Source organism: Acinonyx jubatus, chromosome B3, assembly GCF_027475565.1.
Source record: "Acinonyx jubatus isolate Ajub_Pintada_27869175 chromosome B3, VMU_Ajub_asm_v1.0, whole genome shotgun sequence".
Taxonomy (NCBI): domain Eukaryota; kingdom Metazoa; phylum Chordata; class Mammalia; order Carnivora; family Felidae; genus Acinonyx; species Acinonyx jubatus.
The window spans coordinates 45602447-45888061 of record NC_069386.1 but is presented as its reverse complement, the minus strand read 5'-3'; the positions used below and the strand labels follow the sequence as shown (position 1 = coordinate 45888061).

The 285615-nt window shown below is 41.2% G+C and overlaps 2 protein-coding genes, 1 long non-coding RNA gene and 1 pseudogene across 10 annotated transcripts; 2 read left to right on the top strand and 2 right to left on the bottom strand.

Moving 5' to 3' along the window:
* Window positions 1-3498: 3498 nt before the first annotated feature.
* Window positions 3499-51720, bottom strand: LOC113602030 (uncharacterized). The gene is made up of 5 exons (XR_008299151.1): window positions 50857-51720; window positions 23625-23810; window positions 20395-20485; window positions 9678-9971; window positions 3499-3580 (listed from the first exon to the last, which is right to left on the bottom strand). It is a non-coding gene; the product is annotated as an uncharacterized LOC113602030 (long non-coding RNA).
* Window positions 51721-81778: 30058 nt separating this feature from the next.
* On the bottom strand, window positions 81779-211852 carry ALDH1A2 (aldehyde dehydrogenase 1 family member A2). Of its 8 annotated transcripts, none has more exons than XR_003423103.2 (15): window positions 179710-180557; window positions 143757-143861; window positions 143434-143574; window positions 140287-140416; window positions 128041-128102; window positions 125898-126026; window positions 125658-125771; window positions 95237-95339; window positions 93339-93523; window positions 91829-91993; window positions 90988-91145; window positions 90570-90644; window positions 85931-85992; window positions 83715-83882; window positions 81779-83621 (listed from the first exon to the last, which is right to left on the bottom strand). XR_003423103.2 is itself a non-coding variant. In XM_053223963.1 (15 exons), exons 4-15 carry the CDS (start codon window positions 143506-143508, stop codon window positions 83549-83551), a joined length of 1437 nt encoding a protein of 478 aa, XP_053079938.1. In that variant the 5' UTR covers window positions 143509-143574; window positions 143757-143861; window positions 176221-176348; window positions 179710-180556; the 3' UTR covers window positions 81779-83548. The 8 variants fall into 8 exon arrangements, 7 of the variants coding, with proteins under 7 accessions (XP_053079938.1, XP_053079939.1, XP_053079940.1 ...); XM_053223963.1 differs by lacking the exon at window positions 85931-85992 and adding an exon at window positions 176221-176348 and having other exon boundaries at window positions 179710-180556; XM_053223964.1 differs by lacking the exons at window positions 85931-85992; window positions 179710-180557 and adding exons at window positions 176221-176348; window positions 178195-179429.
* Window positions 211853-237552: 25700 nt separating this feature from the next.
* On the top strand, window positions 237553-285345 carry AQP9 (aquaporin 9). Its single transcript, XM_015070891.3, has 7 exons — window positions 237553-237718; window positions 238464-239262; window positions 267623-267749; window positions 271236-271373; window positions 272949-273067; window positions 278325-278542; window positions 283441-285345. Exons 2-7 carry the CDS (start codon window positions 239152-239154, stop codon window positions 283613-283615), a joined length of 888 nt encoding a protein of 295 aa, XP_014926377.1. The 5' UTR covers window positions 237553-237718; window positions 238464-239151; the 3' UTR covers window positions 283616-285345.
* On the top strand, window positions 253450-253537 carry LOC113602070 (uncharacterized; annotated as a pseudogene).
* Window positions 285346-285615: the final 270 nt, after the last annotated feature.

Sequence of the window (285615 nt, the reverse complement as noted above, 5' to 3'; positions counted from 1 at the left end):
CATTATAATAAAAACATCCACTTTCAAGTATTCACTAGCTGTCAGAAACTGAGCAGAGGGCTCATATGAGGTCTTTCTCCTTTGATTTTGCTCCATTTTACAGAGGAGGAAGTTAAGATTCTGAGGCATTAGGTTGTCCAGATGCACCCACTAAGTTACAGAGCCAAGCCCCAGCCAGTCTGATTCCAAAGCCTATGGTCTGCAGCCCCTGGGCTGTGTAGCACTTTGACATCTGTCCCCTTCTCTTTGTTGAGGTGCGAATTTCCAGGGAAAGCACTCTGTGTCACCTGCGTCTGCCTTCATTGTTCCAGGTAGAGCAAGCTCTCAACACTGCAGCACTTTCTTTCAAGTGGGGTTTCATCCAGATGTTGGAGGCTGGTGAGCAGACAGGGCCAAGATGCTTGCTGATGGGGCAGGCTGAGCCTCCTGACGGTAGCTGCAGTCCTGGGACAGAATACTGCCAGCCCTGCAGAGATGTGGGGGGGGCGTGCAGCAGAGTGAAGGAGGGCCCACTGCATTCGGTAGAGGCCAGGGAGGGAGAGAGACTGAGTCTGAGGACACACACAGTGGGGAGTGTGAGGTGTGTAAAGGCCACTCCAACCTTTGAACATCTACCATGAACCAGGTTCTTGAGTTTTGCTTTACACCCTTTCCCATTCAATCTCCTGTTCCCATTTTCAGATTGAAAACAGAAACTCAGAGGGGAGGGGGGGGGGGCTAAGAAACTTGTCCCAAGTCACCTGGCCAGTAAATACCCAAGATTCCTATCCAGGCATGAGCCAAAAGGTCACTGGGAGAAAGTATGCCTATTTTCATCTCAGGTCTCACACCATTGTGCTGTCACTTCCCGGGACCATGGTTCTAGGCGTAATGTGCCTTGTGGAAAAGGAACATATCAGCTTTGTACAGAAACATTTACTGCACTGATTAGTAATGGGCAAGGAGGGAATGCATTTCTGTGGCATGGGGAGACGCCGCTGAATTTTGACCTGGCACACTTAGTCAGCATGTGAGCAAAATGGACTACAAAGTGTAGCCAGCTGCCTCTCCCAGACCCTGGGAGTCTGGTGGGATGCTGCAGCAATCCTTGCAAATGGTGACCACAGTGGGGAGTAAAGGAGAACCAGCATCCTTTGAGGTACATCCAATCCACAGAGGCCCTTTGACGGGGCATGGGGAAAAGCCTGGGGGCCAGAAGAAAGGTGATGTCACTCCTCAGCCTCATCTCCCCTGCTCTGAAGGTCTCACCCACGCTTCACCTCTGCAGGGCTCACATACCGTGTGTCTAAACATTTAAAAGTTATAAATCAAACCAACAACCTGTTAAATAAAATGCGTTCTATCCTTCTACTTCGACAAATGTAATGATAGGGAAGGGCCAGGCTGAAATTTACAGTTCCCAGGCTCTTGGAGCTTTCGGCTGAAACAAGGAGGTACCAGGGCATGGGGCCCCTGGACAAAGGCCCATTCACTTTCACTTTCTATCCTGTACCACAGAAGGCCTCAAATGTACACGTGGGCATATTCCAGCCCACACATTCTAATTCTGTCCATACCATGAGGACAGATCTGCCCTGTGGCCATTCGGAGCCTAGGATTTCATCATCTGAGCAGGGAATTCTGGGATGCCAGGTACCTGGAATGAGGCCTAGGTGGGAGTTATGGGCTCCTCACCCTATGTGCAGGGGTGAGGCTGGAGGGGAGCCAGAGCCAGCCCACCTAAAGCAACGGGCTCAGGCAGGGTCTCTCTTACCAGTGTCTACTCTAAAGCAATGAATACTGAGACAAAGAAGTTGCATTTGTGAATAAAAGCTGAGGGCAGAGACCTGGCCCACCTTGATTATGACTGTAGCCCTTGCACCCAGCACAGCACCTAGCAGAGAGTAGGTGCTCCGTAAAGGTGATTGAACTGCAAACACAGAAGCTCAGATTTATTTTAAGTCACTTGTTGTTAGGATCCCAAAGTCACTATACCCTTTGAACACTTCTGGAGTAAAGTGGGATTTGAGTAGCTGCTGATGCTCACTTCCTGGGTCAGGGGGTCGATACTTTCTCTCCACCCTTGGGCAACTCAAAATACCAAAGATAAGTAATTTTATATTAAAATGTCTGCATTTTATCCAAAACCTGTGTTGGAAACATTGAAAACAAGTAGCCTTCTTTAGGAAAGTTAGTTTTAATCACCTTTAAGCAGAAAACTTTAGATTCAAACACTAAAGTTTCCTCTGTTTAATCCTCCCCAGCTGGAAGGGAGATAAAGAGTCATACCTCGATTCACCAGGCCAAATGGCTCTCATCACTTCCTTGTTTCCTTTTAATGCCAGGTCCTCCATTTCACTTGGGGTGGTTATCCTGTGCCCTGATTTCTGGGACTGTAACTGCCTGGTTGTGCACGGGCACAAGCCAAGTGGAGCCCACGCTGGTTCTACTCCAGTTACCACAGCATCCTTCCTCAAGGCATGCATGGAGGCTAAGCTGGTTTTACTGAAGTCCCATGACCCATCCTTCATGCCTACAATTGCATTCCCTTAGATCATTAATTACAAGTTCAACTGGGTTTCAACAAGGTACATGGCCGAAACTACGCATCAGCTTCAATTGGGGGGGGGATGCCATACCAATGAATTTAGTTGTCCACATTTTCTATTCTGTTTTCAGGTGAAACATCTTGGTCTCTTCCATTTCCTGGCCTTTCTTTGCCAAGGCTCATATAAAGAAATTGAAGTTTTGGTGAATGACAGCATGGTAATGCCATCCACAAACTTTGAGAGATAGGGAAGGATGGGTCAAATATTGGTTAAGTGTTAAGTAATGGACACCAGGGAATCCCTTATCTTCTTTTCTTTTTTTTCTTTTCTTTTGAAAGAGAGAGAGAGAGGGCACAAGTGAGCGAGGGGCAGAGAGAGAGAAAGAGAGAGAGAAGCAGGGCTCACCTGAAGTGGGACTCAAGTTCATCTGATGTGGGTCTCGAACTCACCAACCATGAGATCATGATCTGAGCCCAAGTCAGATGCTTAATGACTGAGCCACCCAGGCACCCGGGGAATCCCTTATCTTGATATCAGTCCTATATGTTCAAGAAACTTGAGCCTTGGAGCACTCAATTCTTTTACCACTCCTTCTCTGAAGGATATTGCTGTCAGGGAAGAAGACTTTGAAATGTTAAATAAGGTATTTGTGGTTTTAACAGGTTTTTCTCCTCTGCTGCTTGGTCTTTCCATAGCTGTCTTCACTGCCCCTCCTTCCTCCTACCTAACAGGTTCTGCCAAACCTGTGTCCCCCAAGTGACTGCTGCCCTCTGACCAAACAGAAGTAGCAATGCCACCAAGAGATTATGGATCTCCTAACCCCCAGTTGGTCCCCAGGCTTTTACAGTCCTGTGTCCAAGAACCTCAGAACAACTTCCACAGGTCAGACAATTGTTGATGTCAGTGGCAATTATTAACTCTTTGTTCTGAGGTAATTAATTAAGAACCAAGATAAGGAACATTCTTCATGTTTCTCCTACCTGGCTGAGCTCAAGTTCTTGCCTTCAGGGCTACCCTCCGAGGTTGACGTAGCCATAGTATTTCTTCTTTGTCTAGACAGAGATATTTTATTGATATATATCAATCAATCCCAGGTTTTTGTTTTTTTTTTCAAAACATCATAATCATTTTGACCTAGACATCTGCTATAGCTTCTCACTTTGCTGCAGGCATGGCATTCAAATACTATGTAGGCATTTGGAGGATTTTACCTTGAAACATGCTCTAGATGTCCATAATATTCTTCAAGGAACAAATATTGTCTATTATGCAAGCTTTCTTGTGATTTATTAACAGAGGAACTGAATGCTTGGTTATAGCTGACTCTGACAGCTCAGCGAGGTGCCTGTCACACAGGTCTTCAGTAAGTGTTTGCAGAAGGAGTCAACTATGAAGTTCAACATGTCAAGGGAATAGCTGGCAGAGGTGAGAATCTATTTTCTCACTACGCTCTGGAATCGTAATAAGCAAGGAGATGTAAAGGCAAAATTCTTTGAATGGCATAGGTGCTTTGAATGGGATAGAAAGAAAAGAAAAAACAGAGGTACAAGTAGTTGAGGTGAACTTATATAGACACTGGACTCAGACTTCAAATTCAAGGTGATAGGCTGACTTCAGAGCCCCTTCTCTTCCAAAATCCTTTGGAAGTCACAGGAAAAAAGTAGAGTATAAATAGTGCTGGAAGACAGAAATGAGTGCTACCAGAAACTGAATTTCTGTGCAGTAGTGAAGATGGAATAATGCCAATGGCAGCAGGGGGAAGTCCCAGGGTCCCAAAACAGTTCTAGGAGAATGTCCTATAGAGGTAAGAATTTCTCAAGCCTGGCAGAACACTGAACACAGAGTGAACAGTTACCCAGACCATCACAGAGCTGGTATGATCAGGGACAGAGGGGGCTGCCGGCGACAAGCTCTTCATGCTGTGCCTTCACTCTGATGCCCCCTACACCCCTCTTTACATGGCGCTAGGCTGGGCTAACTGGAGAAAACAGTTTCTCTAAACAAGAACATTTGTGTGTGTGCTCAGTGTGGAGAAAAGCTGTCGTTCCTGGTGTGGACACGGAAGCCAAGAATAAAGCTGAACAGAAAAGCTGAGCCCAGAGTGCCTCAAGAAGTGTGTATCTGTGTAGAGTGTGTGCGTGTGTGTGTGTGTGTGTGTGTGTGTGTGTATGGGGTGCACAGAATGGGCATCCCCTAGAGGAAAAGAAACTTCGGGGATGTTTGTAAGGGATTTTTGGAAAATGCTGTTGTTCAATCTGAAATGTAACTCCCCTCTCTGTTTCCCCACAAAACTTCAGGAAACACTCCGTGTTTTTGAACTGGTATTTAGGTGTTTTCAGAGGAGGAGGGTGATGATATTAGCGTCAAGTAGCAATAAGACAAGAGCAGGACAGATCAAGGAGAACAGAACTTAAAAAGAAGAGAATTGTGACAATCGTATTCAGGATATATGAGAATGTATGGTAGCCAGAAAACAGAGAGGAACCATAAAATTACTCAGAAATTCAAAAGCGTTACCTAAAATAAATTAAGTAAAAAGCCTAACGTGGACATAGTTGAACAAAAATTAATACTTTAAAAGATAAAGTCAAGAATGTCTTCTGGAACACAGAACAAGAACCCCGATGACGACATGACATCAGAACCCCAAGTATTAGAGAGAAAACCCTGAACACTTCAGAGAGAATATAAAATATTTAAAAATTTTTGTAATGTTTTATTTAATTTTGAGACACAGGGAGAGAGTGAGTGAGTGAGGGAGGGGAAGAGAGAGAGAGGGAGACACAGAATCTGAAGCAGGCTGCAGGCTCTGAGCAGTAAGCACAGAGCCCAATGAGGGGCTTGAACTAGTGAACTGTTAGATCATGACCTGTGCCGAAGTCGGACGCTTAACCAACTGAGCCACCCAGGTGCCCCAAGAATATAAAATATTTACAGAAAAATACAGAAGAAAGGGATAAAGAAAAAAAAAAGGAAAAGAAAAAAGAAAAAAGGAAGGAAAGAAAGAAAAAAAAGCAAAACTAAGAAAAAAAATTGTAACGGCTCAAAATCAGGAGTGCAAACAACACACAATATGTGGCCATATTGACTACAATGCAGTAAAATTAGAAATTAACAAAAGAATAAAGGGAAAAAAAGAAATTTATTTGAATGCTAAAACTATAGATAACTATTAGGTTCAGTAAGATATGAAATGGATATGAAAGCTGGGTGTTTGAATATGCCAGAAAATACATGCTCTGGAAAGTGTTGAAAAGCAGCAAGGGCAACAAAGACACATTGATAAAGCATGTCTTTATCATGCATTTAGTGTGGATCTGTAGGGTTGTTTTAAAAGATGTGATAATTGCATATAATTTTTATTCAAATATTTGAAGTCTGGATAAAATAAATGATTTTCTATGAGAAAAAAATTACCAAAACTAGTTTGATAAGACACTGAAACAGAGTTAAATCCATTCTACCCAGTGTTCACAGGATTATCCTTAAAAACAATTTCTGCAAAGCCTTTAAAGAATATTTCATTGCCAGGTCATGTACCTATTCCATGGCATCAGAAACAAACACACATACACTGCTTGCAACTCATGTTGTACCACCATCATAAAATCAAAATAAATACCAAACAAAATAGATTATATAAACCAAATCACATATGAACCATTCTAAAAAATTCTAAGTGAATTTTTCACAAATTCAACCAAATAAAGTATTAGGAGAATAATACATATTAACCAACAAGGTTTTACCCCAGAAATATAACAATGATCCAACACTGTTTAAACTATTACATTAATAGTTTAAAGTAGCAACAACTGATGCTTTCAGTAGGTGCTGACAAGGCATTTGGTAAAATTCAACAATCATTGCCAATTAGAAAAAGAAATTGGGCGGGGCATCTGGGTGGCTCAGTCAGTTGGGCATCTGACTTCAGCTCAGGTCATGATCTCACGGTTTGTGAGTTCGAGCCCAGCTGTGGGGCTTTGTGCTGACAGTTCACAGCCTGGAGCCTGCTTCCGATTCTGTGTCTTCCTCTCTCTCTGCCCCTTCCCCACTTGCACTCTGACTCCCTCTCTCTCAAAAATAAATTAACATTAAAAAATTAAAAAAAAAAAGAAGTCAGGCAAGGAAACTTGGACATAGTCCAACATTTTTGTTGCATAAGAGGAGAGAGCTATAATCTTTTCTATAACTAGCTATTTGGAAATCATAAAAAGGTTAGATTTCCCCCCTATTTTAGAGTTTGTAAGAAGTAATTGCTTATGAAATGTGATTTCTAAGGAAAAAATAAACACAAGTTTTCAGGAGACCGATCTCATGTAATATTCTGGCCCAGTTAAGAAGATGTTCACAGCCATCTTGGCTTCGAAAGTGTTAGGTCATCAATTTTTTAAAAAATATTTATTCATTTTGAAAGAAAGAGAGCATGAGTGGGGAAGGGGCAGAGAGAGAGACAGAGAGAGACAGAGAGACAGAGAGAAAGAGAGAGAGAGAGAGGGGAGGGGGGAGAGAGAATCCCATGCATGCTCTGTGCTGTCAATGCAGAGAATGAGGCAGGGCTTGATCTCACAAACTGAGACCACAACCTGAGCTGAAATCAAGAGTCAGACACTTAACTGACTGAGCCACCTCCGTACCCCGAAAAGTCATAGATTTTTAAAGGTTTTCATCAAATGGGAATTTCTAGTTATACTTCAAAAGTACTCATTTCTGGTGCCCCAGTCAAAATAATATTAGATGAAGCATTCAGTGGTTCAAGATTTGCAAATGATTTAAGAGTACATTTCAAGGCCATCTCACTTATACGAATTATTTCAGAGCCCAGAGAGTCATTTCATTTTTAATTCAAAGACAGGTGTTTCTGTGTAATTGGTAATTCTGCTTCTGCTTTTTACTTCTGGGAGTACTTAGGGGCCACATGACATCCCTCAATGAATATGACAAGATTTGGAGAGACAGCTTAACACTGATGCAATATCTCTTTGGTGTAAGACAATCATTATATTCTATTTGATAAACCCAGGGATGATATCTCAACTGCTTAACAATCATTGTGGCAAAGGCAGAGACCAGCCAGAACAGATACCTGCCCCATCAGAATGGGTACCCAGTAATCTGTATCACTGCAAACGAGCTAAAGGGCAAACCTGCTGAACATAAAGCCTAGATTGGTCCCCATGAGCCATGGTTCCATGTTGTCTGCGGAGCAATTGAACACTCGGTTTGAGCTACAGTCTCTTAGAGGATTTATTTGTTCTCACAACTTCTGTAAAAAACTTTATACTTAAAACTCCATTGTTAATTGTCCTCTCTGGTTTATTGTATTTAGCAGTTGTGCTGTTTCCATCGTATTTAACACAATCCTCACTTTTTCTTCTGACTTCACTGTTCATATCAACATGGAGAATCATTATTCTTAGTCATTTGAGCTTGAAATTTATAAGTAAATCTATTGGTGACAGATTGGAGATGGCCAATATCAGGGCAAGTGACTTGAGTGGTGGTCCCCGGACCACTGTATCTGGAGAGCCAGATAGATGGATGATCTGTAGCAATTCAGCCTAACAATGGGCAGCAGGGACAGGCAGAACATGGTGTCAAGCAGCAAGGAACCAAGGGTCAATGAGCAAGACCCAGGGAGGAAGAAGCGACAGAACATCTGGTCCCAGAAGTGCTGGGTAGGGTCTCGAGGCAGGGAATCAGGCCCCTGAGGGCAATGTAGAGCTTAGGTGCAGAGGTCCAAGGGAACAGCGTGCCTATTTGCATTTGGAAAAAAAAAAATTACTTTCAAGGAGAAACATCAATGTTATGGTCTAGTGTACCTTTGGAGCCTAGGCCAAAGAGTGGGTCTTTATACAAGGCACCAGATGGCTAGATTTTGTTCCTCTCATTTTCTGATTGGCTAAGACCAAGCTCCAAGGCTCAGGGAAGCCATCTTGAATCTTTGCATATACATCATCAACGGGAGGCGGTGGGTTGGAGGGTGATCCAGGCACTTGGCGAGAAAGACGGTCGTTGGAAACAGGACTAAGGGAGTTAGACTTTGTTCGGTATAGGCTCCAGTCTGTGGCTCTGGCAAGCAGGAGTCCTTGCTGTGAAGTGCTGCGTGGCTGCCATCAAGCTGTATCATAAGGAATAAACTGTGTGCCTGCTCATTCCTTAGAAGCCCCAATATCAGAAAGCCAAGTCAGTGAGAAAGGGTGTGTGGATGGCTGGGGGCTAAGTACTAAGAAGTTAAGGACCAGACTTAAACTGCAATATGCCAGCTGCTTTAATAAAAGTGGCGGAAAAGACACAGGATTTGGGGTTCCCTGAGGGCAGGTCCCTTGGCATGCCTCCATCTCTGCTGCATTCCCATCACGGAACACACTAAGTGTCACATAGCGGTGCTCAATCAATATAAATACACGAATACAGATCTGCATTTAGTCTTGGCTCTGCCACTTACCAGATTACCATTAAAGCTGGAATATTACATACACAACGTGCATAACAGGTGCTTAGTAAGTGGTTGTTGCAATGGTTGATGATCATGCCCTGACTGCTTTCCAACTAGAAGCTTCTTGAGAGGGACTTACTCTATGTGTCTTTGCAGACTATGGATTCAGCACACCAGTTTTTACTTCATAAATGCTCAGCAAATATTTTTTGCTGAATAGCTAAGTATATAGTGCTTACACAAAGGGCAGCCCAATGTTGTATTAACAGCAGGGACTCCAGAGCCAGATGCTTATGGCTCAATCCAGGCTCCACCACTTGTGAGGTATGTGACCTTGGGCAATTGACTTAACCTTTTTGCTTTAATTTCCTCATCTGAAAAACAGAGGTAATAGAATACCTTTCTCACATAGTTATAGCCAGGGTTAAATGAGATAATATATGTAAAGCACCTAAAACAGTGCCAGGCATACGGTAAGTACTACTATTTAAATATTTCCTAATGCTTAATTTTAATCCAGTTTTGAAACTTTTTATTTTGAAACAAGAGTTCACTTATACCCTTTGCTCTGTTTCCACTAGTATCGACAATGAAATGATCAAAACAAGGACATTATGGCTAGTTTCTAGTTAAATACCAGTTAATGTTTAATACAAAACTATTAAATAATTTACAGATCTTATTTGAATTTCACCAGTTTTCCCACTCACCTCCTATTTTCTGGGCAAATCCAGGATCTGGCATTGCAGTTAGTTGACACATCCTCTCAATCTCCTCCAATGTATAGTTCCTCAGGCTTCACATCACCCTGACGAATATTGGCCAATTGTTTTTCACAGCGTCCTTCAATTTGGATTAGTCTGACGACTCCTCAAGATTTAGGCTGAGGTTGTGTATACTTGGCAAAAATACCACAGAAGTAATGCTGGGTCTTTCTCAGCGCATCGTATCAGGAGGTACCGAATGTTGATATGTCTCACAACTGGTGATTTTATTTTTGATCACTAGGAAAAGGTGGTATCCAGATTTATCCACTATAAGGCTATACTTTACCGTTCATAATTAGTTAGTGTCTTATGAGGCTATACTTGGCGATTGTGCAGATATCCTGTTTCTCATAAACTTTTACCCGCTGATTTTAGCAATCACAGATGATTCTTGACAGTAATAACTATTACTGTGGTGTTTGCCTAATGGTAATTTTTAAAATTTTATTCAATTACTTATTTATATCAGTTGTATTCGTGGTTATTTTATTTTATTATCATTATTGTTTGGTATTATTATATTACATTATTATATTTGATTGATATTATTTGATATTTGATTTGGTCCTAGTTTTGGCCATTAGGAGTTCTTTCAAGTTGACTCTGTGTTCTTTAGATATGCAGTCACACTTTTTTGAAGTGCTTCCATCCTTTATGGTACCATAAGATGTTCTAAGCTCATCTTGCATTTTTCCTGCCCTAGCCTTGGAATCAATCATTTCTCCAAGGAGTCTTGCCTTTTTCTTATTGGAGAATGGTATTTAGAAACCAAGATCTGGATGCTAGGTGTGCTTGTTGTTATTGGGGTGTCATTGCTTCTAGATCTTCTCAGTGGACAGAATTAGGAAATATACACATATATAGTCACATAAAGATATACAAATTTCTTTTAATTTAGTTTTAATTAGTTAAGAAAAACATACATTTTGTTCTCTTCTGAGATATTTTCCAAAGAGACACAGACCATGATCTTGTAATTCTCCATATTTATTTACTGCTTCAGTAGGTACCATAATATGAGAGTGCTGTCTAATGACTCAACAGAATGAATGCGCTTGACTTGAGAAAAAGAAAATGAAAAGGCTTTGCTCCCTCTAGTGGTCAAACTGAGTAACTGGTTTTTATGGCCTTGGGACATAAAGAGACAAGAGTTCAATATATAAATGAGATAATGGAGGGATGAGCAATTTGTTAAAGATATTGACCAAAAGGGGAACACATGTGGTCAGATATAGTTAGTATGTGACTCTCCTGTGGCATGAATGAACATAAAGGGAATAATTTACAGCTAATGGTTGGCTGGATTGTTTGAAATCATAACATAACCAACATTTCACAAAAGCCATTCACCGTAGATCATCTCACTGGATCCTCACAACAATTATGTGAGGCAGGTAAAGCAGATTTTCATTACCCTCACTTTTCAAATAAGGAACCAGTGTCAAAGAGGTTAAATGGCATGCTTAAAATGATATAACTTGCTTGGAACAGAGCTGGAACTTGGTTTAAACTTGCATAGTAAGGAAGAGTTGGTCTGTTTTTTTCATGGCTAGCCCTCTTCTATTTCTGCTAAGGATTGTAAAATATGTTAAACACTTTGCTGCAAGTGAAAAAAAATACAAAACATGAACCCAAAAATCCAGTTCCATAATTTAGAAAGGGAAGAAAGGAAGGAAGGAAGGTAGGAAGGAAGGAAAGAAAAAACATCTTCCACATTTCGACTCTTGCAAACATTTTTAGCAGTTCGTAAAAGTGAGAAAAAGACAATCCTGACTATCAGTGAAGTTCTTTATCAAGTTAACACCTAGTTAAAACAGGTAATGGAAGCTTTATAAATACAAAATCCAGACTCTCAATAAACTTCCTACCACCAGATGTGGACTGAGATACGCACCAGTCTGGGAAGCTGGCCACCATAAACCCTCTGAGAGCCATTGAGGAGTCATATAACCATCTCACTCCACGTGATCACTGGTCTTTGTAGTGTTACCCTTGCTTTGGCTGAAGAGAGATATCATCATAAATCCACCCCTAACTAAAAGGATGCCTTTCCTCGTTTTCATCTATACAGATTTGAAAATAGGGAAGAGATTGATCAATACACTCATCTTTCTGTAATCATCTGAGAGGCCAAAATGGCCTTGAGGATGATATATTGCACACACAAGGTGAATCCCTAAAAGCTTCTGGTCTCTGAAGGTTATTACGGAAACAAAGATGAGAAGTAATACAGCCATGCCATCTATTTAAAGTGAGGGACTTCATCTTGTCTCTCCTGGTACTTCCTCTCCCTTCTCTATTCCTAAAATGCTGACTGGACAATATGAAAGGAAGGGAAAGGTACTGACTTCAAACCTTCAGGAAGTCCATTTGGACAGTTGATTCTAGAAAGGTAAAATCTACCAAATAATCCACAAATAGAAGTTGGTGTTAGGTTAGTTTCCAAAATGATGCCAGACTCAAGACTTGGGATGTGTCGTTTTTATCCAAGTAAAAATGCAGGAATGACACAAAAACACTCCCCTCCCTGTCCACCGGGACTAACAGAATTCCAAGCAAAGCTGCATTATTATTGGACCTAAGAGAGCTGGCTGTTTGCATGAAGTTCAATACAACTGTTTATATCACTGATGTACTGTGAAATGTAATTGCTAAATCTGGTTTGGAAAATCAAAATGGGCAAAATGTGCCGTGAAATAGAATTTCCAAGTCTAGTTGGGAAAATAAACAAGAAAAAAAAAAAACCTGTGAAAACATAGGCATCAGATACTCTTTGAGGTCAAGCCTATAAAGGGAACTCACAGGTTCTATAGAATTCTCACTGTCTTTTTCCCCTTGTCCTTAGCTAGCCAGTGAAGAGACAAAGAGCAGGCTCATGTCAACATCTGGCTAGTGTCTAGGCGTGAGCCATAACACTCTCCTCCCACACACAGGTGCTGCCATATGACGTCTGGCCGCCACATGGCACAGCCTGAGGAAGGGCATGCTGGGAAGAAAGTGGGTATGCCCTGTTTTCTGGTCCATCACGCCCATGGGCACCACCCCGGAGTAACACATGAAATGGAGGAATCCTCATCTCCACCTAGTTCTACGGAGCAGGGAACAAAAAACACAGAGACCGTGACAGTCATCCCTGCCTGCCTGTCCCAAGGAGGGTGTCTTCAGTACATGGTCATCTGGAGCTTGCCGACCAGTCACGGAGAAGTTGTCTTCTGGGACCAGACCATCTAAAATCCAACATAAATGGGATAAGGCAAGCCCCCTACAGGGGTGTAAACATGTTGAAGTGCCACACGGCAGTTGAGACCTTTACTGTGTGGACCGTGCTCACTCCTGCAGCCTTCTTGCCGGCATATGCAGTTATTACTGTGCTGAGATTCTGCTCAGGTGTTTCCTTCCAGGAAGTATCTGAATTCACCCATTATCGGGAGGGCGTCCTCCTTCTTCTCTGTTCCCAGAACTCAGGCAACTGCTGAGCTGTGGCGGCATAGCAAGCTCATCATAGTGACTCCATCCCCCTCATGGGCCAAATCCCTGAAGTCCAGGCCATTCATCCTTGCAGCACCACCCCCCAAGGGGCTTACCAAACCCCAAACAGGGACTTGGTAAGAACAAAATCTGTGCTGATTGAGTGAAAGGATTAATGAGGAAGCAAGAGAATCGTCATGTTTATCAGGACACACCTGGGGCTGAAGTGCAACTGAAGGAATTTCGAGTCCAGCTCCATGGCCCCTCAAGTGCGGCCAGCGGAACATGAGCCCCTTTGGTGCGTGCTGCTCCCCTTCCCCTGGCAAGAGTAGATATTTAAAGGGGCATTCTCTGACTAAATCCAAATAAGCTCAGGAAACGCTGCACACTGCATGTCCTTCCTAAAGAAATATATGTATAGGAGTGTTACATGTTACAAAGGCCCTAGGAAGACCTATGGTTAAGAATCTTTTCAAAAGTTGGTTTCATCTGGTGTTGAGCAAACTAATTCTTTTAGATGCCAGGTCTGGCAATTATGCACTGTTTTATGAGCCAACCCTGATGCGCCAATGAAAATTTCAAAGAGCGGAACTTCCATTACAGCAGTGCCTCTCAAAGTGTGGTCCCCAGACCCACAGCAGCAGCAGCTGGGAATGTGCCAGGAATGCAAAGTTCAGGCCTCACCCTAGACCTAATGATTCAGACACTGGGGGCAAGGGTGTAGCACATTGTGTTGTAACAAACCCTCCAGGTGGTTCTTGGGGATCCCCCTTATTCATTCAGAAAGGAGGGGCTTGTCCGAGGGGTGAGTCAGGGGAAGGAATGGCTCAGCCTTGTCTGATTCTGGCATCAGATCTGCTATTTGCAACATGGGTGCATTACGGTCTTCTACCTTGGTAGGCTGTAAGCTCAGTGGGCCAGAATCTCCTGTGGGGAAGGCCTGTGGTTTTTTCAATGCTGCTGGTGACTAGGTGGGCAAATGATCCAGAGATGGAGTTTGAGCAGGGCTTTTGCCCGCAAATCAAAAGCCTCACCTTCCAAAAAAAGGTAACTCTTAACAGAAGATAGCATTTTGATCATTGTTTGCCTGTCTTTTATGTCTTAATTGGCTCTGAGCTTGGGTGGGGAAGAAGGGAAGATTTTGCAGGCCTATCATGTAGCACAGCCCAGAAGTCAGTGTGGATCGTGCTCCTAGGGTAACAGTCCCAGTTATTCTTTAGTCCCATAACACCCCAATTTTGTTGGCTGTGTAGAGTGCTATGTTGAGAAGGATTCTGTGACCAGGACTGGACTCAGTGGGAGGAGTGCTAAGGTTAGTTAATGAAGTCCACATTCATTAGAACATTAATGAATTGGGAACACTGTGCCTGGGCACTCTTTCCCCTCTTCACCAAGCAACCTTCTAACACAGAACTTGTTCTTCAAAGTGGACTAGCCTATCAGGAAGGAGTGCCCTGAGCCAAGAGCCAGTTACAGGTAACTCCCTAGATGGTTCTCCCATAGAAAAGCAATACATTGGCCTTTGGCTTTATTTCTAAGTCTCTTGTGTGTTTAGTGATGGGTCCAACCAGAGCCCAAGCACTGCCAGCTGAGACTCCAGGTGCTGGCAAGCTGAACTGGGCTCTGGCCACTGAACCTTGCTTAGGTGTCTTTCATCACAACGGGTGACTGGGCAGGATGGACCTTTTCTCAATTCACGCCTTCCATTTCAAAAGGCAAAGTATTTGGGCAAAGGGGAATGGCGAGGTGGAATTATCTAGGAATTTGATCCTTGTGGTCACTTCACAGATTAAAATGTTCCATCCATCCCTTTTCTTAAGAGCAGGAATTTGGTACCCGTATTATCTAGATCATTACATTACTCCTCTTGGCATTTGAAAAAAATTTGTTTTGTGTGTCTTTGAGAAAGAGATTTAAAGTGTTTACCTTGCTTTGATGCCTGCTTCCTCTCTCAGTTTCTATTTCTACAACCAAGGAAGCCCTTGCATGTAGTTTTGTAATGTGAAGCCCACACAAAAAGCTTCTTTTTTTTTTTTTTGTGAAACTACTTTTCTAAAATTACTTAAGAGCTGCCAATTCTGAAAAGCAGGCTTTATTGAATTAATTTTGAACAACAACCCCAACTAGTTAAGGGAGAAGAAAATTGAGAGGCATGAGCACTGTCAAAGTTTTCACATCTAATCTCCTACATATCCCTGCAGCCAGAGTTAATCAAGCGACTATTCCTGCCTAGAAGAGTAAATGTTTAGGACGAAATGAACAAAACTCTTGTGACATTGACAAAGCTTTTAGAAAAAGGTCAGAACATGCCAAAGTCTTCTCAGAACTAGCAGTAAAAATGTAGACCTTTCCTGTCATTTTCCACATCTTGCTATGAGGCCTGGGCAGTCATGTATTTAAAAAAGGTGCTCAAAATGACACCTTCCAGATTTCTAGTGACTTCCAGTGTACCATCACATTTACAGAGCAGGGATTGTGGAGCCAAACTGCCTCCATCTGTGTGTGGGTGCCACTGTTTACTAGCCGTGTGATGCCGGGCAAATCATTTCTCCTTTTGGAGCCTCGGTGAGCTCTTATGTAAAATGGGGAGCACAGAGTATCAGTTCACAGCCTTGCAGAGAGAGGAATGAGCTTACTCACGTCAAGGACGTTACATTATAAGCATTTTCCTACATCATTAAAATTCTTCAAGTGAGCATTCCTTGTTGGTCATATAATATTCCATTGAATGGAAGACCTCTATTTTATTTAACCAGACTCTTTGATCTTTCAAGCCTGCTTCTCTGTGTCCAGAAAGAAATTGTTGCAGATTTATGCCAGCTGCCCCAAACACGATGTCAGGCTTTTACACATGCCTGCCCTGGGGGCCTCCGTTCTCAGAAAGACAGAACTGCTGTGTGACTAGAGACAGCAAGACTGCCTGCCCTGCATGCGTGTGGACTGCCTGCTGGAACCCCGCAGCCTCACCTGCCAGGGGAAGGAGGGAGTCTGGCACTTGAGTTGAAGGAACGCACCTTTCTCAGGGCAACACAGCTGCTGGGAGAAGGTAGAGACCCCGGGAAAGAGAGGGTGCAGCAAAGGTGAGGAAGGCAAATGGCGGAGGGAGACAGGGAAACGCTGTGCCAGGGCAGCATCCCAGCAGGACTTCTTGGCTTTTGCCCCCAGTGCTCCCAGCACATCCCTGCCTACTTTCTGCTCCTATACATTTCCTTGGGCATGGCTGGCACAGAGCCATCCACATGAAACAGCAGAACAAAAACAAACTCTTCAGCAGATGCTGCAGAAGCTCTTATATTCAAGACCCCAGACCTTGGCCTCAACTCAGCAAATGCGGGAGCCTGTGTACAGACGTGCAGGAGGACCAGAGCCCAATGCAAACAAAATGCTCCAGAAAGCATTTGCTTCAGATGGACTTTCTGGGCTCTCATAGGATGTGGCAGGCCAGCACAGAATGCAGCTGTCTGGCTCTCTTCAGGATAAAGATGACCAATGCTATATGATAGAGGAACTGGAATGTTAATTTAAAAAAATTTTGTTTACCTACTTCTGGCACTGATAGACCTGTGAGTGTACTCACATTTTTTGGTCCTTTTTTTTTTTTTTTTAAATGTTTTATCTTTCTGGAAAAGAAATCTTTTTAGAATCTCACGTGCCCACATTTTGACATAAATCAGAAAGCAGCAACTGTTGGGTTTTGCTGACAGGTCTTCATCTTGATTTGATTTATCTCTGATTGGGGTGGGCAGAACGTTAGACGGAGTCATCATTTCTAATCTTGAATTTGTCACTTATTTGACGTGTGATTCTGAATGAATTATGTGTGCGATTATGAATAAATGGTTTAATTCTTCTGGATCTCAGTTTCCTCAAATGTAACATGAAGCAGTTGAATGATCCAACTGAGAAACCCAAGGCTGATATTTAAAATACTTACCAGCCAGAAGTGCTTGGGTCCCTCCAGTCAGTACATACGTTGACCACAGTCCTGTGGTAGAGATCTGGGAGCTCCCTGCCGTGCCTAACATGAACCCTTTCGTTCTGTGCTCAGAGGGAGCTGGGGGTGAATCTTAGGGAATAGGCCCCATGGCTCGGGCATCCTGCTGAGAGCTCAAGACAGCAACTGTTTACTAATAATTATGTCCACAGTAGTATGAGTCACAACAGCCAAAAATGGAAACAAACCAAGTGTCCATCAAATGAAGAATGGCGAAAGAAAACATGGCATATCCATATGAGGCGACATTATGCAACCATATAAGGGAATGACATTGTGATAAATTCTATAATATGGAAGAGCCTTAAAACTTTATGGTAAGTTTAAAAAGCTAGACACAAAAAAGACACATACTGTATGACTTTGTTTATATGAAACGTCTAGAACAGGAAAATCCATAGAGATTTGGATTACATAATACACAGAATGTACTTTCTAGTACATTCACCATTACCAGGGGCTGGGGAGGGGGCAGGGTGGGTGGGAGACAGTGGTGAAGAACTGCTAATGAGCATGAGATTTCTTTCTGGGATGACAAAAATGTTTTGAATTAGCCAGTGGCAGTGGTAGCACCAGTCTGTGAATGATCACTGAATCATACACATAACAAAGGGTCAACATCATGTTATGTGAATTGCATCTCAATAAAACTGTTCTTTAAAAAGGTATTATGAGATGCTATGCATGCACATATTTTAAACTTTAGTGACACACACAAGTACCCAAGATAACACAAAATAGCAAAATCAGCACCAGAAAAAAAATAAAGAATTTGACTTGACTAGTAAGTATTAAGAGATTAAAATAAGAGTTAAATCTCCCTTCTACCCCAGAAATCCAGGCCCAGATGGTTTTACAGGTAAGTTCTACCAAACTCTCAAGAAACAGTTAATTTTAATCTTAAATAAACTGTATCAGAAAACAGAAACAACAAAAAATTTGTCCTGTTTTTTCTATGAGATCAGTGTATTTTAATTAAAACTCAGATAAAAACAATATGAGCAGGAAATTATAGGCCCATTTCACTTATGAACATAAATGTGAAAATCAAAATAAAAGTTTTAGCTTGCCAAATCAGATACTGAATTATTTTTTTAAATGCATCATGATTAAGTAGTTTATGAAAATGGTTTGACACCAAAAATTTTATCCATGTAATTTTCCCCGTTAATAGACTGAACAACAGAAAACACATGATATCTTAAGCTACCAGAAAAAGCAGTGATTCAAGTGTTATTTTTAAAACAATTGCTTAGATCCTAGAGTAGAAAAAGAGCCTTCTTGATTTAATAAAGGTTATCTATGCAAACATACAGCATGTGTTACACTGAATGGAGAAACTTCAGATGCTTTTCTCAGTTTGGGGGCAGAGAGGGGGGCTATTCCTGAAGAAACCCACTGTCCCCTGAGAACCACGGAGACCAGAGATCCCTGTGTCAAAGAAGTCACAGTTTTCCTGCCGCCTTTCCCCACTCTCTCATGCTTTGATCTTACAGGGGCGAAAAACCATGAATTCCCAAGACTGGGAGGGCCAAGACCGGGATCAGAGCTCAGGAACTCAAACTCCTAATCTTGGCCTTCACCTTGTTCCAAGCCCAGGCTGTGAACATGCAGAAGCCCAAACTGTGGATGATGTGTAAAGTCTAATTTTTCACTGGACGGAAAATATGAATTATTGAGCTGAGACTACTTTTATTACCTGAAAGAGACCACAAAAACTCCAGAGACTTGTCCTACATTTCATCCAGGAGCAGAGAAGAACTAGTCCCACACAATAAACTTAAAAAAATTAAAGGGCACAAATAGAAAGGCTTTGTCATTACAATCCACATGCACTGACTATCAGAGATAATCATTACATTATTTGTCACCAGTCCTGGGGAGTTGATATTGTTATGAGAATAACATCAAACCCACAGAGGAGAAGACTCTTGCTTGTAGAGGTCAAGGGATTTGAACAGATTCACAGAGCTGCAATGTGGCAGAGCCTGGATTATGTCCTGCATTTCTGACTCTACACAGCATTTGTGAACACAGCATTTGAAGTATAGACTTGAGATAGTGTAAGATCTCCTGATCTACATCAGGATCTTCTCCACACAGAAGTTTCTATGTGAAATACCTGTTTCCTGGTGATCCTCCTGGGTTGGATCTCTTTTTAAATGACCCTAAACAAAACATTCCCATCCCAGTTTGCACCTCTTTCCCCCATCATTCTGTGCCTTATGATGATGGCACAAGACCTGCCACCAGCAGGAAGACAGGTCTCTCCCCATCAGCCTTCTGCTCCCACTTCACCCTGTAGCCACAGACACTAAGCCTCTTGTCTGGAGATCCATCAGCCCTGTGCAGACCCAGTGTAAAGATGCCCCAAACTCCAGAGGATACAAAGTGTAATTTCCAAGAACCACATTGAGGTCCTCTCTGGGCAAGGGATACAAAGGAGCTAGAGCCCTCCCACCCTTCCAAGTCCCTGTAGCAAGATGGGAGCAGCTCTAAGACACCTCCCTTTTATAAGTCCATGCTCCATCTCTGCTCTCTCCACTTGTTTATACTCTTGTTTTAATCCTGTATCCAGTCAACTTGCTGAACTATCTTATTGATTCTAATAGTTTTATTCTGTTGATTATATTGATTTTTCCAGAAATTTTTAAAAAAATGTTTATTCATTTATTTTTGGGAGAGAGAGAGAGAGAGCACATGGATGCTCTCACAGTGCACATGAGCAAATGGGGGAGGGGCAGAGAGAGAGAGGGTAAGAGGGAAGCCCAAGCAGGCTTCACGCTGTCAGCACAAAGCCTGACATGGGGACTCAATCTCACAAACTGTGAGATCATGGCCTGAGCCAAAATCAAGAGTCGGAAACTTAACCGACTGAGCCACCCAGGCACCTCAGTTTTTCCAGGAATTTCTATTGTTGTGTAAGCTACCAATAATTTTGACTGGTTCTCAACCTTAAAGGAACATCCAGGCAGTCTTTCTGCACCCAGGGCCCGCCTCACAGGCTGTACATAACCTCCGCAGTCACATAGGGCTCCAGACTTGGTTTAATGGTTTGTCATCGCCATCGTGAAATCAAAATAATTTTGGAACAAGGGGGTCCCCTGTCTAGAGGACAGTGGGTGATGGTTATATAACAAAATCTACAACAGTCAAGAGTTAGCAAAGTATAATTTCTACTCAACGGCCTTGTCTTACCTGGCTATCAAAGTGTTCTTTTGTTGACATGCCAGCGCTGTGTTGTCGCTCTTCTTTCTATTAAAAGTTCTGTATAAAGAAGCTGTTTTATCTGTTAAAAAAAAAAAAGTAATCAACTTAAGGATGTTTTAAGTGACTTGTGACTGAGCCTAATGCAGAGTGGAGCCATGAGAAATCGGTTGTCCTAATAGGTCAGCAATCAAGTCATTCCAATTTGGATTATTAGAAGAAAACAACCAAATAAAATAGCGAATATAAAAATCATTTTAGGAAACTATTGGCCAGATTCCCTTCTCGAGCCTGAACACCTTGCTAACATTCGCTAAGGAATTCATTATTTTTCCTTTTTCTGGGAAGCAAATGGGCTCAACCAAGTATGGCTGCTGTCTCAGTCCTCAGAGCCACCACACTAAGGTCTGAGTGCTTTTTCCCTGACCAAGTTTATAAGATTCAATGAAAAGTCACTTCCAGGGCAAGAATTATGCTTGCTTCCTGCCTGGAGAGGCACCGATCCCTTAATTCAATGAGGTAATACAGTATGAAACCCAGGGGAAGGACTGAAAGTGTCAGAACACCCACCACTACCACCACCCATGGTGAACTGATTTCCAGGCCCAGCCTTGAGGCTTGGCTGTGGTGATGGGCCAGTCCCTCTTGGCCCCCACCTTGTCCTAAGGAACTGAGACAGCTGGGGGGTCCATAACTTGCTGCTTGATCAAGAAGTTGACCCCTCCAGTTTCTGGTGGAGGGCTAGAAGCTGGAGCATTGTCTCCAGTGAGTGCTGAGGGAAAACAGAAAACAAACAAAAACTCTGACCAGCTGACAAGACCAATTTAAGGTCTCTTCCAAAGAGGAGAGTGGTCTTTACACCTGGCATTTCTAGAATAAAAACCTTATCCCATTGAGTGGGCTTGAGAAAGGGCACATGCTTAGCCCAGAAACAAATACTCAGGGGACATGAAGGTATCGGGAGATCACACATGTCTGTGGCTTGCCAAGGGCAGGACCAGGGCAAGGGGTTGCCATGGCAACAAATCAGCTTCTGTTGATTATAGGGAAAACTGTCTATCTGGAACCCACCTTAAGTCCAGCCATTCACATGGTACAACTTCAGAGGGCCTTGGGAGGCCTTTAAACCTTTTTTATTGAAACACAACAAATATTCAGAAAAATATTCCCATAATTGAACAGCTCTATGAAATTTTACACACTCCCCACACCTATGTAGTGACCACAGAGATTGCTACCAGCTCCCCAGAGAGCTCTTCCAGTCAATACCCCCTTTCCAAGGGTGACCATTATGCCAACTTCGAAGGGCATCCACTGTTTCACCTGTTTTGTACTTTATGTAAATGGAATCAGAAATCTGGGTCCTTTTTTGGGCCCAGCTTCTTTGGCTCATCATTGCATTTGTGCGATCCAGCCATGGTTGTGAATGATTCATTCTCATATGTGAATAAAGTATTATTTATATAACAAGTCTACTTGTTTGATGGGCATTTGGGTAGTTTCCGATTTGGGACTATTATAAAGAACGCTGAACATTCTGGTACATGCATTTTGCTGAGCATGTACATACTTACTCCTCTTCAGCAGGAATGGAATTACTGGCCCGGAGAGCATAGATTGTAGTAAATACTGCCACCAGCTTCCAAAATATTTGTATCAATTCACATTCCCTTCAATAGTGCAAGAGAGTAGCAAGGCTTTGTCACCCCTGAAATGTGTTCCCTGTTGGTCCCCTCAGAGACATCTGAGGTGTCGTCATTGGAGGTGACTTCCTGCAGGGAGAGCCCATGCCCTTACTGGTTATCTACACTGTGTGGGAGTTAGTGCTCATTCAGGAAGCTGAGAGACTTTGACAAGAGTCAAGATCAGGGCAGGAGAACCTTGTGCACTTTGTGGCTGGGGAAGTAGATTTGGGGACAGTAGAAACGCTGTGATCCTAAGGTTGTGTCCCTGGCTGTCGGGTCTGTGCCTGGCCTCAGCTGTGCCCCATGAGAACAACAGGTTTGGCACTTGTCTGGCAGAGACCTGGTCCCTCACATTCCCCTGGGAGGAAGAGAAAGCAGTGCTGGTGCCCCTGTGTCCCCCAGCGAAGAGTGGAGCCCCCTAGCTGTGCAGCCCCTCGGTTCTTTCTGCTTCTCTGGCCTGGTCCACAGCCTCATCACCCGTGCCCATCCCCATCACCCCCAGCCTCCTTTTCTACTTTTCTCCAAAACAGGAATTATTTTGCACATTTTCTTTCCAAGTCCAAAAATAGGAAAGAGAAGGGAACAGCTAATCTGGTCCAGCTGCTGGTTTTGCTACTTAACAAAGATTTTTTTTTTTTTTACAGTAATTCTCTCTCTGGTTTTCCCTCACATCTGCACAACCTCCTGCTTCCCCTTCTCCCCTGACACCCCTTTTTGCAAAACTGCTCTCTCTAGAGTCCAGAAAATGTTTCTTCTTTAGCTTCCCATCATGTATCCACACAACCAAAGGGGGTCCTCCTCAGTAGTGCCGAGCCCCCCATGCTGGGATTTTTACCTCTTGCCATGTACACACTCTGGGTGGATCATTGGCTGGTTTCAGTGAGTTTCAGCACATCTCACCCCAAGTCCTGGCCTTCTGGTATCACAATCTCACTTCTTGACAAGTTTGAAGGGTAGGCAGAGGTGATAAGAAGAACCTCCAAATAGGCAGCCTCAGTAGGCAGACCAGATGTAAAGTGAATTGCATTGCTTTGTGAATTACCACGTGCTAAACCAAATTCACGCATCCATTCATTTACCCAACCTGCATTTCCTGAGTGCCTAACTTATGGCAGGCTTGGTGCCAGATGCTGGGGTGGGTGCAGATATGTACTTGCCACATTGCTCACGCTGAGGAAATTCATGCTGAAGACTGGTAGTAAGGGGACTGTAGGACTCTTCTAATAGCAAAAGACACCACTGACAGCTATTGCAGGATAAGAGGCTCAAACTGGAACTATCCTGGACAAATTCAGACAAATGACACCCTATTAACAGGGTAGGCATTTTGCCCATAGCTTAGGGCACTGGCTTTAACCAAGGTGGTTTCCAACTAGGTCACAGTGGAAATGGGGGCACTAACTCCCCTAGGGTTCCCAGGGACCCCTTTTCCAGTGTGGTTGCCAACTTGCAGCCAAATTGATAAGCAGAATGGAGTGGATTTCTGGTCCTAACAATGTCCCATCCCAGTTCCTTTAGCAGCCAGCACAGTCTTACCTTCTGTCCCCTCCTCAGGCTTCCCTCCATTGCAGATCTGTAGATGTGGGGCCACCCCTCAGGTTGCAGTCTCCACTGCCTGCTTGCTAAGTGATTTCATTGCCATCTACTGTGCCATCTCAAGTCAAATACAGAAATTTGGAGAAGGTCATAGATATAATCCTTGTCCCCAGATTCTGCATGGGTCTAAAATTTTAAGATATCATATTAGGGTGCTTGGGTGGTTCAGTCAGTTAAGGGTCCAAATCTTGGCTCAGGTCATGATCTCACACACAGATCATGAGATGGAGCCCGTGTCAGGATCTGAGGTCTCAGCATGGAGCCTGTTTGGAATTTTCTCTCTCCCTCTCTCTCTGCCCTTCCCCCGCTCACTCATGCTTGATATCTCTTTCTCTCTCTCTCTCTCTCAAAATAAATAAACAAACATTTTTTAAATGCCGTAATTTGTCTGAGTATGTGGACCTTTTTCCAATATAATTTCTGAAATTTCATTTAACAGGGAGTTGTAAGTCATGCTTGGCTAACCAGTCTTGAGAAGGAGTCACTGTTTCCAGATCCAGGTTACATTTCCTTAGAAAACTTATGGGAAGGGATTTTATTTAACAGCATAGAGACAGACAATCTCATTTTTGGCTGAAGAAAATCTAGGGGACAGGATTTTTCACATTCTTACCAGAGAGACCCCCTATGAAGCTTTCAGTTTTTCCCCCTAGGTTTCTGCTCCACGACTGAGAGGAGAGAGAAACTCAGAAATAAAAGGAAGTTGAATCCAAGGGGAATTACTAAGGCAGCAAGTATTGAAAGAAGGCAATATGCCTTATCTATTTGGGTATCTCTAACTGACAACATCATGAGCACTCAGTATAAATATTTGTCTAATGAATTCATGAATGGATGAGTGAATGAATGAAAAAATTAGACAACTGTGCTTGGAATTGGAGAAGTAACAAGAACAAATCTCTAAAAAGTCTGTTATGAATGACATCACTAAAGCAAATGGGGGACAAAAGTGAGTGCCATGGTTCCTGAGGCTGGTCATTGGCTTGGGGGCCTCCACATGTCTCTACAAACTAGTGGGGCTGGTCAGGGAGGCATGTTGGTGCTGGAATGTGGGTTCAGGACTCTTTGTAGCATATAAGCCAGAGATTCTGAGAAGCTTTCATAGAGGCAGCTATTTTCTTTGCCTGCCCATCATCCACTCCCCTTTCTATTGCTAGATTATCAATTGTCCTTTGGTGGATCCACCTCTTATTTAATCTCAATCCATGTGGTTCAGGTGGGATTTACCACACTTCCCAGATCCAGTGATGACCACATGACTTTAATATGTCTAAAGTTATGATTGATTTAGAGATAGGGCCATGACACAGTCTGGCTCAATAAGGGTCAGTCCCAGTACTTTTGCTGGAACTATTGGGAAACAGGCATGGTTGTTCTGCTATGGTTGCTAATCTGGGAGATGTCAGATGGTAAATATGCTGGCCGCCATATTAGCCACTAAGTGGGAATAGCCTGACATAAGCTAAAAAGTTATTTTTCTGTGTTAAGTTTAGGTTGATTTTTCTGTCTCTTGTAGCTGAGACAGGGCTTTGTTTCTGTGCTCTGAGGCCCTAAAACCACCTGTGGGGTCCTCTGGCCCTTGGTCAAGCATTTTTGCCAACTTTCTGTTGTCCATGCTGGGTGATAAGCTAGGAGGCACCTAGTTTGTGAGTTTGGGACCACAGCATTTTCATCAAGCCTGTCCCCTTGTGTTTAGGCTTCCTGAAAGATTCCAGCTGAGCCTCTTTTGGACTAGAAGATTATCCCTGTGGACAATGCATCAGCATTCTGAGAATGCAGCACACTTTCCATGGTGGGGCTGAATTTCCAGCTTGGCCTCAGCTATTCCAAGGGTCAGTGGCTGGGCTGTATTGCCATGGGGACCCTTGAGGTTCTATCTTCATGCCTGAACAGCTGGCTTAGACCAGGGCTGCTTAAAGCGCCCATCCACAGACTAGTTGTTACTGGTCTATGATGAGATAAGTCACTTGTATCAGAATGTATATCAATGTACTGCTTACTTCATAAGGAAAGTCTTACTACAAAAAACCCCCAAAACCAAAAAAACCCAAAAGCTAAAAACCAAAAAAATAAACCCTTAAAAATATGATTGTTTCACAATATGATTGTACAACCTTCTTGAGGACCAGTAATAAAAGAATTAGTGAATCGACAGTGGTCTGCAGACCATGCTTTGAGTATCACCTGCCTAGATAGCCCTCAGTTCCCGCATTCACACAGGAGAATTGGTCTTGACCACAGTCACTTTCATAGATGTGATCCCCATGAGAGGGAAGCCTTGCCATCTTGTGAGAATGATGGATCTGCTATGATTCTCAACCTTGGTTGCACACTGGGATCTTCTGGGAAGCTCAAAAGATGGATTCCATGTCCCAGACATTTTGATTTGATTGGGCCAGGGAGTGGTCTGAGCATTTGGGATTTTTAGAACTTCTTCAGGTAACTCTCATGTGCAACCAAGGTTGAGAACCACTGCTACAGTTCTAGGTTAGTGGTTGTTCAATGTTAAATGTGTATAAAAATCATTTGGAGAGCTTCTGTGAAATATAATCCTGAACACCAATGCCAAAGACTGATACAGTAGGATCCTGGGAATTGTTCTTTTTTAACAATTCCTTAGTAGCTCAGGAAATTTGATGTAGGTGGTCCATGGACCATGACACCTTGAATAGCACTATTTTGGATTATTGTCTGGATAGGTAAGATCAAGGTAGGCTGGAATAAGCAAAGATTCGAAATGAGTTTTCAATTGTTGAAATGTTGAAGCCTTGCCAGGTGAATTTGTTTCCTTTACTTTTCTGAGGATCTCAGCTATGTGGGACTGTCATAGCAGAGGAATGGAGAGCTATTAATAGCGTCTAATGAAATCCAGGAATCAGTGGGCAACCTTAATTGTCTTGGAGCTTATCAATCACTATATTATTAATGTCATTAATATACTGTCTTATTTCACGTGAATGTCCCTGCCTTGAAGCTCGCAAACCACCTTTCTCTGCTGTAGCCTAAAAGGAAATGCTATAACAAGACGTCCAAGACAGCCTAGGCCAGGCTTAGGAGTGGCCAGGTCCAATGAGTAAATCACAATGGCACTGTGATAGCTCAGGCTTCTTCCATCAGCTTCTGTACTTGGTGGAAGTATTTTACCTGTTGAAAGCCTTTATAATGGCAACAAGGGGAAAGAGATCTTTTATCAGGATGAGGTTATACATCCATTCAAAAGTTCACATCATGAGCCAGGTTTTGCTCAGTTGGTTCAAGAGGTTAAAAATCAGAAGGAAAGAGCAATCAATCTCAATGGTAAAACACACTGAAGTCAAGGTGATCTTCAAACAGGAAGCACCCACATCCCCCCCACCTCCTTCTTATTGATGGACAGCCCCTAGGTCCAGGTAATGCACCTCCAAATTGAGGCCTAGAATGAAGATATTGTTAATGTTTAGAAGGACATAGGCTCTGAGGACCAGTTCTATGGGGGGAAGTCCTATTAATGAACAGTGAACCACTCCTCCTGGTCTAAAACATCTAAAGTCTGAATACTTGTTCAGGATTCTCTGAGCAGGAAAAATTGGAAGGTATCAACAAAAGATCTTTTCAGTGATTTCTGAAATGAGTTTTCAATGATCTGGAGATCCTAAATCAACTAAAACTTACTTTAGTGGAGTTAAATTAAATGTACAATTTTCCTCTGTGTGGAGACTTCTTCCTCCTGAAAGCTGGATATGTATAATTTGGAAGATCTAATTATTCTGATTTCCCTTGCATATATTCTGATTACCCAGGACAAACTCATTTTACATCTATTGTCCTTGTATAATAATTAAGATTGTTGGGGCGCCTGGGTGGCTCAGTCGGTTAAGTGTCCGACTTCAGCTCAGGTCACGATCTCGCGGTCCTTGAGTTTGAGCCCCGCGTCGGGCTCTGGGCTGATGGCTCAGAGCCTGGAGCCTGTTTCAGATTCTGTGTCTCCCTTTCTCTGACCCTCCCCCGTTCATGCTCTGTCTCTCTCTGTCTCAAAAATAAATAAACGTTAAAAAAAAATACATTATTATAAAAAAAAAAAGATTGTTTCCTTTCAATCACAAGAGTCCCAGTTTGGGTGACAAATTGTATAGAGATTTTTTGTTTTAATTTGTAGGTCAATGAATATAAGTTTTGTCTTTTTTTTTTTAAGTTTGTATTTTTTGAAGTGAGAAGTCAGGTTAGGAAATTGAAGTGGGAAAGATATTTGTTTAAAAACAACTATTGCAACATTTGCAAAGTGATCTAAGATGGATTCAGTAGGAATCCAACAATAATTTTTAAAAATCTCTCAGGCAGTTAAGACTTTTTGATGGAAATTGTTGACTCTTCTCTGCCTCAATGCCCTTTCACTTGAGGAATCCACACTTGTTAAAGGCCATCAGATAAAATTGTAGCTGGATTTAAAAAGGAAAAAAACAATTATTTTTTGAGTCTTACCATGAGCATCTACTCCACTACCTAAGACAAAATAGCAGAGAATCAAATCCTTTCTTCCAAGGACGATCCTCAGGAAATGAGATATAAACAAAATGTTCTGCCATGAAACTATTGTCCCTTGAGCAGTACTTAATCCAAAAAAAAAAAAAAAGAAGAAAAAGAAGAAGAAGAAGAAGAAGAAGAAGAAGAAGAAGAAAGAAAGAAAGAAAGAAAGAAAGAAAGAAAGAAAGAAAGAAAGAAAGAAAATGTGTATGTCTTTAGCACTGAGTGGATAGACCAACAGAATTGCCAGTACCTGCCACCCAGCCTCATGTCTCTTTCTGGGTCATCCCTAGGCTCAGTTTCAAGCTCATTTCTAGGTCAACCACATTCAATGTAGGGAATAAAGACTATGTCAGCAGCTTTTATATCAGTAGAGCCTTAAACTTCTCTCCTCTGGTGTTCCAGGTGTTCCTGAGAGGTGTGGAAATGTGGCTAGTCCATCACATCATCATTATCAACATGGCTACCACTTATATGAGTGTACATTACATAAGAAGAACTGTTTCAAATGCTCTACATGAAGCAACTCACTCATTCTTAACATCCTTATAAGGAGGTACTATTGTAATCTGCCTGTGGCAGATGAAACTGAGGCACAGGTAAGTGAGGTGACTTGCCTAAGTTCCCACAAATAGTAAGATGTGGAGTCAAGATTCAAAATGAGGAAATGTGATTCCTGAGCCTTTGCTCCCAACCTCTTTCTTCATCTCCACTCTAATACAAATGACAATATGTATGGAAAATCTATTTCTCCTGACATCATTTCCCTCTCGAGCTACTTCCCTCCTTCCCTTTACAGCAAAATTCCTCAAATTCCTCAAATAGCACAACTATACTTGCATCCCTTCCAATCTTGCCTCCCTTTCAATCAGGACTTCACCCCACCACTCCGCTAAAATTGCTCCATCAGAATAACCAATGGCCTCCATGTTGATAGATCCGATGGAAATTCTCAGTTCCATCTTCCTTGATGAGTCAATAATTAACAAGTTGCTCACTCATAACTCCTTGAAAAAAAATCTCTTTATCGGCTACCAGGGCAACACATTTCCTTACCTCACTGACCATTCTTCTTCAGTCTCTAGAGTTACCACCTCTTGATCTCCTCCAACACCACAATATTGATGTGTCTCTGGGCTCAGTTCCTGGAATTCCTCTTTTGTCTGTCTATACTCTTGATGATCTCACTCTACTTCATAATTTTCAATATCTGTATTATAACATTTTATGTCCAACCTATGTCTCTCTTTTGAAACACATCCACCGTACCCCTCATCCAAGCCTTCATCATCTCTTGCCAGGACTGTTGTAATAGCTTCTTCATTTGTCTTCCTGCTTCTACTCTCATCCCCTTTTCAGTCTTTTCTCAATATAGCAACCAGAAAGATACTGGGGTTTTTTTTTAAATTTTTTAACATTTATGCATTTTTGAAAGAGAAAGAGCATGAGTGGGGGAGGGGCAGAGAGAGGGAGACACAGAATGAGAAGCAGGCTCCAGGCTCTGAGCTGTCAGCACAGAGCATGATACGGGGCTTGAACCCACAAACTGCAAGATCATGACCGGAGCCGAAGTCGAATGTTTAACTGACTGAGCCACTCAGGTGCCCCCAGAAAGATCCTGTATAAATTTGATTCATATCATGTTACTCTGCTCAAAATAATACAATGGTTTTTCATTGTACAGAGTGTGGCAGATTATATTTTTCAAAGATGGCTATACCAGTATTTTCTATCCCACAGGCTCTTCTTATAACATGACTTTAGAGAAATGGGATTTGTATTCTCTCTCTTGAATCTGGATAGGCTTATGACTATGGCAAAAGTAATAAAAGTAACTTTCAAGGCTAGACCAGCCTTTGCATCTTTCCAGATTCTAAGTGCCCCAAACACTCTGGGAAATCATGGAACACAAACAATCCATCCTTATAATGCCCTGTCTGAATTCCTAACCCACACATGCATCATAAAATGATTATTTTATGAAACTACATTTTGAGGTGGTTTGTTACACAACAAAGGTAACTGGAGCATCGGATAAAAACCAAAGTCCTTACGGTAGCTACAAGGTCTCCCATAATCTGGCTCTTTGTTATGGCCCTGACTGACCTCACCTCCTACCACCCTCCCCCTTCCACTCTAGGCATCCTGGCTTACTTGCTATTCTTTGACTGTAGCAAGCCGGTCCCTGCAACAGAGTCTCTACATTTGTTACTCTCACTGCCTGGAGGTTCTGCCTCCCAGTTATTTTCATACTCAATCTCTCATCTCCTTCCAATTTCTCTTTTCCATCTTCCTTGCTAGGATATCCAGGCTTCAAGATGCCTGGTGCCAATGATAGCTGCCTCCTGGCATCATGCTATGGCATGGTCTCCTCCCACATGGATCATCTACCAATAGAATGTAGCAGAAATGAAAGAATATGACCAGGCTAGGTTGCAAAAGACACATTGGTTTCCATGTTGCCCTCTTGGGTCATTTATTCTGGGGGAAGCCAGTTACCATGTTGAGAGGAGACACAAGCAGCAAGGTGGAGGCCTGTAAGGTGAGGAGCTAAGGTCTGTTTCTTCCAGAGCCAGCAAGTGTCTGAGGCCTCCTGCCAAACCCATGAGAGTAAGGTATATTGCAAGGGGATTTTCCAGTTCCATTCAAGCCTTCAGATGACTGCAGGCCAGCTGACATCTTAATCGCAGCCTTGTTATAGACTCCAACCCAGAACCACCCAGCTAAGCTGCACGTGATTTTATGACCCACAAAAGTTGTGAAATAACAGATGTTGTTTTAAGCCACTCAATTTGGGGATAATTTGCTCCTCAGATAACTGAAACACCTGGCTACCCTATTTAACAATGTAACCCCTCTCTTCCCAACATTCTGTCCCTCTTTCTTGGTATTTTTCTCCACTGCCCTTATTACCACCTAATATACTACATATTTTACTTACTTATCTTAATTACTGACTCCTCTCCTGCTCCCCACTGTAATGTAATCTCTAGAAGGATAGACATTTTTGCCTGTTTTAGTCTCTGCAAATCTGCAGTCCAGGCATATGGCCAGCATTCAGTAAATATGTGTTAAAAGGATAAATCTCCCATGCCACTCTGTGATCAATTGGTTATGGCTACCTGAAACCCCGCGTTAATAGCAAGGATCGCCTGAGGTTAGCAGGAAGAATGCTGCCGTCATAGTGATGACTGCTATGGCTATAAGAGCGGCAGTGCCATCACACTTGCCATGCAAATGTCCTCCCCACTCCACCCCTGCATCTTTTCATCAGGCACAATTCCTACCCAAGTTAGCCTATACCAATGATTACAGAGTTTATGTTTTGTCGAGGCCACCAGATTAAGCAACTCATTCCACAGTTCAGCATTTGTAACATTAGTAAAAATATTTCTCTCCTAATTCTCAATATAAATGTCAACATTCAGTTTGTCTGTTGGCTCTTGATTATCTTCTGGAGAGGCAAAGAATAACTGGTCACCATTATTTTTGAACTAACTACTTAAAACACAGAAAATAAACATTAAGAAATGAAAATTATATGGCTTACAGGGGGGGAATTTGAACCTTGAATACTGTCCAACCATAGAAATCAGAGTTTATGTAGGAGTTTGAAAGTAATTTTCAAAATGGATTCAATATTTATGCAGCCCATGAGAATATCACCAGCCCTGATCACAGGATGGAGTGCAGCACGCATGAAAATTAGGTCTGCACCATTGCTCATGGGCCTAGAGATCCTCTTTGAACACATTACTCTTCTCTGTTCATTCAAAAAACATTTTCTGATTGCCTACTGTGTTCTTGACATGGCTTTAAGTACAGGAAATTCAGTAGGGGAGTAAGCAAAGTTCCTGCCTCAAACATCTTACATTATTTTCCTGAAATGGCATGATTTTCTATCTGGCTCTGCTCACCCCAGTTAGACAGTCAAACTCATAGGTCTAAGAGATTTCTATGTTCAGCACTGTTCTTTGTCCCTTATCACATGGAATTGTAAGATAGCAGAGTAGGACAACCCACATAGTTTTGATCGGCCTGTCAGTTTTTAATTGGTTTTCCTCAAATCCAGAACCCTTATCTTTTATGAAACAAGAGGCAAAAATTTTAATTCCACCTTCCAAGTCCAAGCATTACTTTTAGAGGATCTGGGTATCTTCAAGGTAATGATTGCCCAGGTTCCTTCTGGGGAGACTGGAGAAGTCTGTTGTGAGAAAGGCATCCAGCAGCTGAGTGGGCACCAGGTCTATTCAAGACCCATCCGTCAAACTGAAACCTGGATCCATCACAGGCATGTGAAGCAGGTTTGGGTAGGTGTGTGGGTGATGATGTAATGGGTTCAGTTTTCAATTTGTTGGCCATAAGAGAACTTTGGAAAATCCAAGAAGACAGTCCTATTAGTGGGAAATACAATCAATGATCCATTCAGCATTCCATCACTGTATTGGTGACAGCTGACATGCAGGAACTACAGATCAAGGAAGAGAGGGTTGAGGGTATATTTCTAGGGCACATCAACATTTCACATACATTAACTCATTTGACCCTCACCATAATCACTATGGCAGGTTGAATGGAGATTATTTTAGTCTTTGTTTTATAGACGAGAGATGAGAAATTCTGAGAAATCAGTTTGCTCAAGGTCTCATGGAGCAAAGTCAAGAATAGGCCTGGTATGACCCCTTCTGCAACATTTACTATCCTGCAACATGGCCTTCTAGGGAGAAAGACTGTATCAGTATTGTCCAAATTCTGTTGCTTCTGCATTTTTGATAATCACTCTGGAAACTCCTTATACATGGGAAAGGGAGAAAAGGCTCTATCAGCTGGATTTCTTTTATGTGCTGTGGATGGAACATAAAACTAGAGTCTTAGCATCCAAGATCTAAGCATCTTAGATGGCTCCTGTCACCCTGCCTGTAGCTGACTGCCCTCTGGCTCCAAACATACCTCTTTTTTCCTACTAAAATCTGACCCAAAGAAATATAGTTGAAATCCTGACAATTTTGTATTTTTGTAACACAGTGGTCCAGACAGAGATGAAAAGATTCAAGCAAAAATCTTTTTTTTTTTTTTTTTTAAGGAAAACAAGCTAAAAGTAATTTCTTCTTTGCAAATTCCGAGCTTCACCTTTGTGTGCCTTGAAATTCCTTGGCAATGCACTTAATTTTGGGGAATCTGAGTTTATTAGAGGAATGTTGGGAGGAAGAAGGCTACCTGCCCTCCCAGCTCAGTGTTAGATTTAACTGTGAGTGTGTCTGCTTTGGTTTGTTATAACTATAAGACACAGTGATGGTCTGAGTCTCTCCCTCACTACCTGGAATGAAGATAGGGTATTTTCTGGCTCTGTTCCAGACCAATAACCAGGGGATAGACAAGGAGACGCTGAATTACAGTACTTTTTGAGGAGTATGAGCTTATCCCATCCTCTCTACATCTGCCAAGTTTCCAGAAACTTCCAAGGGAACAAAATTAGCCTACAGCACCCTTTGGGAAAGTCTGGTGGAGGGCACTGGCACTGGTTTTTCCTTGATAAGGCATTACTAATGGGAATGTGATTTACAAAAAAGTATACCCCACGGACAGACTAATAAGAACTACTCCTACAGGGGTGCCTGGGTGGCGCCGTAGGTTAAGCGTCCGACTTCAGCCAGGTCACGATCTCGCGGTCTGGGAGTTCGAGCCCCGCGTCAGGCTCTGGGCTGATGGCTCAGAGCCTGGAGCCTGTTTCCGATTCTGTATCTCCCTCTCTCTCTGCCCCTCCCCTGTATCTCCCTCTCTCTCTGCCCCTCCCCCGTTCATGCTCTGTCTCTCTCTGTCCCAAAAAATAAATAAATAAACGTTGAAAAAAAAATTTTTTTTTTAAGAAAAGAACTACCCCTACCATGTTATCATGCATTTTATCTGGACACTTTAGGAATGTTACTTCCTCATCTCACTTAATATTTGCAAAACGCCAGTGAGAAGCATAATTTTCTCCATTTTACAAATGAAAAAACCGAGAGTCAGAGGTATCACATAATTGGCCGAGATTCACAAAGCTGGTAGGAAGCAGAGCAATGAGTGTCTGACTTCAGTGTCCATTTTGCCCAGGTGGGGATTCTGTCCCTGGGTCTGTAGCCCTTTGTTAGGGAGTTCATTTCAAATTCAGCAGGCTGCTTTCCAAGTCAGCCTTCTGTCCTGGATGGGGGGCTCCCATAGCCCCTGATCACACTGCAGTGCAGCGGAGTTGGAGGGCTAGTTAAAAAACAGAAGTGGGGCGCCTGGGTGGCTCAGTCGATTGAGTGTCTGACTTTGGCTCAGGTCATGATCTCACAGTTCCTGAGTTCGAGCCCCGCATCGGGCTCTGTGCTGACAGCTCAGAGGCTGGAACTTGCTTCAGATTCTGTGTCTCCTTCTCTCTCTGCCCCTCCCCTGCTTGTGCTCTGTCTCTGTATCTCAAAAATAAATAAATGTAAAAAAAAATTTTTTTTAATTAAAAAAAAACAGAAGCAAGGTTGCCACACGTAGCAAATGAAAATATAAGACACTCACTTAGCTTTAAGTTTGATAAAAAATGAGTAATTTCTTCTAAAAAATGTTTTTAAAGCAGGGTCCATGCCCAACGTGGGGCTTGAATACATGACCCTGAGATCAAGAGTCACATGCTCTACTGACCAAGCCAGCCAGGCGCCCCAATAGCAAATAATTTCTTAGTACATGCCAGATATCGCATGGAACATACTTATACTAAGATTTTGGGGGTCTGTCTGAAATTCAGTCAAAACTAGGCATCCCATATGGAGCCTGGCAGCATGAGATGGGAAGGAAGCACAGTCCCAGCCTTCAACCAGCACAGTGCTGGGCTCAGCTCTTCTTCCTGGCTTGGTATTTCAGGCAACCCTTCCCTCTCCCAAATTTCTCAAATCTCCAGAGACTCGGCCTGCTTTCCTCTCCTTTCATGGAGCCACTTCCTAATCCCAATGGAAAATTTTCCTGGAGTCCTCATACTTCCCAGCTTCTTTTCTCTGGCCCTCCAAATAAGTACACATGCTCTCTTGCTTCCTTTTTAGGGTTTTCCCACTAACCATCACAAGAACACCAACAGGGGTGGTAAAAGGAATAATAAGCATGAAGAAACCCAGAAGCTTCCAAAATGATCATATTGGTCTCTTGGTAATTATTTCCCACTTTCTCAGCAACACCCCCACTCCCACCTCCTACTGCTCCACCCCCAGGTCTCTCTTTCTGAGCTGGTTCTAGACTTCTCCTCAGACTGGTGCCAGAGTCCATCAGCCCTACAGGCTTCTCATTCATCAGTCATCTCTCTCCACTGACCCTTGACCCAAGCAAGGCCAAATGCTGCCTTTGTTACACACTGCTGTGTTGAATGAAGCTATAGCCAGAAGAGGGGTGCCCCCTCCTGCACTGGCAGACCTTCATGCCCGTGTATAAACTATCTCAGGAAACAGACTCCCTTCTTCCTTTACCATTTCAGTCCTTGTCTTTAAATCCTAAGTCCAGGGCAACTGCAACTATGCTCCTGCCTTTAGACCCCCATTCTTTTGGCACCATCAAGTAAGCCTGGTCCTTCCTACACAGCCAGTACTACAACTGTTTCATTTCTCTTGATCTCCACCAGTCTGGCTCCTCACATTGCTGGGCATCCAAGGAAGAGCTGTCATCACCTAGCAGCCCACTGGCTGATTCTGGCCCACAGATTTTGGGCGGAGAAATTGTACAATGCGTTAAAAATTAGCTAACATCAAAAAGGTTTCATTGTAACTTCTGCTTCTGGCTTATCTTTATAAATCAGAAGATCTCAGGCCACCAGGCCCACATTTCTGCCCATTCCGGGGTGCCTGCACACCCTGGTTCCCCATTTCCTTCCTCCAGTTTCTGCCAGTCCCGTCAGGACTGACACTCAGCCATTCACTGGAGAATTACAGGACTTTCACACATGACTGGCAGACTAGACATAGACTCCTGATTAACACATTACATAACAGGCTGAGAACCAGGTTAAATTATAGTAATTTTTTTTAATGGGTAGTTAAAACAGTTCTAAAAGAAATCATTAGGGGCGCCTGGGTGGCTCAGTTGTCTGAGTGTCCGACTTGGGCTCAGGTCATGATCTCATGGTTCGTGAGTTCAAGCCCCATGTCGGGCTCTGTGCTGATGGCTCAGAGCCTGGAGCCTGCTTCAGATTCTTTCTCCCTCTCTCTCTGCCCCTCCCTGGCTTGCATTCTGCATCTCTCCCTCTCTCTCGCTCAAAAATAAACATTAAAAAAATTAAGAAAAAAAAGAAATCATTTATTTTCTCTTATGACTGTATATGCTAATTTGAGGATTATTGAAAAGCATGCATATAGTTATTCTGGCTGTCCTTTACAGGTTTAGAATTAACTGAATCTAGTGCTACAAAATATATAGACATTGTAAAATTACATCTCATTAAATTTATAGGAAAAGTTCGCTGGTAAATAATTGTGGATTTGCTCATTGAATTTATTTCAAAACACTTTTCGTGTTACAATCTGCCAAATCATATGGAATAGGAGTCTCTTCATTTTTGCCAACATGGGAATAATAGGCGAAAGCCATGGGCAAGCGGATGGAACGTGGAATTTCACTCTCCCTCTGCAAAGACTCAGAAGAAAAGAATATGTTTGTCAGCATCTTTATGATAACAGCACAAGCAAAGACAATACTGAGTTTCTTCAGTACTCCCCAAAGTAGAGAAACATCTCGTGATTACTGTTGACAACAGTGTTGTCTGTCCTCAGAGCTCAGGCGCTAGCATCATCTGCTACACTTGATCATCTTACCTACAAAGTTATCCTCCTGAATAATGTAAGAAATACTTCCTGGCAAGTATTTGAGAGCCATTTTGCAAAATAAAGCACCTTGATGGATCAATAACATACATAGATGCTAATTAACATATCCATCATACAATCATTATATTCATCACATTATAAAGTACATCTTAATGGAGAAATGTTTTCTTTCTTATTTTTGTTGGAAAAGTCAGAGAATTTATCCCCGCTTATCCAAATCTGGCCCATATTGTTAGAAGAGATCACAAAACTAGACAGTCACAGATTTTAAAGATGTCTTGGTATTGGGTGACGCATTTTATCCCTTTTCCATCATCAGAGTTAACTGGAAGAATGCAGGACAGGTTTGGCTCACAGAGAGAGAGCCAAAAGACGACCCCACCTGAGCAGAGTATATGTCCAAATTCTGCTCAAATTTTGCAAATGAAGAAGCTGAGACTAAAGAAGAGGAATTAGCAGGACAAAGCCTCACGGTTGGTACAAGACACAGGAGTCTGGGTTGGTGTGCTACTCTTTCTGGCATTGCCTCCTTAGAAAATGCAAAACGACGTTGAGGATCCTCTGTGGAAGAAGTCAGGAGCATGCATTGTACCCTTTAAAAGATTTTCATTAAAATGGTGAAATACACAATGTTTTTACATAAAGGGACAAAAAGATGTCCATATATGTGACTAGAAGAATATATACCCAATGCTAACACTAGAATATAGGCTCTGATTACTGCTGTCTTCACGGCACTGACAATTTTGGGGCACAGTAGGTGTTTGATAAATAGGGTGACCATATGTGCTGGTTTGCCTAGGACATCCCCATTTATGCCTCTCATCCTGAGGGTGGGCCCCTTAGTGCTCCTTTCCATTCTCCAAAATCTCCAATATTAACTAAATATTAATAAATGCACTTGAATGAATAATTTATGAAGGATGGGATTCATTTTTATTTTTCTGTTTTGATTTATCTGTATTTTCTAAATTCTGTATTAATAAACATGTGTATTTGCATATTAGGAAAAAACATTTTTTAATTAAAAATAAAAAATTTGGGGCGTCTGGGTGGCTCAGTTGGTTAAGTGGCCAACTTCAGCTCAGGTCATGATCTCGCAGTCTGTGGGTTCAAGCCCCGTGTCGGGCTCTGTGCTGACAGCTGGGAGCCTGGAGCCTGTTTCAGATTCTGTGTCTTCCTCTCTCTCTGCTCCTCCCCCGCTTGCACTCTGTCTCTCAAAAATGAATAAACATTAAAAAAATAAAATAAAATAAAATAAAAAATTTGCCTCTTGATCAAATCAGCTTCAGTTCAAATAGTCAATCCTATGAATCATGGAATTTCCTGATGATAATCTAAATATTGCAATAAACCTCCAGAATTGAATTTTTTTTAAGTTTTAATTATTATTTTGAGAAAGAGAGAGAGTGGGAGCAGGGGAGGGGCAGAGAGAGAGGGAGAGATAGGATCCCAAGCAGGCTCCACACTCTCAGCATGGAGCTTGATGTGAGACTTGAACTCATGAACCATGAGATCATGACCTGAGCAGAGACCAAGAGTCGGACATTTAACCAAATGAGCCAGACAGGTACTCCCAACATGGAATTTCTTTTTTAAACCTACAATTTACAAATAGAATGTTAAATTGCTCTAGAACACTAGAGCAAAACTGAAAATCACAAATATTTTTTTAAATCAGATTACAACATAGTGTGGTTTTCAAATTAAGCCATTTCTATGTTAAATTATTTGGCAACTGGATCTCTATGATAAGTAAAGAGACTCTCTGAATGTGTTCTTTTTGGTTTAAAAAAATAATTAATTTTTTGTTAATTTCTCTCTAGGAGTGTTTTGTGTTAAGAATTCCTACTCGTGGGGCACCTGGGTGGCTTAGTCGGTTGAGTGTCCAACTTCAGCTCAGGTCGTTATCTCAGTCTGTGAGTTCGAGCCCTGCGTCGCTCTGTGCTGATGGCTCAGAGCCTGGAGCCTGCTTCAGATTCTGTGTCTCCCTCTCTCTGCCCCTCCCCCGCTCATACTCTGTCTCTCTCTCTCTCTCTCTCTGTCAAAAATAAATAAACATTAAAAAAAAAAAAAGAATTCCTACTCATCCCCATTTTTGTGAAAGGTGGATATTCCTAAAAATTTAATGAAGACCTGCCTGCCCATAAACCATGTCAAATCACAACTTTTTCTTATTATATTCAGCTGAGGAAACAGAAATGTTTTTAAACAATGAACTTGATAACACAGAAATACACTTCAAAATTTGGGTGGAGGTATGTAGAGAGACAGGATGGTGAATACACGGGAAAATAAAAGAGGGAAAGAAGGAAAGCCTTGCCCACTGCCTTCCAACAGGGAAATGAATGTAATGGGACAGTGAGAGCTTCAGGGCTTCCAATAGCAAGAGAGACACCCTTCCCTCCCTGACACTCCCACCTCCCAGCTTCCAAGATGCTGTGCCCTTTGACTTCCCAGCTCTTCACACTTGGCTTCTGCCCTTTTCACCATCCCTGGGGCTCAGTTCTTAGCATTCGGCTGTGGTTCCTTTGCAAGGCTCTTCCTTCACTGTGGTGCTGGTCTCCCACTAATCCATTCTGATATCCAGAAATGTCCATCTCACCCCAAATCACCCTAAGACCAGCACATGTACACAGGCTTTCAGACCACTTTCCTTGAGATGCCCTGCCATCACTGGAACATAAATGAATAAATGTGATCGAGCACCTACTATGTGCAAGCCACCGCAGGGGATGCATTTTAATCTTTTTTCCATCATCAGAGTTAATTGGAGGAAAGGCAGAACAATATTGGCTCACAGAGAGGGAGCTGGAAGTGGACCCCACCTGGGCAGAGCACATGTGCATGGGACCCATTTACTGCTTTCATCACTTGCCTTCGTGGGACTGAGCCACATCTGGATCCCATTACAATTATGAAAGGTGCAGGCTTCATGCTTGCTCCAAAGCCCAGCTCTGATTTCACAACCAGCCTGGAGAAGCAGGAGGCAAGTAAATACTTCCTGTTCCATTTGTAATCAACATGCACTTGACATCAATAAACCAGGATAATTACATTATCATTATCATTACCATCATTATTATTGGCCACAATCGAAGAGACATTAATAGGGGTTTCTGCAGGATCCTCTTGGGACGGATGGGACTAACACTGGAGTAGGAGGGTGGAGGAGGATGCCATTTGTCGCTTTCCTTAGCCAAGCAGATGAGGCAACTCTTAAAATGCTCTCAAAAGACATAAAGATTTGATCTCACAGACCAGCAGTTGATTGCCTCCATTGTTTCTTCCACACAAAATGACAAGGTCTCCAGGCCTTGAATATTTTCTGGAACCCCAGAACATTGGAAGAGGAGGGATTTTTAAAGATAGTCAAGACTAGCCTCTTCTTCTCTCTTTCTTTTTTCTTTTATTGTTTTATTTTTGCTGTTGAGGAAATGTAGACCAAGGGACTTGATAGCACATTAGTCTGTAGAACTCAAACTAGAACTTCAGCTTTGGCCTGTCCACTTCCTCCACTGGTTGGGAAGAGCTTAACCGAGCTACCTTCATTCTTATACGTCGGCTTCTTCACCAGAAATTAGACTTTCTAATGGCTCAAGATTCTTCACCGTGGCCCTTAGGCATTCTCTTGTCCATTATCTAATGCAATATAAATATTTGGAAAACAGCCACTTGGCTTCTCCCCTGAAAACAGAACTGCTACAAGTGAACTTTACATCAGACTAGCTCTGCTGAAAACCCTCAGGGCAATGTGGCTTGTTAGACGCTGGCAAGAATTGTGGAGAGATTTTTCCTTTTGAAAAATGTCTATGTAGGAGGTGTGTGTGTGTGTGTGTGTGTGTGTGCATCTTACTTGGATATACTCTTTGTTGGATGGTATCCTATCATCAGATGAAGCCTGAAGGAGTATGGATGATGGTGGAAAGACAAATGGATTATTTTGTGTTATCCATTATTTTGTGTGATATCACATCTATGATCCTGCTGTGTTTTTAGAATTGTTCTTTTGGACAGCGGGTAAGTCACCTTGTCAATGAAACTATCTGGTGGTGACAGATGATAACTAGACTTAACTGTGGTGATCACTTTGCAATGTACACAAATGTCAAGTCACTATGTTGAATACATAAAACTAATTAAATAATGTATGTCAACTATATAGTTCAATAAGAAATTTTTTATTAAATTTTTTTAAATGTTTATTTATTTTTGAGAAAGAGAAAGACAGCGTGAGCAGGGAAGGGGCAGAGAGAGACACACACACAGAATCCAAAGCAGGCTCCAGGCTCTGAGTTCTCAACACAAAGCCAGATGCGGAGCTCAAACCCATGAACTGTGAGATCATGACCTGAGCTGAAGTCAGACACTTAACCGACTGAGCCACCCAAGTGCCCCAATAAGAAAATTTTTAAATGAAACTACCTGGGACTTTGCAATGTACACAAATGTTGAGTCACTATGTTGTATACGTAAAACTAATTGAATACTGTATGTCAATTACATAGTTCAATATAAAAATTTTTTAATGAAACTACCTGGGACATCCATACTCATAAACATGCATGAGCACATGCACACACACACACACACATGCACCACCTTTTTTATCTTCATCACTTTCACTATATCATTGGTACAGAAATGTACAAAGAGAAACAAAACCACCCACGCTCCTTATACTCATAAGAGTCTCTGGTGTCCTAGTGAATGGGTGGTAATGACTGGATGGAATCGTCCCTGAATGTATCCAAACCCTTGGAGTCTTTGATTAATAAACAAATATTGTTGATTCTAAAGTTATTTTAATTGTGATTAAAAAGAGCAAAATATGATTAATAAACAAGTTTTTACTTACAGCCACCAACTAAGTCACTTCTTTGATGAGCATTTTTAAAAGAAATAAATTATGAGACACCTCTTAGCTTCCATGATCAATCATGTCAAAGTGACCCTTTTCAAGGGCAGCTTTTCTGTTTAGGAAAAGGACAAAGGAGTAGTCCAGGGCGGCTGCTCAAAAGAACTGGCTGGACAAATGCAGAGAGGTGTCCTTTTCCAAATGTGGGCCTCTGGCTCATTTCCTTCAATTTGCTCACCTTTCTTGTATGAAATGACCTGATTTTCCTCAACATCTTGATGATTTATTGTAAATAAGGGTTATTTATAAGAGATCTTCCTGGAGGAATAGCAGAATTATGTAATGGCTTCCCAAGAGGCCAGCTTAGCATTGTAACTCCCCTTCCTCCAATTCAGGGCAGAAACAAGAAAATAAAACCTCATTTAACTGTTTATTCAACCCAAATAAATCTGGCTCCAGGGCCTGCCAAGATTTTACAGTGCCAGAGGCAAGGGGGTGAGAAACCAGAAAGGGAAAGGAGGAAAGAGAATTGTAAGACGTGGGCAAGCAAGGGAAGCAAACAGCTCACACGGCGTGAGCTTCCTGCCTCCACAGACCCTGTTTATGAAATCTGAGCTCCTGCACCCCCGACACATGGAGTCAGGATCCAAAACGGATGGAAAATGAGAAAACTTCAAGCCATTTCCTGACTTCTCCAGTGTGTTCTCACCTTTTACCAGTTGGGCCCCAGACTGGACAGGTGCGAACAACATTTCCTTCACACTGTTCCCCAGTCCTTGTTCCTTGGGGTTCAGAGGGGCTGCATGTTAGAAGGGACCTCAAAAGGTCATCCAGCTGATTCTGCTGCCTCCAGGCAACAATGCCTCACCGCAGTTGAAGATTCCATACTTTGTTTTGGAATATTCCACAACCCCCGTTGGTTGTCTGTTTCAAGATTGAACCATCCCATTTTCTTTTCTTTTTGTAGTGTTTATTTTTTGAGAGAGAGAGAGAGAGAGAAAGGCAGAAAGAAAGGGAGACACAGAATCTGAAGCAGGCTCCAGGCTCCCGTGCTATCAACACAGAGCCCAACACAGGGCTCAAACTCATGGACCATGAGATCATGACCTGAGCCAAAGTTGGATGCTTAACCGACTAAGCCACCCAGGCGCCCCATGAACCATCCCATTTTCAAAGTGTTTGCTAGTTAGAAGCAAGAGAGAAAGGAGAGCTTTATAAAAAACAAACTTTGGCTTATATTCCTTCCACATGCTTTCCCGTTTATTACCTTCTGTCCTAGGTGACAGGCATGGCAAGTAAGTTATCTTTATTATACTGAGATTGGGGGACAAAACAGTTTGTCTAAAGCACCAAACCTCTTTGCTTCGGTGTCACAGATCACTGATGACTTAGTGGGCCTCATTCCCTTATACCCACTTACAACCAGGTCTGTGGCTCTCAGAAAGATAATCTCTCAGCATCATGAAAGTATTGAGAAAAACATGGAAGGTTGAAATGCAGAAACAGTGAGTGTAGGCAACAAGTTCCAGAATAGCAGCTGTGAAGGAATGCAGATCCTCACAGTAGTTAACAATGTCCAAGAACCAAGACAGGCTCTTTGTTTATTTAATTTTAAGATAGAGGACACCTGACTGTGTTCATGGGGTAAGAGGATGGAGACAGTGAAGAAAGTGAGGTTGAATAAATAAGGGGGAAATGTTTACAAGAAGGAATAATAGAGCAAAAGCCTGATGGGAATAGGATAGTTTGTGGTACATAACTCGGTTGGAGCAATTAACCATGGACATCAGAAGGACATCACCTCTTCTGAGATGGATGGGAAAGGGATGAAGGTGTAGGTGCACGAAGACAGAGTGTAGGTAGAAGTGGAGGGGGCTACCTGACAGCAGGGGTCAAAGTCATCTGCTGAGCGAGAGCAGAGGATGTTACTGGGGGGTTGAGAAATAGTGGGGATTCTTGGTGGCCCTATAGGAAGTGGGAGCATTACCTAGGGGATGAGAAGCTTTGCAGAGCAGCGCGGAAGCCAGTGAAGGAGTGCTGATTTCCACCCAAGGTTGTGTGGGACTTTTGCTAATGTCACTCGGCAGCCTAGGTTTGGGGACGGCGATCTGGGCTGGTTGAGATAACTCAGAGTTGGAGGTTCTCAAGAAGGTGGGCAGAGGAACGAGGTACAGAAGTTAAACATGCTGGTTAGAAGGATTTGGACTGGAGGAGGCAGAAATAGAGTCAGAGAAGGCTGGGTGACAGCAAAAAAAGCAGGAGGCAGAAAACCAGGTGCCATGAAGGAGTTGAAGAGTCAAAGGCCTGGAAGGGAGGATGCTGGGGTCAGACGCTGAGACACTTGGGATTTTAAACCTTAGAAGTGGAGCAGTTCTGGGAGATAACACAGTCTCCACGGTGGCCTCAAAAGTGGGTAGCTAAAGAAGAGTGTAATATGAGACTAACAATATATCCACAGCTTGCTCTTTGGGTAGGGAAACCGGGGCCCTTGCCAGGATCCCACTTGGTGATGGAGGGGTGCACAGTGGCCCACCCCTTATTCTTCTTTTCTGACCATAATTCAAACTCAACATTTCTATCATTAAAGCTATCCCAAAGGTCCTGTGAAAGAAGCTGACAGTTGATACAGCTGCCACAGGTGCTGTGTTCTCAGATCAGCTCTGTCTAGGGAGGTTGACCCAGGCCTCATCCAGCCCTCTTTTCTGACAAAGTCACTGACAAAGATTCTATGCTTGTCCAAACTTTAGTCAGTCTCCTGAACCTTCTCCTAGGCCTATCTGTGCACTTTCTTGTAAAATCCAGTTTTAGCAAGAACTGCTAAAGTCACTTAACCAGGACCCCCTGCCCTGGATATGTGATGGGGTTCCACATCCTCCCCTCTCCCCCCAGGGGATCTGCTCACCCTGGCCTGTCTTCAGCAAGAATCCTGTTAGGTCAGTTGAGTCAGAATCTCTCTATCCCTGATATTTCTTCTCAGCAATTTTCTATCCACTGACTTCCACCCCACTCCTTGGCTATAAATTCCCACTCGCCCATGTCAAATTCAGAATTAAGCCCAGTTCTGTTCCAGGGTCTCTTATCAACCACTGTCATAGTCCTGAATATATATATTCATTTTATAACTACTTACTGACCAGCTCTGTTTTTAATTTGATAGCACTGAGAGACTTTAAGGAATCTTCTTGATTTCAATCTTGAGAGCTTAGGGGTGTGTATTGAAGAATCATAGCACCTCCTAATAATTCCTTAACTTTTACCTGCAAGTTTATCAAAACTCTCTTTAATCCATTTGTGTTTTCAGCATGTACAACACCCCAGGGGTAATGTGTTACATAAATTTATCACTTTCTCTATAAGGTAATTTTTTCTTTTACTTGTCCTGAACTTGCCCCTTTCAATCTTTCAAAGATACTGTGTAATTTAAAATTTTGGATTTACACACTTTATAATTTTAGAGATGGTTTTCCCCAGCCTTCACCTCCATAGAGTTGAGCTTTAGTCAGTTTGTCTGTTCACATCCAGTCCCACTACCTTCACATGCCCCTCCTGACAGTGCTGTTAATCAGGTAGTGATGCCTCTTGATTTACATCAGAGCTTTCAAAGCACTCATAACTCATCTTATTTGAGCCCCACTGAAATCCTAAGAGTTAGGAAGAACCTTCTACTCATTGCATAGATCAAAAAGAGGTTGACTTGCCCAAGGACACACTTGACTTTATTCCAAATTCTAGGCTTTCTCCATACCTCAAGCACAACAGCACTACAGTTAGGAGAGTGACTTTTCAGGTTCTAGCTCAAAGCTCCACCCTGTCCCTTTCTATGAACTTAGGCAATTTATTCAGTTGCTACAAGTCCAAATAACTTAATCAATAAAACCAGAGTGGATGTTTTTATCCTGAAAGTCTGTTATGTGAATTGAATGAGATTATATCTATGAGTGCTTAGAACAAAATTCCTTGTCCTTTTGCTGAATTATAAGAGACCTTGACGTTCATAACTTACAAATATAGTTTGGAAAATTCTTCCATGACTGCGCTACTTAATAGTTTGCCAGGCTTAAGCTCATTTGTACGTTTTCTGTCTGCTCGCATGTCATTGAAACAGCCCAACAACAGCAGAATACACGTTATTTTTAAGTGCACATAGAACATTTACCAAGATAGACTGTATTCTAAGTCATTAATCAAATTTCAATAAATTTAAAAGGATTAGCATCCTACAAAGCTTGTGCTCTGCCTGACCACAGTGAAATTAATGAGAAATAACATATATCTGGAAAACCCCATATTTGGAAACTAACACATTTCTGAATAAGCCATGGGGTCCACAGATCAAAGAAGAAATTAAGGGGGAAATTAGAAATTAGAAAGTGTTTTGAGCTAAATTAAAATGAAAGCACAGCATATAAAACTTAGCAATATAAATATTGCTAACTCAATATTTAGAAGGAAATATATATGGCAATATTATAAGCTAATAAATATGCTATATCAGAAGGAAGATCTTGAACAAATGACCTAAACTTCCATATGAAGAAACTAGGAGAAAGGGAGCAATGATAATAAAGATAAGAGCAGAAATAAGTGAAACAAAAAAAGAGAAAAACCATAGAGAAAATCAATAAAGACAGAACTTGATTCTTTAATAAAATCAATAAAGTTAATAAATATCTGCCTTGATTGATTAAAAAAATTATAACAAAAATTAAGAATATCAGGAATGAAGGAGGTATCATTGCTGCAGGTCTTAAAGGCATTGAAATGAACAAAAGGAAGATAATCTGAACATATTTATGCCAATATATTTGACAACTTGGATGAAATGGACAAATTCCTTGAAGAACACCAACAACCAAAACTCACTCAAGAAGAAATAGAGAACCTGAAAATCCTTATATATATGCTAAAGAGACAAAGTCTAGAGTTATGAACCTTCCCATTGCAGAAACAAAGACCTCAAGGCCCAGATGGATTTACTGCTGATTCTATGAAACATTTAAGGCAGAAATAATATAAATTCTATATACATTTTTCAAGACAATTGAAGAGAAGGGAAAGGGAACATTTTCCCATTCAGTCTATGAGGCCAGCACTATTCTAATATGAAAACTAGAAAGAAACATTACAAAATTATAAACCAATCTCATGAACATAGATGTAACACCCATAATAAAATTCTAACAGATCAAATCCAAGAATACATAAAAAAAGATAATATATCATTAAAAATGGGGCTTATTCCAGAAATGCAACTTGGTCTAAAATTCAAAAATCAATGCAATTAACCGTATTAACAGAGAAAAAAAGAAAAACTATATAATCACCTCAATGCAAAAAAGAAAAGAAAAGAAGATGCTACTCCATTTCTGATTAACAACAACAACTCCCAGGACAGTAGGAATAGAAAGTAACTTCCTCCACTTGATAAAGGCCATTTATGGCAAAACTAACAGCTAATATCTTAATGGTGAGTGACAGAATGCTTTCCCCTACGATTAGGAACAAGGTGTGTACGTCTGCTTTCAGCACTCCTATTCAAATTGTACTGGAGGTACAATAAAGGAAAAAAAATAAATAAAAGGCATCCAGATAGGAAACTATCTTTATTTTAAGAAGACATGATCATTTATTTACAAGATGCTAAGGAAAATTTTTTTAAGTCACGAGAACTAATAAATGAGTTTACAATATCACTGAAATACATGAAATTTTTATGTATAAATGTTACAAAATATGTGTAATATCTGTACGACAAACATACAAAAAACTACAAAACACTGATGGGAAAATCAAAGGATCTAAATAAATGATGAGATGATAATACCATGTTCATGGATTAGAAAATTCAATATCATTAAGATGTTAATTCACTCCAAATAGATCTATAGGTTCATTGCAATTCCAATCAAAAGCTATCTCAGCGAAATCTTCTTGTGGAAATCTACAAGTTCATTAAAATTTTTTAATGGAAAGCTGAAGGAACTAGAATAGTCAAAGCAATTAAAAAAAAAGTTGGATGGGGAACTCAACTTTTCCCTGGATGGGTGGCTCAGTCAGTTAAACATCCAACTCTTGGTTTTAGCTCAGGTCATTATCTCACAGTTCATGAATTCAAGCCCTGTGCCAGGCTTTGTGCTATCTGTGCTTGGGATTCTTTGTTTCCCTCTCTATCTTCCCCTTTCTCTCCCCTCAAAAATAAATAAAAATCAAAAAAAAAGAAAAAAATTGGATACACCACCCAATTTCAAGACTTTCCATAAGCTTCAGTAATCAGTACAGTATGGTATTGATGGAAGAATAGACATGTAATAAACCAATGTAATGGAATAGAGAAACCATATATAGACCCATACATTTACCTCAATTGATTTTTGTCAAAGGTGCAGAGCCAATTCAATGTTTTCAATAAATGGTATTGGACCAAACAGATGACCATATGGAAAAAAATAAAGTTAAATACATAACTGTAACATATACAAAACTTAATTCAAAATTGGTGAGATATAAATACAACACCTAAAACTATAAAACTTTCAGAAGAAAACTTAGAAGAAAATCTTTGCTAACTTTCATTTCCTTGAAACACCACTAAAAAGCATGATTTGCCTAAGAAAACATTGGTAAACTGGACTTCATTGAAATCAAGAACCTTTGCTTTTGACAGTCAGGAAAATGAAAATACAAGTCAAAATTGGGAGAAAATATTTGTAAATCACATATTTGATAAAGGACTTGAATCCACATGTATAAAGAACCCTAAAAAGTTAGTAAGAAACAAAATTTTAAAGTTGGGGGAAATATTTAAACAGATGTTTCACCAACAAAGAAACGTAAGTGACAAAAAGCATGAAAAGATGCTCCACATTGTAAATCATTAGGGAAATGTTCATTAAAACCACAATGTGTTAACATTACCCACCTTTTAAAGAGGATAATAAAACAACAGCACCAACAAAACCCCCTAAGTATTAAGAATGAAATCTTATACATTTCTTGTAGGAATGCAAAATGGTACAGCCACTTTGAAAACCGTTGGACAATTTCTTAATGTTAAACATATACTTATGCTACATAGCAATCCTTCTCCTAGACATATACCTAGATATCTACCCAAGTGAAATAAGAGCTAATATTCACACAGTACTTGTACATGAATGTTTACAGTAGCCTTACACATAACTGGCAAAAATTGGAACCAAATGTCTTCCAAACTTGGGTAAACAAACTGCGGTATATGTATACAAAGGAACACTATGCAGCATTGAAAAAGGAATATGCTACTAATGCACAGAACAACATGAATGAATCTTGGGTGTATTAAACTAAGCCAGAGTCAAATGCTACCTTGTATGAATCCACTTAAATGGCATTCTTAAAAAAGCTAACTGTAAGGACAGGAAACAGATTAGTGGTTGCCAGGAGTTTTGGAGGGAGGGACGATGGAACTATTCTAGATCTAAATTGTGGTGGTAGTTATCCTGCTGTATCTATCAGAACTTACAGAACTATACATTAAAGATGGTTAATTGACTGTATGTGTATGTGTACTATATCTTACTTTTTTTAATGAAAACACACACACACACACACACACACACACACACACACACATAAGATTCAGAGATTAAGTTCACTGAGATCCAGAATTAGTGAGTGGTAAAATTGGGATGTGAATTCAGCTCTGACTCCAAAGCCTGTGTCCTTATCCACTATGGCAGAGGTGCCACAAGATCCCAACACAAAACAGTGGAAACTCTGTCAGCCTGGGAATGACTATGTGAAATATAAACTTCTGCATGTTAAGCCACAGGTTTTGGGGCTGTTTGTTACTATAGCGTAATGTAACCTGTTCTGACTGATACATGCAACCACTATGCTGCACTCCCCAGTAGCTTCCTTTTGCAAGACCTGAGGATCTGTGTAAGAGTTTCAGATTATAACCTAGAACAGCAAAGAAGAGAAAGCTGCTGAGGGTCTTGAATCCCAGGCTTAGAAGTACAGATGCCACTGGCTAGGTGACTGGGACTTCCACAGAGCTGGACATCCTGGATTCAATCTATGAAAGAACTATGAGAGGTAGTGGCCCAGTTGCAAAACTCTACACTCTGTGACTGAGCTCCCTCTGGCTCTGCCCAGGAGCCATTTTCCTTGGTTTTGAGAAGCTAAGTCTCTAACTGGCAATCTCTCCAAAGGCCAGGCCCTTTGGGCACCAAAAGTATCCAAAGCCTTCCTATTTGGAATCTAGTGCCCTGGCTGGCTCCTGCAGTCTCAGGCTATGTTTTCCTGTGCAGGTTACAATGTTCTATGGAAAATGTGAAGCAGAAATTGTTGTGATAAGCCCGGAGCTGAGGGGCCTCTGGGGAGCAGCCCTGGTGAGCTGGGTCACCTCATTTCGTGAGGGCCAGCCCTCGGGGAGGCTCCACAAGCTTAATTAAAGCCAGCAGGGGCCTGTTTGAAGCAAGAGGAGCAAAAGAGTGAGGGCAGCAAAGAGCAGGCTAAACCAAACCCACCTCCTCTTGCTAGAGCCCAACCTGGGGAGTCCCAGAGGCTGGAGCCCAGTCAAAACCAAAGCACAGGATGAATGAGGGACAACACAGGGAGCACTGAGGGCACCAGGGGAGCAGTAGACGGGGCCTGGGCAGGAAGACAAGGTGGCTGACTTGGGGGGAAATCACAGCTCTTCTTTGGGGAACTAGTTCCTAGGGCAGAGATGCTGGTGATCACCAGGATAACCAGCTGGGGGTGTAGGAGTTGAGGAACGCAGGAATCCCAGACAAATGTGTTCATGAAACGTACACAGAAACATGTTATAGCCAGACATTGCTACTCTACCTTCTTTTGGTCCCAGCCCAGAGAACCCTCTTTCTCCTGCAGATAGTCTCCTTTTCTGCACTGTTCATTCACCCTTGCATGGGTACGTGTGGGGGCAGCAGGGGCTCCACCTTCTGCCCCCATGTATCCCTAACTGTAGCAGCCCTGGGCCCCATCTACATACCTGGAAGATGCTGACTCTGGTTTCCGGGGCTACCAGCCCCATACCATGCTTTGGGTTGGAGAGAAACAGACATCTTTTCCTTCCATGGCCATGAGCTTTGGGAATGCCTTTGGGAGGACTTGACTTCTGGACCAGAAGAGGTGATGAAGGGGTTGACACCAGGCCTGAGTATGAATTTGTACATTTGTACCTCAATTTAGAGTTTGCAAAATCTTTCCACATATCTTGTCTCATTTTCCCCAATTAACTATGAGATCAGAAGAGCAGTTCTTATTCCCATGTTACAGATAGAGGCCCAAGCAAAATGAAATGACTCCCCAAAGTCACAGGGATAGACTCAAGAGCCTTTCCTGCTGCTTCAATCAGGGCAAGTTTTTTTTTTGTTTTTGTCCCAACACTGGTAAGAGATTTCTCCTGCTAAAAAATAAAATTGTTTAAAATAGCCACAAAATGTCTGAAGATCAATACCGTCATTTTTCTGTTGAGTAAAGAAATGAAATGATTTGTCCAAGTTCATGCTGAATAAGCATCCAAGGTGGGGCCAGACCCATTTTTTCCTGCTTCCAGGCCAGTTTTCTTCTTTACGCAAAATATGGTCCTGGGCCAGAACCGAGCAGTGTCTTTACTCCTGGGTAACTCCGGGCATCGCTGTTCTTTCTTGCCAGGGTCCAGGCAGAATCTCAAAATTGAGGGCAGGAAGGAAAATGAGTCCTAGTCCAAGGAACAGGGTTTTACACTTCACCAAAGAGGGCACCAACGCCAGGAAGAAGTGACTTTTCCCATATCACACAGTAAGAGGCAGAAACTGGATAAACCTGGGCGTTCCCAGGTCTTCAGGGCAGCGCTCTTCCATCGCACTGGAGCCTGCCCTTGAACTGTCCGGCCAGGTCCCCTTCCCCCAACCTACGCCCTGACTACCCACCTCCGGAAATTCCTGACTCTTGCCCCCCTGACAGCCAATCGCCTCCTCCCTTGGCCTCAGACAGCCCGCCCCTCAGAACGAGTCCGCACGCTTTCCTCGAGCAGCTCTTACAATAGCGGTTCTCACCCTCTAGCCCCGCCCTAGCGCTGGGTTCCAGGCAACACAGTTAAGATTCCTTGTGCCCAGGAGGTAAAGGGTCACAATCTAGTACAGGGTGGAAATGCTGGAGGTGATGGGGTGAAATGTCCTTCTGTGCAGTTCCCTGATCCTGGAAAACTTTTCATGGCTTCTTCCTTGAGAGCCCTTAATGTCACCACACTGTGACGCCTGGCTGAGAAGCAGCCTCCATGGGGGAGTTCCAGCTCAACCGTTAAGGGAGGGTTTTGGTGGGTCCATGCTCTTCTCCCGCCTTAGACTTGAATGACTCCCAGCCCCACCCACCCTGTTTCTGAGGGGCTCATTCAGCTTTGCGTTCCCAACACATATACACATCACCAGCACCGGGTGCTTTGCACATTGCACCAGATATTTGCTTAATATTTATGATACGTTATTCTATTATATTATCATACTATTTTTACTATAATATTTATGTTCTATTTATTTATATGATTATTTACATATTCTATATGCTTAATGACATTATTATACATATATACTATATAAAATAATGTATATATAATATATACTATCATTATCCCATATAATAATACATGATGATACATGACATATAATGCATTATAATATGTAACTTAAAATATTATAATTAATGTTAATTTATTAGTTCATAATTACTATATCCCCATATACTTGTGCAGGACCAAACCCCAAGGGAGATAGAGAAGGCTCCTGAGCCATGTAGTTCACGAGTTATAAGGAGGAGAACCAAATCCCAAATATATTGCCCCAAATGCTTTTCTTAGGCGTTTCCAATATCTTTAAAGACTCCTTAGAACCCTGTTCTCATTAGTTTCCATCTCCTGAATTCCTAGTTTTCTGAGATTGAAGTGTACTAGCTTCACTGACGCTCCTGACACACTGTAAAATTACTTAATGGTTATCAACAGGACGCTGCGTCCTGGCCAAAGCAAACAGCCGCCTGGTCTGATGGTCCAGGGTGAGCTGGAAGCATGCAATCTGTCAGTTCTGTGAGAGTTCTGGGTTTGGAAAATGCCCACAAGCGTCTGAGGGTCAGGAGGATGGATCAGTGGTTGGTTTCTACCTCGCATGTCACCCCTCCCATGAGCCTCAGTTTACTCACCTGCAGCAGGGTTGAGTGAGGGAGAGGGAATAATGATCTCTCATGGTAGGGCTGTGAGAAATAATTAGAGAAACATGGCAAAGTGTTTGAATGAACAAATTCATCTGAAAAACCATTTGAATGGGTCTCTGGGGAACAACAAACAGACTTTTACAAGTTCACAGTTACTTAGCTAAGATCAGGTGATGATATTTTATTTCAGGAAAAAGAAAACACCATGTGCTAGCAGAAGTTGCTCATGCTTGGGCCGAGGGAAGGACATCTGGGAGGAGGGGGGTGAGGGCTGCCCTGGTTCGGCCCCAGTCCTGGGAGAAGGCTTCACCCTTTCCGGTCACAGGCTGGCAGCATCTCCATCAACACCCTGGGTCCTGCCACCTCCCTGCCCAGATGTTTGGCTTCTCCCGACACCCGTACCATGGCACACTTTCAGCTTCATGTTTTCTTCCTGGGTTTTCATTTTCTCGCTTTTGTCTTCTTGTAGAATATTAGCAAATGAAAATGTCCCATTACAGTTCAATATTTAGTTCTGACATATGGTGGGAGCTGGCCAAAAGCATTTATCTTCTTTACCTCTCCATTTTCCAGACTATTCATCAGGAATAAGAGGGTCGTAAGTCCTATATGACAAATATATTTTTATGTTTTTGCTTTTCTTTCTTTTTCTTTCTTTCTTACTTTCTTTCTTTCTTCCTTCCTTCTTTCCTTCCTTTCTCTCTCTCTCTCTCTCTCTCTCTCTCTCTCTCTCTCAATGATTTCCAGGATTGCTAGCTCCGGGGAGAAGGGAGCTCAGCGTATAGCTACAGAGATGGCATAAGCAGTCCCAGCAGCTCAGAGGGAAATACTGATGATGCTTTATCCCCAAAGTCATAGAAACTGCTCTGCTCTAGACCTGGAAAGGCATACTTTCATGCCTCTGGGAAACCAGAGGGGCCTTCTGGGCCTCAGGTCCCATGTCAAGTACCTGCAGCTGTAAGATTCTGGGAGGATGAAGATAGGCGAATCTGTGTCCAGCAGCCTCGCCCTTGCTGTGGCCCTGCCCCTCCTCCTCGGAGGTTCATTTAAGAGGGAAATTAGCTGAAGGTGGGAGACCCGGCGTGGGACGGGCTGTGCAGTTACAGCTATATTATCTTGGCTCACCACATAACTCCTCTGGGCCCCAGTTTATCCATAAATAAGGAAGAGAGGCTTGGGCTAAATCCATGGTTTTCAAAATTTTACTTCTTAAATTTTTTCAGCAGTGGCATCCTTTTCTCAAAATCCTTCACAGGACCTCATGACAGGAAACACATAAAGGTGGAGCCACCCTGCTTGAAGGTGGGTGGGAGGGCTTGCTCGCTGGCTCCAGGGTCCGGGCTGGGCACGGTGGCGACGGGGATGCCTGCTCTGGTCCCGTCCAGCTCCCATAGTCTATGATTCAGGAGCCATAGCCCCTGACTCCACATTGAGGATGCAGAAAAGGAAGGAACCAGAGCACCATCTTCTTGCCCTATGGTCCCAGCATCCCTGCCTGCCTTCTCTACTCCAAAGCAACTGGTGGAAAGTAGGACCCTCCGTTTCAAGTATGGCGTTATGTAAGAGCGGCCAGCCGGCCCCCCCGTCATGGCCTGCTGTCGCTGTCTTCCTCAGCCTCCCAGTTTCTGAGGCCCTGCAGATGTGAAGGCTGACCTGGGACCTGGGAGAAGTCCTGGGGGAGTGTTGGGGGGGGGGAGCTGGTGACCTCACAGGGGAGGAGATCAAAGGAGGCTGAGCTCATCTGACCCAGGCCACAGACACAGGGCCGGGGACAGCTGTGAGAACAGAGGGAGGGCACCCAGCGCTCCAGGAGGGAGGAAGGAGGCTCCCACTCCCCCTCAGACTTCCAGGTGGTACCTGCTTTCCCGCAGCACAGGCATTTTTGTGGTGGACAGTCGGAGAGCGAGGGAGGGCTGATAGATTTCCTGGGTTGTTTTGTTTCTTTTCACTAATTCCTCATCCTGGGCTTCTCTCCCACCTCCTCAGACTTTATAGGAATTTTTGGTTATTCAACACACCCTCTTTCCTGTCAGACCATATTTCATTTCTCACATTCCACCCTGGGGCCTAGGTTAGCAGAGCCCGGCTGCCCTGGTTAACCTAGGTGAGATATTAAACTCCACCCGCCCCGGGAGGCACCCATGGCCATCCCCCGAGCCGCGGGTTCTCTCCCTGGTGAAACGGAGGTGATAACAGTTCTCATGGCATTGTTCAATTAAAAATTCCTGAAATGTTTCCAACATCAGCCAGCCAGCAAGGAGGGTGATAGGGAACAAATGGTGACAAGGAGAGAAAGAAAGAGAGAGGGAGAGAAGGGGATGGGGTGAGGGAGGGGAACAACCATGTGAGGGGCCAGGAATCCGCAAGGGAGAGCCCCGGAGACCAGGAGCCAGGAAATGCAGGGCCAGAAAGAGAAGCTGCCAGAAGAAAGATGGAGGAAGGGGGGCAGATCAAGCTGCTGAAGTAGACTGGGAGGCCCGAGAGGGCAGAACCCGCACATGGAAAAATCGAAACAGCCAAAAGATAGAGAGCTTTGGCTAGAAGTCAAAAAAGTGTTAACATAAGTGAGCTGGCACCTACTTGGCATTCGTTAGCCAGCTTTCCTGTATTGTCCTCAATCATTCTCCCTTCGTTATTCTTTATCACAGTCTTCATTCTGGTCACTGGAGGGCCCATCCCCAAAATGTACCTGAAGCCACAGAGAAGGGAGTAACAGAGATCTCAACCTTGTAGGAAAGGAGGACACTTTTATCCCAAAGGTCTTTGTGGGCTTTCAAGAAATCACAGAGAATGAAGCCCAGCCGTGGCCTCCTAGGCAGGTGCTTGGCAAATCCATTTTGTTGGAACCGATGTGGTCACCCATCCCGTCAGGGAGGGAGGTCCACGGGCAAAGATAAACAGGAGAGAGACGGGGAAGGGCCGTTATGTAATGTTCCCAAACACACCACTTCAGAGAGCATGCGGAGGAGGAAATGAGAACCAGTCATTTCAAAGGCAAAAAAGCAAATGGAAACCCCCACAGGCACCCACTTCTACACAAAGCTGTGCGGGGGAGGGAAGTCCCTGGAACAACAGGCCCCGCCACCACCAGGAAGCTGCTTGTGGAGCTGTCTTGAGGAAATAGCCACATAAACGGTTTCCTCCAAAGAGTGTGGGATCCTCCTCCGGTGCCCCCCAGCCTAGGCCACCATGTCACCCACAACCCAGGTTGTTCCTGTCAGAAACCCTGGAACAGTCTACTCGGCCTCTTCCTCCAGGTTCATCAGCATGTTCTGGGAGCACTTCCTCCCTCCGCGTCCTCTGTGACGGCCTGGCTCAGGCCACCACCCACTCTCACCTGGGGTATGTTCTGGTAGTAGTTTCCCGATGGCCTCCCTGCAGCCACTCCTGTTCCCCCTAATCCATTGCCCACTCCATAGCCAGAGGATCTAAAAACGTAACTCTCAGGTGCCTGGGTGGCTCAGTCAGTTAAGCTTCCAACACTTGATCTCGGCTCAGGTCACGATCTCTCAGTTTTGTGAATTCCATCCCTGTGTCGGCCTCTGCACTGACAGCGCAGAGCCTGCTTGAGATTCTCCCTCTTTCTCTGCCCCTCCTCCGATCTCATTCTCTCTCTCTCAAAATAAATAAATGAACTTAAAAAAAAAAAAATGTAACTCCTATGGCATTTGTCCTATGGTGAGAGCCTGCCCATGGCTTCTCACTGTCCTCAAATCAAGTCCAACGGAGTGAGCATGGCCCACAAAGCTGCTGGGATCGGCCCCTGCTCCAGCCCCAACTTGCAGCTCTACTACCCAGGGCTACTGGATGCCAGGCCTGCTTCCTATCCTATCAACACCCCAAATTCCTTCCTGCCGTGTGGCTTTAGCATCTGAAACTGGCATACCAGGGTGTCTCCTTTCTGTGGAACCAGATTCACACTCAGAACCTACTGAGGAAAGGGAAACATCAGAGGAGGGGGGGCCGTATGATCTCCATGGCTTGCAGGGTCCTCTGCTGGTCTGTAGTCTTTGCGGTACATCCTGACACAAGGTCCTACCAGGAAATGGTGTGTTCTTGGAAACCCTCCGGTAGCTTCCATGTCTTCTTACCTCCAACATCACCACATCTGTTCCCACTGACAGACCACATGCTGACTCCAGACTAGTTACAAGCCGTTGTTTTCCTGAAGGTTTAAGAGAGCATCCTCAAACCATACCCAGTGGGAGTCCAGAAGTTCTGATTTAAGCTAACTTGTCTTTTGGGCTGGCCTCACACCAGTCTTTGAGTAGTAGATCCTGCCCCTACTCCTCCATTCTTGCTATCTCCTAAAACACCTTTGTTCCTGTTTGGGGGCTCCTTGAAAGTCGCATATCCAAAGCTGTTATGAATATTTGTCACCCCCCAAATTCCTATGTTGAAATCCTAACCTCTAATGTGATGGCAGTAGGAGGTGGGGTTTGGGGGTGATTAGACCTAGATGCAGTCGTGAGGGTGGGGTCCTCATAAGGAGATTGGTGCCCTTATCGGAAGAGGAAGAGACACTGGAGCTCCCTCCCCATGTTCACGCACTGTGGACAGGCCATGTGAGAAGGCGGCTGTCTGTAACCCAGGAAGAGGGCCCTCACCAGACACTGAATCTGCCAGCACCTTGATTTTGGACTTCTAGCCCCCAGAACTGTGAACAATAAATGTCTGCTATATAAGCCACTCAGTCTATGGCATTTTATCACAGGGGCCCAAGCTGAGACAAAAAGCCAGTCGGCATCCTCAGGATTCTCACACTCCCCATGGGAAGTCAGAGCCCCATCCTGTCCACCATGCCCCTGGCTCGGTGCTGGCAGATGCTAATGGGCCATTCCTCTTCCCAGGCTTCTCCCTGCTCAGAGGTACAGAGTGACAGTGACCGCTTCATTTGCAGTTTGGTCTTTATCCGTGGGGGACGTTCATCCCTGGCTTTTCCTGGAATCACCTGGGTCTGTGCCACTGTGCAAATGAGTATTTTTTCCTAGGATGCCGCATTGTGGTCTATGATAAAGCCTATCTTTTTCTATTTACGTGAATTTGATTTTATGAAAAAGCTCTGGTCTTTTTATGTTGTATGCACATTTGTTTTCTTCCTGAACTGTGTTCGTTACAAAGAGTTCTCACTTCAGTTCCCACCCCCACATTAGCCGAAATTGTACTTCTCTGCCTCCATTCAGGGTGGTGGGCACCGTCTTCCTATCATTTCTCTGTGATGCCCCCTGTTTCTCTCTGGCAAGTAAGGGAGGGTCTATTTCAGTTCTTCTCTATGGGCATGGTTTTCCCTCAGACTAGAATATTCCTTCTTCCCCAGTTCCTTTCTCCAGCTGGTTTCTGTTTGTCTTCTACATCTCAGCTCAAAGTTCCCCCAGGGAGTTCATTCATTCATTCATTCATTCCTTACACTATACCATTTCCTGGGCCAGATATTGGAAATATAATAATGAGCCAAGACAAGCATGTCCCTTGTGGGCCTCACTGTCTTATAGGAGCAGCTAGTCAAGTTGGTGGACATAGGAGTGCAGCTGTGATGAGCTCCAGGAATGCATTACTTGGGAACTGGACCTAGTTAAAGAGGTCGGGGAAGCTGTATGAGACAGCAGGAGAGACATGGACATTCCAGGCGGAGGAACAACCCATGGAAAGGTCGTTTGTCAAGAGGCACAGCACATACCAGAGCCTGAACGAGGGCTGGGGTGGCTGGGCCAGAGAGTGCAACTGTGTGCATGATGAGTCTGGGGAGGGAGGGCAGGGCAGAAGATGCAGGGCTTTGTGGAATATGCTTTGGAGCTTGTTTTGATTCTAAGAGCAAAGACACATTGGGGTTGTACTTGTGGGATGGGGGTGGGATTAGAAGGGTAAAGGATGAGAGGTAAGGGATGGGGTGGCATAATTAGGTTTTCCTTTCAGACTATCTACCCTGTGTAGGGTAGATAGCAGGGGCCCCGTGGTGGGAAGGTAGATCTGGTGGGCGGGACTACAATGGTGCCTGCAAAAGGTGATGATTCTGCTGGAGACCAGGGCAGTGGAGGTGGAGATACATAGGGAACAAAATCAAGAGGGTCTGGCAAGGGATTGGTCATGGGGAGTGTGGGATTTGAGGATGACTCCTGGGTTATTGGCTCCCACACGGTGGGTGGGGGTGCTCTCTGAGATGGGTAGGACCCCAACAGGACCTGGTGTGGGAGGCCAGATCATAAGTTCTTCCTGTAAAACCCACCCGGCACTTAGCACTGTTGTAATTAATCATTATCTGGGTAGTGATGTGTTCATTGTATGAATTTTCTGGAAATTATTATCTCCATGAGGGTGGGACTTGAATTGGTCTTATTCACCAGGAAATCCACAAGGCCTGACTTGCTGGCATTAAGCAAATGTTTGCTGAATAAATTAGTGACCATCTGCCTCACTCTATCTGCCCATGGGAAATCACCGTTTGAAACATTCACCATTTCTGTAGCCTCCATGCATCCCAAACAGAGTTTGTTACTAACTTCACATGTTGGAGTTGAAAAGCACTGGGCTGAGAGTCAAAAGATCTGGGTTGGAGTCCCACTAGTTATGTGCTGTGCTAGCAAAAGGTCTATAGACAACTCAGAAATATTCAGAAATATGTTTCCTCTGGGGTAGAGGAACCTGGAAGCCAGGCCAGTCAGAGTATCAACACGGTGAACCAAGAAGCAAAGATTATTGTTCTGAAGGTGTTAGCTCTAACACGTCCTTCAAGGGCTCATTTTATTTCATTTCATCCTTTATTACTTTTCAATTGTGGGATCCTAGAGGAAGCTGGGAATGGATCAGGGATCTCCCAGAAGGGGGTAAGTTTTCCCTCAGTAGTGGGGCTGCCCCAGAAGGAATTTCTCTAGGAGACATTTCCCCAAGAGACATTTACGTCTCATCATTCTTTCTTTGGGAAGAAGTCGGATGTCAGAGGGTTCAGGGTGTGAGCGTTGAGTCATGGGGGGAGGGGAGGAGCATTGACCCAGCCTCAGGAGTTCTGGCTGCAGACCCGACCTGCCCTATGACTAAGGACATGCAACCCCTGTCCCAGCAGGGCCTGAGTTTCTGCACATAGAGAATGAAGAATTCGCAGTACTTTAATGCTCATTCCCAGGGTGAAGCTGTATTTGAGGGCGCTGTCGCAGAAGCAAGAAGAGATGGTAGTTTACAAGATCAAAGTCAAGGTGGGATGAGGCTGTTGACCTGAGACATTAGGAGGCATCCGTTCAAATTTCCAGTTGCGTGTTAGCTCATCAAGAAGATGCCCCCTGAACCAGTGTAAAGTAGGCCCCCCTTATTTCTTGTCATAGTGCCCTACTTTAGGAATAAACCATAAAAATTACACAATTTTAAATGAAGTATTATTTGTTTGATTATGTTTTAAACATGTCTCTTATGTTTTAAACAGGGTATAAGTTTTATGAAATGCCTGTTCTATATGAACAGACTTTAGCACAGGGCCTGCCAGGCATGGATTAAGTGGAGGTCTGTTGGGTGGGTGGATGGATGGATGGATAGATGGATAAGTGAGCATGGAAACAGTTCCCAAGCCTCAGCATGCCCTATTGTGCTGGGACATCTGCCTTCTCCTTCTTGATGAGTTGACTCCCTCTTCCCCCAAAACTGCTCTCCCTCCCTGAGGGAGAAAGACTCAGAGCTCCTCAGCTTGCTTCCCAGACTTGGCAACCAGACTCTTTTTACTGAATATGTGGCTGCCATCCTGACAGTCTTTGCTTTTATTATTAGAGGGTTAGAAATTAGGCCAATCCTGAAGATTATTTCAGGGGGACCGGCTGGCCCCCGATTTCTTGTTCGCCAGAAGTTTGTCAAGACCTCCGAGACTGTGGTTCTGACAGTGACAGCGGGCCCATTATTTGCGTCCTTAGGTGTCAGGCCCGTGCTGAGCATTGCCATCCATTCTCCCAAGCCACCCTGTGATGTAGATGCCATTCTTGCCTTCGTTTCCCGTATGTGAGAGCACTGAGGAGAACTTGCCCAGGTCACGCAGAGAGCAATGGGCTGAGCTAAATTTGGATCCAGGCAGTCTCGGTATAGACACCACTCCCTTACCCATTAAAATAGATTTCTTCTTGTCCTAAAAGTGTGTTCCTTTCAGTTGAGTTGGGATCCAGCTGTGAGATTTCTATTCTAGGGTTCATATTGGGTCTCTAAGTAATGCCCGATTGCACAGTGAGCGGGTGTGGAGAGGGCTGCTGTGTCCCAGGGAGAGGAAATATTTTGATTTCTGAGTGTCAATGGTGCATACAAGTTCTGCAGATTGTCCTCCAGGGGTGACAGGCTGTGCTTTCAGGAAAGGCTCAAGTGTCCGCTCTGGATGCAATCAGCCCAGGAAAGAGGGGCAGGTGCCCAGCCCCCGAATGCCCGGTTTGGGCCTGGGCAGCTGTGGCTCCCACACCGTGGCTTCTCTGACAGAAGGCCTGATGCTGAAGGTGTGCTGCAGCCGAGGTCACCTCTTTCTCAGTGCATGTATTTCAATTTTTAAAAACAAGGATAAAAAAGGAGCAAATTCAGGAGTTAAGTTCAAAAGTGTGCCAAACAGCAAACTATAGCATGCAGAGGATTGATGAGTTTTTCATACAGCACCATCTTAAAGTAACAGAAACGCTCCCAAATTAGTGCTTTTAACCCTTTTTAAAAAATTGCTTGGATTAAGATCAAATCTTAAACAAGCCTGGAACCAATATGCTGTTGTTTCTTCTGTTTGTATCAATCTTACAGCTGTTGCTTTGCTAGGATTAATTTGTCTCTGAGGGGTTTCAACACTATCCTCCCTGGTGTATTTTCAGAGCCCATAATGTCATGTAATCGGGACCGTGTTATTTTTGTCTGAATCTCTAGGAGTGATGTAAGAGGAAAGAGGAAACTAGCTAACTCCCAACCATTTGACCAAAGGTTAAATTAGTCTTGGCCTTTCCCCAGCTGGACAGAATGCTGCTCAGTCAAACATTTATTCCACCCAGCAGAATGGAAGTTCTCTTCCTTTCTCCCTGAATTGTTTTCCTTAGATATCCCTCCCCCATAGTGCCCCCAAGTAATACGGCAACATTCTCATGCCCCTCCCCTTCCCCACCATCTTCTTTTTGCGCATTATGGGTCATTAGCACTGGGGTAAACTGTGTTAGAAAAGTCAGACCAGGTGGAAACAGATCCTGACGTCAGAACTGGAAATAAGCTTTTCCTTAAGAAAGGCTTCAAGCCATTAAGTGGATGTGAGGAGGATCCCCTGCTTGCCCCTTGGCCTCATCACTTGTGCAGACACCCAGTTTTGCCGGGATCTCAGAAACACCCTGATGACTCTGATCGTAGCTCCTTCTGAAGCTGCCATGCAGGGCAAGTCAAACACCCCACCCAAGCCTGGTAGTTGATCTTCTTGTAAGACACATAGACATGTTGACTTTCATTCTATCAAACTTACTCTTCCTGCAGTTACAGGAAGCTCTCTTGGGGCCTGAGGGTGGGTCTTGAAAAATTAACATCTCTCCATTGACACGATCTGTTTTGTGCTTGGAGACACTTCCCGGCAGGAGTTGTGGCTATCGAGTGATATGCCAGGCCCAGGGAAATAGTCCTGTTTCTTTTTGGTATTTTTCTTTAGCTGGCAAGCAGAAATCCGTCCAGTGGCAGACTTCAGCTTTCTGAAAAAGTGTCTTCTCTTCCAGGAGTAGGGACACTGTGGTAGAGGCAAGCTGAGGCAGAGAGCCTCTGGTGCTAGAAGAAGTGTAAAAGCAATAGCTAACACTTATTAGGACTTCACTAGGTCTGGGCCAAGTGCTTTCTGTGCATTGCTTCCTGGAGCCTGTGCAGTGATCCCAGGAGGCACGTCCTTTTGTGGTCCCCATCTTCAGAGAAGGAAACTGAGACTTAGAGCTTGTGTCATGGGTCTAACATCACAGAGGCAGTAGGAGACAAGTCTGGGATCGCTGGGACAGGCTTCTAGGCTGCTCCACACAACTTCCCCAAGAGTGGTCTGTGCACTGAGCCTCAGTTTCTTTCTCCCTGAAATGGGAACAGTAACATTTGTCTGTCCTACAAGGGTGCTTATAAGACTGGAGTGAGGCACAGCAGAGAAAAGAACAGCACTGCGAAGCAGCATGCAAATGTGTGTGCTTTTATTTTTATGGCTGAGAAATGATGAGCACCAGGGACCCACTGCCTCACAAGCTTCTGTTTGTGGTCTGAGCTTTTATAATTTGCAGGATAGTTTTTGGTGATGGGGGCCCATGTGATGGTGGTGGTGATATTTTAATTCTTAATGGATGAGTGTAAAAAAGTAGGAACAAGAAAACAGAAAAGGGATCTAAGAAAACAAGGGCCGCGTGGTGGCCAGGAGAGAGGAGGCAAGATGTTTAAGAATCAACCCTTGATCAGTTATTTTCCCTCTCACCTCCTAGCTTGAAGTCCATTTGGTCATCCACATCCAATCAAATTCTGTCAAGTGCATTCTCCAAAGAGCTCTTAGATCTGATTTTTCTCCTTCCTTTCTGTCACGGTTTTGGTTCTGGTGCCCATCACTACTCACCTTGACTTTTCTTACCTTTTTACCTGCTCTCCATGCATCCAATCTTATTTTCTTCCTCCATTCTGCCATCAGAAATCTTACCCTTCAAGGGCCACACCATCTATCTCCTTAAAAAATAAAATCTAAATTCTGGACATGAGTCCCTACCCTTAATGCCCTTAGGACACAGACCATGCTAGGACCTGCAGACTCAGGCAAATGACACCTTAGTCCTGTATTCCAGCCACACTGAACCACTGGCCACTGCCCGTACATGCCATTTACTCTATGCTTTTAAGATTCAGAAAGTGGGAAGGATGTCCTTCCCTTCCTTATCCAGCAAACTCCTATGCATCTTGCAAATTCCAACTCATGAATTGTCCTTCTGTGTATTCTGATGGCACTGTGTTTGAATTATCCAATAGTATCGTAATTATTTAACACTTGTCATTCTTCCTGAGGGTTTCTTAGCTGTGGGAGCTATTTATTAGTCTCTATCAATCCCCTGTCTTAGAGATAGAAGGTAGTTGGTAGAAGCTGTCTGAAAGGTGAATGAACCTCTAATATTGGGGTTGGGTTTGTGCAAGATGGTTGGTTCTTCCTCTTGTCTTTACTCAGTTCACTGGCCGTGTTCTCCTACAAACTTTATGATTTTTCCAATGACTGTAGAGAATGTATTCATGCCTCATGATGTGGTATGGCTATTTCTGATTCTTCCTGAGTTGGGGAGGTGGGTGGTATGTAAAATATCTTAAAGCATGCAAGCAAAAAATGCTTTTTCAAAATGTGATGTTTATGCCCAAACAAACACTTTTATTGAACTCTGAAGAGTCTTGGAAAAGAGTTTGGTTCAGAGCAAGGTTTGAACAAAATCTCTGCCAGCAAATTAATCCAGGGAAATGAACCCCCACACCTCCCTTATTCTGCCCTTCTCATTGGTTTAACAAAAAGGAATGGAATGTCGTTGACAACACTGTGTTATCCCAAGGAGCGAGATTCAGAGCTATTCTTTCCATCAAAAAGAAACAATATAAACTCTGCAGGCTGAGGCATATTTCTGTTATTTTTTCATGAAAACCTATTCCAGTTCAGTGGGTTAACCACAGCTATTTTGGAGATACGCTGCATTAAGTGCACAGCCCCAAAGCCAAAATGTCATAGACGTTTTAATATTTTAATTGTTCTAGTTGATATTCATTGATATATATATCTCTCTCTATATATATATACATATATATAGATATATACACACACATATACATATGTATATATGTATCTGAATTTTCTCCACCAACCAGCATATATAATCATCTGAAAATAGAAATAGATTTAACTTCTAATTTTTACTAGTCTGACTACAAATGGGAATTAAGTCGTGTGTGGTTAAAAGCAACAGTGACAACTTGAGCCAAGTTAAAATGAATAACTTCCACAGAAAGCTTCTCCTTAGAAATATTTCTTGGGCTTATCCAGAATTCTAGGTAAAACCAATTTATTTTCTGGGAAGTTACTATACTAAGAATATTATCTGGTTCAGTGATTCCCAAACCCTAAATCCAGGATTAGCACAGGGTAGTGGACGTTTGAATCTCAAAAGGAGATTTTCACAAATTCCCAGACCCCACCCAGATCCATACTGATTTGATGTGTCTGGGGAGAGTCTGGAAAGCTGTATTTTGCAAAGCCCCAACTGATTTTGATGCAAAGCTGGGTCTGGGGTCCACCCTCACCCCTCCCTTACCTTGCACAGATATAACTTAAGGTCGCACCTTCATAATTCTTTAAGTGGCAGCTGTGTCATTGACCCAGAATGTGTGTGGCAATACCCTGCATGTTGGGGTTCCATAGCAAGAGCCACAGACTCAATGAAAATGTGTTTGTCATTCAGAGAGCTGGAGTTTGGTGTTCATGGTTCAGTCAACAGCCTCTTCATATGTAAGTGATTTGTCACAGATTACTCTGGAGTTATTCTGTTGTGCAAGAGAAATGGAATGGCCAAAGTAAAACCACTCCTCAGCAGCCTCTGCTCTCACGAATCCTGAAGTTTTTCTCAGATCAGAGTGGGAAGGATCGAGGCTTTCAAGCTAGACTCTTCTCTTCATCTAGTACAGATCTGGCCCATGCATCTAAATGCAAGGGCCTATTCTACAAGGACAGCAGAAACCAGAGACCTCAGCCCATTCTCCATGCTGCAGGACAGAGCCTGCCTGATGGATAAACTCACTTGGGAAGCTCCTCAGGGGTGAATGGGGGTACAGTAACTGTAGAACACCCAGTAAGGGCTGGACCCTTTTATACTGAAAGCTGGATGAAGCAGAAACATAGCAAGTTACTGGAGGATGGCTCAAGTCCAGGGCAGCAGGTGACCACTGGACATCAAATCATGTCCTTCACTATGAATCATGGAGCATTTTAGAAGTCTTTCTTTGTCATCAGATATGCATAACAGATTTTAAAGAATACTTTAAATATTTAAATTATCCATACAAAAAAATGGAGAAAAAAATGGTTTTAAAAAAATCATTCTGACTGAATGTACTATTCCCGTCTAGGCAGAGAAAGTAATCTAATTTTGGAAAAAGATAGCTTAATCTTTATCTTCATCTTTCTTTCAGAGATAAGTTGGAATGGGTAGACAGAGATTTGTGTTTTTGCTTTGAAATTTTTTTAAATGTTTCTTTCTATTTGAGAGAGAAAGGAGCATGAGTGGGGGAGGGGCAGAGAGCGTGGGAGACACAGAATCTGAAGCAGGCTCCAGGCTCCAAGCTTCCAGCGCAGAGCCCGATGCGGGGCTCGAACTCACATATTTGGAGATCATGACCTGAGCTGAAGTCAGAGGCTTGAGTGACTGAGCCCCCCAGGGGCCCCTATTACTACTTTTCAATAGCCCCTTGATTTCTTATTATGAAATGCATTTCTCCAGAGGAAAGACAATTATAGAACTTGAAGTAGCACGAATCCAAGTGTTCAGCAGACTTACTCTAGTAGCAGAGACCATTTCAAAACCTCAACAAATTTTACAAGCTTCACCCTTGACCCAGGTATTTATTATATCTAGAGTTGTTTAGACACAAATCTGAGAAGCATTGGTCTTCAAGGTGAAATGAACCTCAGCAAGGCCCTTATCCAGTCTGAACCTCAGACGAGGTACCAGAGCCCCGAGTGGCTGTGTCCCGTCTCACGCCACAGAGGTGCTGGTGGCCGTCTGGCTCTGAAGTCTGGGATCATGATAACGCGCTCATTGCATGGCCCTTCCTTTTCAACCGTGAACAGTTAGCCCTGCAGTGATAGCTTAAGACCCTTCTACCAAAGGAAACAATTGTGCTGCTTACATGTGTTTCCTTAATGCTGACAATGAACTCTGTCGGTATAGTCTAGTTTCAGGATCTCCTGTTTCTGCCCAGTCTCGAGAAATCGGCAATTTTTAAAAGAAGCCCTTTTCCTGTACCATGTTTAAGGCAAAGGAAGTATCTGAACGGCCAGCACATGCTCCATCTTTCTGTTCGGTAGATGTCAAGAACAGTGCCTGCGGGGATTCACCCCCTTTATCTGGTCACCACCTTGTTCTCCGCTTGTCCTTCAGATCGGAGAGCAGCTCAGAGTACTATCTTTTCACTCTGAGGAGACCCCATGGGCTCCCGCCCCGAGCAGCTGTCATGGAGTGTAGGCACTGTCTTTCTTGTTTCCCTCTCCCTTCCTTCCTACTCTTTCCCTCTTTCTTCCTGAGAGTTTGCCCCCCCCCCCCCCCCCGGCCAGATATCTGCAGCCTAAGGTGTATTGAGTGAATCCCACACCATGTGTGGGCGGCTGGAGGCTCCCCTCACACTTCTCCCCACTTCACCTCATATTGGGGACATTTGCAGTACAGCCTGCCACCAACGGGTAGCTCTTGCCATCTGAGTTTCCTTTCGCTGCTAATTTGGTATGCATTCTGCTAACAGCGCATTTCCTGTTTTTTAAAGAACTTAGTCTCTTTCGGTGGCTGCATTAGTACAATTTTCCTCAAGGCTGTGGTACTATCTTCTTTCCTTTTCCTCCTTAGCAGTTTTTCTGTGACGGTTGCTCTGATGGGCCGATGCCCTGGCTCTGGGGTCCAAGCCTAGACAACCACCCCATCCCCAAAGGGAACTCACTTCACGAACAAGCTTTCGAAACAGGAGTTCTTGTCGGTGGCACTCACTGGTTATTGTTACAAATGTGTCTGAGTTCTTTTTTAGGGTGGAGAATTTCAAAAACCTTTTTGCATACAAAGAGCTATTCCCTGACATCCACTGGCCTCACCAACAAGCCCCGAGTTAGGGGAGAGATGCTGAAAGTAAATCCCGTGTACCGATGCGATGCGTGTGCTCAACCACTGCTGAAGGCGCTCAGACGCTGCCAAGAGGAATATATGTCCAACCACACTCTCCCATCCGCGTTTGAAATATGGTAGATCTGACCCAGAAACACAAAAATGCTCAGATGCTATTGTGAGAATCTGGTCGCCCAAAGTCCTCCAGGAGGCAGTAGGCTTCTGAGAGCTGGCTGCGTGGAGAGGTCAGGGCTCCATCTATCACCTTCACGGCAGCATCCTGAGCCGGGGTGCTTCCCGGGTAGGGGGTGGGCTCCGCTGGGCAAACAGGCATCGCATTTGCATTTCTTTGTTGCGCCGTTTGCATTTTGCACTTTACCACCTGTCTACCTAAAGGTAGAAGTTCATTAAAATGTCCTCCAGCCTGCGCAGTCCTCCTTCCCAGGACATAGGGTTTCCCTTTTCCCACAGGAATCTCCTCCCGGGCTCAGTCCTTACTTCAGGGAAGCCCAGGCAGCTCTTTTTCTTCCAGAAAGCAGAACTTTCCACTCAGAAGCTTCTCCTTTGTTTTCTGAGCCCCTTCTCCTTCTTCTCATTTATATCAGTAGTTTATGTCTCCCTGGACATGCCTATCCCCACTCTGAGAAGCCTCCCGTGATAAACTTTGTGGATTAGATTTAAGCTCTTGGCTCTATTCATATAAACTCTTGGATGGACAGTGGGTCTGACTGGATGCACAGCCAACAAACACATCTCTACATTTGAAAGCTGAGCATCTTTGTTTCCAGAGACTTCTACCTGGAGGCAATGCACACTAACTCCCATAGAGAGGAGTACTTTCTTCTGTGTCCTCTCCAGATGCTTCTGGACCTATCTACAGATGACACCCTGTGAAGGGGAGCCCCTCACATAGTTCACCCTGTGTCTGGATGAGCTTTTGAAACTTTTCTTAAAAGTTTACTTACTTGGTGGTCTGTATCAAGTTATATCTATCTGCCACCCCAAACTAGTATAAAGGTGTAACAGTTAGAAACAATGATCACTGTTTCATAATGATACTTTGGACCTTTAATATATCTTGAGTGGAAACATTTTTCTATAGGAATGGTAACTGGGGTGCCTGGGTGGCTCAATGGGTTGAGTGTCCAACTTTGTCTCAGGTCATGGTCTTATGGTTCGTGGGTTCAAGCCCTGCATCGGGCTCTGTGCCGACAGCTCAGAGCCTAGAACCTGCTTCTGATTCTGTGTCTCCCTCTCTCTCTGCCCCTCCCCCACTTGTGCTCTGTCTCTTTGTCTCTCCTTCATTCTCTCGATCTCAAAAATAAAAAAAATTAGAAAAAAGGAATGGTAACTATTTTTTGAAAAATAACAATAACAAAAACAGCATTCCAAACTTTTTCATTGTTTTTGGGATGCTTGGATGGCCCACTTGGTTAAGTGTCTGGCTATTTGTTTTGGCTCAGGTCATGATCTCATGGTTTTGTGAGTTTGAGCCCCACACTGGGCTCTGCTCTAATAGCACAGAGCCTGCTTGGGATTCTCTGTCTCCCTCTTTCTCTGCCCCTCTCCTGCTCACCCTATCTCTGTCTCTCTCAAAATAAATAAATAAACTCAAAAAATTTTTTTCTTTTTTTTTTTGAAGTTAATTTTAAAGTTGCCATTTAATTTAGTAGAAAGTTAAGTCCTCTCTAAAACTCTCAGGCATACTACTTAAACTCTGAGTCTCAGCTTCTCCCTCTGTAATTTGGGGATAATGACACCTGCCTCACAGAGTCTTGGGGACTAAATAAGATAATAAGTGAAAGTGCTCTGAAATGCAAATGTTGGTTGTGAGTGATTTATTTCCTTTGACCGGGAGCAAGAAGATCCCCATAATCACCATTTGCCTCTGCCCACAAGCAAAGTATTCATGCCATGAGTCAAGCTTTTACTGGAGTTGTACTTTTCCTAAGGAAGTCTGGTGATACGTATGTAAAGAAAGAGACATTCACATTTTACAGTCACAGAAACGAGGCTGAGTCTGAGTGTTTTTATGCCTTGGAGAATTTGATTTTGTATTCTTAGAGCACTAAGTCTTGGGAACCAATGGAAAGCTCACTAACTGTGTTGCTTGGACAAGCCATTGAATCTCTCTGGTCTTAGTTTCCTTACCTGTAGAAAGACTTTGGGCTAAATGTGGACCTTCCCAACTCCACTATAGGTTGACTTTTGCTGACCCGTTATAGGAAGGAGGGTAATAACAGTAAAAGCTATATTACTGACCCTTTCCGCATGCCATTCTGTCGGCTCATCTATCCACACAACATTCTCACAATAACTACTATTAGGTTTGTATCAAGGATAAGGAAACTCAGGCAAGACAGGTTATATGACTTGGCTCAATCCACACCGAGAAAGCCATGGAGCCGGGGTATGTACCCAGGCTGTGTGCGTTTTCACCAGGAGTTTCAACCACACTCTATGCCGAGATAAATTTTATCTATGTTAAATTTGTATTCATTTAACTTACCCATTTAAACAAATCTATGGACACGTTCTTAAAAGAAATGAAAACTTTCCTGATAAAGCTTGAGTGCCATTTGACAACCCCACGCCTATGCCAACCTCTTCTCCATAGGTAACCAGTGATAGACATTTGGCGTGAGTCTACGTCTTTTTCTATACATTTAACACAATGCGTGTGCACTATGCACATATATGGCATGTTGGTGCGTGTGCCTTAATCTACGTGGCATCGTGCTTCATGTATTGTTTTTGAATAGCTTTCTTCACTTAACATTATGTTTAAGAACATATTGTTTCCCCTCTTCCTGGTACACGGAAAGGAGCCAGTAGGTGTGGTTTATTCTCCGCAGAGCTACACAAAAGTCTATTTAACTAGTATTGATGGCATCATGTCATTGTGAGTCTGCACTGTCATGATTACTAGTGAGCATGGGGATCTTTTCGTAAACAGACTGAACTGGCCTTTTGTATTTATTCTTCTGTGAATTACTATTCATATTATTTGTCCAGTTTTCTATTGGCTTGCTTTTTTCTTACTGAGTTCTAGGAGCTCTCTATATATTCTGGATGCTGATGCCTTGTCACATATATTGCAAATATTGTCTCCTAGTCTTCCGGATGAATATATTTTTTAAATCCCATCTATTAAAACGCTTACCATGTTCTAGGCTTTGATGTGCATTGACCATAATCCTTGTAATGCTGCAGATTATTTGTTACTCTCCCACAGGTTCAGAGAACAACATGAGCTGCGAAAGATAAGCATCTTGCCACAAGTTACACATAAATGGCAACACCAGTATTTGAGGCCTGCCTGTCTGAGTCCAGACCCAGTCTTACTACCACTCTTGATTTTATCTATTCAAACAGTTTCATGTGGCCAAACACAAGGATCATTTTTAAAATTTTTTTTTTAATGTTTATTTTTTTGAGATAGAGACAGAGCATGAATGGGGGAGGGTCAGAGAGAGGGAGACACAGAATCCGAAACAGGCTCCAGGCTCTGAGCTGTCAGCACAGAGCCCGACGCGGGGCTCGAACTCACGGACCACGAGATCATGACCTGAGCCGAAGTCGGACGCTTAACCGACTGAGCCACCCAGGTGCCCCAAGGATCATTTTTTAAATATCAGGTCATTCTTAGAACACAACGAATTTAAACTTCTAAATTCAACTTGTAAGTTCCCCTATTGTCCGTTAAGGTCATTTGGTGTGGCAATATGCAAGCAGGCCCCGGAAGTATAAATGCAATCACGAAAGCTTTGCAGGTTGAAGCCAAGTCTTACTCATACGGTGCTATTGCTGCAGTGCCTGGCTTGCGGGGGCTCTCGATGAAATGAAAGGTTCTGACCACAGCAGGCAGAATTCTGCCTGCCTGGTGTTGCCTCCGTGGAGGGACTTGCGTTCTTCTGTGTCCCTGGGAACGTGTTTCCACCCTGGATCCTGGGCTGAGATCTGTGGGTGGAGATCCACCTGCAGGGAGCTTCCTCTTCTGTTCCACTCGCTGCTCCTCCTGCATTCCAGAAGAGCAACTTGTGGCTTTCAGTCCATTCGCCAGCCTGGCACCCTTGAGAAGCCTTGATCAAAACCAGTGTATCAGGGTCACAGAGCAATGGACAAGTAGACTGCTGTACTGAGTTTCTCTTCAAGAGCCTCTCTCCCAAAACATGCCCCACCTTCCTCCTCACAAGGTCCATTAGCATTTCAGAGGAGAGTAGGGTAGCCATCATTTTTATTGGCTGTCGTCGATGCCTGGCCACCTTTCCCTGCTTTTCCAAATCAGTCTTCGAGGCTCTACAGGCACGTTCTGCTTTGCTTATATACACTTTGGATCTACCCTTGCCTGATGGACAGATGTTTTCCTCTTGAGGCTGATCCCGGGTACTCTGGGTTTTCTCTTCTTGCTTATATCTGCACTTTTTTTTTTTTTCCCTAGAAGCTACTGTTCTAGAAGGAGTGTGTATGAGGCTAAGTAAAATTCTGGGCTCTGGACATACCTCTGAATGCTCTGCGAGCCATGTAGCAAGTAAAAAAAAAAAAAAAATGCCTGATATGTAGATGGCTACATAATAAAATCAGAATGTTCTCACTCTCTGGTCCCTGCCCTTTATTCACCCTTCTAAAATCCTCTGTGGAAGCAGGGAGGTATTTAAAAAACTCCAATGTCACCTACTCTATAAAATTCTCCCCCCCGCCCTGCCCCCAAACTCAGTCTAGCTCCTGCTCACCTATCAAAATTGACCACCTCCCTCCTCTGCCTTCTCACTGCAGTTTTTCTTCTTCCTGGTACAGCACTTATCCTATGACATTAGTGTGAGTGATTTATTTCTCTGTCTTCCACCTTAGAAGGTGGGCTTCAGAGGACCAGCTCCTCCCACACTCTAGGTGTTCCCAGAACCTAGTACAGTGCCTAGCTCACAGGCAAGGAGCAGTCATCCTGCTGAAAGTATCAAGGAAGGACAGAAGGAAAAGGGAAGTCGGGGAAGCGGGGCTGAGTTCAGGCAGAGGGAGCAGGTGCCAGAGGAGCTAGGAACAATAGCCGTCGGGTCAGCCAGGGCTAGTGGAGGAGACAGTGGAGGGAGGACAGCGGTAATGGAGATGGGTGGCTGGGCAGAGGCCGGCAGGTGAGGGTCCCGACAGACACTCTACCTGCTCGCCTGGAAGGAGACTGGTCCCCAGACCCTGTGCTGCCACTTGTGATTTCTTCTCCAATCTCAACGCCATCAACGAAACAGGGTTGGCCAAGACCCTCATAGCGGGTAGTGCTGGGACTGAAGTGGAGCGTTGCCGATGAGGAGGCCGGCCGGCTGAGGGCAGGGCGCCAGCACACGGCCGAGACCCGAGCCCGGGTGCCTGGCCTACGAGTCAGGGCCCTCCAGCCTCAGGGGGCTGCCCCTCGGGCTCCAGAGCAGGAACCATGACCTCAGGACCTCAGAAGATTCCACGCATATGCTCGCACACAAAGCCAGACTCACGGCCAGCTACGAGGCAGGCCAACTGAATTGGATGCTGAGAAACAGGAAACAACCAAGCCATGAAGTAAGCTGATCCGAGTGTTGAAAAGATAATTTGTCCAGAAACAGACCCCTGGTGAAGCTTCCCTGTGTTATTTATTAGCTAAGGGCAGAAGGCTGTGGAAGTGACGGTTGCTGGGACCATTACTGGGAGATCTTTAAGGCCATTACTGACTCAAGTATCAGGAACGAAGACGCTTTCGTCTCTAGAATTTCCAGCTCCTTTTCTGGGACGGTTTTTCAGATCTGAAATCGGTCAGCTTTGGGAAAAACAATCCCTATGCGTAAATTTGGGGTGCCACAAAGGATGGGAAGAGGAGGGAAAGAGACAGGACCCACAGCAGAGCTCGAGTCTTCCTGGGTGCTGGGGAGAGGCAGGTTTTACTTGTCAAGTTTCCCTCCGGGGCAGCACCGGGATCCCCACAGTCTTCTCCCAGCACCCCTGAAACCATGGCCGGGAGTTGGGCCTCTAGTGCAGGAGAAGCCCTTCCTGGCCTGGCTCCATGCTCGGGGAGAACTCAGCTCTCCTGTCCACCCAAGACGCACCAGAGCCCTCCCGTCCCTGACAGCAGTGGCCGTGAGCAAGACAAGGACACCAGCAAAGGCCAAGCATGGAAGTAAGAGCACCGTGTACGAGAGCCTGTCATTGCCCTACTGCTCCGTGAGGCGTGATGTTTTACTGTGTCTAAGCCTCAGTTCCCTCATCTGCAGGGTAAGGAGGCTCTGGAGTAGACCCCCGTCCCCCCAGTGCCTGTCTCGAGACGAGCTGCGCCACAGTCACTTGGGCCACATGTTAACAATGTCCATGGCATCTCGGGAAAGATACCAAGAAACCGATAAGGGGTGTGCTTCTGGAAAGAGGGCTGGGGACTACCAGGACAAGGCTTTGGAAGGAAATCTTCCCATACACAAATCCTCTTTCTTTTTCGTGTGTGATTAACGTTTGAGCTTTAAACCGAACACATGCAAACAGCTGTTCAGTAATAACCTGAAGCGATTCACGTTTAAAGCAAGACAAACCACACATACAGATTTCCAGGCCAAACCTCAGTCCCACTGAATCAAAATAGCCACAGAGGAAATGGAGCAGTGTTTTTAACCAATTCTACAAAGGGAGTCTGATGCCAGGTTCAAGGACCCCTGCCTCTCCCCACCCACGACCCGTAATTTACAGATAGAAAACCAAGCTCTCAGAGGGGCCAGGATGGGGCCAAGTCATACTGCTGCTCAGAAGCAGAAACAGCAAGAAAATCATATCTCCACACCATGACACCCTCACCCTCACCCTGCTGCGGCCCCCGGTGTGTTTCCCTGGTGTGTTTCCCTCTTCATTCTACTTCTCTACGCCAGAAAGACTTTCCTCATCTCAGCTCCCTCGCCCTTCAAACCCTGCTTTCTTTAAGCTGATCTGGGAAACTGAGTGATGATGTGTTTAGTGGGTACTAATGGGCTAATGTGTTCTATTAAAAGACTCTGCTTGAACCCTTCTGGAAACATTTGCAATTAATGGCTATGTTTTACTTCTGTAAAGTAAGATTGGGGATTCAGTATAACAAGTTTCCAAAAATTCTATCCCAGGTGGTAGAGGAGAAAAAGCATCGGACTGAAGTTCTGGGCTGAAAGGTTTATTTACCGTGTGGAAGTCATTTCTCTCTTTGGCTCATTTTCTACATCTGTCAAATGAAGGTATTAGACTAGATAATCTCAAAGGTCCCCTTTAACTGTTAAAATCCCATTACATAACCCTGTCTAAATCTTCCCTTTCTGGCTAAATCTGTATCTTCAGTGATAGGCACTAGAAAATACAACTTCCCCTTTGGAAAACAGTTGCCGGTGACCAGATTTTAATGAGGGTGGGAGGACCATATGTGGCAGGTTGGGGCATTGAGGACCAACTGCATACTTCAGGTTTTTTCACAGGCTTTCCCTGGATGAATCCTCTGCCCTCAGCCCTTCAGATCTGTTCACACCTTGGCATCCACCCACCAGTGAACCTTCCCTAGTGAGTATGTCCAACACCCCCGGGCTCTCCTTCCTGACCATGGAGAGCCCTGGCCCTGCACAGTTTGGTGGCTGCGGGGACCTTCCTGTCTTCCTCAGCTGAGGACATGGATGTGTGACTCAAACTCACGTATAAGCACATCTTCCAAAGTCTTAACGACCTTCAAAATAGGAAAGAATTTAATTGGAGGGTATGGGAACTTCTCTCCTAGAGTAGGGCTTTAAAGGTTACCAAAACATTTCTGAACAATGTGTTGAATAGACAAGACTAAAACTGTGGTTTAGTTTCCTGAAAAGAATTCCTGACAAGCTAATTTGTTACAAAGTCCTTGATATCGCTGAGGGTAAGTGGAAAAACATAAAGGACAAGTGTTTCCAATATGTATGTGGCTTTGCGCATTAGTTTATTTGTTATCTTTGAGCGAGAAATGAAAAAAAAGAAAAAAAAAGTCAAATCAGAATCCTGGGTCACCATGGCCCTTGGGATTGAGTGAATTTCCAGGGTGGTTTTATTTTCCTTAAGTTTTTTAAGGTTATCTATTCTTCTTGTGGGCAAGCCTTGTAACTAGTTTGGAAGAATAACAGTTTCTTGTGGGAATGAAACAGACAAACAGAAGAAAGTGTTCTGGGCAGTTTTCAGTTTTGTTTTCTGCGGTCCTTTAGGCTTAGCTGATTGTACCAAGGCCTCTGCTTGGGAGAGCGTTCTTGTTTTCAACATCTGGGCCAAAGCAGCCCCCGCTCCTCTGAAAGGGCCTAGAATTTCAGAGTCACATTTTGTAGCTCTGGGGAGAGGTGAGGCCTTCCCACAGTTATTGCCCTTCCAGAGGTGTTACCATCGCCTTCCTGAGAACCTGGGCTTCAGTTTAAATGTTCAAACAGGCAGGTGACTCCCTCTAGCACACCTAGGCAAAACCCCTACCCCAATGTTATCGGAAGCAAAGATAACAACAACAATAATGTTGTAATAATAACCTCAACATAGCAAACACTTAGCACAAGGCAGCAAAAGCCTCTTCTGAGTTAGTAATTGCCTCCTTCACCAACATGGCCCCACTTGCTACCTGTTCTTTTAAACAAAGGGGAACTGGAACCACATCTTCTGTGGGACACAATCTCTAGATCTTGGTGACAGGGCATGCAGAATAGAACTGACTGGTCACAGACATGTGATTTTAAATGATTCTATCCTGCCATCCTTCCAGCATTCACCAGAGTTCCTGGTTCCAATGCCACTATTTAAGGCCACCAGAGTGCAGGTGTCCTCCTGCCTGGCTTCTGCATGGGAGCCCAAAGCCATGGATGTGCTAGACTGAACCTAAGGGACTGTGAAATTTATGACCTCTATGGGACTAGAGCTCTCCTGACTATGGATTTGTTTATTCATCGCTGCCATTTTTTTGAGCCCTTGGAGTGGACCTCAGTAAGCATTTTACACACATCTCTTATTCCACTCTCATGACAACTGTGTGAGGTAGGTAATTTTATTACCCCCATTTTCCAGGTGAGGAAACTGAGAGCTTGGATAGTTAACAAATTTTCCAAAGCACACAGCTAGTGAGCGGTGGAACACTCTAGAATTTTGCTGCTTTGCCCGCTGGGAATCTCTTTATGTTACTAGCATAACTGTTACTAACAGTTACTAACTCCAATTCCTGGAATCAGAGTGTGTCAGATCTGAGCTTAAAAGAGTAGTCATATGGTGGGTGGATATCATGTACACACACACACACACACACCCGTGGTCCCCAGCCTTTGTCTGACAAGCTCCTGTCCCCACCTCTCTTTGGCAAGGCACACACAATTAAGGGCTGGGAGTGGACATTGCAGCAGCCTCTGAGAGTGTTTGTGGCCATCACACCTCCCTCAGGGCCACTAGGGAACATGAGCTAATTGTATTCACAAGTGGCATCTGGAATTGATCCAATTTTACTCGAATTCTGTGTTGTTTATGAATGAACCTAACTTGGGAAATGGAGACTGAGATCTCAGCTGTTTAACCAACAAAACTTCCCTTGGGTTTGCCAAACTCTGGCAAACTTAAGAAGCACTATGGGTGCTTGTTCATTGCTGCTTGGCTCTCATGGGAATCTCTGAAAGTTCTCCCTCTAGGTCACCAACCAAGAGGAACTGGGAAACGTTCTACATTATCCTTCCATAAATTGGATGTATCTGCTTGGAATTAGAAGAGGTCTTCCCAGAGCCCTGGAATCACTGCGTTTGGCTCCAGATGGGATGGCGCCTGGAGGAGTCTATTCTTTGCAGCTCACGAGTGCTTGGGCTTAGAGTACTTTTTATCCTGCTCATAACATAAAATAGGAAGCCTATGGCACATCTCTGAAGCAGACTGGGGAAACCGCTTCATAAAAGAAATTCGGCAACTCGAGCCCACTTGATAATAACATCTATTTTGGGAGAAGGAGAGGAGGGACAGGGACCTGCTCTTGAGAAACAAACCAAAAAAGCAAGGCTCAAAGACCCTGAAACCATGAAGAGGCGCTCATGCTCCAGCAGGAAGGGGGCCCAGGCTGGGCTGGTTTCAGGTTCCTCCTTGCTACATAGATAAATGGCCAAAGGAAACATTATCTAAGCAGTTTCACATCAAAGGCTACATGGCAAGCCCATCTTCCTGTTAATCTGGCCAATAACCAAGTGAGAATTAGACCATGTACGTGTTTAGGAAGAGGGCTCATGCCGTTCTGGACTGGACTTTCCCATGCTCTCACTCCCAGCCAGCACCACTGAGGAGCAGTTGTTGTGTGAGACATTCAGGGAGGCACCGGCAGTCCGGCCAGAGCCTGCAGGCCTCGTCATCACCCCACGTGGCGTCTGAACAATGTGTTGAATACACAGGACCGAAATCTGGGGAACGGCCAGAGCTACGTGCATCCCCCTCGGTCCTAGCTGGCTTGAGGGCTGCACGTGTGGCCCAACTCCAGGCAAGGCGGCCTCCCTGGAGACCCGAGGAATCCCACTCTAGAGAGTCAGGGTCTGGGTGGTGGCCTTAAAGCTGAGTGAGAAATGACAAATTCTGGTGTCCTATGGATTGATCAGCAAAGCAACAGGGTCACTTTGTTATTACTTTTTGTAGCTTAGAGCTGTGTGTGCGCATGACGCTTCGGAGCAACCGAAGAAACTGACCATTCATGATGTTTCATCCCCGCACGGCATGGTGCAAGGCCCACCCTAAGTGAAGGGACTTCCCCAAACACACACACAACTTCCTGTAAAGGGACTACAAGGGAGGGCTGCTGATCACTTTTCTGACCCTCTCATGCAACGTGCTTTTCCCCACATCGCGTTGCTAGTTGGCTGTCACTCTGGATTACCAACAAGACGATGTGAGAAAGGGTCTGTGTGACCCTTCCATAAACTGGATGTATGTGCCCGGCAAGGAATTACAGTGAGAGAGCAAAGCAGACGTCCCACAGTTATGGTTATCCTGTCAGACTGGAAGCTTCACAAGGTAGGAGCTGTGCCTGGCTGGCTTTGCGCCCCAGCATCCATGCCAACGCCTGGCGTCATAAACATTTGTGGAGGGAAGGTGATGGAGGACAGGGGAATGGTTTCTTAGGGTCAGTGGTCTGCAGTGTTAGCTCTTTCCTGATCAGGTTAACAGCGACCCCTGCAAACAGTGAGAGCACCTTGCAGAATGTGTTATTTTCCAGCCTCATTCTGGCTGCACTTGTTTCCCACTGTTGTTTTCTTTTCATCCCATTTTTAATTCATGTGATTTTATAATTGCTTCTATTATTCCTAGTGTATTTCAAGCACTGTGATTGACTTTAAATATCTTGGGGATATTTGTCAACAGCCCTCTCCCAAAAAATACCCTAGAAAAACTAATAATTACATAAATACACGTGAGGAGACTCCACTGTGAGGAGACTTTCCCCAACAGTCCCGCTATGCCTCCTCTCTAGGCCTTCCCCAGCTCTACCCACTTTTGGAGACTTGTTCCGAGGCCATTCTCCCCCTCCTGACCTCAGCCAGCTAATCCAGCTCTAGTTTCTTCTAATCAAAGGGGGCAAGTATCGAATGGGAGCTCACATCCTCTGTTTCCAGGGGGCTCTAGGGCGGACAAGAGCGCGGAGCACGATGGAGCAGAGCAGGGCAGGGCAGATGTAGACAGACGCTGGCTGCTTGGTTACGAACCCGCACCACGGCTCAGGAGAGGCGGGGGCTCTGCTGGCTGCTGAGCACCATGGAACTCTGAGAGGCCTCCCGGCTCACGGCATGAAGCGTGTGCATGGCAGTGGCTGCTTATCACCTCTCTCGACTGACAGCCACCACCAGCCTCCACTTTGTAAATGAAGAGATAAATTCAGAATCCCTTAACGTGGGGCTCCTCAAACCATCAGGCTCTCAAGCTTTTGGCTGCCTGCCCTCCTTGAACTCTCTCTCCCCTGGGCTTCTGGGGACGACATGGTTTCCTCCCAGTTCTCTGACTACTGCCTCCATTTTTTTCACTTGGCTCCTCCTTGGCCCTGGTTGTTTCTATTCTTGCATTCTCAGAACCATCGCTTTCATAGTCATGCCCCAGTTCAGTCTCCCGGGCCAGGTTCCAATCTCTTATCTCCACCTGCCTGCTCCTCTGGCTGGATATTCCTTCATCACCTTCAAAATTACATGTCCAAAGCCTGATGTCAAGATCTTTCCCTAAAACTTTGTTCCATGTTTCAACTTCTGCACTGATGGTACTGCCATTTCCTTGTCATCCAGGCTTGAAGATGTACTCATTTACTTTTCATTCTTTCCTATTCATTCACTGAGTTCTCGTGACTTCCCCACTGATTTGTTTCCTTCCTTTCCATCCCCTGACCAAGCTGGGATAACACCACACTCATCCTGTAACCAGTCTGCTTCTCTGCCATCCTCTCTGCTCCAGACCAGCATGCTCTAACCACCGCTCCGTCATTCTCCAGCCCCCATACCGCCAGGGACCCCATTTTCTACTACAGTACCTGGAGCTCTGGCTGACCCTCAGGGCCCTCCACAATCTCAATGACTCCCATCTCCTCACAATCACAAGAGCATACCTCTGCCTCACCTCTGCGCCTGTGCAGATTACTGCTTTTACCAAGGACTCCTTCTTCTCTCTCCCCTGCCTACTGAAATTGCACTCCTTCCCCAAGCCCAGATCAAAGCCCACCTCTTCCGCTAGCCTCTCCCAGAGTGTCCTCTTTTCTTGGGCATCTTCTTGTTTTACTGTAGTCTAGTGTACTTACTCTTTCTGTTCTTTAGTCCCTACCTTATGATTTTCTTGCCCTTTAGGGTCCAAAATGTCATGAAAAAGAATGAGATCATCAATACGAAGGCACTGAGAATGTTTTGGAGGAAAAGGTATAATGGAAAGCTCAGGGATTAACAGTAAAAAAACATACAGTGGTGATGACAAGGATTGAGTGTCTCTGTATTAGTTTCATTACTGACATTTGTAATGCTCTTTATTTGCCTTTATATTGATACTATAAAGGGATGAGGTTTGAGGATCTTTATGCTTTGAAGAACCATCAAATTATGTCTATCTTATTCTGGATTCCCATTATCTAGAAGCTCTACAGTGCCAGCTTCCAAAGGACTTTTCAATGATGACTCTATGCCCATCTGGTTCTCATTTTCTTCCTGGTGACTGAAAGTAATGAACATGAAGTAGATTCATAGGGAGCCTGCATCTTATATTTCAGAATACACCCCAGTGCCCTGGGGACTGCGCTCCCCAGGTTCAGTTTCCTCCTCTGAGGGACGAGATCTCAGCAGTCAGAGAGCAGCACGACTCTCCACCCAGTCTGATCCCCTTTGTGGCCAAGTCATCAGTTTTTGTTGTCTCACATGACTAGGGCTCAGGTGAAGATTCCAAGCGTTGGAAGGAGGGAATGTGCAGGTCTGAAGAGTGGAAAGCACTCACCCAAAGCTCAACTCTGAGAATGCAGAGCAAACAAACTCTAGCCGGTAATACAGTCACCATTCACAGCTTCCTTCTTACAGCTGCCAAAATACTGCGTCAGGTTGTCAGCTTTTGACTTCATTGCACCACAGTAAATAAAAATAAAACCACTGCCAAATACCATCAGCAACGCGAGCTCTGTCATGTAGCCGTGACGGCGAGGACGAGGCCCCGAGGCTCCTTTGCGTTTTGAATGAAGTCATTTCCCAGGCTTCATAAATGATTATACTTGTTTGCCACACAAAACTGTATGTATACACCAATTCTGAATTGTGTCAGAAAACAAGGGTCTTGTTCACTTTACTGCATTCTGTAAAAATACTCACCCAGCCTTCTGGTCAGTAACCAGAGAAAACAGCCCAGCTGAAAGCCCCAGCCACTGAGAGAAGGACCCAAGTATACTCAGTATGACACAAAGATTTATAAACACAGCCAAATAACCCCAAGGAGTACACAATATAAATGCTTTATTGCTAGCACAGAGGTTTCTTTTTAAGTAAATTAAAAGAAATAAATCTTCATTTTCACATTCTATACTGCAGTTGAAAGGTAACTAGCTGGTTAATGGATATGTTCACTTGGACACAAGCTATAAGGAGAGCATGACAGTCACATGGAAGGGCTCAGAGGTGTGGCGTCTCTCAAGGCATCGGGCCACTGAATGCACTGCCGTTCGTAAATAACAGCGAGGAGGGATTTCTTTAAACATCATGAATAGACAAGACTTATAAATAGAAACCCGGGATGGTTAGAAAGCAGAAACCCATTAAATACAGAAGGCTATATATGTGTTGGCCATATTCCATGTACTCTAGGCTATGTTTGGTACTTTTAAATAAATGATCTCCATCTACGTTACAGACCGGACTGACTTCGGCAGCCAGGAAAGCGGAAGGAGGAAAGGAAGGTGATGCTGTCCATCAACCGGTGGATGCGGTGGATGCGTTGGAAAGCAGGAGAGGAGGGTGTGACTGGAGGGGAGGGAGGGGCACCGCTTGGTGCCTCCCCCTTGGGAGGCTCCTGGGGAGGCTGGGAAGGAAAATGCCATGTGGACGTGGACGAGCCGCTGGATGAGTCGGCGGAGGTCTGGTGGAGCGTGGCAATCGTGGCACGCTTCAAGTCTGCGAGTGACACGGAATCTGCAGGCTTGCTCAGGTTCTCCAGGGTTACTGCCAGTGGATTTAGGGCACGATAGGCCAAAGTGACAGCCAGAGCACTGGGAGTAGCAGTGCTGGGGCAATGGGGGGCGGGGGACAGAGGCTGAAGAGTCCAACTGCAGAGATAATTCACTTAGTAAGAATTGTCAGCCAGTACTGAAAATGAAATTATTTCTGCAAGGCCCCCAGCATTACCTTTTACCAAATTCTTGAGCCCAGCCATTTATTTCTGGGTTGTTAAGATAAGCTTTGGAAAAAGATCTTATCAATCTATGAAAAACAACCCCCCCTGCCCCCACCTTATTCCAGAATCACCCAGAAGGAAGTAAACACACGTGCACCCACACGCCCCAAAGCCAAGCAGCCAGATCAGAAGTTGTGAACTACATAGGATGATCTCCAGATCTCCATCTTCCTGCTCTTTTGCTCGTGTTATTTATGGATGTAAGAAAGCCAGACTGGGTCAGGAACGTCCCCAGTTCTTGCTTCTTGGTACATCTGCAGTGTACCAGCTCCTGGCATTTTCAGTCTGGTCTGGCTCTAACTAAAACCATTTCATGTTTTGCTTTGAAGAAGTGGATAACATGAAATGGTAATTTGGCTGCAAAACCTTGGAAAATTGTTCCCGGCCCAAACATCTGCCCCAAATGAGCTCAGCTGAGATCTCCTTGCAGGGGTGGGAGGGATGGGTGAGCAGAGAGAGGCTGGAAAGGGGAAAATGAAGACAATGGAAGGACAACCTTCCCTCAGGAGGAAAGTTCTTTGTGACAAAAGGCGCCAGCCCATCCCTCTGGAGAGATCGAAGTCCCTGACAGCTACTCCTCTGCTCTCCATCCCCTTTCCCCAGTATTTGGTATTATTCAGGTGAACCCTTACAGAGTGCCAGGAAATGGTGCCCACATGGTCTGCTTTCATTACCCACTGACTGGCCTGGCCTACGTGTCATTATTTCACTTTAAATAAGGACCAAGTACGGACTTTGGATTCCTGAGAGCCGGGCCCCCCAGGGAGAGCAGAGAGGGAGAGTCCTGCGGGATGGCCTCCACCTTCCCCCTTGGCCTTCTTAGGAGTTCTTCTGAGGGATCTTTACTGTCACCGTCTTCACCTCCGAGTACTCTCGCAAGCCAAACTCCCCCCTAAAAGGCAGAAATAGGCAGTATCAGACACCAGAGGGCTGGGCGGCCCGGCCTAAGGGACGGCAAGAGTCCCGAGAAGGGGAGGTTTATCACCTGCTAACAGCAGGCCCTGGGTTTCCATGTAGAAATGTCTGATGAGTGGACAGCCCAGCTCTCCTCTGAGGAGCACAGAAAGCTGTCATATCCTGAGCAGTAACCGTTTCTTGACGGCAAAGACTGACTGTCTCCACAACATTGCACAGAAGGGTGCGGCACTGCCACCTACTCAGAGAAACAGGCATGTGGATTAGCCTGGGCCAGCGGTCACACAGGCCCTGAACTGTGCCCCTGGGTGGGCACCATGGACAGCAGCGGACCAGGCCCAGGTCTCTGCCGCCGCGTCTCTACCGCAGGCAGCAATGGCTCCTGGGGACGATGGTGTGCCTTCCTCCTCTAAAACCTGCTCCTGCCACTGGACACCCCCTCATGTGTGTTTTCCAGTTGCTCCCCTAGAGATCTAGTCTACTTTAGCTGAAAGAAAAGCATGAGATTTCCGGGCTGGGATCCCCTCTGTCTGATGTTCTAAATTCCTTTTCACTGGACCTTAGACTTAACAAATGGAAAGGAAGACCTAAAGGCTCACCAGGGAAGAGCACGGATCACCTGCAACGCTTAAAAACAATCATGATACAAGCTGCCCACAAGCCCACAGAGTAAGGGCAAAGAGGCAGGAAATCAAAACTGACAGAAAAGGAAGTGGTAGTCAGCTGGTCCCCCAAGACTCCGGGGAAACGTTTACTGACTGGGAGCTGGGTCACCTGCCTCGGTGGGGACAGGAGATACAGCCCTTCCCAGCCCTCCAGTCACTCAGCTTGGGTCTCCAACCACTGTCTTCAGGATGCTGGGGTGTGGCCATGTCTCCTGGCCACAATGTTCCTTTTCTTCACCTGTCTGTATTCCCTTCTCATTTCACTTCATTGTCACTGCCCTTTCCCCCCCTTTTTTTAAATCTCACTGTAAAATCAAGCACATTCTATTTTTTTTCCGTAAAAAAAGTTCAACTTTTTTTCTTCTATTCTTTTTAAAGTCACTTCTCTGTGATGCTTCTCCCGGCTCTCTCATAAGAGCTCCTCCCTCCTCCGTGTTCACAGCCTCTACCACAGCCCCGTCACCTGCAACGGGGCTGCCTGAGCATCTGTCCCCTCCCATGGAGCTGCACCTTACTGATCCTGCTTTCTGCTCCCCACGCCCCCCCCCCCACCACTGCCAAGCCTAGAGTACAGCCTACAGCTCAGGCTCAAATACAGCACTTGTGGAAGGAAGGGAGGGAGGACGGGAGGAAGGCTTCTCCCCATCCCCTCTACCCGGGTGGATATATCGCCTCTGCCAGGAAAAAATAAAAGAACACTTAGAGATGCATTTGAATAAGAAAATATTAATAAAGGCTGTCTTTAAGAAACAGTCATGTGTACAAGATACATTACAGTAACTGGGCCTAACAACCAAGAAACGATTCATTCTGCTTCCTTCCAGGAATTCCCATGCCCTCACAAGGCTCCAATCGCTTTGCCAGCAGCAACTCCCAGCACCAAGGTCACCTGAGTTGTTATGGCCACCGCCTCCCCACCAGGACATCAGAGGCAGCCAAGGAGAGACCAGGACATGTGCGCTATTCTCTTATCTGCATTGACCATCTTGCTTACAGGAATGAGAATAAATTTGGGACTGTCCCGTACCATTCAGTATAAGATTCCCTCATTAGCTCTTTTCAGGCCCTGAGTCTTTATTACCAGCTCAGCTCTGGCTCTTTCTGGACTTTTTCCTGCCCTTGGGCAATTCCGAAAGTGTCTCTTCATCACAGACATCATCTGCCTCCTGTTTGAAGTGAGGTTACTCCCTTCTTGTTTTCTGACTTGTGCACGCACATGGGGGCAGACCCTGAACCACTGTCCTCCCCCTCAGACCTCTAAGTAGGTTGTGACAAATGTAAGAAAGTCTAAAGTCAGAAGCGTGCTGGTATGGTCGCCTTCGAGTGTGGCTGTTGGGTCCCATAATCTTTGGGTGCGTGATGCCATGGAAAACCGTCCCGGACTGGAGGAGCTCTTCCCCTGGGTCCTGGGGTAGCCGTCTGCCACCATGGTCCACACACAGCCCACTCTGAGAATCAGGAGTGGGCTCGAATCTGCCAGAACACCTGGAGCTGGGGAATGCCAGCTCATCTCTGCCATTAAGTGGCTGTATGACTCCAGGCGAGCCACCACTCCCACCCTTCTGGTGCCCTGTCACCTCACGGGCAGCAGTTCCCGAACCCCAGCAAACATAAGAATCACCTTTGGAGCTTGCTTCGTTGTAGATTCCTGACCATCCCACCAAAGCTTCTGACTCAGTAGGTCTGGGGAGGAACCCAAGAGATTATGCTGCAGGTTATTATTTGAGCCACCCTTTGAGAAACACTGCTGTAAAGTCTCTGAGAGCCCCCAAGCTTCTCAGAGCTATTTGACCACCTCATTCCAGGGTTTTTCTCTCAAATTTGCTTAATCCAGTTAAACTCTGTGGCACACAGGGTTCCACGGTGAAGGAAGCTTCAACCACACAACAGGGCAAAGGCAGACACATTGTCATTGATCTCTCTGTGTGGTCGCCTTCATGGCTCCACAGTGTGTCGGGGCTCAGGCACACTGAGATGCCTGTATCCCTACTTCTGAGCCAGACTAGGCTATATTCCCTAACATGAACTAAACTTGGCCTACCTACAGTTAAGGTAAGATGTTACATTTTGGGGTCTCTCAGCCAGACATTTTAGAAAATCACTCCTAAAACAAAAAGGGATTTCTGTTTAGGATGTATCTTTTCCTGTTCTTTTCCCTCCTACAGCAGCATCATTCAGAGCAGGGTCTCCAGATCGCCTGCATCAGAATCATTCCAGAAGCCTGTTAACACTGCAGCCCCTCAGCCCTCTCCCAAACTTACTAGAGAGGGGGTTCCCATATAGGCATGCCCAGCAAGCCCCTTCTCTGACTGCAGGTGACTTTTGGTGCACATGCATGCTGTGATGCAAACTTGGGAAGCCCCGATTTAGAATACCCTAATAATGCTTCTCATCTTCAAAGCTGTGCCCTTAGTTTTTGAAATGCTGAGGCTCACAGCTTTCCTTCCACCCCCTTAGTTTGTGACATGTATTTTATAGCTTGTCTCAGGGAAGCTTAAATGAGGAGTAAGGGAGAGGACAGGAAGAATGAAAGGCAGTGGGGAGGGGTAGCTGCAGGCCAGAATTGAGGTGAGCTCGGCCCTCTCTCCGGCCCTGGGAATCAGTGGCCAGCCTATCAGGTAACCTGTAGAGGGCAGTCCTCCACAGCTCTCTGTGTGGGGGGTGGGGGGTGATGTGGGGGACACCTCAGGGGTTCCCACAGTTCTCCTTGGAGTTTGTCTCTAGAAGGTGCTACTTCTCTTCTCTGTGTCTCTTACAAGTGGGCAAGGAGGGGCCAGGAACCAGAGCCACATGAAGTCTGCAAGGCCATGAGATAAACACTACTGTCCAGAAGAAGGTAAGTGGAGTTTTAAGTGAGAAGGAAGAATGGGGGACCACGAGAGGCCGGGTTCGTTGACTTGAAACCTTTGTGACCACTCTACGTCATTTAAAGAAGGAAAAAAAACCCATGTTTTGGGAGCAAGTAGGGACAAAGAATCATATAATTTAGACAAGATGAAGGCAGTCTCATCAAAGGGCACTGTTTCCTAATTATTTTTTAACTGCACTGGGAAGGCCAAATCATTATAGCACCAGGAAGACAAGTTGAGAAAGGCTGCTTTTCAGTCTCCTGGGCCACTGTCCTCTGTGTGGTTCTGACAGCCAAACCATTCTCTGGACCATCTTTCCAGGGGAGAGGAAGGTTTCTAATGGGGACAGACTAGACCTGGACAATGTCACAAGCCTTCATCCTGCCCATGCTGAGGGCCAGGGCTAGCCTGGGACAGGCTCCATCAACCAGTGATTATTTATTATACTTTATGCTCATGATTCACTCTCTCAATGATCTGTAGCAAAACAGCGTGAGCAGCATTCCCAGAGCCAGTGACTGCCCCAACATTTCGGAGGCGTGGAAAGCACAAACACAGAAGCAGTACATGAAAGGACAGGCTGAATACATCTTGAGAAGTGGAAGCAGAACGTTAAGGCCATAAGCAAGTTAAGAAGAGATACCTGGAGCACATGAAGACTTTATAAAAGCTGAAAAAATACTAATAACTGAGCAAACAATTCTGGTTCTGGCTGTAAAGCAAGTGGGAAGTACTGAAGGCCAGAAGCAAGGTTCAGGCAGGAGCCACCTCTCCCTGGCATTTCCAGAGATAGAGAGTAAGCTGATGATACTAGCTGGAACTCGGGAAAAGTTCTGCCACACTTCTGAGCTAAGACATGTATTAAGAAAAAGAAGGATCGCCTCCATAGCACTCATCTACTTGACCAACAGTGATGACAGCAGCTAACATTTCAGAAGGTCTGGATGTCTGGGATACTCAGTCCTACCATTTAATCCTCACAGAAACCTTTTGGGGTAGGTGCGGTGATTACTCCCATTTTATAGATGAGGAAACAGAGGTTTAGTGAGATTAAGTGATTTGTCCAAGGTTGCACAGGTGTTAAGTGGTAGAGCCAGCATCCATCTCTGAAGCAATGTGGTACCAGAAACTCTCTCTTCATCTCAAAGCTATGCCTGACTTACAGTGGAATGGCCAAGGGCTAGAAATGACCAGCTAAAGTATGTGAAGCATGTAAATCCTCTGCACTGGTCTTACGGGTTCACTGTACTTGGTTGCAAAAACCACACTTCTTTCTCCCCCAATGCCTCTACTCCCTCTTTCCCCACTGTACCTTGCTTTGCCCCTTAACCCTGCAAACATACTTCCCTCTCTCTGTCTAGTCAAATGTTCCTCTCCTTTATAGGTCAATTCAAGTCTTCATATTTGATCGTATCTAAAGGTTTTCCAGACTTCTACAGTTCACAAGGATCTCCCCCCATCCCTAAACTCCACTATAACTTTACAGTCTTTTCTGGAATTCTTTGGATTCTTTCAATGTTGTAGATTAAATTTATCCAGCAAAATTTCTAGTGCTTTAATGAGCCACATCTTCCCCCACAGGTCAAGCACAATGCTTTCTTTGCACATGGTATATGGCTCAATACTTTCAGTAGACTGATTATGGACTAAGCATTTACTCACACAAGGATGCATTTAAGAGTGGCAGAGGGGAACGGACATGGACGATGTCTCCTCTTGTGAATCACAGGATTTTAAAAACATGGAACCAGCTGCTTTCAAAAGGAGGGAAAATTTTTTTTTGGATGGGGGGAGGGGGTGCATCAGCTTAGAACAACCCTGGCTATCATTTACCCTTGGAATGCTGCTCAAAAAATCCATTTATAAGGGCACCTGGGTGGTTTAGTCGGTTGAGTGTCCGACTTCAGATCAGGTCACCATCTCAGAGCTCGTGAGTTCGAGCTCCACATCAGGCTCACTGCTGTCAACACAGAGCCTGCTTTGGGGATCCTCTGTCCCCTTCCCACTCTGTCCCTCCCCTGCTCACTCTCTCAAAAATAAATAAATCTTAAGAAAATCCATTTATATATGAAGGCTGCAAATAAAATCCCCTTGAGTGTAGGTTTTCTTTGTTACAGTCCCATTTTTCAGGTCCTTTGCTTTTCAGGAGGACTCTTCCCCACTCTGATCTGATCCCTGAAGACTGTCTGTACCTGGCCTGCCTGCTTCCTTGGCTGGATATCATGGGAGCCACTTGAAACCTACGTTCAAACCTCACATCTGCCACTTACTGGCTGGGTGACCTGGACAAGCTGCTTAACTACTGTAAGCCTCAGTTCCCTGTCCAAACCATGTGGATGTGACGGGTTAAGTGTATCACTTCCATTTCATCATCGTGAAAGTCAAATGAGACAATGTTAGGAAAGAAGCTAACATAAAACCAAATACTGAGCAGGCATTTAATTAATGATATCTATCACGGTTATTGTAAGATACTTGTAACCGGTCTTCCTCCTCTAGTCTTTGCCAGAACATCCTCTATATGCCAGAAATTTTGGCCTGAAGTCCTTTGATATCTCCTCAGCTCCCATAGAACACTTAAGCCCTCTGTGACTGGGTTCCAGCCACCCTTCCCACCTGTGTCTTCAGCAAGCCCCTTCTTGTCATCTTATGTCCAAACCTGTGGTCCCAGACTCAGAGAATCTACAGAGGCCAAGCAGGTGACATGAGCCAGTGGACTGGGTATGTGTAAAATGACTGACCACCAATATTCAGCCCCCAGAAGCCACAGGAGTGGTGGGGAAAGAAACAGATTCCAGAGCTCACAGCTGTAGTGATTTTGCTATGGGGGAATGAAAATAAGCAAGAAATCTAGATTTTATGGAGAGCCTCTTCATTTTTGAATGCCAGTTAAAGATTTTAAAATGTTGTGAGGCAAAACAAAACATTTCTGCAGGCCAGATTTGCCCTTGGGCTGCCAGTTGGTGACCTTTGTTTCAAACACACCAAACTCTGGGATGCTCTGAATTTGCTGTGTCTTCATGCCTGTGTTCCTGCTACTCCCTCTGCATGGGAGGACTGCCCCCGACCCTCCAAAACTGAAATGTTATTTGTTCTGTGAAAAAATTAATGGATTCTTTCCTCAGTACTTGCAAGATGTGTGACACTCTTCTATTAATAAAATAGCCCTTATTATATGAAATAGATGGTGCATTAATTTTTTTCCATTCCCACTTAAGGTAAGGGAGCTGTGTTCTAGTCATCTTTGTAGCATGTAGTATAATGCTTAGCCTATAGAAGTATGTGCTCAACAAAATGTTTGTTTAATGAATGGATGAGGGTAAGAGAAATCAACAATTGTGTGACTACTCCTCTATGCTGGTATCTGCAACCCCTATTTCTCTGCAGGCACCAGCAGCTTTGGACACTTACATTTCTCTCCCATTTCCAGACATCTTGAATCCCCCAAAGGGGCTCTGGGCATTTAAGGCATTGTAACAATTGATCCTAAAGGAAGAAAACATAGTACCGTTAGTGCTGAATTCCACTTGCACAGAAATAGTACCACTGGCACAGTATTTCCTTTAAAAGTTTTATTTTTTTTAATTCCTTTTTTTTTTTTTTTTTTTTTTACATATGAAACATCTTTAATCTAAACTTTGCTTTGATTTCCCGATCTGGCCAGGAATGGGTGTATATCCATTCTCGGGGGGGGGAGTCTCCTTGCCTTTGGTATTCCCATCCCCCCAGAGAATGTGCTTACTTCACCCAGGTTCTGGAGATTATGAGGTCCCCACACAGCCACTGGCATGCGTTACGGCTAGAACAATGACGCTGACTCTGATCTTACCAAACAGTCCCCGCCTGCATTGCAGAAGACACCGTGAGGGCCTTGTTGATGTCATTAGTGAAGACAGCTGCCACAAGTCCAAAGTCTGAGTTATTGGCTCTTTCGATCACTTCATCCATTGTCTTAAACCTCAGAATCTCCTGAACGGGGCCAAAGATCTGCAACAAAATCATTTGACCCAACACAGGGCTGCTTTGCCAGCACCTTTACAACTGCTTTCCACATTGCAAAACAAGTTTGCTTGCTTTCATTATTTAAACTTCATTTCTGCTTAGCAGCACAGAACTGTAAAATAACCTTTGGCAGAATAGGATTGTACATGTGTCTAACCTTAGAGTTTGTTCAGGACCCTGACTCCTCCACCCTCCCTGGCATCACTCGATTCTACTGTTAAAGCTGCCTTCTCCATGATTCTCCAGACACTGCTCCAGATCTCAGAACTGCTGGTCTGGACTGTTGGCTGATGTGCTCCTGGTTCCTCTCTCGCACGAACGTGAGGATGCTTGGGTGCCATCTCTTTCCTGGGGAACAGCTTAGTAACCTACATCTGAAGGAACAGACCTGTTGCAAGCGTATTACTAAGGCCAATGATTGGCTATGGTGTCTGTCCTCTGGGCTAATAATAAAGGCAATCATTTAGCAGGTCACCTGGCCTCCATCTAGCTTGCTTGCCTTTTGATTTAACATTTTCTTGAAAGTGAGATTTTTCATAGTGATGTTTATAGCTGTTACAGAATATATATAAAATATAAAGAGTGACAGCTAGAATATCATGTACTAGAAGTGCTCTGGAAACCATTCCAGAAAGATGTGGCTTTTGTTAGAACCCCACATTGGATACCTCCTCCTTGGCAATCCGCATATCATCGGTGACATTGGAAAACACCGTGGGCTCTATGAAGAATCCCTTTCGGCCCAGTCCTTTGCCTCCACATTCCAGCTTGGCACCCTCTGCCACACCACTCTGGATGAGTTCCAGGATCTTGTTGTACTGTTTCTTGTCAATCTACAAAAGAAATTTCCTAATGACTCCGTGTAAAGTGAGTGGGTTCTCAAGAACCTCTCATCTGCGATTTTGTTTCAAAGCTCCATGATATTTAGTCCTATCACATGGAACTGCTGTCACTTACCCATTCTTCACCAACAAAACATGTGGTTTTTTTATGGTTCCACCCAGCATGTTGGGAACTTCAGTAAATTACTGCACTGATGACAGTGTGAGAGTGCCAAATCAGAACTATCAGACATAGGCCATGTTTTCAGATGATAGAGAACTTGGCTAATTGATTAGTCATTGTTTACAAATGGGGGAAAACTGACCTCTACATCCAAATGAACAGTTCATTCAAAAGATGAAAACAATAGGTGAGCTATATGGCACCACACATCAAATCCTATTGGGAAATATTTTTAATTGGACCTCCTATTACACCCGTAGAGAAAAGATCAAGTTCAAAGAATGAGGACTAACTTTCTATTCCATAAAATAAAGTCAACCTTGCTCCCCAAAAGTCATAAGTATCACTCAATTACTATGGTTAAAAACCTAAATTCACTTGGGTTTAACTGCTCATCAGTCATCTTTCAAACGGTCCCCCAACCTAGGTGACGTTGTTGCTTATCGGGAAGACCCACACACTAGAGATCTAGATGCAATCTGGTCCAAATAGCCTTTACAAATTCTTGGGCTCTATCTACAGTTTAAAACCAGAATTCTATCTGGAAATATGCCTTCATGATTGTGGAGAACCTGCAGAGCCAAATAGTGTGGACTGCAGGGACTTTTGTGGCCCTCCCCACCCCATCCCACCACAATGAAGCATTCAGGGTAAGAGAGAAACATAGAGCAGAGTGAGAAGGAGATAGCCCTCATTTCCTACACATTTACAAGCCACATGGGACCTCCCCAAAGTAGGTCAGGTTGGTGGAGAGATTCCTCAGCCACTGAAGAAGGATAAGTGGCTTCTGGGAAAAAGAGATGTCCACTCTCCCTGACAAAGGCATTTGTAGAGGGGTCTTGAAGGCCAGTGATTACCACTGGGTCTCAGTTCTCAAGGTCAACATCCATCTTGTCATGCACAGGTCTTTTTTAGAGCTGAGACACTCCAATTTACCCCCAAAGTTCAAAGTATCCTTAAGGCAACCCTAATCCCTTAGTGTTTCAGAGATAAAATTTAGAAAGGAAGAGAGAAGTAGGAGAAATAAGAATGCCTCACCAGCTACATTTCTAGCCATGAAGACAAGGTGGAAGAGTAAGGAGGAAGCAGAAAAAAGAAGTTGTTTCTGGGGTCCCACTAGAGTGTCCAGTGTTCGCCAAGGATTAAGAAAGCGGATGTTTATTATTTCTCTACCTGGGGTCCCTGCTCAGTGGTGGGATCAAAGGGACTCCCCACTATGCGCCTCTTGGCCCGCTCCACACTTCTTCTCACAAACTCCTCATAGATGGACTCCTCCACAAAGATGCGAGACCCCGCGGTGCAGCACTGGCCTTGGTTGAAGAACACCCCCTGGTGAGCCTGCTCCACAGCATAGTCCACTGCAAGAGGAAAACAGCCACGTCCTCAGCACTAGTTCTCCTGCGGAGGGGTGTGTCTACAGAGTCACCTCCCATCCCTCTCCCCAGAGCCCTAGGTATAAATGCCACGCTCACCGCAGAGCGTATGGTGAGTAGGCAGCACCGGGGAGAGCACTGGATTGAGAACGCAGCTTAGGTGGAAGTTCTAACTAGACCCTGATGTTACTTGCTATGTGAACGTGGACAACTTCACTTCTTTGAGCCTCTTTCTTCTTCTGTAAAAAGAAGGACTGGACCACGTCATCTAGAACAGGGGTCTCAAACTCCAGGATGCCAAGGGGCTAGGCAGATAATGTAACGGTAGGAATCTGCCAGCTACTGAAACAATCTGATGGAGGCTCAGAAGGAAAGACACTACATTTGGCTGTTGCTCTGCGTGAATGTAAGCCACTGGCTGCCAGATGGTCAATTTTAAGAAAAATCAGAAGTCAGTATTTTTAATGTGCAGTTTTTCTTTTTTCAAGTGCTGTGTGACATTTAGACAGGTAAACATATGTATGCCTGCATCTTGTCTATGGACTGCCAACGTGCAACCTTACCCTACAGTACCTTGTAGCTGTATGCTCAATTTGTATTTTGTTGAATTAATAAGCTAGAACAGAAACTGATCTTCTTGAAAATCACCAAGTTTCCTCTATATTTACATGGGATGGTGTAATGGCATAAAACTTTTTCATGTCGTAGCGTATCCTTCAAGATAGGACTAGTAAGTATGGTGTGTTAGCTGCTAAATGACTGACTCCCATCAGTCAACCAGTGGTGTGAGTGGAGGGCCTACTCCCCAAGAGAAATTTAGGTGTGAGAGTTCGGATCCCTTGGACAGCCAGCATGAAGCCGATGCTGAACTCTCTGCGGACTCCAAGCTGGGGCTGAGAGTCAGACAAACTGCTTTCTGCTTTCTGATCTCTCCAGTGATGAAAGGGAAAGCAGCTGCGCCTGGCAGGATGGGAAGAAGAAAAAGAAAGAATGAAAGAGACTTTGGAATTGCATTCCCTGGAAAGCTTTTCTAAACAGAAAGGCCACACCTAGGCAGGATGGACTGCATGGCATCATGCCTGGAGACATGGGATTTCCTAGGTTTGCTGCTCCATGCTGCCACAGAGTCCTACCTCCAAGGCGTAATCACCTGATTGAGGTCCATTCATACGGGACTTACCAAAGTAGGTTGTCATCCTGGCTGAAAAGTCATGGAAGCAGCAGAGGATGGGGGCACTAAACAGAGAAGGGGTTGGGGGTTTGGGGAAATGTTGGCAGGCCTAGTGAACTAGTATTTTTTTAATGATCTGCAGAGCCACCAGGCACAGTTGAGAAGTTTCAGATTTCTTGCATCTCGGCAGAGAGAGGGTATTTCAGCCGTTCAGAGGCTTAGGCCACTCCCCTTTGCACTGCACAGCCCTGAGCAAGCCTTCATCTCTTCTACCCTGCTCTACAGCATCACAGAGTCAAAGAAGCTCATTAGTGTCCAGAAAACAAACTCTGTTCAGCTGTCAACTGACAAGCGTTCTTTCCCAACATTAGTCTATCTGCTCCTTAGAAGGAAAGAGCCACATTCTTCTACTTAAGTGCCCCTTAGTCTCCCAGATCTTCTTCTTAGTGTCCTGTCAAAGTGGAGATACAAAGAGGGCACCGGAAGGCAGTGTGTTGGCACATGAATGAGATCTGTGGGTGACTTACAATCAGCATCGGCAAAAATAATATTGGGGCTTTTCCCTCCAAGTTCCAGAGTTACTCTCTTCAAGTTACTTCTTCCAGCTGCTTCTTGGATAAGCTTTCCAACCTGAAAGGAAAGGAAATGGAGGAAGGTTTTGCACACCTTGCAGCTGAGACAGTCAGTGGCCAAGCCAATTCTGGGCAACAGTAATTGATCCTGCAAGGCAAACTAACCCAGTGGAGGCGGCAGGAATAAATCCTGTGGTCGGGTTGGGCGGACGAGATACAAGTCAGCTGGGATGCAGTTTAATGTCTGTGCTGAAGTGAGTTGGAAGACTGCTTTAGTTTCATGATGGAAGGAGCATGGAAAGAGGGTTTAATCTGGAATCTTAATCACTGGTCTCCAAAAAAGCCAACTGGCTCCACATGAAAGACATGATACATGATGAATGTAAAACAAAATCTTCATGTATTTAAAAAAAAATGCCACATATGACTTTAATCACAGGGCTCAAAGAAAATATAGATGTTACACCTTTGCCTCTGCCTAGGTCTAGAGTAGAAGGATTCCCGATGGCTGAAGAACTGTCTATACTGTGCCATGCCTATTTACCTAGAAGCCAAGCAAACAATAGGCTGAGTTAGAGATAACATTTACCATGGTGTAAACTCACACTTCCAATGAAACTGAAAGTGTCAAGATGGAAACAGAAGAACACACTGCCTCAGTGATAGAAATGCTGTCCACTTTTAAGAGTCTGCCTCAGCTGAACAGTGTTTCCTTACCCAAGGGAATACCCTCCCGTGGGTGGCCTATCCACCGATGGCAGCAGGGGTGTAGAGGCCCTTGCTCTCAGCTCACCACAGGACAGCTCTGCAGGACCATGGATGCTCCGCCATGCTGCATGTGGTTGGCGGACGTTGTCAGGCCTGCACTGCAGTTCAGCTTCCCCTGTGCCCACTCCCCTTCAGCAGCGATCCCTAATACATAACCTGCCTGGCAAACTCCATCTCAGCAGCTGCTTCCGGAGAACCTGACTCATAACAGGGTGCTACTCTACTATCAGGGTAGAGGTCACATTATGGGAAATACCAAGTCCCCAGATTGCCCATATGGGCAGTTTGCTCTTGTTGGGATCAAAAATGCTACTGAATTCTACTGAAAATAAAATATTTTAAAAGCCTGGAGAAAAGAAATGCTAAATTTGAGTCCCTCCAGCCTCTTGTTGAGATCTTCAAGTAGGACTAACAATTCCTCAGACAGGGTAGTCATGGTTAAGAGAAAATGTTCTGGAACCTGGAAGTTTTCTACTGATTTTATTGCTTACCAACTGTTTGACCTTGGAAAATTTATTTTACTTCTTGGAGCCTCGGTTTCCTCCTCTGTATCTGGGGCTAAACATAGTATCTACCTCAGAATTCAGTTGTCCTGAGGATTAAGTGAAGATATTTCATCCTTAAAACCCTCCTCGTACACAGTGTGCCCACTCATGGTAGCTACGTGAAGGCGGGAGAAGCCAGGCCACTCTCTTTCCATGTTCAGTGCAGAGCAATGGAGGTGATTGTAAGAGGAGCTACTGCTAAGACTTTCCAAAGCAGGGCTTCCCCCTCCCTGCCCCCACTTCCCCCAAACTGCTTACGCTTATCAGTTGCTTCAGGAAAATACTGGGGAAACTCTCGGACTTCCTTCAGTTGCCAGTATTACTCATTCACTGGATTAAATGCTTTTATGTTTTTATTATTACTCTACCTTATGGCAAACAATTTAGAAAATGTACTTTCACTCCGAGGAAACCTAACCATGGGGGAAAAATAGTGATGTCTCTGGAAGAGCTAGAATTGGTGTTTCTTAGTTTACAGGACAATGCTAGTTTCCAAGAGGTTAAGAAATACTGACCTCCAGCCCTAAGATTAATGGGCAGGCATCAGCCCACCAGCCAGATGGTGCCTATCCTGCCATGCCAGTTTGTCTGTCTTCTATCTCAAGGCAAACTCCCTAGAAGACAGGCTAATAAAGGCCCTGTTCTCAGGAAAATGTGCTTCCTCTTCTTCAGGAAGAAAATGTATGTACACAATGGAAAGGAGAATCTGGCCCTCTGTTCTGGCAAGAGGACAGCGGTCAGGTGAAAACTGTGACTGACGCCTGAGATCCCTAGCTTGAGAGGGGAAGCCTTCAGAGGAGGACAGCTGGGACAAGAGCACCATGGGGAGTCCCTGACGGCTGTCCTCTGTGACTGATGATTCTCCTGAGGAATTCTAGGGTTCTTGGCTCTCTCTGCCCTGAGGAATCCATATTGATGATGACTCATCTTTAAGTCCAGGAAGATAAACAGACGAGTGCTTTCTCAAAGAAGGCAATCACTGGAATTCCCGAACTTATTATTAATTATATTAGAAAATGAACGTTTACTGAGCTGATCTATGTCAGACATTTACATGTAATTAGCTCATTTAAGTCGCTCAAAAACCCTACATAGTAGATACTATCTCATTTTAAAGATGACCAAACTTACGAGCTGGAAGTCAATGGATGGTACCATGTTACCCAGCAGGTGGGCTGGCAGAGCCTGTCAGACCCCAGGTAGACTGATGCCAGGGCATGAGCGAGGATCACTCCCTCTATGCACCTCCCTCTCAACTTTCCGTCTTCCGTTCTGTATTTCCTGAGCACCTAATGTGTGCCACTCACCACCAAAACCTTGTCCCTGAACTCCTAATTGTATCCAGGTGAGTAGGAATATCACCTTTTATAGATACAAATGATGATCACAAACCATCAGTTGCAAAACTTACATTTTTGCCTTAAAAATGACATTAAAAAACAAGCAAAAGCAAGGGGAAATCATGGGTTTCACACACAGTAAGATGCTGAATAAATGTTTGGGGTTGGTAAAGGGAGTGCGGGCCCAGCTGGCATTGCATTTCTGTTAGCCCTACTCCTGACATTAATCAAAAAGTTCTAGGGGCTGGTATTTTTTGCCACTAGGAATGTTGTCCAGTGATTATTTTCATGGCTACGGTAACTATACAAAAACCTTGCTCAGTCTATGGTCATCAGAGAATACCTAAGAATAATTTTTCCTGTGTCAGTGCTTTGCCAGCCTTTCCTTAGAAACCAAATTCGTGCTAAACATTGTGAGGCAAATCTCAGATGAATAATGCCTTTCCTCTTCATCTTTGGAAGAAGGTCAAGTTGCAGCTCAGAGTCAAGAAACAACTGAATGTGTTAGGCCACGGGAGAACTATTCCCATCTGGAGGGGCCTCAGGACAAGACACTGAGGAAATGCAGTTTTCACTGATCCCCTTCATTCAACACACATATTCCTGGTTCTCCAACTTCGTGCCGGGTGCAATGCTGTACCAGGAAGGACCTCACAGCTAAGAGGACTCCCACACAAACCTAGCAGGTGCTCACTAAGTGTAGCTTTACAGTCCACTGGGACAAAAATCTGGGTCAGATTTAATATTAGATAAGAGTGGACAGAATTATGGCTCTGAGGTACTTTGTTATAAGCCAGAGTCAGAGCTCTCCCTCCGGTCTTTATCCACACATTAGGGCTTTGGAGAACACATTATTACTCATGAATTCTCTCCGTGAGTGGACACAGGTTAAATGACCGCAAATGGGAGGCACTCCTCATTATCATTACCAAGAAGGGGAAAGAAGTGATGGAAAGGAAAACAGATGCAAGTCCAAAGCAAGGGATTTTTTTTTTTAGCAAGATTTTCTTAATAGGGAAAAGTAATATTTAAAACTCAAGTGTTCAAGTGAGAATTGACTCCATGTCTGCTTATAAAATTTGACAGGTCCCGTGCAAACCGACCAAAAATACTACCTGTACAAAGCCCATACAAGGGTTCCCAAAATTAGAATCTACGGAGTTAGACAATGTCAGAAAGAACAAAATACAGACACCACACAAGGGCCTGGGAGAGGCAGTGAGTAGTACTCCTTGGGAGTATGTGTGACCCCGGTCACGGTGAACCCCTGTATATAGGATCAGAAGGCAGAAGTGCACGGAGAGGTAAATGGGGCCGCAAGACACACAGGTCTTGTGAGTGGTTAAAAGTCAAGTCAGTAGGGATAGATTTATAAAACGAAGTCCTATTCTGATCAAATAGGCAACATCTCCCACCCTATCACTGACAAGCTGGCTAACTGCAACCATATTCAGGTTTATGGATTACCCACAGGTGTCAAGAGACCCAGGTACTACACACTGGCGTGGTGCCCAACTCCTCCTTCAATTTGGGAGTGACACTTTGGCTCCTGAAACCTCAGTTTCTTCATGTGCAGAATGAAGGCACAAGCCAAGTAGTTCCTCTATTCTTAGTACTCGAGTTGGCTGGAAGGGTTTTAAAAGACACATAGGGCTCCCGGAGCCCCTGTCTGTATTTAGAATCTGTCCACCGTTCTTCTGCGTTTTTCTTGCTTATGGAGCAGAAGTAGCTTTTCATCAAAGCATGCAGCTGTACAGAATGATAGAAAAACCTGATTTCTTTTTTTTTAAGTTTCCTGGACAGAGATCATTATGAAAGAGTAAGTGATAGTGTTCCAGCCACGTGGTTTCTTAACTTTGCATTCCCTGTAGTCAGCTGTATCTGTGTACCCCAAACAGGCAAGAGCGGGAAGTGGGGGCTCCCCCACACATATTGGAACTGGGCTCATTCTCAGCAGGAATGTTGGCACAGATCGACTCTGACTCCCATCCATGTTTTGAAAGGCTTCAGGATTGATATGAGGAGTATCCCTGGAAGAGCCACAATGTACCAGAACACGTTCACGGCAATGTGGCAGGGTAGGGAAATGCAATTTGGTGCTTTGCAAGGGAAAGGATTCCTCATACAGGACAAAAAAGAACACAAAAGGCCTTTCCATGCCCTCTTTATTTAATGCTGCTGCTCCCTGAACAGTGTTCCTGAAGCTGAGTAAACTTTTTATTAATTAGTGAATTACATCTATTAATAAGGGTGGATTCTTTCTCAGAGACATGCCTCCTTAAAAAAATAAAATCTCTAGTACAGAGTTCAGTAAGCTGGTTGAAGATGCCTGCTTTTTGGAATATATCTTCATTTCTTAAACCTCTAACAGATTGACTCTATGGCTTTTTCCCTCCTCCCCTTATTTTTCACCTTTGTGTTTACTGGCTAACTATGATGGAGACAGGAATGACAAAAATATATGTCATTGGATATTTCTTGCCTTTCTGAAATACCTAGAAAGAATAGGCCAAATCAGTCTGTTCAGATTTCTACCTGAAAGTAAAAAGACCAAAACAGTTAAGCAGTTCCTTTAATTTCAGTGATAACAGCAATTTCAAAACTGTCAAATTCCAATTATGAAAACCAACATGGCCGCTAACAACCAGTCCCATCGCACCTGTCCCTCCAGTCACAGGAAACCATATGCCCTTCCTGGAACATGCCTCTATGTGTTTGTCCAGGCAGTTTCATCTGCTTAAAATGCCTTTCTTCCCCTTGCTTACCTGATAAAATCATTTTTCCTGACCTATTTCTGCCACTTCCTCTGTGAAGCTAGCTTTCCAGACCCACCCTCGCCACAGGTCTGGTCTCTGATCCAACAAAACTCTCACACTGTTCTTAATAGTTGTCTTCTAGCCTGAATTCGTGAACAGAGAGACTCTACCTTCCTACCTACCTACCGGACATACATATGGAAGATTTTCCTCATTTGTTGGGTCACTGCACCAGAATATGACACCTGTTCTAGGAGGTCTTTTGGAATCAGAGACCATATTAGAGAAACAAGTGAGAGAATACAGGATGCTTGTGTCCAAGGTAGTCGTACTTTGCCATAACTAGCAGAATAATCTTGGGCTTCCCTTTCACTTATCTTTGGCTTAAATTTCCTCATTTTTAATGAAGGGAATGACTTCATCTAACATTGGCTGTACCGCTCCTGGAGCACTTAAACACTTTTTCTATGTCTGGGCTCTACCTCAAGAGATTCTGATTATTTTACTCTGGATTATTTGTAAAAGTTCCCAAGAACATTCTAATTTGCTGCTAGGGTTAAGAACTATGAGATGAAAGAACCTTTAAGGGCACTGCTCCCATACTTGTCTCTAACCTTGCATCATTGGTTCTATTTTGCAATTGTTCAACATTACTGTTTATTGAACACATACTCTGTACTGCTTGTTCTCACAAACATTACTTTACTTAATCTTCATCCATTTCTGTGAGGCAAAATTGCCCCCCCCCCCCCATTTTATAGCCGGGAAAAAAACAATGTGACTCAGAGAGGTCAAGAAATGACTTGCTGACAGGCATCCACTGAGAGGCGGAGCCAGGACTGGACTCAGAGTGCCCGTACCAAGCCTAGGGTTCTTTCTGCTCCACTACGGCTTCTCTCTGTGGTTCTTCTCTTCCCCGATGCTCTCCTGGGGATTAGGTCCCCTTTGCTCAGAGTAGAATTCTGACAGCTAAACACTCTATCCACAGCTAACAGATATTCCAGATCAACTGTCTGGGATACTTAGTCATCCTTCTGTTAACTACATAGGACTCTCCCTTTGTATTTCAGATAACTAAAAAAGTCAAGATTCTGGTTGATTTGGTTTGCTTTGATAGGAAGAATCGTGGAGTACTCAAGTCAATGGTACTACATTTCCCACTAACCAGGTGAACTGAATGAAGGGATGGGCATCATAGGACCTGCTCATTATCACCCAGAGCTCCAAGGAGAGAAACCCCTTGCAGAATAAATAATCTCAGCAAGCAGACAGAGGCCACAGCATACTTTTTCTTATTCTTCAGTACTCAAGTTTTGATTTAAGAATTAAGGAAAGGAAAAGAAGACACTTTAAAGCCTGTACATCCAGGTGCTTTTTGACACATTCACCTGGTATTTTTGATTCAAATGCTGGATGGTTTACTGGTGGACCCCTACAATCTTAGAAAGAAGCTCATGAGCTTTTTTTAAAAAAATAGACAAAACGATAGCAGGGCAACTCCCCCACCTACAAAGAGGGGCGAGGCTACAAGTGGAAAGAGCTGACCCAATTCATTACTCAAGCCGCAGCGAGGGTGTCTACACCATGCATTATGACATTCATCTCACTTAGGAAGTGAAGGAGAACCCCGGCTGCGTAAATTAGAATCAGTGATAATACAGCTGTTAGCCACAAACATTTGTTTGGCACGAATCAATCTGGACTCTCCTGTAGTTTGCTTTGATGGTCTCTCTACTATCTTGTTGACTAATGATGAAATCATGGTTTGTTAATCTAACTGAACAAAGAAAACACCACACCAAGCAAAGTGCAAACTGCTTTCCTGTACTTTATTGAGGTTGTTTATTGACTCTGTGTTTATAAGAGCCCTTTTATATTCACTTATTAAATATTTACATGCATTGCTTATGTATTTAGTTGCATAAGGAGAAATTAATCCTATCTTCCATCTGAGTAACTCTGTTTGTTTTTCAAAGGCCTTTTGCTGAAGTAAAATGGCAAGCAGCCACCTCAAATAAGCTTCTTGTTACTGTTGCAGACATTCTGTGATGTACCAGTAAGTCACTTCTCCCTAGGGTAATCATACCAGGGGCCATGTTCAAATTCATATTTAAGTGACATGTTCCCTCTGGAACAATCTATATAATTTCCCAAGGAGCCTACGAAGTTAAAAGAGAATAGATGGATAAAGAAGTAAAAACTGATGAAAGCAAGCTGAAAATGATTTGGGGAATTATGTGATCACTTGATTTGCCTGTAAAAATTCTCTACCCACCACCATTAACATGGGGAATTATAAGTTGGCTTTCATATTCTAGACAAATGCTTCTCTCTCAGGTCTTCTATTATCTATCTGTCAAAGATACTACTCCAGAAAAGAAACTAGGAGATACTCCAGAGGCCAGAGCGGTAGTTCCCCTCTAAGTGAATGCAAACGCCTTTCTAGAGAGAGAAATATCAAATATAGATTTTGTCAGAAAAACTTAGTGAGATGTGCTTTATGCACACTGCCTCATGTTGTGAGTATTCCGAAGAACAGAACACTTCACATGGCCACCTTCCACCTCATTCTCTTTCCCAAACTTTTCTTTTTCTGTCTGTCTGTGTGTGTGTCTCTCTCTCAGGTCCCTCCACTGAATATCGGCATCTTTGAAGATTACGTATTTAGTTTTTAATGCTCTTCCTGTTAAGATGGAGAATCTCCTGTGTTATATTATATAAAGCTACAGTGACCAAAAATAGTGTGGTATTGGTGAAGGGACAGACACACAGATCAGTGGAACCGAACAGAGTCTAGAAAGAGCCCCATACAAATACGCACAACTGCAGCCTGAGAAAGGCACAAAGTCATTTTAGTAGAAACAAAGACCATCTTTTCAAGAAACGGTACTGGAACTAGTATTATCTACAAAGAAGTTAGTTCCTCACTTTACAACATGCACAAAAATTAAATAAAAATACATCATAAACCTAAGTGTTAAACACAAAACTATAAAATTTCTAGAAGGAAACATAAAAGAAAATCTCTGTCATGTTAAGTTAGGCAAAAGTTGCTTAGGCATGACACCAAAAGCCTGATCCAGAAAATAAAAAAATAATGAATCAATAAACTGGATGCCATTAAAATTAAGAACTTCTGCTCTGCAAAAGGCACTGCTGAGAGAATGAAAGGATAAACCACAGACTAGGAGAAAATATTTGCAGAGCACAATGGACTTGCATCCAGAATACACAAAGAATTTTTAAAATTCAACAATGAAACAAACAACAAAACAGTAAAAAAAAAAAAAAAGCGGGCAAAGATTAAAACACACTTCAACAAAGAAGACACACAGATGACCAACACACACATCAAAGAGATGCTCACCATCACTCATCACCAAGGAAATGCAAATCAAAACCACAACGAGATATTACCTCACCTCTATTAGGATGGCTACTATAAAAAATACTGGAAATAACAAGTGATGGCAAGGATGTGGAGAAAAAGAGAACCCTTCAGCACTACTGGTGGGAATATAAATCGCTGCAACCATTATGAAAAATAGTACGGAGGTTCCTGAAAAACTTAAAGATAGAACTACCATATGATCCAACAACAATCCCACTTCTGGGTATCCTTCTGAAGAAAACAAAAACACAAACTAGAAAAGGGATCTGCACCTCCATGTTCACTGCAACATCATTTACAATAGCCAAGATATGGAAACAACCTGAGTCCACCAATGGATGATTAAAGAAACTGGTATATATTAACACTGGAATATATATTCAGCCATAAAAAGGACTTAAGTTTTGCCATCTGTGACAACATGGATGAACCTCAATGACATTGTTAAGTGAGATAAATCAGACAGAGAAAGACAAATACTGTAGGAACTCTTATATGCAATCTAAAATAAACATATTATATATTTATATGTATGTGTGTGTGTGTGTGTGTGTGTGTGTGTGTGTGTGTGTGTGGACTCTTCCAGGACCATAACTGTCAATATGTATGCACTCAGTGTTTTAGCTACTGTGCTTTAGAAACTAACGTTACAGTGAGGAGGGCCAGAATCCAAAAATTTTAAATGTGCAACGGAAACACCACATAAAACCAACTAACTCTATATACAAGCACACATATGCACGAGTGATGTGATCCTGAGAATGAGAAAAGCTCCCCAACAGATGCACCAAGATCACCTATAAAATCTGAGTGAATTCAATTTCAATTGTGCCACATGGTATGTTATGTCGATCTACCTCATGATAAGGTATGGGCTGATAATTACCTAATTTCAAATACTGTTAAGGATAATTAATATATACAATGTCTGATTTCATCCCCAGCCCAGAAGAATCATTTATTAGCCAGCAACAGGGTAACTGTATAACAGGATCTTACACAGATATTATCTAGTTTAATGCTCATAACTGCTTGGCAAAGTAGGTGTCACTCCCCCATTTTTCTAGAAAACAGACTCAGAAAGCTAATGAACAATCAGGTGGAACTGGCATTAATTACATATCTCTGAAATAAATTTGTAGCAAAATTTTCAAATGGGCTTCTATAATTTTAAAAACCTTTAAATAAATGTGGTGCGTAGTCAAAAGTTCCCAAGATATACATATATTTAAAAAAACCCACTATGTTGAGATAACACTATTACATTTATTAGGATGGCTAAAAATAAAAATACCGACTGTACCAAATGCTGGAGAAGAGGTAGGGGAGCTGGAAATCTTAGACATTGCTGGGAGGAATGTAAGGTGGTACCACCACTTTGGAAAATAGTTAACAATTTCTTAACCTACCATACAATCCAGCTATTCCATTCCTAGGTATTTATCCAAGAGTTAAGGAAATACACACACACATACAGATGCACAAAGAGTTGTACATGAAATGTTCACAGGAACTCTTATTTATAGCAGTCCCAAACCAGAAATAACCTAAATGTCCACGAACAGGTGAATGACGAACAAATTCTGGTATATCCACAAAATGGAATATGACTCAGGAACAAGAAGGGATGAATTACTGAGATACACAACAAAATGGATGGATTTCAAAATTCCTGTGTGAATAAGAACAGCCAGACAGAAGAGTATATACAGTGTGTTACTATTTATATGAAATTCCAAACAGTGCAAACAATCTACCATGGCAAAAAGCAGATCCATGCCTGAGAACGGGCAGGGGGTGGAGGGCAAAAAGAGGAGATCACAAAGGGCCAGCAGGAAACTTCTGAGGGAGATGGACGTATTTGCTATCTGAACTGTGGTGGTGGTCACACAGGTAGATACATATGTCAAAACGTATCAAGTTGTACATTATGTGCAATTTATTATGTATCAATTATACCCCAAAAAGGTTTCAATAAATATACATTAAACAATGAAAGTGTTATTTTATTAGAGCAATTATGTCATACATCTATTTGTTGTCGTTTGGGAACTGTTGGGGGGAAAATTGAATCTACCTGACTATTTAAAATATGATTTAATGGTTTTAATTAAAGTCAAATGCCTTAGGAATAAATTAATTACATTTTAAAATAATTGGAGCTTGACAGGGAAAGAGAAGTGAAGAGAAAAAAAGAAACTTAAAGGAAAGCAAAAGGTGGTGAAAATAAAGAACAGATCAGAGGACAAAAGAAGAGATTACAATTAGAACTAAAAAGAGGCGGGGCACTTGGGTGGCTCAGTCAGTTAAGCATCCAACTTTGGCTCAGTTCATGATCTCACAGTTCGTGAGTTCAAGCCCTGTATCAGGCTCTCTGCTTTAGATTTTCTGTCCCTCTCTCTTTCTGTGTCCTTACCCCTGTGCACCCACTCTCTCCCTCCCTCTCAAAAATAAAACTTAAAAAAAAGAAAAGAAAAAGAGGCAACACTTGAGATAATAAGTCTCAATAAGAATGAAGCCACCATACTCACTACAGAGGTTGACCAGTTCTCATTTATCTGCACAGAAGGAAGGAAACAATCATGATGCTAAGGACTCACTGGCCAGATAAGGGAGGGGTGGGCACTCAGGCAGCAGAAACAGCACATACTCAGTCACAGAACTGAAAGGCACGGCCCGTCTAGGTGTCTGCAAGCAGTCTGGGAAGGCTAGAGAAAGGGGAAGTTGTGGGGCCAGGTCATGAACCAACTTGTCTGTTACCTGAAAGAATTTTGGATACTCAGGTAGAGATGTTTACTCTACAGATAGAAGTCTCAAGCTCAAAAAAGCGGTTAATAATTACAGTGAGCTATTTCAAGGACATATTCTGACATACTGTGTTCACTCATAGTATTATTTCATATTGACAAATAAAAAATTAAATGGACCAATTAAAGTTAGTACAAATGAAAAACCTTTTGTACTGATGGTCTTATGGGGAAGCAAGAATTAGAGTGGGAAATGGTGGTTAAATTCCAAGTTCAGAAACCAACATTTATGACTGAAATGAAACTTGCACCTTCTTTTAGGAATAGTGCTTTTCTTTTAATGTTTATTTTTGAGAGAGAGAAAGAAAGAGAGAGTGTGTGCAAAAGTGGGGGAGAGGCAGAGAGAAGGGGACAGAGGATCCAAAGAGGGCTCCATGCTGACAGCAGCGAGCCTGACGTGAGGCTAGAACTCACGAACTGCAAAATCATGACCTGAGCCGAAGTCGAAGTTGAATGCTCAACCGACTGAGCCACCCAGGTGCACCAGGAATAGTGCTTTTATGCAGTAAAAGCTAAGTCAACAAAAATTGCATATAAGAAGAAAATGTGACCAGCTAAGCCTGCAGTGTCAAATTTTCTATGAATTCATCAGCTGATTCTCTGGGTTCTCTTGAACAGCCACTGCAAGGGAACATGATGATGCCATGGCCTTGGAGCTGGGCTGAACCTAGAAAACCCTCTGGGGAACAAGCCTGGAGCATAGAAGAACTAGCAAAAAGAGGGAGGAGTAAGCAATCTTGTCGATTGTCAGTTCTATGCCCTGTGTGCCAGGGAAACCCCAAGGTCATTTGTAAAATAAGGAGTGACTTAAGGGCATCTTTACTCCTGCAAGGAACACAGTAGAGGATCAAAATACTTACCGATGTAAGAAGACTTGGAGTTCTAAGATTATCAAAGTCCTCCCTTTCTGGCAGCTGGCAAGCCCATTTGCACCCTTCTGGGCTCCAGGGCTGCTCCAGCACATGGGGAGCAAAAAGAGAGAAATGTTGCTACACACAGAATGAGAAGTGGCAGAGGAGGGCCTGGATTGCTACATACTTCCCTCTTATGACCACCTTTGCTGTGTCCCAGAGGTTTTGGGCTATGGTGTTATCATTTTCATTGGCTTCCATGTACTTTTTTAATTTCCTCTTCAACTTCTTGGTTAGCCCATTCGTTCTTTGGTAGGATGTTCTTTAGTCTCCAAGTATGTGTTACCTTTCCAATTTTTTTCTGGTGGTTGTTTTCGAGTTACACAGCATCGTGGTCTGAAAATATGCACGGTATGATCTCAGTCTTTCTGTACTTGCTGAGGGCTGATTTGTGTCCCAATATGTGATCTATTCTGAAGAACATTCCACGTGCACTGGAGAAGAATATGTATTCTGCTGCTTTAGGATGAAATGTTCTGAATATACCTGTTAAGTCCATCCGGTCCAGTGTGTCATCCAAAGCCATTGTTTCCTTGTTGATTTTCTGATTAGATGATCTGTCCATTGTTGTAAGTGGGGTGTTGAAGTCCCCTACTATTATGGTAAAATTATCAATGAGTTTGTGTTTGTGATCAATTGATTTATATATTTGGTTGCTTCATGTTGGGGACATAAATGTTTATAATTGTTAGATCTTCTTGGTGGGTAGGCCCATTAATTATGATATAATGCCCTTCTTCATCTCTTATTACCATCTTTATTTTAAAGTCTAGATTGTATGACATAAGTATGGCCACTCTGGCTTTCTTTTGGTGACCATTAGCCTGACAGATGGTTCTCCATCCCCTTACTTTCAATCTGACAGAGTCTTTAGGTCTAAAGTGATCTCTTGTAAACAGCATATAGATGAATCTTGTTTTCTTATGTTACCCTATGTCTTTTGATTGGAGCATTTAGTCCATTGACGTTTAGAGTGAGTACTGAAAGATAGGAATTTATTGCCTTGTGTTGCCTGTAGAGTTGGAGTTTCTGGTGGTGTTCTGTGGTCCTTTGTAGTCTTTGTTGCTTTTGTTGTTGTTTTTTATTTGATGTTTTGTGTTGTTTTTAATTTTTTAATTTTAATTTTTTATTTTATTAGTTCTTTTAATCTTCCAAAATGACAAAATGAAGGAATTCACCCCAAAAGAAAGAGCAGGAAGAAATGAAAGCCAGGGGGTGCCTGAGTGGCTCAGTCAGTTAAGTGTCTGACTTCAGCTCAGGTCATGATCTTGCGGTTCACAAGTTCTAGCCTTGCATCGGGCTCTATGCTGACAGCTCACAACCAGGAGCCTGCTTCAGATTCTGTGTGTCCCTCTGTCTCTGTCCCTCCCCAGCTCACACTCTGTCTCTCTTACTCTTAGATGTTTAAAAACATTTTAAAAAATTAAAATAAAGAATTAGAGAACTCAATGACTCATTAAAAAAGAAAAGCATCAGAATCATAAGAATCACAGAAGATGAAGAGAGAGAAAAAAGGGGTAGAAAGCTAGTGTGACCAAATCATACTGGAGAACCATCTGTCATGCTAATGGTCGCCAAAAGGAAGCCAGAGTGGCCATACTTATGTCATACAATCTAGACTTTAAAATAAAGATGGTAATAAGAGACGAAGAAGGGCATTATATCATAATTAATGAGCCTACCCACCAAGAAGATCTAACAATTATAAACATTTATGTCCCCAACATGAAGCAACCAAATATATAAATCAATTGATCACAAACACAAACTCATTGATAATTTTACCATAATAGTAGGGGACTTCAACACCCCACTTACAACAATGGACAGATCATCTAATCAGAAAATCAACAAGGAAACAATGGCTTTGGATGACACACTGGACCGGATGGACTTAACAGGTATATTCAGAACATTTCATTCTAAAGCAGCAGAATACATATTCTTCTCCAGTGCACGTGGAATGTTCTTCAGAATAGATCACATATTGGGACACAAATCAGCCCTCAGCAAGTACAGAAAGACTGAGATCATACCGTGCATATTTTCAGACCACGATGCTGTGTAACTCGAAAACAACCACCAGAAAAAAATTGGAAAGGTAACACATACTTGGAGACTAAAGAACATCCTACCAAAGAACGAATGGGCTAACCAAGAAGTTGAAGAGGAAATTAAAAAAGTACATGGAAGCCAATGAAAATGATAACACCATAGCCCAAAACCTCTGGGACACAGCAAAGGTGGTCATAAGAGGGAAGTATGTAGCAATCCAGGCCCTCCTAAAGAAGGAAGAAAGGTCTCAGATACACAACCTAACCCTCCACCTAGAGAGCTGGAAAAAGAACAGCAAATAAAACCCAAAACCAGAAAAAGACAGGAAATAATAAAGATTAGAACAGATATCAATGCTATAGAAACCAAAATAAAAGGAGAACAGATCATTGAAACCAGAAGCTAGTTCTTTGAAATAATTAACAAAACTGATAAAACCACTAGCCAGTTTGATCAAAAAGAAAAAGGAAAGGACCCAAATAAATAAAATCAAGAACAAAAGAGGAGAGACCACAACCAACACAGCAGAAATAAAAACAACAATAAGAAAATATTATGAGCAATTATATGCCACTAAAATGGGCAATCTGGAAGAAATGGACAAATTCCTAGAAACATATACACTACCAAAACTGAAACAGGAAGAAATAGAAAATTTGAACAGACCATAACCAGTAAAGAAATCAAATTAGTAATCAAAAATCTGCCAAAAAACAACAGTCCAGGGCCAGATGGCTTTCCAGGGGAATTCTACCAAACATTTAAGGAAGAGTTAACACCTATTCTCTTGAAGCTGTTCCAAAAAGTAGAAATGTAAGGAAAACTTCCAAACTCTTTCTATGAAGCCAGCATTACCTTGATTCCAAAACCAGACATAGACCCCACTAAAAAGGAGAACTATAGACCAATTTCCCTGATTAACATTGGATGCAAAAATCTTTAACAAGATATTAGCCAACCAGATCCAACAAAACATTAATAAAATTATTCACCACGACCAAGTGGGATTTATACCTAGGATGCAGGGCCGGTTCAATATCTGCAAAACAATCAGTGTGATTCATCACATCAATAAAAGAAAGGAAAAGAACCACAGGATCCTCGGGACCCCTGAGTGGCTCAGTTGCTTAAATGTCTGACTTCAGCTCAGGTCATGATTTCACAGTTTGTGAGTTCAAGCCCCGCATCAGGCTCTGTGCTGACAGCTTTGAAGCCTGAAGCCTGCTTCAAATTCTGTGTCTCCCTCTCTCTCTGTTCCTCCCCCACTCATGCTGTCTCTCTCTCTCTCTCCTTCAAAAACAAAAACATTAAAAAAAAAAAAAAAGAATCACACAATCCTCTCAACAGATGCAGAGAAAGCATTTGACAAAAATACAGCCTCCTTTCTTGATAAAAACCCTCAAGAAAGTAGGGATAGAAGCATCTACCTCAAAATCATAAGAGCCATGTATGAAAGACCCAACACTAATATCATCCTCAATGGGGAAAAACTGAAAGCTTTCCCCCTAAGATCAGGAACACGACAGGGATGTCCACTCTTGCCACTGTTGTTCAACATAATATTGGAAGTCTTAGCCTCAGCAGTCAGACAACGCAAAGGAATAAAAGGCATCCAAACCAGCCAGGAGGAGGTCAAACTTTCACTCTTCGCAGATGACATGATACTCTATATGGAAAACCCAAAAGATTCCACCAAAAAAACTGCTAGAACTGATCCATGAATTCAGCAAAGTGGCAGGATATAAAACCAATGCACAGAATCGGTTGCATTCCTATACACAAATAATGAAGCAACAGAAAAAGAAATCAAAGAATAGATCCCATTTACAATAGCACCAAAAACCATAAAATACCTAGGAATATCTACCAAGGAGGTGAAAAATCTATACACAGAAAACTATAGAAAGCTTATCAAAGAAATTGAAGAAGACACAAAAAAATGGAAAAAGATTCCATGCTCCTGGATAGGAAGAACAAAAACTGTTAAAATGTCAAAACTACCCAAAGTAATCTACATATTCAATGCAATCCCTGTCAAAGTAAAACAAGCATTCTTCACAGAGCTAGAACAAACAATTCTAAACTTTGTATGGAACCAGAAAAGACCCTGAATAGTCAAATAATCTTGAAAAAGAAAACCAAAGCAGGAGGCATCACAATCCCAGACTTCAAGCTATACCACAAAGTGTAATCATCAAGACAGTATGGTACTGGCACAAGAACAGACATTCAGATCAGTGGAACAGAATAGAGAACACAGAAATGGACCCATAAACGTATGGCCACCTAATCTTTGACAAAGCAGGAAAGACTACACAATGGAATAAAGACAGTCTCTTCAGCAAGTGGTGCTGGAAAACTGGACAGTGACATGTAGAAGAATGAACCTGGATTAGTTTCTTACACCATACACAAAAATAAACTCAAAATGGATGAAAGACCTCAATGTAAGATGGGAAGCCATCAAACTCCTCGAGGAGAAAGCAGGCAAAAACCTCTTTGACCTTGGCCACAACAACTTCTTACTCAACACGTCTATGGAGGTGAGGGAAACAAAAGCAAAAGTGGACTACTGGGACCTCATCAAAATAAAAACCTTCTGCACAGCAAAGGAAACACTCAGCAAAACTAAAAGGCAACCGACAGAATGGGAGAAGATATTTGCAAACAACATATCAGATAAAGGGCTAGTATCCAATATCTATAAAGAACTTATCAAACTCAACACTCAAAAAACAAATAATCCAGTGAAGAAATGGGCAAAAGACATGAACAGACACTTCTCCAAAGAAGACATCCAGATGGCCAACCAACACATGAAAAAAGGCTCCACATCACTCATCATCAGGGAAGTACCACAAGAGATACCACCTCATACCTGTCAGAATGGCTAACATTAACAACTCAGGCAACAACAAATGTTGGCAAAGATGCAAAGGAAGAGGATCTCTTTTGCACTCCTGGTGGGAATGCAAACTGGTGCAGCCACTCTGGAAAACAGTATGAAGGTTACTCAAAAGATTAAAAATAGAACTACCCTACGACCCAGCAATTGCACTAGTAAGTATTTATCCAAGGGATACAAGTGTGCTGTTTTGAAGGGGCACATGTACCCCAATGTTTATAGCAGCACTATCAACAATAGCCAAAGTATGGAAAGAGCCCAAATATCCATCAATGGATGAATGGATAAAGAAAATGTGGTGTGTATATATATATACATACATACATACATACATACATGTATGTGTATACATATATACACACACACACACACACACACACACATACATACATACACACACACACAATGGAGTATTACTTGGCAATCAAAAAGAATGAAATCTTGCCATTTGCAAGTACGTGGATGGAACTCGCAGGTATTATGCTAAGCGAAATTAGTCAGTCAGAGAAAGACAAATATCATATAACTTCATTCATATGAGGACTTTAAGAGACAAAACAGATGAAAATAAGGGAAGCAAAAATAATATAAAAACAGGGAGCGGGACAAAACAGAAGAGACTCTTAAATATGGAGAACAAACACAGGGTTATTGGAGGGGTTGTGGGAGGAGGGATGGGTTAAATGGGTAAGAGGCATCAGGAAATCTACTCCTGAAATCACTGTTGCACTATATGCTAACTAACTTGGATGCAAATTTAAAGAAAGAAGTGGCAAAGGAGTCTCTACGGTTCTTGTCCATGAGATATAGCTTAAGGCGACAGGAAGATTCTCAGCACTTCACGGGCGGACTATAGAAGTGACATATTCTTCTGAGAAATATCAAAGCATAACTCTGGCCCCCATGGTAACAGTACCCCTGCGTTCAGTGAGTGTTTTCCCCAATTACCAATACTGCATAGTTGTGTGGTATAGTATAAGCTCTTGGGAAGTTTTGTAAACTTCTAAATAAAATAGAGGCACTTTTGTTGTTTATCTTTTGAGAAGTTTATGGGTGAAGGGAATGCTTTGGATGTCTTTGCTGTGCTAAACTGATTTTGAATTCATTTGTTTTCCCCCTTCAGGTGCTTAGAAGAGCTATCATCGTTGGAATGAAATTACAGACAGAGCAGACACTGGGAGTGGCGGCTGTCAGTTCATACAAAGTCTTCCCTTGCACAGATTAACAAACTCAGGGCTGTAGTTGTTTTCTTAAATGCATCTAGGAACATGTTTTGGAGTATGACCCAACTAGTCAAATTATGTATGAATCATAGTGATTCCTGAAAGCTAATGAACATAAGAACCACTAGAAAAGCTTATCAAAATAAGAATACCTAGACCTCATTTCCAAATAATCTAACTTAGAAGCTCTTGGGTGGTGCCCAGGAATCTACATTTAAACAAGCCTCTCGGCCCTCCCCCAATGCCCCCTCTGCATCCCTGTAGGTGAGGTAGTCCTTGAAGAGCTACTGGAAAGCAATGGTAACCACATTACACTTCGCTGCGAAGAAATTCTCCCTGCACCAGATTTTTGTTCTGGCCAACACAGGCTGTGGGAGTGGCCCGTGCTCTAGACCAGTAGCAGAATCGGGAGTTCCTTAACAGGTACTAAGTGTCCTTTTCCGGCACTGCTCTCTAAATCAACTACGCTGTTCCACTTAAAAAGAAAACAGGATTCAAAATCAGTTTATCCAAGCAAGCACTTGAGTGATCTTTCCAAAAAGTAAAACAGAACAGCAAAAACAAACAAACAAAAACCTCACATTTATTAGAAGACAAAAATATTCACAAACTATAAAAGCTATAAAACAAACAAAAGGAAAGTAAAACTGCCAGAGGACAGTAGGAATTAGTTTTTGACAGATATATTCTTTGCAAATGGAAGTTTCGGATTCAGCTAATATTTACTGAGTTCTTACAATGTGCCAAGCGACAGGACTGGAACTTTCAAATGCGTTATCTCAATTGGTCCACAAATAAATATGTAAGGAGTTATTATTCATAGCCCTTCTTAAGAGATGAAGAAATGAGAGGTCAGAAAGACTAAATAATTTGCTGAAGGTCACACAGCAGGAGATGTGGGATTGGATCCAAGGTTGGTTGAATCCAGCCCCCTTCTCTTCTACCCCACTTTCCCAAGAATAAACTGTTCTATAAATTTCATTTAAAAATAATAGAAAACAATGACAGCTAATATTTACTGATCCTTTCTAAGAACTACGCCTTGTCCTAAACACTTTACATATACTCGCTTATTCCATCCTCACGGTCCATGAATTAGATACCATCATCCCTTATCTTCAGATAGGAATGTGAGGGCTGGAAGGATAAAATACTAACACATACTGTGAACAAATCCACACCATCATTATAGAGGTTTAAATTATGTCCAGTGTTCTGATATGGATCTGACAGATCTTATTTAATCTTGATTACTTTTAGTATGACTTGAAGACCGTGCTTGGAATTTCTTGTTGTAAAAGGGATTTCCTCTGTTTTATTTTTAAGAGGCCAAGTATGGTGTTATGATGCAGTGCTCTTTCAAGCTTTCGTTTAGCAAAAAAGGAGTACTTTATTTTCCTTTACGATGTTCTAAATAAAGGACTGAAAGAAATTAACTCAAGCTGAACTACATACATTCAAGCTGAACTAAAGTTTCTAAACTAATGTAAGATTCTGGAAGGAGGTCTTTGTTATCATTAGACTGATTGGATTGATTACTAACTGTTTGGCTTAGTTATTAACTTTGCTTTTGATAAGCCACTGGATTTGCAGACGGAAATTAACCTGGCCTGAATACAGGTGAGAGTAACACAATCTAAGCAGTAGAAAGATGATTTATGAGAAATAGGTATAGGGGAAAACCTAATATTTTACCTAGCTTTTGCACACTTTTGTGTCCTTTAAATATTAAATACTTCCACTAGGACACTGGGATTATGGGTTTAGCAGTCACTGAACCTCTGGTGTCCAGTGTTGGTTCACTCTACCAAGTGTTTGGGGCACTAGGAAATCAAACACACACCACTTCTCAATGTGTCCCATCTGCCATGATGTAGGTTCTTAGGACTGTTTTTTTTACCCCCATCTCTAGAAGGCTTTTCACTTCCAGAAGAGACTGTTAAGGATACACACTGAATTAGTATAAAATCTACGGCTCTGGAGTTTAAATGCCTGTTAAAAGTCAAGCTGTCTGAAATGACAGAAAAATGAAAACTACATTTGCTTTTGAGGGAAACAGTGAAACCTAATCTCCCATTTTACACCATGCCAGCAAAATGTGGAGCGAGCTTTTTCAAAGTGCTGGTCCTTAATATCAGGCTTGGGAAATGACCCTGAGAATTGAATGGATACCAGTATTTGTTGATTATCTGCCAACAGCAAATGACACATTACTCACAAGGGTCCCCGCAGCTGGGGCTACTTTCCTCCAAGTCCTTCTTGTACATTGGTCCCCGTATGACTATCATTTCATTTTCTTCAAAGAGAAAAGGAAGACAGACCTACATTTCTCTGGGCTGTGAATACTAACAGCTCTGGAATTAAGATGTAGCATTATCTTTTTCTTAAATTATTATCAATCAATTATTGTTACCTTTGAATGAAGCTGCTTTTCATTTGAACTTAAATATCTTGAACTAATGATATTGTGATGGTGTTGAATGGTAAAAGATGCTGGCTACACTTTTGAGCACAGCATAATCATAATCATCACCTTCTGGCTTGGAGAGTAAGCTTTTTTCTCCCCTCAAATTCAGTCTTTCTTTTTGGGGCTAACAAATATTTATAATGCATGTTGACTACACATCAGATACTACTTGAGGTAGTGAGAAGAATGCCTAAGATCGACTCTAAAGAGACCTCCACCCCAAAATCTGCATTATATGGCCAGAAAGTGTCATCTGAAACTAAAGCTAAAAAAAGTCAACACAGAAGTGATAAGCAAATATTTGAGTTCACCCCAAAAGATTAAAAATGAGTTACCTATGGGACAAAAATAATATACAAATATTCTATACCAAACACACCAAGGGTTTTTCCTGAATTCAAACATCTTTAGGATTGTATTCTTTAGACTTTATAATTGTATCAGCTGAAGTAAAGAAATTGATAACCTCACTGATTATAATATATTCAATTTGAGGCAATGAGGATGAAGATAAACTATGAGAATAAGTGATCTGCCTCAAATCTAAAAGAAATCAAATAATGGTATCAAATTAATCAAAAGATGTGACAGATGCTTCTGCTTTTGGTCATAATGGAGTAACTGGCACTGGACTTGTCCTGCTACTGAAAACAACTAGAAAAGTATGTGACACTGCTTTCTCCAAAGTGGACATGAGGCAGTATGGGACTATGATCCTAGAGATAAGAGAAACACGTAAGGGAAAACCTCTCTGCCAAGACTTTCTCGACTGCAGCAGGGGGTGGGGAGACCAAAGGAGAACGTGGTGGTCTCACTAAGTTGATGATAAATATCCGAGTATACAGGGGCTGCAGTGGCTAAAATGTGAGGGGCTTAGTACCAGAGGGAGAGAATGAGGTCCAGAAATCTGAACAGGGGGGTCCCTTGAGTTCTGGCTGAATGCTAAGCTGGGAATACATAGGGTGAGACTCCATTAGACTGAATAAAGAAGGAAGACCAGGTCATCTGTATGCTGAATAATTCCCAGAGTTCATACAGGGCTGGGAGACATTGGAGTTCAGACCAGCTAGAGTGGAAAGACCTTGCTGAACACCAGGAGCATTCGGCAGAAGCTCCAGAAAGATCTCCATTTAGTAATCTTAGTAAATTTTAGTAGTTAGTAAAAGATAAAGTAGCCCCAAAACAGCTTAAAATTAAGTGTCAAAAAGGTCAAGCTGTCCAGCAAGTGACTTAACCGTTTGTCAAAAAACAAACAAAAACCCCCAACATTCTTTAAAGAAAGACAACAAACTTCACATGGTAACAATCCTTTCAAAAATTAACAGACATGCTCAACAAATGGTGTTGGGGAAACTGGCCGGTGACATGCAGGAGAAGGAAACTGGACCACTCTCTTACACCATACAGAAAAATAAATTCAAAATGGATGAAAGACCTAAATGTGGGACAGGAAACCATCAAAATCCTAGAGGAGAACACAGGCAGCAACCTCTTTGACCTCAGCTGGAGCAACTTCTTACTAGACATGTCACTGGAGGCAAGGGAAACAAAAGCAAACATGAATTACTGGGATTTGATCAAGATAAAAATCTTCCGCACAGTGAAGGAAACAATCAACAGAACAAAAAGGCAGCCTCCAGAATGGGAGAAGATATTTGCAAATGACATATCTGATAAAGATTTAGTATCCAAAATCTATAAAGAACTTATCAAACTCAACATCCAAAAAACAAATAATCCAGTTAAGAAATGGGCAGAAGTCATGAACAGACACTTTTCCAAAGAAGATATCTAGATGGCTAACAGACACATGAAAAGATGTTCAACATCACTTATCATCAGGGAAATACAAATCAAAACCATGATGAGATACCATCTCACACCTGTCAGACAGGCTAAAATTAACATAAGAAACATCAAGTGTTGGCGAGGAAGTAGAGAAAAAGGAACCCTCTTGCGTTATTGGTAGGAATGCAAACTGATGCAGCCACTCTGGAAAAGAGTATGGAGGTTTCTCAAAAAACTAAAAATAAAACTACCCTACTACCCAGCAATTGCATTATTATCTATATACCCAAAGGATATACAAAAATACAGATTCAAAGGGGTACATGCACTTCAATGTTTACAACAGCATTATCAACAATAGCCAAGCTATGGAGAGAGCCCAAATTTCTATCAATTGATGAATGGATAAAGCAGATGTGGTATATATATATAATGGAATATTACTCAGCCATCAAAAAGAATGGAATCTTACCATTTGCAACAATGTGGATGGAGCTAGAAGGTATCATGCTAAGTGAAGTGAGTCAGTTGGGGAAAGACAAATACCATACAATTTCCCTCATATAAGGAATTTAAGAAACAGATGAACATATAGGAAAGGGGGGTGGAAAAAAGAGGAAACAAACCACAAGAGACTCTCAATAATAGAAAACAAACTAAGGGTTGATGGAGGGAGGTGGGTGGGAGATGAGCTAGATGGGTGATGGTTATCAAGGAAGGCACTTGTTGTGATGAGCACTGGGAGTTGTAAGTAAGTGATGAATCACTGAATTCTACCCCTGAAACCCATATTGCACTGGATGCTAACTAACTGAAATTTAAATTAAAAAATAATAAATAAAATGCTATGGCAATAAATAAATGAAGGGATCACATGTTTAAATATTTAAAAAATTAACACTCATGGGGCGCCTGGGTGGCTCTTAAGCGTCTGAATTCAGTTCAGGTCATGATCTCATTGTTTTAAAGTTTGAGCCCTGCATTGGGATCTGTGCTGACAGCTCAGAGCCTAGAGCCTGCTTTGGATTCTGTGTCCCTCTCTCTTCTACCTCTCCCCCACTTGCACTCTGTCTCTATCTGTATCTCTCAAAGATAAATAAACATTAAAAAAAATTAACACTCATGAGAAAAAGCAATATATATATGTGTGTGTGTGTGTGTATATATATATATAAAGAAAATAAATATATATTTAAAAAAATAATGGTTGAAAATTTCCAAATTTGATGTAAACTATAAACTTAAAAAGCAATCTATAAACTCATAGGTCCAATATTTTTCAATGAGCCTCAACTAGGAAAAAGAGACAAAGAGAACTACACATAATAATCCAATTATTGAAAACTAATGAAAAGAGAATATCTTAAAAGCATCCAGAGAAAAACATTATGTACAGTAAAACTAAGATCATGATTGCTAACTTCTCATCAGAAAATGATGTCAGAAAAAAATGAGAATGACACCTTTAAAGCATTGATAGTCATAAAACAAAATAAAATTGTCAAATAAGAATTCTAGATTCAGGAAAAGTCATTAAAAAAATGAAAACAAAATGAAGACATTTGCAGACAAAAGCCAAGGTAATTTGTCACTGACAGAGCTGCACTCTAAGAAATGTTTAAAGGAAGATGGTAACACGGAAGGAAAATGGTATTGGAAAGAAACCTGGGCCTACACCAAAAGAAGAAGAGGGCCAGAAATGGCAAGTTTGTGAGTAAATACAAAATAATTCTGTTTTCTTGCTTTGAATATTTTTTTAAAGACAGCTGTGTTATCAAAAAGTATATAACATATGTAGTAGTAAATTATAGGAAAACAGCAAAAAAGGATGGTATGAGAAGTGGAAGAATTCTGTTTTACAGTCATTATATTATGTATGAAGTAACAATGCTATTTAATGATAGGCTATGATTAAGACACATCTTGTACTTACTAAAGCAATCACTTTAAAAAGAGGTATAGCTAATAATTCAATAGAAGATACAATGGAGTATTCATTTCATCCAATAGAAGGCAAAAAAAGGAGGACCAAAGGAACAAAAAAACAGCTGGGACAAGTAGAAAACAAAAATCAGGATCGGAGACTTACATCAAACCACATCAATAAATCTTTCACACTTGATCTTAGCCAAAAGGCCAAGAAGCGATAATAAATCTTTCATATTAAACAACAACAACAACAAAAAAACCCCAACATAGGAGAGTACATATTGTATTACTCCATTTATATAAAATTCTAGAGAAATATAAAAAGGATCAGTGGGTTGCCTGGGGCCAAGGGTGATAACCACAAAGAGACATGCAAAATCTTTTTAGAGTATGGAAATGTTCTGTATTTTGATTTGGGCAATGAGTATGATGAATTTTGTGTGCATCTGGTACTTAAATGGGTATATTTTATTGTGTGTACATTATACTTCAGTGAAGTTTTTTAAAAAGTTGAAAAAAATCTTAAATGGCAATACAGAGATTTGAACTCAAGCAGCCCAGAAACAAGTGCTTACGTTCTTGCTGATATCACTAGGCCACTTCTTGTCCAGTCTGAAGGCTTAGGTCATGCGTCAATTTAACTTTCTGATACATGATGTTGTGACTTTAAAAACCCTGCATGACTGACAGATAAATGAAGAGATTTGCCTGATGTCCCAGATGAGAAGTCAATCTCGCACAGAAAGCACATGCCCTCAATATTACACACAGATAATGCAATGTCAGTCAAAATTTCAATGAGAGTTTTTGGGAGGAAGGCAAAGTGTTTAGAAAATCGATTTGAGGGCGTCTGGGTGGCTCAGTCAGCTAAGACTCTGACTTCAGCTCAGGTCATGATTTCATAGTTTGTGAGTTCGAGCCCCACGTCAGGCTCTGTGCTGACAGCTCAGAGCTGGAGCCTGCTTCAGATTCTGTATCTCTCTCTCTCTCTCTCTCTCTCTCTCTCTCTCTCTCTCTGCCCCTCCCCAGCTTGCTCTCTGTCTCTTTCTCAAAAAATAAATAAAAAACAATAAAAATTTAATAAAAAGAAAATCAATTTGAAATTTTACCTGAAAGAACGGGAAGAATAGCTAAAAGGTTTTGAAAAACCAAATCAGAGGGTATCTTGCCTACCATACTGCAACATCTTTCAAAACCCTGTAATTAAGAGAATCTGGTACTAATGAAAAAATAGACAACATTTTGAGTCCTAAAACAGAAGCATGTATATAAGGAAATTTATCATATAATGTTAATGTTGTATTCGAATTAGCTGCAAAGGGATAGAGTATTTAATAAGCGGTGTTGAAGTAATAAACACTCATTTATAAAAAAAAATAGTCAACATCACTGGTCATCATGGAAATACAAATTAAAAGTACAATGAGGTATCATCTCACTCCTGTAAAATAGCTAAAATAAACAACACAAGAAACAAGTATTGGTGAGGATGTGGAGAAAGGGGAACCTTCTCACGCTGTTGGTGGAAATGCAAACTGGTACAGCCATTCGGGAAAACAGTATGGAGCTTCCTAAAAGAGTTAAAAATAGAACTACCCTAGGATCCAGCAATCACACTAGTAGGTATTTACCCAAAGAATACAAAAATACTAATTCAAGGGGATACACCTGCACTCCTATGTTTATAAAATAGCAGTATTATCTACAATAGCCAAATTATGGAAACAGCCTAAGTATCCATCCACTGATGAACAGATAAAGAAGAGTAGGGGATGTGTATGTATGTATGTATGTATGTATAGGTATGTATATATAATGGAGTGTTACTCAGGCATAAAAAAGAATGAAATCTTGCCATTAGCAACAGCATAGATGGAGCTAGAGAGTATTATACTAAGCAAATTGAGTCAGTCAGAGAAAGACAAATACCATATGATTTCACTCATATACGGAATTTAAGAAACAAAACAAAGGAGCAAAGGGGAAGAAAAAAAGAGAGAAAGAGAGGGAGAGGCAAATCAAGAAAGAGACTCTTGGAGCCTCCTGAGGGGCAGCTGGTTAAGTGTCCAACTCTTGGTTTCAGCTTAGGTAGGGATCTCAGGGTTAGGAGATCAAGCCCCACCTCAGGCTCTGTGCTGAATGTGGAGTCTGCCTGAGATTCTCTCTCTCCCTTTGTCTCTGCCCCTCCCCTGCTCATGTTCCTTCTCTCTAAAAAAACAAATGACAAAAAGAAATGGATTCTTATAGAGAACAAACAAAGGGGATGGGTAGAGGGATGGGTTAAATAAGGGATGGGGATTAAAGAGGGCACTTGCTGTAATGAGCCGGGCATTGTATGGAAGTGTTGAATCACTAAATTGTAGAGCTTAAACTAATACTACACTGTATGTTAACGAACTGGAATTTAAATAAATACTTCAAAAAATAAAAAATAAACAAACTTAGGTCTCATCTTTCATTACACGTGCAAATAAATTCCAACCAAGTTAAAGATTTAAACAAAAACAAAACTATAAAAGAAAATATTAAGGATCATTTGTATAATCTTAAAAGGGTTTCTTTAAAGACAGCCGGAAACCCAGAAGCCATGAAAAGAATGAAAGATATGACTAGAGACAAATTAAAAACTTGTGCAGAGCAAACACTTCTATTTAAAAAGAAAATAATAAAAGCGAAGAGAATACATGAGAATATTTGAGAATATTTGCAGAGTATTTGCAAATCCTACAAGGAACAAAAGATTAACATACTTAATATATGAGATCTTATAAATGAAACATCACTCTAATGCATTTTTGGTAATAAGCAAATTAAAGCATAAACATCCTTTTATTTTATAATTTCACTTTTAAACTGTATCTAGTAGAATGTCTAATATGTATATGAACAAAATTTCACTTAGATCTCCAAAGATTTTCATTTCAGTGGTCTGTATAATAGAGAAAAAAAAGTGAAAAAAAATCCAAAAAACTGAAATGTACATTAGCAAGGATTAATTAAACTATGATAAACTGATGCAAGAGTATTCTACTCAGCTATTAAAATGAATAAAAGAGATCTATGCGTACTGACATACAAGGTGCCATATCTCATTTTATATATTACGATCTCATTTTTATTAAAAAAAAAATATTACAGGGGCACCTGAGTGGCTCAGTCAGTTAAGTATCCAACTCTGGATTTCGGCTCAGGTCATGATCTCAGGGTTTGTGAGTTCAAGCCCTGATGGCGCAGAGTCTCCCTCTGCCCCTACCCCCTGTCTCAAAATAAATAAACTTACAAAAATACATTATACTAGAAAGCCCTTAACTGACTCAATCAGGACCGCCGATTGATTAATATAAAGAGGTTGAAGCAGGGAAAGATCCTTAAGTATTTCATTTTAATTCATTCTCTAGTTTTTGATACAGAACTAAGAACTTTAATTATAGGTTCACCTGTCCTTTCTGATGAAACCATACTCCCAAAATACTGTTTAAGGTTTCTGGTTTCAGTTTCCTTAAAGTGGAATGAAGACTGGGGTGCCTGGGTGGCTCAGTCAGTTAAGCGTCTGAGTTGGGCTCAGGTCACGACCTCAGTTTGCGGGTTCGAGCCCCGGGTAGAGCTCTGTGCTGACAGCTCTGAGCCTAGAGCCGGTTTCAGATTCTCCCTCCCTCGCTCATGCTCTGTCTCTGTCTCTCTCAAAAATGAGTAACATTAAAAAACTAAAAAAGAAATTTGAGCAAAGACTTAAAAATATTTGCAAAACGATCTAGGTGCACATTCTATCTAGCATTATATTTTCCCCCAATTTTTTTATTATTGCCTTGCCCAGTCCTAACTGACTGCAGTTTCTAAGGCATCTAGCTCTTAGCAAATCTTTTCAAGACACTAGACTTAGTTTAAATAGGAACTAAATTTTCCTTTCACACTCACATTTTGGTTTACATATTTCATTAAAATTGCGAATTACTATAATGAGTACAACTAGAATAAAAGGTTTGGAAACAAGATTAACTCTTTACAAACAGAAAACTCAAGATTCTCTAACTATAAGTTAATACTCAGGTTTATTAACCAATCTCTTATGGACATTTTTTTACATGAGTCAATTTAACCAAGTATCATTAAATGCACTGATATAATCAGGCCCCTAGGACTGTGCCATCCAGCGTGGTAGTAACCAGCCACATGTGGCTACAGGGCACTCACACAGTGGCTAGAATGAATTGAGATGTGCTGTAAATGTAAAATACATGCCAGATGTCAAGGACTTTGAACTGAAAAGAGCATGCAAAATATTGTGACAATGATGTTTTTATATTAACCATAAATTGAAATGAGTATTTTAGATATACTGGGTTAAATAAAATAATTATTAAAATTAATTTCACTTGTTTCAAAAATTTTTAAATGTGGCTAACAGCAAATTTTTCATTACAAATGTTGCTCTCACTGTATTTCTGTTGGGTGGCACACTGTTCCTCGAGATCTACAAACATGCTTTATTCAAAGGTGATGTCATCTGTGAAGTTCTACTTGAAACAATGAATCAGACTCTCTTTTTTATTATCTCTATTACTTGAATCTAAGACACTGGTAGTAACATTTTATAAAAAAATTTTTCTAAGCAGACTTATGACTCTGTATCAGGGGTCAATAAACTATGGCCCATGAGCCCAACTTGGCCTCCTGCCTACTTTAGTAAAGCCTTCAAACTAAAAACAGTTTTTTTGTTTTTAAATGGTTGGGAGTGGGAATCAAAAGAAGATTAATATTTTGGCATGTGTAAAAATTATATGAAATTCAAATTTCAGATCTATAAATAAAGTTTTATGAGCCCGTCACCATGCTCAGCTTCTACATTTCCTACAGCTGCTTCATGCTTTACAAGGGCAGAGTGGAGTAGTCACAACAGAAACGGTACCACCTACAAGGTCTACAACATTTACTAGCTGGCCTTTTCCAAGAGACGTTGTCTGACCCCCTGCTCTTTACCATCCCTATGGCTCATGGACATAGTTACAGTTGCCAATGGCACCTACAGGATGTGGTGAAATAATGAGGAGAGAGAACTGTGTTTCCATTTTAATCTCAACTGGAGACTAGATTTCCAGCTTCTTAACCTGCTTCTGCCATTAATGCTCTTGACTCCAAAAAGTGCTTAGAACCCCAGCTTCTGGGACAGATTTTGTTTGTTTCTTTTTGCCTCTGATAAGTGTTCCTTTTATTTCAAAATATAATAGGGTTCCCCACCCCTCCCGGGACAGGTTTATAAAGATGGCATCACACAAAAAAACACTCAACAACCTGCAACATCAAAAGATCAACGCACAACTTTACTTTGACATTCGCGAGCATTCTAGCTATGATACCAATGCTGCCCCTTTGAGGGCTTGGGTACTCGCTGCTCTTTTGGTGTCCAGCCTGTAGATAACATACCCAGTTTTCTTTCAAACCCTCTACTCCTTTGCAGGACTGTTCCTTGACCCATGGTTTCTCAAGTACCTACCTCAGTTGACCCTGTGAATGCAATCTTGTCTATGCCAATGTGAGAAGCTATTGCCGCCCCAGCCGTTGGCCCGTATCCTGGCAAAATATTGATGACTCCCGGCGGAAAGCCAGCCTAACAAAACAGAATTGGAGGAAACGTGGCTTGTGAAAGCTGATGAAGCACATTAAATCGGCTATGCTCCAGTAGGCCCCAACTACAAGGGGAGTGGGAGCCACTCCCAAGGTTGGTTTCTCTTACCTCCTTGATGAGGGCTCCCATGTAGAGCGCACTGAGTGGTGTTTGTTCTGCTGGTTTAATAACTACTGTATTGCCACAGCAAAGAGCTGGAGCAATTTTCCAAGCAAACATCAGCAGGGGGAAGTTCCACTGAAAGGAAGAAACTCAAGGTTGATAAATGAAAAAATATTCCTCTACTGTTTTGTTTTCAAGCTGTGACTGCTCAGATTTCTCAGACGAGGCCTCAACATAAATCTTGTCCCACCACCAAGTATCGATGTTCGGATATTTTAATTACTTCATTAAGAAGAAAATAGGACCGACCTGGAAAAGCTCTCCTTTTCTATTGGGCAAATTATTATATCCCAACTGCCCAACTACCAAAAGAAATCTCCTGGCGAAAAGGGAGTCTGAATTTTTTCTTTGCTTTGTTTTGGCTGTTCATTGCTGTCGTTTTATGTTTTTAAAATCGGATTTTGGTTCCAGTTAAGCACTTGTCTATGAAAACTCTCTCTTGCATTTGTGATTTTTTACACCAGGAATTTCAGACTGGCTTCAGAGCTCTTCAGTGTGGAAGAGTGAGATGAGAAAAGTCCAGCTGTGAATTATATTTAAGTTAATGTGTATTTCAAGGTAGTGCCTTTTCTTTATAGACATGTGGTGTCACAAAACATACACAAAAGAAAGCACACCTACTGATGAGGATGCAACAATTTTCACTTGTCTCCCTTCTATTGCAAAATAAAACTAACAGACACTGAAAAATATATGTTGAGTATCTGAATTGGGGGCCTAAAATGGTTTAAAGGGATTTTAAAAGCACATTAAGCTTGTATTGTCATAAGCACAGGGATGAACCTCAGTACTATCAGGTGTCATTGATAGTTTCACTAAGAAAGAAGACAGAAATCCTGGTCCCCTGCTTCAGCCCTTGACCACAGTGTGTTTCTGCCTGAAGCATCTCAGCTGCCACCCTTGAGAGATTCCCACTGGCCCTGGCAAGCTTGCAAAAATATACAAGTGTCTTGCCTTCACCAAACACCCAATTTCTTTTCCCCTTGGTTGTTTATAAACTTGGGAGTCCACAGTGATGTTTTAATTCCATCTACAGTATATAAATCTTGGAGTGCGGTAATTGAGGCTGAGCTGGCTGACAAGTGGCTCTTGTCCTGGCAGTGAAAGCTGGAGCCCCAAGAGTGTGGGGAAGGGCAAGGCGAGCAGGTTTGAGTTCCCGCAGTTGAGGTGACAGACCTCACCCCTGTTCTGATCCAAATGGGATTACCCTGGGTGGTACAGGAGCAGCAGAACTTACACCAACCTCTCATTTTCTGTTCCATTCTCTAATAAATTTCACAGAAACCCACAGCTTGCAGATCAGTTAAAAAAGTACTAATACCTCTCAAAGATCTTTGGCCCCCAAAGCCAAAGATTACCTTCTCCTATATTTTGAAAAGAGAAAATTTCTTGTCTGTGCTTTAAGAGTTTAATTTGAGCCTCCCCTGAAATCCTTGCCAGAATGATTACTAGTACTGCTGGAAGATTCGGTGATGTTTTGTACAGTGCCAAGGCTGTGTATGAGAGAAAGGGGGAAAAAAAGACAATGTTTAATGTTCCAATCCAAACACTAAGCACTACATCTATTTCCCTTTACAAGACATACAACAGCCCGGCATGGTTTCAATTATGACCGTGACGTTAATTGTACTGCTGTGTCTTCTGTACAGTCTTCTATCTAGATTCTTGTGAAAAGAAACAGTGGGAAAGAATGGGATTAAAAGACCATATAAAACAATATGCCTGGAAAGATGGTGAGTCAGAGTTCTAAAAAATAAACAAGCAAATATAACAAAGCATTAATTTTCCATAAGCAGAATGGACATCCATAACCAAGGGCAGGTTATTAATACACTGGGCTTTGCTTTGCTTATTTTAATCATGAGAATTCCACGGCTTGAGAACTCAACTCCTGGTAACGGAGCCGAAACCCTATTAACCTGTTCAAATAAGCATTTGCAGGGAGGCTGTTAAAGATATGTCAACAACATGAGCTCAGTTTTTTTCCCCCAGTAATGGAAAGCACACCTCCTGAGGTCCATGTTTTATGTATCTCTAAGAGAACTGGTTCAAATGAAAATAAATATGAGGCGTGAGGAGATACACTCACCGGGATGATCTGTCCACACACTCCTATGGGTTCGTGTCTTGTAAAAGTAAAATAATCTCCATCTGAAAGAAATGAGCAGGATCACGACAAGAGAATTCGGATTAGGAAAAAAAAACTGCAGAGGGAGAATTTGGGTGGCAACCACAAAACCAGAAATAAAGTTTGAGAAAACATCCTACTCAACCATATAGGAAAGCCGGTAGAAGAGCTTATCACTTGGCCTGGGGTAGCTCCAGATATGGCTCCTGGACACCCAGGGTACTGATGAGGGAACCTTAAAGGCGAAATGAAAGACAAGTTTATGACACTAGAAACAGTCTTCTGAGGAGGTGGGGGGAGGGGAGAGAAGATGGGAAGAGGGGGGCTGGGAAGTAGAAAACAGTAAGTTCTAAATTTTATGTTAAGTATTAAAATGATACTTAAATGGGGGTGCCTGGGTGGTTCAGATGGTTGAGCGTCTGTCCAACTGTTGGAATCGGCTCAGGTCATGACCTCACAGTTTCATGGATTTGAGCCCTGCATCTGGCTCTGCACTGGCAGCACAGAGCGTACTTGGGATTCTCTCTCTCTGCCCCTCCCTTGCTTGTACTGTCTCTCTCTCAAAATAAATAAATAAAACTTTCTAAACAATTAAAAAAAATTAAAATGATACTTAAATGTAAAACAGTTCTTTAAAAGCTGAGGTACCTTAACATTTTAAATAACTTTCTGCACTATTAAAAAAACAAAAACAAAACTAAGTAACACGTTACTGGGTAAGTTTAAAATGGCAGGCAACTAGAAAAGGTGAGTAGTAAAAGTAAGGTCTTTTTTGTAACTCAATCCAGGTGTCAAAACAGATTTTCTGGGCACTGGGGAAGCCAGACATCTTCAGGCATCTTTCAAGAAGTCAAAAGTCCGCGTCAAAGAAGATTCCATCAAAAACCCAAAGACTCTGCCCTCAAATTAGCCATGGAAATGAGGACAATTTAATAACCTTATTTTCCCTATAGGAGCAATAGGCAATTGGAATAATTACCCAGGAAATCCAAACCAAATTTTTCTTTAGAGAAATGCCATTATATTTATCTGAATTATTTTAAATGGTTAATTGAAATAACCAAAGAATGGCTTGCTTTTAGCATATGGCTCTTCAGTGCTGGTACTGGACAATGTCTTTGTTTTTCCCTCACCTGCCAACCCTGTGGCCACTTCCCTCATATTTGTTTTCTGTCTCAAAAGTTGTTCCCAGTAAAGCGAAGACCCTCAGTTACTACTCGTGACGAACACTCCTATTAAGGATGAAGTAGGGACAGGAGTGTGTGGGTTGGGGGAAGAGAAAGAACGTGATGGTTTATCATTGTCTCTCAACACAACTAAGCCACTCATAGTTCTCACACAGAATTGTTTTAGTTAAATACAAAATTATGCATTTAAAAATAATTGAAGGTCTCTCTCCCCTGAACCTCGTTTCCCAGAATCTGCAGCAATCTGTTGCTTCTGGGTCTTTTCACAGAACTTTTTTTCACATACAAGTATATACAGCATCCTTTTATTTCTGCCCCGCCTTTTTAAAAAATATAAATGTGATCATATTACTCACAATCTTCTGAATTTTTTCTCACGTGTTTTCATATATAGCTTACACATCTTTTCAACTGCTGAATGCTATTTCATTGGCACACTGCATAACCGTACTGCTGTGAACTGTCCTGAGGGGCACAGAAATTGCTTTCCCTTTAGGCTAATATAAATAACGCTTTAAACAGGCTCATTGTATATGATCTTTGCATATCTGGAGAATTGCATGATTAAAGTGAATATGCATTTTACATTTTGATAAATACTGCCAAATCACCCTTCAGAAAACTCACACAATTTTTTAAGAAAATCTTTAAATGCTTATTCTTAGAGAGAGAGAACACACGAGCAGGGGAGGGGCAGAGAAAGAGAGAGACACAGAATCTGAAACAGGCTCCAGGCTCTGAGCTGTCAGCACAGAGCCTGACGTGGGGCTCGAACTCACTAACCACAAGATCATGACCTGAGCCGAAGTTGGATGCTTAACTGACTGAGACACCCAGGTGCCCCTAAAAGTCACACAATTTGTAACTCCAACAACATGGTATTTTTCCCTATCCTTGAACATTGTGATTTTTCAAACATTTTAATTTCAGTCAACCTGACAGGTGCAAACTGGCGACCTGTGTTGATCTGTGACGAATGGTAGATATTTGGCTTGAAAAGCTTTTCATGTTTACTGGCCATTTTCAATTTTTTTTCCTTCAAATTGATATCTTTTGCCATTTTTCTATTGGGTCATTCAACCTTTTGGTTATTTGAAGGATTCTACATATGTATATTAAGGAAATCAGGTCTCTGTCACATGCATATGTGAAGTTTTTTCCTAATCTGCTGCTTGTCCCTGAATTTTGTTTTACATATCTTGATTCAAATGGAAGAAATTAGGAAATATGCAAGCATTCAACAACTATAGAAATTACTTTAGAACATATCTCCATTAAAACAAAGAATAGCCCAAAGGTGGAAACTGCCATTGGATGACAATAAGTCTGGGTGATATTTTAAAAATCAAATCAAATATCTTAGCTTTGCATGCAGACAACTCAAGAAGTTTCAGATATCATTCTTTTTTTTTTTAATTTTTCAATGTTTATTTATTTTTGAGAGGGAGGGAGGGGCAGAGAGAGAGGAAGACACAGAATCAGAAGCAGGCTGCAGGCTCTGAGCTGTCAGTACAGAGGCCAACATGGGGCTCAAACTCACAAACTGTGAGATAATGACCTGAGCTGAAGTCGAGCCACCCAGGCGCCCCCTCATAGACATCATTCTTTACAAAAGTGCAAGTTACTACCCTTCTTCAACTTAAGATCTCTGAAAAGGTTCTTTTTTTTTTTTAATATCAATACCTTTTACTGCTTCACTTCTCTGTGTGTATGGAAGATATAAATATGATGCCAGGCTCTTCCTCCTGGAAGCTTTTTCATGAGGAGCAATAACCCTTATCAAGAGGCTAGAGGGATTCATTCACATGGAAATCCTTCCCAACTGTAATTTGGCCAAGGTGATGGCTTCGGATGGATAATCACAAATGACAGAATCAGTGTCAGGTCAAGAAGGCATGCGAATGGGCTGAGAAGATGGGAACCTGAACTCAAGGACAACACAGGCGTTTCCGGGGGCAGCACATGTGGGAAACTGGAGCGGTTCAGATGGAGCGTGTCCCCCTCTACATTCTAATGACTGGAGAATTTAGTTGTATTCCTTACATAATTTTGAAAGTTACTGAAAAAATGAAAGAAGAGAAAAAAAGTAGGCAAAATCTTACAAAGCTGGCCTCATAAGGAATTGAACTTGACTCTGTAAGTGTGTCCCAGGAGAAACTGAGTTATGGGGAGTGAACACTTCTGGGAGGAACTGTCCACAGACTTGACATTTAGCTAAAGGCTGGTACAAAGAATGGACTAGAGGATCTTCTATCCCCACAGCTCCTCTAAGCAGGAAATAAAGAAATAAAGGGTATTTCGGTGCTTGAACTCTTCCTCAAAAAATCCTGAGTGAAAGACATGAAGGGGCCCTGGCCTTGAGCTCAGTCTGTATTCTCATCTGGTTAGTGGAAGATAATTCTGGACACCCCTAGTCTGACCTAGGATGCCTGGCAATCGTGAGCCCTTGGCTAGGGCTAGTGGCACCACAGGTCCTTCCAGCACTATGGCCCTGCCCTGAATCCCACCAAGCTTCTACACTGACGTTACCCAAAGGCCAATCACTTGAGAGACACCCTCATAATTTCTGTCGCATCCAAGTATCACTTACTCTATTAAAGGTTTCTTAAATCAGCTTTTAAAAATATGTAAATAGCTACTTGTTAGACTCATCTTAAAAAAAATCTATGACGCAACAGGTTTCGTGAGCTAGCAATATTTACTTCAAACCAAATAATTCAGATAAAAAATGTTCACTACTTTACTGTGTGGAATCACCTTGCATGCTCCAGTGCCAGGTGGTATAGCCCATCGTGCTTCTCAAATTTACAGGTGTATATGAAGAACCTGGAGAGCTTGTTAAAATGCAGATTTTGAATCAGTAAGTCTGGGGCAGGACCTGAGAGTCTGCATTTCCACAAGCTCCCAGGTGATTATGGTGCTTCTGATCTACAGCCCAGGCTCCAAGTGTATCATGATGACTTATAGCTGCTTTATAGTTGCTGAGTTCATTTCTATTTACTCGCTGTTTGCTTAGCTCTGGTAACTCTCCTCATTTGCTTGCAAGGAGTTTAAGTGGAGGAGAATCTGATCCATCTTTTTAATATTTAAAAAATACTAAAATAAGAACAAAACACATGTATTTCTATAAAGCTTTACAAACTATTTTCACATTCTTATCTCATTTCGTGCTGAAAACAACTCTATGGAAAAGATGGGGCAACAGTTATTATCTACATTTTCTAAGTCAAGAAAAAAAATGGCACACAGTGGTAAGGTCTATAGTGATTTAACTGGCTAAACTGTGGCTTCTGGACTTGAATCTGGGTCATCAGACTTGCAGTTCATTGCCCTTAGAAACATTGTAAGACTTTCCTGTGAACAGAGTGTTGGATTTAGACGGGTATCACAAACCACAAAATCAAGAGTATGATGTGATGTCATGGAGTGCAAATGAGGGGGAAAAGACAATGCTTTTGTGAAGAGTGAAGAAGATTCTGTGGGGATTTGGTATGAGGACACAGAGAACTCACATAAACTCCAAGAGGTAAGATCTAAAGGGAACACTGCAGTGCAACACCACATCCCCTGAGATGGGGCAGCCCAGGACTGAGTGCCTCTCTCCTCTTCATAGAAGCAGAGTCAACTCAAAGTGGTCACAGTGTTACTTCTCTCTGTCTCTCATATTCCTAAGAGGGTACACACCGAGAACTCTTCCCTGCCTAAGAGAAAGGAACAGCCCATTTTCCCACCTTTTATGTTAATAATGTCCTCTAAATCTGGCAAGATGACTTAAAAAGCTGTTCCCTTCACTTCTTTAGCTTTGTGCTATAAAGTGCTTCAGCTTGATAGAGAAAAAAAATCGCCACCCAAACTCAGATACTCCGTTTTAAGGCTATGATGATCTTAGGTCTTCTTACGTATATGGGGTATTACAGAGAGAGCTCAGACTCAGAGAGAAAGGGCTGTATTTGATGAGAATACCAGAAAAACGTTCTGAGCCAACAAGTTAAAACATAACTATGGTGCAGAAAACTAAAGAAGAGAGGAGATACCAAAATAGAAACACAAAATCACATGTATAGGAATTTTATCTCTCAGCCTCTTTTCTATTGCACTCAAAAAAGTAAAAAAAAAAAGACAGAGTAACAGGTACTTCTCTTAGAAGTTTATTTTAGGGGCGCCTGGGTGGCTCAGTTGGTTACGCGTCCAACTGCAGCTCAGGTCATGATCTCACAGTTCATGAGTTCAAGCCCCACGTTGAGCTCTGTGCTGACAGCTCAGAGCCTTGAGCCTGTGTCTCCCTCTCATGCTCTGTCTCTCTCAATCTTAAAAATAAATAAAACATTAAAAATTTTTTTTTAAAGTTTATTTTAAAACACACCAAGAGGCAACTTCTCTGATGTGTTTTTATATTTGAATGTTTACACCTCATGAAGAATATAAAAATCTTACAATCAAATACTTTATTATACCATTAATCTGGGTGAACTATGGATCACATTTTACTGACAATGTTTAGACTGAGCCATTTCTAGAACTGTATTAAGAAAAGTCTTTGACCTTAGAAATGAGGAACAGAATCAGCCTCTTCTGTATTTGGGAAAATATCATGCCACTGTTCTATGTTCTTTGATGGGAACTTGTCTAATTACACAGAAGAGACAGCAATTATTCAGTTACTTAGAACAACTTTATTATTTGTATTATTCCTTCAGAGTTATCATTACCTATGTTTTTATTTTAAAAAAAATCTGTAATGTTTTTATTTATATTTGAGAGAGAGAGATAGAGCTTGAGCGGGGGAGGGGCAGAGAGAAGGAAACAGAATCTGAAGCAGGCTCCAAGCTCTGAGCTGTGAGTGTCAGCACAGAACCCGATGTGGGGCTCAAACCCACAAGCAGTGGGATCATGACCTGAGGTGAAGTCAGATGCTCAACTAAGCCACCCAAGTGCCCCTATCACTACTTCTTAGGGCAGATTTTGTCATTGCTTGAAATAATCTTTTTGTTTGTTTGTTTTTGTTTTTGTTTTACAGAATGTTTATTCTCATAGGAATATCTGCCACTGGCAGTCTCTACATGAACTACAGTATGTTTAGAAAACCTGTATTGTCAATAAAATCATAAAAATCTAAAATGTGCCAGAAATTGAGGAGAAATTTATCTAATAGAGACCTCAAGAACTAGACCCCAGTTACAATACTAAGAGTATTTTAAGAACTGCAGCAAATTTTATATACCTGTTAACACTAAAAGTGAGTTTATTTAATAGCATAAAAATATGTAACACAATTCAGTGAATGGTAGGTCATCTTCCAATCTCTAATCTGGGTGCACAGTTACCTTTTGAAGAGCTGGTAACCCCTCTGATGATGCCAGTATTAAACGATTAGAGCAGGAACAATGAGCTATTCCATCATGTGCCCTAGCAGATACCTATGTATTCTGACACTGAAAAGACCTCACTGAACATTTACAACTATCATGATAAGCTCTATAAATGCCTACACAATCACTGAGACTTCATGCTAGTACACAGCAGTGTTAACGCTATTCTTCCGGGAGTCTGCTGGTAGCTTCTCAGGAGTCAGATGAAGCGTTCCTGAGTCTGTCATGAAGATATCTTAACTCCACCACAACACTATTATGCAGTCTTGAAAAAAAGATGATTTCTCTGGACCTCAGTTTCTTTGTCTGAGAAATGAGTGGACTGGCCTTGGGGCCCAGGAGGTCTTTTGTAGTCAAACCTCCTCAAAGAGGCTACATGTGAGGCAGACTTCATAACTTCCTGTCGCCAGCAGTTCAGGTACCACTGAGGACCCTGCTTCTCCTCAAGCTCAGTGAGTGAACAAAAGATCTCACCATATGCATGCTTTGTATGTGCACACTAGAGTCAGCTGTTGAAGGCAACACCTTACGATTTGAGTCAGTGCCTTGCACATCTGTAGCCTTTTCTTTAGTTTAAAAGGTAAAACTGATGGGGGGGTGTAGTGGACAAATAATGACATATGATCTGGGTGGAGTTTTTAGCTTGTTCTAATGTATCATTAAGGCCATTTTGATGTCAGGATTTAGCCTGAAGCATGGACTACATTTTCCCTGCTTACATATCACAAAATCAATAAAACCAACAATTGTTAAACAGAGAAAAATCATACGTAGTGCAGATCAATTAGTCTCCCTCAGTAAACTGGAAACATGCTTGGATCATTCCTCCATCACAAGGAGTCTGTGGACATGAGAAGAAGCAGAGGATTTTGACTTAGGTTAAAAATAACCAAAATGGGGAAAATAACATTTCCCCTGCAGGGCTGCTATGAGATTAGAGATGATATAATGGGCACGAAGTGATCAATAAATCACAGTAATGATTATTATTTATCAGCATAATTAGGAGCTGCCATAGTAAAAGGGTCAAAGCACAGGATTTATGGTCAGAAAGAAGAGCTCCGCTGAGTACCACGGCAGGAAATAAAAGCCAGTGCTGTCAAGTGAACAACACTGAGACCCTTGTCAATCACACTGACACCGCACAATTCTGTGGTAATGTCCGACCGTGGGCCTTGCATGAGAGGGAAGAGAGAGGGATGGGAGAATCTCTCGATTCAGAGGGAGAAAGAGCTGTCCAGTGGAGAGTTCAAAGTGCTAATGCCATAACCCACTTCTCCTCTTCCCAAATATTCTAACTTACCCTTCAGGGGGAGGGGGAAAAGCAGGTCCTTGTTCTAAGCACCCATTATATAATCAAAGTGCTCCTTGTAAAACACAATTTGGTTCAAGGCATTTGTCTATTTCAAATGATTCAGTGACTCACCATTGCTGTGATAAAACTTGCAGCATGGTTTTCCAGGCCCCAGAGCCCCAGGGTCTTCTCAACCCAGCTACGCTTTCAGATCCACTACCGCACCGTACTCTCCTCCCTCCATGCTCTGTACAGGCTATTACCACCACCTGTGATGGCCTCCTCCATTTTCACTTACGTGCCCACTCATCTTGTACGTCCCGCTTCCCTCTCCAGGAAGCCTTACTACCGGCTGAATTGCCTCTCCAGTGGAGAACTTCATGCCTCCATAGCTGAATGAGCTACACTATATTGCAACTGTTTGCCCATTGGCTTGTTTTCTTTACTATTCTTTGAACATCTTACTTACTCACCTTTGTATCTCCAGTGCTTTATACAAGACATGAAACAGAGCAGATGCTCCCACACAAATAAAACACAACAAAACAAAAAAATGAATGACTGTATGAAGCAAAGAGTGAATGACTGAGAGGCTGAAGCTGTTATCTGATACAGGAGATGAAGGAAGAGCTCTTCCCATTAGCTGGCAGACTGTCCTGCCTTCCTAAATGGGAAGGAGTGAAAGAGACAATAGTGTAATTCCTCCTGCTCTTTTTGGTTCTCATGCTTTAGTGTCAGAGATACTAAACTGGATGAACCACAGAATATCCTTCAATGAAACTAAGTAATCTTATATTTTTGAGATTAAAAAAACACTTTCTGGGGCGCCTTGGTGGCTCAGTTGGTTATGTGTCCATGTCTTGATTTTGGCTCAGGTCATGACCTCAGGGTTGTGAGATGGAACCCCGCACCGGGCTCCACGCTGGGCACGGAGCCTGCTTTGGATTCTCTCTCTCCCACTCTCTGCCCCTCCTCCACTCATGGTATCTCTCACCTGTGCAAGCGCTTTCTCAAAAAATAAAACAAAACAGTTTTCCAGTTTACTTCTTACAGGTGACCAGAAAGAACTGTGCTTTTCATTAAACTGTGCTTTTCATTCCCATATGTCCTCTAGAAGCAACGATTTGGTATTTGCTGATTCAGTGTGCAAGCCGACGTTACATAACATAACTACCATGAATAACGAGAATAAAAAGCATATTGATCTAAAAACCTTCAGAAGGTTAAAGACTTCACCAGGGTGACTGGCCTATTCATCATCCTGTCCTACTGAACCAGTCTCCATAAGAAGAGGGCCTCCAGTAGAGATCTGGGTTTGAATCTCAGGCCTGCCACTTACTAGCCATGTAACCTTGTTCAAGACACTAAATCCTTGCTGTCTCATTTTCTTATCTGTAAAATGGAGTACCTTTTAAAACCCAAACTGTTTCACAGGGATCATACACAGAATCACATAGGTCCTGGGGGTGAAATAGTTTACACAATCAAGTACTGTGCAAATATGTATTATTCCTTTACGTTGTAATTCCAAATGTAAAATTAAGGTATTTCACAGAGAAATGTATGTAACACAATGAAGACCTCATGGTTAGAGACTAATAACCTTATGTTCTAGATTTCAGTGGAAAAGCCTGAGAAGGGACAAAACCAAGCTGATGATAAATTATGGAGTTACAAATGACAAACACAAAAGGATTGACTGAACATATCTGAGAATAAATAAGTGAATAATAATGACCCCTCCCCCTTTTCCTGATTTTCCCCTATGCTCTCCCACCCCGGGTTCAGTCCAGCTAGAATCCCTAAGTACTGAACTAGTCAGAGGGGCCTATGAGCAGAATTCTCAGTAGCCTACAACAGGCAAGCTCAAATATACCTAAACCTGGAACAGAGAGGAAAGCTGCCAAGTTCATGTTGGCCTCCGTCCTTCCCTCATTTGCTTGGAGCACCACAGCCAGAGCTCTTACATCTCAGATCCCCAGCCTCCTAGGAGTACTGCCTTCTCCTGACTCCCTTGAGAGTCACGTCACCTCTAAACACACTTTAAGAAAACAGGGAAACTAAAAACTACTTAGCATATAAGAAAATTTCTCACTTTTTTCCTTCACAGGCTGAACACCAGTGTGTGAATAAAAGTGAGAGGGACTTCTGTGAAAGCCTTTTCTGAGCCCTGTATTCCTAACTCCTAGGTCAACATCCTCAGGAACTCCAAAGAGCATCACATGAAAACAGTGAGGCTTATACACACACCACCTCTTGCCAGATAGAGTAAAATAAGGCATCAAACATCAGAGACTCGATAAATCTCTATCTTATCAAGGTCTTCTCTCCTAAGAAAGAAAAAGACAACCAAGACATTGTTAGGCCAAATAGAGATTTATGTGTACAGCCTTCTGTTTCACCTCATTTCTAAGATTCTTTATAAGTCATTAAAAAAGATATTTAAATGCCCCAAACACATTTTGTTTTAATAGTGAAACGGCGAGGGGAGGGCATGCAAAAAACACCAGGGCCTTTGGTCTTGTTAATTTACATTTCTGCCTTGAAACAGGAAAGGCCAGCTTAAGAAGGAAGACACATGTCCTGTTTTTAACAAAAATTGTAATTCTCAGGCCCTCCAACAGATATGCTCACACTACCTAGTAACCCTGCTCTACTCAGGCCATTCCCAAATCCTGCCAGCGATGCTAGAGAACAGGAATTCTGTAAAATCTTCACAGACAAAACTGAACCAAGAGTCTGACATTCCCTAAGAGCAATCTTCTCCATACTGAACAAGGAAAACCTATGGGTGGCAAGGAAGAGTGTCTGTAACTGCAAACCCATTTTCTAAAGGCTAACATTCCACATGTTGCTGTATATCATGGAGGTAATTTTAAAATAGACCTTTGAAGTCTCATCTCTGTCCCTTCTCCACTCTTACTGTGACTCCTCCTCTTGCCCCATGCCTAAATGAAGCATCCCAACAGCCGCTGGCTGGTGCCAGTCTCTGTACCCTCTCCTCGCTGCTCGAGGCAGAGAACCAGCCACACAGGCATCACCTGGCAGCTGGTTAGGAATGCAGAACCTCAGGTCTCACCCCAGACCTAGTCCATCAGAAACTGCATTTGACAAAGACCCCAAGTGATACGTATGTGTATCGAAGTTTGAGAAGAACTGCTCTAAGCCCACCGCACTATCTGCCGGCCACCCCCGTTCCAGGTAAACCAACCCCTTGGCCTGGGAAGGGCCTCAGGGAGCACTCCAAAGTGCCCAGCCCTGCTTTCCACACTTCCTAGGATGCACACGGAAAGCAGGCTGTTTTCCAGAGAACCTAGGTAGAGGCCTGGGCACGGTACTTAGCAGCCACCAGGAGCCACTGGTGAAGATGTATTTCCTGTCCTTATGTCTGCTCACCACTACCAACACCCTCACATCTCCTGCAGTCATTCCCTTTCCTGTCCTACCTCTTCCTCCCAGTATTGAAAACGGATCAGCTAGTGAAGTGATTCACCAGGCTCTAATGTCAGAATTTCGGCTCTACAGCTTGCTTGCTGGTGAATTAGGAAAACTACTTAACTTCACTAGCCCTCAGTTACTTCCTCTGTCAGTGAGGATGCTATAATAGAGCCTTCCCCTTGGGCTTGCTGTGAAAGCTCTCAATCTGGCATTTGGATGGCTGGCACCTCATGTGCAGATTGGGACCTGTCCACTGACTTAGTCTGCACATTTGCCCTCTCCTTTAAAGGACTACACCACTGACAGGCAAGGCCACACAACTCAGCACCTAACTGTAACTCTCCCATAGAGATCTCTGTGCCGCTGGTTTTCTCTCCTAACCTGGATCTTAAAAGAAAGGATGGCTGTTGTGTTTACAGATTGAAAAAGTAATTCATGCTTATTACAGAAAATACAGAAAAATATAAAAAAGAGAAATAACTTATCCACAATCTCTCCTCTAAGAGACAATTGTTAACATTTAGAGTGTCCTCTTCCAAATAAGTAGATCTCACGGTCAGGAAGGAAAGGACCAAGTCTTAATGTCCTTAATAACTTCCCCGACTTCCCCACGTCCAATACCTCTCCACACTCCCAGCACCTAACGTAGCACAGTGCTGAGTACTTAGCAGCAGACAAACCCATACGTGTGCCTCAGCCGACTGCTGTAGTGATGTAAGTGGCTTGTCCCTGCACTTATATGTACACTGTCTACATACAGAAACAGGGATGTTGTCAGAGTTAGTGATGTAATATGTTTGGTTCATATGTAATGTGTCTGACACGAGTTGCTCCTATCTGCATTCTATGGGGCTACTGTTTGTGTTGGATGGTGAGTGTGTTTCTGGTTTCCCTTTCGATGTGCTCAGATTTCACTTACCTACAGGAATGGTCATCCCGTGAATTTTATCAGCCCAGCCTGCGTAGTACCGAAGAGTTTTGATGACCCCCTGCAAATCCACGTAAAAAGCTTGCAAGAACGGTTTGCCACCATTTAGGGATTCCATGGTCTGTACGAAAAGAAATGGAGAGAACTTTCCAGTGACACACAAAATAATCTCTAGAGCAGAGGAAAATGGAAGAGCGAGAATGTGAATGAATACGAATAGTGATTCATACCTGGTCAGTTCTGATTTCCCAAATGAAAAGATTTTTTAGTACTGCCAGTTTAGGTAAGTCTCTAGTAAAAACCACAATGAATATGGATGCACATGTTTTTGTGCCTGTGCGTCTCCAGTAACCACTATCCAAATGCATAAACACAACGTTTCTTCAACTAACGATAAAGAAATGTTCTGCCTGTCAAACCAGCTTCTGTTATATTAATGATCAGAGCTGCGTGGGGATGTGTTGGAGTCTAGACCAGTAATCTGAATCCATAAAGAGGAGCAGCGACATGGGCCTTTATGCAACTGATGAGAATATAAAGCGTTTTCCACCGCTGCCAAGACCCCTGCTGAGAAATGGAATATCCACCGTGCACAGTGACTTTATTTATTACCATCAAATAAACAAGAGCTCCTCTAGGGAAGCTCACACTTTAACAACTTCAGGGCTGCTTTTTGGTAAATATTTATGTTAACAACCATTACCTATTAAAAGTGAAGTATCTGTTCCATTGAATAAAAATAGACATATTGAGCAGTTGTAGATTACCAATGTTTCTATTTGAACGAGGTGTTCCTAAACTGCTTGAATTGTAGCAACAACCATAAAAAGCCACATGGACACACTGAAATGAGAAAGGAGTATTTAGACTTGAGAAATATTGAAGGTGTTACAAGTTTAATGAATTAAAAATAAGCAAAAACATATGTTTATAATCTCATGTCCTTCTCTGTGAGGACACTTTATTACTCATACTGGTGTGAAAATGATGTGAGCGTTGACAAAACTAAGATGGAAATATTCTCCATTCGATGACATAAAAATACAATCACTTACAGGGCAACATACCCACTCACGCGGGTAAGGATCTGATGGGACTCACGTGCATATAAGATAGGACTCATTTTAAAAGATGCCATCACTTATCACTGTACATTGGCTCACCTTTACCAAGGGGAATCCAATTATTTCCCAGTACTTTTGAGAACATGTATATGTTCAGGAGATGGGCATTATGTTCTCCAGGCAGCCAGCACAGAGCCAAGCTCCACACAGTATAGAGTGAAGTGCAGTCAGTCACCAGAATCTGAGCCACCTACATGGTCCCAATGAGCTGTTGACAACAGCCAATTTCACCTGAGGGTTGCCAGCCCTATGTTTATTTTCGATTAATTATATTTACTTGGATGAGGTGTTAACTTCATTTTCTGGTCAGAAGCTCCTGTCTATTCCAGAGGCTATCTCTTATTAAAAATCACTCCTCCCATGGCCTGAGGAGTGTTTAAAAACAGAAATCTCATTTAAGTGTAATGGCAAAAGGGAACTGATCACGGTGAGGCATATGTCCAAAAAAGAATGGCATGTGAATTTTATGACATGAAAATATAACTGCAGTATGTGTGTATGTATATATATATGTATATATATATGTGTACACATATATGTGTATATATATGTGTGTGTGTATATATATATGTGTGTGTATATATATATGTGTACACATATATATACACACACACTCTAGTCTAATGTTGTAAATATTGTATAGATTTCACTCAATTAAACAGACACTTACAGACAATCTATATGCCCTCTCTACCTGACCATTTATGTCCCAGGAACACAAAAGAAGTAAAATATAGTCCTCACGCTTGAAGAAATCATAATCCAGTGAAGACATAAGCCTGCAGACCACCATTTCCCTCCAAGTGTTCCAAAGAATTCAGTTTTGCACGATACTGATAGATTAGCCAGAAAAATAGTGTTGAGGCTTAAACAAATCTGAGAAATAGTGACTAGGGCTTTTCCGAGTCTCTAATAGGTCAGTGTCTTGTGAACATCTGAGAAGGAGCTACTTTACCCGGAACAAACACCTTTATTGCAAAACGCATAAACACCTCACTGGAACAGTCTTCCTTGAAGTACCAGATTAGATAATGTTTTTATAGAGAAGTAAATGTTACAGGGGCCAGAGTTCCAAATAATCTCCATAAAGGATTCATTTTTGTTCCCATACTATGAACAGATCCTGGAAGGGGATGGCTGGAAGAATGATGGCAGCAGTGACACTGAGGAAGGACATAAGGCTTCCCCCTCCCAGAGCAAGCCCAATTGTGCTCTGTTTTCCCATGTGAAGGGTAGGATACAGTGTTCACGGTTTGAACGCCTGACTGAACAAGGACGCCCTAAACGTTAACTGATCAACAGTGTGGGTTATCCAGGAGGGATCCCTGGTGCACAACACAGACATTCCCAAATGGTTCCAGTTTCAGGCAGTTCGTATTCCCTAAGAAACGGACTTTTACCTTATAAATAGCAAAAACAAACAAATACAAAAACCACTAGGAGAGAGGATGCTCCTTATGTGAGAAAATGATTTAGCGAAAGACAGTTGCTGTCTCCTGCTCTCTCTCCTATCCCCTGGTTCTAGAAAGTGGCAGAAGAACAAAGGGGGCAGAAGTGCCTGAGAGGCCCTCTGCTTCTGAAGGATTCTCTTTAGTCAAGAGAGGTCAACTCTGGGGAGGTAAAAAAACAGTCCTATTTGATCCTCAAATGAATCATTTGGTGTTGGTTTTCCCTAAGCTTCATGGTGACTCTCCTGCTGCTTAACTGTTTTTGTTTTGATTTGTCAGTTGAGGGTGGGCTAAGGGTGGAAAGGATGGCAAGAACGTCCTTTCTAGTCATGGGAAGCTATGGTTTTGTTCTTCAAAATTTACTAAGAAGAGACCCTCAGCTAGTCTTGCACCTCCCCATCTGATCCCAAAAGCCAAACACCTCTCATTTTTCATGTGTATTACGTTCTCTTCAGCTTGTCCCCCAAGTTGACTTCACACCACATTTTCAGAAAGGCTGAGGAATCTACATTTCAGTGGAGTAGTAAATTTAGGGTAAAGACTTAATGTTTTTTTAGGCTACTTACTGCAAGAACTGCCCTGTCTCGCTCCACCAAGTCTGCAAGCTTATCCAACAGACGGCCTCTTTCTGAAGCGTCCATCCTTCTCCACACTGAACCAAGAGAGAAAGCCAGGCGGGCTGCCTGCACTGCTTTGTCTATATCTGCCTGTTAGAGAGAAAGAGGCACAACTGAAGAGAGAGAACACTCTGAATAAAGGAAGAACCACCTGCTTCGATGAAAAAGGTGATGAATGAATGTCAGTGCTGGTGTCTGGGGAGGATAAGCTTAGTGCTCTGTTGTCTGAAGGCAGTTATTTCATAGGGAATCTTTTTCTAAGAAGGACATACCTTGTCTGCTTCTTGAACTTCACACACCTGCTCTCCTGTGGCTGGATTATAGACAGGGAACACTCTCCCACTCTCTGAGTTCTGCCACTCGTTGTTAATAAAAATCTACGGAAGTAGACAACAGAAGGGGATCGGTGAGACACGTGATAGGAAGCCAACCAATGGTGAAGGATTATGGAAGTGCCATGGTAGTGATATTTGTTCTATATGTTTGTTGGCATGTAAGTATAGAATTTGAAGCATTACAAGAGACCCTTAACAGTATGCAGTCCAGCCTCTCCCCAAATTAAGAAACTTCCTCTATGATATTTTTATCTCAAGTTTATCCTAAGATTAAACATAGTTCTTACCTTTAGTGAACCTGCCAACCAGTGAGGGAGTCAAACAAAGATGGAAGCACAGAGTCTCACATACATACAAACAATACACAAAGCTGAGAAAATATTTACTGACTGTCCAAACTCTGGCCAATATCCAAAAGGAGTAAATACCATGGAACAAACTGAGAGTCACCACGCTTTAGATCCTAGTTTCTCTCTCAGAGGCATAAGTAACTTCACAGGGAACTTGAAGGGTGCTGAAATAAGTAAGCATTCACTTAATTTATAGTCAGATCCTGAACTGTGCAATGACTCTAACTGGAGAGTTAAACAAGTTACGTGTGTAAATCCAAGTTAGATTTCTTCCCCTTTGCTGGGTAGGCTACACGACTCAGCAAAGGGAAAAGGCCTGTCTTTCAAACTGGTCTCTCAAGAATTTCTTAAGAGTCTTGGTTTCCTTATAAAGGAAATGAAGATTATATTAAAATGGCAAAGAGACTTATAGTTAAAAAAAATATTCAAGTTAGTATCTCAGAAGATTTGTAAGGACTGAGTTGAAGAAAAGGAGAAAATATAGGCAAAGACATGTAAAAATTTTTATTGATATTAAAGAGAGAAACCCAAACAAAACGTTTGGACTATGACAGCTCAAAGAATACACAAAGATATTTTACTCTATAAAATTTATAGCATTACCATGAAAATTTCTGAAGTCAGAAGCCATCAGTCAATTTAGAACGAACACAAGGATAAACTGATTTGTTATTGTCTGCCATTTTAGTAAATCACAGATGAGGCTAAATGAAGACATCTACAATTTTAAATACTAAGTTCTAGATTATTCCAAAGCTTTATTTTGCCTTGATTTGATAAAACAATGAAGCCTATGTTTCCCCTTTTTAAGACAAAAGAGAAAAAAGACCTTAAATCTGCATAAGCACTTAATTCAAAAGTAACAAGCATAAACACAATGGCCTTGTAATTGTAGAAATTTTAAGTGTATGATTTATAAACATGCTTTATAATTTACAACAATTTATGAACAATTTCTAAATGTAATGTATTCATTTATTCAATAAGTACTTAGATACTCCTAGACCTAGGAGAGGCAAAGAGGACTAGCAGTGCCAGCCCTCCAGGGTCTTACAGTCTCTAGTAACTCACTAAATATTCACAACCTTAATGGCAGAATTTTATTACCACTACCAAAGATGAGGAAGTTGTGAGGATGGGAGTTTAAGAGTCTAATGAAGCAGGTTCTCATTGTGGCTCTGACTAGTCTACTGCTCCTTCCAGTGTTATCAGAGTCTGCGGGATTGCTCAGTCCAAAGAAACGAGTTCGTGTCCAAGCCTAAATTAGATCTATAGTTCTTGGACTCCTGGTCTAGTTCTCTTCCCACTCCATGTAACAAACTTCCTAACAGTTCACAGTTGATCATATCTGCACACTCCTTTGAAACACAGTATGACCTCCAAGGTAACAAAGGACAAAAATTGAGAGGTTAGTTTCACTTCTAGAGCATTATCAGGTTTAAGGAAGAGGGGTCTTGCCAATATGCCTTATTCTCTTTATTCACAATTTGACAGAGACTTCTTAACCTTTTTAATCCAATTTTAGTTTTTAAGTTTCTTTACTGAGCAGTTCTAACTATCTGTAAGAATTGAGATTTCATGACCTTTATTGATTCTTAGAGGTCTTCCAAAGATCAAAGAGAAAAATTACTTATTTTTTAACAGGATAAAACTCATTCATTCTCTTACTGTTTTCATTTAGGTGCATGGATCATCTTATAAATTTAAGATACACTACAGGACCTTAGTGATCTTTTGCTATTTTGTCATCCTAGGAATTACTTCATCATCACTCAATTATTTCCAACCATGCTAAAAAAGAACAAAACAAAAAATTGTGGAACTGCCATAGAATGAATAAATAATTACAACTATTTCATCATCCTTCAGTTTTCATATTGTGTTGTCCAAACTAATGCATCATCTTTTGAAAGCACATAAAAGAAGTCTGGAGACACCATCTTTGTCATATTCTTTTTAGATTTCATTGAATGCATTTAGGAACTCAGAATTTTTCATTTCAGTCCATCATGAGTAAGAGAAGATTACAGAGAAAGATATTTCACAACCGTAAATGAGTCAGAAGATGAAGGCAAAGAGAGAGAAACACTGGAGACTCTACTGATGAGGGTGAAGTTGACGAAGCAAAAGTTTGGACTATTTTCTCAAACTCAGGAATTACAGAGCAAACAAGATATTTATGAATACACCAATAAAACATGATATTCTAACTCAGTCATTTAATAGGACAGAGTTAATTATTTAGTATTTTCCAACAAGAACCTGGACCACCTTGTTTTGCTAAAAGGATATGTGATAATTCTTTTATCTTTTATGATATCTGTGTGTAAAAATTTACTTGATATGATTCATAAGGTGACTAGAGGACACATATTATGTAGAAATAAAATTTTTCATTGATCAATCTAATCTACGTTTAAATTAGAAATTTAAATTAGATATTAAAAACAGGGGCGTCGATTGAGCATCTGACTCTCGATTTTGGCTCAGGTCAAGAACTCACGGGTTCATGGGATTGAGACCTGTGTTGCTCTGTACATTCAGCACAGAGCATACTTCAGATTCTCTCCCCCTCTCTCTCTGCCCCTACCCCATGTACTCTCTCTCAAAATAAACAAACTTTAAAAAAAACCTAAAAATGGAAACATCCTGTAATTATGGAACACAAAGATAGCCATCCTCTTTAATACAAAATTATAAGCACTCAAACTTTTCAGTAGCATTACATTGTGAAAATGCACATACAAGAACCAGAAGTAACAATAAGCTGTAACCTATTAGAGATCCAACAGACCCAGATGGTAAATGTGATGACTATTTTTCCTGGTATGCTGAAGGTTAAAATATTTGATTTTTACTAGGTTATTCTTTTTGTAGACCTAGCCTTATGACACTTAAAAAACTTGTACTGATAACTTTGTTGGTACACCGACTAGCAAATACCTCTAATACTTGAAGATTTTCAGCTTCTCTAGGCTATTTCAAAAATTTTGAATATTATATCAATAGTTCTTCCCTAACCAGGCTCCCAATGGCCAATACTGACATAATTTAAGCAACAAAATAGATAATGATAGCAATGATTACTCATAGAATGAAAAAGGCACTCAAGAGCCCATAATGATACAAATTATTTTAACGAATATATAAATGGGGGGATAAGATGAAGTTCTGCTTCATAGGAGAATTCCAACTAACAGTTGTGAAGGAATGGTGGAATTAGATAATCACCATTTGTCAAACATCATAGTAGTAATTGCTGGAGGCAAAATCATCAGTGGATGATAAAATTGGTGGGTAAAAGTATAATGAAAAATTGGATGTTAATGTAGTCTCAAAGTATATTCCCACAAGATACTTCCTAGTTACAAAGGGAAAAATAGAAACTTTATTAGAGAAACTTGACAGACAGCACCTTAATCAAGCAATCAAGGTTAACATCACCAGTAATGCAACAAATGAATTGTTATTAACATTTTATCTGCATGTCCTACCAATAATTAAAAAGCTGTGTTGAAATCTCTTGCTTTGGTTGTGGATTTGTCAGTATATCTCTTACAGTCTTCATTTATATCTTTATAAATTTTAGGTTATTTTATTAGTGAATATAAAATGATTTTTGTACATTATCCTTATATCCTATAATTGTTTATTAGTTCCAGAAGGGTTTTTTTCTCTTTTTTGTGTGTTTGAATTCTTAGGGATTTTCTACCTAGACAATCATGTTATTTATGAACAGAGAGAGTTTTATTTCTTCCTTCCCAGTCTATATACATGTTATTTCCTTTTCTGGTTTTACTATATTAGGTAGGACTTTCAGCACAATGTTCAACAGGAGTGGCAAAAAGGGGTTTCTTGTTCCTATTCATAGAAAGCATCTATATAATTTCTTGTCATTAAGCATGATGTCAGCAAGAGGTTTTATGTAGGTATTTATCATCCAGTTGAGGAAATTCCTTTATTTTTAGTTTGTGGAGAGGTATTTTTTTTTTTTTACCATGAATGGGTGTTGGATTTTGTCAAATGCTAATTCTAAATGTACAGATGCTATCGTATGAGTTTTTTTCATTAGCCTGTTGATGTAACAGATCATAATAAATGATTTTTGAATTCTGAACGAGTCTTGTATACCTGGAATAAATCCCACTTTGTTGTGGTGTATAATATACTGTTGGATTTTATGTGTCAACATTTTTTACAGTATTTGCATTTATGTTAATAAGAGGTATTGGTCTGTAGTTTTCCTTTCCTGTATGTCTTTATCTGGTTTTAGTATTACAGTAATGCTGGCCATATTAGATGAGTTAGGGAGTGATCCTTTTGCTTCTATTTTCTGGAAAATACTACACAGAATTGGTATGTTTGCTAGAAATCACCACTAAAACCATCTGGACCAGGGGCATCTGGGTGGCTCAGCTGGGTGAACATCCGACTTCAACTCAGGTCATGATCTCAAGGTTCATGAGTTCAAGCCCCACATTGGGCTCGCTGCTGTCAGTGCAGAGTCCACTTCAGATCCTCTGTCCCCCTCTCTACTTGCCCCTCCCCTGCTTGCTCTCTCTTTCAATAATAAACATTTAAAAAAATCTGGACCAGTGCTCTTTTATTTTTGGAAGGTTACTAATTACTAATTCGACTTCTTAAATTTATATGGGCCCATTTAGGGTTAGCCAATATGAGTTTCCATCCTTGGTTCCCACCACCAACTATTCCTTTTTTGTGCATCTCTTAGGTCAACCTCCTGAGAAGAGCACTTGGTTGGTTTCAGGACATTTTTTGAAGCACCTCCAGATGTAAATGAAATAACTACCCTTGGGTCCAAATATATGTAACCATAAAGAAGAAAGCCACGTATGTTTGAAGCCATTAAAAGGCCAAGTTGGGGTCAAGATCATTTCTTTTCAAAAGAACCATGGAGAGGCGGGCAACAAGTGATGAATATCTCAGGAGTGGGTGCCAAGTTGGTAGGTGTTAAGATTTTAAGAATTTCTGTATTTTTAAAATGTCTTTGGTATTGGTATCTGGGTAATTCTGGTCTCAAAGAGTAAGATGGAAAGTATTCTTCTCCTCTCTTCAATTTTCTGGAAGAGTTTTCGTAGAAGTGGCATTATTTTGTCCTTAAATATTTGATAGAATTTGCCAGTAAAAGTATCTGGGCTTGGAGTTTTTTCTGTCAAAAAGGTTTTTTAGCTATGTGTTCAATTTCTTCAATAAATACAGGGCTATTTATCTATTTCTCCTTGTGTGACTTTTGGTAAAATCTGTCTTTCAAGAAATTGACCCATTGGAGCATCTGGGTGGCTCAGTTGGTTAAGGGTTTGACTCTTGATTTTGGCTCAGGTCATAATCTCCTGGTCATGAGATCCAGCCCAGCACTGGGCTCCATGCTGAGCATGGAGCCTGCTTAAGATTCTCTCTCTCCCTCTCCCTCTCCCCTATGCTCTCTTTTTAAAATAAAAAAAAAAAAGACAGATAGATAATTTGCCCATTAGTTATCAAATTTGTGGGCACAGATTTGCTCACAAAATTCCTTTATCATTCTTATAATGTCCATTGATGGTCCCTCTTTCATTTCTGGTATTCAAAATTTATGTCTTCTCGCTTTTTCTCTGTTAGACAAGCTAGATATTTATCAATTTTATTGACCTTTTCAAAGAACCAGTCCATGGTTTTAGTGATATTCTCTATTGTTTTCTGTTTTCAATTTCACTGATTTCTGCTATAATTTTTTATTATTTTTCTTCTGTTTGCTTTAGATTTATATAGCTCTTCTTCTTCTAGTTTTCTAAGGTAGAAACTTGGATTATTTCTTATTTTCTAATATATGCAACTCAATGCTGTAAATTTTCCTCTACCATTTTCACTGCATCCCACAAATTTTGGTAAGTTGTATTTTCATTTAGTTTAAAACATTTTAAATTTCTCTTGAGGCTTATTCTTTGATTCATGTGTTATTTAGAAATATGTTCTTTTAATCTCCAAATATTTTGGGATTTTCCAGTTTTCTGCTATTAATTTATAGTTTTACTCTATTGTGGTCTGGGAGTATTTTTTATATGATTTCTACTCTTTTAAATTTGTTGAAGTGTGTTTTATGGTCTAGAATGTGGTCTATCTTAGTGAATGCTCCATATGAACTTGAGAAGAATGTGTATTCTGCTGCTGTTTGATGGAGGCTTACTTTACTACTCTTAGAACTAATAGCAGCATTTGCTTTTATAGAAAACCCAGCTTTTGCATTTTCCTTCCGTTCCCAACTCATTTTAATATTACTGTTCAATTAATCAATATATTAAAATTAATGTATGCATGGATAGCTGTTTCAATTACATATTGTAATAATATTTCATGCCACACCGTATAATAAAGCAGAAAAAATGAAAGGCAAAAAGGTTGAAAATAAAGTGATATTGTCTTTTTTTCTTCAGACATGATTGCCTGTCTGGAAATTCCTAAGAAATCTACAAAAAAACGCTGAAAGTATAATTTAGCAAAGTCCCAGGATACGAGATCAATATACTATCAATAAATCATTGGGAAATGAAATTTAAACGCATATATTTATACACACACATTAGTTCATGCAAGATCTGGTTGCGCTGCGACAGAAGGGTCCATTACAGTATATTGCTTACCTTGCAGCCAGAAGTGGAAATCCTGGGCAGCAACTTTTGGCAGCAACTATTAACCCGTTAAATTATGTGACTTTAAAAATTATACTCTAAGAAAGAGTCTCAAGAAGAGTTATGGCTCTTAGTTGCAATGTAACCTCCTCACAAAATTGAGGGACCTGCAAAACTCTCTCCCAATCCTTCCCTGTAGAAAAAGATTCGATAGAAAACAAAACAAAACAAAAAAGGTGGAACTAACAGAAAAAGGAAGAGCTGAGCAGAAATTTGATTTTGCAGGAAAAAAACTGCCAAATGTTCATTGAAAGCCTATTTTAAGGGCACCTCACTGGCTCAGTTGGTGAAACATGTGATTCTTGATCTCAGGGTTGTGGGTTCAAGCCCCACACTGAGTATGGAGATTGCTTAAAAATAAAATCTAAAAACAAAAAAACAAAAAAAACCAAAAAAACAAAAGGCCTACTCTAAACACCGAGCTGTTTTAGATTCTACTGAAAACCCACAGAAGACATGTACTCTGCTCTCTGCTGTCCTGGAACTTATAATTATGTTTCAGAGACAAGATTACTTTCAGGAAAGTTAAATAATGTAAGGCACTCTATGATTTAGCGCCAAGATGAATGGTAGAGATAACCACTGCAGGAGTGATACCTCAGAGAAGGGAAATAGCAGTGTGGGCTGACATGTTAGAAGAACACTTCAGGAAAACAAGAAATAATGAGGGAGTATGACCCAGGGTAGGGAAAGGATAAGGTAAAGGAAAGAAATTCTATCCCTAATAAGATGATTCAGCTGGCCCGATCTACCCCTCCTCCTCGACTTCAGCTCCTCTCTGAAGATTATCTGATACACTGGTTTAGGAAGTGTGACAGAGAAGGAAGAAATCCAAGTTTAGCTGCTCTCCTTCCCTCCAGGAGTCCCCAGACCCTAGCAGCAGCGCCAGGGGTTAAGCGCCCTGGAAACCCAGTCCCAGCCTCTACCGCGGCACGGGCTTCAGAGTAAGCAGGGTGCCTTCCAGCATGCAGGTCCTCCAAACCACGAAAAGCCAGAGAGGACATAGGTCAGAAAGCCGGTCACACTCACAGAAAGAAGGGAGACATGAGAAAAGATTCTTTCCAATGTTGTAAATTGATACATTTAGAGAGAGCTGTGCCTAAAAGGAGTGAAAAATACGGCAGAGGATACAGGAAGAAGAAACTTTGAAAAGATATGGAAAATAAATACTGAAAAAAGTAGTGTTAGAAAACAAATATTTTTTTTTAAATGTAGTTGTTAGAATTGAAGAGTCTGAGAAAAATAAGCCTTACAGATTTCCCACTGAGAAACAATGAATCGAAAAGGGAACCATGATGAAGAGAAATGGGGGTAGTGGGAAAAGAAAACGTTGAGACAGGGAAAATAGAAAGAGCTGGAACTCATCTCCTGTGAACATTCAGGTGTTCAATATTTTGAACTGTTCAAGACTGGATAACTAGATTTCTTTCCTTTTTTCACATGAAAATACAGTTAGAAAAAGCATTAAAGCAAGACCAGCCAGAACACATACAGAGCCCCTGGCGGAGAACAATTTGAGACCCAGCCATCGACTTGTGTCATCACAATCCTGCTATTTGCAGACACGTCTTGGGTTCGTGGTTTTGGTCAATACCTGAATTTCACTAGTAGCCCACGGAGTGGAGAAGGGATTACACTGTAGGGGAATCGTGGTATTCTTGGGTAGCATAATCCGGAATCCTAAGTATGTGTACTTGGGCCAAAAGGTTCTCAAAAGCCAAGCAAACGATTGCAGAGATAAAGACAAGGAGTCCCAGGCAATCAGTAAGGACAATTTTGTTATAAAAAGTCTAGTCTAAACACAGCTGAACTCAAGAGGATGAGTCTCTTAAGATGCAGGTTTCCATGGACTCTTCCTGTTAACACCCTCCCATCCCATCTGCCCTTCCCTTAACCTTCCTCAAAAGTTTGTACTAAGTAGGTGCTTAGTGCCTGCTAGTGTCTCCTTAGATTTCCGGATTTTCTTTCTTTTCCAGGATGAGCAAATTACGTCTTTCAGGTTAAATATACCTGTCTGTCTCCAGTATATGATCCCAAGGGTACAAGAGGGCTAAAGGGGTACTTGCGCCAGACATCCCAAAAGACAAAGGCCACTGCTTCCATGTAGCGCGTCAACCACCAAATAATTCTTTAAAGAGAAAATAAATCATTCCAATGACTGACTCACTTGTAGAGAACAGACCTGGCTAAAACAAACTCAATTATATATCATCAATCCTACCTACCCCACTGCCCCATGATCCCCATATCTGAGAATGCTCTTGACATCTGTTTTAAGAAAAGAGTAAGAAACAGCCAACTGGTCTGAGCCGCCTTATCAGAGTCACATTGAATGACAGCATTTGTTACTCTGTTGAAGCAACATGGCATTAAAGCCAAGTGCACACCAATGTCAGTTGTGACATATTCCCAAATCGGAAGAAACTATACTTGCCATCAATGTTGTGGTAGAAGGCAATGGGAATTGCTACTGGTAATGGTTAATGTTCATTTCTTCCTGTTCCACTTTCTATAAACAAGGTAATGCCTATACAAGCTCATTACTGTAAACTGAGCACATTTAAATTGGCAGTAAAACCAGAGTATTTACTCTAGTGCACATATAAAGTGCCTCATCCAATGTTTTGGAAATGTTTCAAGTTTTGAAACCAAGCAGCTGGCAGCTTTACAAGCCAAACCTTACACTTAAATCACTCACTCTGGAAAGTTTTTTGGTGTCCCGTGTCAGGTAGTACCATTCAGCAGACGTTCATTCCCCCACCCCTTGAATTCTTTTGCAATAAATTTGCATTCACAGGGCTCTTATAACTCTTCCAGCACCATAGACTCCAATGGCTGTTGATTAAATGTATATATCCTGTGCATTTAATCTGACTTACATTATGGCCACTTCGTAAAAATGCCACAGACTGGACAAGCGATGACACATAGCAAGAACCTGGAATCCCTGCAAAGCCTCAGATTAGGGTTTTTTCTCCTTCTTTATTAATAGTGACCATTTTGTGGCCTGGCTCTAAATCAGCAAAAGTATTTGACAGCAAATGCTCCTACCTATGGATTATATATAACCCGTCCTACACACCAGATGAAAAAGGGATAACCCTGGGAAAGGAAGGGCTTGTTCCATGTAAATCATGTTACAAATTGGACAACACCCAGAGAGTTCATTGTTCAGCCTCAATTGTGAAGGCCGTTCCCATTTACTCTTCTCCTAGAATCGATGTTAATTAAGGCGGACTGAGACCATAAATCAGCCTGGGAGTTTTACAATGTAATTCAGCATTAAGCATATATATTTAAATTAAAAGTAACTGATTAACCACTAGAGTTTTTCCAGAAGTGGCTGGGGCCGTTTCTTTATAATAAAGACACGTCACCTTTCATTTTTGTAAGGGGAGAGCATGAAAGAAATACTGTATTATCTTCTAAAATGGTGAATAAGGCTGGTAAGTGACTCACGACACTGGTTATTGGGAGGAGGCGCTGGAAAGAGAGAGAGAAGAGAAGAACAGGAAGGAGAGCTGCATGGTGCAGGGCAGCCGGCATCTTTTCTCTACCTCCCTTGAAGTCGTGGGCTCTCCCTCTAGTCACAATCACCCATTACCCACCTACCATTCATCAGGCTCTGCGCTAGGCACTGGGGGTGACAGAAATAGGTAAGAACCAGCGCCCACCCTTCAAGTGAGCGTTCGGCATGGCAGAGGGCAGGACTGTCCCAGCAACGGATCTAATAATAGGACATGACAACAACATTCAAAAGGATTTATGGAACACCCACTAGGAATACGCTTCAAAGATACTATACTTTATGTTCCAACTTTATAAAACACTAGCCTGGTAATTTGTGTGCCTCCAGGAAACCCAACCAAAGAGCTACACCTGCCTGACAGAAGCCAGGAGAACATTCTTCTGAGAACAGGACTTGGGCTTCATCAAAAAAAAAAAAAAAAAAAGGCAGAAGAAACAAAGCAATGGCTCTGTGAACCCACAGGTGAAAAGACAGGATTGTCTGATGAGTAAGTCCTTCAAGAGCTGTGCTAACACAGCCCATCTACACATGCCTCCCCACACAGTAAATATGAAAACCACGTGCAGAGACTGACCCTGGGAGAGGAATTTGTTTTAACCCAAAGTACATGGATAACACATATTCGATGAGTAATTCAGATTTATTAACGTTATTAGATGACCACTGTATACCAAGCATTTTTACTATTTCATTTAATCTGTGTAACATACCTGTGATGTAGGTATTTTCCTTCTAGATGTGTAAATGAAGGCTCATGTTACAAATGCAAGCTTATACTGCAAATAATGTACAAGGCAAAAACTTGAACGTAGGTCTCTAAATGCTAAGTACAGAGCTTTTCCATTCCTCGTAACATTACCGGTTCCCACCTCCCACCGTCCCCAACTCTACTAGACTACAACTTTAAGTGAAAGATCTATGTTCAGTTAGGCCAAAAGCAGCAAAAAGAATATAATTAGGACTTTTCCTGTAAAGTCAGAATTGAAAACCCAACCAATCAAGGGAATAATAACAAAAGTTAACATATAAGGCTTACTATGTTCCCAGCACTGTTCTAGACACTTTACATATATTAACTCATTTAATACTCAAAATTATCACCTGAGGTCAATACTATTATTATCCCTGTTTTACAGATGACAAAGCTGAAGCTCAGAGATATAGAGGAGCTCACCCACAGCCAGGCATGTGGCAGAACTGGGACTCAAAACCCACACAGGCTGGCACCTTCACCCTCAGCCCTGGACACTGGTATCTGTAACAGACTGGCACTCTGATGTCACTTCCTGCATTGCTACATAACCTTCAAGTGGCCATCTGCACTGTTCCAAAAGAAATAAACATGCTTCTTCCCCAAGGGGTAGGTTTCTTCATAATCTGGTCCCAACCAACACTTCTGGTCTCCTCTCCGGCCATCCCTCACCATGTATCTAAGCAGGAATAACATCTATAGGACAGTATCATTCATGAGAAACAAGCAGTGACAAAATAACACCACGTTTCCCATCAAGGATATGTCCCTATCTAAATGTAGAATGGAGTGTGTGCCTGTGGAGAAAACCAGACTGGTCTTGCATAGACCAGTGTCTTATAGTGTGCCATAAAACGAGGAGCACAAGCATTCAAAATCTGTGGATCTAAGTTCCTCCCTTTGCCCCCCTATACTTAAATCACACCAAAAATGCTACGAATTGTTATGAATGAGGATCTCTGAGCCTGCTGTTTCCTCCCTTCTTTACCTGACACAACATTAGAATTTTAGTCATTTTTCAAAACTCAGTTCAAGGGGCGCCTGGGTGGCTCAGTTGGTTAAGGGCTTGACTTGGGCTCAGGTCGTGATCTCACAGTTCATGGGTTCGAGTCCCGTGTTGGGCTCTGTGCTGACAGCTCAGAGCCTAGAGCCTGCTTCGGATTCTGTCTCTCCCTTTCTCTCCGCCCCTTCCCCGACTCGTGCTCTGTCTCTCTCCCTCTCTCTCTCAAAAATAAATAAATATTTTAAAAATCACAAAAAAACCCTCAGTTAAAATACTTGATAAAGCTGCCCCAAACTCTTCAGAGTTGTCTGATCATTCTCTGACTTCTGCCTGTGTATCACATCGATCTATAATACTTTACATATGTCCCCCACTTAGATTGTGGGCTCCTTAAGGATAAACACCATGTCACTATGTCATCTTTGTTTTTTGGTCTCCAGGACCTAGAAAAAGAATAGTGAAATGGTAGATGCTCAGTAAATATTTATATGCATTTGTATTACCCAAGAAGCAAATTCTTTTTGTCAACAAAAACCAAAACAATGTATGTTTTAATTCCAGGAATCAGATCCTTGGAATCCTAGAACCGTTTCTATCTATCCAGAGAAGCAGGTCCCCAGTCAACACTGAATACTACCTAATACTGGATGCTTCCTACTTTTTCTTGTCTGGATTGAAGCTATGCAACAATCAGTTTTCCTCTAGAACATGGCTTTCCTCTAGAACATGGATAGACACTGTGACACCAAGATAATGGAGTTATTTACTTACCTAAGAAGATTGCAGAACCATGCACCTTGCTAAAACTCTTTAGGATAAAGGTGGTTCAGAAGGAACCCTTTTACTCTGGGAGCACTAGATAATGATACCGGAGTTCTCGGGAGGAAACTGAAACCCAGAACTGCAGTCCCTTCATCTCACCACTGCCAGTAGTGTGGTTCATTATTTAACTATGCTTAGGGGCTTGTTCATAAAGGGACATCACTTTCGTGGTCTTATTTTCTATTACAGCAAAAGGAAGAGGGGGAGGAAGAGTGCTTGCGTTCTGTTCTTGGTTTCAAACTAAATGTTCAGCTAGTCTCCTAGCTTCCCCAACCCTCAGTTTCTTTATCTATGATAAAGAATGATGATTTATCTATAATAAGTGAAACTTGGTAACTGAAGACAGGCTAATCTATGGCACTTGTGATAAAACTTCTGTCCAGCCCCTTGACAGATATTGATAATCAATCACAATATCTTCCAGTTGAATTTCTGAAAACTTTTCAACATGGCATTTTAGAAAGCTACTGCCAACTGAATGGAAGATGTCCCTGAGGACGTAAAAGTTCTAACTCTGTGAATCTGACGTACTGGCTACAGAACACATATGGCCACCAGTGGGCGCTCAATAGGAAAGTTTATCAGAAGTTCTGGGACACCGTAGTTTTGTCTTGCTTCTCCAAGTGCACGCTGACATTTCTATAACCATTTCAACAACACCTCTCTATGTCCAGAGCAGAGTCCATCCTCTGGGTTCAAAAGTGGCGGTCTCCTTTTCCAATTATGTCTAGCACTTGAACATGTAACTGATGAACTAGAAAGATACCATTTTGAAAAAGCACAATTTGGGTGGAAAAAAAATCCTGCAACAAACATTTTAAAACTTAGGCAAGCTCATCACCAAGCACAATTGGTAACTGCCCACCTTCCCCCCAAACAGTCTTAATGCTTGTTGTGAAACTATGAGGTTCGACACGATCATACTTTGCCAGCCAAATCTTATTAAAGGATCACTTTAAAAGACACTAATGGGGGGCACCTGGGTGGCTCAGCTGGTTAAGCATCCCACTCTTGGTTTCAGTTCAGGTCATGATCTCACGGTTTGTGAGTCTGAGCCCGCATCAGGCTCTGTGCTGACAGCACACAGCCTGCTTCAGATTCTGTGTCCCCCTCTCTCTCTGTTCCTCACCAGCATGCGCTCTCTCTCTCTCTCTCAAAAATAAACATTAAAATTTTTTGTAAAAAAGGAACTAACAAGTGAGTATCTTTTTCTTGCTCTAAATATAGTTAGTGGAGGCTGCTTGGGTTAGGAAGAGAGAGATTCACAATGCTGGAAGGGGCCCTAGATATAACGTATGCAAATGAAAAATGTTACTAAATAAATTTCTCAAAAGAAGCCAATGACTTGCACAAGGCCACATACCCCACTAGTGGTAGAATAATAGGGACTGGAACCCCCATGTCCTGATTCCCATCCTAGTGCTTTTTCTAAATTTAATCTTTGCTAATGTTTCTTTGGAAAGCAAATTTGATGGTTGACCAGGGAATCAGAGCAACCCTCACTGCATTTCTTCCACAAGGTCTCTTAAACATTACTCTGCACAAGGAATTTTGCTCAAGTCCCTTTTTTCTTCAATACAATCAATGCAGATGATAGCGAAATAATTTTTAATTTCCTTTCTTGAAAGCAAAACGTGTTAGGGAAACAGTGGTGATTTACATTCCTAATGTGATTCTGCTTAGAGATGAGGTCCTGGGATATTTTCTGCAGCCTCCTGAGGTGCAGAAGCAGGAACTTCTGGCAGAGAACAGACAGCAACCTGACTATTGTGATCTTCAGATAATAAATTATTTCTTGGGCTTATTAAAGAACAGCTTTGTGCTCTTACAACAACAGGGCTATGTTTGAGGGTTCAGGAAGGATACTTCAAAATCATCCTAATGACTTCCCACAGTCCAGTAGGTCTTGGATAAGAAAAGAAAGGGAATGGCCAGCCTTGACTGACTTAGGAGCTGGTTACAATTTCACTGCATCAAAGTGATTCCTTTTTCATACTTTCCTTTCTCCATAGAATCTAGGTATCCACGGCTGAATAAGAAAAGGGCATCAAATGCCAAAATCTTTATAAAATGGTCACAGCTGTTTGATTCACAGTCACTTCTCCTAGCTAAGGGAATTAAAGTAAAAATTCATGATGGCACTTTGTTAGGGACACTACACACAAGCATTTGGGGAAAAAGAATCTCTAAATGTAATTCCCTCCTGTAAATATTTCATAACATCCTAGATTCTGGGCAAGAAATGTCATTTATTTCCCCACCTCAGAAATTTTATCCCCTTCCTGAAGGAATGTGTTTAAGAACTCTAACAAGTACAATACTACAACAAAGTCTTCTGCCAAACATTAGTGTCCTTTTCCAGGGCACCTGGGTGGCTCGGTTAAGCTTCTGACTCTTGATTTCTGCTCAGGTCATGATCTCATGGTTTGTGAGTTCAAACCCTGCATCTGGTTCTGCACTGACAGTACTGAGCCTGCTTGAGATTCTCTCTCCCACCCCTCTCTTTCTGCCCGTCCCCAGCGCATGCACGCTCTCTCAAAAGAAATAAACCTTAAAAAAAAAAGTGTTCTTTCCCAAATCTGAAAGGAACAGGTATCTCAGTGTCCAAGAAGGGAGGTCTGAAATATGAGTGGAGTACATGGTTGTGTCTCTGGATTAAGACAGTAAGGACCATAATGACAGGCTTTCTGAAAGCCAATTCAATGTGACTGGGCTGGTTTATACTTTCTGTTGTTGTTTGTTTGTTGTTGTTGTTGTTTTCCAAATAAGACCATCAGGATAGCAACATGCAAGTCTGTTCTCTCCTCAAGACAGGTATAGAGACTGAAGTTGCTTAACGTATTCAATCATAATGATTAAATGTCATGAAGGTTGTGTCCATATGCAAAATGAAATAGAGATATAAGGAAATTCACTGAGGACTGAGGTGATTAATCTTGCACATATTCCTTTATTTGCCTTATAGAACAACCAGAGTGGAGGTGCTAAGAGCCAAAAGATCTCCAGGTAAATACCACTCTGCCTTTTACCACCTATGCAATCCTGAGCCATCTTTAAATAGACTCTCAAACTCTTTGAGCTTTGTTTCCTTCTCTGTAGGAACAGAAATAAGGCTCGTCCACCTTGCAGGGCTGTTGTACAATTAAGTGAGATAAAATGTGACTGTGCCTGAGGCTTAACTGGCTAGGATGAACTTTCTTCCCTCTCGAAGATCCTTGAAAAGAGCTCTCTTGGCTTCATTTGGTTTTCTCCGTACTCTAATAGAGCACTTAACATGCAGTCAGTGTTCAAAAGACATAATGGATCATACTCCTGGGACAGAAGTGAAGACGGACTTCGGATTGGCTGTCTACAGGGATCCGACCCATCTAACAGTGGCTTTACATGGTTTTCTAAATCTCAGTAGTTACGTGGAGAAAGACCCAAAACAGGGAACTTAACCACACAAGCCAAGCCACATCACTTGGCCACTTTTGCATCAGGAAGATAACAGAAGACAAATCAGGCTTGCCACACTTTGCAGCCCACAGCAAAGTGGCTGTGACAATACAGAGATGCTGCCATGAATTTTCTAATTGGGGAATCTGACCCCCTGAGGAATTCTGAAGCAGCAGGCTTTAATAGGAGTTAGGTGTAAAGAATTTCCTATCCTCGATGAATCTTTGACATAAAGCTGTCATGTTTTATTTCAGTAATAAAATGTTTTGTTTTTTTAATAGTAAATGCTTCAAATGATTTGTATTTAAACCCTGCAGTAGATGGTGCCTTGGAGAGTTGAATTTTACTCGGCTTGCCACTAAACTGCTTTTGGTTCATCAAAGGAGAGTACCAGATAACAAATCAATAACCAGAATGATGTATCTATAGAAAAAAGTTCAATTATTTTTAATTGAGCAGCATAAGGAAGTAGTTTAAGGACTTGTCATATGTTGGTTATCTCCTTTTACATGACTATTCCGTTGTTTCTACGGATATACTGTACTTTAAAGAGATTTGTGGACAACAAAGAACACACAGCATGATCATTTAACTGTATAAAATTAAATTTCTATTGTAATGAAAAACTGTACTGATGACCACTTCAGTATGCTACTCTACAAAGCTAGTAGGCTTTTGAACATTATAATCAAAGGTAAAAAGGTTATTTTTAACTTCAATGAAAAACATCCCCATCTTCTTTTACTTCTAATTAAGAGGCTACCTATATAAAGTAAAATAATGAAACAAATATTCAGAACCATCCTATTGAAACATTTAGGTAGGTAGAGCAAAAGTGGTTCTGTTGACTTCCATTTTTTGCTCTGCTTCACGCCAAAACATCTGGCTAAAAAGTGAAAAAACACCCAAATGGCATTGTATAGGAAAACACCTAGATGATTGATTGCATTTTGCACTTTAAAGTCAGTGTTTTGATATTATAGAGACATGGCCTTGGTTCAATAGGTGTAATCTCTTACAGGCAAAAGCATGGTTTCATAAAGCTTTGACAAGGACTAACTTACCAGTTCTAATTTTAAAGTAATTAACCGTTTTTTAATAACTGACCCAATTTATATTCTCTGAACCCCACCTACCCTGAGTCCCAGGCTGAAAGGCAGGAAAAAGGAAAAGTCTTCACTAGGAAAGACTGCAATCTTGACTTTCAAAGTATGCAGACAGCACAAGGTCAAAAGAAATGAGAAATGAGAGGCAACATTTTAAAACAGCTTTAAAATATTAATCTAAAGCGATTGTGCCAGAGTATTTTAAAATGAAGGTTGTATGCCCAACACATTACACTAATGTGCATAATTACATGAATTGTGTTAATCCTGGAAACAAATAAACTATAACATGAGCAGTGAGGTAGCAGAGATCCACCCAGTTTTTCAAATATCCATCTAATCTCAAGGTCTGTTTCTGAAAGTGAAAGGACACTGATGAGAGCCCAGAGACAAAAGGTCATTCATTAGTCATGTTCCCCAGAGGACAGTTCAGTTTGGGGCAGCCTTCCAGGAACAAGGCTAGATCTGAATGAACTGGAACATGAGGGAAGAGGTGGGGAAGGAGGCTGGCCTCTTTCTCCAAAGGAGGCTGATTGGATCATTCAGATTAAAGAGCTCTGGGGTTACCTGTGATACAGATTAGGGAAGGCATAGGGTTCCATTTGACTCAGGATTCCAAGGGTCATATTCCAAGGGCAGGATATTTCTACCACAGACTAAATTGTGGCAGATAACGAACTGTTATCATATGACTGGTTTGACTAGCACCCAGGTTGAATCTCATGAAGGTCCTTTTTAGTCTTCTTTCATCACAAAAATGGGCAAAGGTATCCTAAAATCACGTTCTGCCTCCTCATTTCTCTCCTGCCATTTCATAATGGGTATAATTCCTATGTGTATAAAGATTCCTAGATGGTGTGACTTGGGTATGGCATTTAAATTTTCTGTGGCTCAATTTTCTCATCTGTAAAATAAGATAATAAAACCACCTTGGGATACCTGGCTGGTTCAGTGGGTAGAGCATGCTACTCTTGATCTCTGGGTTGTGAGTTCAAATTCCACATTAGGCGTGGAGCCTACTCAAAAAATTAAATTAAAATAAAATAAAATAAAATAAAATAAAATAAAATAAAATAAAACCTCCTCATCCAGTGGATGTAAGAATTAACTAGATTACTGAAAAGTCTGGAATAGTGTGTACTCAGAACTTCTAACTGATTCAGATTCTGAATGTAAACAACCAATTCAAGACAATTTATTAGTGCTCTTAAAAAGCTAGTCACTGATTGTTCTGTGTTTACTCATTCATTTACTCTTCTCTCCATTGCTAGTAACTAAGATCTCTTCGAGAAACACAGGGCGAAAGGATAGGGGGAAGAAGGTAACGATGGCGAAGGCCATCCGACATATTAACTGGTCTCCTGTAATTTCTGATTGCTACTCTCTTCTGACTACCATAAAGACAGGTCAGTGCAGGCTGGTTCACACATCCCAAGGTTTCCAGGGCGGGAGAGGGTCTGAGCGGTGGTGTGGGAATGTTCTTTCAGAAGAGGAAACTCAGCAAAGGGCTTTCATGCCGTCCTGTCAGTCTTGAGAAAGCAGGAATGTAACATGATTTCTTTTGTCTTGTGCTTGGAAACAAATGTTCCTTTGCCTATCTTCTCTAGGTTTAATTAGTCTTCTGTCTTTCTCAGAAATCAGCCTGTTCATTTGCAAATGGCAGACATCAGAAAGGCTAGTGACTATGAGTGTAGGTGTTGGGGGGGAAGGAGGCTGAAGTGTTTATTTTCAAAGCCACAGGGGTCCCCATTTGAAAAAGCACCCAGCTTATCTCAATGTTTTTGTTTGTATGATTTTGAATTAAAAGGTTGGAGCAATTCATTTAGGAGATTAAGCTGTCTTTACAATGAGCCTAGCGGCCCTATTTATTCACTAGTATCGTTACGGTTTTTAAAAAAGGTTTTCTACTACACTCTTCATTAGTGCAACAATTTTTAAAGATTCCTTGAGTCTTTGATTTTTAATGCCAATTAATTTTACATTAAAATGATGTTCATTGCTGGTCGCCAATAAAAATCACAAACCATATGTATAATAACAGTTTAGGGTTGACAGTTTTAGCAAATGAAATACAGGATGCCCAGTAAAATATCAATTTCAGAAAAACCAATTAAATTTCAGTATAAGTATGTCCCCAAATCACAGGGAAATCATGGTGCATTCTGATATTTAAAAAGTATTTGTTATTTACCTAAAATTCGAATTTAACTAGACGCTGTATATTTTATCTGGCAACCCTACCAGGTTTTCATGGAAATTGTACAAGCTCCACAAATGCCAAGTGGAAACTAGGAGAAACTCCATTTCATTACTTTATTATTATACTTAAACTCGCTTCTTGCAGAGCTCAACTTCATCAGTCAGAATAATACTCCCCAGTATATGAACAAATAAACGGATACCTTGGGAAATCAAGTGAATTGTGACTACAGGATGGGACTGAGTTCTAACCACCAAAGGCCATTCATTTATGGTAATTTTCTCATTGTGAAAAAGTGAACCACAAAAGGGACAACTGGTATCTTTAGCTGAATTAGAACTTAATGTCATGAACTACTACATATAAATGCCAATGTCATCTTTCATTTATGTTACAAAGCAAACATCCTATGCAGAGAGAGGCTGAAACACCCCAGCGCCCATCCTAAAGTTGAAGAGGCCTTTGAAACAATAAATGAGTGATTTCTCCACATTAAACATTTGCTTGTGACAGCAAACAAAAAGCAAGCTGAATTTTATATAGCACAATCATTTTCGTGTATCTGTTGATGCAGTTAAAAGAAGAGAGCAATTACTGAATTTTTTCTTTCAATTAAAATTATAATTATTGCCCTTGACTCAAATCTTAGCAAATACTCTCAAATATAATTATATCTATGTTGTATATGATTAAATTCTTCCTTATTGCTCTCCACCCTTACAAATATGCGAAAAGATCTGTGTGACACCTTCCTCTACCCCAGGAATTTAATTGTAATATTTACAGTAATTAATTCCTAAAACCCGAGTTAATAAAATGTGATAATGAACTAATAAACCTAACTGTGCATAGCTTATAGAGTCAATTTCATTACCCTAAAGCCACATCTAATATTTAGGAAGACAGATTTTTTTTTTGCAGTCCTCAAATCGCCTTAATTTTTCTTTCCTTTTTGTCTTTTTAAAATAGGCACCTTCTTGACAAAGGAAAAAAGGAAAGGAGATGTCAAATGAAAAGCTCAAATTAACTTTCAAATATCTAATCAAGAAATCCCTATTTGCCACTTAAACAAGATATCAGAAAAATCTTGCTAGGACTTAATTTTGAAATAAGCTCGCGTTGGAGGTAAGTCTTGCTAACACTTGAAATTGCTAAGAAATGCCACCAAAAGCCGCCACTTGACCCAGAATTCCTCTCCAAGAAAAACTAGCCATAACTACATGTGGGACCTTGTATGAGAAACTGCCAGAATGTCAACTTCATTTGCAGTGGCCCCATATGGCCTGATCGCTCTCCCTGGCATGATAAATCACTGGCAGAATCCTTACCTTCCTACGTTTGATCTCTGCTCAGCAAGATGTGGTTTTGATGTGAAGAACTCCAGATCTCTTAGGTCAGAGACAAATAGCAGTGGCACTGACCTGCAAAGTGCTAAGTCTCTATTAGACTCAAGTGAAAAGCCATAGGCTTCTGACAAGCTCCCTCGCCACAGACTTTACTCGACCCACCATGGTTTTCAAGAGCTCAGCCTGACAGAAGAGCTGCTGAGATGGCTGGGAGGAAATGCCAACAAACCTTTTCTTTCTACCACTATTACCTAGTATTAAAATCAATCTTCTCTAAGATTTGAAGAAGGAATTCTCTTGGGAGTCACTGGTCTGATTTCTAGTACTCTAAGTCTTTAACGAACACAATGTTTTTTTTAATTTCCCGTGGCTCTTTATGACACTGCGAAATCATTCATATATGAAGAATCATGAACAGATTTCTGTGGACTGCTTTCCGGTAATTATAAGGAAATCCTTGGGAAAATATTTTAAACATTGCTTCGAGTGAAAATTTGGGGTCCAAGAATAGGGGTTTGCAAATAGACGTACAAACAAGTTCAGTATTTTCCTTCTGATCCTCATAATCCCAGGTTTGGGCCCAGGAAATGAAAGAATTCTGAAGGGTCAGGGTGGGGTAAGGAACTCTTACAGCTCTTTTCCTCCAGTTCTTTTCATAAGTAGGTGGATTAATAATACACATCTCATTCTACCCTATGATTTTGTAAGTAATAAAACTGATGTCCAAGGAATTTAAGTAACTAACCCAGTATCACAAAGCATTTTCCTATTCCCAGAGCCTAATATAGAAGAGAGTACTCAATAAGCTATCCAGTAATCTGTTACTTGTTAATTCCATGAATCTTTATCATGTGCCTACGTATACAAGGAACTGTTAAAAAGCATACATTAGTGGCAGAATTGGGCTCATTCTGCTTCCTTGTTCATTACTCCACAATGTACCCTAAAGATCTTCTGTTTCAAAGAAAGGGGTAGGTGAGTGGGACTGAAGGAGGGAAGTTTTTCAACCTCAAGTGTGTGTGTGTGTGTGTGTGTATGTGTGTGTGCACGCGCACGTGTGTGTATATATATGTATGTTGCTCTCACTAGAAAGTTATTCATTTCAAAACACTTTATCTGGAATTCACTTTCTAGCTGTGGTATTTTGTCTATTAGTCACCATGCAAATGAAATCACAATTTTATTTTCTAGTGCTCATTCACTTATTAATTCACTCAAACACAAAAATATGTGGACCACACTTTGTGTCAAGACCACCATGATAACCGGCTTTTATGAAGATTCAAATCCAGGAAGGAAACTAGTCTACACATCAAGCAAAAACTGGATCCCTTACTTTGGCATTGTCAAACACACAAGTTATTTAACAGTAATAATAAAAATGAAGATCTGAAACAAGCTTTAAAAAACCACATTTGAAAGACTTCTTGCAACAAGTTACTATTTGTTATTGTAAAAATAACTACACAGTCATTCCAAGAATGGTAAGACTAAAATTAGTATAAAACTTTAGTTGGCTGAAGTGATGAAGAACGCTGAGAAAGCAGTGCGCTATCACTTTAACAGCTGCATTATCTCAATAGCCGCCCCCTTTACACCACTCACAATTAGAGACACTCATAAATAAGCCCCTCATTAGCCCGCTGGAGAACGAAGTTGGTGACTCTGCAAGTGTTCATTCAAAGCAGAATGTTTGGTTTATTTTTTAGCTAAATGTAGTTTATGTACCCGTGTTTGTACGTACACGTCTATACTAAGTGTTGAGCAGTAATCTCTCTCCTTAAGTCAGATCATCAAGAGTTCCAAAAATCACTGTTTAGTGTACTTCTTTTCCAAGCCTTCTCTTTTTCTCTGTTGGAATTCCTGGTAACGATACCAGAATGTGGGCAAACCTCATTAGTCTCCCTGCTGTTTACAAGACAGGATTTATGCTCAATGTGCTGAACACAAGGACACACATCACTAAATGGCTCCAACTACCACCCAGGCTCTAATCTGAGAAATTTTTCACTCAGTACAAATACCTATCGGCACGGAGGAACACGGAAGAGCAATTACGGTCAACACATGTAGTCTTTTAAGAGTACACCAATAAATACCCATTTGTGGAGGTTAATTTAATGCAACCCAGGCTGTTATCTGGAATAGTGTGTGTCACCAATTCAATCCATTAAGTAATTACTAAATTCTCAGGAGGGCTCACAGAAGTCAAATGTGGTTATTCCAGGTTCATTGCTTCTGGTGTCCCCGAGGACCATTCGGGCCAACAGCTGGAAGAGCTGACTACAAAGGTTCCCAGGCATAACTAGACATTTTACGAAAACAGGTAAATGAATCTGACCAAGGAATGAGGGTCATCAAAGGCTTGCCTGACAGAAATACTTAGGGAGGCAGAAGAGAAGCAGAAGAAAAGAGGAAAAGATGGAAAAGGTGAGAAGGGGTAACTCTGAGAAGTAGAGGAGAAAGGGAAATGCGTTCTCTCTAAAAGTGAAGACAGAGAAATCGGAAGACTACTGGGTTTGGCTTAAAGGAGACAACTTGTCAGGAGATTCTTTAGATGGGATTTTTGAGCCATTTACGATAAAACATTAATCGTGCATTCCAACCACCACCCTCTGGGCACTGAAGTTCTGTTACAGTATAAACACTGCATGAATTTCTGGGGTCTACTGTCTATTTCTCTATTCTGCATCCCCGCTGAGGCTACATACAATTGACAAATCTAATCGGAGTAAGATTCCAGTTGGAAGCTTTAAGTGGAAATGACTGCCCATAAAAGGCAAGGTGGAACACATCCACCTAAGTCGTTCTGGCAAGTGTCTCTACCACATAGGTTATAGTCAAGTTACACAAAATGATGGCCCATGGAAAGACAGAAAGCATTTGGAGCGCCTGAGTGGCTTAGTCGGATAAGCATCCAACTTCGGCTCAGGTCATGATCTCATGGTTCAGGCGTTTGAGCCCCACATCGGGCTCTGTGCTGACAGCTCAGAGCCTGGAGCCTGGCTTCAAATTCTGTATCTCTGTCTCTGTCTGCCCCTCCCCCACTTGCATACCACTCTCTCTCAAAAAAGAAATAAACATTAAAAAAATAAAATAAATAAAGAGGAAACATTAGAAAGAATATGAAATATATTCGTTTTCAACAGTCTCATCATACTCACTGCCAAGTAAATCTGAAGAACCGTAACAAATAAAAGCACTTTTTGAACTGAAAAAAAAAAAAATACAAACAAGCAGGTGTTATTAAGGGCAGTATATAACTGCCCAACCAGTGGGAATCCAAAAACGCAGTTCTTTACCACAGCCTGAAGAATCACACCTAAGTACTGATTATATCAATTCTCTGTTTTTCCTTTTTTTAATGAACACTTTCACTTTTATGTCAAGTTGAAATTGTTACTAATGGTAGCTCCCATACCTACTGTGACTAAGTTGGGGATCCACAGTCATAGAACTGGGCTTGGGATTATCCTATACAACACTCAGCAGAGCATTAGGCTGAGTTCAAATTTTACTGTCTTTGTCGTCATGGTTCTTAAGCTTGTTACTGTTGTTATGAGCAGAGAAGGAAGAGAACCAAGTCTTGGAATTGAAACCTACTAACTCCTGAGCCTGAAAAATTTGTTTAACTTTAATATGCTTGACTTTCTCACTTACATAGTGGGAATATTAATATAGTATCGGTATCATAGGTTGTTGCAATTATTAAATGTAATCATATGGGAAAAGCACTCTGGAAATTATAGTATTAATAATAAAAGGAACTATCAGTAGCCAGTAATGATAATAAAATCTAACAAGTATTCATTCAACAAACATTTCCTAAGCATTTCACTATAAGGCACTGAGCTAGATGCTTCAGAAATACTAAGATGAATAAGAGTTTATAATCTAATACAGTGTAGGAACAGGGAGTTACACCAAAAAATATAAGCATACAAGGCTAAAACTGTACCATTCAGGAGTAGTGTAAACAAGTAATATGGGCATTCAGAGAAATGTAGGCTCATCCCCTCAAAATAAGTGTGGGACCGACAATGTCAGGTACTATGTAAGCAATAGGCACAAGAGGGCTAGCTCCAGTTTTAAGATTGGAGAATTTCATTCCTCCTCAGGTAGCTTCTTTAGAGTTAGAGATCAATAACTTAGAAATCCAAACACAAAAGTGAATGTGTAACACCAGCTTTGAGTTTAAAACACAATGAGTTAAAACATTAACGAAATATAAAGCAATGTTATTTTCAAGCCTGGTGCTAAGGAATGACTGAAATTCTCTAAGCTAACACAATGAAGCACAGTATGGAATTAGTCATTCAAGGGAAAGGTCCATCAGAAATTCTTTCTCACATTATGTTAGCTGTCATCCCTCCAGTTTTCTCCAGTCCTATAAACAAATAGCACACAGTGAACCTGGTAATGCCCCTTCAAAAAATGAGTGGTGTGTGTGTAAGTGTGTGTGTGAGGGGAGGGGAACAACAATAACCAACATTTGAGCACTTCTTCTGTTCTAGGGAGTATAAGAAAGGTAGGGAAGTAACTCTTGACATGGAAAACTTACAATGATCATATCTCATTTTATACAATGACTCCTTAAAGGTAGGTTTACAGAATGCCCTACTGTTGTTAGTTTAGGGAAACCAACAAGTACTAAAATCATCCACCAAAGTAGGACTAATTTCTGATATTTTCCCATTACAGAGAAGATCAGGCTTAGAGAAAAACCACACATTCTGAACCTCCTAATATTATTCCAGAATTGCACAGAATATAATTCTGAAAAATTCTTTACACATTAATATCATTTGCTTTTCTTATATGTTACATCATTTGTCCTTAAGATTTACCTGTGTCCTTATACATAAACAAATACAAATGGGATTAATTACAGGTAGATTAAGGCACAAATGAGAAAGGTAAATTTTTTAATAATAAAAGTAAACTTCAGAAGACTATGTAAAAGAATACCTTGAAAAACTTGGAATAAGAATGGATTTCTTTAAAAAAGACACCAAAAGCACTAACCATAAAGAAAAGATACAAATATTCCTCAGAGTTCCTGGGTGCCTCAGTCGGTTACGTGTCCGACTTCGGCTCAGGTCATGATCTCACAGTTCATGAGTTCGAGCCTCCTGTTGGGGCTGCACTAACAGTGCAGAGCCTGCTTGGGATTCTCTCTCTCTCTCTCTCTCTCTCTGCCCCTCCCCTGTGTGTGTGTGTGTGTGTGTGTGTGTGTGTGTGTGTGTGTAGGTGTGCACTCTCAAGTTAAAGAAATAAACTAAAAAAAAAAAAAAAAAAGAAATATTCCTATTTGCATTTAAAACTACATGACAATTACACTAAAAAAGAGAAAGAAAAAGCACAAGGGGGCAGAAATTTTTCACACTGTATATAACTGTCAAAGAATTATAATCCCAAGTACATAATAAAAGGCTACAAATCATTAAAAAAAACATACATATGCAAACAGAAATGAGCAAATGATATACTAGCCAACTCACAAAGGAGGACAGCCAAATGGCCAATACACATATGAAAAGATACTCAACCTCACAAGAAATCAATGCAATGCAAATTCAAATAGCAATGAGATACCATTTCACACAGACTGGCAAAATTTCAGAAGTATGAGAACTCCGTATTTCTGAATGGAAGTGAGGTGACGATAGAGAGTAGCAGGTACTTTGATACCTGCTGGGGGTAGTGGCAACTAGTGTAACTGCTGGACAGAAATTTGGCAATCCCTAATTAAGATGCAGACCCACATACCCCTTAAGCCAGCAATAATATCACTTCTAAGCATACATCCTAGAAAAGTCTCTCACCCAGGCAAGTAAGGAGATATGCTTAGGAACATTTAGTGCAACATCACTATAATAGCAAAATGTTGGAAGTCTCTTAAATGTCAATTAGAAGAATGAATGAAAAATTGTAATATATTCAAGGAATGGAATACTCTGACAATGAACGAATGACAATGTAAGCATTGCAAGTACATCCAGTAACACGGAGGAATCTTGAAAATAGCATGCTATGAAAAAGCAAACTGCAGCACAGTACCCGTTGTGTAAAAAAATTTAGCATGCGGAACAACAGTACATATTGTTTATGAGTACATGCAGGTGCATAGATACGAACACCTATGAACACCTATGAGGAAGATACGTGCCTCTGAGGAAGGAAGGGGGAAGTAAAGAAGGGAATGGAGGAAAGCCACAGGTGGAGTTTCAATGCAGTATTTCTTTAAAAAAGAACAGAAGCAAATACTGCCAAATGTTAAGAGCTAACAAATCTGGGTATAGTTATACATGTTTGTGATATTATTGTCTGTAATCTTCTACAGGCTGAAACATTTCATTGTCTGTCAAGTATGTCCTACGAAACAGCGCTATTGGTCTGCAGAACCTGAAACATCTCTTTACCTTCTGAATACTCATGGTGCCTTCAGGACATTCATCTCAAGCATTTGCACCTTCTATTATGCACCATGTGTGTATGTTCTCACCCCATATCCAAGTGGGAATCCTCTCCAGCCTCTTCAGGGCAGGCCCCACAATCTATGTGGTGTTTCATGCCAGACAGTGACTAACAATGCTTTGTACACAAGCAGTCCTAAATAAATGTCAAATGAATAAACAAATTAATAAATTCAGACAAACAAAAGGGTAGCTCTGGCTATAGTTAAAAATGACCTCGAAATAATAGAGTTAGATACCCTTCCCTGTGAAAATCAAGTTACATTGGTATGTTGGGGATCAGACTATAAAATATAGATGAGCATTGCAAGTCACTAGTTTCAGGTTTTGCTAGGGAATTTAACCAGTCATACTGATTCCTGATCTCCCAAAAAAGGATTCAGTGTAAAAGTCAATTTCTACACCTAGGGAAGTAAGACTTTAAGTTATCCTCTGTAGATTTCTATAGATATTTCCTAATTTTATCTTATCAGGCAAGTTCTTATTTCCCCTTTCCCTTCCCACCCTCAACACTCCATCAATACACACACATCAGCCCAGAGATCTGGTGTGTGTATTGTTTGTGGGCACTGGGGAAAGAGGGAACCAGGTTACATCTGCCTGTTACTAGGTTTGCTTAAAACCACAATATTTTGCAAGATCCACTTACCCGGAGGTAGGTTCCATCATACGTGTGGGAAGAGCCACCCACTTATACCACTTTTTGTTTGACTAAGTTTAAGAAGTCCCTAAAAATGACCTGGGGCAAAAAAACAATCCCTAAGAGTCAGTGGACTTGAAATCAGAAGACATAGGCTAGAGGAATGAAAAGTATGTACAAGAAAATGTATAAAAATATAATCTTTAATTATTTGGAAATTTCCTCCTTATATTTTATAATCAATGAAGATTGGAAAGTGTTTGGGTACTCATGATATCCTAAATTCTTTGTAAATAAGAGACAGGTATGTCTAGTTTTTAACTGGACAAGAGGTTTCATCTTTCCAGAGATCTAGGAGTAAAGCAACTGTGACTCCGGCTCTCCAAAGGTCAGATTGTGACGAGGAAAGGAAACAGAGCAGATAACTGCTTCTGGAGGTACCAGGGCTGAGCTGAAGTGAGAAGAAAGGTTCTTTCTACAATAAAAATTAAAATGTTCGCTCACAGACATTCTAATTTTTAACCACATTCTACAGAGGTCAATAACCCCCCGTGTTTAGCCCCAGGGAAATTTTGTTGAGAGCCTAGCAAAAGTCTAGGTGGTGAAGCACCCAATTATTATTCCAACTGGAATTTTCAAAGGCTGGAAGTATTTCCAAATCATGTGACACAACAGAGCTGTGCTGTAAATAAACTCACTGAGAGTTAAGATTTTGAAGGGAAACAATGTAAACCTGGCTTCATCTTTTTTATTTTTTTTAATGTTTATTTTTGAGAGAGAGACAGAGACAGAGTGCAAGTGGGGGAGGGGCAGAGAGACAGGGAGACACAGAATCTGAAGCAGGTTCCAGGTTCTGAGCTGTCAGCACAGAGCCTGACGTGGGGCTAGAATTCACAAACTATGAGATCATGACCTGAGCTGAAGTCAGACCCCTACTCAAGTGAGCCACCCAGGTGCCCCTTTAATTTTTTTTAATGTTTATTTTGAGAGAGAGAGAGAGAGGGAGAGAGTGCGCGCACGTGCGCACATGGGGGGGGGGCAGAGAAAGAGGGGGACACAGAGTCTGAAGCAGGCTCCAGGCTCTGAGCTGTCAGCACAGAGCCTGACTCAGGGCTGAAACCCACGAACCATGAGATCATGACCAGAGCTGAAGATGGACACTTAACCCACTGGGTCACTCAGGTGCCCCAAACATAGCTTCATCTTAAAGGCCAACAAACAAGCAATGGAGAAATGCCAGAGGGAAGAAATCCCTAATTTGGATAATCTCATATATCTGAAAGGTAAAATGGAATGGAGCTCAAAGACAGATCTGAAAAAGCAATTAAAAATTATCCAAAGTCGGGGCGCCTGGGTGGCTCAGTCGGTTAAGTGGCTGACTTCGGCTCAGGTCATGATCTCGCGGTCCGTGAGTTCGAGCCCCGCGTCAGGTGGGCTCTGTGCTGACAGCTCGGAGCCTGGAGCCTGTTTCAGATTCTCTGTCTCCCTCTCTCTGACCCTCCCCCATTCATGCTCTGTCTCTCTCTGTCTCAAAAATAAATAAACTTTAAAAAAAAATTAAAAAAAAAATTATCCAAAGTGACATTATGGCAATCACTTCTATATGCATCAGATTTGGTGTTTGAGGGGAAATGACTGGTTTTGAAATGATTTGTTGCAGCAAATAAAGAAATTAATGAAATGGTAGAAGGGCTTTCAAAATAGTCACTGCATTTTACTTTCTGGAAGCTGCCAAACTGGGCAGTCAGAACCAATGAAAAGTCTCTTTAGCTTTAAATTATAGGAACTAAGATACCTTCCCATTTCTAAAAGGTATATATACTATCTGAGAATGTACTCAAATGCTGCCATACCTCCCAGATTTATGTGCCAAAGACTTGGCAACACCTTTGCCCAAACTACTTAAAATGACAGAAACAGTTGTCTGCCATCTGACAATTAGGGCAAGCCACCTGGGTGTACTGAGGCATATTAATGCCAGATTTCGCCACAGTGTCAGATATCTAATTTGATTCTTTAAAAACCGGCTGGGAAATTGTTTGATTTAGTGACTTTTTAGTAAAGAGAAGACTTTAGTAGAGAAACCGCCAAGGGATTTCATTTGATGGAAATGTAGGGAAAACATATAAGGGACCCACAGCTACCCAGAATATTAAACTCTCATGGCTAATTGAAATAGTAAACAATGGCCTGTCTTGTAAAAACCTTACTGACCATACAATTCTGGTCTTTCTTAAAATGGGCCTGCATTAATTCGTAACTACAAATGTAAAAATGAAATGGAATTAGCCCTTGGCTAACTATCATTATATGTACTTTCACACAGTTTTTCATTTAGCCCTCACAACAACCCCTAGTAAGTACATATATGACCAAGGTTTGAACAAAGACCTACTTTAACTCAGAGCCTTTCTTTTTCCAAATCAAGAACTTACAAACTTTTTCTAAAATATAGGCCATATAGTCTCTGTTGCAACTGCTAGACTCTAGCATTGCAGTCTAAAAGTAGCTCCAGACAATATATAACTGAATGGGTGTGTCTGTGTTCCAATAAAGTTTTATTTACAACATCACGCAGATAGTCTGTAGTTTGTTGACTACCACAAGCTGTCACTGAGCTAATTAAAGCAGACAAAAATATACACCAGTATTTCTATTTCATTATCCGACTGCGAAAGACTAGAGACAGAAGTGCATATGTTGGTATTTGAGATGTTTTTGGTCTGCTCATATTTGAGATGTATTTGATCACTGTGCTTGTGTAATGCAACAGAAAACTTATATTATGCATGCCTGGCTTCTCTTAAGCCTTGCTGCAAGGAAATCAGACCTCACACACAGAACAGGCTTCTCAGAGTATCTTCTACCCTCAAATAGAAAATCTATTATTCCTCATTTTATAGAAATAGATGACAGAATTGCCTCAGCAAATGATGATTCCATATGGTAGCAGAATCCTGTACAGAAGGCATCAGGGCAGGACTCCAAGAGAATTATCTATTTCAAGCCCTACAATAAAGTTGTTTAGCAATACAGTTCTTTTTGCAAATCTGGGGTTCCTAGAAACATGAGGTGTTATTCATAATTTATGATAAAAACAATCTTGATTAGAGATTTGGAAACAATTAGACCCACACCATGTTTTAAGAAATAATCTCTGCAAGGCACCTGGGTGGCTCAGTTGTTAAGCATCCAATGGCTCAGGTCACGATCTCACAGTTCATAGGTTCGAGCCTCAAGTCTGAGCTGTCAGCTCAGAGCCTGGAGCCTGCTTCAGATTCTGTCTCCCAGTTTCTCTCTGCCCCTGCCCCGCTTGAGTGCTTGCGTGCTCTCTCTCATTAAAAAAAAAAAAAAAAAAAAAAAAAAAAAAAAAAAAAAGAATCTCTGAAATAGGCAAGAATCTGATTTTTAAAAAAAGTAGAACATAAAAAGTAGTTAATTTAAAGTCAGGGAATCAAAAGCCACATGATGTAGCTTCTTCCTAAGAAGAGTAGACCAGCACATATTCTCCCCATGTTTGCAACAGAAAGAACACACAAAAAAAATAAAGATGTAAACTCTCTCTCTCTCTCTCAAAAAAAAAAGTATGTTACTGTTAGGAAAAGTGAAGTGTATTATAGTCAGGAAAGATCCATCAGTTTTTTTAAAGTCAAGGCCAAGGTCTTTCTTATCAAGTATTTCTACTTCTTCCTATTCGCTCTCCTTCAAAAGGTTTTGCAAGGATCAGATATGGTACACATTAAAGTGCTAGGTAAACTATTAGACCCTATAACCAATGTAAGTGGCATTATGTATTTTTTATCATTATTTGTTACTACATTGATCAACTGAACTACTGCCATGCTGACAATTTTTGGCGATCAATCTTTCTAATAAGATCCTAAGCTCCTGGAAGGGAGATGCCCAATTAGCTTAACAGGGAACACTGTTGTTAGGAATACTAACAACACTCAGTGGTCACCCAAACATCCTTTGGACAGAATTGAAATTGACAGCAGAAAATAGAAAATGTTCAATAATAAGATTTTAAATAAACAAATAAATAAGTAGAAGTTACCCAATGCACATTTGCTCTGATTTTCAGTTGTCTTTTATTTTTTCTCTTCTAGTTTAGTAGTTTAGTAGGTTAGTACTCCATTAATGTTCCTTTCTTCCCTCTGTTCTAGCTCCTCACAGAATCAGATGCTGGAAGAAAACACAACCCTTTATGTTACTGTCAATTATAGGCATAAACTGTCACTGAAAAAATGCTCAACACAGAGACAGCACAATGCCTCTGCGTGTGTGCACGTGTGTATAATGGGGATGTGGCAGTAGAAAGAAACTAGTAAAGACAGAAGAGACGACAGAGACAACAGACAAGGTAGGGGTGGGATAAAGACAGAAAGACTCCAAAGACCTTCTGGGAACCTGGAAGAAATCTCCCCTGCAGTTAAGGGCAGTCGGTAAAGTGCTAGCCTTAATTTTACAACGTGTGAACTCTGATAATATATTCAGCCATACAAAGTTTGAAAAACCAGACTGATGAAACAGAAACAACTCAGAAAAGTTTTAATTCATAGAAACACACCTAAAGCCAATCAGATTCCTGCAATAGCTGGTAAGCAGTCTTCTGAGGATCCGAGCAGGAGAGTATATGCTGTCTTGGCCTTAAAGTGGTCACCTCGCTACTTCTTGTTGGTAAACTTAACGCTTTCTTGACTAATGCAGTCTTTTCTTTAAAACAACAACAACAACAACAACAACACCCCATATTCCTTAATAAGGAATCATTTTTAAAACCTGGGATCTAGATTGCTGCATTAAGGAAATAAAACTAGATCTATACCAATGATGGTATTGCCACTGATCATTAGTCTAAATCGGGTACTGGAACTTCAGACAGGTAGGCTTATTTTAAGAACTAAATGTAAAATCACTACAAGAGCACAAGTTAAGCCCTTTCAGTATCTATGGGGACTGAACTGTAATTCTGGAGTATTTTCACTGGACCTTTGACAGACAAAGATGTAAGTTTTATTTCTAATAATCTCCCCCACTTCCCCCTTCATAAAAAATGAAAAATACATAAGATCATAGATCTTAAATGCAAGATCATAAATGCAAAGTTTTCTAAATGCATGCAACTTGAAATTCTCATAATCTGACATTTACACATAGGCAGTGGCTTTATGTTGGTCCCCAAATCACATTTACAAATCTTATCGTGATACCCTTAAAGATGCATTCGTTCAACAAGACAAAAATGATGAAGGATCCATCTTGTGTATCATGCACGGCTTTGTGACACAAACATGGGATTTGTTTCCTATGTGTTCTTTAACAAGCCCTCCAGCATAGTAATTCTTTAACCATTACTCTTTCAAAAATCCCTCTCATGAATGTGGTACTACTGTTCTAAAAGACGAACTGTCATTCTACCTTGTTCATTCTTCTGCTTGAAATTACCAAGATAATATCCCTCACTTCTGATCATAAGTGAGTTTTTAAAAACCTTTCCATGGATCTTATTTTTCCTTTTAAGTAAAAAAACCATTAGCCTCAGCTACCAAAAGAGCAGATTCTGCTCTTCACATTAAAAAAGCTGATCACCAAAGACGCTTGTGTCAGAAAATTTAGAAGTCTCACTGAAAAGCTGGGGGGTGGGGAGTAAGCTGCTGGGAATCTTCACAGATACCTGATTTAACAAGGTTTTGTGAAAAGAGCTTGCCTTTAGATTAGCATTACTCAGTGTTTATGAGGGTTGTTTGTCAAGCCAAAAATAAGGCGCCTCCTCCCCACAAATTAAAAGAGTCAAGTTTCGATCCATTATTTCATTTCTGATTGTTTTTCTTTGCAATAAGTGGGAAAGTGGATACTGGATAAAAGTCTCCTCCGAGCTAAAAGACTCCACATTAAAGGCTTCATTTAGCTATAAATCAGTTGTCTTTCCTACTGGGGGAGAACAAGAGAAAAAGGGAGCGGGGGTAGCTGGAGAAAAAAGAGAACTGGAAGAGCTTCCAAATTAAATTCCGAAATACCTACTGCATACCTAAAACTCCTTTCCGGGGCTGTGAGGAAAATCCCAATGAAAAGCTAAGACTAAAATCGAACCTTCCAAAGTATGAGAGTAGGGTCCCGTCTCACAGGGAGATCCTGAATCTTAAGATCTTTAAAGAGGGGCTGGAGAGGTTAGCGACCCTCATAAAACAAAGCGTTTATGCTGTGTATTTCCCTGCTCGTTCCCAAACCCAGAGATGTGCCACGCACTGGCACTATTGTTATGCAAACAGTGCCTAAATGGCTGTAACCACTAACGACCTCCCATTAAAATGGCTTTCAAAAATTTGTCACACCATCTAAAAAAGCTAACAGGTACATCAAATCCATCATGAATCGGGCACTTAGAACACGAATCACCTTGATTTGCATCCTAAAACTCAATGCAAGTAAAATTTCAAAATTCGGATATTTAAAAAATTTCTCTTTCAACCATTAAGCCAGAACTAAACAATACACTTCTCAACAAATTTAGTTTATCCTGTAGTAAGAATGATGGAAAACAACTTTAACCGTATTGTGTGTCTGGGAAACGCGCTTTGGTTTATCGGGAACAATCTGGGGTAGAAATCAATTGAAAGTAATAGAAAAACAAGAGAACTGTAAAATGAGCTCCAAGGAACATGACATTAAATCCCATCTTTTTCCCCCCACCATGTTATAACTTTATAATCACTCCGTGTATCTAATCAATATATTTTTTTCCATGTGGAATTCGTAGAAAGTGAATTCAATTCCCATTAATGAAGGTAGGGCATACGTATCCTTTTTTATATGGCCCAGCAACAAATCCTGCTTGGCAAACCCAAAATGTCAGGGTTCGTTATAAAAAGTGATTCCTTTTCAGTCCGAGAGCGAGCCCGTTAATGCACACCAATTTCGAGAGTTTCTGCGTTGTCCAGCAGAACTGCCACTGCCTACAAATGCCGAACGAAATGCCCAAGCCGGAGGCGCCGGGAGGCAGCGTCCAGGTTTCGGCGCGATGCGTTAAGGGCGGCCCAAGCTTCGCGCGCCCTGTCGGCCCCTCCCGAAAAGCCGCTCCGCACCACGGGCTTCCGAGGACCGAGCGGGGACTAGCAGCCCAGCGGCCCCTGAAGGCGCAGGGCCGCTGGGAAAAGCGGCCGGGTTGCGTGGCCCACCTGGCGGGAACCCTTCTAACCCCCATGAGTCGAAGCGGTGCCGACGCCTCCCCCGCTACAGTCCGGACCCCGAGAATCGGATCAGGAGGCAGCGGCAGACGCGGCGTGGGTGAAGAGCCGTTGACCGCGACCCCCAGCGCCGCGTTCAGGTTGGGGCGAGTCCCCGAGGCTTTCCGAGTCCCCGACAGGCCTTCGGAAGCCCTAATCCCGAGGACGGGGCGTCCCTCTGCTGCGCAGGGATGAGAGGCTGGCCCCGGACGCCCCGGCCCCTGACCCCGTCACGCCGCCCTACTCCCCTAACAGATCAGGGACAGGAAGGAAGGTTCTAGAAAACCTCGGTGGACGGCAGGTCCTCGCCGGGCGCTTACCTTGGTGTACTTGATTTCGAGGTTGGGCGTGGGCGACGGCAAGAGGTGCAGGGACGCCATGAGGGCGGCGGGGTCGGCCTTCACCTCGCCGGGCATCTCGATCTTACTGGAAGTCATGGTGGCGGGCCGAGGTCTCGCTCGCCCGCGGCGTGGGCTGTGCGGGCTGTGCGCGCGGTCGGCGGGCCGGGGGCGCGCTCGCCTGTATATAGGCAGGTGTCAAGCTGGGGCTCTTCTTATTGGACGTGAGGGCCGAGGCGCGGGGGGCTGGTCCATCCTACCTAGGACGCCCGGGCGCAGCCCCGATTTACATAAAGCCCGCCGCCCGCGTTGCGCGATCCGTTCGCTCCGCGCCCACGGTCAAGTGCGCCTGGCGACTACCTCGGCTGCGGGGACAGGCCCAAGCCGCCACCACCGCCGGCCTCGACGGCCAGAGCCCGAACCACGCTGCGGCCGCTCGGGGCTCCGAGAGCGGGACCGGCCTCGCTCCCGTCCGGGTGGCGGCGGTGGGGGGCGCACCTTAGCGGATGTCGGGCGTGGGTCGTAACCCCAGAAGCCGCACCGGCGGGGGCTGACGCGGTGCGTTGGAGTTAGCTCTCGGAGCTCAAAGGGCGGCTCTTGGGGCGCCAAGCGGGCTCGGCAGAGGAGGGGGTGCGTCAGGGGGCCCTCCCTCTCGCGTCCCGGTGCCCTTCTCTCCCGGAGACCCCGGGGGCGCCCTCCGCTTTCTTTCTTCGGCCAGGCGGCCTAGCACACACCCACTCCCCTCAACGGAGCCGGAGGTGCACCGCGGCCGCAGGGTGCTGGTCAGGCAGTGATGAGTGCGAGTTCCTCGCCCCACACTTAAAATTAAGTATCCCCGCCAGGCAGTCGACTCCGTGCGGCCCTCGCCCAGCTTTTTCCGCCCAGCTGCTGCCCTCTGCCGGCCGGGACGGCCCCGGGCGGTACGCGCTGCGCCCCAGGATGAGGGCGTCGGTCCTCTGAGGGAGTTGGCGTGTTTCCTTGGCCCCCTCTGTCTTTCTTCTCGGATGCCCCCTTCTAGCCCTCGTTCTCCTCGCCCCCAAATAACTCAAGGATATACTTGTTTTGTTTTTCTGTTGTTTTTCTCGCCAACAGGTGAATGTCCCTCCAGACATTGGGTTCCTCGCTTTACTGCCCCTTTGGGTTTGAGCTTCTGTATTTATACCCCTTTAATGTAGATGTTTACCTAACTCCAACAGGCCTTCTTTTAGTTTGTGGGATCCTAGAGGTCAGCATATAGGTGTACGTCAAGAATCCAGAGATTCGATCCCAGAATGGGCTTTGGGCTACGTGGGCCAAATCTGGGCTTCAGATAAAAAGACCTTTATAGGTCATGTCTGCTCCTCGCTCCCAGTGCAAGCTTGACAGGGGCCTACTGATTCTTATCTTAAATGCCATTTTCAAAGCCCTTAGAACCTCATTTCTTTGGCTGTTAAGGGTCAGCCTGAAGAAATTTCACCTTGGATACTTTTCCTAATTAAAAGTGCCTAACACTCAGTGCCTGAATGCTAACCAACAGTAGAAAATAGACAAAAATATTTCACGTTAGTATTAGGCCTATAGAAATAAATTCCAGCCTCTCAGAACCCAAAGTATCTACCCAAGTTTACGTGAGTGAATTACCTCAGCCTAAGCAATAGATAGATCTCAATTCACAGAGGATCGCTATGGCCAAAAATTGTATTTTAGTTGACAGTGTATCTTCATGAGCTATAGTTTTTTTTTTTTTTTTTAAGGCTTGGAGAGTTGGAGATACAATTGAGGAAATAAATAAACAAATACATACATAAATAAATAAACAAAGTCCAGGAGTTAGTTGGGGAGAGGGGGAGAAGATAGTAGCAAGGGGAATCAATGGTGCTTGTGGAACAATTCTGCAAACATGTTTTGCAAGGTGCCTTACTAGAGTTTGGGTTACAAACAAAATGGATAGCCTTTGCCATCAGTGGGCAGGAACCCTTCCCCACAGGGAGGTAGATCACTATGAGGGACTGTGGGAAAAAGTTACAACCGTATGATCTGGGACTCTACTAAGGAAGAGGTCAGCTCTCTGGGAATGCTGACCTTGGAGCTGGGCCTTAAAGAAAGAGGTGGAGAGCGCCTGGCTGGCTCAGTCAGTTGAGCATCCCACTCTTGATTTCGGTTCAGGTCATGATGTCACTGTTTGAAAGTTCAAGGCCCACTTCGGGCTCTGTGCTGACAGCACGGAGCCTGCTTGGGATTCTCTCTCTCCTTCTCTGTCTGTCCCTCCCCTACTCATGTGCTCTCTCTCTCTCTCTCTCTCTCTCTCTCTCTCATAAATAAATAAATAAATAAATAAATAAATAAATAAATAAATAAATAAATAAATGAGGTGGAGCTTCCTTCCACAGGGGAGGAGAGTACAGAATAGGTAGGAGGGTCCACAAGAGCACAGGCATAAAAATTGGAGAATGCTTTGGTGGGAGGTGGAGAGAGAGACATCAATGTGGCTGGAGCAGCAGCAGATGAGGCTGGCAAGGCAGTTAACTCAAGGTTGTAAGGACCTTAATTCTTGAGATGCTAAGAAACCATCAAAAGAGGGGCATGTGGGTGGCTCAGTCAGTTAAGTGTCCGTCTTTGGCTAAGGTCATGATCTTGAAGTTCGTGGGTTCAAGCCCTGCATCAGGCTCTGTGCTGACAGCTCAGAGCCTGGAGCCTACTTTGGATACTGTGTCTCCCTCTCTCTGCCTCTCACCTGCTCGAGTGCTCTCTCTCTCTCTCTCTCTCTCTCTCTCAAAAACAAATACACATTTAAAAAAACCTCAAAAGATGTTGAGCATGAGAAAAGGGGAATCTGTATAATTTAAACAGATAAATGAATACTGTCAGGAAAGACTCACAAAGTAGAAATAGTTGAGGTATATTCTTCTCAAAGCATGAGACAGACTTGTTCATCCCTGAGGCATCTCTTGCTTGTGGACTCTAGTTCTAGCACTGTGGCTGGAAAAGCTCTCCCAGGGAAGAAACAGTATGATGGAAGTATTAGCATTCATTACACAGTGAGGTAGAGCAAGTAAATAGATCCCTCTTCCTGGAAATACATATCAAAACCACAATGAGATATCACCTTACAACTGTCAGAATGGCTAATATTAACAACTCAGGAAACAACAACAGATGTTGGTGAGGATGCAGAGAAAGAGGATCTCTTTTGTGTTGTTGGTGGGAATGCAAGCTGGTGCAGCCACTCTGGAAAACAGTATGGAGGCTCCTCAAAAAACTAAAAATAAAACTACCCTACGACTCAGCAATTGCACTACTAGGCATTTAGCCACGGGATACAGGTGTGCTGTTTTGAAGGGACACATGCACCCCCATGTTTATAGCAGCACTAGCAACAATAGCTAAAATATGGAAAGAACCCAAATGTCCATCGGCGGATGAGTGGATAAAGAAGATGTGGTATATATATATACAATGGAGTATTACTTGGCAATCAAAAAGAATGAAATCTTGCCATTTGCAACTGTGTGGCTGGAACTGGAGGGTATGATGCTCAGTGAAATTAGTCAAAGAAAGACAAATATCATATGAATTCACTCATATGAGGACTTTAAGAGACAAAACAGATGAACATGAAGGAAGGGAAACAAAAATAATATAAAAACAGGGAGGGGGACGAAACAGAAGAGACTCTTAAATATGGGAACAAACAGAGGGTTACTGGAGGGGGTGTGGGAGGGTGGAAGGGCTAAATGGGCAAGGGCATTAAGGAATCTACTTCTGAAGTCATTGTTGCACTAATTTGGATGTAAATTTTAAAAAATAAATTAAAAAAAATAAAAAAGAGATCCCTCTTCTCCAGGCAGGAAAGGGATCTCTAAGCTTTTCCTCATAAACAGTTCCAAAAGGTCTAGTGCATTTTTATCCAATTCAAGATGGGGGACAAGATTCAGCAGAAAAGAACAGTGAATTATAATTACTTTTTCAGCATACGTTTTCTTTGTTTCTGTTCGTAGGACTTACTCTGCTTTAACTCTCTTGTAAGGCTGCTTTAACCTCTCTTCTCACATTCTTAGTCTTCTCTTTTCTTCTCTTTCCTTCACTATCTTCTTATTTTCTCATTTTCTCTTTGGATTTCACAATGGTTAAAGTGGCGATCTTCCCCACCACTACCTTTTGATATCTAGCATTTTGAATTGCAGTCTTTTCCATGATTTGGTTAAGAAACATTTTTTTCCCACCCTTATAATGTTTCCTTCTCCCACCCTCTCCCATCTGTAATTATTTATTGTTTAGGATACATGTTGTTTATAAAACCCCTTGCACAACGGAACACAGGCTACAGCATGATCTATTTCCCTGTGAAAACAATTTATTAGGCCTGGTGGAGCCAATATCCTGGAGTTGTAGAGGAGAAAAATAAATTCTTGACTCATATTTCCTCACCTAAATAATAGAATGCAAAGTTGTAATTTTAAGGTATTTGCCTTATGTGAGGTTTGATTTTTTTTTTTTAAGGTATGAAACCAGAGCAATTTAGGATTTTTTTTTTTTTTTTGCAGTTATGCAGGAACAAATTGAGAAACATGCTTTAGAAAATCAGTGAAGGAAACCAAATGGAGCACAAAGATTCCTCCCAACCAAGGAACACTTTTGGTTTTGACAATAACAATGTCCAGCTTGAACTTCGAGCTTCCACATTCAGGGGCTATCGCAGCCTCAGGTGGCCCTGCTTAATTGCCTTCCTGTTCCCATTACTAACCATGATGACAGCCTACCTTTTCTAACAGATATACTCGCATTTTAATTTATCTGCAAAAATAAATCACACATTATAGCATTTCTCTCTTCCGGGTTAATTGAATCAGTTCCTTAAATGTCTCTAAGTCTAATGATTTAAAAGGAGCACATTGTTTGAAATATTTTAAAAATTAGGGGCCTTGGGTTGTATGCAGAATGATCTCAGTGCTTATTTCAGATATAAGTGTTTCCTAATGATCTCATTCATCTCAAACGGGATATATGCTCAGCTACTTTATTTAAAATGTTTCCTGAAAACTCTAACAGGAAAGCTTAATGCAAAGTATATTTATAGAGAAATGGTATTTAATTTATTTTAAAAAATCTTCTAAAGAACTTTACATGTTTTTATCCAGAAATGCTTAATGAAGTATTTTAGACCCATTATAAATACTTCTGTAAAACAAATTCACTTATATTTTTATTTAACGTGAATATTAACTTTTTATTTAGGATCTAAACACTCATTTAATTATCCTGTTCCTTCCAACATTTAGAAGAAAAGAGGCTGAGATTGTGGCATTTATTAACCATAAAAATTCTCTACATATTAAGTCCTTCATACCCCAGTGTGGCCTCTGGTCACTGTATTCTATGAAAAGGGGTATTTATGGTTGCAGGGATTAGATTCCTAATTGGTTATGACTCCAAAAATAATATTTTGATACAAAACACACTTCTTTCCCTTTAAAATATATCCTCCACCTTTTGGGAGCCTCGAGAGACTATTTTAAAAGTGGAAACTAGATTCGTCTTTGTTGTAAAGCCCAGTTCTACCTCATATATGTTTTAGAGACTTCAGTCTAGGGGCAGGGATGAGCTCAGCACTTTATCAATAATCAAACTTAACAGGCACAGGGAGAAATTAAAATCCCAGCTATGCAGCCTTCTCTGCAGGGCCGGAGGAAAAGGGCATTAGCGCCCTCTGCAGTTGATGGCATGTATGTGCAAATGAATGTGAAATGTCAAAAAGCAATAGTGTGGCTTTAGTGTATTTTATCTGCTACTGATGAGATATGTTTGGAGATGTTACAGTTTTAATTTGAATTAGGTTGGAGGGGGATGAATCTCAGAATGCAGAAAAATTTCAAGCTGCAGTTAATTTAGGAGAGGGACTTTGATTAAAAAAGCTTTTGACTTTTAGGAAAAGAATGGTAGTGTTTATTAACCAAGTTTACCACAGAAAGTGAAGTACTTAGACCCCTACCATCCTGCTCACGGAGTAGTCCAGAGCATGCAGTATACCACAGCAAGTCATATGGGTGTGTCTCAGATTGGAAGCAGCTATTTTATCATGGGGAGTGAGAAAGGGTTGCTCAGGGTTGCACGCTCCAGAATTTTTTTTTCTTGCCCACATTAAGTGCTTACTTTATAATTAAGTTAAGTTGGCTTTTCTGTTTTCCTTTCATGTTCCGTAATTTGCGGTTTTGCTTTTACTTTTAAAATTCCTCACATCTACGCATAACTCTTAACTGCTATGACTTCCTAGCCCTTCCTAGGGCTCTCCCATTCTTAAACATAAGCTCCTTCCCCAAGTCTTTCTGCCCTTATGCGGTCATTCATCCAAAGGGTCTTTGTTCATATAGAATTGTCACATGAACGTTGATGATATCTGGGACAGGGATCCGTATTCATGTTCACTAGAAGATGAGGTAACTGAACAGTCATTGTCTCTCTCTTTCACATGCTAGAACAAGCCATTGAAAAGACAATGAGGAACACTTTAGATGTCTTGACCACAGAGGGGGAATGCCACTTCTTTCTTCCCTATCACCCAGTTCAATCTGTGAAAGCACAGGGCAAAAATGGGAGGCATTCAGAGCCAAGACACTGACATCCAATTTGGATATCCAGCCCCAAACCAAGAGGACAGATCTCTTGCTTTAGGCATACATATTCCCCCTTTCAGGGCATCTAGGACTCCTTGGTTGCTGGTGCTAAACAGATTTTTCCTCCCTCTGTCAGTCAGATAGCTCCAATTGAACAAATATTTACCAACAATACATTATGAGCCAAGCATTGACATGGAATCTATGAAGAACAAAAAAGAAGTGTGTGGAATGATGGGGAGGCTGCATTATTCCAGGGCCAGATGAGACAGGAAAGAAGTCAGACGAAACAGTGTAGAATAAGAGGGAAAGATGGTGGCAGACAGGCAACAACCTATTCACAAATACTTTTATCAGCCTTTTCATGGACCTCACACTCTTCTAGGTGCTATGGGGGTTATAAGACACAAGTGGGAAAGATAATAGCTTCCAAAACATGGACCCAAAAGGAATTCCTTTGGCATCTTTTAGTGTTAAGCCAGCTAATGGGTTGTTGTTGGTTTTTTTTTTTTTTTTAGTTTTATTTATTTTGAGAGAGAGAAGGTGCACATGTGAGCGGGGTGGGGGCGTGGGGACGGACAGGGGACAGAGAGAGAAGAGAGAGAGAATCCCAAGCAGGATCCACACTGTCAGCATACAGTTTGACGTGGGGTTTGAACTTAGGAACTGTGAGATCAAGACCTGAGTCAAAATCAAGAGTCAGACGCTTAATAACTGAGACCCCAGGCACCACCATCCCCCCAGCTAGTGTTATTGGAGAGGTTAAAATAGCTATTTGTAAAATTGTAATTCCCAAAAGCAAATACTCAGAGCTGAGATTCCTCCCACTTCCCAAATCCAAGTTAAACGTCCTCAAGTATAAAACCTTTTGGTACAGACCTAGCCAGAAGAGAAAGTAGAGGGACCAAGGGCAGTTGATCTTTCTCCCTCACTTAGGAAGAAAAGAAAGTGTGTGTGACATTAGGTCATGTATCTAATGCTTCCATACCTACTGTGGATTGATATTGTCACCTCACTTCTGCTTGGTTGGTGGTGGGGGTGGGTGGGGTCAGATATTCATGGAATAGTCCAATGGTTTTCAACCCAGCTTCCAATTATAATCATTTATGGTGCTTTACAAAAATATGGAGGCTGGGTCCCACATCCAAAGATTTCAGCGAGTCTAAGGTAGGGCCCAAGGCACTGCTATTTTTAGCAAAGCTTCTAGGTGTCTATTAAGGCACAGCCTATTTTAAGAACCACCAGTTAACCCACAGAAGGTTAATTCAGAGGAGTTACTTGAGTCCACTCTGCCACCTCTGGATTGGAAAAGTGGATTCCATGCCTCCTACTCTGTAGTGCTCTTTGATTTGCTATTTTTAATTTACTATTTGAAAAACACATCAAGCCTCAAATGGATTGACCTTTCTGCTAATGTATTTCACCTAAATTAACAGAGGCAATTAACTAATTTATATTGGGATTGTGCACTTTCCAGTTCACATTTATCAACTCTTAAATGCTCGATCTGGTGTTGCAGTTTAAATTTTTTATTATTACCCTTTAAATCTGAAGGAATGTCTTACATCTAATTAGCCAAACTTACATATTCAATTAATAGATTCATTACAGGCTAATGAATATGGAGGCTGCACTAGGGTAACATCTGCCTGCCAGTTGAAAGGACTCAAACTTTGCTGCTGCTATGAAAAAAGGAAAGTCTGCTATAGAAGTGAAACAACTTGAACTTGCAGTTTTAACATTTCTGTGCGCTATAATACCTGCAAGGAGTTTTAGGGGCCGGCTGACGTAGAAAATGCAATATGCGGTCCAGAGATAACTGCCTGTCCAGAAATATGGGAATCAGAATTGCAAAAGAAATACACCTCCACAGACCCTTCTCAGTATGAAAACTGTGCAGCTCTAGATTTTCATCTCAGGTCATCTAGTTTTTCTAACCTGAGTTTTTCATGAAAAATGCTTAAGAAAATAAACTCTGAGAAAATTAATACCACAAATTAAACAGAATTTTAACTTACTGTAATATACTTTAGGATCATTTTAAAATCATGGGATTTTATAGATTTGAAAATATAAGCAGACATTATTTTGGGAACTGGATATTCCAGTAATATTTGAATTCTAGGTAAATCCAGAGATCTAAAATGAACTTCCGCAATATTTTCAGTTATTAAAATTCTGGTATTTTATTTCTCTGGCTAGGAAAAAAATAGATATTTTTAGTAATTATGAAAAAGCCACGAGTTTCAGGAAAGGTGGCTGAGAGCTAGAATTCATTTGAAAAACTCTTTTTAGAGATGGCAAGATTGTGGGGAAAATAATCAGAACTCCCTTCCCAAGCATGTGATAGGTCCAACATTGGCAAGAATTGAACAAGTGACTTTGGACTCATGTCTGTGACGTGACAGTAGGAGTGTTTCAGGACATGTGCATGCTACCGTATTGGGGCATCATAAGTCTTTTTTTTCTTTTTTCACTTCATACTCCTTACATTCAAGCTGCCACTTGACTTATGAGAAGGACCACATTTCTTACTTTCAATTACAGAAGTGCGTAGTCCCAATGTCCTTGCTATAGAATCAAGTACACATTTGTCAAATATTCTTAAAGTGAATTACTGCGATATTCATTATGTCTACTACTGAAGAAAGTTTCTAATGTGCCTAGCACTGGCCAGACTCCCTGGGCTATGACAAAGAAAACCTTAAGGTCTGGTCACACCTCAAGGAATTCATAATTTGATCCTCAAAAGGAAAATCTCTATGATTGACAACACATATACCCAGGCCCACAAGATTTACCATGTTTCAAGGATGGCTTATTCTCTTCAGTATCTGAAAAACAGTGCCTGTGTGAGTAAATCTTCCCCGTGTTGCTCCCAGTAGAAGAAACACAGGGGGGAAAAAAGGCACCAGGTCTGCTCAGGGGGCCTGGAAGGAGAAAACATAAGCAATACCTGGGTAGGAGGGATGTCTGTCTTGGTACCCTTGCTATTGAGGGCCCTGATGTTACAAATACAGAAAGAGCAAATTTAATAAAAATACCCAGGCACCGAGATCATTCAGGATCTAGCTTTCAGTGCTGGTGAATCCTAGACATCCACTGTCACCACTAACACAGTTCAGGGCCCAAGAAAATGCTCTTCCTCATCCCTTGTCCTGTGTCCTGAAAACAAAAGAAAACATTTGAATGCTGGAAGGTTAGTGTGTTAAGCATCGTCATCATTAACACACAGGCAGGGTCTGAGCAGTGCAAATGTGGAGATGAGGAAAAGGACAATTAGCTAACTTGCCAAGTCCTTTTTCTCAGAGAGTATGAATATAACAGGCTTCCAAAGTAGAAGTATTTCCCAAGAGGGCCGAGTGTCCGTGTTCTTGCTTCTCTTTGTATTCCACTGGGTGGCTTTTCAGGTAGTCACAAATTAACATGGTATTCTTATCAGTTGTGTGTGTTAACTGGGATATTTTGCAATATTAAATAATTTATAATACTATAAAACTTGTATATATGAAGGTCTAGAAATAACATACATTAAGTATGATATTCTTTATCTTGGCAGCTAGACAGACATTAAACTCTAGAATTTCTAATAGTTACATTTTTTAAATTAAAAAATTTTTTTAACGTTTATTTTTTGAGAGACAGAGAGAGACAGAGGACAAGAGGGGGAGGGGCAGAGAGAGAGGGAGACGGAAAATCTGAAGCAGGCTCCAGACTCTGAGCTGTCAGCACAGAGCCCAACACAGGGCAAGACCTGAAGTCAGACCCCTGACTGAGCCACCCAGGTGCCCCTATTTCTTTAATTTTTAATTCCAGTATACTTAGCATAAGAGTTATATATTAGTTTCAGGTGTACAATATAGTGATTCAACAATTCCATGCATCACCCAGTGCTCATCATGACAAGTATACTCTTTAATCCCCATCACCAATTTTACCCATTCCCTTACTCACCTCCCCTCTGGTAATCATCTGTTTGTTCTCTACAGTAAGAGTCTGTTTCTTGGTTTGCCTCTTTCTCTGTCTTTTTTCCCCTTTGCTCATTGGTTTAGTTTCCTAAATTCCACACAGGATGAAATCATGGTATTTGTCTTTCTTTGACTTATATCGCTTAGCATTATACTCTCCAGCCAGCTCCATCCGTGTTGTTGCAAATGGCAAGGTTTCATTCTTTTTGGAATCATTATTTTTGGAATATTATTTTGGAATAATATTCCATTGTATATATATACCACATCTTTATTCATCTATCCATGGACACTTGTGCTGCTTCCATAATTTGGTTATTATAAATAATGCTGTTATAAACATAGAGGTGCATGTATCCCTTTCAATTAGTGGTTTTGTATTTTAGGGGTAAATACCCAGTAGCGTGATTACTGGCTCATTTTAACTTTGTGAGGGATCGCCATACTGTTTTCCACAGTGGCTGTACCAGTTTGCAATCCCACCAACAATGCAAGAGGGTTCCTTTTTCTCCACAACCTCGCCAACCTTGTTGTTCTTGTGTTGTGGATTTTAGCCATTCTGACAGGTGTGAGGTGATAGCTCATTGTAGTTTTAATTTGCATTTCCCTAATGATAAGTAATGATGCGTGTATTTTCATGTGTCTGTTGGCCATCTGGATGTCTTCTTTGGAGAAATGTCTGTTCATTTCTTCTGCCCATTTTTTAAATTGGATTATTTGGTTTGGGGGTGTTGATTTGTATAAATTCTTCCTACATTTTGGATATTAACCCTTTATCAGATATGTCATTTGCAAATAACTTCTCCCATTCTGTAGGTTGCCTTTTTGTTTTATTATTGTTTCCTTCGTTGTGCAGAAGCTTTTTATTTTGATGTTGTCAATAGTTTATTTTTGCTTTCCTTTCCCTTGCCTCAGGAGACATATCTAGAAAAATGTTGCTGTGGCCAATGTCAGAGACATTATTGCCTGCGCTGTCTTCTAGGATTTGTATGGCTTCAAGTGTCACATTCAGGTCTTTAATCAATTTTGAATTTATTTTTGTGTATGGTGTAAAAGTGGTCCCATTTCATTATTTTTTAGGTAGCATTATTTTTTAACTTCATTCTTTGCATGTAACTGTCCAGTTTTCCCAACACCACTTGTTGAAGAGACTGCCTTTTTCCCTTTGGATTTTCTTTCAGCGAAACAGGGGTTTTTTGTTGTGTTCCTGACCTAGGTGTCCCTGTTTGTGTCGGTACCATACTGTGTTGATCACTACAGCTTTGTGATAAAACCTCAAGTTTCAAATGGTGATACCTCTAGTTTTACTTTTCTTTTTCGAAATTGCTTCGGCAGTTCAGGGTCTTTTGTGGTTACATACAAATTTTAGAATATTTTATTCTACTTCTGTGAAAAATGGTGTTAGTATTTTGATAGGGATTGAATTAAATCTCTGGATTGCTTTGGGTAATATACACATTTTAACAATATTTGTTCTTCCTATCCACAAGCATGGGATGTCTTTCATTTCTTTGAGCTGTTCTCAATTTCTTTCGTCAATGTTTTATAGTTTTAAGAGGATAGGTCTTTCACCTCTTTGGTTAGGTTTATCCCTAGGTATCTTATTATTTTTGGTGCAGTTGTAAATGGGATTGTTTTCTTGATTTTTCTTTCTACTGTTTCCTTATTAGTGTATAGAATGCAACAGATTTCTGCGCATTAATTTTTGTATCCTGTGACCTTACTGAATTCATTTATCAGTTCTAGTAGTTTTTGGTGGAGTCTTTAGAGTTTTCTATATAGAGTATCATGTCATCTGCAAATAGTGAAAGTTTTACTTCTCCCTTACCAATTTGGGTGCCTTTTATTTCTTTTCATTGTCTGATTGCTATGACTAGGACTTCCAGTACTATGTTGAACAAAAGTGGTGAAAGTGGACATCCTTGTCTTGTTCTTGACCTTAGGGGAAAACCTCTCTGTTTTTCCCCATTGAGTATGATGTTAACTTTGGGTTTTTTGCATGTGGACTTTATTATGTTGAGTCTAATAGTTTCATTTTTACAAAAATATTTTGTGAGATGTAATTATATTTAAAAAATTTTTTTAATGTTTATTTATTTTTGAGAGAGGGAAAGAGAGAGAGAGAGAGACGGAGCGTGAGTGGGGGAGGGGCAGAGAGAGAGGGAGACACAGAACCCAGAGCAGGCTCCAGGCTCTGAGCTGTCAGCACAGAGCCCAACATGGGGCTCGAACTCAAGAGCTGTGAGATCATGACCTGAGCCGAAGTTGGACGCTCAACTGACTGAACCACCCAGGCACCCCTGTAATTATATTTTTTTAAACTGGATAATTTTATTCATAAGTTTGATACTCATTAATTTTAATTTCTATTTTGTCTTTTTAATAGAAAATTTTAAATAGCTTAGAGAAAACTTCTGAAAACATCTATGAGAAATATTTTACTATTTCTATTTTTATTTAACTCACATTTCTGATTAAATATAGTAAAATTTGTACACTTTAAATATAATTCCTTCTTAAAAGAAACTTTAAATCACTGCTGGCAATATCATCAAATTATGTGAAATCTTGGTTATGACAATATAGTGATTTTGATTAAATAAAGGCAAAAGCTGCATTTTGCATTTTGTGGAATATATAATATATATAATTTATGAACCATGCAAGTCTTTATTTTATTAGTTACCCACACATTGCTGACACATCAACAGAACACTTAGACGTACACAATGATCATGAAATTCAGTAGTCTTGATATTTTGCTGGCTTTCAGCCAAATAAAAAATATAGCTTTCTATATTTAAAAATTTTGCCATCATGAAGTTCTATTTGTTAAATCAGAAGAGAACACTATATTTAATAAGTGGTAACATTAGATAAAAATTGTAAAATATTTAAATGTATGGTACTTGGGTCTCCATTTGTCCTCTTTATCTGGACTCAATGCTGTTAGGGGTAGGCCCGGATATAAGGAGTTGTTTTTCTCTGTGGGCTTAAGAGACTGATGTTTCTTTGTGTCCTGATTCCATTTGACTTCTCAGAGACTCTTGGCTAGTTGGCAACTGTTTTCTTTTGTTAACTATCCTGTGATATTCCCCTTGTGTATTTTTAAACTTTTCTCTGAAAAGGTGTGTAAAGTATTCCTAGAAACACAATTTGATTTTGAACTTAACATGTTAATTGACTTTTTTTTCCAGTAGTTTTCATCAACTGTTAACAGATTGAATCAACCTTGTAGAGATTTTCTCTACCTTGTGATCATTGTTTTCCTTTTTTCTATGTTCCCTATGCTGTACTTCTCATCTCCATTACTTACTTATTTTATAACTGGAAGTTTTTACCTCTTAATCCCCATCCCTATTTCACCTGTCATCCCCACCAACTTCCCGTACAGCAACCACCAGTTTGTTGGTTGTATTTGAATCTGTTTGTTACTGTTATTACTTGTTTATTCTTTTGTTTTTTAGATTCCACATGTAAGTGAAATTATGTGGTATTTGTCCCTCTCTGCATGATTTATTTCACTTGGATTTTTACTCTCTACATTCATCCATGTCATTGAAAATGGCAAGATTTCATTGTTTTTAATGGCTGAGTAATATTCCTGTGTGTGTGTGTGTGTGTGTGTGTGTGTGTGTGTGTGTGTGTGTACCATATATTCTTTCTCCACTCATCTCTCTACATTTGGGCTCTTTCTACAATTTGGCTATTGTTGATAATGCTGCCATAAACATCGGGGTGCATGTACCCCTTTGAGTCAGTATTTTTATATCTTTGGGTAAATACCTAGTAGTGCAATTGCTGGGTCATAGGGTAGTTCTGTGTTTGTTTGTTTGTTTTAACGTTTATTCATCTTTGAGAGACAGAAAAAGACAGGGCATGAGCGGGGAAGGGGTAGAGAGAGGGAGACACAGAATCCGAAGCAGGCTCCAGGCTCCGAGCTGTCAGCACAGAGCCTGACGCGGGGCTCTAACTCACCAACTGCAAGATCATGACCTGAGCCGAAGTCGGACGCTCAACTGACTGAGCCATCCAGGAGCCCCAGGGTAGTTCTATTTTTACTTTTTGAGGCATCTCCATACTGTTTTCCAGAGTGATTATACCAGTTTGCATTCCCATCAACAGTGCACAAGGGTTCCTTTTTCTTTATGTCTTTGTCAATATTTTTTATGTCTTTCCCTTTTAATATTAATCATTATGACAGGTGGGAGATGATATGCCATTGTGGTTTTGATTTACATTTCCTTGAAGACCAGTTGTGTTGATCATCTTTACATTTGTCTGTTGACCAACTGTATGTCTTCTTTGGAAAAAGTTCTGTTTAAGTCCTCTGCCCATTTTTAAATCAGATTATCTGAGGGTTTTTTGGTGTTGAATTTTATAAATTCTTTATGAGTTCTGGATAGTAACCCCTTTTTTGATATATCATTTGCAAATATCTTCTCCCATTGGTTAGGCTGCATTGTCATTTCATTGATGGTTTCCTTTGTTTTGCAAAAGCTTTTGATTTTGCTGTTTATTTTCATAAGTTTTTGTTTTTGTTTGGAAAAGGCACTGGATCAGGATTCAGGAAACCCAAATTCTATTCCTGAATATTCCTTTGCTCACTATGTTTTAGCCATTGAAATGTTCCCTGCTTCCCCCACTAGAAAATGTTTATGCTAGAGAGACACTTGGGTGGCTCAGTCAGTTAGGCTCTTGGTTTTGCTCAGGTTATGATCTCATGGTTCATGGGATCGAGCCCCGCATTCTGGCATAGAGCTGGCAGCCAGACCCTAGTCTGCTTAGGATTCTCTCTCTCCATCTCTTCCCCTGCCCTATAAGCTCGTGCTCGCTCTCTCTCTCTCTCTCTCTCTCCCTCTTTCTCCAAATAAATAAATATTTAAAACAAGAAAATGTTTATGCCAATGTGAGTGTAGCCTCATGAGAAAGTGTCAAAGTTTGTATTAGGAGATCTGCATTTTTTTTAAAATACAAAGGAAAACAACAGCAATTTTCTATGTTACAAAGTCATTCTTAAAACTGTGGAATAAAGAATTAGGGTACAGTTGAACTAAACAAGTTGTGGTATATGTGAAATATGTAACTACATTCCATCTTCATAATGCAACAAAACAACTGCAGCACTATCGGGAGCTGAGGGCTATAAAGAAGCATAAAGCATTGCCTCACATGCAAGAGCTCTGTGTTCAAGCCAGCAGGGAGCGCAGTGGTGCCCTACCAGGTGTGCAGTGCTACAGAGATCAGAAGAGAAAGTAGTTATGTCTCTCCGGATGGCCAACAGGCACATGAAAAGATGCTCAACGTCGCTCCTCATCAGGGAAATACAAATCAAAACCACACTCAGATATCACCTCACGCCAGTCAGAGAGGCTAAAATGAGCAAATCAGGAGACTATAGATGCTGGAGAGGATGTGGAGAAACGGGAACCCTCTTGCACTGTTGGTGGGAATGCAAATTGGTGCAGCCACTCTGGAAAACAGTGTGGAGGTTCCTCAAAAAATTAAAAATAGACCTACCCTATGACCCAGCAGTAGCACTGCTAGGAATTTACCCAAGGGATACAGGAGTACTGATGCATGAGGGCACTTGTACCCCAATGTTTATAGCAGCACTTTCAGCAACAGCCAAATTATGGAAAGAGCTAAATGTACATCAACTGATGAAGGGATAAAGAAATTGTGGTTTATATACACAATGGAATACTACGTGGCAATGAGAAAGAATGAAATATGGCCTTCTGTAGCAACGTGGGTGGAACTGGAGAGTGTGATGCTAAGTGAAATAAGCCATACAGAGAAAGACAGGTACCATATGGTTTCACTCTTATGTGGATCCTGAGAAACTTGACAGAAACCCATGGGGGAGCGGAAGGAAAAAAAAAGAGGTTAGAGTGGGAGAGAGCCAAAGCATAAGAGACTCTTAAAAACTGAGAACAAACTGAGGGTTGATGGGGGGTGGGAGGGAGGGGAAGGTGGGTGATGGGTATTGAAGAGGGCATCTTTTGGGATGAGCACTGGTTGTTGTATGGAAACCAATTTGACAATAAATCTCATATATTAAAAAAAATAAAATAAAGTAGTTATGTCTCTATGGGAACCAGAAGAAGGATGGCATTTGAACTGTATCTACATGGTAGGGCACATAGGCAGGACTAGTATGGTGGCAGGAATACTGAAGCAAATTTTGGAAAAGTATAACATAACTGTAGACCAATGGTAAGGACAGAGCCTAGATGATAAGCTAAGAAATTGATTTAGTAGAACAGGGAGCTAGAGTAACCCCCCCCCCCCCACCTCCTCACACACCTCTTTACATGAAGATATTACCTGGGTTATATGGTAGCAAATCCTAGAGAAGAGTGATGTGTATGTTATTGCCATTCAACATTGTAAATAGCCAGGCAAAAGCAGAAAAAGGTCCAAAAGGTCTACCCATGAATCAGAGGATTCCCAGGTATAAGGCAAATTCCTTGGATCATAGGAGGGGGGAGCAAGGTGATGAACAGGAAAGGCCTGGAGCTGTTGCTAAGAAGGAAGTAGGGGTCACTTACACTTCACTGGCTACAAAACCTTGCAAGGTGCAGACTGGTCTCTGTGTTAACCCTCTCCTCACCAAGTTTTGTATCTTCTAGCTCACTACCATTCTCTCTGTCCTGCCCTTTTTCTCAACCTCTAATGTTACTGCTTTTGTCCTGTTCCCCTTTATCTCTTGAATAGCAAAGGTTCTACACTGCAAACTTCTACACTGACAAGAATGAATTTCAGGTAAAATTAAGCAAGTGATACCATGTCAGTTCCTGTGGGATGTGGGAAGGAGGAATGCTCTGAGCTACTGATAGGAGAAATGGATGTCTGGACTATTGTAATAATTTTGTCCTTCCTGCTTCTGGTTTATACTACCCTTCATGCAGCTGATAGAGTGATCTTTCAACATACCAACCATGATTAGGCTACTCATTTCCATAGGGGCTTCCCAGTGCCTGTAGGAGGAAGCCCAAACTCCTTGATGTGGCAGTAGCCGCTCAGAGCTGTGACTTTGGAGGGTTAATTGTATAACCATGTGTAAGAGAAGTAGACTATTCATTCAAGACCAACAAGAGAACTCGAGGTCATCTAGTCTGGGCTTTCCTAAACTTCTCTCATCAGTCATGAATGTAATAGACTCCTGCTGCATCAGTCTTCCAAGGAAAGTCCCAGGAGTGTGTGTTTAATGACTGGAGCTCTCCCAGAGCATTCTTATGATCAGGTAGTTTGGGGAAACAGTGATAAAGCCCATCACCTTTTACACCAGAAGCCATATTCCAGAAAGGAGGGACCAAAAGGAGGAGAGTTGTGAATGAGACTGTAGACCTCATGATAATGTCACCAGAGTATACATGCCAGAGCCTAATCTAAGGTCCACTTGGGGGCTCCTGTGAATGTATGACCTTGGCATGTAGAGACTTTTCTCCCACTCCTGTCAGTCCTGTGGGGCCACAACAGTAGCAACTCTTTGGCAACAGTGACTGGGGAAAGTAGTGGACGAGCAGGAGGAAGAGAAAAATCCTAGACTGCATTCCCATTGAGGAACCAGAATCAGGTAGATTTTTGCCCCCAGCTTCTAGTTGTTCAGAAGCAGCTGAAAGTAAGCAAGATTTGACTGAGTACAGCAGAATTTGTTGCTGGTATTTATATACTTAGCTTTTTGCTTTTTTCCCCTGCTTGCCAGTGCTCTCACCTCCTCATCCCCCCAGTGAGTCCTTGTTCTCAAACCTTTCTTCTCTAGATACATCGAAATGGCTTTGTTGTCATCAGCCATACTTTGAGGCAGTGTTTTGCTTTGACCAGGCATTTGTACTACCCATCGTTCTCTCTGTCTCTGTCTCAGTTTAAAAATATAAATTATTTCAGGCAGCAGTAGAAGCTGAAAAAAATAATTGCAATAGAAGGTCAAGAAAGCCACCTTGCCCCTGAAATGATAATTTTCCACAGGTTGCCTCACAGTTTTCTTCAGCCACTCAACTCACATTTAATGGATGGGACATTGTGCTAAGCACTGTGTTGAATATTTGGCAACCAGAAGAGAACAGGGAAATATGCAAATAATCATAATAAGTAACAGGGCTTTGTCTTTTTCTTTGACTTGCTCACAGTCTGATGAGGATAAAAACTCAACCAGATAGAGGCATCTGGATGGTTCTGTCAGTTAAGCATCTGACTCTTGATTTCAGCTCAGGTCATAATCTCAGGGGTCATGAGATTGAGCCCCGCATCAGGCGCAGAGCCTGCTTGGGATTTTCTCTACCCCCCTCTCTCTGCCCCTCCCTTATTCTCTCTTTCTCTTTCCCTCTCAAAATAAATAAATAAACATAAAAAAAAAAACTCAACCAGATAATACTGTAAGACACAGATATGTATAACATACATAGGATCCTAGGGAACAGAATAGTTAACCTTTTGGGGGCATGGGACAAGAAGGCTTTACAGAGATACATTTTAATTTGGACCTAAATCATCAGAAGGTTTTTACTATGAAGGTAACAGGGAGAAGGAAGGATATTCCAAGTATAAGGAGTGGCACATACAAGGGTACAGAGGCAGGAGAATTTTGTCACATTCAAAGAAAAAAACTAAGCAAAACAGAAGGTCTGTATGGAAAGTGTAGAGTGAGTGGCAAGGAGTAGAAGGAAATGATGCTGAAAGGGTAGGTGGGAAGTGAAGGGTCTACCATGTGGCAGACTGTATTTTTCAAGTGATATACTTTTTCAAAATGACTTCACCAATATATATTCCATCCCACAGTATCTACGTTCCTCCATCCAGAGGTGAGGGCTCTGTTCCCTCTCGTCGAACCTGGGATACCTTTATAACCTTTCTGACCAATAGGATGTGGCAGAAGTGATGCCGCATGACTTCTAAGGCTTCTTCTAAGGCTCGTTCAGAGAAGACACTATGACTTCCACCCACTGTGCTTCCACCCTACCCTCCTCCTATTCTTCTCCTCCTGCCTCCCTCCCTGTTTCTGGACCCTTGTCTTTGGAAGTCAGCATGTCGTGAGGAAGGCCAGGCCAAGTGGAGAAGCTAAGTGTGGGTGTTCTGGCTCCTGGCCCCAGCTAGGGCTCAGATGTAGGATGAACAGGCCTCTAGATGACTTTGGCCGGTGAGTCTTTATGCAAGGCCCTGGACCTTGCAAAGCAGTCACAAACCAGGCCTCCTATATTCCGCCTGAATGTCTACCCACAGTGACCCTGAGAGATAATAAATCATTATTATTGTTTGAAGCCAATTGGTTTTGGAGTAATTTTTTATGCAGCAATGGATGACAAATACAGTCATGCCAAAGAGTTGCATGACTTCATCTTAAAAACACTGAGGAGAGCATAAGAATTGCAGATTAGAGAGATAGCCCTGGTGCAATATGGAAATAGGATGGTGGTGGAAGGGTGGTTTACAGGCTGGGAAGACAGGAAGCTATTACAGTTATCCAGATCAGAGGGAATGGTAGGGCAGGAAAGCATTTCTGATTTTTTAGCAAACTTTCTTAATTTTAGTTTGGTTTAGGAATTCTCTCACTTTTATGTACCCAAATGGTGACAGTCAGTAAAGAGAGCAAAACACTTGAGCTGACTCTCTTTCACTCTCCCCTATCTCAGCTTTTTTCTCCACTTTCTTATATCCAGATCCTAGACTTTTCGAGTCTGTTTTCATGGTGCCCTCATTCCTCCCTAATGATGTCTAGTGCCCAACAGCACACTCCTCCTAGCTGGTGTCTTCCTGCCTTCTCTCTAAGTGTGAAGGTCATGGTGCCAATCTTCTCATCTAGAGTTTCTGTTGTCTCTAGCTCATCGGCATCTGGGTTCAGAGGAAAGCATAGTCCTGGAGTTTTGTAGGGGGTATAGGAGGACATGTTTGAGGGAAAGGGGATCTCAACTGTTGGGGGAGTAGATCCTAGCTTTTTTTAATACAGATGAGTTAAATAATGATAATCCTGAGACCTATATGATTTATACTATAGAGTACTATTTTTGATGATTGTAAATACTGAAGGAGTAATGATGTGTTTCTTAACATACATTATTTGGTCATATAGTGTTAACAGTACAATATCATTCACCACTTAGAGCAAGACTCTAACTGTTGCCTGTTGTCATGTATATATAGTAGAATGTATAAGTCTAAGAGGTATTTAGAAAAGCAATGCAGGCCAAAAATAAAATGAATTAAAATTTTTCCTTCATTTTGCTTGTGCTTCATTCTTCCTGCTAAGTATTAGACTCATCTCTAAATTTATCTAGGAGTACTTGGCAATAATATCTTACATGCACTATCATGCAATTTTATTCATTTTGGTTACATTTGTGATTCAACTTCCAGAACTACCATATTGAGCAATTTCTTTCTGTCAGGATCTTACATATTCATGACCTTACTCAATCCTTACATTAGTTCACAAGGTAGTATTTTATCTCTATTTTATAGTTAGGAAAGCTTTCCTTATTCTAAGTTAAGCAACATGCTGAAGGCTAAATTGTTGCAGGATTTTTTATCACAATACCTGGGATTTGTTGTCTCGCCGCTTCGATGAATGAAGAGGTGGACACAAAATGAGCAGCAGGCAAAAGTCTATTAGTGTATAAAATAGAAAGTAAGAATAGAAGGAAAGCTCTCTACAGAGAGGGGGACATTCAAAAGTGAATGCCAGAGGGCTATAGGCGAGAGTCCTAGTTTTAGGAGGTTCTGGTCAGCCCTCCCTCTTCCATTCTCCCTTGTTCCTTCTCAGATTCTACTCTCACTGACTTGATAGCTCTGGGTGCTGGGTTGTCCATTCCTGATTGGCTCATTTCCATTGTCCGAGGGGTGGTCTATGGCCATACTTAGGTCTTTTGTCAAATTCCTGAGGGGAAACCTGAGAGGGAGTAGGTGGGGTCTGTTACATTCTTAAGAGGAACCTTATGCCTAAGGATGTTTGCTGTGGTCAGACACTCCCGGCATTGTCCCAAAATAGGTGTTTCCCTCTCCCCCTGCCACCCAGGGACCGCTGACCCTAATCTTTCCCTCTGCCTACTGAATCCTGTCTTCTTTTTTTTTTTTTTTAATATATGAAATTTATTGTCAGATTGGTTTCCATACAACACCCAGTGCTCATCCCAAAAGGTGCCCTCCTCAATACCCATCACCCACCCTCCCCTTCCTCCCACCCCCCATCAACCCTCAGTTTGTTCTCAGTTTTTAACAGTCTCTTATGTTTTGGCTCTCTCCCACTCTAACCTCATTTTTTTTTCCTTCCCTTCCCCCATGGGTTTCTGTTACGTTTCTTAGGATCCACATAACAGTGAAACCATATGGTATCTGTCTTTCTCTGTATGGCTTATTTCACTTAGCATCACACTCTCCAGTTCCATCCACGTTGCTACAAAAGGCCATATTTCATTCTTTCTCATTGCCACATAGTATTCCATTGTGTATATAAACCACAATTTCTTTATCCACTGAATCCTGTCTTCTATCATAAAATGATTCTCAGTAATAAAGCAGGGCCTTGATGTTACATATTTTAGTTTTTAAATTCAGAATTCTTTTTACTGTGTACCAGAAAGCATGATGGACTTAGGCCATATTTTTTTCAATAGCTGTAATCGAAGGCAAACTGCTTTCATTTGTTTTTACTCACACAGTGACAAACTGACAGGTTATACTCAACTGGTTGGTTGGATATTCAGATCTGGCCTGCTAAGCCTTTTAATATGTGGACGGTTTCAGCTCTCCCTGTGTCAGCAACTGCCCTGGCACTCAGTCATTTTCCAACACACTGTGAGAATTTGCACATAGTTCTGGTGCCTAACAACTCACACTCTGGAGCCAACTATTTGGATTCAGATCTTAACTCTACTGCTTGTTAGTTCTGTGACCTTGAGGTAGTACTTTACCACCCTGTGCCTTAGTTACTTCACCTTTGAAATGTAGATAATAACAGTGTGCCTATCTTGTGAGTTTGTTGTTAGGATTAAATGAGTTAAATAGTAGATGAAGTTTTTAGAACATTGCCTAGAACATAGTAAATGCTATTTAAGTATTATTATTATTATTATTATTATTATTAATATTATTATTATTATTCCAGGAACCTAAGGAATCAGTATGAAATCAGCTTGGCAATTTAATAGCACACATTTATGTTTAGTTATGTGTGGATATGTATACGGCTGTTTTTTTTTTTTCTTCCTTCCTTCCTTCCTTCCTTCCTTCCTTCCTTCCTTCCTTCCTTTCACAGCCTAATTTCCAACCAAAATGTAAGAATTCCATTGTCTGGAACTTGAAAAATCTCTCTCCCTTCAGTCATCATGGTATCCAGACAAAATAAATGATGACATATTAGTTTGCTAGGGCTGCCATAGCAAAATGCCATTGACTGGATGGCTTGCACAGAGAAATGTATTTTCTCACTGCTCTAGTGGCTGAAAGTCCAAGATCAAGGTGTCCTTAGGTTTGGTTTTTCCTGAGGTCTCTCTCCCTGGCTTGAAGATAGCTGCCCTCTGGCTACCTTTTCATGTTCCTCTTTACTCTGTGTGAGCACATCCCTGGTATCTCTTTGTGTGTACAAATTTCCTCTTCTTCTAAGGACACTGGTCAGATAGGATTACTTTCTTATCACCTCTTAAAAGGCCTTATCTCCAAATATGGGTTACAGTCTGAAGAGGGAGGAATTATGAATGGGGCAGGAATAGGAGGGCAGACTATCTAAATTATTTTATGTTACCGTGTCTACTGGGTAGGAGCTATGGTCCCTTACTGTTGTTATGTAAATCCCCACAATTTCCCAAGGTTACTGTCCCTGGGAGTTGGAGACCTGCATAGGTTGCTGGTTGAAGTATGATGGCTTGTTAAATCCTCCTGGGCACTCAGCTGGATTCTGAGTTCTGAGGGAAGGTGAGAAGTAAAGCCACCCCTCAGAGCCCCCTGGGCTACTTGCCAGGTGCCACTATGCTTATGTGACATAGAACCAGGAGGGACCGAGAAAGTGGATCTGCTAGAAAATGCTAGGATTGATCAGAGTATTTTCTCTAGGTTTACTTCAAAAGTTTTTGATCATTTAACTTGAAAATAGCTATAACTTGGCTTTTTCAAGGCAGTCAGCAGAAAGAAAGGAGGGAGACTGGAGCCAGCAGCTAAGCCTGTGCGGGCAGGGCAAGACAACACTAGGTTCACATCCCGTTTATCAGTCAGCCCTGGAGGCATCAAAAGGTTTACTGAAGGGATGTGCTCCTGCATGGGTGGGCTTAATCAAACTACTCACTCTAATCATCTTGTCACTCATTTGCAAGTGGTTTTCCTCACTAAAATACCATTAACATGAGGAGAGGGAAGTGTAACCAGGGCAATGGGGAGTGGAATCAGTGCAGTTTGGTATCAGCGATCTTCAAAATTATCTTGTCTGATTTCCCATTTTCCCAGAAGGCACTGATGTCACACGTTCTTGTCCTCCATCTCCTAAAGTTGATTCCCCTCTGATCAATAACACTCAACACTTCCTGGCCTTCTTTTTAAGATTTTATCTCCGTATAGAAAGAAATGAACTTCTGAATTTTTTCATACCCTTCTCTTCTGCTCTTGTCTTCCCATCATCAATAACATAAAAAGGAATGATCAGTTTAATTTATAGGCTAAAAATTGTTAAAATTATTGATAAGATTATGAAATAGCTGTGCTATAGCTATGAGAGAGTTTTGGATTTAAAGTCATAGGATTTGGATTTACATTCTAATTCCACTGTTTACCAACCCTGCAAGGCCAAGTCACTCTTTACTCTCTCTGCACCTCTGCTTCCTCACGTACAAGATGGAATACCTCTCTCAGGAATATATTGAGAGTTACATAGGGTATAGTTTATTTAAAAAAAAAAGTGTTACACCTAGCACTGGGTCTTATCTATAGAAGGTACATGGCATATCTTCATTAAATCCAAATCTGTTTTACTAGCAATCAAAAAAAAAAAATCTTTGTGTTATGTAAATTTTCAAACATAGACAGAAGGAAAAGGAGAATTCTAACAACCCCTAATGTACCCCTTACCCGCTGTTCAACATATGTCAACAGGTTGTCAAACTCATTTTACTTAACAACACTTTGCGTTTCTGGAATATTTTAAAGCAAATCTTAGCCACTGTGTTATGTCGCATGTAAATACTTGAGCATGCATCTGTAACTTACCACCATAGCATTTTTATACCTAACAGAATTAAGAGTGATTCCTTAATATCATCTGTAACCTGGTTGATATGCAAATATTCTTGATTGTCTTAAGGAGATTTGTTTTAGTCAATTTGTTGCAATAAGGATTCAGACAAGGCCCACAGTGCGCATTTATTGTGCTTAAGTCTCTTGTTTAAAAATAGTCCCCAATTTCTTATATTTTTTAACTTTATGCCATCAATTCGTTAGAAACAAACATGTTATTTGTGTTATAGAATTATTTACTTTCTGTATTTAGCTGTTGTTCTGGATGCATGATGTTGCTCAACTTTTTCTTTTATCTCCTGAACTTCCTGTAAACTGATGGTTGGATCTAGAGGCCTGATTATGTTCATTTCCAAATTTTATAGACAAGAATGCTTCATAAACAGTACAGAGTTAGCAATCTTTTGAGAATGACTTATGATGTATTTCTCACTATTTTGCCATCAGTCTCAGAAATCTTTCTCTGCCACAAACCCAGGCATATAATGACCATGGTGGCAGTTCCATTCAGTTGACTATAAAACTCTTATCTTACATTGCCACTGAATGTGGCTGTCTGTATTCTTCTATTGTTGTTGTTTTATTTTGTTTATTTTTTTAGGTAAAAGTCTAGAATTTAGTACTGTTTTAGAAACTATATGCCCCTAACTCTAGTGAATCACCACTTTTGTAAGTCACTCACCATTCACTTCATATACATAGATATTTAGTTAGAATTCATGTTGCATCACAGTATATTTAAAACAATGAGTCATTGTCTCAAATTGAATGTGATAGGAATTATTCAGAAGACAATAGTCACCTTCTCTATAGTCATTCCTTAAATTAAAAATAAGAAGTTTTAGATTCTGGATAATTCAGAATTCCAAAATAATTCTCCCTCAATTGTGTAGATACTCTCTTGAAATAGTGAGTCAATTCACATGATTCCCCTCAAGTAGTTTCACAAATAAATATTTATCAAGCCCTACTTTGAATAACTCAAGTTTGCAAGAAACTACAAGGTAAGACTTAGTTTCTGCCCTCAGGGACTAAGTTTGTTAGGGAAGATAGTGAGTACATCAATAGTTATAGTGTGAAGTATGTTTTGTAAGAGTGACAAAAGCAAAGCATGCAAAAATTTACTTTAGAAGCACATGGGATAGTTTTTGGTAGTATTTGAGATGAACTTTGAAGATTTAGAAGGTTTTGTTTGGCCCTTGGAAGATGAGAAATGGTGGCTTTGGCAGGAACGGAACATACAAAAAAGCCTAAAAACCAGGCTTGAAATCAATCCACTTAGAGAGATGAACAGAGGGACGCCTGGGTGGCTCAGTCGGTTAGGCATCCAACTTTGGCTCAGGTCATGATCTCACGGTTCTTGTTTTGCAGCCCCACATCAGGCTCTGTGCTGACAGCTCAGAGCCTGGAACCTGCTTCAGATTCTGTGTCTGCCTCTCTCTCTCCTCCCCACCCCCACTTGTGTTCTCGTTCTCTCTCTCTCTCTCTCTCTCTCTCTCTCTCAAAAACAAATAAATAAACATTAAACAAAATTAAAAAAAAGAGAGAGAGATGAGAAGGGATAGAGAGAGAAAAGCAAGTCTATCCCTCCTTTCCTTCCTTCCTTCTTCCCTCCGTCTCTCTCTCTCTCTCTCTCCCTTTCTTTCCTTCTTCCTTCCTTCTTTCCTTCTTCTTTTCTTTCTTTTCTTTCTTTCTTTCTTTCTTTCTTTCTTTCTTTCTTTCTTTCTTTCTTTCTTTCTTTCTTTCCCTTTCTTTCTTTCTCCCTTCCTTCCTCCCTCCATCCCATTCTTCCTCCCTTCTTCCCTTCCTTAATTCGGAAGGTAACATAAAAACATTAAAGTAAGATGACATAAAGTGGTGCCAAAACCAGAAGAAGGAAGAGTTTTAAAATGAAAGGAAGCACCATTATTCACAGTAGCAAAAAAATGGAACAACTCAAATGTTCATCAATTAATGGATGTATAAACACATGTGGTATATCTGTACAATGGAATACTGTTCAACCATAAAAACGAATGAAGGACTGTTATACATTACTATATGGACGAACCTTGAAAACATACTAAGTGAAAGAAGCCAGTCAACAAGGGACTACATATGAGATTCTATTTATATAAATTGTATAAAAGAGACAAATCCATGGAGAGAGAAAGCAGATTAGTGGTTACCTAGGCCTGGTGGGGGGGGGGGGCAGTGGGCAGGTGGAAGGATTGGAGGGTGATGACTAAGGAGAGTGGGATTTCTTTTTGGGGTAATGAAATGTTCTAAAACGGATTGTAATGATCACTGCACAACTCTGTGAATATATTAAAAGTCATTGGATTTTATACTTTATTGGAATGAATTGTATGATATGTGAATTATATCTCAGTCTAGTTGTTTAAGAAAAAAAATAATGAAGGGAGTGGTCCACTGTATCACTTTTACCAGGAAGTTCAAGAAGAATGAATTAAAAGTTCATTGGTGACCTTTAAAAGGGGAACTTATTCTCTAGAATGGTGGGAGCTGAAGTGAGTGGGTGAAGAGGAAGTAGAAGTAGATTTGCCTTTTAAGATATTTGGCCATAAGGGGTGAGACCATAGGATATGAGCACTTCACTGTACCCCTACACAGCCTCAACATTTATTTTTCAAAATCATCTCATTAATATTAATTATTTCTAAAGAAAACCATTCTTTTGGGCTAGGGTTTACCTTTCTTAGTTCTTGAGCTTATTTTCCACTCTCAGTCCAAGACTCTTGCCTGATTTACTATGTTCTTTCTCAGTTTAATAATAAAGAAGCCTCATACAAATCCAAGTTATGGCACATTGTACAAAATAATTGGTCTGTAATGATTAAAAGTGTCAAGATAAGACAGTCCAGAAAAACTGAGGAACCCTTCCTCACTGAAGGACTCTGAAGAATTAGTGTGATAACTAAATGTAACACATGATTCTAGACTGCCTTCTTCTATTATAAAAGACATAATTGGGGCAAATGTTGAGACATGATGGGGTCTGAGGATTAGGTAATAGTAATATATCAATGGTTGCCTCTTGATTTTGATAGTTTTATCATTCTATGTGAGAGAATGTCCGTGTGTATAGTGGGCAACACTAAGGTGAATGGAAGTGATCAGCATCATTTGGCAACTTACTGTCAAATAGTTCAGGAATACAGTTCTTTGTGTAATTCCTGCAACTTTCTATAAATCTGAGATTGTTTCAAAAATATAAATGCAAGTATCATCATGCAAGAAGTAAAAATAAGATAGAAAGATAGAAAGATAATCCTCCCAGCAACCTGAATAAGTTAGTACAAATCCTTCTTGAAGGAACAAAAAAGTTCATCCTGATCTCAAAGGATTCCCACTTAGGAATTCATAGTTAAAATCATAGAACACAAGAAAATAAGTTATGAGGAAGAGTTGAAGCAATACATAGCAGAATTAGAACCATAAAGACTTCAGATAATGAAATTAGCAAAAAATATAAAATTCATGCTTAACATGTATTAAAATATGTTTAACATGCTTAATGAGGTAAAAAGGAGTCTTGAACATATACGGAAGACTATAAAAACAACCAAAAAGCTTGGAAAAAAAAGAATCAAATAGAAATTCTAGAAAAGAAAAATATGATTGAAAGTAAACATATTAAATTTGCTATTAAAGATTAGACATAGTTCAAGAAAGAATGAGTGAACTTGAAGATAGAGTCAAAGACAAATTCCAGACTGTAGTTCAAAGAGCTAAAAGGATAGAAAATATGAAAGAGGTAAAGAGGTACAGAGGCTAGATTGTGAAGGACTAACGAATGTGTGCTTGGAATTTTGGAGAGGAATAACAGAATTGAAAAGAGTCAGTATTTGAAGAAGCATGAGGTTGAGAATTCCCCCAGAATTGTTGAAAGACAATCAACAGTTGTCAAAAAAAATTGTCAAAAATCATCTGGCAAATGCCAAAGAGAAGCTGGTTTTTATCTAATATTGGGATCACACTTATATAAATGAGAAACATTTAATGCTCCTGGCTTAGAAGACTTAATGTGTAAATATGCCAGTTTGCCCCACATGATTATTTAATGCAATTCCAATAAAAATCCCAATTAGTATTTTCATGATATTTAATAGCTCAACTCTAAAAGATATGTGGAAATACACAATGCCCAGGAGATCAAAGATACTCTTAAAAATGAACAAGTTGGGAGAACTTGCTCTACCATGTATCAAGATTTATTATAAAGCTATAGTAATTAAGTTAGTGTGACATTTGTTCAGAGATAAAGAAATAGACCACTGGAATGAATATAGAGCCCAGAAAAGATCTATGTGAGTACTGACAGAAGGGCACTGAAGGGCAGGGGGCAAAAAGGCAGACTTTTTAAACATGTGAGGCTAAAACAATTGGCCATCCAAATGAGGAAAAATGAAATTAGATTTCTACCTTACAGGATACAGAAAAACCAATACTTGATGATTAAAAATCTAATATAAAAGACAAAATTAGAAATCTCTAAGAAGATTATATAGAAGAGTATCTTTGTGACCTTAGGATTTGGGAAGGATTTTTTTAAACGAGATATAAAAAACTAAAAAGGAAAAGACTGATAAGTTGGATTTCATTTAAAGTTAAGAATGTTGAGTCATTAATTTTGCATTTAAAATGTTGTATTCTTGGGGCGCCTGGGTGGCTCAGTTGGTTACGTGTCCGACTTCGGCTCAGGTCATGATCTCATGGTCCGTGAGTTTGAGCCCCGCGTTGGGCTCTGTGCTGACAGCTCAGAGCCTGGAGCCTGTTTCGGATTCTGTGTCTCCCTTTCTCTCTGACCCTCCCCTGTTTGTGCTGTGTCTCTCTGTCTCAAAAATAAATAAACGTTAAAAAATTTAAAAAAAAATAAAAAAGAAAAATAAAATGTTGTATTCTTTTTCTTAAGAAGGCACCCAAATTGTATATCTCCACTGCCTACAAAACTGCCTACATCTAGCCCTTTCAAGCAATACCTCCTTTATTTCCTAAGCATACTTTATTCCTAAAGACAATATTGTAGATATAGGCCTTTTCTATTTTCTTCTTTACTTTTAGGTTTGTAATAATTTCATTAAGAAATTTCTCTTCCTGAACCCAGGAAGGATGCCATGGTCTCTTTATAATAAAAGCTTCTATTCCTTTTGATCTGCTCATGAATACAATTATCCACCATTTGTAGAAGAAACCAGATCTCAAACCATGGTCATAACTGCCCAAACCAACAAAACCAGAGCCAACCTGAGACCACTTCAGCCTATGAACAAATATGTGATTCCAAGAAGCTAAGTCATTCACCACTACTTCTCTTGGCCCTAGTGATAGCTCAAACACAAGGGACTTATGTGGTTCTTCCTAACTAGACCTGGCAAGAAACTCACACTTTAGTGTTTTGGAGCCCAAGTAGAATCAGCCTAGCTCTCTTTAGAGTCTAAAGTCATGGTCGCTAACCTTACTGATAAACCAAAGAAAAGCAATGAAAATTGTTCATTCAACTAATGCCTAAAACACCTGTACCTTAAAGCTCTGCCTGTTTTGAGATGAAATTTTCCTGGGATAATATGACATAGTACCCAATAACTTAATCCCTGCTTCAACCAGGCTGAAGCTAAGCTGAATCTGTTTGGGCCAAATTTGTGCCCACCTAGGTCATATCAAGGTTCACGTACTACATGCACCTATTAAAGCTGTGCTGTCCCTCTCCAATTATAAATAGCTGCATAGTTATAAAAACTTGCCAACCTACAAACTCCCTCAAACTGTCAAAGGTAAATACTATGTGACTTTAAACACTAAAGTCCTGTATTTCCTCACATGGGTGCCCCCAGAAGCCTCAACCACTACATGATATTTTAGACTTCATAGTATCAGTTCTTACACTTTATATAAACAACAACTGGATATCTGCATTATATATATAAATATAGGTCTCATTTTTTGCCTATTTGCTTGAAGAGTTCTTTTCTCATTAACTAGAAATGCCCTTATTTGTCATTCTGTATTATTTTTACTGGTATATATGGTTTGTCTTTTCAACGTGAAGATTCAGTTTTTCATTTGCTTTAGAGACATTTAAAATGTTCTCTGTGGGGTGCCTGGTGACTCAGTGACTCAGTGCCTGGGTCGTGATTTCATGGTTCGTGAGTTCGAGCCCTGGATCAGGCTCTGTGTTGACAGTGCAGAACTTGCTTGGGATTCTCTCTTTCCCTCTCTCTTTAACCCCTTCCCTGCTTACAATCTCTCTCTCTCTCTCTCTCTCTCTCTCTCTCTCTCTCACCCTCTCCCTCCCTCAAAATAAATAAATAAACATTTTTAAAAATTTTTTTCTGAAAACTTTTTTTTCTGTCTTATTTTTTGGGCTTTCTATAATAGAGATAGCAATTACCCTTATGTTGGATTGTCTCCTCTGTTTCCTTCTGCCTAATTGCTTCAATCCTTTTCTCTCATTTTTGTTTGCTTGTTCGTTTCTTTTTGGTTCACTCTGAATAGCCCAAGACTTCTGATCTCCAGAATCTCCAGAACCATAATATAATAAATTTATGTTATTTCAAGCCATTAAGTTTGTGGTAATTTGTTACGGCATCTAGGGAAATGAATGCAGACATTGTCCATCAGGGCCCATCCTCCTGGCCAGCAGTACGCACTACTTCTGTGGATGCCAGCTGACTCTCCCAAACTCAGCAAGGTGCCATGGATAATAGCAGGTCCTAAAGTCCCTGCACCTTTGCCAGCGCTCCATGGGGACATGGTCAGCATCTGCTTTTAGGACTTTTCCTTAGCTTTTACAAAGACTACTGACTTGTTACTACAATAAACGCCTTACCAATTGGAGAGTACTCATGAGAATCCTCAAGATTCTCTCTCCCCTGTTCTCTCTCTCTCTCTCTCCCAAAAGTAAAATAAAATATTAAAAAAAATAAATATGCAGCAGCCTAGGGAAAGTAGGAAGAGGGCTAGTGCCTGACGCATTTCAGAAGAAAGCTTTGCTATGGCAGCCAAGAATTAACCAGGCCAGGGCCTCTGTTTGCAGGGTAAGTTATAAAAAAGTGCTACTGCCTACTCCCTCCAGGTGCTTCCTCTAAACAGAAGCTAGACTCTTATGTACCCCGAGCTGACGTCTGGTATGTATATTCACCTCCAGTCCTTACCACTGAGTTATTGTATGGATTTTCATCAAAGTGTCCTTTTCAGTCTAGTCATTTATCTTATTGAAAAAAGTGAGAAGTTCTGTCATTTAAAAAAGCCTGCATCTCTTAGGCTGAGTAGAATTTTCATAAAAACAGGACCATGAAACAGTGAGAAACAGTGGTGAGTACTCACTGTACCTTTCTTCTTTTCCTGTTAGCATCTCAGATTTGCCTGCAGACTTCATTCATGCACTCAACGTTTACAGGCCTAAGAGCCTGGCTTTAGGCTGGGAAAAAAGAATACAAAGATAAGTAAAATGAACTCCAGGCAGGTAAAATAGTGATTGGATTCTTGATGGTCAATGGGATAAAAACATTATAAACTAAATCAGCACTAGAAGCTTGTAAAGGGTGGCATTCAAATATTAGATCTTGTAGAACAATTTTTGCTAATCATAGTTTATATGGATTAGAGTAAGCAAGGGCCAACCTCCAGCTGTGGCTTTCCAGTAGTCAACCCCCAGGTCATTCAAAGGCTTAACAATCTACAATTGGTCAAAAGAATTGTAATCACTTGTGGGGAGAATTCTACACTAGCTTGTAAGAAGCAGAGTCCCTTTACATAATTTGGATATTGTTGAGAGTGCTGCTATAAACATTGGGGTACAAGTGCCCCTATGCATCAGTACTCCTGTATCCCTTGGATAAATTCCTAGCAGTGCTTCAACTGATGAATGGATAAAGAAATTGTGGTTTATATACACAATGGAGTACTACGTGGCAATGAGAAAGAATGAAATATGGCCCTTTCTGGCAACGTGGATGGAATTGGAGAGTGTGATGCTAAGTGAAATAAGTCACACAGAGAAAGACAGATACCATATGTTTTCACTCTTATGTGGATCCTGAGAAACGTAACAGAAACCCATGGGGGGGGGGGAAGGAAAAAAAAAAAAGAAAAAAAGAGGTTAGAGTGGGAGAGAGCCAAAGCATATGAGACTCTTAAAAACTGAGAACAAACTGAGGGTTGATGGGGGGTGGGAGGGAGGGGAGGGTGGGTGATGAGTATTGAGGAGGGCACCTTTTGGGATGAGCACTGGGTGCTGTATGGAAACCAATTTGACAATAAATTTCAAAAAAAAAAAAAAAAGCAGAGTCCCCAAGGAAGTGGTGGCAAAGAAGTGCCTACATTGACAGCAGTGGCAGCAGGATACAGGGCTTTGGGGCACTTTTGTTGCTAGTGGGGGAAGCGGTGATGAGGATAACAAGAGCAAGCTGCCTACAGACCCACTGGGAAGAAGGGTCACAGACCCTTCTGTGACTTCTAAGTGGGTAGAGTCAGATATCTTTGCCATTAAACCCAAGACAGGCATGGTATGGACAAATAAATGTTCTGTTCCTAAGAATGAACTCAAATATTCCTCCTTATTAATTCCACCCATTAATCCTAGTCTTGGCTCTGGAGCCATCTGCTTTGTCTCCTACATCAAAGCCCTTTATATATTCAAAGACAGTTATCATGTCCCACTCCATTCTTTTCTCCAGAATAAACCTGGGCAGTCCCTCCACTCTGTCATTTTCAGGTCACTTTCCTCCACAGGCACTTTAATTTTGTCAGTCCCTAGCTCAGCTCCTCTTCTCTTTCCATTCATGCTGGAGACATACTGTCAGCCTTTGCTTTAGTCTCCAAACGTGGTTCCATTATAAGGGTTTGTCTTGTTTCATTATTTGTTTGTGCTATAAATAGAAGTGTTTCAGGAGCTTGACATCAGTTATACTCAATTCAATTAGTTGTGTCTCTCTGTGTTGATGATATTTGGGTAGTTACTTAACGGAGACCGATATAAACAGTTTAGAAACTTAAGTTTCTTGGATCAGAGGTAGACTTTCCAGGTATGTGAACATAGGTCCTGGTCAAAAATAAGAATTTGAATGTTTATATGTTAAATTGGCATGGACCAGGTCTTCTTGATTTGGAATTTAAAATGAGTGGGAGTTTTTTGTTGTTTTGTTTTTAATCAGGACCCTTGTATTTCTTCTACTCCTCTTAACGCTCTGTGTCCTGGCACAGTCACCCATTCAGTTTCAGGAATGAAAGAAGGAACCCAAAATAAATGTGAGGGCTGGAAATGTGAATGGTATATGTTCTTTAAGATAATTGAAAAGCATGATATGAGAGACTTAAAAAGCATATGCTGGGAAGTTCTTTTTGTAACAATGGCCATTTTTCAAATTTATAAATGACAGCAATATTTTGGAAATAAACTGATCTTTTTAAGTCTCCTTTTTAAGAAGCTCATTAGAATGAGAATTGAAAGTCTCAACACTTATCAGCCTGAAAGACTGAGCCCAATGATAAGTTGAGATACTTTTTTTTGTTGTCAAAAAGTCTGGTATGATTCCTTCTCTGCAGAAGAAGCCAATAGAGCTCATGTTTTGTAGCTATTGGTGGTTTGTTCCCTCCCCTTTGTATTTTGGAAGTCGTGGGGAGGTTTTGTCACTTAACTTCTGTTATAACTGTTGATGATGGGAGCACCTGAGTGGCTCCATCGGTTAAGCATCTGACTCTTGACTTTGGCTCAGGTTGTGATCTCACAGTTCAGAGTTCCAGCCCCGTGCTGGCAGTATGGAGCCTGCTTGGGAATTCTGTCTCCCTCTCTCTGCCCCTCCCCACTCATGCTGCCTCTGTCTCTCTCAAAAAACAAACAAACAAACAAACAAACAAACAAACAAAAAACTTAAATAATTATTAATGATGGATTTTTGGTTTTGTGATCTAGTCACTCTGTTTTTATGTGATGAATTGGTAAGATAAAATGTATGTTACCGCAACTACTTTAAATGTGCTGATTGTGCCAGGGTCCCAAGAAAAAGTTGGGTATCAGGAGGAAAGAGTTGCAGCTTCCACTATCAAAGAGCTCACAGTTTAATAAAGGAGATGGAAAAGCCAACCACAATTAGGATGGGTGGTGCTGATGGCTCTGTGCACATGTATTATGTGGCACAAAGAGAGTCACCTGACTTTGTGGAATAGTGAGGAGGAGATCAGGGACAATCTTCTGGAGGAGGTAACATTAGAGCCTAGTGTTGAAGGACAATTGGATATTAAATAGGATGATGCAGTAAGGGAAGCTTTTCTGCACCAAGGAAATTGCACTGACAAAGGCATGGAAGCTGGAAATGACATGGCGTAGATGGGTACCACACATTAAACTACAGCTATGTAGGAACTCTGAGCAGGATTCTTAGGGGAAGTGATGATATATGAGTCTAGAATAATATGTGAGTTCATGGGCTAGTTCATGAAGACTGATGTTGTAAGCTGTGGGAAAGGATTAAGCTGGGCAGGCATCCCTTACACATAGAAGAGAGCTGCATATCACAAGATGCCCTGCTCTGCCTTGTTGCTCAAAGAAATCACTCCAACTCTGACCTCTACCCCTGACTCCTAGCAGTCCCTTCTAGGTCTAAACAAGCCCCTGTGGTCCCTGATAATCTTGGGCCATCCAAGTAGTTTCTTTATGGGTTCACTTTTCAGATTTTGCCCCAACTTCTGCACATTCTCTGGCTCTAACCTCTTTATTACCACTGGTTCTATTTGGGACAACTCTGTTTATTCCCTGCTGTCCCGTCCCTGCTCATCATATCTGACTCTAGGACAACTTCCCACCTGGCTCCTGGAGTCATCACAGCCCTCATTAGTTTATTCTTTGGTTCATATATTAAACTTACTAAGCTCTTAAAATGTGCCAATAAAATGAATAAGAAATTCTCACCCCTACTTTGAAATCCTTCCTAAAGCAGATACTGAGATGAGGATTAGGGTGCAGTTGGTTTACTTGGGAGATGATCTCAGAGAATATAAGGGGAAGAATGGGGAAAGCATGAGTGAGTCATCACTGTGGACAACGGAGGCTGAATCTCTCTGTGAATCCTCTGTGGAACTATGTAGAACATGCCTCAGAATTGTCCTATCGAGGGCCAGGAAGCTGGAGCATTTATCCATAGATTTCTGTCACTCATTGGTTGAGCTTTCTCCCCTGGAAATGTTACATCCTTGGCTTTTCTGCACTTCTCTGCAGAGCAAAGCAGAGCAAATTCCTATGGCCTAGGAGAAAGCCCTCATGGAGCAGAGGAGATCAACATAAAACTTGAGCTAGGAAGGTGTCAGTGTGCATACTAGCTGTCAGCTGCAGCTTCAGGGAAGCTCAGAGTCAGCAAAAGGGTCATGGGGCAAGGCATCAGCATTGTCTGCTGGACAGTCTTTACTTTCAAGAGGGTTTCTTTCCATAGGAAAGTATGGGAATATGAACAATTGTGTGTTGTAGTGTTATGGGTGTTATGGTAGAATAATATACAGGGTACGTGTGAGAGAAGGTACAAGGGAGGAAGTGGTGCATTCTACCAAGTAAGGGCCAGGAAATGTTTCCTAGAGAAGTCACCCATAGACTCTACCACATCCCACTTGGCCTGATCCTTCAACTGAGACATGGCCTGACTGAACCGGTGGAAGGTTGACAATAGAATAATTACATGTTCCAGTCTGCATTTTGGAGAGTCATTCTTATAGCAGTATGGTGGATGGTCTGGAGAAGAACAAGACCAGAGGAAAAGCCAGTTCCATTAGAAAACTCTTGTGGTAGTTAGTCCACATAAGAAAGTATGTCAGCTTGGATTAAAACTGTGACAATGAGGCTGGAGAGAAGAGAACAAATTCTGGAAGAATAAAGGAGACAGGATCGACACAACATGATGATGGATTGCAAACAGGTTTGCAGGATGGCAAGTTTAAGGATGTTTCTGGATGAAGTGACTGGAAAGATGGTGATACCATTCATGGGTATGGGGACACAGGAGAGAGAAGAAGCTTTACAAGGAAGAGAGTCAACTCAGTTTGGGGCATGGAGAATTTGCATGCTCTTGTGATCAAAAGATGACAGAAATAAAAGAGGGTGAAGGATATTGTGTCCAAAGAATTTGGAACTCAAATAAATGAGGGTAGAAGAAATAGTGATGACTCAGGAAAGCTGGTCTCTTTCCCTTGTCCCAGAGATGCAGGCAGGAAAGGGGATGTAGAAGAATGAACTATTGGAAATAAAGTCACAAAAGAAACTGGGTTCTTAGAGGAAAGACAACTTGCAGTTAGAGCCAAGAGGAGAAGCAGATGGAAAAGGTGAAGGTGGAAGGGCCCTATTATCAACCAGGGGGTTTGCCCGGGGCTCTAAAGAGAATTTTACAAGAAGATGCCCAGGTACTTTGACCAAGACTATCCCCAATTGATGGGAAAAGGAAAAGATAGACTGAGTGTTTTTTCGACTCACTATAAATAATCAACACATTCTTTTGTACTCAAAGTAAGATAATGCCTCTCTTCAAACTTTCCTAAGTTGTGCTCTCTCCCTCCTTTATAGGGAGGAACATCTGCAAAATATCTCTTAAGCTTTTAAATATTAGAGGTTGAAATAAAGATGGTTTTATTAATTGGATATTTCTTAAAATTCTTGTCCATCAAACTTTTTTATGTAAGTCACATGATGGACCATATTTCAGAATAACTATTGTTGGACCAGAAAGAAGGACACAGTGTATTTGTGAAGTATAGACTTGTTTTCTGGGGAGAGGTGGAACAGATAAAAGGAGCTTTTCATTCATAAGCCCCTCTAGGCATTTTGAAGAATGTAAAAGAAATTTCTACCCTTAGAATATTTGCTCACCCTCAGCTAGGGGATCATACTTGATTATAGTTTTGGGCAGCAATGACTCTAAGACTTCATAAAGAAAAACATATGAATAATAAATGACATGGAGGAAAATCTTTGATAAAAGGAAGGAAATTACAGTAGTGGAGAAGAGTGAGTCAGGAGGTTATGTGTGGCAGGTGGACAGTGTGAACAGGGGCAAAGATGGGAATGATAAAGCATTCTTAGGGGAATGACAGAGTGTCCTGGCAGAAGAACACTGGGGATGATATTAGAGAGATCTATTGGAGCAATTGACTAATGGCCTTGAATGCTGGGCTCAGAGAGGGTATTTACCTGATAAGTAAGCAGAAGTTATTGTAAACTGTTTATGCAGACAATGGCAAGATGAGAGTGATGTTTGACAAATACTTATGTGAGTTGTTAAAGAAGCCAGTTAAGATAGGATAGCATATTTGGGGCAATGACCCCTATGTTAATTGAATAATACCCCCTCCAAAGATGTCCATATTCTAATCCCCAGAACCTGTGAATCTTGTCTTATATGGCAAAAGGGACTTTGCAAATGTGATTAAATTAAGATCTTGGGAGGGGAAGAAAGAGTATCCTGGATTACTTGAGTGGGCCCAATATAATCACAAGAGTCCTTTTAAGAGGGAGGCAACAGATCAGCATAAGTAATAGTAGATATGGCAACAGAAGCAAGAGGTTGGAAAGATGCAAGAAAGGGGCCACAAGCCACAGGGTGCAGGTAGGCTGTACAAACTAAGAAAAGGGCAAGGACATAGCAGCCTCCAGAAAGAATGCAACCCTGCCAACACGTTGATTTCAAACTTGTCACTTCCAGAACTATAAAAGAATAAATTCTTGTTTTTTTAGGCCTGTAAATTTTTGGTAATTTGTTTCAGGGGTAATGGCAAACCAATACATCTCCGTTTGGGAGACTGCTGAAAACTATTATTTTACATAGAAAAATGCATGTATGTCCTAAACCAATAGAATACACATTCTTTTCAAGTGCACGTGGGACATTCTCCAGAATAGATCACATACTAGGTCACAAATCAGGCCCCAACAGATAAAAAAAGATTGAGATCATAATACCATGCCTATTTTCTGACCACAATGCTATGAATCTTGAATTCAAACACAAGAAAAAATTTGGAAAGACCACAAATACATGGAGGCTAAACAACATGCTTCAAAAGAATGAATGGATCAAATAGGAAATCAAAGAAGAAATTAAAAAAAAAAATACATGGAAACAAATGAAAGTGAAAACATGATGGTCCAAAACCTTTGGGATACAGTAAAAGTGGCCATAAGTGGGAAGCAAATAACAATACAGACCTACCTCAAGAAGCAAGAAAAGTCTCAAATACACAACCTAACCTTCCACCTAAAAGAGCTACAAAAAAACCAACAAATGAAGCCTAAAACCAGCAGAAGAGAAATAATAAAGAGTGGAGCAGAAATAAATGATATAGAAACTAAAAACAAACAAACAAACAAACCCCACCAACCAACCAACAAACAAACAAAAGACACAAAACAATAGAAATAGATCAATGAAACCAGGAGCTGGTTCTTTGAAAAAGAAATTAATAAAATTGATAACCCCCTAGCCAGACTTATCAAAAAGAAAAGAGAAAGGACCCAAATAAATGAAATCACAAATGATAGAGGAGAAATAACAACCAAAACCACAGAAATACAAACAATTATAAGAGAATATTATGGAAAAATTATATGCCAACAAATTGGACAAACTGGAAGAAATGAATAAACTCCTAGAAATATGTAAGCTACCAAAACGAAAACAGTAAGAAATAGAAAACTTGAATAGATCAATAAACAGCAAAGAAATTGAATCAGTAATAAAAAATGTACCAACAGACAAAAGTCCAGGGCCAGATGGCTTCCCAGGGGAATTCTACCAAACATTTAAAGAAGAGTTAATACCTATTCTTCTCAAACTATTCCAAAAAATAGAAATAGAGGGAAAACTTCCAAATTCATTCTATGAGGCCAGCATTACCCTTATGGTAAAACCAGACAAAAACTCTACTAAGAAAGAGAACTATAGGCCAATATCCCTGATGAACATGGATGCAAAAATTCTCAATAAAATACTAGCAAATTGAATACAACAGTACATTAAAAGAATCAGTCATCACAATCAAGTGGGATTTATTCCTGGGCTGCAAGCGTGGTTCAATATTCACAAATCAATCAATGTGATACACCATATCAATAAAAGCAATGATAAAAACCATACGATTTTTTTCAATAGACGCAGAAAAAGCATTTGACAAAGTACAGCATTAATTCATGATAAAAAACTGTTAACAAAATAGGGCTATACAGAATATACCTCAACATAATAAAAGCCATATACTAAAAACCCACAGCTAATATCATCCTCAATGGGAAAAAACTTAGAGCTTTTCCTCTAAAGTCAGGAACAAGACAGGGATGTCCACTTTCACCACTGTTATTTAACATAGTATTGCAAGTTCTAGCCTCAGTAATCAGATAATAAAAAGAAATAAAACGCATCCAAATTCATAAGGAAGAAGTAAAATATTCACTATTTGCAGATGACATGATACTCTATATAGAAAATCCAAAAGACTCCACCAAAAAATTGCTAGACCTGATAACACAAATTCAGTAAAGTCTCAGGATGCAAAATCAATGTACAGAAATCTGTTTTATTTTTATACATCAATAATGAAGCAGCAGGAAGAGAAATTAAGGAATCAATACCATTTGCAATTGCACCAAAAACCATAAGATACTCCTGAAATAAATCTAACCAAAAAGGTGAAAGATCTGTACTCTGAAAACTATAAAACACCAATGAAAGAAGTTGAAAATTACAAAAAGAAATTGAAAAGCATTCCATGCTCATGATTGGAAGAACAAATATTGTTAAAATTTGTCAATATTACTCAAATCAATCTACACATTTTAATGTGTCTATCAAAATACCACCAGCATTTTTCACAGAGCTGGAACAAGCAATCCTAAAATTTGTTTGGAACCACAAAAGACCCTGAATAGCTAAAGCAATCTTGAAAAAGAAAAGAAAAGCTGGAGGCATCACAATCCTGGACTTCAAATTATATTACAAAGCTGTAATCATCAAGACTGTATGGTACTGGCATTAAAAAGATGCAAAGATCAATAGAAAAGAATAGAAGACCCAGAAATGAACCCACAACTCTATGGTCAATTAATCTTCAACAAAGCAGGAAAGAATATCCAATGGAAAAAAGACAGTCTCTTCAACAAATAAGTTGGGAAAACTGGACAGCAACATGCAAAAGAATGAAACTCTCCACTCTCTTACACCATACACAAAAATAAATTCAAAATGGATGAAAGACCTAAGTGTGAAAAGGAAACTATCAAAATCCTAGAGGAGAACACAGATAGTAACCTCTTTGACATTGGCCATAGCATCTTCTTACTAGATACGTCTCCTGAGGCAAGGGAAACAAAAGCAAAAATAAGCTATTAGGACTTCATCAAAGTAAAGAGCTTCTGCACAAGGAAGGAAACAATCAACAAAACTAAAAGGCAGCCAATAGAATGGAGAAGATATTTGCAAATGACATATCTGATAAAAGGTTAGTATCCAAAATGTGTATATTTTGTGTATATTGTGTGTGTGTGTGCGTGTGTGTGTGTGTGTGTGTGTAGAGTATAAAGAACTGATACAACTCCTCACCCAAACAACACACAAATAATCCAGGTAAAAAATGGCAGAAGACATGAATAGACGTTTTTCCAAAGAAGACATACAGATGGCTAACAGACACATGAAAAGATGTTCAACATCATTCATCATCAGGTAAATACAAATCAAAACCACAGTGAGGTATCACATCTGTCAGAATGACTAAAATTAACAACATAGGAAACAACAGGTGTTGGTGAGGATACAGGGAAAGGGGAACCCTCTTACAGTGTTGGTGAGAATGCAAAATGGTGCAGCCACTCTGGAAAATAGTATGGAGTTTGCTTAAAAAGTTAAAAATAGAGCTACCCCATGATCCAGTAATTGTGCTACTATGTGTTTAACCAATGGATACAAAAATACTGATTTGAACGAATACATGTACCCTGATGTTTATGGTAGCATTATCAACAATAGCCAAATTATGGAAAGAGCCCAAATTTCCATCGACTGATGAACAGATAAAAAAGACGTGGTGTGTATGTATGTGTGTGTATATATATATATATATATATATATATATATATATATATATATATACATAATGGAATATTACTGAGCCATCAAAAGAATGAAATCTTGCCACTTGCAATGATGTGGATGGAGCTAGAGAGTATTATGCTAAGCGAAAAATTCAGCCAGAGAAAGACAAATACCATCTGATTTCACTCATATGTGGAATTTAAGAAATAAAACAAATGAACATAAGGGAGGAAAAAAAAGAGAAGCAAATCATGAAACAGACTCTTAACTACTATAGAGAAAAAAACTGAAGGATACCAGAGGGGAAGTGGGTGGGGTAAAGGGTTAAACGGGTGATGGAGATTAAGGAGGACACTTGTGATGAATACTGGCTGTTGTATGTAAGTGATGAATCACTAAATTATAAATCTGAAACTAATGCTACACTGTATGTTACATAAATGGAATTTAAGTAAAAACTTGGAAAAAAAAAGAAAAATGCATGTATGCATCGCAGCATATCAGTATTTTTAAAAAGAATTTCAGGGGTTTTACAGGCCCATTAAAGCTTGTGTATTAACATCTAGGGGGTGTTTGGTTCACAGGTTAAAAACTCTGGAGCTCACAGCTTATTTTAATACCTCATACATATAATAAAGAGGCTTAAGGCTATGACAGCAACATAGAAAGATGACATAAATGTAAGAGCAACTATGGTAGAAGACTAGGTGTGCAGCCTAAGGACAGACATACACCAAGGTGACTCCAAGACTGTGAATCTGAGATACCAAGAGAATGAAGATATGTTAAAAAGAAATGGAGAAGGTGGAAAGACAAGAAAGTTTGCCAGGAAAGGTTATGGGGGAACACCCATGATACAGAGCCTGAAAGAGGACTTCACCTACCTCTATTTTGACCTCAGTCTGTACTTTCTAACTGATTAAGTTCTTCTTTCCAGCTTATCTCTTAACTCAGGCAAAAGACCCGGCTGACAGAGCATCCCATGAGAGGAACTGAAACTACCCTCTCAAGCAATAACAACTGCCCTGAGCCAGCAAGACCCAGAAAAATTGACCCCAAGACAATGATCCACCTGACCTGTAATGCCCACCTGCATGTACCCACTGACCTCTGTCCCACATTCTCCTTACATAAACCTGGAAGTGTTCTCAGAACTTTGGAAACAGTCTTTGAGAAGCTAGTCCACTGTCTTCCCATTGTTGGCCTCACTGAAATAACTTTTCTTGTTTCACCACCACTCAACTCTCTGCCTTTGGATTTTGTCAGTGGTGAGTGGTTGAACCTGGTCTCCTTGGGGGACCCCCAGAGCCAGGCACTCTTGCACCCTTGGGCCCCAGTTACAAGCCTGCCCCTGGGGCCAAAATCAAATTTCCTAGTTTATCTCAGGATTTAGGATCTCCAAGGAGAGCATTTGTGGGTGAGGGAAACCCAGAAGCCAGACTCAGGCTCAAGGGAGCACCCAAAGGGTAGAGTTTTGGGGACTGTTTCCTCAGCCAGGAATTGGGTAGGGCTGGAGAAGGGATGGAATGATCACCATGGAAGCCACCATGGAAGCCTCAGGTTGTGAGAATGGTGCCCTCAGTATACAGCCACCAATTCCTCTAATTGATACAATGACTGCTACCCGGGGGTCTGCAGGAGGAAATCTGTCTGCAGGAGGAAAATAATTTAGAAATCTAGGTTAAGAATTCATTAACTCTACAATTAGTGAATTGGTTTTCAGTCAGAGGGCTAGTCCGACAGAAAAGTTCAATTCATTGGTTCCCATTAAGATAAGGAGTCCTGAATCAGTGCCAAAATAACAATGCCACCAAGAGAAGCAAAACAAATAAACAAAATGCAGGATAGCCTAGTGCCAAAAGGTACAACCAGGGCTGTCCCAAGAAGATCTGGGTATCTGGCCTGAATTGATTGTGGACAATGAAATCTGTGTCATTATTTGAGGAGTCTTTAAGAAGGTGCCCCTACACTATGCAGACAACTTAAGGAAAAGGTCACTCTGAATTTTAGGAGGGAGAGAATAGAGCATTCTGGAAAAAAGCATGGGTTCTGAAACTAGGAAGACTTTGGTTCATATCAGATCTCCTCCAGTTGCTGCCCATCCCAAGCAAATTTCCTAAGGCCATGAAGTCTAGTTTCCTCAACTTTTAGAACTACAAAAACAGTATCTTCCTTTACAAGGATGTTGTCAACATTATGTGTGGTAATATTCATAAAGCAATTTGCATGGTGCCTGGCACATCAAAAGTGCTCAATAAGTGGTGACTGTTGTCACTGTGATTAGGCAGCTGCTAAGTTGGATACCCTGGAGATGGTATGCAGAATGAATGTGCTATCTAATCTAATCTAGTCCTATATCAAATCAAGAGAGTGTTACTTTGCAACTATAACCCACTCAATTGTATTGTGAAACATCTGAGGTCACTGTGCTGTCCTAAAGAAAAAAAGGGGCTGCTTGGAATCTAGAAAAAGTATAGATAAAGAGTAGGGATAAGTGTTATGTGCTTACTGTGTGCCATATGGATTGTGTTATATAAAATAATTCATTTATTCCTCAGAACAGCCTTATTATTATTCCCTTTCTACAAATAAGGACACTGAGGTGTAAAGCAGTTCATAACCTGCCCAAAGTTGGGGCGCCTGGGTGGCTCAGTCGGTTAAGCATCCAACTTCGGCCCAGGTGATGATGTCATAGTTTGTGGGTTCAATCCCTGTGTGCTGGCAGCTCAGAGCCTGGAGCCTACTTCGGATTCTGTGCCTCCTTCTCTCTCTGTCCCTCCCCTGCTCATGCTATCCCTCTCTCTCTCTCAAAAATAAACATTAAACATAAATAAATTTAAAAAAATAACTTGCCCCAAGTTCCACAGCTGTTGAGTGATGACACGAAGATAGAAACTCAAGCTCCCTTAACTCCATGGCCTACAAATTCAACCCCACACTCTACTGTCTCTCAAAAGAAGGAATGGTCTCCAGAACTGCTAATGGAGTCATAATCAATGGACAAATGTTCTAGTTCCTTCCATGGATAGATCCCCATGGTAGAAATGAGTGAATCAGGTTACTTTTTGAATCCCCTCCAGGACAAAGTGATAAGGATGAGAGTGCTAGACTACTGGTTGGAGGAGGATTCTGGTTGCTGGAAGCAAGTTATCTGAAGGATAACTTTTTACTTTTCAAGAGTTTCTATACTTTTTCAAGAGTTATCTGAAGGACAGGAGCCAGGGGTGAAAGTCAGGTGGAACACCGGGGACCACCTAAGGAAATAGCAATCCCAAACCAGTTGAACTGAATGGTGAAAAGCTGGCTGAGGAAAACGGAGTATGAAAAGAAGCCAACAAGATGCAGTAATGAGATTCAGGTGGATTTGGAGCCTGCAGCGAGAATCCTCGAGTGTAGAATGGGAAGCAAATCGTTTTTTGAAGGGAGCCAGCCTGCGGGTGGAAGAAGCAATTGTTAAGGTGGCCAGTTCCCCCTGTCCTGATACATATTTCCCCAAGTTGGCTTCTATGAAGACGTGACCACTGAAAAGATGTGTGCAGGTCAACCAAGAGGAGTAACATGGTGGATTTCCACATCACAAACAGTAAACAGGCATGCCATTTATTAGCATCTCCTGCATTTGGTAACTTGAGTCAGGCTTCCAGGGCTTAGTCACATTTGGGAAACATAGTAAAATTAAGTTTTAGATCTATGAAGCTGAAGACAACATCCTGGGTCTCAGTTGATTCCATTCAAAAGACAATCTCCTTTCACAAGAGAGTCAGCCTTTCTCTTTAACATCTTTTTAGGGACAAGAAGTTCTAGGAATTCTATGCTCTTAGAGTTCACCCAGTTTGATCATTCATGCATTTATCAAATTTACCAATAATCTATGTAGTTTCTTAATTATCTTGAGATAATGTTGAAGGCCCAGGCTGCTTGCATGATCTTCATTGTACCTAGCACAGTGGCAGGCACTTGTATACTCATAAACTGTTTGCTGAACTGAGCTGACCCAATGTGGACAAGAACAAGGTATCATACTATAGACAATACAGGCAATATGCCCAATATGTTTCAGACAGTGGATAGAAACATATCACTTCACCTTTCTCCATGTACCGAATATAACAGATATTTTTAAATTATACATTAAATGCTCATTTGATAAATATTAAGTGACTGCCATTTTGTTTTAAACTAATTGTAATGTTTTCCTTCATCTTCTTTAGTAGCATACCAAATTTCAACAGTTAAACCCTTTGATATCATAGAACAAACACAAGTAAAAGTGACCTTGCTTTTAGTCAATACACTTTCCCTTAAACAAATTCTCCCTGAGCAAATGTTTGGGTAAACAGAAGATCAATGAACTCAGTTCATAGAGGTCATGAAAATCATGGAGTCAAAGATCCCTTCACTGATCACACATTAGTCATGACTATGTTCAATTCAGATGATTCAGTTCAAAATGGAGTTGACTTTAAATTTGTTTCTGTAATGCTTATGTGATTATTAATTAATTGGTTATTTTTACCAGTTCAACTGTTTAAGCACCTCGGCTACGTGGGGGTTTGATCAATTATTCAGAGATTAATCTGCAAAAGGTCTATATGGGTGGCCACTATCATAGTCTCCAAATTCTTTGTATTAAGCTAAAAGATGTTTAGAGGTATTCTGAGACTGTATTTCCACTGAGAAATACAGTATGTCAAAACACACTCTTAACTTACTACCAAGGACGAAAGCTTTGCTACCAGTGGCATATTTTGCAATGAGTTCCTAGATAATGATCTATTGGAAACTATAATTTATTTTAAAATTTCAAGAGATCATTATATTTTTCATCAGCCAACAAGTTAAATTTTAAAAAATTAAAAAATTTTTGAAAATCCACCTTTACTGGATTCAGGACATGAGGGAAACTTACCTCCCATGTGTGCCTCAGTGGCTCATGGGAGTCTCCTATGGAGAGAGCTCCAGGATGTTCTTTAGCTTGGGGCACCACATCTTCTCTGAGGGTCAGGTAAAGGTCACTCTCTACTTAAACCCTTTACTTAATCTCTTTACTGGAAGTGCATCAGTGATTATTGCTGTTTCTCCCCATTGTGCCACAACAAATATAAAGTTAGAGGAGGATTACCCTGAAAAGAGCCCTGAAAACAGATATTTGTGTCCTCTGGCTTAATGGAACAGTTAGAATTAAAATTTGTGGAGAAGCTTCTGAAAGGAAAGTCCTCTGATGGAGCACTTCATACATATAACTGACAATACAACCAATTGAAAGAGTATTAGCTATGGGCTAGAACAAGAAGGAACATCCCAGGTTCTCAGGACTATATGGAGAGCACACTAGTCTATTAAGTAGCAACCAGTAGGCATTTGGGGGTGTCCACTGGTAGAGTTTGAAAAACAGGCGATGGACTCCTATCCCAATTGCTGAGAGATTTGGGGGCTCTTCAACGTCTTTCTCAGGATTTCGTGTCCAGCATCCTTGCTAGTGGGGGGTGAGGGTTGCATGGACTTCCAGGGGAATGGCATCTTTGTGGGACGTGTGACTCCTCACCCTGATCCCCAACTTGATGAAGAATTAGGCTTCTGAAATACTAAAGTTGCAGTTATAATAGTAACGGAGCTATATACAGTTGTTGTTGCTAATGCACTTTCAGGAGGGCACCTGCTTTTGTTTTTGCGGTTCTGGAGATGAATTGGTACAAGATCATTCTCAGTCTTTGTGATCAGCTTTGTGTGATTGAGAGATGCATGTGGCTGTGGGGTGGAGTCCACCAGACCAAGTGGCACTTGCCAAGCCCTTAGCCTCAGCCTCATTCTCGCAGGGCTGCAATTCTACCCGAGAAACCTTTTCCCAATTATAGCGTGTTCATTCTATGAAATAGCATACTTGTAAAGAAACTAGGAAAGGTTGAATGAAAACCTCCCCATAAGCCAAAATCTTTCTGTTTGTGGCAAAATCAGATTTCTCTATTGTGTCCAAGCAATGGCAGAAGTGCATTGGATCCAGAGTCCAAAGTTTCAGATTTGAATCCTCACTGTTTCACTAACTACATGGTTTGGGACAGGTCACTGCACTTTTCTTGGGCTTCAGTTTCTTCAATTGAAAGTGAGGATTCTCTTCTCTCCCTAATTACACATGTGTTTATTCAAAGATTGCATACCATAGGCATACCAGGTGCGGGGTATCTAACATAGCATAGTTTCTAACCTTCTAAGCATTGGCATAGTATAAGAGACAGGCCAAGTCACAAAAATTTGTAATTTATATTTTACTTTACATGCTGGTTTTGAGGTAAAAATAAATGATTTATGCAAATGCTTGATAAAATGTGAAAAGCTATTTTAAAAAAGGGCCAGCAACCTGCCCATACTACATTCTCCATAAATACTTATTAAATTTTACTTCTATGATGATCATTTTGTTGTGAGACAATTTGTGTGTCTGGTAAAGACAGACTTACAGGTTTTCCTGATTCATGAGATTTTACATTTTATATTTTACAGGACCACCTTGAGGTGACTCTGTAATCTCTCTTATTCTTTCCCAAAGTCTCACCCACCTCTCATCAACCTCTAAGACACACAGTTCCTTACCTCACTCCTGAAGCCTCTTGACTAAGCTATCTTGACTCATAGATAGGGTGAGTCTCAGGACATGGGACAGGATAGGATAGAGGTTCTGTTGTGCACATTACTGGTCAATTTTAAGTTGAACATTTAAAAGTTTGTTTCTCTCCTGAAGCCAAGAGCACACCTTATACACTGTATGTTAGCTAACTTGACAATAAATTACATTAAAAAAGTAAAAATAAAAAAAATGAAAGAAATAAAAGCTTTTCTTGGGTCATGTGAAAATATCTCTGTACCATGGTGGCTGGGTAAAAATGGCTCCATTGGAATGCCATTTAAGTGAGAATATTTCTGAAAGGAAGGACCACTGGGAAATTTAAATATCACAGCACACAATATAAGCTAGACACATTTCAACACGTTAACATTGGAATTAATTTTGAAAACTGTTTCCAAGTTTTATTTTAGTGTGAAGCATTTTCAAAGCATTCCATGCCATGAAAATCTTTTTGAAAAAGCATATTTATTTATATGACAAATGTTTACTATACTAAACCTTTTAGGCCATAGCAAGTAACATTAAAAATTGTTGTTACTTTTGAAGAGTTTATCATCCATATGGGGAGGAAAAAAACACATGCATATATACACATATACACACACACAGATAGGAAGGGTTAAGAAACTGTATATGTTTAAGACTGAAGTGAGCAATTTATACCACGAGTGGTAGAGGCATTTGATTATGGGATATTTCACTGTTCAGTGGAATTGTGAGGAAGCGTTCATAAATGAGTTAGAAAGAGGGCTTGACCTTCAAAAGAAGAGATGAATAAGATTTGGACAAGAAGAGAGGCAGAGAATGGGCATTCCAGATGAAAGGATAGACCATAAGCAAGGACTCGTAGGCAGAAATAAACAAATCAATTAAAAGACCTCAGGAAGCAACAGATGTTGGCGAGGATGCAGAGAAGGGGAACACTTTTGCACTGTTGGGAATGCAAACTGGTGCAGCCACTCTGGGAAACAGTATGGAGGTTTCTCAAAAAATTAAGAATAAAACTACCTTATGACCCAGCAATTGCACTACTAGGTATTTATTCAAATACCTGGTTTGAAGGGGCACATGCACCCCAATGTTTATAGCAGTGCTGTCAAAAATAGCCAAATTATGAAAAGAGCTGAAATGTCCATTGACTGATGAATGGATAAAGAAGATGTGGTATTTATATATACATATACATACACACATATATATATGTGTATGTGTGTATATATATATATATACATATATAAATATACGTATATGTATATATACATACACACACATACAGTGGAATATTACTTGGCAATAAAAATATGAAATCTTGCCATTTGACACAACATAGATGTAACTAGAGTGGGTGGGGGGATGGGCTAAATGGGGGATGGGCATTAAGGAGGACACTCGTGATGAGCACTGGATGTTATATGTAAGTGATGAATCACTGGGTTCTACACCCGAAACCAATACTACATTGTATGTTAACTATCTTGAATTTAAATAAATAAATTCAAAGAAAAGAAAGGAGCAATGCATTTTGTGGGAACTATATGAGCTCTTCTGGATAAAATGGAGTGATCATGTTGGGGATATTGATGTATATATTTGGGCAGATGAAGACCTTAACTGTCAGTCTAGGGAGTTTGGATTTTACCCCTTAGAGAATGGGGAATCCATGAGTTTTAGGGAAGGGAATGTTGTAATGAAATCATGATTTTAAAAGATTCCTCTCTCAAGGATGTACAAGGTGAGTCAGTGAGGAGAGGGAAGCAGGGAGCTCATTTTTTTCTATTATTTTCAATGCTATTTTATTTTTTCTCTTTATTAATAAAACAGAATAAAGTATGAAAATCCATGATACAGTGAACATCTATTAAGCCACTTCCCAGTTTATGATGAGCAATAGGACCATCACCTGACAGTCCCTTGTGTGGTTCCTCACATCTGTCTGTTCTCCCACTGCTTGATAGGTAACCTCTATCTTGAGCGTGTTGTTTATCATCTCTTTATATTTCTTCACAGATCTACCACCTAAGTTTGGTCCCTAAAAATATGTTGAACAATTTTGTGTGAAAATGAAAATAAATTAATCAGTAAACCTAAAGAAATAAATAAGAACAGTAAAAGAAATTTATATAAATCAGGAGAAATATATGAAGAAAAATAAGAAACTTTTATTTATTAATTTATGTTGTTTTAATTTAAATTTTAGTTAATATACAGCACAGTATTGGTTTCACAAGTATAATTCAGTGATTCATCACTTACTTAACACCCAGTGCTCATCACAAGTGCCCTCCTTAATACCCATCACCCATCTAGCCCACCTCCGACCCAGCACTCCACCAGCAACTCTCAATTTGTTCTCTGTATTTAAGAGTCTCTTATGGTTTGCCTCCCTCTCTGTTTTTATCTTATTTTTCTTTCCCTTCCCCTATGTTCATCTGTTTTGTTTCTTAAATTCCACATATGAGTAAAATCAAATGATATTTGTCTTTCTCTGACTAACTTACTTTCCTTAGCATAATACATTCTAGCTCCATCCACATTGTTGCAAATGGCAAGATTTCATTCAGAAACTAGTTGAGTTTAAATAACAGAAAATAATTGACAAACAAAATCAAGTCATGCTTCTTCAAATATAACAGTAAAAATAGTACACTTCTGGCAACTGAGACCAGTGAGAAAAGAGAGGAAAGTAAATAGTACTTGAAATGAAAAAAGATGCTTCAAAATTATATGATGTGTCTGTGTTAATTTTGAAAATCTATATTAAATAAAAGAATGTATAGAAAAGCATAACTGACCAAAACACTTAAGACATATAACAACAGTAACTGTGGTAAATACTCAAAGATCTACTACCCAAAAAGGAGCTTGGCTCATATTTGTATATAAATGGAGCCTATCATTTTTTTAGGGAACAGATATCTATTGGATTATTTAAACAGTTTCATAGAATAGAGAAATATGGAAATCTTTCCAGTTTATTTGTTTATGGAGAGTATTAGTCTGACATAAAGTCTGACAAATAAAACACAAATCACCTATTTATCATTTTAATGGTGAATATCCAAGTCCAAAAGAGTAATCAAAACCTAAATTTTGGAAAATTAAATTTAGCAGTACATGTATATGTGTATCATGACAAGTAGGGGTCTTTAAGGAATGCAAGGTCATTTTAACAGAATATTCAAAATATAGTATGATTAATTAATGATATAATGATTAACAGAATAATTTAAATGCAATTTCATCATTAAATATTCAGAAGACATTTGATGAAACCCATTATCCATTCCTGTTTTTAAAATAACATTTCTTAGTAAATTTTTAAGAAGTCTTAGTATGATAAATAAAGAACATGAAGCAATGAATGGTACAATCAAGGCATTGTCTTTAAACTTAGAAACAATACAAGGATGCCTGTTCTCATTATTTAAAAAAAATTTTTTTTTAATGTTTATTTATTTTTGAGAGAGACAAAGACAGAATGCGAGTGCGTTAGGGGCAGAGAGAGAGGGAGACACAGAATCCAAAGTAGGCTCCAGGCTCTGAGCTGTCAGCACAGAGCCCGACAGGGGGCTTGAACTCACAAGATGTGAGATCATGACCCGAGCTGAAGTCGGACGCTCAACTGACCGAGCCACCCAGGCGCCCCTGCCTGTTCTCATTATTATGATTCAATATTTTTGCAATGACTTCTGCCCATACTATAAAGCAAGAAAAAGAAATAAATAGTAATATTAAAAAGGAAAAGAGTGAATGATGATTATTTATACTTCATTTATATTCTACCTGTTTAATTAGAAGCCTAGTTTCCCCAAAGATTATAGTATGGGTGTCTATAATATTTGGGGCTATAAGCTTCCCTGTTCATGTCCAAGAGATGATAGAGAACTGGGTAGAGAATTGGGCAGAGGATTCCTACACCTTTCAAAGAATTGAGGAATTCCTTTTCAAAGCCCTAGAAAGCTTCCCCTCAAATTTTTTGGCCCAAATTAAATGACATTATTATTCCTGAACTAGGCATGGTTTTGAGGGTGGGAAAATGATTCTGATAGGCTTAGACTCATCAGTGTTTACCTTTAAACCCGAGTATAACTAATCTTTGACCCAAAGCCTATAATTGCATAGAATAAAAAGAAGATACCCAAATGAAAATCTGGTACTATTAGAAAAAGGATTTAATAGATGCCAAGTAGGCAACTAACAATTTTCACTACAATATCAACTAAAAACCTATGTAAAACTATAAGAGAGTTCATTAGGATAGACAGTTAAAAGATATATACACAGAAATAAGGTTTTGCTTGCAATGGTCAGTTAGAAAATAGAATAAAATAAGGGATTCCATCCTTACTACAAAAATAAATATAACTAAGTATCAAATAAACTTAAGAATTTACAAGACCCAATGGAGAATGTGTACAATGTAATTTTGCTTGAGAACATAAAAAAGATGAATAGAGAGATGGGAGTTATATTTCTGAACGGGAAAATTCACATTATAACTTTATCTATAATGTTAATGCTTTCTCATTAATGGTGGGAGAAGATGGAACTTAAAAAATGATTCTAAATTATTCTAAAGTTCACCTAGCTAATAAATATTTGAAAATAATATTGAGGAGGGTAACTTCTCTAACCAGAAAAACATTAAAAGCATAGTAGGACTAGAGTAATTAAAAAATCACAATTTTATGTTAGGGAATTTTTTATATATAGATGAAGTTTCAAGTCAAATTGTGTTGGAAAACTTGTCAAAATAGTTGGGAAATATATTAGAGTCCTACCTTATGCCATACATCATAATCTAGAAAAATTTTAAATTTAAGTGTGAAAAGAAAATCATGAAAACACTGGAAAAATATAGGACAAAGTTTAGTATTTTTGTAATTTTGGTGTAGATCAGGTCTTTATTAGAATAAATAACAAAGTTGGAAACCATACAGAAAAAGGTATATAGACTTGAGTATATAAATTTTCTAAACTATATAACAACCAAATACCATCATAAGTTAAAGATAAATGAGTAACTGGAAAATATATGTGGAAAATATATGTGGAAAATGATTTGCCACATATAATATATAAAATATTTATATCCTATATTGTAAAGAGTGACAAAATTAATAAATAGCTGCACTTGAGTGGCTCAGTCAGTTAAGTGTACGACTCTTGATTTTGGCTTGAGTCATAATTTCATAGTTGTGAGATTGAGTCCCATGTCGGACTTTGTGCTGAGCATGGAGCCTGCTTAGGATTCTCCCTCTCTCTACCCTTCTGCTGCTTGTTCTCTCTCTCTCTCTCTCTCTCTCTCTCTCTCTCTCTCTCTCAAAAATAAATAAATAAACAGTTAAAAAATTAATAAATAAAATTAAACATTATATTGAAAATTGGGTAGAGCACTTGTTGGGATGAGCACTGGGTGTTTCTGGAAACCAATGTGACAATAAATTATATTAAAAAAAGAAAATTGGGTAGAGGACAAAAATATAAAATTTATAAAAGATTAAGTACAAATAGCTAACACGTGAAAGATGCTTGACCTCACCATTAACCAAATAAGTGCATATTAGTACAATACCATGTCTTAACTATTGGGAAAAGATTGAAAGGATTTATATTGACCAATATTGAAAAGAATGGGAGCAATGCATATGATATATGCATATTCTTTGATTAGTAAATAATTTAACTTCAAGGAAGTTGTACTAAGAGGTACATAAGTATGTTCATTTAATGGGGGAAAATTGGAAACATCTGTCTATCAAAAGGAGCTTGTTACATTATGGCATATTTATACAATGTAATATTATGTAGTCATTAAAAAATGAGTTATACATTGGCATAGAAAGATGAGCAAAATATTGTAAGTGGAAAAAAGCCCTACAAACCTAGTATTAGGGGAAAAAAATTTATATATATCTACTGAAAAAAAAATTCTGGAGAGATATAGTTTAACCTGCGGTTGAATATAACCATAGTGGTAATCTCTGAGGGCTGGGATTATGAGACATTTGTATGTCTTAATTTAAGTACTTCTGAATTAGTTTTATTTTTTCAATGTAACATGATTTTATGCTTGAGGGGAACTGGTTATTTCTTCCCCCAGATAGAAAAGAAAGAATGTGGAGAAAACCAATGAAATGCTTGCTGTGAACTGCTTGTTTATGTCTCCCCTGCTCCCACCCCACAAATTCATATGTTAAAGCCCTAGTCCTCAATGTGGTAGTATTCAGAGGTGGGGCCTTCAGGAGGAAATTGATTTTGAGTGAAGTCCTGGGAGTGGAGTTCCTATCATGGGATTTGTGCCCTAAAAAAGGGATAGAGAGGTAGGAGGTCTCTCTGCCATGCGTGGATACAAGAAGGTGGCTGTCTACAAACCTGAACATGTGTCCTCACCCAAACCCGACCATACCAGCACCCTAATTTCAGTCTTTCTGTAGTGGCTCCAACTAACTAAAAACAGAATTTGAGACAGAACAACTGGGAAGGGATGCTTTTCAGAATAGGTAAGACCAAAAGTTGTTTGTAGGCCCTGGGAAAGAAACTATTGGGGAAAAGAGATAGGGAGTGTGAGGAGATTATTAGTCAACTGCCATCCTAGAGGGGCTAGAATAGCATAGCAACCTCGGGCTAACGGTAGAAAGAAGAAAAGGAAAAGAGGACAACACACATAAAAGCAGGACAATTTTTTGAGGAGGGGAGGCACAAAAGGTATGATAGCTATTAAGCCCATTTTTCCCCCTCAATGGATTGGGAGAAAAGTTTATCAGCTGAGCAGGAGGTTTGGGACAGCTATCTGGAGGGGCGTAGAAAGTGTACTGCTGCTGCCTGAAATGAGGCAAGGTGTCTGAGTCATCAGCTATATGTTATGAGATTCCTGAACTCCATCCCAGATCTACCAAAGCATACTCTCTGAAGGTAGGTGATCCTAATGCACACTAAAATCTGAACCTTTGAAATAAAAGGGCAACTAAGATTATGTACCCACCGCTGATGACAGATCACAATGATCTTAAATAGGGTGAACCAATACATTAATATGATGATCTCCAGCTTCATTCAGTAGCCTGGGAAGGGAGTACTTGAGAAAAACAGGTGGCTAGGTTATACTCAGAGTTGGGCTTTGGTAATGTGGATGTGGAAGAAAGTCAATATGCCAGTGGAGCCTGAGATACTGGTAAGTGCATTGTTAACCTGGATGATCATGAGGTTAAGGATGGGTGGAGAAGAAGGAGCTGAGGGACTGAGTCCAAGAGGATGTTCCACACATTTGTGAAAGACAGTGGGTGAAATGTGAGAACTCGAAGTTTTAGTCAGCGAGGTATGTCTTGGTGTGAAAGGTTCTGAAAGGGAAGATGGTAACACATCCCAACAATAGCCATCAAAGGGCTTCTCAACTAAAGTGGAGATAAAGTTGGCCAAGTAGAAGAGGTTGGGGAAATGAGGTGAGAGTGTGAGATAATTTTCCTTATGAACACCAGACTTGTTGAATCCCATCAGTGGAACCAAAATGGTTACTCAGCGTACAACCAGATAGGGAAGAAGAGAACGTTGGGGTCAGGGAGTGACAGAGTCAGGAGGATCTAAAAGAGCTGGGGAGGCTAGCCCTGGAGAGTCAGCATGGCAATGCATCTCAGGGATTATGATTCTAGAAGTCTTGGCAGAAGGAGGAGTCAATATGTTGGCAATGGATAGTGACCTCTCAGATGTCCACGTGGTGATAGCTGTAATTTTAGTTCAATGCTTTGCATATGCTCCTATTTTACTATATGCTGTACTCACTTGGAAGTCTTTGTCACTTAGACTATACTAGAGATCTGTGTTCCTAATTTTTGAATCCCCTGTGCCTGACACATGGTATACTCAGTAAAACCAAATGAGTGAGTGAATGAATGAATGAAAACTAAGCAGCCGCATATTTCTAATAGGAACTTTGGTGTGAGGGTGCAAACAGGAATGTGAGTTACGTTCACTGTGAAGTTAGTAGTTCTTGGTGATGAAAGTGAAAGTGTGGCTTTTCTGACAGGAGAATAAAAGACATAACAAAGATTCCATTCTCCTCTCCCTGAGCATGAAGTGTTCAGCACCACAAACTCAGCCTCTGCTTTCTTCAAATTCTCCCCCTAGGCAACCTCACCTCATTCTTGGCTTCAATGATCACATCTATGAACACACAGACCTTTCCTCTGAACCAAATTATTTCCCACTTACCATCTTCTCTCCAAAGCACTGGAGAGCCCCTAAGGCTTAATTGGCACAAGCAGAAGTCATGATCTTCCATGGCAATCCTCGTCTTTTTCTAGTGTTTCCTCTCCCATTACTTAGCACCTCTTTCTCCAGCAAGCCAGGGACCCAATGATCAACTTTGCTGCATCCCTCTCCTCACCTTCCATATCCAAATCACCAAGTTCTTCCAATTTTAATATACAAAGAACTCTTGAATCCTTCCATGTCTCTCCCTATCAAAGCCACACCCAGTGCTGAAATTCTGTAATATCCCCCAGTGGTTCTACATATGACCACTTCAGGCACCCTCAAATCCCCTTTCCACCACATAACCTGGTTGATTTTTTTTAAATGTTTATTCTTGAGAGAGAGAGAGAGCATGCATGCATGAGCAGAGGAGGGGCAGAGAGAGAGGGAGACACAGAATCCAAAGCAGGCTCCAGACTCTGAGCTGTCAACACAGAGCCTGACACTCAAACTCACAAACTGTGAGATCATGACCTGAGCTGAAGTCAGACGCTCAACCAAATGAGCCACCCAGGAGCCCCCACGTTGATTTTTTTTTAAACTCAAATGGGTGGTGTTGTGTTCTCACTTAAACCACCTTCATGGCTTATCATTGCTTTGCCCTGAATATGATTTATAGGGCTCAGGATGTATGGTCTGACTCCCACCTATGGCTTCAGGGTCTTTTTGCACCATGTTCCTTCATTGTCCCTGGGAGCCAGCTAGTAGGTTGGCCAGAACATCATACTGTTCCCACCCCCACTGCCCAAGGCCATTGAACATGCATTTCCCCCACTTCAGGTAGTGAAGCCCTACACTTCCTTCTGATCTCAGCTCGGACATGATTTCCTTAGAGAAGCCATCAGAGATACCTCCATTGAAGTGAAATCCCCTTCTTTTATTCGCTCATAGAAGTATGTCTTATATCTTTATAGCATACATCTCAATTATGATTTCATATTTCTGTGTGTATGATTGTTTCACTATGCCTGTCTTCCTCATTAGACTTTAAGCTCTGTAAAGGACAAGAACTATGTGTGCTTTGCTAAATGCAGTGCTTGGCACATAATGAGTACGCTATAAATATTTCTTAGATGAGTGAATAAACAGACCAAAGAACACCCTTGTATGATATTAGTTGTAGTCACAGCAATAAAGTCCTGTTTCTCTGGTTCATCTACTGGGACTTTGGAATAGTGTGGTCACAAGTAATCCTTCTGGACAATGGTATCCATGATAACTTAACCAAGAATTAAAGCCAAAATGCTACATTCCTGTCCTGGCTCTGCAATGATGTGCCCTCAGGTAAGTTATAATTTCTTTAGGTCTAAACTCTACCTCACCTACAGATTAGGTATCTCCTTCTGTCCTTTGACTCTCAATAGCTGTTTTCACCAGATCTCACCTCCCTCCCTTCCTGCCTGCCTCCTCAGTTGGAAATGACTGTAGGCCTCCTGCAAAGGTAGGGAAAGACCTGAAACAGAGCTGGCTTCTCTGTGGGAGGGTTGGGAGGCAGCACAAAGCGTGGGTACTAATTCCATGGCACTGCCTTGATATTCAAAAACAACTGATGCATTCTATCTCTTCAGACAAACTAGCTTTAAAAAACAAGGCTTAAATATTTGACATGACAGGAAGCTAGTCCTAAACAATTTGTTGCCTACAAGGATGATAATTCATCAAACTTAAATGGCATAACCTAGAAGGATTATTTAGATGTATTTAACTCCTTTCTTGTTTAACTGGCGTGGCATATACTCAGACTGATCTCTTTCTGGCTCAGTGATCTCCAACAGTTTCGAGCTGCTATTGTTTATTTTCTATGAATTTTGCTTAAATATTTTATGGTAAACAAAAGGGAGTAACTAGATTTTCAAACCAGAATCCTCCTTCAAAAGAAAGTCAACAAGTTGCTTTCTCCATCATTTTAATTCTTGGATCCCAGTCTATCCTCAGTAGATGAAACCCAGCCACAGTAACCAAGGAGGAGATCCATCCTGTCCTAAAGGCTTGCAATGATCTCTTTGTATGTTTGTTTCTCCATCTCTAGAATGGATGCAGCTGTTCTTACCACCCTGAGGAAGGTGTCATTAAATCACTGGAATTACATTGGAAGAAAACAAGAGGGATTAATCTTGCAGAACAATACATCTGTATTTGCTTCATATTCTCCAACGTGCATGAAAAGTTCCTTCAGAAGAGAATGTTTACACTGGATGTATCTGTACCTGATTTGACAATTCCAAACTACACCCCAACCACCCACTTCTGAACAGGGGGAAAAAAAAAGAAAACAGAAGACTGCAATTGTGTAACATGCAAATCTTCTGGACGGGAGCCCATCGCTGTGGTTTGGCAACACAACCAGCACAACATCTCTTTTCTCATCTCTTGAAGAAAAAAACAAAACAAAACAAAACAAAAACCAACAGAGAAAAAAATACCTTGAGAATAAAGGTAATGATTAATCTATCAGGCACAAAGAGGATCGTTTGGGGGATTTCAGATTCTAACCTGCTAATTCAAATAAACAACTGTGAACAGGAGATGACAATTTCACCAGAAGAGGATTAAGTCACGGGTTCTAATTGGGACAGTGTTTGTACAGTCAGAGAAGCTCACCAGACATCTCCAGGAATCTGTGAGCAGTTGTCAAAACTTCCATTTTCATGTGCGAGTGAAGTAGGGACCAGAAGAAGCAGGTATTGGTGGAGAGTGGTCCTTGGAGAAGACCCAAGATGCAGCCTGGGAAAGGACGAAAGGGGAAGAGCTTCAAGCAAAGACTGGTCTTGAAGAGCACCTTAGCTAAAGAAACAATCTCTGAGTTCTTGGGCACCTTTATAATGATCGTAAGTGTTTCCTGAATCCTGACCCAATTATGCCTTCCTTTCTACCCAGCTGGTAATGAATAGTTTTGTTTTCTTTTCTTTAAGTTTGTCGCTAGATTCATCTCTTCCAGGAAATAGCACATTCCTTCCGGGCTGTTTGGCTCTGTACTGGCCACAAGGTTGGGTTTCCATTTACACATTTCATTTATTCACAAGAGTTGATGGGGACAGGAGAGGGGGAGTGAACTACTTTCTTCACCTCAGCAATTTACTGAGATTCTGAGCTGGCTTTGATTAAAATCAGTCATTAGTAATTTGTCTCATTGATTAATTGATTTATACCTTGTTTATTTCCCACAAATATTGAGGTGACTCAGTCACTTGAAGTAAGAACTGGCAGTCAATAAATATGAGTGGCAAGAAACAGCTCAGTATTACAAGTGCTCGGCAAAGATTGTGTTGTCATATCATTTGACTTTTAACAAGTTAGAAATTACACTAGATAGAAATATGCATTCTACAATCATCCATCTTTGGTTTTACCTCATTTTTCCCCTCTTTTTACCTGAAACTGATATCTAAAGATCTTCAATACAACAGTTATAAGAAACGTGTGTGTGTGTGTGTGTGTGTGTGTGTGTGTGTGTATAAACAGAAGGATTGATTCTAAGAACCACTCAAGGATTTTGTCCAGAGAATTGCACAGCTATTAAGGAAAGACTGGATAGTTTATGTAAGTGGCACGGGCTCTAAGCTTCCACCCTATTGCATGCTATAGCATTCTTTGGATCCTGAATTTTCAGCTGGAGCCAGAAAATTAAATTTTCAATTATTCTCATATGCAACAACCACTGACTTTAACTTGCTTTAAAAAAAATCCTCTCAAGGGGCTCTTGGGTAGCTCGGTTGTTTAAGCATCTGACTTCGGCTCAGGTCATGATTTCATGGCTCGTGAGTTCGAGCCCCGTGTTGGACTCTGTGCTGACATCTCAGAGCCTGGAGCCTGCTTTGTATTTGGTGTCTCCCTCTCTCTCTGCCCTGCTAATGCTCTCTCTCTTTCTCTCTCTTTCTCAAAAATAAATAAATGTTAAAAAAAATTTTTTTTAAAAATCCACTCAAAGTTTCCCTACTTCAATATTAATAATTTCATTTTTCTTAAAGTTATAGAGATTTGTCCATAAACTTACAAGTTCTTGCTGATATACAGCATGGTGACTACAGTTAATAATACTGTATTGCATACTTGAAAGTTGCTAAGAGCATAGATAAAGTTTGTTATCAGGAGAAAAAAATTTATAACTATGTTATGATAAATGTTAACCAGACTTATTGTGGTTATCATTTCATAATATATATAAATATTGAATTATTATATTGTACCCCTGAAGCTAATATAATGTTTATAAGTCAGCTATATCTCAGAATAAAGTTCTTTGCTTTGTATAAATACATAATTTAGGAGTATAAGCCAAAATCAAGAAACAAGTGTGAACTCAAAAAATTGAACTAGCGTAAATTGAGAGAAAGTCATAAGTGTTCTGGTCTCTGAGAACCTCTTTTTACTGAATTCACTCAAGTATTCTTGAGGCAAATGGACAGCTATTTGCACTCTTTCTTGACTGTCCTCACTCGTGTTAAGAATGTGGATGGGAGGGCGGGTGGTTGGAGAAAAAGAGAGAAAATAAAAGCCCATGATTCTTCTTTAAAAAAAAAATTTTTTTTTTAATGTTTATTTTTGAAGGAGAGAGAGACAGAGTGTGAGCAGGGGTGGGGCAGAGAAAGAGGGAGACACAGAATCTAAAGTAGCTCCAGGCTCTGAACTGTCAGCACAGAGCCCGATGCGGGGCTCAAACTCACAAGCTGTGAGAACATGACCTGATCCGAAGTCAGACACTTTAAGGGACTAAGCCACTCAGGTGCCCCAAGCCCATGATTCTTCTGATCTTACTCTGTGCTTACTGGAAAATCACCCTCAGCGAGACAAAAACTGTTCATATTACTTGAAATTTGGTCCCAAAGAAGAGAGTGGATTATCACTACAGACTCGATGCAGCTCTATGGTGACCTGTGGTACTGAGAAGTAAAGCAAATTCAGTTACACTCTGTAGTCGTCTGCAGAAAACACGGAGGAGGAAGTGAACTAAACAACCATTTTGCAACTGAAAATGTTAAAAACCCTCCTTTTTTTTTTTTAATTTAAACCCTCCTTTCTTAACAAGAAGCTGTTTCTTAATCTCATTCCCTCCGAGTTGAGTAAGTGAAAGTTACCGTCAGCCATTTACTCATACAATTAGTAGCATGTCTTCCCCTACCATTCACGGTGGGAGCTAAACACATATCTTCATACTGTATATTGAAAAATAAAACTTTGTGTCTTCTGGCCAAAGCCAATAATTTCCTAAATGATTCATTTCCATCTCCACTGTACATTTATTTTTTAAAGCAAACTCTTATGGAATCCATAATTGTGATTATAATATTTTTATTAAGGCTTGGGGGTATATATGCCAGAAGTTTTCGCACAACACAATATTTTTACTAACCAATTATGTGGCTTTGCTCAACTCTTAGCCAAAATAATTATTTCTGCTTTATTAGAAAATGTGCATAATATGTTGCTTTGTATAGTAGAAAGCTTTGATTGTTGACAAGGTATGGGCAAAAGGGAACATAAAAAAAAAAAAAGATGGCAGAGGACATGCAGGACTCATCAGTCCTTCAAATTTGGCTTTTCCCCCAGACCCTGAGAGTCTGGTGCCATTTTCCTCCTTCCTCTCAAAAACCTGCCCTTAGAAGAAGTATCTTCAACTCATTTATACCATGGTGCAAATGACTAATAAGGCCCACTGGTAGCATTAAGGTTCATGAAAAATTCTTTGTAAACTATAACTAAAAACAGCAATAACTAGGTTATAAGCCAAAGAATTAGCTCTAATTTGGGCTTATAGACATGGGATAGGTATACCTTTTCACCTTTGCTAGTGCCAGGGAGAGGGGTCACAGTGGATCTTCCCTAATACATAGAAGGGTTTCAAAGCCTTGAGCTGCAAACGTAGGGAGGGAGTATGTATTAAGTACCTACCATATGTTAGCTTCTTTACATACATTTGTTTAATCCTACAATAGCTGCATTGGGAAGGCTTTATTATTACTCATAAACAATTGAAGAAATGAGGACTCAAAGAGATGAAGTCACTGGCCCAAACCAGGAAAGCACTGAACTGGCATTCTTTCTAATTCTAGAGCCTACACTTCCCACCCATTGCTGGAGTTCCTTCCACAATGTCCTTGATAGATAGTAAATCAGACTCCCTCCACTTGAACGTCTCCATAGACTGGAGCCATGAGTTAGCTCTCTCATTTGCTTGCAGTCACGTGAGTTTAACTGGTGGGCACCTGATGAGGCCAGACCATGAGTTGTACCCCCAAAGCTTTCTGAAGCAGAAAACACTGCTCAACAAGGGTCACTGCTCAACAAGGGGAAGGGAGCGAGCAGGGGAATCCTTAGCCTTCTGCACATGGCTCAGGGCCTGGGGATTTCAAACTGCACATTAAATACCCACTACATGTAAAGCTCCTGAGATAGGAACCGCTCATAAAATGCTGGCTCCCTTTCCCCATGCTCGCCCCTTCCCCTCTTCTACTTCAGAGTCTTTGTAGTACTTGAAAACGGCTTCTTTGTCTCCTTCTGGACATCTTGCAGGCTCCTTTCCCCAACATCTGCCACAGAACTCTGCACATACGTAAATGGGTCCCCATAAATGTGTGTTCAATTAAAATGTCTTTTGTTGGCTGAAATTCCCAGAATCTCTAGTCATTTCTTGTAGCAGCTATGTTTACTCCTCACCACTCCATGCACCCTTTCCTGTCTTCAAATGTTTCTGGATTCTTTGATACAGAGTTCATCCTATTGAAGATGCTGAGGTGAACAGCCTGGCAAGCAGCTATATTTCCTCTTGTAGTGGAAGGGCATCCTTCCAGGGCAGAATTTATGAGTGGGTGATCATCTCCTTGTGTATTGGGAAAGACTCTAAATTCTTGTCTCACTCTGTCAAGCTTGCACATTAGAGATCTACCTTTCTGCATCTCTAAGATTGAAAAAATGTAAATACTTCTGCTAAAAGTAATAGCCTCGATCTGTGCCCTGAAGGTGAAATAGAATGAGCAGAGACCTGGGACACAGGATGTGGAGGGCATAAGGGAGTGGGCAGTGCAGGAGGGAGGGAGGAAGTGAGATGGATGGCACATGACAAATGTCAAACCCCACAGTGATTTCCATGTCTGCTTCTGCCTTCCTCCGTGACTTCATGACCAAACTTCCCACCTTGCCAAAGTCACTGAGTTTGCCATTCTGTTCTTGGAGAGATACCAGATATGCTAACTATAGAAATTCTAGGTCTTTAAAATTATTATTACAAAGTGTGCTCAGATCTTAGAGTGGGTCTATTTCATACTGGAGAGCTTTTGAAACAAAAGAATATACGATTAGCGTTTAGAGTAAAATAGGAAAATTCTTAAAACAAGCCAGTTCTTAAAATAAGTGCTTTGCAGGGCATAATTCAGGACATTTGGGACTGCTACATATTTAGAATTTCCAGGTACTAGTAGGACAGCTCTGAGAACCGGATGAGATAGATGTTGCTGGCCCTTCCTATTGATGGGGAAGCTGACACACAGATTGATGCAATCATATGTCCTTTGAGTCAGTGTGGAGCCCACACTGCCTTAAGCATAAACTTCTCTTGGTTTCCACTGCGTTTTCCCTCCAAGAGGCATAGAGTGCCTTCTCAGGTAGATTATTTTTTTCAATTTCATTTTGGTTAATATACAGTGTTATATTTCAGGTGTACAATACAGAAATTCAACTATTCTATATATTACTCAGTGTTCATCATGATAAGTGTACTTTTAATCCCCTTTACCTATTTCATCCAGCCCCCACCTACCTTCCCTCTGGTTACCAGTTTGTGCTCTAGAGAGTTTGTCTCTTTTTGTCTTTGCTTGTTTTGTTTATTAAAGTCCACATATGAGTGAAATCATGTGGTGTTTGTTTACTTAGCATTATACTCTAGATCCATCCATGTTGTTGCACATCTCATATAGATTCTTGTTTATTGTTATATTTATATCTTTCCTGGGGGGAAGGGAGAGAAAGAGAGAGGGAGAGGGAGAAAGAAAGAGATACAGAGAAAGATATCAACTCCATTTTGCCAGGTGGGAGAAATAGGTATAACATAATTAAGAGGTTCACCCAAGGTCACCCAGCCCATGAATGTGAGAGCTGGGCTTGATATCTTGGCTTTAGTTATTACTAATGTACCATTTTTTGATGAGAATTAACTCCTTTCATGGGAAAGCTCAAGAGAACTTTACTAATTTTATAGCCTAAAATACTTTAGATAGTAAAGGTACCAAAAGATGATTATACAGAGCAGATAGGATCCTGGCAGAGAAATTTTACAGAAGCTCTATTAGCATAGACTTTATGGACCACCTCAGTATCTACAAACACACTCAAAGCTCTTGTAACACTAGGGTTCTGAGGTGGTTCAGTCATATCTTCATGTCCTTAATGAACACATTGACCATGCATTGCACTGTGTTTCCCCTAGAGCTTCTATTTTCTGGATTCTCCTTGAGGACACCTTGTGGCTCAGAGCAAGGGACCAAAGGCAAGGGGGAATAAAGGGACACCATAACTCTTCTCTCACACTTTCTTGCTCAACAGTCACCTGCCCTTTCTCTGTTTCCTCTCTGCTTGGTCTGGCTTATGACTTTGCAAAGACCTGTCCCCCTCCAAGCCTGGCTGCCAATGATGAGGGTCCCCCTGAGCTAGAGCTGTCAGTCTGCCAACATATGATTGGGCAGAAGCCTCTGCTGTCAGCAGTGCCTGGCTGATTCTGGCCCCAAATGCCATGCCTCTGCGTCCTTCAGATGAAGAAACAGAGACCCACACACTCACAGGATTCTGTCAAATGCTTTTTCCACCACAGTCAATTCCACCTGATTCTTATTATTTACTTTCGATTTACGTTTAGTTCTCAGCCTCTCATGGGTCTGTACTTCTGTACTGGGTGTTCTGTCACTTTAAGAAAGTCCCAGGTTCTAAATATGAAAGTGTGGAAGAACTAAGCATGTAGGGTTCTATGTGGGCCCTTGCCCTGTACCTTTAGCAGCTGTGAGAAGGCTGATGCAGAAGGCTCTCTGCCTTCCAGCATGGTGATGAGATGAGGACAAAAGACCAGGAAAGGGGTAAACAACTGTTGAACATACACTGTACCCAGACAATCATTAGTTCTGGAAAAATCTCATGAAGTAAGGGAATTTTTCTTATTTTACAGATAAGGAAATGAAGGCTTAGTATGATCGAGTAACTTGCCCACAGGCAAATATGTGGTGGAGCTGGGATTAGAATCAAATCTGGTTTTTCTTCACCATGCTGAAATTACCGTTCTCATGTATGCTTTTGAACTTCCACTGCTGTTGCCAGAAACAATATATGTTTTATATGTTTTCAAAATGTACATATATGGCTTCATAGTTTGTATGCCTTCTACGATTTGAAAATTTTCTCCCAAATACACTTTCTGAGATTTATCTATTTGGGGACATGTAGGTGTGGGCAATTCATTTTACTTTTGTAGTACGGTGGGTTTGTGTATCCATTCCCCTCGTGAACTGTTATGTGGCTTGCAACACATTACCAACACTGCTGCAGTGAACGTCTTTGTACGTGTCCTGTATGTGTGTCCCAGAGTTCTTATGAGTACATACTTAGACGTAGGTTTGGTGGCCCTAGGCATGTGCATCTTCAACTTATGCATATTGTAAAATTGCTCTTAAAGTGGTTTTAAATTTAAGTACCATCAACAACATAGGAGTCTCCGTTTTCCATGTACTCACTGACCCTTGATATTATCCAACTTTTAGATTTTTTCCCATTTGACATATAAGAAACCATGGTGCCTGGGTGGCTCAGTTGGTTAAGTGTCTGACCTTTGATTTCGGCTCAGGTCATGATCTCACGGTTTGTGAGACGGAGCCCCGCGTTAGGCTTTGCGCTGACATGCGACAGTGCTGAGCCTGCTTGGGATTTTCGCTCTCCCTCTCTCTGTGCCTTTCCCTCATGCGTTCTCTCTCTCTCTCTCTCTCTCAAAATAAATAAATAAACTTAAAAAAAAAGAAATAGAATTTCACTAGTAATTTTAATGAATTTCTAGTGCAATCCGCCATCTTTTTCAGGTTTACTGAAGCTTTAGCTTTCCTATTCTTTAAATTGCCTGCTCATATCCTCTGCATTTTTTAACTTTTTCTTATTGATTATAATAGGATTTTGATATTTTGTGTTTTCTTATAGCTTACTGTCTTACTTTTCATAGTTAAGTCTTTAAATCATTAGAATTTATTCTGGTGTATGGTGCGGAGTAGGTGCCCTTTATCTGGTAAAATAGCCAATTGTTTCAGTAATGTATTTGACCAGTCTGTTCTGCTTCTACTGATTGTGATGATATCATATACCAGTTAGATAGATCATATATCAGTTCATATATAAAGGTGGTTGTATGTCAAAACTTTTAGTTCTAGTGATTTCTCTGTCCAAACCAGCACCAATGCCATATATTTTTGTTATAATTACTTTCTTTTTTTTCTTCCAAGTTTTTATTTAAATTCAAATTAGTTAACCTATAGCACAATATGGTTTCAGGATTAGAACCCAGTAATTCATCGCTTACATATAACACCCAGTGCTCCCACAACAAGTGCCCTTCTTAATGTGAAAAGTTCTATTGGATTGTGCTGGTGCAAACAATTTTTTTTCCCTGAGAATATGAGAAATTTTATTTTCTTTCTTTCTAGACCTTAATATTTAATTTCTTCTTATTACCATGGTTAAAACCTTCCTAGTACAAGGTTATTAGAAGCTATCATTGTAGCATTGTTATTTTATTCCCAACTTTAAAGAATCTACTTCTCATGTTTTACCATTAAGTGTGATAGTTCCTATAGGCTTTGGGTAGGCATTCTTGATTTGAGTAAGGGAATTCCTATCTGCCCCTCATTTACTAAAACTTTCATTAGGGATGTTTATTGAATTTTTAAAAAAGTATCTCTTCTATATTTATTGAGATAAGCATAGGGGTTACTCTTTTATCTGTTGATGAAGAAAATTACATTGACAATGTTTTTAGCATTAAACCATCCTTACATTTCTGAGATGAATTTCCACCTAATCATGTGGCATTTCATTTGCAATGTTTTATTAAGGATTTGGACTATAATTTCTTTTTATGTTGTCCTTTGTCTAATTTAATCACCAAGAATACATTAGCACCATGAAAAGTAGTTCTTTCCCTCTTTTTATATTTTCTGAAACACTTTGTGTAAAGTAAGGATTACCTACTCCTTGAAGATTACTTAGCATATGCACTAAAAAAAGAGCGAGCGAGAGAGAAGTGTACAAGATTTCTCTAAAACTTATGTCTAATTGTCTAAGTTAGATTTTCCATTCTTTTTTAAAAATTTCTTTAATGTTTATTTATTATTTTGAGAGAGAGAGCACAAGTTGGGAGAGGCAGAGAGAGAGGGCGACACAGGACATGAAGCAGGCTCCAGGCTCCGAGCCGTCAACATGTGGCCTGATGCAGGGCTTGAACCGATAGAACTTGAGATCATGACCTGAGCCGAAGTCAGACACTCAGCCAAACCAACTGCGCCACCCAGGAGCCCCTAGATTTTCTATTCTTAATTACATTTTAGCAATTTATATTTTTTCTAGGAAACTGTACTTCATTTGTGTTTTCAAACATAGTTTTTAAAAATTGCTAATATTTTCAAAATCAATACAGTGAAAGCAATAATTGTGAAACAATTTTTCATAGTATTTCCATATGGCTTTTAATATCTCTACTGTACTTGTGATGATTCTCTCTAATTTTTAATGTGTTTTTTTTCACTCAGTAATTTCTGCTTTGATCTTTTTTTTTTTAAAGTTTATTTTGAAAGAAAGAGAAGAGAGACAGCATGAATGGGGAGAGGCAGAGAGAGGGAGAGAGAGAATACCAAGCAGAGGTATTCTCAATCTCATGAACGAACTGTGAGATCATGACCTGAGCAGAAATCAAGAGTCTGACCCTTAACTGACTGAACCACCCAGGTGCCCGTCCCCCCTTTTTAAGTGACCTTTCTTACATTTTTCCATCGAGTTGAACAGGTTTCTTTATTTCTCCCCTTTCGCCTGTGCTTTTTCTATTTTTAAGTATTCATCCTTTCATCTTTAAAAAAATGTATTCTAGAGTTAACAAAGTTTAAAGTGACTCAACTTCTTTCCTTCTGAACAACACAAAAACTTTTAAAAATCCTGATTGTAATCAACCACTCTATCTTACGTGTCATTATTGTCTGATATTTAAATTCTGCCTCCAATATTTTTATTATTGGTATTTTTAATGATGATTACTTATTTAAATTTACTACCACTTATCAGTTTATTTGCTAATTACTTATACATATATGCATTACTTTTAGGTGCATTTTCCTTCTTTGTGCAGTAAAAAAACTTTCCTTAGGAAATTTTCCAGAAAGGGTGTGTGAGGAATAAACTTTCTCTGTCTTTGTTTGCCTGAGTTTTTCTTTATTTCACTCTCAAGTTTCAATGATTGGCTGATGAATTTGAGGTTGACAACTGGTTTTGCTTGGCAATCCGCAGGTGTCCTTCCAATGTCTCTTATTGCTGTTGACAAGTCTAGTGTTCATCTAATTCTTGTCTTAATCTGAATTTCCCTAGTTTCTATTAAGAGTTTCTCTTTTTATGTGGCACACACACGCACACACACGCACACACACAAATATTATACAGCCATAAAAAAGAAGGAGATCTTGCCGTTTGCGACAACATGGACAGGCCTAGATAGAGGGGGTATTTAAGTCAGACTGAGAAAGACACATACCATGTGATTTCACTCAGATGTGACATCTAAAAAAACATAACGAATGGATAAATAAACAAAAAGCAGAATCAGGCCTATAAATACAGAGAACAAAATGATGGTCACCAGAGGGGAGAAGAATAGAGGAATGGGCAAAATGGGTGAAGGTGGGAGATACAGGCTTCCAGGAATAAAAGTCATAGCATAGGGAATCTAGTCAATGGTATTGTAATAGTGTTGTTTGGTGACAGATGGTAACTGCATTGGAAAGGAGCAGAATATAACATATAGAGAAGTTGAATCACGATGTTGTACATTTAAACCTAATGTAACATTGTGTTTTAACTATACTGAAATTTTAAAAATTATAAAAGCAACAACAACAACAAAAAGACTTTCTCTTTTTTTGCCCTTGAAATTTCACTACAATATGACTAGGGCTTATTTTATTTTACACATAACGCTCAGGATTCATTGTTAATCAGCATTTAAAGATTCACAATTTATACAGTTCTAGAAAATTCTTAGTTTAATCGCCTTGCCTCTCCCCAGTCTCTCTGTTTTCTCCTTATAGAATTCCTATTAAATGTGCATATATGCCTGACCTTCTTACTTTTTTTATTTATGTCTCTACCCTTCTCTCATATTTGTATCTCTTAATCTCTCCATGATGAATTTTATGTAGTTGTCTCAAATCTATTTTCCAATGCATGAATTCCTCTCTGTTGTATCTAATCTTTTAATACATTCATTAAGTCTTTAGTTTCATTAATATGTTTTCATTTCTAGAAGTTCTATTTGGTTCTTTTCAAAAATTGCTTTTCTTTTCTCTTCTCATGTGTTTATTTCTTTTCTCTCTCTAACTCACTAAAGCCTAATGTACTGATGGTATTTTATGATTGTTCTGTTCATCTCAATTTTGGGGGAACTAATAATCCTGTTTATTTTATGCACTCTCATTCACAAAAGAAAACTTCCTTTAGTGTTTTGTAAATTTGTAGTGTAAACTCTTCCAGGAGGGTTTGCTTTTCTCTGTGGGAATTCTGTACGGCCTGCACTGTGGGGTTGTTCTTCCACAGCAGGCTTACATTTGTTTCTGGGAGGTTGCTCGGGTATATCACCAACAAGAAATGATTGTTGTAAAGTGGAAAACTAGAAAAGGAAGACTGATGAATGTGCATACCCTGTTGAAGAGCACTCTCCCCAAAAAAGTGGCACTCTGCAGGACATCTAGGTGGCTCAGTCTGTTAAGTGTCTGACTCTTGGTTTCTGCTCAGGTCATGATCTCACAGTTTTGTGGATTTGAGCCCCACATTAGGCTCTGCATTGACAGTGCAGAGCCTGCTTGGGATTCTCTGTCTCCCTTTCTCTCTGTCCTCCCCACCCCCCTCTCTCACTCTCTCTCTCTCTCTCTCTCTCAAAAATAAATGAATAAACATTAAAAATATTAAAAAAAAAGAATGTCTCTCTGCTCCCTTTCCCCCACATGGGATGTGTGACCATGAATGACTAACTAGGAAATCCCATGCTTTCTCCAAATGAAGCTGATTCTCTTCTAGTCCTTACAGCCTGAGTCAGGATCAGCTGAAGGAGGACTTTCCTATAGAGTTCCCCTTACCAACAGTGAACATGAAGGGCCAGACTGGCCTGGAAAATTTCAGAGTTCCAAAAGACCTGGGGAGAAAAGTCTGTTCTGGGTCATTGATCTAAAGTCTACAGATTCCTAAAGCCAAACAATTCTGCCAAACAGAACTCTGTTTTTGATCCCTGAGTTTGAATTTTGACTCAGAAAACTTGCTACATTAATTGACTTTCAAAGAGGAAGTATTTTTGTTTTCTACTTTCCAGAATGGGTTTGGTTCATTTTTTTCTTTAGTGACAAAGCCCATTGCAACATGTTTCCATTACTTGACAAGAAAGGAGAACATAGAAATGAGAGCAGACGTTGTCTCCTCTTTACTCATCAGCCTTATGATGAAGATACAGCATAAACTGAAGGACTGGGAGGAAGAGAAGCCTCATAAAAGTGAGGTAGCTGATAGGCCTGATCAAAATGTTAAAACAGCCCAGCAATGAAGTCTACTCCATACATGTAGTGAGCACCTTATTTCATGTCCTGGTAGGATTGCTGAGCCCACTGAACCCACCAAGCAAAGAAAATGCTTTAAGAGAAAATATGCCAGCAAAATGTGCCCCCCTCCTCCATCATGACAGATTGGCTGATCATGCTAAGACACACAGTCCCGGCATGACCAGCCAAGACCAAAAAAGATCTGAGGGCTTCATTTCTCTCCCAGCCTAGAATCAGCCCACATGCCTTAGTCTCTATTTCAAAGTTTAGATTTTCTAGGGAGGAAACCTCCTGAAAAACCCATGCCTCTATCAACAAATAAGTGGTTAAAGAAATTGGGGTGCATCCTTACAATGAACTGCTATATAGGAATTACAGATAATGAGGCCAATTCTTATATGCTGTTATGAAAAGATTCATTAAGCTAACAACTTGAAAAAGCCAGCAGAAAATGGTATGTATAAAATACTCCTATTTGTATAAACACACACACACACACACACACACACACACACACACACACACACATTTTTACAGGATATACCAGGAAGTAGTGATATTAGTTACTGTAAAGAATAAAATATAAAATCTGGGATGGGAAAGAGACAAATTTCTTTTATTTTTTAAGTTTTTTTTGCTTGAGAGAGAGTGCTTGTGCACAAGGGAGGAGCAGAGTGAGAGGGGGACAGAGGATCTGAAGCGAGGTCTGTGCTGATAGCAGAGAGCCCAATACAGGTGAGATCATGACCTAAGCCAAAGTCAGATGCTTAACTGACTGAGCCACCCACACACACCAAGAGATAAATTTCTTATATTTTATTGTATACCCTTTGTATTTGAAAAAAATTTTACATATTCATGTACATTTTCTTCAATCCGCTGTTCCCCTTAAAGAGCTGACTCAGCAGATTTTCTCCCTTCAAGGTGTTTTAGGGAGTTGCTCATAATGTATTCTGAAGAATACTAGTTCCGTGAAATGCAAATAAGAATTAAGTGAAAGAAAATATGCTGTCCGTCCCAAATATGTTTGGAAAACACTGGGTTAAACCAAGTTAATCAGTTTCTTCAACTATAGGACTTATCAGAGCTTTTAATGTTCACTATAAACTCTAAGAGGGAAATAGAATATATAGACCCTGGACTTACTTGACTACAAATTCCTTTTTTATTTTTATTTTTTTAATGTTTATTTATTTTGAGAGAGAGAGAGAGAGGGAGGAAAGGCAGAGAGAGAGAGAGAGGGAAAGAGAGAGAATCCCAAGCAGGCTTCTATCAGCACAGAACCCAGAACCCGACTCAGCTTGATCTCACAAATCATGAGATCATGACTGGAGCCAAAACCAACAATCAGACGCTTAATCAACTGAGCCACCCAGTCACCCCAACAAATCCCTTTTTAAAATTTTAATTTCAGTATAGTAAATATGTAGTGTTATATTGATTTCAGGCATACAATATAGTGATTCAACAATTCTACACATTGCTCAATGCTCATCAGGATAAGTGTACTCCTAACCTCATTACCTATCTCACCCATCACCCACACCCACCTCCACTCTGGTAGTCATCAGTTTTCTATAGTTAAGAATCTGTTTCCTGGTCTGTCTCTATTTTTCCTTTGTTCATTTGTTTTGTTTCTTAAATTCCACACATGAGTAAGATCATACGGTATTTGTCTTTCTCTGACTGACTGATTTTGCTTAGCATTATACCCTCTAGATCCATCCATCACCTTGGAAATGGCAAGATTTCATTCCTTTTTATGGCTGAATAATACTCCATTGTGTGTATTTATACCACATCTTCTTTATCCATTCATGTATCATTGGACACTGGGGTGCTTCCATAATTTGACTATTGTAAATAATGTTGCAATAAACATAAAGGTGCATATATTTTTTGAATTAGTGTTTTCATATTGTTTGAGTAAATACCCACTTGTGTGATTACTGTATTATATGGTCATTCTATTTTCAATTTTTTGAGGAACATCCATACTGTTTTCCACAGTGCTGCACTAGCTTGCATTCCCACCAATAGTGCATAAGGGTTCCCTTCTTCCACATCCTCGCCAACACTTGTTGTTTCTTATGTTTTTTATTTTAGACATTCTGACATGTGTGAAGTGATAGCTCATTGTAGTTTTGATTTGCACTACCTGATGATGAGTGATGTTGAGCATGTTTTCATGTGTCTGTTGGCCATCTGTATGTCTTCTTTGGAGAAAAATTAGAATAACACAGAGAAGATTAGCATGGCCCCTGCACAGATCCCCTTTTTTTTTTTTTTTTTTTTTTTTGAGGAGCATCTCATGGAACTGATGGTCTGTGGAACATACTGGGTCTGGAATGAATCTAAGAAACAAATTTGCCCCAGAATTCCTGTCTTCAGGTATCTTCCAGACTGAAAGTGACCCAAGGTGTTCTTAACATTGTTAGGCCACTTTGAATAAAGAGAGAGCTGTTCTTGGGGTGCCTGGGTGGCCCCATTGGTTAAGCATCTGACTTGGGCCCAGGTCATGATCTCACAGTTTGTGCATTCAAGCCCCACATCAAGCTTTCTGCTGTTAGTGCAGAACCTGCGTTGGATTCTCTGTCTGTCTGTCTGTCCCTCCCCTGCTCACATGCTTTTTCTGTCTCTCTCAAACATAAATAAACATTTACCAAAAAAAGTGGGGGAGGGGGGAGAGAACTGTCCTCAGCAACCCTCCATCTATGTACAGCATCATCAGACCCATGCTTATCCTATTGAACACTCATACCTTAATAAATAAATGTTTAATTAGTTCCTAATTCTGACCCAGGGATTGTGATCAAGTTCTTGTCCAAGCTAGCATTATTTTGGATGAGTTGAGGGACATGAACACCTGATATAGGCCAGAAAAGGAGAGCATTGTTCTTTTCAGACTATGAGAAAGAATGATGTTTAATCACCTTATGTTTCTGAGACGCAAATTTGTGCTTGGTCCTCTTTTCTACTTAGAGAGCACTGAGTTTGGCCATTCGCCCATTCACCTGGTTCTCAAATTTCAGATTCCTCTGTTTTTATGAGCTTGCCCTAACATCATTTCTTTTCAAGTACAGCTGGTTCTTGAGGGGTGATTGATCTTATCCTGATATATTCTCAGGCCACATACCATCAAATACTTTATTTTTAACCAGAAGGTCCAGGTTTCAGTCTTGGGTTTTTTTGTGACTATTTTTGTTATGACTGAGAACATTTTATTTTCCAGTTTTAAAACTAACTGACTAGAAAGCTGTGCATAAATATGCATCCTGTCCTAATAAAGGGAACAAACAGACCCACCAAAACAGCAGTTGGCTTGGCACAGGAGGGACACAGAGCTAGGAATCAGAAGACCTGGTTCCAGACTCAAATTCTGCCACTTATTAGCTGTATGAATTCTGTCAGGTTATCCAGTCTTCCATTTTTTTAAAAAAAGTTTTTATGTTAATTCCAGTTAGTATACAGTGTAATATTAGTTTCAGGTGTACAATATAGTGATTCAACACTTCCATACAACACCCAGTGCTCAACACAAGTGCCCTCCTTAATCCCCATCACCTATTTCACCCATTACCCCGACCCCAACCATCAGTTTGCTCTCTATACTTAAGAGTCTGTGTTGGTTTGTCTCTCTCCAGCCTTCCACTTTTTGTTCTATTTAAAAAACATTTTTTTTAACGTTTATTTATTTTTGAGAGAGAGAGACAGACTGAGAGCCGGGGAGGGGCAGAGACTGAGACACAGAATCCAAAGCAGGCTCCAGGCTCTGAGCTGTCAGCACAGAGCCCAACCTGGGGCTCAAACCCACGAACCGTGAGATCGTGACCTGAGCTGAAGTCGGACACTTACCCAACTGAACCACCCAGGCACCCTGGCCTTCCAATTTTTAAATGTGGATTAAATGTTGGGAAGAATAATGGAAGCAATGTACATGACAGTGTGATACATGTGCTATTAATGTTTGTTCATTCACCTATCCAGTGGTCAAAATCATGTGTAGTCAAACCTGGGCCCCATGTGTGTGAATGTGAGAAATTCTCTTAACCTCTCTAAACTTCATTCCCTTGTTCGTAAAATGGAGGAAGTAAGAGAGAGGACCTGACTCAAAGGGTTGATGTGAGGACCAATGGGCTAATGTATGGAAAGTACTTAACTCATAAAAAGCACTCAATAAAATATTAGCTGTTGCTGTTGTTTCTATTATCATGACATGTTCCAGTGGATATAGTCACAAAAACTAAATAGACGTATGATAGGTAGGATGTGCGACTTATAGTAACATATACCTAGAGCACAGGCTGAAGGGCCAAGGTTTGCAGAGAATATATTGACAGATTGGCATTTGTTCTCCTTCCTCTCCAGTTACAAAAAACAAAATGTTTATAGGAGGAGGAGAACCTCTGGCAAAGGCCCAAAGTGATTCCCTTCTCAAGAATGGAGACTATACGGGGCACCCGGGTGGCTGAGTCACTTTAGCATCTGACCCTTGATTTCGGCTCAAGTCATGATCTCACAGTTACTGAGTTCAAGCTCTGCATCAGGCTCTGCGCTGACAGTGTGGAGCCTGCGTGGGATTCTCTCTCTCTCTCCCTCTTTCTCTGTCCTTCCCCAACTCATGCATTCTCTCTCTCAAAATAAACTGTACAAAATAATAATGGACACTGTGCTTTTGGTCTCCCTATCACTGCTACCTTAAAGTCTTGCCCATAGTCAGTCTTTCATTTGAAGGTAGCCACAGATTCTCTCTCCAGGAACCTCCAGGTCTCCAGGACCTCACCAGGATATCTGTGGGGTCAGGAAGTCACCAACACCAAAAACTAAATGGATTTCTCCTCCCAGGACTTAAGATGGGAGTCAGTAGCCCCAAAGCTTATTGAGATGAGGCAGATAACATATATGGGTGAAGTGGACATGGCAGGGTTAAGAAGGAAGTGTCTGTCCTGTCTCAGGAGGCGTCTGCCACCCAGACTGTCTCCACTGTGGCCAAGTAGGAATGGGGTAGATTTTTATCAGACTTTCAAGTTTGAAAAAAAAAAAGGTCTATGTGTAATTTTTCTTTTTAAATACTGGCAACAAGGGTGCCTGGGTAGCTCAGTAGGTCAAGCTCAGACTCTTGATTTCAGCTCATATCATGATCTCATGGTTCATGAGATGGAGCCCCGCATTGGGTTCCACGCTGGGCATGGAGCCTGCTTTGGATTCTCTCTCTCTGCCCCTCACCCCCCAAAACAAATAATTAACCATAAAAAAAATAAGATTAAATACTAGCAACAATTTCTAAAATTAAAAAAAAAAATCACCATGTAGGCCAAGCATATCTCTGAGTCAATCCCACTCATAGACTGTCTTCAGTCATGGACCACCAGTTTGTGACTGTGTTCTCAAGGTGTCCTTAACCACACTCTACAAACTATTCTCACCAGAAAAGGGCAAGTGGAGAGATTGTGAGGGCCTCAGCCTTCTATTCAATATCATCTGTTTATAAGAGGCCTGTTATTGGAAATTAAATTCCTCAGTGCAAGATTGTCATCCTTTTCTTTTCTCATCCTAACACCTGGCAAAATTGATTGAGGCAATCATGTGAAAACCATTTTTATTTCAGGCAGTACCAGAAGAGAAATCTTGATCTCATAATAATTTTAATCAAGTTGCTCATTAGGCCAATCTGTTATGTGCATATATTAATACATCTCAGATCTAATAGTATTATTAAATACTATGATGATTCAATAATTTGGGGTATTAATCAGATAATTCAAGAATTTGGGGAGACTGAAATGTCAAAATAGCTCACTTAGGTCGTAAGACTAAACTATAAAACCAGATTTCCAGGTATACTTTCCCTAGCCATAAATGCTTAAGCCATTTACTAATAACAAGCTTAGTGGGGTGCCTGGGTGGCTCAGTCGGTTGAGAGTCCAACTTCAGTTCAGGTCATGATCTTGCGATTCGTGGGTCTGAGCCCTTCATTGGGCTCTGTGCTGACAGCTCAGGGCCTGGAGCCTGCTTCAGATTCTGTGTCTCCCTCTCCTGCCCTTCCCCCACTCACGCTTTGTCTCTCTCTCTCTCTCTCTCTCTCTCAAACATAAATAAACATCAAAAAAAAAAATAACAAGCTTAGAATATTAAATAACAGCACCACACTTCATCCATATTTTTCTTACCGGTTCTCAGCTATCTTACCTCTCCCACTACTCTGTGAGCTCTTAGAGGACCTGTGTCTGAATTTTGTTTGCACCCCTGCTACCATGAGGCACCACATGTGCCGAATGTACATATATATGGAGGAATAAATGACAAGAGGAAGGAATGGCTGAGTGAATGCCAGATCACAATTAGGGCTACTTGCAGATTTGGGGATCTTACTTTACTATATTACATTTTTTGAAAGACAGACTTGTAAAGCACAAATCTGGACACACTACTTATTTTGTTCAGGTACAGTTGAGGGCAGTTTAGGGTAAATGAAGAAACACAACCTTTGGACACAAATGTTAATTTTAGGTTCCAAAAGATCTTTTCACTAGTTGTATGGCCTCGGGCAAATTACTTAATTTCTTTGTCCAAGGGTTTCTTTAGAAGAAAACAGCAGAGTTTTCCTTCCCTGGAGTTATTATGGGGACCAAAAGAGAGTATTTGTAACATATATGTGTGTGTGTAAACAAATTAGTTCATTTAAATTAGAAATGTTGCCACAGGCATACTCTTTGAATACTGACTTCTGTTTTATGAACATTTACATTAAATGACAAATTCTCCACTGAAGGATATTTTTCATTTAAAATATATTCCTCCCCTAAATTTCAAGAAGACCTGCACCAATGTACAATGTAAACAGTCATACATGACTCACATTCTTGGCTCACATGGTTGCTTCCCACGTGAGATATAACAAACATGTCCCAAACTGGCATTGCTAAATTAAAGGAGGATATTCCCTTCTTAGAAAAGTTTTCAAGAGAATGGTAATAAATAAATACTAGCCAGGTGAGCTTGGGAAATGTTGGGGCATTTTACAATGGCCCCTTGGGTTACTTCTTGGGTCTGGTTAAAGGGGCAGGTGAGAGTGGGGGAATGGCTTCACTTCTTGGATCTTAGTGTTGAGAACAGATATGAGTGCTAATAAGTCCCCAGAATGCTGGCCAGTGCCATCTATGTGGCTCGTGGATGTGGTTCATCAGTACAGATAAAGGCCTTGCCCCACCATTATCTCAGCCCACTCACTTCCGGTACCAGGCAGGTTTGGTCAGCATCGGGCACATGAGTGTACCTTCTCCCGATGACCACAAAGTTGCGAGACACCAAGAGGAAAGAAGACAGACAAAAGTGGAAGTTGCCTATGCAGGAGGAGCAAGAGAGCAAGCAAATGTTAATCAGTGAAACAGGTTTTGCATAAACTGAAAAGCTGCACTTAGTCACCAGCCTATCTCACTGGTCTCTGAGAAAGATGGGAAATGGGCCTGAAAAGGATTTTTCGCTGGGTCACTAGAAGCTTTGGTGAAAATTCACAAGTGTCGGACCAAAGTGACCATGTTTGTTATCACCAGAAATGCCACGTGCCCTGGTACAGGAGCCCAAGAACTATAAGAAGAGTCCCCAAATGAGCATCATCCTCAGGCCTTCAGCCCCCTTGGACTGATATGGTTTACAATGCAGTTGTTTGCACTGGGTACATTGATAACAGATGGCTGCTATCATGGGTCTCCAAGTCCTTCAGCATTCCCGGACAGCCCTTCACTTGCAGTATGAGATAGGAAACTGGTGCCCTGATCCCACACTGTGGGAGCCCAGCATTCTACCTGAATATTTCTATCAATTCTCGGGGGTATTTGTTCCTTCTGATGACCTCTCATTCCACCCAATGTGTAATGGTTAAGAGCACAGGCCTCCGATTAGGACAGACCTGGGATCATATCCAGGTTCTGTCTCTTTTATTTTTTATTATGTAACATTAGAGAAATTGCTTGGCCTCTCTCAGCCTCAATTTCTTCATCCATGAAAGGGAGATAATAATACCGTACTTTTCTCCTAGGGTGAACATAAGTTGATTATGATGAAGTAATACAGGTAAGGCACTTAGCATGGAACCGGGCACAAAGAACACACCAAATAGATCATAGCTGGTGTTTATATTTCTTTATCCATGCTACCCTAAACGGATGAGTAAAGATAGTAAGCATTTCATGAAGCCTTAACTCCAAAGTCCATGACAGTATTTCCCAAGAAGTCCTTTCAACTCTTCTTTCAGTATCTATTAATTCTGAAAATACTGAACTACAAAAAGTAGATATGAGACATGTTTTTTTTCCCCTTATTTGGACCATGTTTGATGCACACAAAGAATCACAGACCCCTTATAATAATTACAAGTTTCCCTAGTGATCATTGGCCTCGTGTTGCAAGCATTTGCAAACATTTGTAAACATTTTGCTAAAGAATCCCTAGCCTTTATTAATGACTGCTTTTCTGAAAGGGCTCAATTTTTACCTACTTACTAAATAAATGTTTATTGAGTCTCTGTTTTACATACTGACTAAATAAATATTTGTTGAGGGTCTATTATGCACTGTGTACTGTGTTGGGAATATCTTGGTTGGCACTGTAAAGGAGGTAATAGATACCTAAGAGTTTTGAGAATAGTAGGCTTATTATCCTTTCTCCTCATCTCCAGCATTTGTCTGTGATAATAACTTGATCTGTGTCCAGTAATCAGCTTGTCGTAGGGGTCATGGCTCAGTTGGGAACTTGCCAGCAGCCCAACTGATATTTCTTAGAAATCACACCTCCCACTTCTCACATCCCACCCTGAAATTGACTGTTTCTCTTGAAAAGACATTTACACAGGGTCTTATTTTCCCTGCTTATGTTTAGACATTTTAATATATTACATCAGATATTGTTTGAGCTGCTGTGGCAGACGCTACAGTCTTGGTGGGGTGACACAAGGCAAGGTGGAATATAATGAAATGACATTGTAAAGACATAGTAGAAGAAGCAGAAGAGGCCTCTGCAGGCTGAAGCTGTCAAAGAAAAACCCCACAGAGGAGGGAGGATTTTAGTTCAGTGTTAAGAATAGATTGGGTTTGGCTGGGGAAAGTGAAGAGAAGGGACATTTTGCTGGAAGGTATAGCATGAGCAGGTGTACAGTGTGGGAATGAGTGTCATGAGCTCAAAGGACTCAAGTGACTGGGACACCAGCCTGGCTGATGCAGATTTATGCTGAAGAATACCAGGCAGAAAGTGGATGAGTCACGAGGCAAGGCACCAGAGGGCCCTGAGCACCAGGTGGATGTGTTTGTGCTGCTACTTCCTGAGTAATGGCATATAAGTTGTGCTTCATCTGGCATGGTCACTGAGTGGGGAGACACTGGGGGTGAGGACACTGGCTGGGGGCTGCAGAAGAAGACTCAGAAAATTTGAGAATGATTGGCTATGAATGGCAAAGGGAGAGAAGAGGAGGGAATACAAATGATTCCAGAATGTTTGGCCTGGGTGATTGAGAATGACTGGTCACCAGTCCAACTGCCTTTCAAATGTCCTTCTTGCTTTTCCACTGAAATTCTTTCTCCCACTCCTGCCACATGTGGCGCCTGATAATAACAACAGTATTTACCCTCTCCCCTTTCTGTGTTGCTTTCCTACCAAAAGCACTAAAACCCCACCAAATATGAAAGGACCCATCTTTGGAGAGGAATCATAAATAGGCAAAACAATGTGAAGCTCTTGTCAGCTTCCCACTTTCTCTCTTCCGCAAATTTATCCCACTACTAGGAATGAAACAGCAACTATTTGTAATACATGTCATAGATGTGTTTCTCCCTGGTTTTATTACCCATCAGTGAGTCAGTGGTTAAGTTCATGAGTCCGTTTGTCTTCACTTACTCACCCAAAATGGGGGTTTTCTTTTTTAGTTTATATTAAAAGCAATAATATCCTGCACTTGTCATTGCCTTTTGTCATTTAAATAGTGCTTTCATTGTTGTTATCCCATTTGCACCTTTACTAAACAATCCTATGAAACAAGCCTGGCTAGTATTATTATTACGCTTTAATAGATAATCAAGCTGAGACTGAGAATTGACATGTTCATTTACACAGACACCGACAGTCGTACCTGGAAACAGCAGCTAAAATCTGTTTACTTAATTACCTCCAATATTCTAGATGCTGTTACAGAGACAAAGAAGTTTAACACATGATCTTGTATACCTTATAAAATTGGGAAAATCAGGCATAGATACGTGAACAGTTCAAGTACATCCTGTGCCTGAGTGTCCCACTAGATGGCAGTAGAAGCAATGAGCAGAGGGTATAGGATAAATTACCATGTCAGAACATGACACACGAATAAGGTAGGACTGTGTCCATTTCTGGGCCCTGTGTTTTAAGAGGAATGCTGACAACCCAGAGCTCAACCAGGTGAGACTCACTGGGAATCTGACTCTCAGGAATCAAAAATGAAGGGACAGGCATCCAGGAAAGAGAACTTAGAGAGGACCTTAGGCTCCCTCCATTTATTAGAAGCCTGGTATGTGAAAGAAGTTTATTCTTTATAGTCCCAAGAATGGGCCTAGAGCTAATAGACAGAAATTACAGGAGAGAGGATTCCAACTTCATATAAGGAGGACTCCCCAGCCAATGGAACAATGAAAAAATATATAGCACAAACTGCCTGATGTGATAATGAGCTCCCTATGCCTCACAGTAATCCAACATGGACCAGATGAATACCTGTTTAGGATGTTGTTGGTGAAATGCCTATATAAGATCCAGTATGTGTGCCATTGAGTTCAGAACCAGCATGGTGCTAAGGCTGAGAAGAGAGCATCACGCAGGGTTTAAGACCCCAGGCTCTGGAGACTATGGTGCTCACACTTGGAACCGAGCCACCATGTTGTAAAGAAGCCAGTCCACATGGAGAGGCCATTTGTAGGTGTTTGGGCCAATGCTCCAGCTAAGGCATCAGCTGAGAGCCAATATGAACCACTAAACAGGTGAATGTGTTAGCCTTTAGATAATTATAATCCTATCAACTTTGAACCATCATACTTGACACCAAACGGAGCAGAGTTGAAATGCCCTGACCAACCTTGCCCAAACTGCAGACTCACAAGCAAAATAAATGTTGTCATTTTAAGCCACTAAGTTCAGGGGTAGTTACATAGTGCTGGATAATGAACACAAATGTGATATTCTACATTGTCATTGAGCTTCAAGGCAACTTACAGGCACGGAGTAAGTAGAAGGTGGTGGTATTTGCAGAAAGGAGGTTGGTGGATTGGCAGACTAGAGAAGACAAAGCTTGGTGAAGCTATTGGGAGAATATGAATGAGAGATGAATGAGGAGCTTTGGGGGCACAGCGAAGGGCACAGCGAAGGACACAGTGAGGACCAGATCCATGACTTGTAATACCTTTCCTCCTCTACATGCTTTTGTGAGTTCTCTAACTCTCCTGGAGAAGGCAGTTAGACTGAGCAGTTGCTAGATCCTGACAAGAAGGTGGAACAGAACTTGAAGGTCTGTACATGGCCTCCACATACAAGGAGGGGATGGTGGGCGTGGGAAACACAACACCTAAGGAAACAATAAAACAAAATAAACCAGCCTAGTGTTTGCTGTGGGTATGGAAAGGAATCTTAGAAATTGTTTTCTAGATAAGGAAACCAAGGTCCGGCATTTGGAAAACAACTAAGCACTAATTGTATAGTATGGACAGTACGATTGAATTTCAAAGAACAAAGGTTAGGTGTGGTAAGATATGAATGGGTAATGGGTCCAAAACAGCCTTCCAGATAGGGAGACCAGAAAACTGAGACAAAGTGGATATGATAATAGGCTTTCTCTGTATCTAAGAAAGAGAATGGTAGGACAGGCTTTTCAAAGGTTAGGGCAGGGTGTTGGTTTGAAAAATTTCTCAGTAATACCATGAAGGAAAGTTCTTTCATTTTGGAAGGAAAAAAACTACACTGGGCACACAGAAGAAGGAAACCAGAGTGGGTGACCAGTTCCCTAGCAATCAGGCCGCGATACATTAGGATATCCAAGGACTGCTTCCCTGTGCAGTAAATTCAGGTGGGACGAGGCAGGCAAGGGGTGATACTAGAGGGTAGTTGCCTGACTTCCTCATTGCCTCTGAGACTATAATAAATGTATTTTAAAATTTAAAAGCAATGATGTAAATCTGGGCTGAAATCTGAGTGGCAATTTCTGATGGTCAGGGAAGTCCCCACACTGTTCATTTGTCCTCCTTCCTTTCCCACAGCACACAGCATCGATTATCCTCCCGAGGAAAGAACAAAAAAACCATTTCAGCAACTGGGGTGGAAAAGGAGAGTATTAACCATTATGAAATTTGACAGGGCAGAGGCCTCCCTGAATCCACTCAGGCCATTTAAAACTTTTCTGTCCCCTCTAGACTAGCACGAGTGCACGCGCATCAGACCATAAAAGCAGGAAGATGCTTATATGGAAAGCAGTAATATTTCAGGACTGGCCTGTGTCCGGATGTGTCTCATTACACCTCATTGTCTAAATCAAGTCATGGCAGTTGTCAGTAAACTTTTATTCTTGTTTTCTGAAGATGCTGCCAAAATGCCAGTTACTTTGGAAGTTGTGCACAGGGCAGTTAATTCAGTTTAAATTAAAAAGAAAGACACCAATGTGGTGGTGGTTTTAATTCAAAGAGTTATTATAATAGATAGAGATTCTGGGAAAAAAATAGGTCAAGTCTAAGTGAAATTGATAGGCTATGAAATGGACCCAGGGGATGTTTTTGAATAAGGAAAGGGGAACATGCTCCCATTACAACCTCACTTAGGATTCAGTGTAGGGTCTGGAGCCAAGCCAGTGCATGTGTGATGGGTAGCCCAAGGGCGTCCCTCAAGATATCAAGCCACCTACTTAACCCTACCATCCAGCAGTTAGAACTGAGGTGAGTCAATATGTCTTAGAATTGGGGATTACAGAGGCTATTGAAAGACCATCAAGACAATTTCTCTGCCTTCAGGGAGGAGTAAAACAAAACCATTCTATATGTATGAAATTATTGTTTGTATATTATATTTCTATGAAAGACCTCACAAATGCACCCTGGGAGAGCGGTTTAGAATTAATCCATCACTGTCAAGAAATTGTTTATGTGCTACCTCTCCTACTTCAGGTTCACACTTCTCTTCTCATCCTTTTGTGAAGAGACACATAGTGGCTGGTTATTATCTTCCTGATAAGAGGCATTCACATGTTTAATCTCTTTTTTCCTTGAGCATACTTATTTCTGAAACCTTTCCTCACGTGTCCTTAAATAATATTCTTTACTTGATGCTGAGTCCTTCTTGAAGTTGTTGCTTCATTATGAAACCCAAGCTGAGCCATGTATTCTAGAAAAAGTTTGGCCAATTCAAAATATAAAGAGCAATGATTTAATGATCCTGCGGTCCAGAATTTATTCCTCCAGGAGCATACTAGCTGTTTAAACCACAGCATGAGGATGGCTGATGGCCATTTATTGTCTTGTTGCTTTTCTAACAGACTTACATGTAACTAATCTGTCTTTCCCAGTAACACTCCCTCATCAAATGTTTCCTTAATGGACCGTGATTAAATGGTTTTAATTGTTCAGTGAAAATATAGGACTCATTTTTTAAAAATTAGGAAATGCATGATGCTACAAATATTTGTGTCCCCCTCCCCCCACCGCCAAATTCATTTGCTAAAAATCTAATGCCCACAGTGATGGTATTAGAGGTAGGGCCTTTGGGAGGTGATTAGATCACAAGGATGGAGCTCTCATGAATGGGATTAGTGCCCTTTTAAAAGACTTATGAGAGCTTGCTCAGTCCCTTCTGCTCTGCAGGATACAACAGAGAAGTCTGCAACCCAGAATAGGGCTTTCACCTGACCATATTGGCATCCTGATCTTGAACTTCCAGCCTCCAGAACTGTGAGAAATAAGTGCCTGTTGTTTATAAGCCACCCAGTCTGTGGTATTTTGTTATAGAGGTACAAACAAACTAAAACACATGGTTAAAAAAAAAAAAAAGTATGCAATGAAAATTGCTCTCCCAGTATCTGCACTGGCCATTTAGCTCCCCCCATGGAATCCAGTACCATCTCCTGATCTGTGTTCATAGAGATGGCTCATGAATGTAAAAAGAAATACATACACAGTAAAACCTTGGTTTGCAAGTATAATTAGTTCCAAAAACATGCTTGTAATCCAAAGCCCTTGTATATCAAAGCAAATTTTCCCTTAAGAAATAATGGAAACTCAGATGATTCATTCCACAACTCAAAAATATTCATGTAGAAATGATTACAGTCCTGTAATATAATACAAAATACTAAAGAAAATAAAAAAAATTTTTTTTACTTGCCTTTGAAAACCTTTGTGGCTGGTGTGAGGGAGACAAGAGAGAGAAGGGTTATTGTGTAGGACGACTTTCACAATCCCTTATGGAATCACTGCTATCTACTGACTCAATGGAATTTTTTCTGCATGGGGGCCATTGTATATGCTCATATGGATGTTGACTATAGTACAATATTAATAAACTTTTGTCATATACTGTACTTAATGTAATTGTCAATAAGGCAGCAGAAGAAGGGGTCTCTATCTGCAGGCAGTCTGACCTAGAATGAAGCAAAGCATTCTTTCCTAAGCTTACTTTGTTTGGAAAAGCAGAGGACTGTCCATAGGTGCTCTGAAGTGACAAAAAATACACTAGTGTCAGTTGTGGGCACTTTCTAACATTCTGAAAAATCAATGATAACTGCCAAACACTGCAGCCTGAGACCGAGCATCTGAGCATGAGAAACAATCATCCACACTCCCACTGAGAGAGAGAGAGAGAGAGAGAATCATTAACTTCGTTGTGATCATGTAATGTTAGGCATCACATACTACTCGTATTGCAAGACATCACTCATTTATCAACTTAAAATGTATTAGAAATGTTTGTACACTTGTGGAACACTTGCAGAACAAGTTACTCACAATCCAAGGTTTTAATGTAATATATTTTGAATACGATTGGCAGTGTGCTTTAACACTGCTCTATATCTTTTCTTAAAAGTTATTAATATAGGGGTGCCTGCATGGTTCAGTTGGTTGAGCGTCCGACTTTGACTCATGTCACGATCTCATGATTTATGAGTATGAGCCCTGTGTTGGGCTCGCTGCTGTCAGTGCAGGGCCTGCTTCAAATCCTCTGTCCCTCCCCTGCTTGTACTTTCTCTCCTCTCTCAAAAATAAATAAACATGAAAAAAAGTTAACAGTATATATTGGGAATCTTTCCGTACACACTGATCTGCTTCATTCTGTGATACAGCTGCATAGTACTCTGCTGAGTAGATGTACCATAATATATTTGTTCCAGACATTTCTGAATACTTATCCCATTCTCCAAAATACCCTCTACAGCTAAAGACTATGGAAGATCCTACTTCATCTTTACTCTATAACTGTTTGCAGAGTGCTTCCTATAAGCACAGCTCTGTGCTTGGTGCCAGAGGGAATGCAAGAAGCAGTAAGTTTGGCAGCCCGGCTCCCTAAGAAAGTACAGCCTCATCAGGGAGAAAAGACATGGGGATAAGAAGAGCTAGATTGCCAATGCTATCCCCCTGCCACTTTTCCTTTGTTTTCTTGCACATCAGATGCCCTTTCCCATGGCTTTGTTCATGGCACAAATGGCCTTTCCATTTGTCAGATGTGCATATGACTGTGAGCCTGAGATGGCTTACACTGGGAACTTCTAGAGCAGGGATTGCCAGCTCTCCTATAGGGGCCAGGAAGGAGACCTCCGTGAGTGGAGTGAAGTGAGTGAGCCGCTTGGGAGCATACAAGCTCTGTTTAAAGGGAGTGAGCAGCCTCCCCTCTCTCTGCCCCTCCCCTACTTATGCTCTCTCTCTCAAAAATAAACATTAATTTAAAGGGAGTGACCAGCTGCTGCTCTGCTCCAGGAAATTATTTCCCTGTGGTTGCTAGATCTTCTGATTGATGAAAAGGAACCAGTGGTAAAAAGTACATGGGATCTTTCTGTGTTATTTCTTATAACCTCAAGGGAATCTACAACTGCCTCAAATAAAAAGTTTGATTTAAACTAAGAGCAGAACCCTGGATCATGGTGTGAAATTACCCGATTTACAAGTATGGGGAAAATGTTAATGCTGCAGGCCCAGAAACCTCATCTGTAAGCCAGATACAGCTTCAGAACCACCATTTTGCTCTCTGTGCACAGGGGGATTATTATGATTTGATTTGCATGAAGCCTGAGGCAGCCCAATCTACATGTTTGCTTAAAACATCTTTCTTGTTCCTGTGGCTTTCCATTGTCTTTGACAGTGGCCATCCCCACTTATGAAGCTTCCTCTCATTCCAGGTCCTTGGATGTGGCTCTGTTGCCCAAGCTATCCTCAGTCGTGGACACTTGGGAGGAATTGTCACTATCAATGTTGGATTTGCAATGGCAGTTGTAATGGCCATTTATGTGACTGGAGGTGTCTCTGGTAAGTAATAGAAATAATAATAGCTGCTGTTAATTCAACCATTCCAGTGTGCTAGCCCAGTGTTGGATGCTTTACATACCTCAATTTATTTGGATCTCCACAACCCTGAAAGAATATGTATTTGGTTCTATTTTTATAGATGTTAAAATCAAAGGGGACAGCAAACGGTAAGTGACTTGTGCAAAGGCAACATTTAGCAAGAGACAGAGATGGGGTTAGGATTCAGAACTAGCTGACCCCTAAATCTAGTCACTATATTGTATTCTTCATCCATCAATATGATCTTTTAACTTCTCTACCCCATGCCTGGAAGCTGTTCTCGGATACCCCATGCCGAGCCCAGTGAAGATCACTCCAAGAGAGAAAAATCCCTGGACCTTTACCCACAGCAATGAAAAAGTCTATGCCACTTGCAAAATGACTGGTGCTGTCATGCAAGTGCAGGTCTCATCAAGCAGATCATGGGCTAATTCTGCCCTGATTAGAAGCCACTCACAATGTTCTGAGAAGCAAAATGAAATGATGATATTTAACGCAGTCTGGGGACTTAGGAGAGCACTGTGGAAATGATCCAGTTCTCAAAGGCACTCAGAATCTTTCAGAATCCTTGTCAGAACACTAAGCCAGGACCACTGGGGATAAAGGAAGAAAGGGAAACACCACGTGCTGGGTGCTATCCTGGGGCTGTCCATACTTTATCTCTTTTCTCTAAAGCAGCCCTCTGAGGCAGGCATTACTGTCTACATCCCACCAAGAAAAGTGGAGCGCCAAGATATTAAATAAATTGCTGGAGTCGCACAACTGGCAAAGAGCAGAGCAAAGATTTGACGCAGGTCTACGCGACAGCAAACCTCATGTCCCCACGGTCACACAATATTCACAGTGGTCTATTATGGGAAGGGCGTTATAAGCAGGGCCTTTGGGCAGAGCAGGCCTGCCAGACAACCATGCTGGCCAGCTGGCCTGGTGACAGATACTGCCATTGGAGCCCTGAAGAATGGTTGCCTAGACCCCAGGAGAGCCTCCTTGGGCTGGGCACCTGGAACGGTCATTTGCTGGCTGGCACCCTTTCCATAGCACATGGACTCAGATCCTGGGGTGGTCCAGGCTAGAGATGCCTGTATGTGTGATTTGTTTGGCATGAGCAGTGTTTATGTTCACTCTCTCGTCAAGCCTTTGCTGTGATCCCAGGGCTGCACTGCCTACCTAAGCACAAGAGTACACAGGGGACCATCCTGACTGCGCCAAGGCCAAATTACAGTGCAGGCCTTGACAGCAGGCACAGATCACAGTTGTGGCTTAAAACAAGCATGCAGGAGGCTCCACTGCTGCCCCCCAAGGCCCTCCTATGTTCACACAACAAGTGTGGTTTCCACAAACCGTGGGATATAAACATGAGTGCATTCTCAGCTGTTTTTTAGGTAGTGACACGGTTTGGGAATATTTCACCTGCATAACACCCTGAATTGAATTCTATTTATTTAGAAAAATTGACCCCAGGCCCTAGGAGTGTAAGAAATTGCTTTCATCACCACTGAAGCCCATGTCTGTTTGTATCCATTGATATACTCAGGGATTTGGGCGGTCACCATAGGAAAAAAAGGGGCAGAGACCAGCAAGAAGAGGAAGAGAGGGTGAGGGATGGTGTGAAGTCTTCCCATCTGGCCCCTAGACCTGGGTTAAGCCCCTGTGGCCAGAGGGGTGAGAACCAGAGCTGATGGGACTGTTTCCACTAGAGGCTGTTTCTGGGTGAGGGTTAAGAGCTGACCAAGTTGTTCACGAGAGCCTGTGAGACCCCAAAATACAAGTACAGCAGTTTCTAAGCCCGGTTAATACAAGATAGCATTGGGTTGGAAAGGAAGCTCATCTCCCCATCTCTGGAGAGGCTCCTTGAAGACTGGTGCATTCCCACTGGTGGGAAGGTGCAGGGACAACACACCAGCCTACCACTGACATCCACACAGACACCCGTATTGGTTGTTTCAGCAGCCACGGGACTAGGATAGGAAGACTGTGGGGGAGATGACTTTCTCATGTGGCTACAGCTAACATACTGGTTTGTGGGCACATATGAGGCCCTCTTTGAGGATTCCAAAAATAACCAATGCGCACTGGGGATAAATATAAATAAGATCTCATTTGTGGTCACAGACTGGTGAGGTCAAACGACATCTGGTTTTGAAATAGAAAACATTACCTTACTGGAAGGAAGTTACCACACCCTGCTTCCTTGTGAACATGCCAGTGGTCTGCCATTCAAATCTGGCCAATCGGAACTCACAACTCCTCCATTAATTTTGCAACGTCCCCCGTGACAGTGTTCACACTGCCTACTGTTACCTAGGCTATGGTGGTTGTTTTTGATGTAGCATTCTATAAGCAGTATAAATTCTTGAAAAACAAAAGAGCTTTGCGTGATGACAAATAAAATATTAAGGTTGTCTCTATCACAGAATGGTCTCTGAGTGCGGGAAAGGGGGTCACTTGCCCAGAACAGCACCTTGAAAGGGTTCAATCTGCTCGCATAAGACTTCCGTCTTGGGCCTGGTGGGCTCCAGTTCCACCCCGGGCTCTTCATATGAATCATCTGATCGTTACAACAACCTTGGCAGAGCCAAGACTTGAGGGCGGCACTCTCTGTGCCTCGCACTCATGTTCTTTCCACTATACTGCTCTGCTTTGTCCAGCAGTATTCCAGGCTGTGCGCTCATCTCTGCCAGGAGAAATCACCTGTTGCTTTGCAAGGCACCATCCTGAACACACCCTCTCGAATTCCCAAACAACTTTCCCTCTCAGTACTTTTGCAGTCTGAGCTACCTGAATAAAATGCTCTGACTATTTATTTATTCGGCTTTCATATTTTGAACTCTTGCTATGTGCCTTTCATTGTGTGAAGGCCAAGGTGAAGAATGAGGTCTCTGTCTCAGAGTGCTTATGAGGGTTCATTTCCCCTTAGACATCTCTTTTCCATCTTAAGATTGTTTTAGACCTTCTGGATGTGGACCAAGGAATTACTAGATGCAGATTTAAACCTTAAACAATATATTGTATAAATATATTGACTTAAAAATATATTGAAGTTATCAGTTTATATCAATCTCTTTGAGGTTACTGTTTTATAGATAGATAAAGCCCAGTGGATGGATGATGGCTAGATGGTAGATTGATGATAGATATAGACAGAAAGTAAACCTCGTGAGTCCAAGTTTCTTTCTATATCTGACTCCCTTTTCAGAAAGCTTAACTCTCTAAACAGTGTCTAATGACACTTGCAGGTTACTAGTTCCCATATCCTCCCCACTCAAACACAAACACACACACTTACACACATACTTACACTCACAAATGCTTAAGTCTCTGTCTCTTCACATACAGTTCTCTACCTAGAAGACTGAATTCTGCCTGGGATCTCTAGATAAGGCTTTCTTCATAATAATTCTCCCTGGCCTGCTGCTGACATCCCTAATCATCTTATCTTTCTTGTAGGTGGCCACATCAACCCAGCTGTGTCTTTTGCAATGTGTCTCTTTGGACGGATGAAATGGTTCAAATTTCCTTTTTATGTGGGAGCCCAGTTTTTGGGAGCCTTTGTAGGAGCTGCAGCCCTCTTTGGCATTTACTATGGTGAGTAGGACAGCTGGGCATGATTTTAAAGTCAGAATTACTTGGTAGGAAGAGATAAGATAAGGCAAGAGCAGAACATGTTCCACAGTTGACAGGCAGTTCTAAGAATTCTAGGTTCTAAATAATGGGACCAACATTATCATTAGGACAAATTCATGAAGCCTATTTAAGAAAATGGTCACAAGCTTAAATGGAGGGCAGAACTTGAAGTCTATTTTTAGATCCAATCAGTACCACAATGTGAACATGCACAAAATAAGCAATAAGCCAGTGGCTTCTCCGCAAGCTTTCTCTGAGTTGGCTGGGAGAGGAGGTGTTGACTGGTAGGTAGCAAAGGATATGATGAGTAAGTATTTAGAGAAAGAATCTGGAACAAAGTCTTTGAAGGAAGAGGCATAGTTGAGAATAGGCTAGGTGGGGATCTCTTCTCCATTCCGTCCAACAACCAGGACTTCTGTTCTGCAACAGTCTTGGGGTGAAAACACAGCCCTGACGATTGAAGCCCCAGACTTTAACTCTGTGCTGTGTGAGTAAATAGCTGTGTGACTTAAGTAAGTCATCTGACTTTGTTGTTTCAGTTTCCTTCTCTGGAAAATGAGAAAATTGACTTCTAAGACTCTTCAAACTAAAAAATCTTGAGATTGTATGAAATTAACTGTTAAAATAGTTCCTTCTGTCTAACCCAAGTTAAGTCTCCTACATTATGACTCTTGAATTGAAGCCCTTAGGAACTAGAATTTATGAAACCATGCCTTAGAGAAATACAACGTGGAAGGAGGCTTCTTCCCACAGAGTGTATTTCTGAGAAAGAGAGCCTAAGAGGAATGACAGAGAAACGCAGCCCAGATCAGAAACTTGGAGAGCCAGCTGCTGTGGCAGGAGGGACTGGGGCCAGCGCTGGCTGTGTCGAGGACTGCTGTCTCCCTTGTTCTGAGGGCATCTTCACTGTACCACAGCACACCCCCAATTTCTGGACTCATATTGGGGGTTACTGAGAACCCTCTGGGAATTATGAGTTTTGCCTACAGTACATCAAAGCTCCACTTTGGCATTTGGTTGATATCAAAAATTCCAAGAATTTCCCCCAGAGAATATTAGTTCCCCAGATCCAATGGCTAAGGATTTGGCTCAAGTTTGGAGTGAACCATAGAGGGCAACCAGGGCTTTCCATCTTTGACCTGGTATCCTGGAATTTCTTTGGACATCTCTAAAACTACCATGCTATGGGGGCTCCTGGTTGGCTCAGTCTTTTAAGTGCCTGACTCTTGATTTCGGCTCAGGTCATGATCTCACAGTTTGTGGGTTTGGGCCCCATGTTGAGTTCTGCGCTGATGGTGCAGAGCCTGCTCGGGATTATCTCCCACTCTCTCTCTCTCCATGCCTCCCCCACCCCTCAAAATAAATAAACTTAAAAAAAAACCATAAAACTACCACGCTATGAAGTGAGGAGTGGCAAACAGTGTGGATCTGCCAAGCTGAACCTGAGTGATTGTAGCTATTTAGCACAAACAGGACATAGGCTGCACTCAGCTTTGCCAGGAGGACACTAATGTTCCAGAGCTCTGTCTTCCATAGATGGACTTATGTCCTTTGCTGGTGGAAAATTGCTCATCGTGGGAGAAAATGCAACAGCACACATTTTTGCGACATACCCAGCTCCATATCTGTCCCTGACAAATGCATTTGCAGACCAAGTAAGTGTACATTTAACAAAGATCTAACTCTGGTGAAAATATATGATCTAGTAAGGGGAAATCATAGTTGCATTATAGGCTAGCAGAAAGGAAAGGCTGTGTTTCCAAAGTCAGAGGTCATTAGGCATAACCCAAGCTTTTTGTTAACAAGTTTTTTCCTTTACCAAAGTTGACACTACTAAAAAAGTTTTCTGGTTCCTCTTTAATACATACACTTGTTTCACTTTGGTTGAGGTCCAGAAGAGAGCAGATGACTAGACATTTCAACCCCTAAAGGAGCAAATAGGGTTTGTGTCAGGATTACAGTCTCTTTTATGATCTGAATGGGGAGGCCATAAGAAAAGACCTTTCTATCTCAATTCAAGGACTGTGAAGTGTGGTAGTTGAGCCTAGAGTATCACTGATCCTCTGTGTCTCCTCATATGCACAGGTTTATCTAAACTCTCAAGGTAGCTAGAAGTGTCTCCACCTTATTGGCATTTAAACAAGCTGCACCCACCATCTATGATGTAGCCAAATGAACAGTTATTCTGGTCTATTTGTTGGAGGATCAACATTAACAACCTGATAGTCTCTTCCTGCCTTACTGTATCCCAGGAAGGTTGCTGGTCAACCTGGTAGGAAGGAAGGAAGGAAGGAAGGAAGGAAGGAAGGAAGGAAGGAAGGAAGGGTAGGAGGAGAACAGGAGGGAGGGAGGGAGGAAAAAGGGGAGAGAGGACATCTCCAGCAACTCTAAGTTGTTCTCTTGTGATCAGGATTTATACAGTGGGACAGGGAAGAGTGAGCATGTGTATAAAATGAATCTTCCAGTTTGCCAACTCTGTCCACCTCCATTTAAGATAGATGAAAGAAACTATGCCCTCATGTCCTGAGCCTTTTTCCTTCCCACTTTTATCAATAAACCAAATAGGCAACAAGTCTTTCTTGAGCACTTTCTATATGCTCAGCCCTGTGTTGGAGCTGGAGGGACTGACAAGTAAACAGGAGTTGTAAGGATCCAAGATTTGGAGTCTGAGTACCTGACTTAAAATAACAGTTCTGCCCCAACTCCCTGAGTAGCCTTAGCTAAACTACTGAACTTTCAGGGTCTCAGGTTTTCATTTGTAAAGTGGGGATAGTAGTAGTACTTATCAAATTACTTGTAAGAATAAAATGAATAATATGAGGAAAATGTAAACAGTCTCTGCTCAGGAATTTAGAATCTAGTGAAAAACAAAATGATCACTTAAGAACAAGAGGAACATTGCAAAACTGAGGATAATTAGATGGGAAACTGGACTGTAGGAGTCACATTAGTAATTTGGAACAGAGAGTCTAAGTGAGCTGCGATGATAAGAAAAGTTTTGGTGGAAAAGACACAGAGAGATGTAGCTGCCATAAAAAGGAATGTTATCATAAGCTGAAAAGATAGAAGGATTGTATCCAAATGAAGTAGTTTAGGGTCTTACTCTATTTCCATACTTGGAGTATCAGACTCATCCAAATGTCACACTTCAAGAGGACATACTACTGAAAGAGAGGATCCAAAAAGGTCACACAGCAATGAGTGGGAGTAGGGATGTTTGCTCTAGAGAAGGTGTGCGTGCAGGAGCTGGGGAGGATGTATGTGATCATCATGTACCAGTAGCTTTCAAAGATTTGAGGGAGTGTCAAGTGCAAAAAAACTTAGACTTGGTGTGTATACCCTCCATGGAGATTTGGTGGAAATTAGTACACAGCAGGTACTCAATAAATATTTATTACTATACTTATATATTGAGTATGTGAAATTTGTACACCAGTATTTATATACTAATTATAAAATATTTAATCCCTACATGAATGAAATTATGGTGAGATCAAGTTATATTCAATAAAAGGAAGACTCTTCTAGCAATTGGGGCTGGGCTAAATATAGACCCTTTTGTCACAGGACAACAGTCATTAGGCCTGTCTAGTGGTAGGCCTTTCTGGGTAACCTCCAGGGCTGGAAAGCTTGGATTCAGAGATTCAAACACCAGATGATGGACATTGTGGGATGTGTCCCCTTTAAGGTCCTTTCCAGCCTGGAGACTAAATTAGCCAGTTGGAAACCAGGAAAAACTTGTGTCATCTGAAGGAAAGGAGCAGGAGGGAAGTTGTTTCATAAACTTGGGACAGCAACACAGAAAAAGACGGGAGGGGAGAGACCGCAGGATTGCTGGAAACAAGATGGTGGGCGTCCTTTACCCCTCTGGGCATCAGTCTCTATTAAGTGAGAGAGAATGGCTAGATGATAATGGTTTCAAAGTGCCAGGAGGACAGGGAGGGTGGGAACAGTTCACATTGACTGGCGCAGTTGCTGACTCAGTAAGGGATGCAGGGGCTGCCTCAGAATGGACTCTGGGGATGCCAAACAGTTGGGTTTCTACGTTCCCAACGTAGGGTTTCTAGGGATCCTACGTTCCATTAAATTCAGGCACAGTTTATCTTATAATGAAGAAGAGGGGAGCAGAGTCAAGAGCTGTTGAGGGACCTTTAGAGATGTCTCCTGTGATTTCAGGTCCTTTCCATTTGAGCTAAGAGAGAAAGAATACTGACTTTCTCTCTGAAACCCCGGCTTGCATTGAAAAGGGCAGTGGCTTCATTGCATACTTCATTCAGTGTGGTTTGCATACTTCATTCAGTGTGGTCACAGGGTTTCATCCCTGTGCTCTCAGGCTTTTCTGAGAATGTGAGGAGCAAAGTGAAGCCTCTAGCCCCACATATTTCCCCCCTGAGTCCTGGTGCAATGCTGTCCTCCTTACTCCTCCTGAGAGTTAGCTGGGGCCAAACCATCCCTGACACACCGCCACTCCGGGGGCAGGAGAGTGACACAAGCCTCCCTCAGAATTCTGCAGTGTGCTGGGAGATGGGGCCCGGTCTTGCCTCTTTCCAAGCATCTGCCCTGAAACAAGTCACTCAGAACCAACTGAAGCCTCAGGTTAGTCTTCTGATAAATGGCATCAATAATACCTGCTTAATACACGGTAGGTAGCAGTAAAATCCCTCAACAAGCAGTTATTTTTCAACCTTTAGCCAGCCCTCTCTCCGTCCCAACCTTGTTCTTATAATGCAATCCTATATCATGTTACATGCTCTTCCAATTCCTGTCTTCAAGATGTGCCACTGAGTATCTTGGTGATAAGAAAATTGCTTGGTCTTCTGGTCAGTGGAGGTCCAGCCTCACTGAGGGTTCCCATCTCTTACCCGATGCTTATCCCCATATGATCTCCTAAGCCTCAGTCACTGTGTTCACTTCATTCACCTTTTCTCAAAGTGAGTTGCCAGTTTCTCTAAGAGCCGTGGGTTTAAGCCAGTTATTATGTATAGCTAAGTAGAGAAAATGAATATTAGAAAACTCTGATGCTCCAACCATGGGCGACCCCTGAAGGTTCTGTATTCTTTAGGCTTTGTGGAGAGTTCTAGAGAGTACCAACTGTTAGTCAGTGGACACACAACAGAACTCTGGCTACCATGGCTATATTTCTGGGTCAGTTTATCTCAAGAGCACAAAACTGTTTACCTCTAAGTATTGTTCAAGGATATTCCACAATTTAATTAACAAACAGTCATTCATTCAGCTGATATTTGTTGGCATCTACTGAGCCAGATACAGCTCCATGGCTGTTCCTTCCTCAACGTTCAGGGTCTGGTGCCCAATCTGACAAGTAAGCAGATCTCTCTGTAGCAGGGTGATCAGGATTGTGATAGGAGTAAAGTCGAATGTAATGGAAGTCCAGAGGTGGAAGCTCTTCCCTGGAAAGTCTTTTCCCACTCTCCCAGGCAGGAGAGTGGGAAAAGACTTTCCAGGGAAGAGCACCCTTGGGATAACATGATTTTTTGAATACAAATACTTTTAATCTTCTTGTGTTGGAAAACAGATGAAAGGATGAGGAACTCAAATTCTAAAATCAGTTGCCTGGTTCTCATCCTGATTCTTCTGCTTATGAGCTGTGTGTCCTTGGCCAAGTTTCTTAACCTGTTTCTCTGCAAGTTTCCTCATCTGTAAACTGAGAGTAATAGTGGGATTTGTCTTGGAGCAATTGGCTGGCTCAGTCAGTGGAGCATGCAACTATTGATCTTGGAGTTGTGAATTCGAGCCCCAGGTTGGGTATAGAGATTACTTAAAATAATAATAATAATAATAATAATAATAATAATAATAGGATTTATCTGATGGTTATTAGGAAGTGCTAATGAGATAAACATATGAAACACCTGGCACATAATAGGTATTCAGTGAATAGTGTCCATCAATTAGTGGTTAAGTAAGTAAAACAATAGTTTGGAAAATATAGAAAATAAATAGTGGGGAAAATACCAACTAGAATGCACCACTTCAGAATACCTATTATTGTATTTCTTACAATATTTCTTACAATGTTTTCTTACAGTATTTCTTTTATGCACGTTTTTAAAATATGAAATACAACGTGCATATATTTTTTACTTAATATCATAAGCACTTTTAAATATTATCATATAGCTTTTATATTTATTGTGTTTAATGGCTGTAGAGTAGACCATAAATAGACACTCCCATTATTATTTTTAGCTTTTTCCCTATTTAATATGTTTTTAGATCTCTTCCAATTTTTTAGCACTATAAATAATGCTGAAGTGAGCATGTTTGTTTTATGATTTTTTTTTCATATTTTAGATTATTTCCAGGGTATGGTTTTCAGATACCTAGCTGGGTCAAACTGAATAGATAGTTTTATGGATTTTTTAATGCATATTGCTAAATTACTGCTGAATTTCCTTTTGAGAGTGGTACATTTAGTTCTGCCAGAAGAGCCTGAGGAAACTGGTATCATTTCCCTAATGTTTAGTAGTGTTTGCATTTTTCCAATATGAATCAGATTTTCCCACTTATTTGTTTCTTAATTCTGTTTTTCTTATGAATTTTCTGTTCATTTCCTTTACCCATTTATCCACTGGTGTCTTGCCAGTTTGACTGAGGGCCTTAGTTCATTGCTTAGCTAGCTGGGTAGTAGCTTAGCAGAATGGTGTAGTGAAGGTAAGAGTCACCGGAGCTGAACTCTCTGGGTCCACACCTGACTGCCACTCACTGAGTTTGACCTTGGCACGAAACTAATGTGTGAATGAGGATGACACTGGCACCCACATCTAGGATTGCTCACCAATACATGTTAGTCATTACTAGGTTTGTTCTTTAACAAGAGGGGGTAAATTCTGCAGTGGGCAAATGAGTAGAATACAAGTTCAATCCCTTATGTATTTTCTCCTTCTGCAGGTAGTGGCCACCATGTTCCTCCTCATGATTGTCTTTGCCATTTTTGACTCCAGAAATTTGGGAGTCCCCAAAGGCCTAGAACCCATTGCCATCGGCCTCCTGATTATTGTCATTTCTTCCTCCTTGGGATTGAACAGTGGTTGTGCCATGAACCCAGCTCGAGACCTGAGTCCCAGGCTTTTCACTGCTTTGGCAGGATGGGGGTTTGAGGTCTTCACGTAAGTAACAGTGGTGTCGGGGGAGAGAGAAAGATTCATGCTATGCTTTACTGGGGAGAGCTGTGTTTGGACTATGGAAGTCAAAGAGAGTTCAGACGGGAGCACGGAGGTTAGGGGCACACTCTGGTCATCAGTATGGAATATTTCACTAGTGATTTGTGGTATGCAGTGTGGTAGGGGATGGATGGGGAAGACAGACATGGACACAGATCCAGAGAAAGAGAGAAAGAGACAGAGAGAGAGGCTCCAGGTAAATTCCAGAAGAGATAGCCTTGTCCTACATAATAATAATCAATCCTCAATTGATATATGGTTTTATGTGGATATTTTGGTTGTATAACTTCTCTGCAGATTCACTTTGATACAAAGTTGTGGCAAGAATTTACATATTCCGATACTACTATAGGGCTCTTTCTAGGGAATCATGCTATGTATGCTTCAGTCATTCAACCTATCTTTACTGAACACTATCTGTGCTGTGGTCACTGTGCTAGGTAAGGAAATTTCAAAATCAGCTAAGACACTAGCCTTGAGCAACATAATAAGTGCTCTGGCAACTCCTAAAACTAAGTGCTAGGCAAGAGAGTAACTAGCTAGCTATGCCTGGGGAAATTGGAAAAGGCATCACTGAAGAAGTGAGAGCTGAGTTGGGTCTTGAGGTATGAGTAGGAAGTCCCTGGTAGAAGAGACATAAAAGAGAGCCTGTGTATAAGAAAAGGCAAGACGCCATGCTTTCTACCTCAGAATGTGCTGTGGAAACATGCCAACTGTCAGGACCAGTCTTCCAGGACAATCTGTACCCATTTCTTCCTTCCCACTTTTGCCCCATAAAATCACAGTGGCCTGTCCCCATCCATTTATCACATTTCTCTCTGGGAAAGGAACTCACTTGGTTCATCAGGAAACAGGGCTCTAATACAGAGAAAGAGAGGCAGGAGAGACATGTGTAAGGAAATGTTAGTTTGATATTTGCTATGAGAAAAGACTTGAGTGTTTCTAAACACTGACCTATACATATAGTCATATACATGTTATGACTTATTTAAGTGTAAGCTTAAAGTGTAAGCTGGGTTGTCTTCTCCAATGTGAAAAACTAGCTATTGAAATAACTGATACCAGTCAGAATACCAGAGACAGGGTTGAGAGCTGCTAGAGTATAAGCATGCTGAGGACAGGGACCTGGCAGCTTCCTCACTGCTGCACTCCCAGTGACAAGACTCGGGTCTGTCATATACAGAGTCTCATAGAAGTTAATAAATGTCTGAACAAAATAATGGATAAACACTATATTCCAGACATGTCCTAAGAGAAGAGGGATACAAAGAAAACCAAGCCACATCCCCTATCTTTAAGAAACTAGTAATGCAGTGAATTTTCTAGAGCAGTGGTTCTCAACCAGAGAGGTGATTTTTTTCTACCCAGAGATATTTAGCAATGCCTGGAGACATTTTTGGTTGTCCCAACTGGGGAGGGTGGAGATGAAAGTTGTTACTGGCATCTAGTGAGTAGAGGCCAGGGATAGTGCCAAACATCCTACAGTACCCACAACAGATCCACACAACAAAGAATTATTCAGACAAATTGTTAAGAGTACCACAGGTGGGGGCGCCTGCGTGGCGCAGTCGGTTAAGCGTCCGACACTTCAGCCAGGTCACGATCTCGCGGTCCGGGAGTTGGAGTCCCGCGTCAGGCTCTGGGCTGATGGCTCAGAGCCTGGAGCTTGTTTCCGATTCTGTGTCTCCCTCTCTCTCTGCCCCTCCCCCGTTCATGCTCTGTCTCTCTCTGTCCCAAAAATAAATAAACGTTGAAAAAAAAAATTAAAAAAAAAAAGAGTACCACAGGTGAAGGGCTCTTGTTCCAGAATGATTACCACTAGAACATGAAAAGGTTGAACAAAATGTCTCCAACTAGGAAGGATCTTTTGTATTCTTCCAACAGAGAATGAAAAACATATGTCAGAAAGATAACCAGAGCCCAGAATTAACCTATGAGTTTCGTTAATTCCACCTTCTTGAGCTTCACTCTAGGAGACCACTGCCCCCATGACCAGGTCACCTCAATTAGCTTCACACAGACCCTGAACAAAGATGCCTCAAAGGCCTCCCTTTGAGCCCTGCTTGGTGATTCATCCAAAGCTCTAAGAGTGATCGTGGTTCTAAGATAGGCAGAGATTTTCCCTACTCTCTCTTGGCTTTATTATGTATATGCAGGAGATCATGTCTGTGGCAAAGTGCTACAATCACCTAGTGCCAAATTGAGCTCCGTGTCCCTCTGTCAGGGTCTTCTCCCTTCATTCATTCATTTATTCATCCATGCAGCTACCTGGGCTCTCATTCAAGGAGCTGTGCTGGAGATGACAAAAACCAGTTGCTGTCCTTCAGCTTTATTTGTGTTTTGTTTCAGAGGGGTTAGCATAGGCTCTTACACAAGTTGAAGTTGTCAAATGGCATTAAACAGATTTGACTCATTAAAACCAGCACTTGAACGGTTTTCAGCTTCAAATTTAGGAATTATAGGGGTGGAAGTAGGGACATTTTATAGTATTTGGACATGTTTAAACAGGGACAAAGAGGATATTTCAGGCAGAGATGCTGCTGTATACGAAGACAAATGTTCAAATGACATGTGATCTAGTCTATCTGGAAGGGTGCATGAAGAAGGCTGGAAAGGACAACTCTTGTTAGATCACAGAGGATCTAAACTCCCAGAATGAAAAAATTGGGTTTTGGCCGCTCCCTATTGTGTAGATTATGGGAAGTAGCAAAAGATTTAGAGCAAAAGTTTGATGTGTTTAGAGCTCCAATTTAGCAAAATTAATCTGACATCACTACATAAAATGGATAAAAAGGAGAGTAGAGGATCAGAAGCCAGTTAGGAAAGAGCTGGCTGGCCGATAATCATCAAAAATTTCTGAGAAAACCTTTGAGGGATAACAGGTCTCCAAAGTATTCCCAGACTCTCCCATCCTTTCAGGATTCCCTATCCCTGATAAGCATCTCAGAAGATATCCCAGCTTGGATCTACACCCACGGTCTCAGATAAAACCAAGACTGCCTTATTCTCAAGTCCTCACTTGCCCCTGTAAGACAGGCAGTGAGGATGATGGAGGAGTGGAGCACCGGAGGGTCCAACGAGGGCAAGTCAACAGACTCTAGCTGACTATTGCTTTTCCCTTAAATATTAGGATGTTTCCCATCTAAGCTCTCTCCACTAATTCATATTAAGTTGTTTATGACTTCATAGATGAAGGATCTCAGGAGTATTGTTAATATTTTAAATAGTTTACCCAAAGGAATGAATCCCTGATGATGGTATGTACCTTGAGCAAATAACACAGACGTTTTCCTGGGATATCCCAATCACAGCATGCAAATGACACTGTGGACTTTTAAGACTGGGCCAAGAAGGATACTACATGTGAGGACCTTCATTTATGACTTGTGACCTTGGCACAACAGGTTCAGACCTGACAGAAGGAAGAGCCCAGCCAGTGAAAAGAGCACATGTGTCCTGGAAGATATCTGGGACACTAATCTGTTAAATGACAGTGAGATTCGCCATTAAATCATGACGAACGAAACAAAATGGTAGACAAATTAGATGGCTTAGACTTGCTTCAGGTGTTTACCAAAGAGAAGTCTCCTAGCTCTTTAAAGCCCATGTGCCTCTCCTAGGAAAAGTCCTTGGGGGCTTGTGAAGGGGCACTGAGAAAGCAGCCAAGAGCAGCTTCCTCTCTCCCGTGCCGTAAGAGTGACATCTGGTGGCTGCTGTGCTCACCCTCGGTGCTCTTCCCTCCAGCCTGCATTCCTAATCTAAGATTTTGGAGTGCTTGAATGATCCAGGTAGAAGAGACCACCATGCAGATGAAAGAACGAAGTTCAAGGGCAGGGCTTATTTCCTTTATTATCCTTTCTAATCAAACTGTGATAGAAACAAAAGGCCACATGGAACATATATGTAGTTATTAAGCAGAATGATAAAAAGGAAAGCCATCAACCTTTTCTAGGTAGGACAATGTGAAGTCCTCAAGTATATGTGTGTGCTCTTGCTATTTCCCCTGCCTCCTCTGCATTATCCTGAATATTTGTGTTTACCATTCCCCTGCTTTAAAAAGTTTTATCTGAAATACATAGGTCGTTGAACAATATATTGTACAGTTTTGCTTGCTTCTGAAGATCATGTTCCTTTCTATGGAGCTATTTAAATCAATTTCCTGTCTCTGAAAAAGATGGTGACAATTTACAAAGGCATCTGCTTTCTCCCATAACTATACTTTTAGTATAATGTACCGTCATTGAAGACTTCTTCAGAAGACAGAATCATGGCACAAAACCCTTATCAGAGAGGAACTTTAAGCTGTGACCTCGAAAAATAAGCATGTAACTAAATTATATTTAGTAGGTAATTCATATATCCACCTTTCATTTTTTAAAATTAATTCATTCATTGATAAACATTTCCTGATTGTTTATTTTGTGGTTGCCCTCATAGATGGATGATTTCCAGGAACCCCTCCACACCTTTCCATTCATTATCCCCAGGATTCATCATTTCAGGATACAAGAAAGGCAATTCCTGAGTAATCAACCTGAACTATCCCTAGATGTCTTCAGTTTTGACAGTGGGTTCAGGGACTATATTTTCTGAAAGGAAAATAAATGGGGCATATTCTCTCAAGAGTACTCTTAGGAAAGTGGAATAGATCATCTGAAATCAGGTAAATGGAAAATCCAGGATGATGGTTGCCAAGCTACAGTGAGTGTCCTTATGCTTAGTTCTTGCTGAGTTAAAAGGGAACCATGAGCCTGAGAAAGACTGGCTTGTTTAGTGGATAACTAAACAATAATATCAGGAGAAAGGTCCAAGTGCAATATCACTAATTTCTTGTTTGATTTCAGAGCTGGAAATAACTTCTGGTGGATTCCTGTAGTGGGCCCTTTGGTTGGCGCTGTCATTGGAGGCCTCATCTATGTGCTTGTCATTGAAATCCACCACCCAGACCCTGACCCAGACTTCGAGACAGAACAAACTGAAGACAAAACAGATAAATATGAACTTAGTGTGATAATGTAGTAGTGTGCTCAGTTCTGGGTTTGCAATTGGCTGAACTAGTATTCTCTTCAGAAAAGATGGCATCCAGGCATCTGTGTTTTCATAAGACTAGGATGGAATCCATCCAATTTTCTCTGTTAGTCGTGTGAGGCACCTAACTGTAAAAGCATTCAAGTAAAAGCTTGCAAATGCCGACCTCTTCTCCACCAGCTTCCCCCAGAATAGCACTGAATATTCCCTGCTCTGTTTATTTTATCCTTTGATGGGAATCTTTATTAGTGGAGGAGCACTAATCACTTAGAACTTTGACCATGGACTTATTTGGATGATCTTAGCTGCATTACTTGTATGAAATGACATTACAAAAGCCTTGTTTTCAAATTCCACAAAGATTACATTTTGAGTATCAACCAAAACTAAATTGAAAGACAAAATAGTGATTTCAGTTAATATGTCCACGGATTAGCATTAACTCTGTAGTTATGTTATGCCACTATCTTTGTATGAATACAGATATTCCTCAAACCTGGGAATAAAGGAAATGTAGACTACAGCTGGAAAGCACAGGGGAAGGACATTGTGGCATTCAGAAACCTCAGAAGACAAGACAAATTTGGGAAACCAAATGGAATTTTTTAATGGAAACCATTTATCAGATTAATCTCTTGCTCTTTGCATTTTAGAGGGCACCAACTAATTTCCTTGTCTTTGGTATATAATAACCTAAAATACAACTGTAACCTCAGTCATGAAAAATTCATCACTCTGTATTTTTAACTCAAATGTGTTTTCCTAATTGTCCACTTGAGGATAGACGTTTGAAAAAAGATGTCAATGGCTGCACTCATCCATTATTCTTCACATGCCCTAGAAGTCAAAACTGAAAGCCACTGGAACCTGGACTATTCAGGATAGAAGGTCCCTGGAAAGATAGCATTACCTTACTGGGCTTTACAACTCACAAAACACTTCCATATTTATTATCTAATTTAATTCTCATGGTGATTGTTTGAGGTATATGCCATGCTTCCCATTTTCTCAGATAAAGAAACAGAAGCTCAGGGAAGTTAAGTGAGTTGCCGAAGGCCACAAGGAAAATTGAGCCTTGTCTAATGCATCCTACACCTTTCTGAAGATCAATAACTGGCCAAGATTCTTGGCTAGCCAGAAGACATGGACTGGCAGTTGCCAGAATGTGCACATCTTCTGGACATAATGTTCCTGGGATCCTAAAATATAAAGACCTTTATCATCTGGTTTTATTTCCACTGTTACTGAAGCACTAACAAAGGAAAGAGGTAGCAATTTGGTTGTACTTTTCATGTGCTGAAAAACGTTATCAGAAGGCCTCTCTTGCTTGCACTTGCTAAATCTTGCTCCTCTTCCCCCTCCTTCCTTCCCTGCCAATCACAAACATTACATTTGGGGAATTTCCTGTTGGTCAGGCTCTTCCCTGTGAAGTGCTCTAATTGATGTTGCTTTGGTGACAAGTTTACACAAGCTTGTAACTCACAAGCACCAGAGAAATTGCCCTACACCAAGTGATTCATTCTCAAACTGTTAAAAAGCCCAGCCTTCCCAGAGGTATCCACTCTCCCAATTGCTTTGTGATGATCGCAGAACAAAAAGTAAATGTGAAATGTTTCCAGTGGCCTATGTTCTACCATCTACCAACCTGGAATTTTTTTTTCCTTGCTCTGAAACTACCTGGATATTTCCTCTTTGAAATAAAATTAGTGTTTTTTTTTTAAGTTTTTAGGAGTATTATGACTTCTAAGTACATATGTTCATCCTGTCTACAAATTGAGATCTCCTGGGGAGCTTTTAAAAATTACTAATACCCAGTTATTCTTTTGTAAATATCACAGTGATTCAGATGCATAGCCAGGGTTGAGAACATTGAGTTAGTTAAATTATATGTGTCTAAGCTTTCTTTGAGAACCATGTCTGGAGGTGGCCAGGTGATTCCTGGTAGCATTCACAGGCTTGGGATCCTCAGAGATTTGAGAGCAGTGGTTCTC

Coding starts and splice junctions, on each gene's coding strand:
- ALDH1A2 (XM_027067357.2), bottom strand. CDS start 179,826: ATGACTTCCAGTAAGATCGAGATGCCCGGCGAGGTGAAGGCCGACCCC. Junction 140,417..143,433: donor GAGACAGGGCAGTTCTTGCA/GTAAGTAGCCTA, acceptor CTTTTCGTACAG/ACCATGGAATCCCTAAATGG. Junction 90,645..90,987: donor ATGCAGGCGGGGACTGTTTG/GTAAGATCAGAG, acceptor TTCTTCCTTTAG/GATCAATTGTTACAATGCCT.
- AQP9 (XM_015070891.3), top strand. CDS start 239,152: ATGCAGCCTGGGAAAGGACGAAAGGGGAAGAGCTTCAAGCAAAGACTG. Junction 239,263..267,622: donor TGGGCACCTTTATAATGATC/GTAAGTGTTTCC, acceptor CTCTCATTCCAG/GTCCTTGGATGTGGCTCTGT. Junction 271,374..272,948: donor CCTCTTTGGCATTTACTATG/GTGAGTAGGACA, acceptor TGTCTTCCATAG/ATGGACTTATGTCCTTTGCT.